At 37.0% G+C, this 288,358-nt stretch overlaps 15 protein-coding genes, 1 long non-coding RNA gene and 1 other non-coding gene across 36 annotated transcripts; 5 read left to right on the top strand and 12 right to left on the bottom strand.

Annotated features, from left to right (window-relative positions):
• Positions 1–52,579: 52,579 nt before the first annotated feature.
• ly6pge (lymphocyte antigen 6 family member pge) lies at positions 52,580–57,557 on the bottom strand. The gene is made up of 3 exons (XM_051917817.1): positions 56,630–57,557; positions 54,054–54,170; positions 52,580–53,728 (listed from the first exon to the last, which is right to left on the bottom strand). The coding sequence occupies exons 1-3, from the start codon at positions 56,688–56,690 to the stop codon at positions 53,532–53,534; spliced, it is 375 nt and encodes a 124-aa protein (XP_051773777.1). The 5' UTR covers positions 56,691–57,557; the 3' UTR covers positions 52,580–53,531.
• Positions 57,558–57,703: 146 nt separating this feature from the next.
• tacc2 (transforming, acidic coiled-coil containing protein 2) lies at positions 57,704–124,461 on the bottom strand. Its single transcript, XM_051917792.1, has 24 exons — positions 124,072–124,461; positions 108,573–108,811; positions 96,332–96,967; positions 92,448–92,720; positions 79,589–79,716; positions 77,341–78,763; positions 77,106–77,141; positions 75,526–75,586; positions 75,153–75,408; positions 73,965–74,014; positions 73,714–73,823; positions 72,892–73,042; positions 72,110–72,244; positions 70,289–70,381; positions 69,457–69,516; positions 68,371–68,436; positions 66,590–66,721; positions 65,010–65,086; positions 62,675–62,718; positions 62,453–62,485; positions 60,080–60,240; positions 59,727–59,833; positions 59,413–59,533; positions 57,704–58,672 (listed from the first exon to the last, which is right to left on the bottom strand). Exons 1-24 carry the CDS (start codon positions 124,180–124,182, stop codon positions 58,607–58,609), a joined length of 4,569 nt encoding a protein of 1,522 aa, XP_051773752.1. The 5' UTR covers positions 124,183–124,461; the 3' UTR covers positions 57,704–58,606.
• A 4,099-nt stretch (positions 124,462–128,560) lies between these two features.
• nsmce4a (NSE4 homolog A, SMC5-SMC6 complex component) lies at positions 128,561–134,879 on the bottom strand. Of its 5 annotated transcripts, none has more exons than XM_051917810.1 (12): positions 133,373–133,479; positions 133,226–133,273; positions 132,566–132,805; positions 132,379–132,459; positions 131,754–131,884; positions 131,507–131,649; positions 130,625–130,724; positions 130,444–130,534; positions 130,253–130,347; positions 130,121–130,169; positions 129,952–130,037; positions 128,561–128,792 (listed from the first exon to the last, which is right to left on the bottom strand). In XM_051917810.1, exons 3-12 carry the CDS (start codon positions 132,780–132,782, stop codon positions 128,721–128,723), a joined length of 1,065 nt encoding a protein of 354 aa, XP_051773770.1. In that variant the 5' UTR covers positions 132,783–132,805; positions 133,226–133,273; positions 133,373–133,479; the 3' UTR covers positions 128,561–128,720. The 5 variants fall into 5 exon arrangements, with proteins under 5 accessions (XP_051773770.1, XP_051773772.1, XP_051773773.1 ...); XM_051917812.1 differs by having other exon boundaries at positions 133,377–133,456; XM_051917813.1 differs by lacking the exons at positions 133,226–133,273; positions 133,373–133,479 and adding an exon at positions 134,731–134,879.
• Positions 134,880–135,070: 191 nt separating this feature from the next.
• On the top strand, positions 135,071–139,737 carry LOC127525320 (BLOC-2 complex member HPS6). The gene has a single exon (XM_051917796.1). It carries the CDS (start codon positions 135,072–135,074, stop codon positions 137,535–137,537), a length of 2,466 nt encoding a protein of 821 aa, XP_051773756.1. The 5' UTR covers position 135,071; the 3' UTR covers positions 137,538–139,737.
• Positions 139,471–153,329, bottom strand: prom2 (prominin 2). 2 transcript variants are annotated; one of them, XM_051917793.1, is made up of 25 exons: positions 153,171–153,329; positions 152,615–152,636; positions 152,182–152,469; positions 151,147–151,208; positions 150,309–150,514; positions 148,200–148,320; positions 147,851–147,914; positions 147,613–147,702; positions 147,272–147,468; positions 145,449–145,523; positions 144,817–144,880; positions 143,748–143,904; positions 143,460–143,612; positions 143,191–143,314; positions 142,957–143,045; positions 142,784–142,868; positions 142,554–142,697; positions 142,273–142,341; positions 142,097–142,189; positions 141,902–141,955; positions 141,063–141,143; positions 140,877–140,945; positions 140,696–140,785; positions 140,471–140,583; positions 139,471–140,345 (listed from the first exon to the last, which is right to left on the bottom strand). In XM_051917793.1, exons 3-25 carry the CDS (start codon positions 152,393–152,395, stop codon positions 140,273–140,275), a joined length of 2,487 nt encoding a protein of 828 aa, XP_051773753.1. In that variant the 5' UTR covers positions 152,396–152,469; positions 152,615–152,636; positions 153,171–153,329; the 3' UTR covers positions 139,471–140,272. The 2 variants fall into 2 exon arrangements, with proteins under 2 accessions (XP_051773753.1, XP_051773755.1); XM_051917795.1 differs by having other exon boundaries at positions 153,162–153,328.
• A 1,018-nt stretch (positions 153,330–154,347) lies between these two features.
• On the bottom strand, positions 154,348–174,939 carry ldb1a (LIM domain binding 1a). Of its 11 annotated transcripts, none has more exons than XM_051917798.1 (13): positions 174,822–174,939; positions 174,593–174,632; positions 171,871–171,971; positions 160,640–160,742; positions 160,399–160,443; positions 159,964–160,039; positions 159,662–159,767; positions 159,364–159,536; positions 158,910–159,032; positions 157,945–158,028; positions 157,745–157,868; positions 157,186–157,334; positions 154,348–156,646 (listed from the first exon to the last, which is right to left on the bottom strand). In XM_051917798.1, the coding sequence occupies exons 3-13, from the start codon at positions 171,896–171,898 to the stop codon at positions 156,416–156,418; spliced, it is 1,242 nt and encodes a 413-aa protein (XP_051773758.1). In that variant the 5' UTR covers positions 171,899–171,971; positions 174,593–174,632; positions 174,822–174,939; the 3' UTR covers positions 154,348–156,415. The 11 variants fall into 11 exon arrangements, with proteins under 11 accessions (XP_051773758.1, XP_051773760.1, XP_051773761.1 ...); XM_051917800.1 differs by having other exon boundaries at positions 171,871–171,968; positions 174,822–174,918; XM_051917801.1 differs by lacking the exons at positions 174,593–174,632; positions 174,822–174,939 and adding an exon at positions 173,550–174,516 and having other exon boundaries at positions 159,662–159,764.
• On the bottom strand, positions 159,101–159,234 carry LOC127525602 (small nucleolar RNA SNORA13). The gene has a single exon (XR_007933385.1). It is a non-coding gene; the product is annotated as a small nucleolar RNA SNORA13 (small nucleolar RNA).
• A 4,182-nt stretch (positions 174,940–179,121) lies between the features above and the next one.
• On the bottom strand, positions 179,122–182,726 carry polr1c (RNA polymerase I and III subunit C). Its single transcript, XM_051917815.1, has 9 exons — positions 182,577–182,726; positions 182,259–182,330; positions 182,048–182,155; positions 181,768–181,900; positions 181,510–181,629; positions 180,192–180,344; positions 179,869–180,018; positions 179,669–179,785; positions 179,122–179,577 (listed from the first exon to the last, which is right to left on the bottom strand). The coding sequence occupies exons 1-9, from the start codon at positions 182,658–182,660 to the stop codon at positions 179,459–179,461; spliced, it is 1,056 nt and encodes a 351-aa protein (XP_051773775.1). The 5' UTR covers positions 182,661–182,726; the 3' UTR covers positions 179,122–179,458.
• Positions 182,727–183,336: 610 nt separating this feature from the next.
• On the top strand, positions 183,337–190,990 carry pcgf6 (polycomb group ring finger 6). Its single transcript, XM_051917816.1, has 10 exons — positions 183,337–183,671; positions 184,011–184,110; positions 184,257–184,353; positions 184,628–184,683; positions 184,794–184,853; positions 184,998–185,118; positions 185,836–185,863; positions 186,105–186,203; positions 188,339–188,425; positions 190,191–190,990. The coding sequence occupies exons 1-10, from the start codon at positions 183,549–183,551 to the stop codon at positions 190,236–190,238; spliced, it is 819 nt and encodes a 272-aa protein (XP_051773776.1). The 5' UTR covers positions 183,337–183,548; the 3' UTR covers positions 190,239–190,990.
• Positions 190,991–193,151: 2,161 nt separating this feature from the next.
• Positions 193,152–196,886, bottom strand: inaa (internexin neuronal intermediate filament protein, alpha a). Its single transcript, XM_051918141.1, is given in 4 exon segments — positions 193,152–193,873; positions 193,976–194,100; positions 195,364–195,679; positions 195,681–196,886. Coding segments are annotated over 4 exon segments (1,413 nt in total). The 5' UTR covers positions 196,409–196,886; the 3' UTR covers positions 193,152–193,629.
• A 1,019-nt stretch (positions 196,887–197,905) lies between these two features.
• Positions 197,906–211,444, top strand: nt5c2a (5'-nucleotidase, cytosolic IIa). Of its 2 annotated transcripts, XM_051916812.1 has the most exons (19): positions 197,906–197,979; positions 199,033–199,150; positions 200,126–200,164; positions 201,860–201,933; positions 203,958–204,075; positions 204,163–204,258; positions 204,618–204,709; positions 204,808–204,865; positions 204,979–205,072; positions 205,183–205,236; positions 205,357–205,440; positions 205,581–205,622; positions 205,940–206,047; positions 206,131–206,197; positions 206,293–206,463; positions 207,715–207,766; positions 208,049–208,109; positions 209,176–209,352; positions 209,456–211,444. In XM_051916812.1, exons 2-19 carry the CDS (start codon positions 199,050–199,052, stop codon positions 209,708–209,710), a joined length of 1,743 nt encoding a protein of 580 aa, XP_051772772.1. In that variant the 5' UTR covers positions 197,906–197,979; positions 199,033–199,049; the 3' UTR covers positions 209,711–211,444. The 2 variants fall into 2 exon arrangements, with proteins under 2 accessions (XP_051772772.1, XP_051772774.1); XM_051916814.1 differs by lacking the exon at positions 200,126–200,164 and having other exon boundaries at positions 197,907–197,979.
• A 1,357-nt stretch (positions 211,445–212,801) lies between these two features.
• Positions 212,802–230,258, bottom strand: cnnm2a (cyclin and CBS domain divalent metal cation transport mediator 2a). Of its 2 annotated transcripts, XM_051916810.1 has the most exons (8): positions 228,110–230,257; positions 222,514–222,657; positions 221,672–221,809; positions 221,383–221,552; positions 219,878–219,971; positions 219,426–219,488; positions 217,748–217,926; positions 212,802–215,149 (listed from the first exon to the last, which is right to left on the bottom strand). In XM_051916810.1, the coding sequence occupies exons 1-8, from the start codon at positions 229,560–229,562 to the stop codon at positions 214,952–214,954; spliced, it is 2,439 nt and encodes an 812-aa protein (XP_051772770.1). In that variant the 5' UTR covers positions 229,563–230,257; the 3' UTR covers positions 212,802–214,951. The 2 variants fall into 2 exon arrangements, with proteins under 2 accessions (XP_051772770.1, XP_051772771.1); XM_051916811.1 differs by lacking the exon at positions 219,426–219,488 and having other exon boundaries at positions 228,110–230,258.
• Positions 219,440–221,376, top strand: LOC127524841 (uncharacterized). The gene is made up of 3 exons (XR_007933181.1): positions 219,440–219,585; positions 219,876–219,993; positions 220,083–221,376. It is a non-coding gene; the product is annotated as an uncharacterized LOC127524841 (long non-coding RNA).
• Positions 230,259–232,325: 2,067 nt separating the features above from the next.
• Positions 232,326–233,865, bottom strand: borcs7 (BLOC-1 related complex subunit 7). Its single transcript, XM_051918098.1, has 5 exons — positions 233,691–233,865; positions 233,449–233,511; positions 233,293–233,336; positions 232,978–232,998; positions 232,326–232,895 (listed from the first exon to the last, which is right to left on the bottom strand). Exons 1-5 carry the CDS (start codon positions 233,820–233,822, stop codon positions 232,844–232,846), a joined length of 312 nt encoding a protein of 103 aa, XP_051774058.1. The 5' UTR covers positions 233,823–233,865; the 3' UTR covers positions 232,326–232,843.
• A 987-nt stretch (positions 233,866–234,852) lies between these two features.
• LOC127525002 (steroid 17-alpha-hydroxylase/17,20 lyase) lies at positions 234,853–240,041 on the top strand. Of its 2 annotated transcripts, XM_051917173.1 has the most exons (8): positions 234,853–235,222; positions 235,310–235,448; positions 235,560–235,789; positions 236,530–236,616; positions 236,815–237,024; positions 237,115–237,284; positions 237,586–237,689; positions 237,765–240,041. In XM_051917173.1, exons 1-8 carry the CDS (start codon positions 234,890–234,892, stop codon positions 238,046–238,048), a joined length of 1,557 nt encoding a protein of 518 aa, XP_051773133.1. In that variant the 5' UTR covers positions 234,853–234,889; the 3' UTR covers positions 238,049–240,041. The 2 variants fall into 2 exon arrangements, with proteins under 2 accessions (XP_051773133.1, XP_051773134.1); XM_051917174.1 differs by having other exon boundaries at positions 237,586–237,907.
• On the bottom strand, positions 238,690–252,325 carry wbp1la (WW domain binding protein 1-like a). 2 transcript variants are annotated; one of them, XM_051917176.1, is made up of 4 exons: positions 252,104–252,325; positions 247,175–247,277; positions 243,606–243,767; positions 238,690–242,242 (listed from the first exon to the last, which is right to left on the bottom strand). In XM_051917176.1, exons 1-4 carry the CDS (start codon positions 252,251–252,253, stop codon positions 241,515–241,517), a joined length of 1,143 nt encoding a protein of 380 aa, XP_051773136.1. In that variant the 5' UTR covers positions 252,254–252,325; the 3' UTR covers positions 238,690–241,514. The 2 variants fall into 2 exon arrangements, with proteins under 2 accessions (XP_051773136.1, XP_051773137.1); XM_051917177.1 differs by lacking the exon at positions 252,104–252,325 and adding an exon at positions 247,734–248,431.
• Positions 252,326–259,967: 7,642 nt separating this feature from the next.
• Positions 259,968–287,506, bottom strand: fbxw4 (F-box and WD repeat domain containing 4). The gene is made up of 9 exons (XM_051917724.1): positions 287,081–287,506; positions 286,087–286,182; positions 285,447–285,632; positions 284,746–284,878; positions 283,531–283,625; positions 271,041–271,106; positions 263,284–263,424; positions 260,565–260,706; positions 259,968–260,479 (listed from the first exon to the last, which is right to left on the bottom strand). Exons 1-9 carry the CDS (start codon positions 287,263–287,265, stop codon positions 260,345–260,347), a joined length of 1,179 nt encoding a protein of 392 aa, XP_051773684.1. The 5' UTR covers positions 287,266–287,506; the 3' UTR covers positions 259,968–260,344.
• Between the last annotated feature and the right edge of the window lie 852 nt (positions 287,507–288,358).

Raw genomic sequence — 288,358 nt, 5'->3', positions numbered from 1 at the left:
TAAGGGGCGTGTCTGCTTTGAGACTTCAGTGTAAACGCCCACTGCTGTGATTGGCTAACATCTTTCCATTTGAAATAGCTAAGTATTAATCTCTCTTTTAGCGCGCTTTTACTATTACAGCTCTCAAGGTTAACTAATCGTGAAAAGTTCTGCATTACATTTAGATCTATGACATTATATTTAGATCGTGAAAGGTGAAAGGCATGAAAGGTTGCAGAGATGAACACTGTAGCCGATCACAGACATGTTGAGCTCATGAAAGCAGTGATCTCGTCATTGCAGCTCAATTTCTGTACACTAACAAATGCTTTCATCGCCACTAACAGTGCAAACGCGATATAATTAAGAGATTTGTTGAATAAAACGGGAGTTTTTGCGCGTGTCCAGAACTCAGTCACTGATAAACTCGCACTGTTTGATTGACAGCTTCAGCACGCGCTGCTCCAGCGATTACAAAGAGCTTTCTTTATATAATTTAATCACCGTAAATAACTGATTATTTTCATCCTACTAAGAGAATCAACGCAAGCTGACATTTAGTCACGGGTTTGATTTACTTACACACAAAGAACATCTGACTGTACATAAATCATTACCAGATCAGGCATTAGAATTAACACAGTTACTTACATGTTGCATTACTGTCAAATCCAGGCACTGCACAATATTTTGTAATCCTCAACGGCATGTTTATTGCTTGGTAGCTCTATAGCATCACGTAGGCCTATGTTATTTACCTATTACATGTCATGCGCGAATCGGTGGGCGGGGCTAAACAGGCAGTGATGAAGTAGGCGTTGATCTTCTTCTGCGGAGGCAGTGCTTGATGCCCTTTGACGTCACAGATCCCCACTTTGAAAAACAGGTCGTTCGCCGGGCCTGGTGTCAATAAAAGCTTTTATTGGACTAACAAGGAAGTTTTCAGTTCTTAAACTTACAGGATATTCTTATAGTATGATGACTTCTTATTTATCAAAAGCTCAAGGAAAATTTGATTTCTCAGTTCATCACCCCTTTAATCAAGTTCAACTAAATTATTGAATTGAATATTAAAAGCTATTTTTAATAAGTGAGTGAATTAAACAGAATATAAATGGTTCAACTGAGTCCACTGAGCACAAACTTTATAAGTAGTGCATATACAGCACAACTGTAGACTCCAGGCACGCTTTTAAAGTGATATTCCAAGCAATGTATGAGATTAGAATAGAACGCATTAAATGAGACCACCACCAGCAGAATGACAGCCCAACATGTTTCACAGAGATTTCGTAACATGCGTCTTGGTTGAAACCCTTTTTACACTGCCTGCTACTGCACATCCTGTAATCCTCTCTTGAGCCCGGCACTACTTTGATCATCTGAAATGCAAAAAAAGACCCCACTCAAAGCCTGTCATTATTGTTTCCCCTCAAGAACGGGTGGTATATTAACTTCTTCTAACCCTTTGGAAGTCATTTTCCAGCTCTTTTCTGCCAAACAGAGAGATAAAAGTTTAGATAAGGACAGTAAATAACAATAAGACTAAGTCCTTCACAGTGCGCCTGTTATACAACCATATGGATTGTTGTGTTTTTTGTTTCCATCCTATTAAGAATAAGACAGTTGATTTAATCTAGTGTTTCTGAAAAAAACTCTTCTCCTGATTATCCATAATCCAGGTGTTATGCAACAAGGACAAAAAAGCATGCTTGTTTCTCCTTAATTTGCGGTTAAATAGCTTTTTAATTGAAAATATTGATGAATAATTAACACAAGACTGATTCTGTTTACCATAGTGAAGTGTCAATCAAAATGAAGGTTAATGGCTGTTGTAGAATGAATATTCGAATGTCATCTAATTACTTTGACATATTGTGTGCGTGTAGGTGTGACCTTTAATAAAAACAGACTTTTTCTGAGAAAACTCTGTAGTGAAGGAACTCTGCAGCATGAAGAGATGCAAAACATAACTCATTTCAATCGTGACAAATCAATGTAATGACGTGACACACTGGTTTCAAACGAGAAAGATATAAAAACATCCATGTTTCTCTTTGAAGACTCCCACCTCTCAGGTCTAAAGAGGTAGCGGCATAACTCTACTCAAAAAGTGAGACTTATCATGCCTTTGATGGTTTGAAAAAGAGGACATAATTGAGTCCTGAAGTGCACAGACTTCCCTGTAATTGCAAATTAATTCAGTCGACTTAAATTCAGCTCCCTTAGGACAGAGAACATACACACAAAAAAAATCAATTAATTTAATTTAATGAGATAAGGTACAGATTTGTTTATCAGAATGTTTGCACTTTGCAAATTCAGAGTTTAATGAAATTATCTTGCATATGTGTGACGTATATTTTAAAGTTGGGCACTGAAATGGAATGTGTTATGGTTATGTCACATCTGCCTATTTTAGGTACGATATCACACACACAAAGTCTCTTAATCCAAATGCAGATAAAACACTCTTGCTAATGAGCCAAATTGCTCAAATTGTACGTGGGATGCAGGTTGGTGGCTGGATGCCTATAGTTAACATCCGACAGCAGCTAGGGTAGATATGCTTCCAGTTTAAAAGACTCCCATACAAGCAAATTTGTTTTTCAGGCACCAAGGAGCATACAAAGAAAGTCCAGGGATTTAGAAATAAAATTAAGTGATTTTCTACTCCGATACAGTTTCTTGCTTGGTACGTGCTGTCTTCACACAAGGTTTGTCATGGATGCAAGTTAAGACTTGGGCCTCAGAGACCACAGCCCACGCTTTCTTGTATTGACCTCTTTGAATGATTAATTGATTTAGTCTGCTAACACCAAGGGAGAAAGTTAGAAGGGAGGACTGATATTAGGATTAAGGCAAAAAGAGGTAAAGGAAGAGAATGTGATCAACCACAAGTAAAATGCAATCACGTAAATCATGGCGACACTGAAGAAATTTTCCTAAGGACAGTTCACCCAAAAATTAAAATCATGTCATCGTTTACTCACCCTAATGTTGTTCCAGATGATTTTTTTCTGTTCTGTGAAAGACAAAAGTAGTAGTTTTGAAGACTGTTTAATCAGTTCTCCTCCATACAATCAATCAAAGTAAATGTGGACCAGGGTGTTACATCTGTCAGCTGAGGATGCAATTATTTACCAGCAGATGGCAGCCTTCCTTATTGTCACACTCTGTTTTTCCCGGACTCCATTTCCCAGAACTCTCTGCTGATTATTAGTTTATCAGTTTCAGCTGTGTCTTGTTTTAACAATGTAATTAACTCTGTCTATTTATACTAGGCTTTGTATCAATGAAGTCTTGTTTTGTGTTACTGACAGTTTTCTGAGTTGTCTTGTTTTTCCTAGTGATGGGAGAAACAAAGTTTTTCAAAGCTTTGAATCATTTGAACCAATTGCTTCGCAAAATGATTCATTGTTTCGAAGCGTTCGAAACACCACACGCTGGTGACCCCTGCTGGTCAAAACAGTGTAAATGCAACAAAAACTCATGCCAAACATGCATAAAACAGCTTTTGCAAATCCATTGCAAATGTTTTATTGAAAGTATATACTCAGGTAATAGACAGACACTTGTTCAATTATTCGCCGCTGGGGGGCGATCTCAGTGAATCTGCATGATTCATGGATTCACAGAGATCGCCCCCAGTGGTGAACCATTGTCTGTCTATTACCTGAGTATTAAGTGTCTAAAAGTGTCTGTTACTGGATCTCTGATGAGTTTTACACATTTTTATAAGTAAAAGGAATAATAGTAGTTAATAGTCTTTGTTTAGCTGACCCATCCATTGAATAAACAAAACAAGCCCTGAAAATTGTTATGATGTAACGAAGCCTCGTTTACTGAAATCACGTGACTTTGGCAGTTTGAAACGCGCTTCGAACCACTGATTCGAAACCAAAGAATCGTAAAGGTTTCGAAGCTTCATGAACCAGTGTTTTGAAATCGTACATCACTAGTTGTTCCTGGTTCTGATATCTGCCTTGTCTTGGATTTGTACTAATAACTTTTGCTTTGACCCTCTGCCTGGTTTTTGGACTATGACTGTGGATTGTAGGCCTATTTTCTCATTAAACTGCACGTGGACTCTCTGTGCTCAGTGCTGTCCTTTCGTAACACAGGGACAGTCAAGATCCAAAAAGGCACCATCAAAATGTCAGAAAAGTAGTCCATATGACTCCTACATTATATCCTAAGACTTCTGAAGACATATGATAAATTTGTGTTTAAGGAAAAAAATGGAATTTAAATTCTGGACACTAAAAATCTTATGACCCCAATAATCACCATTCACTTTTATTGGAAAAAGAGGAGCTTGGACATTCAGCTTTTGAAGAAGAATCTGAGTCGAATAACAATATGGTTTATTGATATGTAAAGTTGATTTCTATAAAATGCTTTTTGTAAAAGTCGGCATGAAATGTAAACCCACCATATCTACTTTCTAAATGCATGTTATTGATCTTATTCACCCATTTAGGTTTAGTTTAGTTTAATTTTCCAGTGAAACAACAAGTGACTTCTCCAATCATTTCATCCTTATAAACCTTGACCTTTTCTTACAGTCACATTCAGATCTGCCTCCATCCAATCAACAGCCGATGGATAGAACCAATCCTATATTTTCATTTTTTATTTTTGGATAATCTGTTTCACTAGGATGTAGATCATAATATGAAAGAAAATACTTCTGTTTCATGGTGACTTTAAAATTTACTTTTTCCCCCTACGATTCTAAACTATTTTAAATGGTATAGCCATACAAAAATAATTAAATAAATATTATTATTAGTTAATAAATTATATAATTAAATAACAAGCATTTTTACTTATTCATCACTCCAAATAAAGAAAGACCCAGATGACATGTGTGTTCCACAGAAAGAGGAAAGTCAAACAAATAACAATATAACAAATAATTTAGTCACCCTCATATTTTAAATAACATGAGGGTGGCTAAATGACAGAACTTTCATTTTTGGGTGAACTATCTCTTTAAAGTAAGCATTGACAAAAATACAAGACAGAAATAGCAGAGTTGCTTATAAGAATAGATTTTGCCATTCCAACCACACACACACAAAAAAAAAAACCCTAGGAGGAGCATGTTTCACTTTACACATTCCCGATCGACAGCCTCATCTAAAGTGAGACCAAAGAAAAGCAGGCCCATTCGATATGTCTGTGAAGAGACAAAATGAAACGGTGAGAAAATGCCGGAAATTATTGGGGGGGGGGAAGCACAGCCAGGGTAAACAAGACGTCCTCACATATTTCTGGCGACACCGCAGAGAAGCTAATCTCTATTGAGGCCCGTTGTCACGCTGACAGAGAGAAAAGCAGAGGCGATTGATCTGATCCGCTCTCATTAAAAGCCGAGCGGCAGATTTCCTCTGAGCTTTGGTCCCTACAGTGCAGCATGGGTCAGCCATTAGAGCCGGAGCTGCAAACAGAGGGAGAAATATTAAAAGCTTACAGGCAGCTTTAACACAGTGGGAACTGGCCGTGCTGAGGTACTAAGGGGGCTGACAAGGAGAGAAAAGGGGCATTAAGCCTCATTTTGGGGCTCGTGTTTGCAGAGGCGCATCAGCATGAAATGATGTGAGAAATGCAAAGTGGCACAAACTGCAAAATCCACTCATCATGACATGAATAAATAAAAACAGTGTTTTCACAAGCAAGATGATGGCTGGCTCACAGAGTATACTTTGTGGAAGAACATTTTAAAAGAAAAGAATAGAAAAAAAACTTGAAAGGACCTCTCTCTCATTTTCATTTTCTGTGGAAAATGTCAAAATATATTGCCTCGGGGATTTCACCAAAACCCATAAACACTCCTGTAAACAATCCGCAGCTGATGGCTCCTAAGTACACACATATTAGGTGGAATCATGTGGTATGACAGTTTCTTGACAGCAAATTGTCCTCATCACAAGCTTGTTTTGATTTTAAAGCCCTTGTTTGCATGAAGCATTAATGAGAACTGGAATGCATAATGTTACGCTAATATTTGAGAGTGACATTCCAGTAGCATAAACTCAATAATGATGTAACTAGGCTGGTGGGGGAAAAAATAAATCAAGATATGCACAATATCTCACCCACTTGTCTGACGGAGGACAGCTGCAGCCAGCGCTTTGATTTAGCTCACATTAATGTCACAGACCTTCGATATCCAATCATTTGTCCTGAATCAGTGGAGCTAATCAAAGCTAATAAGGCCCACAGGATGGACAGGCAGCTGAGGAAACTGCATGTGTGGTTGAAGGAAGCGTGGGTGGTTTGTTTGTGCTACATAATAATATCTCATTTCATGCGAGTTACTTCACCGTTTGTGATATATGGTGTGGATCACACGCTGTGACTATCATCTTTTGAGTTCTTTTTCATTTGTTTTCCGACCCCTATTGCTTTTTAAAATGTGTAAAAGTAGTGAGGAGGCAAGTAGAATAAATGTTTCATATCCTCAATAACCACCCCATTATATCCTCCATATCTACAAAATTGTATTCCTGTCCATGAACGTAATTATACTATGACAATTAGCTACAGTGCACTGAACTATGGGATTAATGGCTCTCTCTTACCTATTAGATCTGTTTCGGCACAATGTGACCGCTCACATCGTGCGTCAGTCACCTTGAACGGACTAAAACACACGTGCACTAAATAACACACTCAAAAACCATTCAAAGTGATGCCTGGTGTGCAAATGCTTTTGCTGATCTGTCTTTTACACATTCTCTTTCTGTCAGAGCAGAAGAAACGCTGTATTCTTTGGCTTGGTTTTTATTTTATTATTTATTTAATGATTGAGTAATGAAGGACTCATGAATAATGTTCTCTCGTGAACATTCACATCATTTGAAATGTATGGACGGCCATTGCGGCGGTCTGACACGCAGCCAATCTGGAAAGCAGACAGGAAAGGTGATTGAAATTCATTGCTTTTGTATGTGTGTAATTTGTTACCAGATCAGATCTTGCATGCCAATTCTAACACGAAGTGAGCTTTTTCCAAACCTCCAATTAAATGAAGGCACAGTAAGAAGCTATTGCTTTTTGGTAGGTTAGATTGAAGGTGGGTGTGTCCACAGGAGTTAAGTGTTGCTTTGTTTGATGGCAGATGACAGGTAAAAGTGTAACAAAGAAAAAAAATTACTGTTTTTCTACCTTGTGCTGAGAAATTCCAGTGGCTCTCTGGCAAAAACTGCACTATTAAATAAGCTCTAACCGTCTCTGTGTGGCCATTTTATAGCTTGGATACTTAGAAGATGATGTGCTATAAGCCCATACCCAGCTGTTATACATTATGTCTGTGCACAGATTTGGAAAATACATTTTGAATACATACTTAAATATTATCCAAATGACTATAAACAGGCCCCCAGACTACGACTAAAGTGTGACAAAAAATAAAATGTGCAACAATCATTTAAATCCTGGTTGGGAAATTTTTGAGTGCATCATCAGATATAATCTCTTTAGAGCTCCTAAACGCAGCAACGAACACAGCACAAGCCATGAATGTCAAATTAGCAAACAAACGACTCTTACAAAACAGTTCTTTTATTTTATTAGTTCAAAATAAAAATGATCCCATGAATTACTCACCCTCAAGCCATCCTAGGTGTATATGATTATCTTTAGTTCTTTCAGATGAACACAATCGGAGATTTAATAATATCCTGGCTCTTCCAAGCTTTATAATGGTAGTGAAAGGGGAGTGAGATTTTGAAACCCAAAATAATGCATCTATCCATCATAAAAATAATCCATACTGTCCAGGAAGTTAATAAAGGCCTTCTGAAGCGAAGCGATGGGTATTTTTGTAAGAAAAATATCCATATTTAAAACTTTATTAACTATAATAACTAGCAGGCAGACGGCCGTACTTATTGATTTCCGGCAGAAAAGTGACCCCTGACCCGACGCATGACGTAATGATAAGCGCGGAGCAAAACAAAACACCGGTCACAAATTAGAAGTCTAAAACGAGAAATTTTAAAGAGAAATGTCAGAAGATTTCAATATAAGAGAAGAGGAGCTTGAGTTTGTCGTACAGCCCTATTTATTTAAACCGTGAGAGCTTACTTACGCTACTTCTACATCCTACGTCATACATCGCGTCAGGGGTTACTCTTGTGGCGCAAGTCGACTGTGCATGCGTATGGTCATCTGCCGGAAGCTAGTTATTTTAGTTTATAAAGTTTTAACTATCAATATTTTTCTTACAAAAAGCCATCGCTTCGTATCAGAAGGCCTTTATCAATCTCCTGGAGCCGTATTAATTATTTTAATGATTGATGGATGCATTTTTTTGGGCTTCAAAATCTCGCCCCCTATTCACTACCATTATAAAGCTTGGAAGTGCCAGGATATTTTTAAATATATCTCCATCTGAAAGAAGCTAATCATATACACCTATGGCTTGAGGGTGAGTAAATCATGGGATAATTTTAATTTTTGAGTGAACTATCCCTTTAAGGTTTGTGAGAGTTATTGTTTGTCAAACTATTTGACAGGTTGTTAATATGACAACATGTCAAAAGAGATACATTCACAACAGCATTTTATAAATTAATATTGTATTCAAAGTTAATAATTGTATATTAAAAAAAATCATAGAAGTTCTTATTGTTTAATACATGAAGCCAAACGTGACAATCTAGAGTACACTAGTAAACCACTTTATTTAAATAACTTAGTGTGTAGCACTGATAAATATCTAAAGAAAAACACTTTTAAATTTCAAATCATTATTTTATATTCTCAAGGCAAACAGTAAGCTAATTAGGCTTTATATATGCTTAAACCAGGTAAGCGACACAATTAGACAGAGTTTTGTGTTGAGTCGAGCAGCAGGGTCTAAGCCCCAGCGGACCCCTCTATGATTACAGGAGTAATTGTAGACGTCCCACTGTAAGGTGGTAATTAAAGCAGATGAGGAGATTTTCACATTAAGGCAATCTGAAATTGCTGACGGGTCACTGGGCTGACACAGCACAAGGGGCAATCCTTTATCCTTTATCTCAGAGCTGCACACAGCGAAAACGCCAGACAGGGTTCAGTTAAAATAAACCAGTCTGTAATTATGTCCATCTGGGTAGGGTGTGATTGGGATATTAAAAGTAACTGAAGTGTGATTTTAGGTTATATCAAAGGGTAGGTCCCCGCACAGCTCTCCCTAACGTTATGAACACCTGAGCGGTTCGAGATTTTCTTTATAGATTTGGATGGGGTGCTCGAAACTGCACCTGCTCTGCAAAAGCCTTGAGAGACAATCAAATCTCAAGAGCTACTTCCTTTCTCTCTGTAATGCTAACAAGATAAATTATGAATCATGAAATAATGTGTTAGCAGGCAAATTTTCATACAAATGCACAATTGGAATTGCTAGGTTAAAAAAAAAAAAAAAAAAAAAGTTCTGGTTAGCTAATATTCCAAATAGCCTATCATTCAAAATAGCATACAAATAAATACCAAAACAAAATCTCAAATATGTATTTGAAAAAAAAAAAAAAGAGCCAATGGAAGCCTGTTTCTTCCTAAATAAATAATAATAAAAAAAATTAATTAAATAACAATAAAAAAATAAAAATACAATAGAAAAAATGGTGTTTGTGACAATTTGTTGGTAAAACCCAAAATAAAATCTCAGCACAGGCTGAATATCTCATGCATGCCACGTCTGAGGCCAGAGACAAAGATATTGCTACTGATCTGAGAGCAAAAACTGAAAGCTGCAATCAATCAAACAAGAGTTAATGTCCTTCTCGTGTCTTTTAAAATAAAAAATGTTGTTTCAGCCTGAAAAATCAGCACTGAAAGTACTACATGCTGCTTAATTAAGTAATAGAAAATGAGGTGCATAGAAACCCATAATACAGCAGTCGCGCTTTCAAGCACAAGCAACATTGCAGTCAGTCCAATATTGAGTGCTTCAGCAGTTTAAAGAGTGAGGATCACATTTTCTTGTGCTTGCTTTTAAAAAAAGTCTACCCTCTTGCTATACACAAGTGATTACAGGATCACATTTGTTTCAGTATTTTGTCATGCATTAAAATTAAATTATACTGCGTGCTTTGTCGTTTGATTAACATTAAAACACATAGAGCAGGAATATTAGACTGCTGCCCCTTTAATTCAAAGATCCAGTACTCTGATACTGATAGACATGTTGTCTGTCTCGTTTTTCTCTTAAGACATAACCTAATATGTTTGTTAGGATACTCGCTGAATTTTTCCGTTTAGGTGCAAGACTTGAAAGAGAATTTGCGCGAGAGGATTTGCGCGCTGTGACGCGGCTCTCCGTGTACGCGCTTCGGATGAGTACACACAAATCTCCTCATAGCTCGCGCGGGTTCTCTTTCGCGTCTTACGGATGAATGTTTAAATTGGCAAGGTTTAAATGAGTTTAGTTTAAACACAGGTAGCAACGTGAGATGTTCAGGTCTAGCGCGCCATCAACACCCGGGTGATGACGGCATAAATGACTGGTCATAGCTTTCGGCATGTCATTGAACATTTGTTTACCATGAGTGTTGTAAACAAATGTCCATGTTCTTTTGATCATCGCTGTTGTAACGTATTGGGAAACTAGAATGCATATCCATCTACTGAAACATACATTAGCCGAATCCATCTGTCTGTTTTCACGTTGTTTTCAACAAACCATATTATAGATGCGTCGTCAGATTTGGGATGAACTGCGGTGGAAGCGCGTGCCGAACCGTGGGTGGAGAACCGAACGGTTCGATTTTTTTTTTACAGCGAACCGTCCCACCCCTACTAAAGATATATTTAAAACAGTTCGTCTGACTACAGTGGTTCAACCTTAATGTTATGAAGCGACGAGAATACTTTTTGTGTGCCAAAAACAAAATAATGACTTTATTCAACAATATCTAGTGATAGGCGATATCAAAACAATGCTTCATGAAGCTTCGAAGCTTTACAAATCTTTTGTTTCAAATCAGTGGTTCGGAGTGCCAAAGTCACGTGATTTCAGTAAACGAGGCTTCATTACATCATAAGTGTTTCAAAATTTAAATGGTTCACGTGACTTTGGTAGTTTGATAAGCGCTCTGAACCACTGATTCAAAACAAAATATTCATAAGCTTTGCAGCTTCATGAAGCAGTGTTTTGAAATCGCCCATCAGATATTGTTGAATAAAGTTGTTATTTTGTTTTTTGGAACACAAAAAGTATTCTCGTCACTTCATAACATTAAGGTTGAACCACTGTAGTCACATGAACTGTTTTAAATATAACTTTAGCACCTTTCTGGACGTTTGAAAGTGTAAATTAACTTGCTGTCAATGCAGGCCTTACTGAGCCATCAGATTTTATCAAAAATATCTTAATTTGTGTTCTGAAGACAAACAAAGGTCTTACGGGTGTGGAACAACATGAGGGTGAGTAATTAATGACAGAATTTATATTTTTGGGTGAACTAACCCTTTAAGATTAGTCTCAGGCTACAATGCATGTTTGAGCAGTTTTAACTGAAAGCAACTTGCACTGACTAATATGTCAGTGCTTGAACTAAATACCTAATCCTGTCTGTGAAACCAGGCCAAAATATTTTAAACACACCTATAATATCTTAACAGTAATGCAATCAAGTGGATTGAATGCAGTACTACATGATTCACAATCATTACACTGCTTCAAATCTGAAAGGTGACCACTAATATACCTGTCGTGTATAAATGTGGAAAAAAGCTATAGCATCAAGCTCTGGTGACAAATGCTGCTTAATTCTAATAGGACTTAAAAACCAGTTGCATAAAATAATTGCCAATTATCTATTTAACAGCTCAGACAGCAGTGGCACCACTGGAATTCTCTGTGAATGCATTTACCTTACATGCACAATAAATCCCCACACATGGTTCATACACTCAGGGTCTGATTCTTTTATAATGCGGACACCCTGCCTCGAAGTTCTTCCATTCATCAGTGAGGATTATATCTGCATCATATCTTGCATTAGGGATATTTCCTATCTGTGCAGAGGCCCCAATATATGGTGTGCCAAGAAAGATGGAATAATATTTAAAGACGTAGTATAATAATTATAATTTACAGTACCAGGGTTGGGCAAAAATCATAATTTCATAATTGTTTTCACAAACTTTTTTTCCATTAAGTTTATAATTATATTTTTAGTATTTTATATCATATTTATAATTATGCTTATTGGGGTTATATGAATCTCTTTTTATTTAAATACATTTTAATTCTACATCCTTAAATTCAAATTTGAATATGTATTTCTAGTTCGGATTTATTTCCTATTACAATTCATAATCAAGCAGTTGAATTGGATTTTAAAAAGTATTTTCAATTCAATTCTGAATGGAACAATTCAATTCTAAATAGTGCACAACCCTATTATTTATATGTTAGCCCTTCTGTCCTTCCAAAACCAGAATACTGAAATGCACGAGGAAATGTTTACAGTCACGCTCACATCCGCACATGAACATCGCTCATGACCCTGAGTTTAGTCCCTTATTATAATATATCCCTGCTGGCACAGTTTCCAATGACTCTTATTCTGATTGCTTCCTTCCTCTTGGCCTCTAGCTCTCTCTCTTTCTCCATTCTCTGTATCCCCATGTCCTTTCTAGGATGACAAGAGTGCACAGAGCCTATGGCTAACATGCTCCTTTAATAACAAGTACATAAACATTGATGTGCATGTTTATCTTTTGTGTCACTATCTCTTATTCTGTTTTCTCTGTGATTCAGACCGAGCACAATGTCATCCACAAGTGCAAAGTAGATGACCTATGTTAAAAACACAGACAACACAGACAACATCTGTTAAAAGAATACACATACGAAATTGTGTTTAACTGTCTAGACATCAAAGCCTTTTTTTTTTTTTTTTTGTCCAAAATAACTTGTAACATGTAAGCAGGAAAAAACACATGGATTCCCATATTCTCAGATCAGTTTCAGGCCTCGTTCATATGTGGAAATAAATCTGATACCGATATGAATTGGATATGTGTATTGCATTTGTGTCTGCCATGTAAGCAGACAGATCGGGTATTCCCAAGTCAATGTGAGTCGTACAAAACACATAAAATTACAAAAGCAAACTAAAATTGAAAAATGAAAATAAAATTTCAAAATATTAAAAAATACTATAATCGTATTGTATTAACTGCCTGATCAAACATGCGATTTCATAACTTACAAATGACAGTCAGTTTCTGCATTTTTAACTTTAATAAAACCAAACTTAGAATTATATCTCCAACTTGTCATTTAAATGAGGTCACATGAACATGTGTCTTACCACAATCACATAATTATAAAAGCTATTATTTCATCCTATAGGTTTTGTGGGTTTAGAATTATGTAGTACACGTCTCTATAGAGCTTGTGTGGGAGGTACACAAATTAACTTATAAACAGTCATTGAATCTTCTAAGTTTCTCCAACTTAAAGTGGATTTAAATGAGGTTTTAAAAAAAGCCCACAACTGATAGTGAATTGTACTTTTACCTCATTAGCATCTTACTTTGCGCCTTGCTGTCTCTTTTCAGTTTACTCCAAATAAATTTACTACCAAATTTAACAGCAGTTCACATTACTGCCGCTTAAAATAACAGTATAATGAAACATTAATTTATGACTAAAAATAGAATTAACTTAGTGGTTTTTCCATTCATGGCATTTGTAGCTACACCCAGCCAGTCTAACAAACTGTAAACACACATGGTGGGAATTCTGCTGCTGACATGAAAGGCAACTTCCTTTCTCTGTGTTGTGCAATGTTAAAATCACTAATGATGTCAACATGCTTTCAAGTGCTCAAAATTGTTTTTTACAAGATTAATAGTTTTTGTTCAAATGCATATTCCAAATTTATGGTTTGTTTTTGGCACTCCACACAAATTGCTGCCATTACTGGAGCACCACAAATCTGATATTTATAAATTATGAAAAGAGTGAGCTACTGTTTCATAATGAACATCAATTAAAGTTGTGCTATGTGCCCTGTAGTTCTCAAACACTTTCATACCTGGTGTGTTCACGTTGCATATAAAATCAGTTAAGTTATGCACAGATGATTTTTCTCTTCCTTCTTTTTGGATGGTGATGAACTGAATGCAAACAAAAGGTCTCATGTGCATCATAATCTGAACAGAAAGGCATTTTCAGTGAATAATTACTTAAATTATGTTCCATTCCTCTCACAAAGCTATCATATGGCTTTAAAAAAAAAGTATAGTCACATGGAATAATTGTATGGTACTTTTTGGCCTTAACAACCCAATTACTATTCCTTTTATATGGCAAAGAGCAACTTGACTATTTTGCTAAATAACTAATTTTGAGTTCATTGGACCAAAAAATTACACATTTCCAGAGACATTTTGACATTAATCAAACTATACAGTATGTAGATGCAGCAAGTTAGAAAGAGTATCTTTAGTATCCACTACCTTTTGTATGCTAAATAAAATATTCAAAGGAAAGACTGGTGTTTGGTGATTTTCCTCCGCTAAAGTCATCCTGACTAAACCTTTATTTTTCAATTAACAATCCATTTAACAACAGTCAATCTCCACATACAGAATTCTGTTACAGAAAACATTTCTAAATGAATATAAAACTTAACTCTTGAGTTTTGTCTCACGTTTCTATGACATGACAACTCACACATTCACCATACTAAAACAATCAAATCATAAGAGACTCTTAATATAGAACTCATCAGGTACTTTCTGTCTTAAGGTTCATTAATTTACACCTGGTTGAGATGTGTCAGCGACTTCAGAACTCTCTGCTCAAGGTCATGGTTTGACTTGCTGTCATGTCGACGAACTGCAATATCATGTCACGCAAGTGTAGGTGGAAATGTTATTTTCATAAGTTTTCATAACTGTTAATTGGCAGCTCTAAGATAACAGAAAATATAAGGTTGTCTGGCTGATTAGCACTTACACTGGTTTCACAAAGATACAACCCACACCCACAAAACTTTCTATTGACTGAGTGTATGGAATCAGTAAAGACAAACAGTTGGAGGGTGATTTATGTACTTATGTAAATTATAATTTATAATTATAATTTACATAAGTACATAAATCACCCTCCAGGGAAGCAGATGAGTGAAAGTTACTTTGTGGATATATTCACAATATATACATATTGTGAATATTAATCAATATTTTGTCTTGTTTCCAGCAAAAATATCAAATCTTTTATCTAATTAAACTGATTTTATATACTTGAGTATTTATTTTAGACAAGATGTTTAAGTTTACTTTGTCCCACTGGTGTAAGATAAAAAAAAATGGAAAGCAAAACATAAATACTGAGAATACTGAGAAAGCTTTTGCTTATAACAAGACAAGGGTCACCTGAAACCATGCGATCTTCCAAAACCTAGAGAAATGCCAACAAACACTCTTTCCTATGTGAATTATTCTTTAATAATTTGTGATCATTCATATAGTCTAAAAGCAGTGATGAAGAATTCCCCCTCATTTGGTCTCCTGAAGATGGCCCAAAAGATTTATTAAAACATGCTATAAAAAGAGTCTGAGTAAAAATAACTGACACTGATATCATTTCTCACCTAGCCTGGCTGCAGACCACCTTAGGGATCAACGAGTGTTAAAAGAGAGAGCGCACGTATGTATGTATGTGTGTTTGGTGGTCTTTATGTGTTAAAAAAGGGATAGGCATTATTAAAATGACACTTCGGGACAAATTCACCCTGAGTGAACCCTGAATTCAACTACTGTGGAACTTTAATGTACTGTATTTCAACAAAAAAAAACTGCATCAGTAATATATTCATCTCTAAATAACTCCATCATATTGTTTTTATTTTAAACTTTGAATATGACATTTGCACATATTCAGTAACATACTGTTCAAAATATATCAAATCAAAACTTACTTTTATGCCTAACTTAAATTTATGCCTTATTTATTTGTCTGTATATAGACATACTGCCTTAAAGCCATTCAGACGATTATATAAACTGACTGTGATAAGTAAACTTTGACATTTAGAGCTAATTTGCAAAAATACCAAACACAAACTAATAACTCCTTTTAATTCCGAAAAATAAACAAGGGTTAATAAATGATTGTGGCAGGAGAGGGACCAGATTGTTGTGGATTAGTGAACCAAATGAAGTGGCATTATGGGAAATATTAAAACAACACAAAGGACTGATAGGCAGAATTCCCTTATGCTCTGATGATATCCTTATTACCATAGCAACACCATGGAGTCTGGGCTTTAAGTTATTTGCCCTTTTGTGTTGTTGTTGTTTTTTTAATTTTTTTTTTTTTTCCCATTTCTATTTTTTCATTTAAATAAAGTTGCTGACCCTGACTCTTTTCACCCAGCTCCAATAAATCCTCAGCACAAGAATCTGGACAGTTAAGTTCCTTATTTTTTCATTAAGCATCACAATAAAAAATAATAATAAGAAGAAAAACATTATTATAGAGGATTTTCCCTTATTTTACAAGAAAAAACATCAGAGAATGTATCACCAAGATGAGTTTTTTTTTTTTTTTGCAACAAGTCACAAAACAGGAGAATAAGAGTATGACGACCAGTCATGGTTCTGGTAATGACATAAAATTGTGTTTTAATATGAGCATGCTTATGATAACAATTAGGGAGTACAAAAAGGGTGTAATGGAGAATAACATATTTTTGGATGCTGTGCCCATACTTTTTTTGTCATCGTAGCAGTATATTTCCTTCTTATTACCAAAAAAGCCATAAAAGCCAAAGGCAGCTTAGGACGTAAAGCGAGTGCTATGACAAAGCCACAGGCAATGACTTCAACAGATCATCGGTTCAGCAGAAATAAAATGCAACCTGCACTGCATCTATGAGTCAAGGTCCAAAGAGTTGGCAGGACAGATCATTAGTTTTCCCCCACAACACAGTTATAACCTCTTGAAGAACTAAAGGAGGAGACAATTACATTTTAAAGGATTCGTGTGATAAACTTGGAAAGAGATTGAGGATTTAGAGAGAAAAACGAGATTCTTCGTTGCATTCAGGGAATTATTAATGGGATATGTCGTAAATTAAATTCGGAGAACAGACCACAAATGCAGAGTATGTGGTCTTTTTTTCAAAACATTGGAATACAAATGGGGAAAAAAGAAAATAATCAGTGTTGGGGGTAACGCATTACAAGTAACTTGAGTTACGTAATCAGACTGAAGTAACTGGTAAAGTAACGCATTACTTTTTCAATTTACAACAAAATACCTAAGTTACTTTTTCAAATAAGTAACGCAAGTTGTTGTTGTTGTTTTTTTTATATTTATTGACCGACAGCTTTCCTGTCCTCATGTTGAGAGAAATAAAGTGCAGAGGTGTTGTGCGCGCTATGTGAACATGATGGTTATTGTAGTTCTAGACTAAATGTAAACATACTCATCTCAGTTGCACAAAAACATTCACTATTCCTCAAAATCAATAAAAACAGTGAGATGCAATCTCAGAATTTTATGCAAACCTGTAATAATTAAATTTATTAAATTAAATATACTTTATGTATTTAATCTCACTTTATTAACCACTGTCTTTGCTGCTGACCTTCAATGGTCCAATTTAACCATAATAATAATAAACAAAAATCACATTATATTAGATTTAGAAATAAGAGTGTTGAGCAACTTCTCCTGTATCCTATTCTTCTTTAATCCAGAATGGCAGCACTGCTGAAAGGTTTGTTTGAGCTGCACCCTCTAATGTACAAGCGTAAATATGCATTTCCTTCAGCCTGAGACTTATTCATTTCATATTTGGTGTGAAAGGGCTCAAAGGGTTAGTTCACCCAAAAATGAAAATAATGTCATTTATTACTCACCCTCATGCCGTTCCACACCCGTAAGACCTTTGTTAATCTTCGGAACACAAATTAAGATATTTTTGTTGAAACACTGCTTCAGGAAGCTTTGGAGCATTATGAATCAGCGTATCGAATCATGATTCGGATCGCGTGTCAAACCGCCAAACTGCTGAAATCATGTGACTTTGGTGCTCCAAACCGCTAATTTGACACGCTAATTCATAATGCTCCAAAGCTTCCTGAAGCAGTATTTTGAAATCGGCCATCAGTATATAAGTCGTTATTTTGTTTTTTTTTTGGCGTACCAAAAATATTCTCGTCGCTTTATAATAATAACATTGAACCACTGTACTCACATGAACTGATTTAAATATGTTTTTAGTACATTAATGGATCTTGAAAGAGGAAATGTCATTGCTGGCTATGAAGGCCTCACTGAGCCATCGGATTTCAACAAAACTATCTTAATTTGTGTTCCGAAGATTAACGAAGGACTTACGGGTGTGGAACGGCATGAATAAATGACAGAATTTTCATTTTTGGGTGAACTAACCCTTTAACATTTGCCAAAAATAGAACTTTTTTATTGTTATAAAAACAAACAAACAGTCCAGCCCAGATTAGACAAAAAAATAACGCAAAAGTAACGTAACACATTACTTTCCATAAAAAGTAACTAACACATTTAGTTATGTTTTTAGGTAGTAACGCAATATTGTAATGCATTATTTAAAAAAAACAAAAAAAAAAAACTTCCCCCAACACTGAAAATAATCAGGAGGAAAAGAAAGAGGCGACTGAAAAGAGCTTTTGCCTATAGATATTCTTGTCATACCATGTCACCTTAAAATACCAAGCGTTACATTATTCTCATGACGTCTGAAAATAAAACATGAAGGAAAATTTACAGCTCATTCAGTCAAATTGACAGATAATGATTATTTGTAGTGCAAGCTTATATTTTGAAATTATTTTTTTCAGTCTTCTTGAATGGAAGTTCCCCAAACCGGAAGTGTCACCCATAATTCAAAATGCAGTAGGCTCGTCAGGAAAAAGGTGGATAGCTGAACTGAACTCATTTCATTACTGATGAACTTTACACAGTTATTGAACTGAAATGAATCAGCACTGAACTAATTTCAACTGAATAATGACAGTTTACTGATGTCTTTTTAGAGCTGCTTTACAGCAGAGTTGAATTCTGTTTGCATCATTGAATTGTTATTTTCTGGTTTATTACTGTAAAGCTGCTTTGAAACAATCAATCTGTATTGTGTGAAGTGCTATATAAAAAATGGTGACTTGAATTGACGTGATGAAAAGGGACACACTTCTACCTTTTTGACCTCATAGCTTTATCTTGGAGATGGTTCACCCTCTGCTTATGATAAAAACACAGTTTATGCTGGTTTTACTATTATTTAAGAAAGAATGATACAAAATGTGAAAATGGCTCTACCTGCAGGGAACATGTCCAACTCAACAAAGGAAACATCTCTGTGAATTACAGCCCAGCAGCCATTATCTGACACCTGTGTCTCTATGGAGTACATTCACTCTGTTCTCTGCTGTATTCGTCATGGCAACAACAAAAGCCTTCCTGACAGCAAATCATACTTAGATTTGACTTAATAGAGAAAATTTGGTTATTTTTCATAGCATTCAGTCTTGAGGGTTTTTTATCCAAAGCTATCAGTATCAGTATCATTTCACAAAAAGAAAAAAGAAAAAAAAACACTGACACTTTTAAAAACCATCATATGACAATAAACCTAAACTCAGTTGTATTGCTTTTTAAAACCGTATGTCTTAAAACATTTATACAGAAGACAGTCAAGATGAAACAATGTCTGAATCAATCAGACTGTGTAAAGTAGAAACTCTCAGCCAGAAGCTAAAAGTCAGCATGTGCTGTTTAGACCACATAATATGTGGAGTTTAAGTCTGAAAAATGAGATGCAGCTCATCATTAGGATGTTATGGCAATATTGCTGTATGTGTTATGTGGAAGCAAAAACCAATGATGGTAAGACTTTTCATAATGGTAATATAACTTGAAGAGGGGAGACACCTCAACTAATTTGTTCTGAACCATGGGGATTTCAAGCTCGCTTTGCAAGCTAATGATTTTAAAAAGGCTCAATTAGTGAAACCTGACAGGCAGGGCAGGTATCATTTGTCACAATGGTAGAAGGAGACCTTTTGAGGTTAGACATTTCAAAAGTTATTTTGAAAGTGTCACTTGCTTGTCCAGACAAGGGTGTAATTTTTACTCCCATGCAAATCTTTTTAACTTTATTAATAGAGTGTACATTTGCATTTTCATAGAAATTATATTGGATATTATAGGGAAGATCCTTTGTCAAAGTAACCCATCAATTAAACTTATTTTATAAAATTGAGTGTGCTGAGAATGTCAAGAGAGAATATGCCATATTAGTAGACAATGTGTATTGGCCTTTCCCCAAAACATTCAGTGAATGTTTCAATCAGTGTCACTCAATCACAATTATACTGGACTGATGATCATTCACACTAAAGACTCACATAATATAGTATTCATACTCAGTATGTTTAACACAAACAGGAATATTTCTAAATCAGTAGGCTACTCGTGCAAAATTTGAATGAATGAATTGTAATAACGAGACTGATCTCTGCCATACAATTGCAGTTGAAGTTACGACTGTTAAGCTCCAAAAGGGACCAAAAAATTACAAATAATTTCTTTAATGAACTATTTCTTTAAGCATACTCAAAATTCATTTGCATAAAACTGCCACCCTTTAAGGCACAGTATGCAAGTTTCGCTGCTAGAGGTCGCTTATTCAAAACAATAACAAAGGCATAGCTTGATGACGCTGTGAATGAGCGTGGAATCATGGGAGTTGACGTCAATCCAATGGGACTCAGCCAGAAATCATGTTCATGGATAAGCTAATGTATTAGTTTTATTAACGTTACAGTGGTATTAAGCTTCTTCCCTGAAACTTGAACTTTGTTACAGTTACGTTTGATCACTTAAATTCACATTGTTTTATTTTATTCTAATGAAATGATCTGCAAGTGCTGAATTACTACTCATACAGGTCACTTTATATGACAAATTAAAATTGTGGGGTAACTCAGAGCTGTTTTACTTGGTCAAAACAATCATGCTAAAAATACATTTGAGTGTGTGGAAAATTATGTTAACGTTACTCTGTGTGTTTGCTCAGTGGCTGCTATGAGACACTTGTACATCGCAGTAAACTAGATCAATTTTAGAATATCATATTAATAAAAGCTGGATGACTTGTTGCTAAATGGCATGCAGTTCATTTTAAAATATATTGTATGGAGAAAATGCAGTATTACTGTGTTACTACAAATAAAGCTATTTCTGATCATGTTATGTTAGCCACTCGACAAAATAGTGTTATCTCTGAGGCATTGTACAATAATAAGTCCCTTTAAGACAAGTCATTTCACTCGGCGGCCATCTTTGAAACGCCTCTCGGGCATGTAAGTGTAGCTCCTATCTCTTTGAATGGGGAAACATCAAATTCTCTAAAGCTGTTTGCCAACCTTTAGATTAAATTTAATATTTGAAATCACCAATGAAATCTGACAACAACTGTCTCATAAATTTTGTTTCTGAACGCTTGAATCATGACAAAAAAAGGCATTGGCTGTTTCTCAATATGCGTTCTTAAGCGATCTTGCGTCCTTGTTTTCTTGCTCTACGTCATCATCAACCGTTGAAGTTCAGTTCCAATACTCAAGAACGCAAGAACAGAGGATGCATGAAAGAACCCGGATGTGTTCTTGATATTGAGGGTGCATCGAATGCAGACTTGAGAGAATCAAACCGTTAAAAATCTCAGAAGACACTGTGGGCGGTCGACATACGGAAGCCTGCAAGCTTTAAAGTTCTCATTCTCACTTATGAGATTCCCACTACAAGCTCGCAAATACGTGACGGCTCGTGAAGGTAAACATTTGTCTGTTTGTTTTGCTTAATTTTGATAAAGTGATAACCTGAAGAAAGCAAGCAGTATTTTTATTGACATATAAAAAATAACATTGACAAAGCATAGGTAACACAAAGGCTACTCATTTTCATAAATACACGCAGTAAAATAAAAAAATATATAAAATTTTATGAAAATGTCTATAATAATATGATAGAAGTCTTTTAATAGGTTATGACATTTGTTTGTGATGTTATGTTGCATTTATTGTGCTTAGCCGCTACTTATAATATGCTGAAACGGTCAAGATCGCAGCACATCTCAATTCTCAAATGATGCGTTCTGTGTCCTCGCGTCCTTCCAAGAGGAACAATTGAGAAACAGCCATTTTTTCAGGCTAGATCAAGCTAATGCGCATGCGCAGACCTAACTGCGCGTCTCTATCCACCTTATTCCTGACTAGCCTACTGCGTTTCGAATTATGGGTTCCACTTCTGGTTTGGGGAACTTCCATTTAAAAAGACTGAAACGAATCGTTTCAAATCATAAGGTTGCCCTACAAATAAAGCTTATCCGTCAGTTTGACTGAATGAGCTGTCAATTTTTCTTTCATGTTTTACTTTCAGACATCATGAGAATAACGTAACGCTTGGTATTTTAACGTAACATGTTATAACAAGAATATCTATGGCAAGAGCTCTATTCAGTCGCTGCTTTCTATCCTCGTGATTATTTTCTTTTGTCCCTTTGCATACCGCTGTAATAGTATAAAAAGGACAACATATACTGCACATTTGTGGTCTGTTCTCCCGATATAATTTACGATATTCACTGGAATGCACGAAGAATCTCTCGTTTTTCTCCTCAAAGCCTCACCTCTCTTTCCAGGTTTGTTTTCACAGGTAAATACAATTTATTATCTGTAAAAATGATGGAAATCACTTTGAAATAGTATCACACAATGCTGAAGATTGAACATTTTTTATTAAGGCAATGTATATTACATAATACAGATATATATCACTATAGTTCTGTTTAACCCATCCGTTATTGCTGTGGAAAGAATCACGCTTTTTCATGGCCTGTTGAAAGTACCTTGTTGATGCTTTTACACTTTTAAATGTCCTTTTAATGTTCGTTGGTTGAAGGGTGAGTAGAATAATATCATCTCATTGTACCCAGTTTAAAAATAAAACGTATTATTGCGTTCATAGAGCGAGCCTTTCACTGACTGTTTACAGCTTAACGGAAGTTAATAATTCGCGCAAAGCATCATGGGGAGTAGGAATAAGGTGGATAGGAAACGTGCGTCTGACTGTTTCTATAGGAACCGGAGCTTCTAACGGTTGCTGCAGTGACGCGATGACTTTACCAATCGGCGATTGGCTCTTATTTAGAAGGCGGGACCTATTCCGCCATATTCCGCGTTGCACATTCTCCCATTCAAAACAATACGAGTGACACGTCTTGTGTTATTCTATAGTCTTTGATGTTACTCACGGTAAATCAAGAAAACAAGAGATTCAAACAATAAGACTAACCGAGTTGAGATGTATAATGATTAGTTTTCTGACGATAAAGGTATCCAAACAGTTCCTCACCTGTCTACTAAAACACATAATATATTAAAGTGTCTTTGGTGTTTCCATGGTTTCTATGGAAGTAAAACCAGAAATCAAAGGATCATCAAGGGGATAGGACATCATTGACAGGCGACGCAATGACATGGGCCGTTACACTGGTTAAAATTGCAGATTTCTCTGGGTTTAAACATTACTGGAAACATTAATTAAACCAAACATCTTACATATTATGTCTTTAAAGACTACTTACTCTTAAACAATGAGAAATATCCTTTGTGCTGGTTCTTCAAGTTCTTTTATAGTTTGCGGTTGAGCAGGGACTGCACAAACATCTGCTTTAGCCAGGCAGGTCACAGAATCCAAGGCATGGGGCTTTGTTCTCTGTGACAGTGTTAAAAACAGCATTTGTGACAGCTCAGATTAAGTTGGAGCCAAGGATGTTCAAACAGAGACTGATAATGAAAGTAACCTCCAGACCGCTGACTCTGTGAACCCCCCGCTGTAACACTGCCACTATCTCGCCTTGCCAAGCAGGCTTCCATGCTCAGCACCGCTTCGGGGGAGGCCTGCTCCTCTGACACTGCAAAGCGAACCGGATACGAGTCTGAGAAAATAGGATGACTCCATCGTGCCCAAAATAGAACGAAAATAAAATGTCAGATGGAGTCAGAGTATTTTGGAAGAACTTAATTTGTGTGTCAGTTTATCAGCTGCTGTTTATGACCTGCTGACTACAGTAGCTGACAGAACTAGCTAGGTTTGCACAACCAAACAAAACATGGCAAAGATGCAGCAGACCTCGAAGCAACGTGAATCCACAGAGACACAAGAATAAAGCACCATGCAGTCATTTTTCAGTAGACTCGTAATGATGGCAGCCAACATTGGGGAGAGAGCAGGGTCAAAGCATTGTGGAGTGAGAGCCAGACCCTTACCAAGGTCAGTCTTGCTCAATACATCACACCACCTCACTCTGTGGCCTCCACAAGCCGACACACCATGGCCACATACACGCATCACTGAAACACTCCTTGCCAAAACAAATCACCCAGAGGGCACCCCAACCAGATCATTCCTCTCAGCTCAGGGACTTCATGTGATCATCTTTCAGTTATGCAAATAGGAGAGAATTGAAAACGAAATACCATAAATTATCATATGTGTTTTCTGTGTTGGTACAGTTGCAAATTTTAATTTATGCAAATAAATAAATAAATAAAAATCAGAATATCGGAAATAAAATTTACTAGAAAGCACCAAGAGAACAAATTTGTCGCTTACGGGGAAACTGGTGCAAATGCCATTGTGGTTCATTTGTTACAGTAATTACAATAAATTACGGTTATGGTTTAGTGCATGCAGACAAAACGCAATGAAATTGACAAACTAGACAATGTTTGCTAGTGATCGGCAGCAAATGTATGGGAGCGACACAGAATGTCAGACATTTCTAGGAGGTCATAGCAGCCAATCATTTTGATGACAGGCTTTGGCTCTGGCATTTCAGAGCGCCTAGATCAGTGTTTTCTTATGTATGAATGACTTGCTGAGACAATGTCACATGATTTGCTTTTAGGAATTTAAATGATAAGGACTTAAAAATGAAAAGTATAAAAATGAAAAGTCTAAATTAAAAAATGTTTTGGTAACACTTTACAGTAAGGTTCAATGCATTAGTATTATGAACCATTTTTACAAAATGTATTAATCTAGGTAAATTTAAATTACACTATTTTTCATTGTTAGATTATGTTTGTGCATCATGTGGCGTGCACAGGGGGGTTGGCTTGAGCCATTTGTGCTTTCCCATTTGTCCCGCCCCCTAGAACGCGATTTCTACCGAGGGGGACACTACCCCCCACCCCCCGGAAGGCGATTTCACCCCTGCGGAGGTCTGTGCGTGCCACTGCATCATACAAGTTAACTTGAATTTTTTAATTTATAGGTGGAAATTAATATCACCCTTGATTAATACATTTTGTAAAATATTTCATGAAACTTAATTCATTAAAGGGATAGTTCACCTAAAAATGAAAATTATCCCATGATTTACTCACCTCAACCCATCCTAGGTTTATATGACAATCTTCTTTCAGACGAACACAATCCGAGATATATTTAAAAATATCCTTAGTCCTCCAAGGTTTATAATGGTTGTGAATGGTAACCCACATTCTGAAGACAGAAAAAATGCATCCATCCATAAAAAAAGTAATCCATACAGCTCCAGGGGGTTAATTAAGGCCTTTTGAAGCGAAGGGATGTGTTTTTGTAAGAAAAATATCCATATATAAAACTCGAATAACGAGCTTCCGGTGGACGACCGTACGCATATTGCGCACGTCAATTTGGGCGGAAGAGCAACCTTTGACCCGAACGCAATGACGAACGTGGAGGCGAAAAGGAGAGAGCAAAACAAAACAAAACACAACACTGGTCACAAATTAGAAGTCTAAAATGAGAAATTTTAAAGAGAAATGTCGGAGGATTTCGATAGAAGAGAAGAGGAGCTTGAGTTTGTTGCCCAGCCATTTTTGTTTGAACCGTGAGAAGCTTACGATACTCCTACATCCAGCGTCATACATCGCGTCAGAGGATTACTCATTTGGCGCAAGTCAACTTGCGCATTCTGCGTGCGGTCGTCCACCGGAAGCTCGTTATTCGAATTTATAAAGTTTTATATATGGATATTTCTTACAAAAACACATCCCTTCGTTTCAAAAGGCCTTTTATTAACCCCTGGAGCCGTATGGATTACTTTTTTTATAGATGGATGCATTTTTTCTGTCTTCAGAATGTGAGTTACCATTCACAACCATTATAAACCTTGGAGGACTAAGGATATTTTTAAATATATCTTGTGTTCGTCTGAAAGAAGATTGTCATATAAACCTAGGATGGCTTGAGGGTGAGTAAATCATGGGATAATTTTCATTTTTGGGTGAACTATCCCTTTAACTACGTTAACAATATTAAACATTTAGTAAAGGGTTTTAATGCATATTCCGGAAACTGAATATTCTTCTTGGCATTTCCATCTAGCATTTTTATACAATATCACAAAAATTTGTATAAAAATATTTGAATGGAAACCTAACTAACGATAGATGGATATTTAACTAACGCTAAATCGGTCTACAAAACCGATCTTAAAAGAAAAAGATGACAATGGAAGAGCTAAAATGACCAGTGTACATCTCTGAGGGATACTGCTTCCTAACTGCATTTTTTCCCCCACACTGGTCCCTTGTTTTTTCTGAAGGTAACTTTTGCACTATAAATTTATCTGCTAATCTAAGTCGACCTACTTTTTTGCAGATTACACTCTAAAAGAAGATTTTCCTTTTATATAACCCAACAACACACAAGTATTTAATATATTCCTTTCCTCATCTCCATGGCGTTCTTCTAATTTATGGCCTCTGTGTTTGTCTTTATTCATAATAATAATAGTACAGCATAACAACGCACCAACAACGGTGCCAACCAGGTGTTCAGTAGAAGTGATTAATGTTTTCTGTAAGGTCACAACAAAAGCTAGTTTCAGCTGTGGCACCTTATTCCAGGAAAATGTCTTGCTGAAGCAGCCCCAGCTTCCCGGCATCCACCTCAGCAGTTCATGAGCGTCCACTCTTCAGATTTCCAGCTGAAACCCAAAGTGGAATCAGTTTCCTTAGAGACCTCTAACAGCTTTTTGCATTAGGACAGAGGGGTAACCACAAACACCACAAACTGTCACTGACACCATTTTGAAACTCAGCCCCTTATGCATAAAGTAATACACGCATAGCAGACACATTCAGTGCGCACACACATATATTCAACACACACCCTCCCCAAACCCAGGCCATTTATTATTAATACAAGAAATCATTAAAGAATCCTAATTGGTGATGTGCTCGCGGAGTCTCCGAGGTGTGCGCGGTTCTGTCAGAACTGATCTCCAGTCTTCCAATCTTTTGATAAGATGGCAGGACACCCTGCTTTCATGTGCTCCTCCTGTTGACTGCAAAAGATGTAATTTAAATCTTCCTATCCTTCTCCTCCCCATCCCAGGCTGATTAGCGCAAACCAGCTCCCAGACTGGCAGATGCTAATTCAGGAGCCCTCGTCTGGGGAACGTTGCCATTAGCGGCAGGTAGCACGCCGACGCGAGATACGAAAACCTCCAGACGACTCGACCCGGCTGTCAATCACAGAACTGAAGTCAGTAGTTCAGTGTGGCTAATGATACCTCACCAAAACGACGGAGAAAAGAAGACAGGAGTCGTGAGGTAAAACTAGAGGAAAGATGAAGAACGATGTGAAAACGTAATCAGACGAGCGCTAATAGCAGGGTGACCAAAGATACCACTGGCTCTCTGGACTCCTAATGACAGTCGGCGCCCAGAGCAAGAGACCAGGGTGCTGTAAGACAACCTCCGCTGTCTAATTTCTCTCTCATTATGTCAGAAACTTCCTGCCCGTTTCAAAATCTCACACTCATGGTTTAAAATAACATCAATGACGTCCGTCCTACCAGCCCCCATCTGCAAAATATAGGCTAACAAATGCGTTTGACTGTACAAAATCAGCAGTGACCATACCGTCGACCTGTCAGACAACACAGGCACACTGAGATTTCAAAGAGCTTATCATTACCCAGGAATCTTAGCAATGTCTGGTTTGACAAAAGCAATCATGGTGACAGCCCATAGCACTGTCTGACAGGGCTCTCCGCAAACCCAAAGTGTGACTGAACCAGTCGGACACTGATTATGCAGGCGTAGCACTGCTGCCAGCACCTGTCAAACCAGCTGTCTGCTGTCCAGAGGTAAATAAGAGCCTCTAGTCATTTAAACCTCTATTAAAAAGATTACATTTAGCTCCACTTCCAGCCAAGGGCATCATGAACCTATTTTTTTATTTATTTTTTTGAGGTGGCCCTCAGTTTGAATGGGCACGACTCTTCCGCTTCTAGCCATTCACACACATGAATGCTAGTTGACCTGCTTGCAACTGCGCTAATTCAAAGCCAGTTCATTACATCCCAGTCTCATCATCATCTTCTGCCGCTGGTCTCCCTCTGGTAAAAGCTATTTAAATGAGTCCCATTGGTCACTTGTTAAAAATGAGGTTCCTTAAGCCCAGTTGTACATGATTGATGGCAGACAGAAGTAGCGTAGCTGGTGTACGCAGTGTTGGGAAAGCTACCTTGAAACTGTAAAACTAATTTAATAATAATGTAGACCGATATGTAATGTAATATATATAATGGGAAAAACGTAGCTACACTACAAACTCATACTAACAAAAAGTAGCTAACTACACAAATACAGTAACTGTAATTGGAAATAATTGGAAATATAACTTTCCAATTATATGATTTATATTTGATTTCAGAGATGTAGTTTTCTGGCACAAATACAACAAGTGTTTTTGAAATAAACAATCCAAATTAGGGTAGTAACATCAAATTTGAACTGAAATTTACACCAAAAACAAAAGGAATGAACAATTTGAAATAAGGGATGAACCATTTCGGGGAAAGTTGAATTGAGATTTTTCTGATTAAAAACTGCGATTAAGAGAAAAAAATTCAGGTTTGCGGTGCTTGTTTGTAGGGCTGCACAATTTGGCCCAAAATTGTATGATTATATATCAATATGACTTTAATAATCATAATAATAATTATTATTATTTTTTGTATTGTTTATTATTATGAATCATGCAGCAGATCTTTTTATTTAATTCAAATGCAAACTTTGTGCTTTGACATTTGCACTAAGCCATATTGCGATTTTGATTTATTCTGACAAATTTTGCAGCCCAAACTAAAATCAGTTAATAGATATAGGGCTGTCGCAATTCCTCGATTCAATTTGAGTACTCGTTTTTTTTTAATCCTTGATTGCAATTTGCCCGTGTCGAGTAACCGGTACAATACCAGAAGTGGTGCATTCCACAGACAAGAATCCATAAACCGCATTATAAGACTGTTTTCTAAGTCTGCACGATGTATTAAAACCATTTAAAATTTAATATAGCATCATGTTATTGTGAAATCACAAAGGACCATTAAATAAATATATTTAAAGGGTTAGTTCACCTAAAAATTAAAATTCTGTCATTAATTACTCACTCTCATGTCGTTCCACACCTGTAAGACCTTCGTTCATCTTTGGAACACAAATTAAGATATTTTTGATGAAATCCGGTGGCTCAGTGAGGCCTCCATTGCCAGCAAGATAATTAACACTTTCAGATGCCCAGAAAGTTACTAAAGACATATTTAAAACAGTTCATGTGACTACAGTGGTTCAACCTTAATGTTATGAAGCGATGAGAATAAAAAAAATAAATAAAAAAAAACGACTTTTCAACAATATCTAGTGATGGGCAATTTCAAAATACTGCTTCATGAAGCTTCAAAGCTTTACATATCTTTTCTTATTCGAATCAGTGGTTCGGAGCATGTATCAAAGTCATGCCCCCCCAGTGGTGAACCATTAAAATTTCGAAACACTTACGACGTAATGATGCCTCGTTTACTGAAATCACGTGACTTGGCAGTTTGATACACGCTCCGAACCACTGATTCGAAACAAAAGATTCATAAAGCTTTGAAGCTTTATGGTTGAACCACTGTAGTCACATGAACTGTTTTAAATATGTCTTTAGTAGCCTTTCTGGGCATCTGAAAGTGTTAATTATCTTGCTGACAATGGAGGCCTCACTGAGACATTGGATTTCATCAAAAATATCTTAATTTGTGTTCTGAAGATGAACGAAGGTCTTACAGGTGTGGAACGACATGAGGGTGAGTAATTAATGACAGAATTTTCATTTTTGGGTGAACTAACCCTTTAAGCATGACACTTTAATTATTTACATGCGTGCAGGTTACGAGTTTCTTCCATCTCAGAGCTTGTGCATTCATCTACGAACGCTATGTGCACCATTTCATCAGATTTGAAACATAAATCACTTATAAACCTAATGCCAAGTTTACACTACAGGACTTTAAACGTCAGCAGATCGCTGTGCTGTTCAGACTACATGACTTGCATGAAGTCTTTAAGTCGTTGTAGTGTTCACACTACGTGACACTACGTAAATGATCCGCAATAGGGGGTTACACACTACACGAGCTGAGGACAGCTGTCACCCAACTTCATTTGAAAATGGACATTGGGAAGAAGAAATTAAATTTTGAATTAAATGTAATTAAAATTAAATTAACTCTTTCACACATAAGTTTAAAATATTCTGGCTGACCTCCCAGAGTTAAGGCCACCATTAGAACGTTTCCTTTCCTTTCCTTTCCTTCACGTGACACACCGCGGCCACACTGTATGACAGATGTATCGCTTTTCTCACCATGTCATCAACTATGTGATATTCCGATTCTCATATATTTGCAAGTGAGTGTTCTCATATATTTGCTGATTTTCCCCCAATTACAGCCCAACCTGTCGGCAAGCTCGTTAACTTGCAAATCAGGCTTAAAATCCTGTACTGTAAACTTGGCATAAGTAAACACAGGAGAATACACATTTCTAAATATGCAAACTGTTCATTGTGATTTTAAAATAAAAGTTTAAACCCTCGCTCTGAGTTTGCATGTTCTGATGTCCACATGTTCTTGTTCAAGAAATTACAGTGGCTGTAGCATTTACATTGTAAAGAAGTGGCCAAATATTAAAGATTAAGTAAACATCTGGCCAATATTAAGGATTTGATCTGCTGCGTAACAACAACAATCACTAGGCCGTTGGTGCCCTCTGCAGGTATTTTTTTAATAATACGTAATGCATTTTCTATTTTTATTACCACAAAAAAAAATCTGATTACTCGATTAATAGTAAAAATAATCGATAGAGTACTCGATTGCCAAAATAATCGTTAGTGACAGCCCTAGACATAAAGAAGAACTAAAATATTCTGCTATATATATAAAAAAAGACCTAAATTCCATAGGGACTCATTTTTTAATCTGTAGATTTACAAGGACCGTCTGAACTAATGTTCAAACACTACATAGTACCATTAAGGACAAACCGATTCACTAAAATGAATCGAACATTCCAGTGCTACATATAAGAGCGAGAGACGAAAGTGTGTTTGATTATGTAATGTTACATTATAAACATAATGTAACATTACAAAAAGGCATTATAGCATTTGATTGTGCAACACCACTAGTCAAAAGCTGGAAAAACTACAGCTCTGTTATGACAACTCTCAGAGTGTTTGGCATGGTAATGGGTTTGACAATGTTGATATGTTTGGTCTTGGCATAATAGATCTGCTGCTTTTATTGCTGCTGCTGCTGCAGAGCAAGTACGGGACTTGCTACTGCCAATACATACACTACACGCTGCTGTGAGCAACTAAGACATGCTGCTGCTGTACAATATAGCGTACATTAATTACCCATAGCAGATCTGTACAGGTGGAGCTGGGGAAGGTGGAGGGTTTCTGAAAGCACGCTGCACTGCTAAGGCAAATGCTAACTCATGTATTTGAAGATTGAGCATGCAAGCTCATTGGCTACTAATACAGCAGGAACCAATCATCTGTGTCCTATAGATAATGATGTGATTATGAGCAGGTTGAGTTAAAGGACCTATTAGCCTGCTCATTAGTTTCATGCCAGAACTTTGTATTAAGCAGCAGTCATGCTGCTAAACAATTTATTTTAGTTAGTTACTCCCCAACACAGTTTGTGTGTAAGAGTTAGTCGCGGGGCGGGAGGGTCATCGAAGCTGCGGCGATACGCATCAACTCATTTTCCCTTGAAACGTAGCAATCACAAATATCACAATAACACACACCTTATGTGTACAGCCTCCTAGGAGACGACACTGAGTTTCATCCTATTTGCACCCAGAGTGTCAGCATAGCACCCAGGCTGACAGTTCCATTTCTCCATCTCCCTGCGGTCGGGCTCACGGTGCAGCAGGCCATGGAGGATTCTGAGGTGGGCGCAAGCCTCCAGATTGCCTGGAGTGAGGTTTGTAATTAGCCACTTGCTCCGTGGAGCTGATAGAGGAGAGACGGGAGGGTTTGCTTGCATGAGTGTGTATGTGTTAGAGCATGTGTTTAATGCTAGGCATGTGTGACCGGGGGTGACAGCCTGGTTTTGGGAGGAGAAGAGAGATTGAGTGTACTGCGATGGTGCCTGGTGTGTCACAGTTCTGTTGGTGAGAACAGCGCCTCGGGCTCTGCTGGTGATTGCTTTGATGTGAAATTATTTCACTGTACCCGCCGGTGGAGTCCACAGATCGTGGGCGCATTTTGATGCCACCAGGCCTTCGCTTAAATGGGCTTGCTAATGTTAACTCACACACCCGACACGCACACCTCTATAACACAAACTGAGCTAAGTGAGAACACAGCTGCTGTTCTGATCATCAGGTAATGTCCCTTTAGGACACACCCGGGCCATCAGCTTGAGAGGTGCAAATGAAACAAACCAAGGGTGATGGCCATGAACAGGGTGCGAATGGCCTTCAGGGGGGTCAATGTTTTTTTTTTTTTTTTTGGGGGGGGGGGGGGGGGTAATATATAATATATATATATATATATATATATATATGTATGTATGTATAGGCCTTGACATATACAGGTGCTGGTCGTATAATTAGAATATCATCAAAAAGTTGATTTATTTCACTAATTCCATTCAAAAAGTGAAACTTGTATATTATATTCCTTCATTACACACAGACTGATATATTTCAAATGTTTATTTCTTTTAATTTTGATGATTATAACTGACAACTAAGGAAAATCCCAAATTCAGTATCTCAGAAAATTAGAATATTGTGAAAAGGTTCAATATTGAAGACACCTGGTGCCACACTCTAATCAGCTAATTAACTCAAAACACCTGCAAAGGCCTTTAAATGGTCTCTCAGTCTAGTTCTGTAGGCTACACAACCATGGGGAAGACTGCTGACTTGACAGTTGTCCAAAAGACGACCATTGACACCTTGCACAAGGAGGGCAAGACGTGAAAGGTCATTGCAAAAGAGGCTGGCTGTTCACAGAGCTCTGTGTCCAAGCACATTAATAGAGAGGCGAAGGGAAGGAAAAGATATGGTAGAAAAAAGTGTACAAGCAATAGGGATAACCGCACACTGGAGAGGATTGTGAAAGAAAACCCATTCAAAAATGTGGGGGAGATTCACAAAGAGTGGACTGCAGCTGGAGTCAGTGCTTCAAGAACCACTACGCACAGACGTATGCAAGACATGGGTTTCAGCTGTCGCATTCCTTGTGTCAAGCCACTCTTGAACAACAGACAGCGTCAGAAGCGTCTCGCCTGGGCTAAAGACAAAAAGGACTGGACTGCTGCTGAGTGATGAAAGTAAATTTTGCATTTCCTTTGGAAATCAGGGTTCCAGAGTCTGGAGGAAGAGAGGAGAGGCACACAATCCACGTTGCTTGAGGTCCAGTGTAAAGTTTCCACAGTCAGTGATGGTTCGGGGTGCCATGTCATCTGCTGGTGTTGGTCCACTGTGTTTTCTGAGGTCCAAGGTCAACGCAGCTGTATACCAGGAAGTTTTAGAGCACTTCATGCTTCCTGCTGCTGACCAACTTTATGGAGATGCAGATTTAATTTTCCAACAGGACTTGGCACCTGCACACAGTGCTAAAGCTACCAGTACCTGGTTTAAGGACCATGGTATCCCTGTTCTTAATTGGCCAGCAAACTCGCCTGACCTTAACCCCATAGAAAATCTATGGGGTATTGTGAAGAGGAAGATGCGATATGCCAGACCCAACCATGCAGAAGAGCTGAAGGCCACTATCAGAGCAACCTGGGCTCTTATAACACCTGAGCAGTGCCACAGACTGATCGACTCCATGCCACGCCGCATTGCTGCAGTAATTCAGGCAAAAGGAGCCCCAACTAAGTATTGAGTGCTGTACATGCTCATACTTTTCATGTTCATACTTTTCAGTTGGCCAAGATTTCTAAAAATCCTTTCTTTGTATTGGTCTTAAGTAATATTCTAATTTTCTGAGATACTGAATTTGGGATTTTCCTTAGTTGTCAGTTATAATCATCAAAATTAAAAGAAATAAACATTTGAAATATATCAGTCTGTGTGTAATGAATGAATATAATATACAAGTTTCACTTTTTGAATGGAATTCGTGAAATAAATCAACTTTTTGATGATATTCTAATTATATGACCAGCACCTGTATACACTTTTTTTACTTTTATACTGTTTAATACTGTTTAATGCTGCTCAACATTGCATCAGGTAAAAAGCCTATAAACATGAAGTCATTAGCAAAGGGGTGAAGCTGCAATATCATGACAAAATCATTATGGTTGATTATTGCTCTTGAAATTATATTTATTAAGTTTTTTGGTGGGGAAAAGCATCATATTCTGGCTACAGACAAAACAAGCCAAGAAGCTTTATGAATTTGTTTGCTTTTTGCTTTTTTACGGATTAGTAAAAGAAGACTTAACACTGATTATTTCAGTAGCATAAAAAACAAAACTTTTTCAAACTGGGAATATAGCCATTACATTAAGAAAGTGATCAAAGAACACCGAAGCGGTCCATGACTTCAGTCTAATGTGAATTATGCACTTTTGCAAAAACTCCCAATATAACCACTGAAACTGTCTATACTGCAAAATGAATCTCTTACTTGCATCGTTGCGGCATTTTGTTGTTTATGATGATAAAAGAGAATTTGCGTGAGTTCAGATTTAGAATTCAGTCAGTGCAGCGCGTGCAACCCTCATGACACCAGCATTTGCGCGGTGACTAATCACAACACCTCTGATTGGACATTGCATTCCTAAACTCAACAAAAACATGTGTGATTGGTTATAATGCTCAACACTGAAAACTACATGCGAAATAGAAAATGACTATAAATATGATGTAACATGAACAAATCTACTGTAATTGTAATGCCACAATTTTCATATTTATAGGTAACTGTTTATATTACGGGTAGACTACTTTCTTTGACCCCCCCCAACATCTTATTTTGTTCCCCACCCAACCTCCCAAACCCCCAGTGATGCAGTGCAGAGTTTCCGAGTTTTCTCTGTATTGGCCAGCTCCTGCGTCAGCATCACACGCATGCGTCGTTCTGTTCACGTGAACAGCGTCGGCCAATACTGAGCCGGTGTTGGGACATAAACATGGAAGCTCTGCACTGCGTTCACTAGGTCAACTGCTTATGAGACTGACAGGGAAGAGGAAAAATTGTTGAATAAAGTCATTATTTTTGTTTTGTTTTTGCGCACAAAAAGTATTCTCGTCGCTTCATAACATTAAGGTTGCACCACTGCAGTCACATTGACTATTTTAACAATGTCTTTACTACTTCTCTGGACCTTGAATGTGGTAATTTCGTTGCTTTCTTTGGGAAATAAAATACCTCTCGGATTTCATCAAAAATATCTTAATTTGTGTTTCGAAAATGGACAAAGGTCTTGCGGGACACGAGGGTGAGTAATTAATGACAGAATTTTCATTTTTGCATGAACTAACACTTTAACAATGAACAATTTTTATAGCACTTATTCAACCTGGTTAATGTTCATTTCTAAAAAGAAAAATTCTATTGTTCATTGTTAATGAATGTTTGTTAATATTACATTACAAGAAAATCTATTTCAAATAAAAGCTGTTCTTTTGAACATTTTATTCATCAAAGAAACCTGGAAAAAATTAATTACGGTTTCCACAAAAATTGTAGGCAGTTTTCACCTGTGATTATAACAACTTATTGATTAACAGGATTAATGAATTTTATTTATTTTTAAAATTAATTTTAATTAATGAATTTTATTTATTTATTTTTGGGAGGGATAAAGCATTTGCCACATCAAAGACACATCATGATGATGAGTTACCCGCCGCGGCAAAAATAAACCAGTCGCACATTTACATACATACATATATATACACCGTATTTAGATATATTTAGATTGATATAGTTTTTCTTAATCTTTATTTCCTCACTTAAGTTGGCTCTATTCACTTTGTTACTGAAAACCACTAGCATAAAGCATACAAAAAATGTGATCACAGGCTTAATGATTCACTGGTGCGTTTCGATACTGATGAAGCCAGTAGCTAATTTTCTAACTAATTATATGGTCGAGTCACCCAGGTGTGTGAGCATATGTGCAGTGTGCATATGTTCTGGTCTGTGTTTGTGGATGTGCTGTGCTGCTGAAGCACCTTGACTAGGGTGGAGGTCTCTAGCAGACCGCCAGCATCTGCTGCAGTTCAACGCCGCCCTGCCCAGACACCATGAGTGAAGGTGCAGGTATAGCCATCAATTAGATTTTAACAAATGACTTTCTAAGTACATTACCTAGCAGCTGCTAAATCGGTCAACCCCTCCCTTTCCCCATCTCGGAAGGGACAGCAGAGAAAAAGAGGGAGATAAGAGCAGAACTTTTTTTTTTCTCCTTTCTTTTCCACAGTGTTTTGTTCCACATCACGGCCAGCTGCTTGTAAAGTCAGCTATGGCCAGGGGCGCCGAGCGGTGGATCGAGAGGGGGGGACCTAACGCATCTCTGGGGGCCGAAACGGGAGGTAGGGACACGGAGACACGTACTAGAGACCATGTTCACCCCAGGCTAAGGCCGTAAAGGCCACTCGCTTTCTCCCTTCCTCTTTCTCAATCTTCGTTTAAAGGGATAGTTCACCCAAAAATATAAATTCTATAATCATTTACTCACCCTCATGTCATTTAACTTCATTCAAAGGACTTTCTTTCCTCTGCATCATGAGAGTATCAAAACTATATTACAAGCAGTGTTAATATTTTCACCAAAATTAATGATGAAAATGTTCATTAACAAAGTGTTTTTATGATTTTGTCAACAATAACGGAGATGAGATGAAAATCATGATGATGGTGATAAACTGAATTAAACATGCTACTGAGCAAAATATGATAGAAAAGATATAATAAGATAATACTGCAACTCATTTTTGAAGAAGAAAATGAACACCGTTAAACTGAAGTGCTTTGCTAGCAAGTTAATTAACTCATCCAAACAAACCATATATAAATTAGATTATTCAAATATAGTCATATCACAAATGTTGTGAACTTGCTCTTTCGGTACCAACCTACTAAAACACATTATTATAAATTACTAAAGCATAAAGAATTCATAACCTTGTTTTGCAATAGTGTACTAATTTTAATAAACAGACCTTAAAATTTAAGTTGTTACTGAAAATTTTCACATCCGCCCTAGCTCAACTTGGCACGTTCATGATGCAGTAGCTCATATGAGAAGCAGAAAATGAATCTCTCTTTTAAATGAAATCTTTTCAATGAATCAATTGAATCGATTAAAATCAACTGAAAGATTAGATCTCAAATCTGATTCATTTTTCGAGTTCAATTTAACAACCTGGTCACAGTGGTTAACAGCTCACTGGAGGAGAAGATTATCAGCGAAAAATAACTTAAAAAAAACTTAAGTTCTGTTCCTCAGACAGAGCATATGAAGACTTACAAGTTACCACAGCCTCACTTTTTCCCTGAGAAGAACACATGATAATTCTTCCTCTCTCAGTCAATCCATTTAAAGCATATTCACACAAACGCTGCCCTTCAGAGCCATATTGTAAACTTTTCTCATCTTTCACTTTGCGGTACCTCTCCATTTCCCTTTGAGACATTACAGTGTGACACCAGCAAAAGTTCAACTGCTTTCACTTTATCACAAGCTTCTGAGTCACACACTACTTTCAGTCATGGCAATATAGCAGGAGTGATTCAGCCAAAATGACACGTTGCCATAAGCTTCCATAGACACACAAAGCCCAATGGTGATAACTGCTGCCGTGAAGGCCATATTTCAGTCTTGTTATCGTCTTTGAATGATTTCACCAAAATGTTTTTGTGCCACTAATGGCACTGTAGGAAGCACTTAAAAGCTTGCCAGTATAAAATCTGTGACATTCAGAACTGAACTCCAACCTCTGAAAGCTTCCTTTTTTACTCTTTAGAAAGACATTCTGTGATGGTGACTGAGACTTTGCTATTTGTTTGCAATGAACAGTGAGAATTCATGAGATGTTTCTCCAAAAGAACAACAGACTTGCCATGGAGACCTGGGTTGTCATGGTTTTGTCTCAGCAAAGAGCTTCCTGCATGGTGCATTATTTCTTATCTCTCACAGACACAAATTAAAACACAAGATTCAGCTAAAGAGTCTAAAAGGATGAAACTGAGCTGAATGAAATAGTCTTACTCTGAATCTGATTGACTGCATTGCATTTGCTTCACATGAGGTATAAATGATAATAGGGATGGGCGATATCTTATCGTTTGCGATATACAGGTAAAAATTCTTCCCACGATAACAACGATAAAGCCTAGTCGATGACGTTTTTCTGTGTGTGATCCATTCGCAGCTCACGTGCAGTGCGAAAACAACTATCGCAGAAGGGGGATGTGAAGCTGAGGAGTTTATTGCTAAACGAGGAGCTACCTCTACAATCTGGAACTTGTACACACCGATATATTTTCACTTGCCGAACACGAGCGCTTGAGAGTTTCGCTCCCCGTCAAGCGATCTGTAAAGCGCACTATTTCAGTTCATCTCAATGAATGCACATTGTATTTGACGCACAGTAAACACTCGTGTGAGGCGCCCGCCTTGCCGTCGCTTTGCTGAGATGGCTCGAGCCCCGTTCACACCGCCAGCGACACACTCAAAGAGAGAGCGAGAGAGTCTTACATACATTCTTTGTTGTATTTTCCTGTTAAAATAATGAAGTTCATTTGGAATTATTCAGTCTTTAAGAACAAGCAGAAACTAATACGCAAACGGCAACCTCATTGGTTGGCGCTCACCTACTGTGTGATGATTTCAGCAAATCGGTTCGAGCGAACGCAGACAACGTGACTCATATTCCCAGCAGCTCAGCAATCCTTAGTGCGGTTTAAATTATTATTAGTAGAATGCATAGTAGTATTATTGTGTTTTTTTGTTTGTTTGTTTGTTTGTTTTACAGAAACACGAATGCCCAACAATGTCTTAAATGCATAGCTGTCGAAATCCTTTGATGAGAGATGTTGATGCAGTGACTTAAAAGATGCTGATTCTATCCTCTGTATGGATGGACTTTAATGAGCATCAGTTTAAATGTTCATTTTTTTGCCTTTCATGATTATTTTTGAAAGTGTAGCGATTCTTTTTGAAAATGTAGTGATTTTTTTTTTGGAAATATAGCAATTATTTTTTGGAAATGTAGCGATTATTTTTTACAAAGGTAGTGATTCTTTTTGGGAAAAGTAGCGATTCTTCTTTTGAAAATGTAGCCAGTCTTTTTGAGGAATTGTAGCGATTCTTTTTTTTTTTTTTTTTAAATGTAGCGATTCTTTTTGGAAATGTAACAATTCTTTTTGGAAATGTAGCGATTCTTTTTGAGGATCCGGAAAATGCCACGAGCCTGGACTCGATTGTAGGACCCTTTGTACGCAACTGCACCAGAGGTCAGCACACTGTCCACAAAGCCGTCGGGAAGTGCGAGGCAGAGCCAGTTTGATAAATATTAGAATCTTATGGGAGGGGGGCAACAGAATTCGACAGCAAATATACAGCTGTCGAAATATGAGAATATCCCAAATTCGTATACGAGATAGTCATATACGGCTTGAGGGTGAATAATTAATGGGATAATTTTCATTTTTGGGTAAACTTTCCCTTTAACAGAATTAAAAACAATAGGAATACAAAGGAGCAAAACAACGTAAAATGGACAAAGGAAAATGGGAAACTCAGGACTAATGCTGCTTCACATGTTCTCAGAATTATCGTAAATACGAGGTTCCTAGGTAAAAATTGCACATGAACGCCCTCCCATTTTGAAACTTGAATGCGATGAGCCCGTAATCACAACTTCATAAGTGGGAATTATCAAATTTCCGATAGCACATGAAGGCAGCATTAAATACAGAGATAAAGCTAGAGCTGTGTTCGAAATTGCCCCCTGTCCCTCCCGACTCTCACAGTGCATTATGGGTATTTTGTAGCCATTGAGCCGAGCGTACATCAGTTGTAAACTCGTTTTTGTAGTGCATTGTGGAATGAGTGCACTCGATAACATCCACTATGGTTTCGGACACCACTACAAATGGCTGTCCCCTCAAATAAGGCCCTATTTAAGGGTATAGGGAGCGATTTTGGACACAGCCAAGGTCAGGATACACATGGCAGGGAAACAGAAAAGAACCAAACCAAAAAACAATGAATAACACATAATCCTGACAAACATGTACTAATGAATCATTTACAACAATACCAGGAATGTGCTATCTACTTACAGTATCTATTTATCTGTTTGTCTGTCGGTCTATATATTGGTCTAGGCTGTCAATGGGATGTAAAGTTTACACACTTTTTTAACCATGCATGTAACTGGCTTTTGACCTCTTACTGAATACAAGGCCAGTGATATGATTACAATCCCCATGTTGACGTGTTGTTCAGGAATTATATGTGGCATCTCCCAGACATCTTCCACTGACAAGCTGTCTTTTACTTCTTCTCTCCGCTATTCGCATAAATAATAAAAAGAATTAGACAAAACACAAGTCACATACAAATCACAGATTCGCTAAATAATAAACATCTCATCTCTGGATTGAAGGCTGGCTCAACATGAGATTCTGTGGAGAGCCACTTATTCAGTGAGCGAGTTTGCAGATCCTTCATGTGTGTGCTAGACTTACACACCCCAGCTTTTGTTTATTGATAGAATTAGTGTGGAAATTCATTTCCACTGCACAGACAGTGTGGCCTCACCTTTGAGTCTGTCTCGCTGTTTGGAATGTGATAAAGCAGAGTGTAATTAAATCATTTATAATGCTTTTTTTTTTTTTTTTTTTTTTTTTTTTACAATTATAAGCCTTCATTTTGTTTCTTTAACTCACAAACTTTTTCATTACAATTTTAATGCATAAGCCTCAGGCGTCAAAAACATCAAGATTGGTGGTTAAATAATTAGATGGTGGCCCACATTACGTACTCTACAATTTTAGGACATGCTTCATGCTGTCCAATTAGCCAAAAATATGGCACTCAACAGCACCCTGCTCCTCCACTCTCACCTGTCTTCAGGGTGATGAATCATCCCTCCCACCCTGACTTTAAATATATATATGAGAGCAGTTTTCTACCCGTTTAGCACTGGGTGGAAAATCATGAGTCTTAAATTGTCTACTTAAACTGCTAGAAAAGGACAAATACACTTTTTAACACAAATGCTCACTGTTTACACTCACATATGTGAAGTGTGGGATTGAAATAAATGTTTTGACATGCTTTTCCCAGTGAGGTGGTGTTATTTCTGTCACCGGCTGGCTTCTTGGGTCATTTGGGGTGGGCTTTTAATGCCTGTGCAGAGTTCATTAGGAAAACCACTAATGGAGAAGCCATTATTGAAGAGCACAGTTTTAAAGAGACCTCTGAGACTGGCATAACGGTTATTTTAGCTGTACATACAAGACACAGGAAGCAAACAAAATATTCTAATGATGGAAGCAGTAAGTGATTTGTGCTTAAAATGCTTAATTTAGATGGAGTATATTATATTTTATACAATGGTTAGTTCCGTTCCGCCTACCTGCGTTCTAAGGCTTTATTCCGCGCTGCCGTCTCCACCGGTATCAAAATTCAACATGTCTACATTATAGCCTATTGTAATTTTCTTATCGACAGCCACTTTGCAACAAAACAACCTTGTTTCTGCAGCAACTATCAGCACATTTACGTTTTACATAGCGTTGGAAAGAGACATTAACCATGTGAGACCCGATTAGAGCGTTCAGACTGAAAAGGATTTCTAGAAATGCGATTTTAATCAAACTACATATTGTAGCTCAAAACAGATTTGTAAAAATTGCATTTCATGTCATTTTTTTTTTAAAATATGATCAGATTCCAATCGCATGTGCGCAAAAATCAAATTTGGACTGAAAATCTGCACAAGGCTTAAGGCAATGCGCTACTTTTCCATTGTTTTTCTATGTAAACGCGCTAGATGGACGTGCTTCTGAAGTGAAATGATGCGTTTGTGTAAGAAAAAATATCCATATTTAACAAGTTACGAAGTCAAATATCGAGCTACCGCCAGACCGCCTTCCGTATACAGGTTATGAAGAAAGTGTAAACTGGCGTCGTGTCAATTACGTTTTTTCAATTAAGTTTAATAGGTAAGGCGTATGACGTAGCGTAAGCTTTGTGAACTGCAAGAGGTTTACACTTTCTGTGTACGTTGAATACGGAAGGCAGTCTGGCGGAAGCTCGATACTTGACTTCATAACTTGTTTAAATATGGATATTTTTTTACACAAACGCATCGCTTCACTTCAGAAGGCCTTTATTAACCCTCCGGAGCCATGTGGAGCAAATATTTATGATGGATGGATGTGGATTGAAGCTTTTTCTTTAGCTCATACTCATTGAAACCTATCACTGCCATTATAAAGCCCGGATGCGTCAGGATATTTATTCATATTTCTTCGATTATGTTCATCAGGAACAAGAAAGTCATACACCTAGGATGGCTTGAGGGTGAGTAAAGCTTGGGCTAATTTCATATGAAAGTGAACTAATCCTTTAAATTAACTATCAAAATAAGGATAAAGTCATGTCTGATAGTTGCAATCACTTTTTATTGGTTAAAATGAATGGAGAATATCTCGTGTTTTTCCATGGCTGCTCGAGCCCTCAGGATCGCGCTTATGGTTTTATACACACGGCCCAGTTCTACGCTGGATTTACAGATCGTTTGAAACTGAAAGATGGAGCGCGTAATGCGGTAATGATCCCGGTCATGAGTCGGAACCGCAGGTGGTGAGTAAAACTGCATTAAATGTCTGTTTTGTTGGCAATAGTCGCCTAAGTTCATATAATGTAAACATAAATTCATTATTCATCATTCACTATACACTGTATTCATTATAGTGAATCCAGGGATAATGCGATGGTGTATTGTGTGTGTTTAAATACATTTGTTTAGCTGACCATTGATAGCTTGCAGACAATCGCTACGCAAAAGCTGCGCATGCTCATCACTCTAGCTTCGCCCACGGCACGCTACTCTATAGGTACTCAAGATTAACATGAGATTGGCAGAAACTGTGATAACCCCCGTTCAACTAATTCATTCTGAGAATGCGCAATATTCTGCTTTGACTTCGTTTGGTACTACTTTTGTTGGCAAAACAAAAAAGACAATGTAACTGGCAATACTAAACCTAAAATGCTAATATCTCCATATTAACTTGTAGTTGAACTGTTTTAAAAAGCTTATAATCAGATTTGCAAAAATTTAAAAAGTCATTTAATGACTCAAATTAACTGCAATAACTTCCTGACTTTGTGTAAAACCCCTTTTTACAAACCCTCCATTTACTGAATGTGCTCCTTCCACTTATTTTCATTATGTCTCAGATGATTTCATCTCAAAACAATGTATGACTCAGGAGTATTTCTCTGTGTGAAACGGTTGTTGTGTGAAACATGGGGCGCACAAACGCACTAAAGTGTCTGTGATTTTATAGAGCTGTCGTCAACACCGAGATCGTTTTAACACAAGTGCATTGAACGCACCCCGTCACCTTGGTTACACACATCAGCTTTGTCCACTGACTGGGAGAAGTGAGACGATTAAAATTGAGCACATTAAAAATAAAAAAACTTTAAAAAAAAAACGACACCACATCCTGAGAAGCCAGGAAGGATCACACAGACTTTTCACAAGTTGATGTGGAAAAAAAAAGAAAAACAAACACTCAACCCAGATGTAGTGTTAATTTAATTAAAATTACAAATGTGCAATTTCTTGAATGATTCATACAGTTCATGATGCAGAAGCTGTACAGAAGGCAGATGGTCAACACATGGGATGATTTGAGCTGTCACTCCAAATGTGCGCGGCTGCTACCCCTATTGGCACTCTGAGGAATAACACACAAAACCAGAGAGAACAATCCCTGAATGCTTCCCCCGACTCCTGTGACCCCCTTCGACCAGGCTACATGCCTTTCTCCCCTCTCTTCTCACATGGCTCTTATAACCCCTCTTGCGTCCCCCACTGAGAGTAACTTAGGTTATTACAGCGTGCTGTCAAAACCTGTGACTGCTCTGCGTCAAAGGACTAGGGGTAAGAGAAGCACAGTCTTCATGTTTTCTGCCTCCTTATTCCCCCTTCCCAAAGCTGACCTCTCACCGTGTTTTGTAGCTACTTTCACAGTGGGTTCCATTAAGGCAAAAGGTATAGGGGTACACGGAACGCAGGGATATGGACAACAGGTCAGGATCAGGATTTATACAGCAATCTTGTAATGATTTCCAAAACATCCCAGCTTGTTTAGGTTTTGAATATTTTCATTCAGGATTTAGGCCTAATCATAACACAGAAACTGCGCTTGTTAAAATGACAAATTAATTACTTTTAGCTTCTGACCAAGGCTGTATCTCAATACTAGTTTTACTTGATCTCAGTTCTGCATTCAACACTATAGATCATAAAATACTCTTAGATCGACTACAATATTACATTGGTATTAAGGTGGTTTAGATCGTACCTATCAGACAGTTACCATTTTGTTTAATTAAACGGAGAAAAATCTAAGATAACATCAGTAAATTATGGAGTGCTGCAAGGATCTGTGTTAGGCCCTCTGCTATTTTCAATATATATGCTGCCACTTGGTAATATTATAAGAAAACATGGAATTCGTTTCCACTGCTATGCCGATGATACTCATATGTTACAAAAATAGCCTTCTTCCACCTCAGAAACATTGCTAACCTACGGAATATGTTATCTGTTTAAAAGATAAAATTAAAGTAAAATACAAGTTACATGTTTCATCTATGAACTATATTAATAGATGAGACTATAGAAGTGAATTGCAGAGAAGTCGAGAGTAATTTTGTGTTTCTTATTCTTTTCTATTATCACTGTCAACAAAGACAGAAATGACAAAAATAATACTAAAATCACAAAAAACTAAATCCTGAGTTTTGGTGATACCCCTTGAATTATGGCCTAGCTTCCAAAACAGTAAAAAAAAAAAAAAAGATATTGAGACTGAATCACACAACTAGTTCTTCTTGTAACATAAGATATGACCAATCCAAACTGCCATCTGAGCAACAGCTGCACCTTTATCAAGGTTACGTGAGGAGAGTCCTTATAAATTGGCAGTTTCTCATTAAGTGTAATGTCAGCCCACTCAACAGGCGTGCAAACATAAGATGAGTCCAACAGAATGGCAGGCTTTCCTGTGCAGAAATAAGAGCCAAGAGTAGGAGCATATCATAGAGGGATACATACTAATGACAGGAGTCTGAATATATCATCTCGTAACTGTCTGCCAAGGTCTGTCATTGTCTACCAGCCCTGCAGGATCTACCAGCCCACTGCAGTCACTGGATGAACTGAGTAGGAAGGAGACAGAGTGTAAACATGCCGGAGCGAAACCCGGGGTGAAACCGCATCTGTCAGGAAAACTTTTAATGAGGGTTTAAATGCAATGTCACTCACGTTTTTCAAGAGGAGGATGGGGGGAACCTGCAGAGATTGATTTAAAGGGATAGATAAAATAATCATTTAGTCACTCTCATGTTGTTTCAAACCTTTCCTGAAGAAGATATTTGAAAAATGTCTCCGTGTCTTTATGTCCATACAATAACAAAGGGATCCAGTGTTGTTTGGAGCCCAACGTTCTTCAGAATATTTTCTCTTGTGTTCCACAGAAAAAAAGAAAATCATACAGGTTTGATAAAAAGTTATAATGACAGCTAATTGAGTTTTTTGTGCAAATAAGACATTTTCCTTGCTCTTCCATCATTGTTATAAAAACAAACAAACATGTGAAGTCTCTTTTCCATTTAGCCAGTATGAAGGGCAACAACTTGCGTAAGATAGTATCACGAATTATCGTGCACTTCATATTAGTTTAATACGCCTGAGAGCTTACTTGAAATAAGTTTGAATCAGCTTGCTAACAAAGGCCTCAGAATGTGAGTTTTCTCATGCAAAATACTTTTCTGAAAGTCCTATAAATAGAGAGGCTTACGCTCCACTCTCTGCAGTTTTCAGCCAATGGAGGCTGATTCAGGCAGAGCTCCTTCAGTACTGTAAATGCCAGCAGTCTAATGCTCCCTTATGTCCTGCAGTTTTCGTTGCCCTCTGCTAATCTGCGTTTGGGCTCAAAATACACTTCTGCCTGTTCCAGAAAATCTACAATTGAAAAAGATAAGAAAAAAAATGGGATATGACCTCTTAAGTGCAACATTTAACAGGTAAAAGCACACTATCAAGGCTCATCAAATTTATTTCTAGTCCAAGTGATGAGTCATCTAGAAGTTGGCTAGTCAGTTGGAAAGTTAAGAACTTAGCCAGCTGTGCCTCCTCCATTATGGCACCTGGCAGCCGCTGTGCCATGCCTCCGTCTGTTGGTAGCGCCAGGCTCCCTTTTTCTCGCCCAGTGCTACGGGGTACAGACTGCACAGGCCTGAGAATCCTGGCCCGAGGCCCGTCTCTCCCCGCCCTCCCTGCCGGTTCCCTTTATTATCTCATGGTATTCCTGTATTTGCCCTCTTCTCTTTAAAGGACTGCATTACTTCCACCTCCACAAACTTGTCAAAACCAATTTGCTCCCCTATTATCCCCTGAACTGATTTCGCAGTGACCTCCTCTCCCCCCCCACTTGCTCACCCCTTTCTCCTCAACCCACTGCATCTCTCAACTGAAACCCCAACACGACCTGTGCTCCAACTAAACCGAACACCACCCCCTCCCCACCAACTCAACCCACCCTTCCTGAGTGGAGCTTTACCTGCACAGCGTCCATCTTCCTCCCTCACTAAACTCCTTTTATCTGGCTTTACTCTACAGTTCTTTATCCTTCAAGTCCTACTCTGGAATACAAAACAAAGGAAGAGGAAAACACCAAATGCAGAGTCTAGGGAAACACACCAAACCTCCATAAAGGCAAAGGGAACATAATATACTTGACAGACTATGATGGAAGCGCAGCTCTGTCACCCCTTCATGGCCTCCCCTTCCGCCTCCCTTCAATTAACGTCTCACCAGTGACAACATGGAGGATCTTCATTAGGGGAGAATGCTCAATTATATCAGTTGATATTCGTTTCCAAAACTAATTATCCCAGTTGCATGGCATGGCTGACTGAGCCTGCCCCTGCCCCAGGGCGCAGCGGTTACTGATGTGACTTGGCTACAGTTGGGAGTTTGGCTCCACTCCATCCGTGCCTTTTCTACTTGCTCTAAAGTGGCTGAATACATACTCTACATTTAATTCTCACTTTTCGGCAGGTTTAGTCTGGCAAAAACACATACAAGCATATTAGCAGACTCTGATTGGCAGGTAATCGCTTGGCAGTTATGTTGTCATTTTCATTCTTTTGAACACCAGTGTTATTGTGTTTGTGATTATCGAAAACTAAATGAAAACTGAAATAAAAATACACACTAGTATCTGTGAAAATTTGAAACTAAAATTAAAATTTAAGCATTATCATGTCTGCTCAATTAATTTTGAGGGCTTAAAATACTAAAACTAAAATAAAAACTATTTAAAAACTTGAAACTAAGCTTAAAAAAAAAAAAGAAAAAAAAAAAAAGAATGTGTGACCGGTGAGAACAAAACTGAAAAACTGAACTGTTAAAAGAAAAAAAAAAAAGACAAAACTATAATATGTTTCATAAATTTCATGCCTCTCAACCTAACTAAAACAACATAAAAATTAAAATAAATTTAGTTTTATTACACGGTTTTCAAAAAATGTTCAAGTCAGTGTATTTACTTGGTAGCTCTAAAGACTTTTACAAATTTAAAAGTAAACTAAAAATGAAAACTACAAAGCTAAACTGTAAAAGAAAAACAGAATTACAAATCAATAATAACCATGTTGTTGCTGAACACAATTCTGAGCTGTTCACTTGACTAACGCGGACAGCGAAGCTGTTATTATTGTATTTAATTTCAGGTATTTTACAGGATTTCTATTCAATACAACAGATTAAATGACTAAATGAGATCAGATAGGAGTGCTGAAGCCGACTCACAGTGTGGAATATTTATGGGCACATTTACCATCAACATTCAGTGTGGCCCAGAGGGGGATGAGGAAAAAGAACCTATCATTTATGCTAGATGAGGGAACATATTTGTTATTTTAAGGCAAATAAGCTCTTTTTTGCTCTTGTTTATTTATGAATTTCTGAACAGATCTGATTACATGAATACTCTTGCAAAAATAAATCCTAAAAAGTATAGCACTTAAATGTAGTTGCAGAGAAAATGAAAAGGTTTAATTAGCTTTCTTGTGAAATCTCTGAAACACAGCAGCTCATCTCACGTGAGTCAGATGTACCATCCTGCACAGAACACTAATCTAAAATAATTATCACATGAGTAAAACCATATAATTAAGTCTTTAAGAGTCACTGGTCTAAATCTTCAGTCGAAATGTCCTAGACTGAAAAAACCTGCTCTGACAAGGAAGAAAGCAGTTAATTGTGGAAACAGAGTAAGTCGCCTGCAGTGACAAATGATTAATCACAGTCTAAAGTGTGAAACGACGTGAGAGAAAAACTCATTTAATTAGACTTTCATTTCACCATGGTAAATGAATCTATAGATTTCATGTTAGATAAAAAAAAAGAGGCAGAGGCCTTGTACGCTTTGCAATACATAACTAGATAAAAATGTGACAATCATTAAAAACTTTTTTACACAAACTTTGCAGATGGCTTGTTTGCCAGGTACAAAATTTCCTTAAATCAATTATAAAAAAACAAAAACATACGTTTCAGTCTCAAGTGTAAAGTTTATGACCTTGTGTCTCTTTTGTGTGTTTGCTCACATGCTAGCTGTATTAGCTCACAGAACAAACAATTTAGGTTCATTTCAAAGTAGCTGAGGCCAGACTGATTATGCATAACTCTCCAATTCCTACTCTCCCTCCCTTTCCCAATCCCTGTTTCTGAGCTTACCCCCTCTGCCCCTCTTCTATCAAGCCTCTGTGCCCTCCTCCTTCCCTGGTTCCAAAGCCCTGGGTCCGCAATCCGGAGGTAGATCACTTTAATTCTGCTTCATGGATCTTTTTCAAAAAGGACCTGAGACCCGGAGACCCCAGAACCAGTGACCGCGGGCTGAACCCAGACCAGCCAGCCGGGCTCCGCGCACTCGTAAACACAGCCATCATCTCACATGCTCCCTTTTCCACCCCACACTTTTGTTCCCTCCCAATCGGGCTCATAGAGTATTTGATGTGGCCCACTAAAGTACGTGCCCCTGCTCTGTTAGTGGGACATCTGAATATGACACTTGACCAATGCTGCTGTTCAGTACCTATATGGTAAATGCATGGTGAGAAGAGGAAAACCTGTCAAATAATTTAACAAATTCATGCTCTGATGTAATACCCGGCTTTCACTAGACCAGCTCAATGGGCTCTTTCTTCAAAACACTGAGTTGCAAATGGGTCAATGACGTACAAGAGTGTCAACAATAAAGAAAAGGAAAAAAATCTTTTAAAAATCTAGTTTAACAGACATGGCAAATTCAATGTACTATTTGTATTAACATTGGCTTTAAAGCATTTTCGGTTTAAATTAATAGTTCACTCAAAAATGAAAAATTTGTCATCATTTACTCACCCTCAAGTTGTTCCAAATCTGTATGAGTTTCTTTCTTCTGTTGAACACAAAAGAAGATATTTTGAAGAATGCTGGTTACCAGACAGTAGATGGTATCCACTGACTTCCATGTAGGAAAAAAATACCATGGAAGTCAATGGCTACCATCAACTGTTGGGTTACCAACATTCTTCAAAATATCTTATTTTGTGTTCAACAGAAGAAAGAAACTCATACAGGTTTGGAACAACATGACGGTGAGTAAATGATGACAGAATTTTCTAGCTCTTTAAATACTTTTAAACTGAATGACTCTTAAAATGTCATGTAGGTGTAACCGTGAATGTGTACAATTAATCATTATTATTATTAATATTAAAAAAAAAAATCAAAGTAAAAAATAATTTTTACAAATATTAAGAATGATTAATCCATAAATATAATTTTTGTTTTTTGTTTTGTTTTTTTGGAAGTTGCAGCACATTAAATTTTACAATCTGAACTAACCTTGCTTAACCATAGAAAAGCCAAATTATATATTTATATATATATATATATTAAAATATATATATAATTATATATATTTTAAGACTCATTGACAAAATCCAGATTTGCCAACACAAAAATATCAAAAAAACAGAAAAAAAAAAAAAAAAACTCATCATAGAAGATGTGTATTTAATGTCACTGACCCGTATGCATGTTGCACCTTGGACCAAAAATTTGTATTCCTCAATAGAGTAAAACAAAATGAAGCTATTCATCATCTTTTTAAGATTCTGGTGGCCTGCAAAAAGCAATTATGAGAACCTAACATCACATAGTTCATGCGTGGACCAGTCCAACGTGTGCTGGCAAGACTTTCTAGGAGATCAAAACAACCATCGTCTGGTTTCCAGCATCCCAATAAATGGCACTTGGCTTAAGGCTTGCCATAGTGAAAATGGGATTTTCAGTAATAGTGTCCCTAGGTAGAAATGGATTAGACTTGAGCAGCTACCTAGGGATGATCAAATGAGCAATTTCTTCTATAGATGGTCACCATAGCAATGACCTTTACGCATGCCACTGATGGCAACCAGTAGCATATTTTAATAAAAATGATAAGACTTTTTTTTTTTTGGATATCATTTTCCCTATAAGCATAAAGGCACCTCGCTGGTTTACGATGATAAAATTTTGTGCAAGCTCAGAAAATATTAGTCAATAGACCTCCAAAGAACTCTACATGGAGGAAAACTCTCATACAGGAACCTTAAAAATTACATGAATAATTGTAAGATGCACTTTACCCAACCTTTCTAGCCTTGCAATCTGCAGCTTTACTCCCCATGCTAAGGTCTTGTTGAAAGTGAGAATGAAATCTCCAAATAAAGCTGATGAGGTCTGATGAGGACTGACACAAGCAAAGCAGAGCACCCAGTGGAACGGCCCTGGAGCATCACAGTTTGGGGTCATTCTTTATCCCCCTCTGGGGCAGCTCGTTCACACTATCACACCTGTCTGTCAAAAGAAAGACTTGCAAGCCTCAGCGGAGGGGAACAAGGGAAGAAAGAAGGTTTATGCAATGCAAAATTGGAGAGAAATAAAAGAAAAGAATGGAAATGACAACAGGCAGAAAGGGCGAGGTTTAAATTACACCTTAAATAACCTCATGTCCTGCTTTGACTTAATGACCAACATGATTTTAAGCCTCTGAACTAAAACCTCAAAGAAATCAAAGCCTTTATCTTCATACAACTGGCAAATTATTTTGCTTAAATCACATCTCTCTCTCTCTCTCTCTCTCTCTCTATCTGAGAAAAAAAAAAATACCAAAATGAGTGTACTGACTGACTACACTACAATTTACTAAGGGATAACTTTGTGTTAAACATCATACCAAGTCATAAAAAATATAATAATAATAATTAATTAAAATTACAGAAAGATTCTGAAAGCTTCTTACACGTTTTGACAGCCCATATTTATTTAATGCTCAGAAAGTCCAATTAATAGTAACTATTTGGCATAAACGATGGCTACTGGGATAAATATTTGAGAAGTTTTACAAATACGTTTTACATGCTTAAAATGAAATATGGTTCATAAAATTGATGGATCAACAAATAGAAACAAGGATTAGCGTTAATCATAAACCAACAACTGTCAAATTCACAACACATGCCATGTGTAGGCCTACTCTTCAGCTGTGACGATCTATAGCCTATTATTTAAAAACTTCAACAAGTTTGCGTGAGGTTATAGTGAAAACTTTAAAAAAACAATCCATCCGACAGACGTGCCTGCCTTGGCCAGGTCCAGGTGTTAAGGGTGGGCTGGAACTTGCATGCGTTCCAACAGTGTCCCTGAATATTGTTGATTTGTGAATTTACAGCGACACCTTGTGTTAAATAGAGGTAAAACACTTAAGGGCGTATAGAGAAACACTTCATTTTCAATATATTTAATAATAATAATAATCAGAAAATAAAAGACGCATTTCACCTTCCTGATAGTACGCCTATTTATTAAAAAATACATTAAACTATAAGGAAAAAGCAATGTTTATTTACAATCAAGCACAAAAGCGAAACAGGCCAGAGAGTGTGTATTCTTGCATGATATATTCATGTTCATTTCCATGTATGGAGAGACATGAAAATTAAATTACACACATTAATTTACAACATGTTTGAGACTCATCTTAAAACATCTCTTTCTTCCCGCTCTCTTTGTTCATAATACTAGCTTTTAAATGAATAGTTCACCCAAATATAAAAATTCTGTCATCACTTACTCAGTTACACAATTTGAGTTATCTACTAGAATGTTTAAGCTGTTCTATTGTTTAAAAAATAATGAAAATTGATACAGGTTAACATTCTGATACAGGTATATTTGTGCATCAAACAAAAAAGGTTTGGAATGAAATGAGGGTGAGTAAATGATGACAGGAGTTCCCTATTTGTGTAAACTATCCCTTTAATAGAGTTCATTTAGTTCCATTTGGCCTAAAATAATCAAAGGCTTTCAGCTTTATTGAATTCCTAAAAAGTCTTAAACAATAATAAATACATTTGCTTTATGCAGAATAGAAATGTGACAATATCTGTGTATGTGAAGTTCTGTGTATGAGTGCTTTATATGCTCAACCTTATATGCATTGCATGCACAATTTCATGGCAGTACACTTGCTGACATTTCAACAATCACAGAGTATACAGAGTTCCTTCAAGTTCCACAATGGTAATAGCCAGGTCAGTTCGTCTAGGGCAAGGGTGTCCAAACTCGGTCCTGAGGGCCACTGTCCTGCAGAGTTTAGCTCTAACTTGTCACAACACACCTGCCTGGAAGTTTCTAGTATTCCTAGAAGACCTTGATTAGCTGCTTCAGGTGTGTTTAATTGGGATTGGATCAACTTTGCAGGACAGTGGCCATCTAGGAGCAGGATTGGACACCCCTGGTCTAGGGCAACATTAGTTTGACAACAGATGCCAGACGAATAACAGAAGGCCCAGAAGGAAGCCGAAGCCTGTGCTGTTTCTGGTGCCGTGTCCTGCCACATTGCAGTCATCGGAGTAGCAGCAGTGAACTTTGACCCCTGGAGCTCTGTAGCCCTGGCTGTTAGCCTGGCTGCAGAAGGATTTGTACGAGCACGACTTCATTACACCACCTAACAAAGACAAGACCGGTATGAGAGCGTGATTACATATTAATGTGCTTTGATCCTCATAAGGAAGCTGTAGACCTCCTGCTATTTCTAAGCTGGAGCCAGACAGAGCAGTCTGTCTTCCACCAACCTGATCCAGTGCCTCCCCTTAAAACACACACACACACACACACACACACACACACAGTCGTTAATGACTTTTCTAAAGATTTATCCCTCTGTGATTCATCACCTACATCCAAGGAAATAAAAAAATGTTCTCACCCAGTTTCCTTTCATCCATCCATGCAGGAAGATTAACTATTAACTATGTACCCATTAAACTTACTCCCATGTCCCCGAACAACAGCACATGCATCTGAGTAACTCGGACACGTTTTGGAGCCCTGGCGATTACAGTCTTCATCTGTAGAGCCCATGCAGGTGTAGCACTTCAGCGCCTCACCTAAAGAGAGACAAAGGGGGAAGAATGCAGCTGAATATGAATTTTCCTCAAAAAAAGAAAAAGTACTGATCCATCAATATTAATTTTCTTAATCAGTATTTTTGTATTGTTTTCCAGTAAAAGTGAAATATAGTTTTTTACTTAAATTAAATGTATTATTATTATGATTATAATTAACAAATAATTTTAGTTTTTTTATTACTTATTTTATTTAATAAGTTAATTTATTTGTTAATAGGGAAATAAAAAAAACAAGTCTTAATATTAAGACTCTAAAAAAGTCTTAATATTTTATGCAATTTTTCTCAGATAAATTTCATTTGTTTTAAGGGTGTTGTATTAAAATAAAAATAAAAAAAATAATAAAATAAAAAGAACAAATTAGATACCGCCATACAGTTTACTTTATTTTCATCTTTGTAACACTTTCTTTCTTTTTTGACACTTTTATTATATGTTACAAGTCTGTATCAAAATTGTCCACATGAGAACTATGATTCAGTGCAATGTATCCATGTACACTAATGCCTAGACCACGGCTCCAACAATGAAGGCAAATTTCAATCTCCGCGGTGGCATAATAATTTGCATTTGACTAAACAAACCTTAATATATTTTATGGCATTTTCATTTTTAATGTGAGAAGAGAAAATGTCACTCTACTTTACAATGACGTACGCAGATAATGAGTGATAATGAAGCAGCTTTAAAACCGCAGCAAATATGCCATCAACATGAGATCAATAAAAATATATACATTTTTTTTAATCTAAAACCACTGGTCTATGAAGTCTATAAACAGAACATTGACATTTCATCCTAAGACAGATCTTTGCTTCAACAGACCCAAGGGAAGTCAACAGAAGTCAGTGTTTTTAACTGTCTTGTAAATGCCCAGCAGTATATGTTATGGCTAAGCCTTTTTCTTGTGCTTCTTTGTTATCATCTCCTAAAAGTGCTTTTTTTTTTCAACAAACATCCTTTGAAGTTTAAACCCACAAGATCAGACACGTAAACTCTATGCCGGCATGACTGTAACACCTTTAAAAACAGACATTGCTTTTTAAAGTATCTGCTATGTCTTAGCACTGTTAGTTCACCCTAAAGACATCCTTCTGCTGCATCTTCTGAATCACTCTCTTTGACAGCAAAACCTTCAGCTCACAGGACAGACTCAAAGCTATTTACAGGCAGGCTATTCAGTTTGTTTGAAATGAACTTTTAAAGTGCTTCTTTCTAAGCATTCATCTAAAACGCCATCCTTTCTCTCCCAAAATGTACATTACACTGTTACTTCCTGTCTGTTGAGTTGGACACCACCATTCAAAAGTTACTGTTAATAGTAAGAAAAGATTTTTGAGCACCTAAGGATATCAGAATGATTTCTGAAGGATCATGTGACATATATATAGTTAATAATAATGTTAATTAAAATGTAAAAAAAAATTTTTAACGTTCTAGAGCAACATTTATATGAGAAATGTACAAAACACCCTGCTGAATCCTGTACCTGGACTCGTCCATGATGTCACGTAAGACACTAAACGTATTATTCATTGTCCTTCAAAAACTACACGCACACACATGAACATTTGAAATAAATCATTAGTTTGGAAATAATGCTGTCATGTCCTTTATTTGCCTACACCGAAAACCTTCCAGCAGAGGTTAAGAATAAAGTTGTTACATATCATCTGCACACAACATCCATAACAAGAAAAAACAAGCAATCGCCAGTTACTGTGTGTCTGACCTCAGCTGTCATTTTTCAAATATATCCAGACAGTTTTGTATTACAGCACAATCATACTTGTAGTATGTTGGGAATATTTCAGCTCTCATTTCTCAAATATATCCGAATAGTTTTGGGCTACAATAAAATCATTTTGTTTGTTGGGAGGGAATTTTTTATGAAAGGAAGTTCAAGAAAATGTCCAATTATATCTGACCTGAGCCAAATTACCTCCATATACATTTAATATTAACTTCAATGTGTAATTTTAGTTTCCTTAAAAAGCTTAATTAGAACTTACATATCAAACTTTCACAGCAGATGCAAGCAATGTTTCGCTGCTGAACTGTTTTGGACAGTACTACATGGTAAAGTAAGATATTCACTCTTTTTTGGTCCAGCAATCTAAGAAAAATTACACCACCTGACTTGCAAACTCTTTTTAGCCCACAATCTGTTTAAGGGATTGATTTGCACCAATTATTTTCTGTTAGTCCTTTAACACCTTCCTCAAGGCCAACAAGATATTCTCAGGCAAAAGGACACTTCAAAAGGAGGAAATTGGAGAAACTAAATGAATTAAAAATGACAGAGAAAAGCCAAAATACCAGACTGAGACGTCTAGACTGAAAAGCTAATCAAGATTTGTGAGTGTGGCACGCATATGGTAACTGAAAAGACAAGAGTGAAAACTCTTAAAAAGTAGAAACCACAGAGAAGTACTCACTGTGAACCGTGAGGAGGATGAGGCCCAGGCCCAGCAGCTGGAAGAGATGGACCGCTCTCATGTCGCTGATGGTCTATGGCTGTCAGGTTAGCACAATGAAAAGCAGGTTGTTTGCTCTTAAAACCCCTGAGCTTAAGCCCTGCTTTTCGAGAGCTAATACCCAACAGCAGTGAGGACTCACAGATTACCAGCCTGTCCACTGAGGCCTGTGCTTCGGTCTTAAGATCTGAATGGATTCTCACCATCTTGACTAATCAGAGATGAGGGATCGAAACTGTGCTCCACCCCATACAGTATTGCATGCGAGCCAGGGGTCTGATACACCAGATTTCATTCAGTTACTGCCTCCATGTACAGTACTAGTTTATTAGTGACCAAACTCGCATCATTTCCCTTTGTGACACAGCAGAACAGTGAGCACAGCCAATCAAATAGTTGATGCAAAGGCTATTTGAATATGTGCATGTGGTACAGGTAACCAAAATCAAACCTTTACATGAAATTAATAATTAGATCAGTTGTTCCTCTTACAACTACTTCCTATTTTGTTTTACTTATTTCTATATGTAATTTCACTTACATATACACTTTTTTTTTTTTTTTGCACTTTCAGGGCTGATATGACAAAATAAATAAATTGTATTATATATAATTGTATATAATACAATATAATTGTAATATAATACACATACAGTATATAGATATACTGTATATATATATATTTCTTCCTCAATTTTTCATAAATTCTACTTCTACTAATTTTTTTCCTCACTCACAGACAGTTTGGTTCTGTGCCAGCATGTAATTGCCACTAATATAGCCTGTCTGGTGTGATTTTAAGACCCATCTGCCAGCTAACTAATGCATCTTTTTATGCACATACGTAGGATCATGTCGGCAAGATTCATTGTTTTTTAATTAACAACATTATTGCTTTCTTAAAATGCCCTAGTGGGAGGCTAAAAACGTCTGCTGAATTAATAAATGTAATTATTATTGCATCAAACACCATGCCTTTACATTTTGTATATTGACTTTGTATCTATGCAAGTTGGGTTAGATGAACAGAAGAGCTGTATTGCCATCTTTTATTGCACTTTGTAAGCATGTCCTGTATAAATTACAGAGCTTCTGCTGTGTGAAACATCAGCTATAGCAGGACTGAGACAAAACCGTTCAGATTAAATTAGCTCAGAACCACTGACAGTAACAAGTGGGTTCATTTATATATCAAAATAAAATCCAAAAATAAAATCAAACATCAGTGTTGCTAGAAGACAACAAAACAAATGAACAACAAGTATCTACAAAGATACACAAGGAAGCAGATCAAACCAACAGTATCAAAATCTGCAGTTGTGTTCCTTTACTATATTCAAGTCATTTTTATATTTACAAAACCGTCAAGGCCTACAACATGCATTTTTTATTCATGATCATGAATACCACTTTGTGACAACTGAATGATTAATTCATCTGTTTTATATCATATATATTCTCTCTGGTCATTTCTGTTTTCAAGTTAAGAAGAGGGTACAACAGGAATCAGTTTAACAGTCGACTCTATCAGCGGTTGTCATGGCATCGACACTCATAACTTCACACTCACTATAAACACATACTCTCTCTGTGTGTGTGTGTGTGAGCTATACAGACTCTCAAAAAAGTCTCTACTAATGGGGAGTACTTTCACAAGACCCTCAACATAGGTAAGTTGGTGTACATTAATACATCAAAATGAAGAGAAAATAATTACAGCCAGAATCTAGTGTGTCCTCCCAGTCATTGGGATTCCAGTTTATGTGTAGAAGTCAGTAGTGTGAGATCCTTTTGTTTTGTTGGTTCATTGTTCTGTCCATTAGAAAGAGGAAAAACAATACCGAACCCTTTAATCTTGCTCCTCTGTCTTTACACCGTTGTCCAGTCATTGTTCTTGTGTCTCTTTGTGGTTTGGACAGAACTCTGTCGAACGGACGGCTAGCTCTTCCCCATCTTGGCAATCAGTTCATCACAAATTTTGGTCAGTTCCTCAATCTCTTTGTTCTGTAAAAAGATAAAACATCATGTCAACATCTGAATGTTGGTAAAAAAAGATTTTTTTTTTAATGTTTTTGAAAAAAGTCTCTTATTTTGGCTGCATTTATTTGAAAAGAAAATACAGTGAAAACAGTAATATTGTGAAATATTATTACAATTTAAAACAACTGTTTTCTGTTTTACATGCTAAAGAGAATAAATGCTAATCTAATAGAAAAACTTTGTTGAGTTAGTGAACATCGTTCAACATGTGTTGGTTCCTGACGGAAGCAAGAAGTTGTACATTATATTTTGACTGACATTCTTTATGCACGACCTACGCATTTTTATTCTGACACTAATATTTTTTTAATAATTTTCTATTCTTGACTGATGTTTTTTCATAATTTTGCAAAAAAGATGAACTGTTAAATGAGTGATTTTGAGATGAGTCCCTATAGTCATCCAATTCGACTCTCACGTGCTGATGTAATATATATTATATACTTGACAAGTGATTTTTATCAAGTTTGATTACTATCTTCTTATTAAGGCAATTATCAAAGTTTGATAAATGTTTAATTTCCCAATAAAAGATGATACATTTTTACATGATTTGTTTCATTTAATTACCCCTTTGCAGATTTTGAGCATATATATATTATATATATATATATATATAAAACAACAAAAAAAATTAGGTAATTTTTAGGCTTACAAGATATGACTTCAGTAGTAAGCATGTGGATTTGCGAGTGTCAGCAAACCTTTTGTTCCAGTGTGCGCTCCAGTGAGTCCACCTTCATCTGTTCTTTCCTCAGACTGGCCTGATACGCTGCCTGCTCCTGCTTGGCTTTGGCTCTCACCTGAGCGATTTCAGCGTTCGCCCTGCGGGTGCCACATGGTCAAAGACAAGCCGTTATTTCATATTTCTAAGGACTCTTAAAGAACACTGAGTGTGCAGTTTAAGTCTAACCCTTAATTAGCCTAACAGTTGTTGTTCCAGGCAACAGAATTCCTGAACAAAGCAAAGCATGTTAAAAACATATGCATGGATTACCTGTGAAAGATCTGCACTTACTTATCCAGTTTCTCCTCAGCGTGGATCTTCAAGGCCTGGTAGCGCTGCTCCTCCTTACGGACACGAGACAGGTACTCCTGCGCACATTTCTTCAGCACATCCTCATTCTGATGAAGAAACAAAGAACTGAAGTGAGTAAATGACTGATAATAATGATTAATAAAGAGCTACACAGCTTATTGGATAATTTTAACCAACAACCATAGTAACTCGGGCATCGGTTTGCTCCATTTTGGTATGTAATGACCACAATCTATTGTAAAATCAAGTCCCGATCTACATTTTTCACATTAAACATTCTGTTTTCTTCGGAAAGACATCACAATGCAGAATCTCAGTGCAAAACGACTTACTTTGCGGAAGCCTTCCAAAACATCTTTCATCTTCTCGTAGCGCCGGAACAAGTCAGCAAGAGATTTCTCCACAGAGTTGAGATCAGCTAAAGCCTGGTCTTTCTCCAGGATCAACTGTTGAATAGTGTGATGAGACAAAGTCTTCTCCCTCTGTTCACCCTCTGAGACATACACACAAACACAAAAATCCATTATAGTTTTATATTATATGATACACAAGCACACAATACGCTCAAGCAGATGTGCAAATCTGCTTTTGGATGCGGTAGAGGTTAATTTTACGGTTCTCTGGGTACTTCAGATGTGATGTTATACTCTACGCCACTAGTCTACATTTCTGATAATGACAAATGAAAATGCAGATTTCGACCCTGCATCTCTATGATGCATGCAGACAACACTCATACACACACACACACTCAATGATGGGCAAACCACTGAAACACTGTGAGAGATGAGAAGACCTTTGAAGGACTTACTTAGCACAAGCCTACTGAATGGTTCATTTTAAAGGATTAGTCCACTTTTAAATAAACTTTTCCTGATAATTTACTCACCCCCATGTCATCCAAGATGTTCATGTCTTTCTTACCAGACGATGTATATGCTTTATATAAACAAATGTTCGCCTTCTAAGTGCTTCCGCCAAAACCGCATTTCCGTATTCTCCAAAAATTTTGCGCTGTATGTCCTATGCCTTCCCTATTCAACTTACGGAACGAACGCAGCGCCAGTTACATTTTTTCCGTAAGTTGAATAGGGTAGGCGTAGGACATACAGCGTAAGCTTTTTGGAGAATACGGAAATGCGGTTTTGGCGGAAGCACTTAGAAGGCGAACATTTGTTTATATAAAGCATATACATTTACATTTTTTTCGAAAATGACCGATCGTTTCGCTAGATAAGACCCTTATTCCTCGTCTGGTATCGTTTAAAGCCCTTTGAAGCTGCACTGAAACTGTCACTTGGACCTTGAACCGTTTGGTGTCCATTGAAGTCCATTATATGGAGAAAAATCCTGGAATTTTTTCATCTAAAACCTTCATTTCTTTTCGACTGAAGAAAGAAAGACATGGACATCTTGGATGACATGGGGGTGAGTAAATTATCAGCAAAAGTTTATTTAAAAGTGAACTAATCCTTTAATGAACTGGTTTAAAAAAACAGATTAACTGATTTAACTGATTCATCGCTTAGTTGTGTGTCCCGAACTAACTTCCCTACCTTTTTTTGGAGTTAAATATTATTGTCTGTCACATGTTTCTAATCAATGATATAAAATTTATTTAGTTTAGTTTGAATGTACACCACCGTTTAAAAGTTTAGAGTGAGTATTCTTTTGTTTTTTTTTTAAATAAAAGGACAAATACATTGATCAAATACATTAGATTCAAAAGATTTATATTTTTTTTAAATAAATGCTGTTCTTTTGAAATTTCTATTCATCAAAAAATCTTGAAAAAATGTATCATGGTTTCCACAAAAATATTTAGCAGCACAACTGTTTTCAACTGTGCTGCAACTACTTTTTTTCTAAATGGTAGCTTGAATTAGGATGAGCTTGTCCTTTGGAAAAGTACAGTATCAAAGTAGCTTCCCCAACACAGATGAGCTGGAGATGGAAGATGTTTGAGAAAAGGCCTACACAAAGACCTGAAGAGCAAAAGCAGATGATGCTAACAGGAGAGACACAATATCAGGCTATAACAAGAGAAAACTCTCCTTGTCCGTCACTATCAGATGTGGTGGATGCAACACAAACAAAGAAATTAAAGAGTTGCAGTTACTTACCAGGCATGCCTGTGTGATTTATCAAATATTTATGAAGGACAGAGGGAGCAAAACAGAAAGAAGGGACGGCATTTAGTCAAGCCAGCAGGGTGGGACATGTGAGAGAGAAAAGCGTGTCTCAAACATGGAAGAATTTCAAAATTAATGAAAGCGTCAAAGAAGAAAAGTAAGAAAGGTGATGAAAGCCAGAAAAGTGGCCAAGAAAAATGAACCAAGGAAAAATAACATGTTTTAAAAGGTACATAAAAAATAAAGTGAAAATAAAATCAAGTGGAATATCAAGGATGGTATTTTATCATGAAGAATGAAAAAAGGTAATGAAAATATTTTTTTCTTTGTGCAAACAGAGAAAGCATGTCAAGGTTAAACCAGACACCCAAGATCACAATCTGAATATGTAAGAACGAACGCACACAGCCTACAGTATTTACATGGACGTAAATACTGAAGAGGCAAAGAAATGAGATTAATTTGTCAGTCTGTGAGGCTTGGTAAGGGACATGTTTAAGCAGAAACATGTTTAAGTTTTCTGAGTCAAGTGAAATATACAGGTAGACATGAAGGTTTGTGCTTATAACTGACCAGTGTTTGGGTCCGGAGGCACGAAAGATTTGTCTGCAAATTAAATGAGAAATTAACAAAAATGTATTGCATATGTGTGTCTGTGTGGCATGACTGGGAAAGGGCTGTGCCTGTTCATTTATAGCATTGTAGCAGAAGAAAAGCACAGATAAATAGAACCGAAACACATAAATTAGAAATCCCCAGGAGAAGATGAAATTGTATTTAGCAATCAAGACTCACCGATCATCTCTGCAATGGTCTTCTCATACTCCATAACTATCCTCCTGTGAAGAATAAGCAAAAATCAAGTTAATATTCAAATAAGATGCATTTATACTGCAAGATCAGATCTTTTTAAGCAAACTTGCTTCCCACATAAAGCTCTAAATAAATAAAACAGGCTGTGACTTTTCAAGAACAAATGTATTAATGCATATATATCTGTAGTGTATTATTTTAAAAATCAAGTATCCAGAGGAATAAAATTGATGTAAACTACCGTTCAAAAGTTTGGGGTCAGTAAGATTTTTTTTTTTTAAAGAATTTAATACTTCTATGCAGCAAGGGCACATTAACTTGGTCAAAAGTGACAGTAAAGACTTTTACATTGTTACAAAAAAATATATACTTTAAATAAATGCTATTCTTTTGAACAAAAATGTCTCATGGTTTCCACAAAAATATAAAGCAGTAACTGTTGATAATGTTTTCTGAGCACCAAATCAGCATATTACAATGATTTCTGAAGGATCATGTGACTGAACACTGGAGCAATGCCTGCTGAAAATTTTGCTTTACCATCACAGCATTTTAAAAATTTTGTATATTAAAATTGAAAACAGTTATTTTAAATTGTAATAATGTTACACAATATTACTGTTTTATTGTATTTTTTTATCAAATAAATGCAGCCTGTTGAGCATAAGAGACTTCTTTGCAAGAAATTTTAAAAATTTACAGACCCCAAACTTTTGAACTGTAGTGTCCAGAAACCATATGTCCTAGAGAGTCCATTTAAACCTGGATCTGTTTCAGATGATCCAATCACAAGTGGTTAGCATTAAATACAAGTGTAAGCAGGGTCCAAAATGTTTTGTGATCTGATCACTGAAACCACATACAGAGGTAGTTGCTTTAAAAGAAAATAGGGCTGGGCTTCATACTGGTACTTCACTAAAAGAATTCAAAATGTATAGAAGGGGGAAATGTGTGCCATCTTTTTCATACTTTCTTTCAGTTTTGCTTGTTTGTTTTTTAACTTTTTTGTGATTTGCCAACGTGCAGTAACACACTGACGTAGTGAGTGCCGTGTATTCACGAAGTCAGAGACCCTCCCCTCGAATTCCGATCACAAGTGGTCACAGTAGATGCATCTGAGACACATTACTTCCAGCTATCTATCTTGGCTGACCACTTGTGATCGGATCACCCTAGACTGATCTTAATACCAGGTAGAAACAGGATTTAGAATCGCATTTGAAAGTGTCCCAAATTGGATGTCAAAGCATCCGAGTTTGCACGCATGCAGAAAGATCCGCTCTGTCCCAGATGTCAGTAAAAAAAAAACGGATTGGTTGATAACATAATATGAATGCAACTAAACAGCACTGACAACAAAACATGACTTTAAATACTTCTAAACAAGGTTGATTACATGAAAGGTCAGGAAATTGGCATTTGTTATGTCATGCGTTTGACTATTAGAGTTCGGCTGGCAGAAAGCCTTGCTTGGAGAAAAGCAGGTTGCCGGCACAGTAAGCAGATGGATTAGCTACGTCTTCCCTTAGCCTCTTAGGCCTTCCTTATCCTGAGCCCAATCAGGCTAATGAACTAAGCTCCATTCTTATCCACACTAACAAGACCCAGTCCAGCTGGCTGTAATCCTCAACCCTTCCCGATTGTCTTGTTCACTTTGCTCCTTGAAAACAAAAGGACAGCTTTAAAACGTCCTGTTCTCTCAACTGTCTTCTGAATTAGACAACACTGCATTTCTTTTAATAGTGCAGTGAGGTGATAAAAAGCTTCAACAATGCTGAACATGAACTGCATAATATGTCAACTGATTTAACCTCTCAGTTAAGAGATTATAAAGTAAAAACTAATATAAACTGGCATTTAATTGAGTGACAAGACAGTTATATGTGTTTTCCAGATGGTTGTAAACAAAACTACATTATCTTTTATCTATTCCCTCTCTTCTCCAGCCCCCACGCCTGGCACATCTGACACATTAAGGCCGTCTTTAATTGGCTTGCTTCTTATGCTCGACTTCAAAAAAAGAGTAGGAAAGAGATAAACCGATTGAGAGGTGGACTGAGGTTGATGCATGTGCTGTAAACAGAGACTTGCATGGTTTACTGCACATGGATTTAAAACGGTGCTGCCCGATCATCTCATTTTGATCTGAGGGGTGTCATATCAGCTAAGGAACATATGTAGTGCATGAACATTTTGGACACTTTTATTGATTGGAAGAGTATTGAGAGGATTTGAAGTGATGGGAGTGGGGGGGTCGGGAAATGACGCAAGCGTCACTCGTCACAGCTCACAAGGGCACAGGAATCTTTGAACCCACCTCATCTCTTCTACCTCCTGTCTACTCTCCTCATATTTTCTCTTCCACTCCATGGCTTCTTTCTCTTTCAAAACAACCTGAAATAAGAATAGCATCACTTCACACACATGAGCTTTTCACACTTGAAATTGTTAAACCAGTGTAATTCTGGGTTATTGCAAGCCTAAGTTATCCTTTGCCATGTTTCAAACTGTAAAAATCCTTGGTTAATATTCTTATTTGCGTATTTATGAGGTTAATAATCACTGATTGGTAAAGTTCGGCAAGTGGTGCGCATGAAACCTGTTTAAAAAAAAAAAATCGGTGGAAATGTAACCACATAAATCGGCTGTAATGCTCTTAAAGGGTTAGTTCACCCCAAAATGAAAATTCGGTCATTAATTACTCATCCTTCCAAACCCGTAAGACTTTCGTTCATCTTCGGAACACAAATGAAGATCTTTTTGATGACAGAACGCTGTCAGATTTCCTTGCATAGACAGCCTTCGCAACTGAAATTTTGACGCCTCAAAAAGTTCATAAAGAGATCAGAAAACTAATCCATATGAATCGAGCAGTTTAATCCAAATTTTCTGCAGAGACTTGATTGCTTTTTATGATGAACAGATTTAATTTAGGCTTTTACTCACATATAAATATTTATCAGCAAACAGAAGCTCAACCTAACCTGAATGACGCACAAGAACAAACCTCTTCCTGAAGCTCAAACATGCTGCGTAACACATGAGAATGAACCTCATTGGTTACACAGCACGTTTGAGCTTCCGGAAGAGGTTTGTTCTTGTGCATCATTCAGGTTAGGTTGAGCTTCTGCTTATGTCCGCTGATTAGTTTAGTTTTCCGATCTCTTTATGAACTTTTTGAAGCGTCAAAGTTTCAGTTGCGAAGACAGTCTATGGAAGGAAATCTGACAGCATTGTGTCATAAAAAAGATCTTAATTTGTGTTCTGAAGATGAACCAAAGTCTTGCGGGTGTGGAACAACATGAGGGTGAGTAATTAATGACAGAATTTTCATTTTGGGGTGAACTAACCCTTTAAAGTCGAGATGAAATGGAAGTAGCAACAAATCTTTTCTTCCTTGTTGTTGTAGAGCCGAGTGAAATGGATTATCGAAAAAGAAAAAATGCAGGGACTGATCCATCAGTTAAATTTTCAGATGTAGGTGTTGAACTCCAAAATGAATGCGAGCTTTCAGTCGACTAAGACTAAATGATTCGTTTCACCACAAAATCGAGTTATGAGAAATCAAGTCATTTTCATTTCATGCTGACTTTAAATGTTCTGATATACAGAAAAATAATACTCTCTCATCACTCCAGTTAATCAACATGAACTTCCCTCAGACTCTGAATCTAAGCACAACATTCTGTGACTGTACAGAGCTCATGAATATTTAATAACATGAGGTGTGCATTCAAGCAGTTTATGATTGGTTGTCATCTTAGCACTGCATCATTTCACACTTTTCAACTTTAAGGATTTTTTTATACAATGTGAAATGAAAACACTAAGATTTTCCCCCCACAATATATAGTCTATATATTGTGGTGTGGCGTCATGCAATGGGTGAGCACATACCTCTTCTCGGGCGATGACCAGAGAGTGGTCCATGTCACGTGGCAGATGAGGGCTTTCTCCTTCAATGTATGTTGCTCGGGAATAGAGGGAGCTCTTCGAAACGCCACTGTCCCCCGGTGAGGCCATTTCTCTCTGATGCCAAGGAGAGATTTTGTGGAGAAACCATTAAAAACCTGTGAGTTTATTTCTGTTCAAAAATATTCATTTCACACATCCTGAAGGGAAGCAGCGCATCATCTACAGGTTCTACTCAGCAAAGCCATAATGCCATGGAGAGCAGGCTCTTTGTTTGGGTTTCAAAAGCCTCCAGCAATTTGCAATAGGCCTGCAGCATACAGCTGGGATGTTATGACTGACAATCCCCAATGTGAGATGGGTGCGAAAAGCTGTTTGTCACGAAAAGTTTGTGGCTTTGACCGAATCCGGGTCAGGGAGGGAATGCTGTGTCAGATGAGGAGCGCAAGAGTACAGGTTGTTTGGTTATTGGAGATAAAAGCTGATGATCCATTTTGAATCAATGACAAAGAAAATATCCTTAATAAAAATAAAAATAAAGGTATCTAGGTAGTTAATGCAACCAGCCACTACAAGCGCAAAAGTCTGTATAGGACAATTAAAAAAATAAATAAAAAAATAAATGGAATTTAATTGATTAATAACTGACTTCTGAAAAATAAATCAGATTTTTTTAAATAACACCTTCAGATTAAAATAACAATATTACAATAAAATGTTTATAAATGTACCATTTTCGGATGGTAATTGTAGCCTCTTTATAGCCAGTGATGGGGTGTTGTTACTGAATAATCATCATGTTTAGCCCTTAAACCCACTTGCTGATTAAAGCTGATTAATTCTTCCTAGCAGAGCTGGATTAGAAGATTAATTGAGTTTGACTCTTATACGAGGTAGGGGGTCGTGTGTTAGGGTACAAATACAGAATGCCCATCACATAATGTTTGGTCTGAAAGAAGCATTTATGCCTAATACCATTTATTGAGCATTATTGGGCCGCACATAATATGGTAAACCACACGGGAGGCACAAACTGAGATTACAAACCTGAAAAGAAATGTTGAAATGATACTCTATCAAATTCAGAGTTGGAGTGTTGATCTTGCGGTCTTGGATTTCTTATGACTACATACATTAAACATGGTCTGAAGGGGCCTAGTCTTGGTCTTCACTCCAACTCATCAATTTTTCAAACAATCAAATTCTGCACTGCATAATCTTATCTAGAAACTCACTGAATGTGTGATCCAGCCCAAGAGAAAAACATGTTGGTCATCACCAATTATAAACACAGTCAGCAGAGGGTGAGAAATGAAGCAGAGGAATAACACTACATGTAAATGAGAAACAAAAGCTTTCTAATTGAATATTGACAAGACAGAAGTGGGGTTGTGATGTAATCCATGTATTTGGATGAATGATAAATTATCACTAATGGCAAGAAAAGGTAAAAAAAGACACGTCATGGAGAATGTGCTGAGGCAGCATGTGAAATGTGTCTGTGGGACTATTTCAGGAAGAGCGTTATCTAATAATGTATGTTAAAATACTGAATATTTTAAGAAGATCATCAATTCCGGCTAGTCATCACTAAACCTCATTACTCCATAATTCAGCTATATAACACAGTGTCACTCTTTTTATATACGAAAGTACTCCATAATCCTAAAATGTATCAGTACTGTGCCAAAAATACTTGTGATACATTAAAGCTCAGGTCTATTTCTGAAATGAAATCCAGAGGTTATTCGGGGCAGAAACTATACCTGTGGAATGCGGGACGTCCTGTGACAGAGTTTGCTATCTGTCTGTGTGGATTTTCCTGCAGCTTTCTACAAAAATAACCACACTAGTTTTGACAGTGAGATAAAACGATTATTTAGGATAAAAGTTATGAGACCTATACAATGTTATGTGGATACTTGATAGTCATATTAAATGTGTTTGGAAAATGAGTTAGAGTTGATGTTGGTGTTTTTAATATTTATGTGACTGATTTTCTTTTTAGATTCTTATTTGAGGTTAGATTTTTCTGTTCCTTGTTAAAAAGGGAAATCTGAATGGACAAGAGCAACACACTCATGATTTCTTGGTTTGTACCGTGCAAAAGTTTGGTCAAAAATTTTTAATGTTTTTTTAAATGAAGTCTTATGCTCATCAAGGCTGCATTCATTTGATTAAGATACAGTAAAATGGTAATATTATGAAATATGATTACAATTTAAAATAACTGTTTTCCATTTTAATATATTTAAAAGTGTAATTTATTCCTGTGATGTCAAAGTTGAATTTTCAGCATCACTACTCCAGTCTTCAGTGTCACATGATCCTTCAGAGATTATCCTAATATGCTGATTTTGTGCTGAAGAACTATTTTTTATTATTATCAATGTTGAAAATATTAAGTGTTACTTAATATTTTTGTGGAAACCTTTACATTATTTTTTTCAGGATTCTTTGATGAATTGAAATTTCAAAAGCACAGCATTTATTTGAAATATAAATCAGCAATGTAAAAGTTTTACTGTTACATTTAATCAATTCAATGCATTGCTGAATGAAAGTAGTTTATATACAAAAATTGCACAAAAAAAAAAAAAAGTCTGCCCACTTAAAACAGGATTAATATAATTTATAAATAATTCATAGTTTAAATGTATTTAGTTTTAAAACAACAAAAATACTGACTGTGAAAAGAGGACAGGAGAAGGATGAGATGCTTTTTGTCTGTAGTAGACCTATTTTTCTGACTAATGGTGGTTTAGTCTAATGGTGGTACAGGGACAATGGGATTAGAATATATGGACTAAACCTAGTTAGACTTTAGAGGGGTTGTTTTCTGTCCTTCTTACTTTAGCCATGTGGGAACCGTTGAGATTCCAGCGGCGTGGGCTGGGCTTCTTGAGGCGAGACTGTGAAGCGTGCAAGACAACATCATGAGAATGGAACGTGAAGAATATGAGGTGTCGTGTTAGAGGGGTTGTAGTATGCATGTGTGCATGTCTGTGTATACCAGATTAGTCTGTTCATTCCATTTCCTGTACAAATGCTGAGACTGTGGTGACAGTCGCTCATCCAACATGACTGAAAGCAGATCTGAGCTAAGCTTTATGTGAAGCCACGCCGGCGGCCTCAGACCAGGCATACAAATGATCTGTATGCCCACTGTATTCCAATGAGTTAGTGTAAATTAGTAACAATTGAAACCAGGAACCAGCATGAATGTGACAAGGAATTCAGCTTTCAACTTTTTGCTTATAAAAAGCATATAAATGATATCTACAAATCATTCATATTTGAAGTAATAATACATAGACTATATACAGCATTAGCTTCCAAGTCACATTGACCTTTGTTTCTATGGATCTCCTGTCCAGGCGAACATGCAGGATTGTCACAAAGCCCTGGGAGAAACACACCTCTTTTTATGCAAAAGGGTGCTGGATTGGGAAAAAGGAGCACCAATCGAGGGACAGGAGCTGGGTTAGAGAACCAGGGGGTGAGATGTCACGTCCACAGTATGGTGAGGTAGTTTATGGGTAGGTACTAACACTCATACCCAAGGGTGCAGTCAGGGGGCTCATTTCAGAAGGGAATATATTACATTCACACACACACACACACACGTGCTTGCACACACACACACACACTCACACACAGGTGCAGGCTGGTTCAGCGCAGTACCTGAGGGGACACAGTGGACAAAGTAGGGCTCTGAGAGATGCTTTTGGCTACCTGTAGAGCCTCTATCCTCAGGGCTGCGAGCACCAGCTCCTCCTGGGCCACAAGGGAGGGTGGGGGGAGGAAAGGGGGAGTGACCCATGGAGTGGGGGCAGGGCAAGGAGGAAAAGAGGGGTTAGAGTTGTACTGGCCTCACTCAAATACTAAACCTGAGGGGGGAAAACGTACATATACTGTACATACACACAGACACTCATACGCATTTTACTGTGAACGTTGTGAATATGGTGAGATCGATCCATCCTTTCACAAAGGTTTATTACTTGTATGTATTTTTAAAGGGATAGTTCGACCAAAATGAACACAAAAGCAGATATTTAGCAGAATCTCTTCCATATTATAATTATAGTGAATGGTACGGTGACCGAGAGAGCTCAATGCGCTGCAACTAAAGAAAACGCATGCAAATTAGCAAATTAAGAAAACATCTTCATCAGTTTGACAACACATGTGCTGCATGTGTATGCTCACAATGCAACCAAATACAGAAACGTGCTGCGCAGCACAGATCACAATGGTAATGTTTCATGGGGACCCCAACAAGTAAAGAACCTGGCTGGGACATGCTTATTCAATGTCTATTCGTCAGTGGTGCTGTCGATGACCTGAAAGGTAAATTTTTGTTTATTTTAACTTCCTGATCATATGCGTGTAGTATTTGCAGTGCGTTTCTGTATTTGGGTGCATTGTGAGCATTTGAAGCACATGTCAAACTAATTTCTTAACTTATTATTAACTTTCTCAACTTATTTCTGATTTCTTTTTGCAAGTGTTTTCTTCAGTTGCAATGCGTTAAGCTCTCTCGGCCACCGTAGAATGGGGACCAGAGGCTTTCAAGCTCAATAAAGACAAAAAAAAGCACCATAACCACAACAAAAAGGCTTCAGGAGACTTGAAACTACCATTAAAATTTTTGCTCAGTAAGATTTTTTAAATATTTTTTGAACGAAGTCTCTTATGCTCACCAAGGAAGCATTTATTTGATCAAAAAATACAGTAAAAACAGTAATATTATGAAATATTAATATAATTTAAAATAACTCTTTATTTTAATATATTAAACATTTAATTAATTCCTGTGATGGCAAAGCTGAATAGTCAGCAGCCATTACTCCAGTCTTCAGTGTCACATGATCCTTCAGAAATCATTATAATATGCTGATTTACTGTTCAACAAACACTTCTTATTATTATCAATGTTGAGAACGGTTGTGCTGCATAGTATTTTTGTGGAAACCATGATACATTTTTTTTTTGATGAATAGCAAGTTTAAATAAAGCAGTGATAAAACAGAATATTTTTTGTAACAATATAAAAGTCTTTACTGTCACTTTTTATCAATTTAATGCATCTTTGCTCAATAAAAGTTTTAATTTATTTAAAATAAAAATCATACTGACCCAAAGTTTTGAACAGTAGTGTACTTTAAGTGCATTTTTGTCATTTTGGAGCTTAACAGCCCCAGTTCCCATTTACATAAGAAAGTAAGTCATACAGATTTGGAACAACATGAGGATGAATAAATATGACAGAATTTTCATATTTGGTTGAACTATTCCTTTAATATCTCCTGACCCCAGCACTAGGGGCCAAACAAAAAATAAGAGGCAAAACAAGGCAGACAAGGTACATGAAAGACTGTAGGGACAAACAAACACAGTGAAACACAGCTGAGTGAACACACACACACTCACACACACACACATAGCAGCAAAGGACCAAAGGAGAAGAGATTGTTGGCAGGTAGGCTTCTCTCTACACACCTGCAGTTTTTGAGCGAAGGCAGTGGGGTTGGTCTCTGCCAGATCAGGCTCCAGGTAGCTGAGAGGGGCAGGAGAATCAGACAGCCTGTCTAAGAGGGGCAGATCTGAGGGGTCCATGGGGCCCTGGATGGGGGACTGTGTTGGGAGTGATAGCAGAAGAGGGACAAGAGGAGTAGGAGGTGCCTGGGTGTCAGTGAGGCAGCGCAAGCTTGTATTTACCCTAGTGCATCATAACACTTCTATGATGGGTTTACGAAGCCTATGAACAAACAATCTGCAGAACTGATTCTGGTGGGGAGATCCTGATTAATATAAGCTACACGCTTAGCAAAATAATGTTATCTTAAAGGGATAGTTCACACAACAAGTTCTTCCATTATTGTTATAAATGGAAAACATGATTATATAGAAAAGAGGACAGTGTGCATTCTTCATATTGTCTCCTTTTGTGTTCTACTGAAAAAAATAACAGCATAGTTAACGAATTTGGAATAACATGAGGTTAAGTAAATGACAGAATTGATTTATTTCTTTATTTAGGATGCACTGTCCCTTTAAGACTGAAAACTAAATTTGACGCATTGTAAATGCATAAGATAAGCTGTGCAATCATAAGTAATAAAATAAATTAAAAAAACCCATCTTCACACATTTTGTGGTGTTTTTCTTGCGTTTTGACTGTATGAAAAACTCCACATCTGATCCATATCTGAACTAATGAAATAAACAAACTCTTGAAGGTGCCGATTCTATCTTTCAGTTCTTGACTGGTTTGCACTTACCGCTCCATCTCTCTCGGTGCTCTGCGTTCGACTCTGAGACTGACTGTCCCTCTTTCTGCTTTTCTCTGAGGCCATGGGTTCGCGAGCGCCACGTGGTGGCAGCACAGGTGATTTCCCCTGTGAGATCTGAGCCTCCATCTCCTCAAAGCTCCTGTAAAGTGTCAGACCAATACAATTAAAAACATGGAATACACTGCCAAAGTAGATACATTGTTCTCACCCTATGAGAATTGACTTTTGTGACTTTCAGTTTATGCATGATGGCTCTGAGGCCATCTATATGATAGTGTACTTCTAAAAACTGACAAAATTCACCTTTTGCAAATATAGGCCTTATATAAATATAAATAATCTATATAGCAGTGACTCTGTCAACATAATGGTGCAGTTGTCATCTAACAGCAGCTGCTAACTGCCAAACTTCCTGTTTGGATAGAAAATATGTCAACACAGAAAAAGAAAACTATGCTTATGAAGTAATTTCATTGCCTATTTAAGTAATATATGATTTTGTGTGTGTGTGTGTGTGTGTGTGTGTGTGTGGTCCTGGTTATGGGCAAAAAATGTCCCCAAAGATGGAAATATCCAAAATCCTTGTCTTGTGGGGACATTTTTTGGTCCCCATGAAGAAAAATAAATCATACTAACTGATGTTGAAAATCTAAAAATGCAGAAAGTTTTCTTTGATTGGTAGCTTTAGGGATAGGGTTAGAGAAGTTAGGGAATAGAATATACAGTTTGTACAGTATAAAAAAATCATTATGTCTATGGAATGTCCCTATAAAACATGAAAACCAACGTGTTTGTGTGTGTGTGTTTTACCCAGTGCAGGGGGAGTTGGGCTCTGAATCGTGCATGTTGGAGGTCTTCTTTGGACTGTCTGTCACTGAGTCCAGTTTCAGATAAAGTGATGGTTTCTTCACCGAGAGAGGCTGTAAATAAATACATATATGCATTCACATTAATACAAAGGTCTGTATTCTAACATTAGTTTGGTGTTTGTCACACACACACTTATGTTTTTTGGCAGCTGCCCTAAGTTTGGTACATCTATGGGTCAGGTAGATACTCACAGGTGCAGAGGAGCCAATCTTTTCCATGTATTCAATCTCATAATCTGTAACTGCAGAGAAAATGAGTGAAGATATAACAGGTTAAATGTTTCAAAAAGGTTATATTAGGAATTGAAAATAATATAAGGCTTCCAAAGAATATTCTTTCTATGTTGACCATCAGTTAACAGACTGACAGAACCAACATGAGAGTGGCACTATAATTCATCTGCTTCTGTACCACTGACCCAGTTATATTCAGGCAGAGACTGCCCCAGGGACCAAATGGTTCCCTGTGGGTCAAAGGCTAATAAAACGGGTCAGTGTGGGGCCATTTGGTGTTGCAGCCAAACTTGGATCACGTGGAAAATAATCTGTTGGGTGAATATCACAAAAACATATCACCCCAAAAGACAAGATAGTAAATATTTTTTAAATTTTTAGGGCCATTATTATTATTTTGCATTTTGACATTGTTTTCATAAAAATTAATAACATTTTCTCACCAAATTCTCATATATATAACGCATCCAGACATTTTTCTTTTTTTTGTACTACTGTTATTTTCAATGTTAATTCTTATTAAATTGTTATTGCTGCAATACAGTAGGGTTTTTTTTACTGTAACAAACTGAATTATTAAAATTAAATTATTATATTATAAAAACGCTTACTATATACAGTTTATACTGTGTGTGTGTGTGTGTGTGTGTGTATGACAAGAATTGGGATGTCACTATGCAAAAAAAAAAATCTTTGAGCATAATATAATTGATAATATAACTTGACTGGTTTTGTGAGATAATAATTATGATATATATCATGTATTATATGATAAGAATTGGGATGTCACTACACAAAAAAATAATCTTTGAGCATAATATAATTGATAATAATATAACTTGACTGGTTTTGTGAGATAATAATTATGATATATATATATATGTATATATATATATCATGTATTATATGACAAGAATTGGGATGTCACTGCACAAAAAAATAATCTTTGAGCATAATACACTTGATAATAATAATATAACCTGGCTGTTGTGAGATTTACTCAGATATTATTTTGAAATCAGTACTGTACTGACAGTCTCATTTTTACTCTTCCAAGATAACTATGTAATGTAGGAAAATAGACACAATCCTTGACTCGTGATTGGAAATATTGTTGTGACATAAGAGACTCTTGCCCTCTCTCACCGTCACTCTGTGCAGGCAAACTGTTCTCGTTGACAAAAGCTGTGAAGTCTGTCGGCTGCGGGAAGTCTTGGGGGTCAGAGGTAAGCTCCACCTCCACGTCATGTCTAGTCCATTTCTGATTGGTGGAGGAAGCCAGTTTCTCCTCATCTGTGGCGTGATCTTGTGAAGGGTCGGGATTGGCATCGGGCGAGTGCTCCTGCAAGTGATGATGTGTGTGTGAAGTGGAGGGCGAGAGTGGAGAACACACAGGACAACACTGTTATGATATGAGGTGACAGCGAAGGAAAGAAACAGATAATCTTCAGAATGAATGTCTGCAGTGACTGTGTGAGTGTACTGTAGTAGGTGAATGTGCGCTCATGTCTTAACTTACTTGTGCAGATGGCTCAGTAATCTGAGTCCTCTTTGGAGACTTCTTTACTCTAAAAGTGTTACTGTTTAAGAAAACAAGACAGAAGTTATGTTGTTAGTTATCAATTTGGAATAAAAGACATCATTTATCATGTGTTCATATACTGCGTGCTGTTCAATCAATCGGCATATAAATATTTTAAAAACTGTGTGCACACCAACCACCCTATTTAATATACACAGCAGTTTTTGTACAGATAACCTTCTGTTGAATAAAAGTTTTAGTTAAATAATACATACATGTTGTGTTGTTCTGATAAATGTTTTAGAAAACCTTTTGACAATGCAAGTATACTGTAATTCAACCAGTAAATGATGGTGCTCATTATAAAGAATTAAATCTCATCAGTTAAGATCTTACCAGAATGAAATGGATTATTCAGGGCTTGCATTATGATTTACTCTTCTATTAGTGTTATATATGAATGTTATATTGTGCAGTTTGGGGGTTTTTTTTAGTGAAATGCGTTTTTTTATAGTCTGTTTTGCTAATGCAATTTTTAATGTCATTTTTTTTTTCTACTCACAAATTGAACCATGGCAGGAAAATAAAGACATATAGCTATTGGTGATGAATTGGAAATATGTCTTGCAGAAGCATGATGATTATGCAGTAAAGATTTGTGGTTTTGAATTAGGAAATAGATACAAAATAGATACTCTGCCTTGATACATTCACAGTTAATATTAATCCCTGTAGCCCCTGATAAATTGCCCAATGACCTAAGAAAATGACACATGTAACAACATAGCAGGTGCATATCATATCCTATTCTGTTGCTGTTGTTGACCTTGGTCCCATTTCATTTTGAAAGTGTGATGTAAAAATTTAATTTCATCAGTATTGTTGAAGCTCCTCCTATAAAATTTGAAAAGACAACTGTGTTGAAAAACAAAGTTGAAAACAACCTTGAATTGTGTAAGAACTGTGGAGGGAAAGTCTGCAGCTGAGCAATATAATAGATGAATTAATCTAAAATAGGGCAAAGGATCCAGCAAACTCCTCTTCTAAAAGTAATATTACTTAAAAATGCTCCCAATAGCTGCATTAATGAATCAGGGTGTGCAGAGGAAACAAGAAAACAAAAAGATTCCCTTGTCAACTTTCCAGGTCACAGTTTCTGCTTACACGTAATGAAACCTGCAATGTTTATTATCCACCAGCGTGTTAACCACTAGGACACCATAAGGAGGGAAGATCTCTGAAGGAAGAAAAATCTCTGAAATGAGTCTCGCCAATCATACAATGTTTTCTAGACTGAACGTTCAAGCCTTTTACACATTTGAACTTGTCTGCCCATGTTCCTGCAATCGACTGCACTTACTGGGGGGGGTCCACTAGATGGCAATACATTCTCATTGGATAATATCAGGCATGGAGCAGAGGAAGGACTGATTAAGAATGATGTGAAATCAGTCATATGTATCGCATTTAATGATTAAAACAATTGATGGTGAGCTCATGAGTTAAAACGTTAAAATGACATTTTATGTTAAGCTATATTATTACTGATGTTGATTTTCCCCCATCTCTCTACTTACAAGAAACAACACAGAGAAGAGACATTGCTGGACTTCCTGTGATACATGAGATCAACAGACAGACATGTGACAGAGGCTGACAAACAACAAGTACTAACAGCCACACACATTCATATAATCTGACCATTCAGAAATATACACAAGAAAATTTACTAGAATTACTCAGTGCTCTACAATGGCACACATCATGACCTAATTTGAAATGAAAATATATTCATAATAAGTGCAGACTTACGATTTAAGAGGCTTCTTCTTGTTTTTGGCAGGTTTGTTCTGGTTGTGATCCTCTAACTCAACAATGTTATCATTGTCATTCTCGTTGTCATTGTTGGACTGGTCAAAAGTGGCAGCTTTCTGAGGCGGGTTCATATTGTTAGATGATTTGAAGGGATCGATTGAATCATCAAAGGAGTCAGGATCAAAGCTGTAGGATCCTTTAGACAGTCGAGGAGAGTTTGGGATACCACTGCTTGAGGAAAATGGATTAAAGTTAGGGTCATCCCACTTGCTGGGGTCAAAGTTATATGACGCCTTGGGGATCGGGATATCATCATTGTCATTTGAAAGTGCTGGGACAGGTGCATTGTCTATCTGTTCTGTCTGGGGAGGAGGGGCCTTCTTAATCCCCAGTTTTGGCTTTCGAATGGGCATCTTGGCTCCTGGTTTCTTGCCCAGGATTTTGGGAGGAGGAGTACTGCGCGGCGCCTCTCCGCTGTCCTCTGAATAGTCAAACTCCAGTCTGACTGGTTGACGCTTGCCGACTGGTTGTTCCTCAATGTTGAGGGGTTGCTCTTTAGCAGGGGAAGGGGCACGGGGCTCCTCTACAGCAACAGGGGTGCCTGAAACCAATGTAAAGTCTGCTTTCCGGCCTAAGACCGGCGAGTTTGCCACTTTACTGCCTCCTGTACGGAATGGGTCAATGTTCTCAAAGTTGTCCGGATCCCATTTGTAGGAGGCGCTGGGAGGAATAGGAGATTCCTCGTCTGGGACAGTGGGAGCCTCGGGTACTGGATCAGGAAGCTCTTGCTGGAGTTGAGTTGATATTGAGGCAATAGTGATCTCCTCAGCCAAAGGTGGAGGACTCTCAACTCGAGACTTTATTCTGTTTCTCCGTAGGGTACCAGCAGGACTAGGACTAGGGCTGGGAGAGGAACTAGGCCTCTCTTGGGTTTGCAAGGGGCTTTCGGGATGGGGTTTCCCTCTCTTATTCTCTTCCGGTGTGCTGCTAGAGGACACAGTTTTGGGAGAGGAACGCTCTGGGTTTGAGTTCTGCCTGGAAAGAGGCTTCTTCTTTAGTGAACCTGGACGGGGCTTCTTCACTCTATGAAGGGTTCCCGGAGCACTCTCTGTTCCTATGCTGAAGGACTCTGTTCGTGGGTGAATGGGTTTGTCGGAGGTTCCTCCTGAAGATTTGTCTCCCGGGCTCTCTAACTCACCAGACTGTAGGCTTAGAGAGCGGGTGAGAGGCGCTCGGCTTGATGGTCCAGACCCAAAATTTGATTCTGGGAAGGGGTCATCAGTGATTAAGTGATCTAGGTTGTAGGTGCCGCTAGCAGCTATTGGTTTGTCCTCATCAAAGACTGTAGATGGAGAGCGGCTGGGAGGTTGAAGTACTGCTGGGACTTGAGCTTCACTGGCAGATATGTCAGCAGTGGAAGCTGTGAAGATGGAGAATGACATGTTACTATAGATTTTTAAAAAATTAGATCATGATTTGAAGTAGATCACAAAGTAGTACTCTCAGATGTATAGATATTATTTTAAGTTAAAGAACTTTAAGAATGCAGAAGTAGAGAGTACAAAAGAAGTTTGTTGGTTAGTTTTGCTTTTTTATATACATCAACTTTCTTGAAAATACCTTCAACAGCAATACACTACATTTCCACTAGAGGGAGTAGAAGTGCAGTGCTTGATAACAAAGACTACAGTACTCCAGTCAGAGAATAATGGAAGTAAAAAGGCAGTCTTTTCTTGATTTTCATTTTTTTGGAAAATAAACCAGAACAAGAAAAAAATAAAATAAACGATAACACTGAAAAAAAGTCATGAAGAGAAACTGAATTGTAGTACTGAATATAGAATAAAGAATTTAATTGGACCTCCATTTCTTTGTTTCCAAAAAAAAGCACAAACTGACATCTAAAATGTGCATATAACATATTCTAGATCTAGTTTATATTTACAGTTATAGTTACTTAGTTTTCCATACATTTCTTGTGTTCCAAAGTTAAGAATTGTAAATTCTGTTGCTCTACACTGTCTGCTAATTAATACTGTCTTTTTTTATTTTATATTAAAAATTACAAAATTTGTTCAAAGCGAGACACAAACTATATTTTCAGTGTCCTGCAAACTAAGCCTCTTCTTAAGCATTTCAATGTCCAGTACACCCTGCTGAAGCTATTCAGACAATAAATAAACAATTTAACCCGACATAAGATCATTGTGGTGTGAATTGTGATGGAATGAAGATCTAAACATACCTGTGTGTTCTGGGGACAATGCCTCTGAGCTGGTACAGGGGGGCTCTGTTGGGGGCACTGGTGGGGAAGCAGACTTCACAGGGGTGGTGGACTCAGGGGTTTCGAAAGCTCCGTCTGAGTCTGAGCTCCTACAGAAGAGACAATGAGACAGAAGAGAGTCTGAATATATTGAATTAAGAGTTGATTTAATAATCTAATTGAAGTATAAACATCAAGTCTGCTTTGTTTCCATACAAAGAAGTTGCACATCCAATCCAGCACCGATACAGCAAACAAGCAACATCCATTTATGAGGCAATATATTACAGCTTAAATTTACATTACAGGATCAAATACATTCAGATACACCTACAGTATATTAAACAATCATTCACTGTGTGCCAAACCTTATAAACAAATGCCTGCTTCAGCATATGTATAGTAGGCCCTGGTGGATTATTACAGATGGAAATCTGAACCTGCAGCTAGGAGACCAATAACAGCAGCTCAAACACATTACACTCAGCCACGGTGTCCATTTTCTCTCTCATTCACTATATTCACTCATTCTTTGATTTTAACCTACTGTGTATCGCAGCAAAGATGTTATGTTCAAAGTCACATTTTATTGTCATCAGTAAAGACTGATGATGCCCATGTTGCTTATTTGGTCAATGTAACAAAATGTCGGTTTGTGAACGTTTCATCAGTGTATAATACACAAATCTGACACAGTATGGGATCGCATAGGCGAACACATCTGTACAAATAAAGCAGCAGCCCAAATACGGCAACAAAGGCGCAACCTCAGACAGATGTGCAGACCCCCACCCAGTCTCACCGCATTAGTCCCTGTTCTCTCCCTGCTGTTACACCACGCTCACCTCTGCCTGCCGTGGATCATGTAATCATGTCTGGAGGTCCAGCTGAGGCGCCGGAGGAGCCCTAGGGCTGGGTCTGCCCCATCCTCTCCGGATGTCCCTCCCAGCAGTGTGTCCCAGCCCCAGCGAGCCCACTGCAGTGGAGACAGAGCCTGCCACGCGCTCACTGCCATATCTGCCACCGATCACAGGCTCACGGTCACTCATACACATTCCTCATTCCTAATGCTGATTCCTGAAATCTGGTGCACCTCAGTTCTATGGCTTTGTGTGCTATGTCCCCTTATACCTTTTATCCATTCCTTCCTTTTTTTTTAATATCGTGCTTTCTCTCTCTCCGGTATCTTGCTGAAGGTGGGCTTTCTCCAAATGAAACCCGTTGCAGATACTCGCCACTTGCAGACTCACTACTTGGCTCTCTCTCTCTCTCTCTCTCTCTCTCTCTCTCTCTCTCTCTCTCTCTCTCTCCCTTCAACATCCTCAGACACATTCTCCCTCCCCCACGTTTAGGAAAGAAGCAGACTTCTCACTCTGGCTGCTGTAGTATAAAGAAAAAAAATGCTGTGTTTATATCATGATAACTTTTCATTATTCCTCATTTATGTTTCTTTCTTTCTCTCTATCTGATTTGAAATTCCCTGTCAGTCTCTCCTACTCTGCTGTAATGCAAGTATAGATACTCAGAGAGAGCTCTCAATTCCATGATTGGTTTCTCTGTCTGAACTGATATTCCCTATTAGTATCTACAGCAAGGACTTTGGCTGCAATCATACACTCAGTTTTGCTGCACCAAACACTGATGAATGTATTGATGCCTTCACTTCAGTGCGGTGAACACACCCATTCCCTGCTGAAAAGACCTACACGTGTTTTGGATGCTGGTCCATGGGATGCTAATCAGAGATCTTAACCAGCAAGGCAATCTAGATCAGCAGCAAATCAGCATAAACTAGCTTAGACTAGCATGGATATTTTGGTCTTTTCAGTAGGAGTGATTCTGCAGCTGATAAGAACCACTGTATACTTACAAACATGAATCACATTTGAGCATATCAAAATGGTAGTGGTCTTCCATGGTGCTAAATCATATTTTTACAGTCCATCTTTACAATCATTTCATTTAAATACTGTACCTAGAGTAAATTTAAATTACAACACATGCAAAAATCACATAATTAAACCACATATGCCCTACAAACAACTGAACCACATATGCCCTCTAATGTGACATTTGAGGTCACATCCAGCAGTTTATTAGCAAAATAAGAGATTTACTCTTCATAACTTTAGCAGAATGACTGAAAGGAAGTACTCATCCCCTTTCCTGACCTGATCAGCACACACAATGTGAACAAAAGAGGATGATGTGTACATGCTGATCATATAATTTAATGCAAAATGCTCAAACATGCACTCAAAAACAAAAGCCACTCTGCATTACATAAGATAACTAGTCTATGAGGATTTAGCAACAATGGCCTTTCATTAAAGGTGTAAACGGATATAACAAAGGGAAGGAGTGAATGAGAGTTTACAATAATCTCCAAGTTTAATATTCATCTCTAAATGATCAAACCCAAAATGGGGAATGTGTAATTCTCTAATTTGAGAAGGACAGAGAATTAGAGCAATAAAAAAAAGTATACTTCTTACAAGTGTTGCAATATAATGTTTAGATCACAATACAGATTTGTATTCAAAGATAATATCATTAATATTACATTCAATATAATTCAAAGACATATGGCATGGAGTGCATTTCAAAAGTCTTCCTGTCTAATTTTACAGCTTTCAGTGTGCTAATGACATTCGATGAGATAATTATCAGTTAATGAGCATTTCAGCCCATGTAGCGATGTTTCCACATATTTGGCAAGAACACTGTTGCCATGGTGACGGTGCTCTCTAGACATATGTTCCCATGTGCTAGACAATGCACACACTGGCAACTTCTATAAAATACTGGACGAAGACTTAAATTTCCTTCTCTTTCGCATACATCCACACATGCACAGGAAATCTATTAGCTCATATAAAACCCATTTATTTCCTGGTATGGGAAAATAAAACACTGATTTATTTCTGAAACGTCTGCTGAGGAAATTAGGTGGAACACTGTATCATCAAGCTTATGTTCCTCTTGGGGGCTTTAGGAAAAAATGGGTTTTCCACATACTATTTGAAACTCTCTTCTAGATGACGGGGGAATATATATGTTTAATTAGTAAATCTTATTGAACATTTTTATTAATGGCACTCAGACAGGAGTATTTGCAAATTGCTAGTTGTAAATTGTAAATATAGTAAATTAAAATAATCAGAATCTGCAAATCTTTAGGACCAAATTTCTACTACACAAGTAAACATCTGCAATAAACACATTATAAGTTCAAATATAATGCAAAAGGCTAAAGGAGACAGAAGAGGTGAGTCATTTCAGGTGATTTTGTCTGCTTGGAGACAGTCAGGCTTGTCTGGCACAGAACAGAACTGCTGGGTTTAGCCACAGACACTGCTGTGAGCACGACAACCCACAATGCTGTTCAAACAAAGATAACCTGAATGAAAGGACAGCTATTACAGTGACAGAGAGGAGAGTGATCAAGAAATTGCACTATAAACAACCTCTAAAAGATATTAACACATCACTAACAATAGGCCTGCATTAAATCATACTTTGTGCATCTAAAATCCACATTATAAGCGTACCATAATTAAAATGATTTTGGGAAGAAAAGAAAAGAACTTAGGCTAATTGGTTAAAAAAGGTTGTGATGTTTTCATTTTATGCCAGAGGGTACAAAGTGTACTAGAGATTGAGGTATTGACACAGGTTGACCAAAAGGGGGAGACAAATGAAACTGTAATAGAGGGAGAGAGAGACTGGCTGTGTGTGCTCCAAATAGAATACTAGTACAATGTGTACTAGTGTGTACATGCTATGCTGAACATAGGCCCTGTTTCCAACCCTTAGAAGTCCCTTAAAGGGTTAGTTCACCCAAAAATGAAAATGATGACATTTATTACTCACCCTCATGTCGTTCCAAACCCGTAAGACCTTCGTTCATCTTCGGAACACAAATTAAGATATTTTTGATTAAATCCGATGGCTCAGTGAGGCCTGCATTCACAGCAATGACATTTCCTCTCTCAAGATCCATAAAGCTACTAAAAAGATATTTAAAACAGTTCATGCGAGTTCAGTAGTTCTACCTTAATATTATAAAGCGACAAGAATACTTTTGTGTGCCAAAAAAACAAAATAACGACTTTTCAACAATATAGTGATGGGCCGATTTCAAAACACTGCTTCGGAGCTTTGCGAGTCGAATCAGTGACTTGGAGCGCCAAAGTCATGTGATTTCTGCAGTTTAGCCGTTTGATAAGAGATCCGAGTCACTGAGCCATCGGATTTAATCAAAAATATCTTAATTTGTGTTCCGAAGATGAATGAAGGCCTTACGGGTGTAGAACAACATGAGGGGGAGGAGTAATAAATGACATTATTTTCATTTTTGGGTGAACTAACCCTTTAAGTAAACTTCAATATATTTTCATTCAAAGTCCGGACCGGAATGTATATCTACATATCTCTAAATTACCAATGGCACAGTGTTTTACGAGTAGATCACTCGTTTCTTTGGCAGTTTAACACCTAGAATTTATTAAAAACTTAATTTATCTCTATATGAACTGATTAAGCAGTTAAATCACAGCGATATAATACAGTCATAATCCCTGGCAGCTCAATTTTCATTTACTCTCTCTGTCTTGATAAATCATTGATTCAGTTCCAGATGAAATATGATGCTTAAAGCGATAGTTCACCCAAAAAATGGAAATTCTGTCATCATTTACTCACCCTCAATTTGTTCCAAACATGTATGAATTTGTTTCTTCTGCTGAACACAGAAGAAGATATTTTGAAGAATATGGGTAAACAAGCAGTTGACTTCCATAGTACAGAAAAAAAAAATACTATGAAAGTCAATGGGACCCCATCAACTGTTTGGTTAAACATTCTTCAAAATACCTTCTTTTGTGTTCAGCAGAAGAAACACACAGGTTTGGAACAACTTCAGGGCTAATAAATGATGACAGAATTTTCATTTTTGGGTGAACTATCCCTTTAAATCACGCTAACAAAGACCATATTAGATATTAATTATTCATATTTCAAGTCAGAAATCCTGCAGCAGTACCATAAAACAGTTAATAAAAACTACAGGACCAAGGTTCCTCAGTATAGAACTGCTTCCTCTCTGGGGGGATGCAGTGATGTACCAGCTTTCACCACCAGAACTATCAAATAATTCAAACATACTCTCAATATTTTATGTGTGCTAGATCTCCTGCAGCACTGAGCTTATTTCAGGGTCTCAGAGGATTTAGGGAGTGATGCAAGACAGGACGAGATAGTACTGCTCATATGCATCACCAAATGGGACGTCTCAAAGTTGAATCACCACATGTTGCTCATTCTGACACCAGGCTGTCAAAAGACAGAGTGAATGTCTAATGGACCCATGGTGATATCACATACTGTTGGAACAAATGGACACATGATCACCGGATGGCCCTTTGACAGCCCCATTTTAACATGCCATAATACTTCAGGAATGACAAAATGATCCCTACAACACAACAGCACACTCCTAGGTAACTATAGGAAGTCACAGAAGTGGTGGTTGGCCAATAGTACAGTACATGCCCAAACAGGTACAGTATGTGCCAGTCAAACAGCTGTACACAGAAAGGATAAAACAAGCTACTTGTGCTTTTATGCTCTTCGTGAAAGAAAGTGCAGGTCACATGGTTACAACCTTCACAGAGTTGAATGCTTAGCAGTGCATGAAATCTCTTGCAGTATTCATGTTTCCCAGTACAACTGAATGTCAGTGCTCATTGTATGGCTTCAGTTTTCTAAAGTGAGTAAGTACTAGTGACATTGAATTCAAGACTAGAGTAAATATAGAGTTTTCCATAAAATGACTGAGAATGATAGTAATGACTGCTGAAAATTCATCTTTGCCATCACAGGTATAAATTACTTAATACATATATTAAAATAGAAATCGAAAACAGTTTTGAAATTGTAATATTTCACAATACTACTGTTTTTACTGTATTTTATATTAAATAAACACAGCCTTGGGGAGCACAAGACACTTTTCAATTTCAAAAAAATTAAAAATCTTACCAACACCAACCATTTTGACTGTGTAATATATATATATATATATATATATATATATATAGTCATTTATTCATATTTCAATTATTAATAAAAGGTTTTATAAATGACCTAACTCATGCTTGTTCTTCCATCAGATTGCACTCTGTTCTGATGAGCTACTGGCAGGTGAATAAAATGACAAAGCTAATAATATAAAGCTTTTATAGTTGACGTTCAAACTCCCACGTAAACTATGCAGGTACTGTTATGTAAGAATTCTCAAAAGGAGGTTGCATAAGCCAAACTTTAGATGCTAAAAGCTATTAGTCATGGCTGAATGAGCAGCAGTGTATGGTGCTACAATACTTGTACTTAAAGCACAGACCTCAGAGCAGGTTCAAACTTTCTCATCATCCCCAGCTGTGTTGCCTAGAGCAACAAATTCCAGGCTTTTTTGCACAAAGGTCAGTTACAACAATAAAATAACCATTGTGGCCAAGGGGATGATGATAAAATGTAGTAGAATGTCATATACATTACAATATGCTTTATAAACAAAGACACATTTGGTTTATATACACTTTTAAAGGAACAGTTTGCTTTAAAAAAAATGTAATTTTTTGTCACCATTTACTCACTCTCATGTTGTTCTAAACATGTATGACATTTATGTCATTTCTTCTGTGGCACACAAAATGAATATAATATCTGAACTGCTTATTTCTGTACAATAAAAATGGATGTGGACCAGGGGCTGTCAAGCTCCAAAAAGGACAAAAAAAAGCACAATAAAGCATTGTAAAACAAGACCATAGAACCATAGACTACTGAATCAAATTCAAGGCTTTGTGCGGGCAGACTGAAATTTAAGTAATTATTTGTCACAAGTTTTTAATTTGGCCTTGAAAAAATTGTCCGACATCTGTGGTCACCATTTACTTTCGTTATAAGGAAAAGAGCAGCTTGGACACTCTACTAAACATCTTGTTCTATGTTCCACAGAAGAAAGAAAGAAAGTGTTTTTTGTAAATGGGTGCATTATTTCTTTAGATTTACAGCAGGCTTCTACCACAAACCAACATGGTATAGAACCCCACTCTACCTACACAAAATTGTCTATTTTTCATGGTCAATGCCATTCTGCTTTTCTGAATGTCTACAACATAAATAGCCTCACTCTCTCTCTCTCTCTCTCTTTCCCCACCCCCCTTTTCTCCAACACATCTCAGTGTTCTATTTCAGCAGCATCTCTCTCATTCTCTCGGTGCTGCAGCATTAGCCTCCATCCCCCACAAAAACACACATCTCTCCCTTATTAAATACAGCCATTACTCCCCCATCCAGACGTCTGCAAAGCCCGCCAGACTGGAACGCACACATCAATATGTAGAAACACATACACCGGAGCCTTACTACCATCAACGAACTGCAAATGTAAATAAACCACATGTCCGATTGTGACATCACAAAAACAATAACAATCCCCTCCTCCTTTGTGATTGGCGTTTCTCTGACAAATATATTTGAATGGATATTTTTCTTCTCTGAAAGAATACTCACATGCATTCAACAGAGACTCAAACCAGGTGAGCAAACCAGGTCCTAGAACAACAACAACAACAACACCAGCGACGACAATGAGGTCATCAAGAACCCCCTTCTCTTCTCCGCTGGTTCTTACTCACATGCTCTCGGGACGCTCCTGAGAGGGACAGGGGGGCTGTCCGTTCTCAGCGGACTCCACTGCTCCCATCCTCTGCTATATGATCTCCACTGGCACCCGTCTCCCTCCTCCTCCCCCCAACCTGCACCTCCTGTTCCTCCACGTCTCTAGTCCTGAGGGCCCTTGGGCTGGCGTCAGACACACGCTGCTTTGCTGCAGTAGAGCCGGAGCAGATGGCATCAGGGGCATATGGGAGACCCACATTCAGCCCTTAGCATCTCTTCCTTTCGCTCTTTCTGACTCCTTCTCCGTCTCTTCCTACATTGCATCAGAGGGAGGCTGTATCTCTCTCTGTACCCTTGACAACAATAGAACAGAACTGCTAAGCCTTATGGGTAGAGATGTGGAAGGATGCGAAGACGAGTGAGAAGAGAAGAGAAGAGAAGAGAGAGGAAATAAGCGATGCTCCTTCTCTCTAGCAACTCCGTCTTCTCATTGGATTGTGGTGTTTGGCAAAGCGGCTGTTGGTTTTCTCCATAACCCCTCCCACTCTAACTCTCTCTCTTTCTCTCTCTCTCTCTCTCTCTCTCTCTCTCTCTCTCTACCTCCCTAGGGACCAGAGTGCTTTAAAAGATGAGTAGCTTTTCCCTGTCGATCTGAGCTCTCTTGTGGCCGATCAGTACAGCGAACGCAAACAATAGCCGACCCCACACCAAGCCAAAAGACACAGGTATCTTTTTTCACACACTGAGACACAGAAACTGAGGCATGCAGTCACTCCTGCTTTTTGTTATGCAACACCTTTCTCTGTTTCTCTGTGTTCCTATTATTTTGTTATTGCCCTAAATCACATTTCCATCCCTCCCTTGTCAATGTAGAGTTCTTACACTAAAGAACCTTAATTGGATAGGAAACTTAACCCTGATGGTCTCTTTAGGGTCTTTAGTATCTTGACAAATAGCGGAAGAAATGAAAATGTACTTATTTACTCACACTCACTAAAACTTGTATGACTTTATTTCTTCTGTGGAACATAAAATAAGATATTTTAAAGAATGTTGGATCCAAACAACTTTGGTGACAACCCACCGACTTTCATCGTATAGATCACAAAACACTGAGGCATTTCTTAAGATATCTTCCTCTGTTCCACAGAGGAAAGAAAATAATGCATGTTTCGAATGACATGACAGTGAGTAAATGAAAGAAATTTCATTTTTGGGACAACTATCCCTTTAATACAGATGTATTTGTCTCAATCTTCATGATTTTTCATCATCTTTTGAAAAATTATAGTATAAACAAAAGTTCAGCATGATAACATGCATCACACTCACACATTAAAAATGTTACATTACTTCTATACATAAAAATGCAATGAATTTTCACATGCTAGATTCTCTGATACCATAACACTTCTAGAAAGTGCATTTCTACTTTGTGAAGGCTTGAAAAATGTCTGTCAAATGGGTTCTGATGGGGTCAAAGGAACATTAAAATACTTGCCCATCACAAAATCAACAGATTATGTATCTAATAGCAACATCCAATAAAATCAACCAATAAAGCATAAATTAACTGCATGTACAACAGACTTGATTTACCACTGCTCTCTAACAGGTTTCAGATCATTCTATTTGCTCAGGTCAAAGTCATGATATATCAACCCCTCTGAGAACAGAAAGAGGTAATGACAGAAAGCAGTCGTCAGTCCTGATGTTCTCAAATGACTGAAACAGATATATTCAAAAATATGTTGTGAAAGGGTTTGTTGTTGTAATCTGGAAAATGAAATGAAAACGAAAATGACAATGAAAATGAAAGGCAACTCCAAGAAAAGAGTTTATCAGCCTGAAGGGGAGTAGCAGCGATTCATACAGGTCGAGCTAATCCATATTGATTTACAGCATGAGACAGCAGCAGTTGTGGGAAATTGGGACATTGGTGGGGGGATCTGAAACATGAGGATTATAAATCTATTGTTCACTCATGAGAAAGCAGAACAAAGAGATTTTCGCACAGATCTGCCCATTCACTTACAGAGCCTGAGGACTGGACACAGAGTAGGGAAGGTCTCCATGCCCCAGAGTTATCCGAAGCTTTGTTGTGCTCCTGTGTTTGTATATGACAAATTAGCAAAATTAAGATGAACCTGAAACTCTGAGCTGGGCCTTTTTTTTCTGAAAAGGAAAGGTGGGCAGTGACTCTTCAAGGAAAAAAAGGAAATAATCAACTGTACAAAAATAAAACAAATATTAGAAAATAGGAGATAAAAGAGTGCATAAAACATTCATTTTTCTAAAGCAACACTGTCAACACTATTTTAATGTATTTCTGTATGATTTTATGTCAAAAAATGTTTTAAAAAGTTATTTCAATGAATAGTATGTTAATATAAATATACAAATATCAGGTACAGGTAACAAGGTAAATGGTGATCCATATGCCTTTAACCCACATAAAAAAACTGGAATACTCAACATACTCTTCAAAACCGCTGTGTTACAAATCACTGCCAAAACATTTTAAAAATATAAAATGATCACAGAAAGCAAAAACCTCCCCCAGTGAACAAAGGGTGTAAATAGCTTGAAGGTGTTCAACAGGATCAACTATATGCAGCATTTGTTTTCATCTCAGCAGAAACCAGGGGCTATTTTTCTTTCACTCTGACTTTCAAGAGCAAGAGTGATGAAAAAATACAGCCAAGTAGATGATAAATTACAGCAACAGCGAAGGGGTTTTTAAAGACTTGTCACCACCAGTTTAATGTCTGTCAGTGTCATTCAGCTAGAAAACAGAATGACGTTAATTAACACATTATTTTACAATAAAAGACATTTACAACAATACTGTGACACAGAGATAGTATGTAGTGTGTGTTCTGACAACTTCATCCTATGCTCAGACACAGGAAATTGAAAATTAAATTTTTAAGTGGTGCAGCCACTGAAAGATATTGCAACGGCAGTTTTTTAAAAGATTCATAACATGGGCTTTTAGTATCTAGGTTGAACTTACAGCGTCAAATATAGTACAGGAGTAAAGAGAGCAAATTCAGTTATTTATATATGGTCTGGGAAACATATTCATATTTGCTATGACCGTCAAACCCTTAAATCTGCCACCAGAGTGATATAATGAATACCTTGAGCTTGATATATTGAACTATATTGAGTCTGATATATTGAATATATTGAGCTACATTTTGCCATGACAAATGTGTAAATGTTTACCTGAACATGTTTTACAAACTGGAACTATGTTTAAATACTGACAACTCATACATAACTCATACATACTACAAATGACCTTCCAAAGAGAAAGAAACAGTAAAGGCTAGAGTAAAAGAAAGGATAAAGACAGAATGCCCTTGGTAGTAGTTTGCAGAGGGGACAAGCTTCATTCCCCTAATGGACGTTTTATGTTGAAATGCATCAAGCTGGCGCCTCAGGAGGACATCAGTTTTAATTTGGCTGGAAGTGGGGGATTTCTGAAAGAAATCTCATTATGCAAATGCTGCTTTTTACACATACGATTTCAAGATTTGGTTCTCAGTGCAGACAAGTGTAAAAAGCAGATTCATTTTTTATGCATATTATATATACACTTATTTATATAACATACATCTGTTAGTCACTCCTGAATTAACAGGGGTCATGTGTGAATTAGACAGGTCATTTGGTCACAATGTACACTGTCAAAAATGTACAAATATTGTAGGGGATACAATAGCTTGCCACTAGAGCAGTACTATCAAAGGTACACATTTGTGCATTATATATCGCTTATATAAAGGGTATAAGATACAAAGGTGTACCTTTGCCCTAGTTACAGTGTAGGGCAGTTTATACAAAACTGTAGGTTATATGCCTGTTCAGATGTGTGGTTACAAACTGTATGCTGCAGTGGGCAGCAGAGTTCAGGTCCAGTACAGAAAGAAACACATGCACATACATGCTCGCCCTCTGCTGTCTTATAGAAGAAATGCAAGCTGAGCTCATCGCCTGTCAACATGGCTGAGTCATCCTGTTCTCTATCCAAACACTGCACAGTTTCGGATTATAGATGTATAAACTTTTACAACAATGTACACAAACGGAAATGAGTCATCTACAAAAGCAGTAATGCACTTTATGGCAACACTGTTCTTAAAGCAACAGAGATTTTTATGCATATGTTAGAATGGAATTATAGCATAAATACAGTGGCCCCAAAAGGTATTTGGACAATTAATACAAACTTAAAACTTTATGAATCTTTGCATTACATTACAAAATAAAAATTTGGCAAATAAGCACCCTTTTCAAGCAAAAAAAAATTACACAAAGTGGTATTTTAAATAATTATATTTAGGTACTAAAATAATATATATATTCTTATATATTTGGACACTTTCCGACTATCAAATGTTAGTGGAACATATACATGTATCCTATGTGCTGAACTACACCTGTGATTACTCTGCTAGGACATCTGTGTGAACTTGAGGGGAAGTGACTTCAAGCACTAAAAATCACCTTGAGGGCAATTGGTTAAAAGTAAAAATGTCTACAAAAGTGAATTTAGTCCTAAGAAAAAGTCTAGAATCATTTGCTTGCAGATGCCACTTGGTTTTACATTTTGTTTACTAATGTAATAACTTTTATGCATTTTAAGCATGACTAAATTGTCCAAATAATTTTTAGAGCCACTGTATTTATCATATACAGTCCTTTGAAGATGCATACAAAGCCTGGTGCCAATAGTCTTTATGGTGAATTAATTTCTGGGTGCTGCATAAAATGAATACAGAAACACTCAGTGTACAGTACTGTACATACTTTACATCCTGTGTGTGGCACAAATCCCTTAGGATCATCACTGCTATTATTATCAGCACAATCAACAAAACCCTCCAGACACAAAGTGATGTTACTGATATCTTAGTCAGATGAATTTACATAAATCTAATCAATATTCATAACTTCTCACCACATGTGAATAGTCATGGCCACACAGGAAGGGCATATAACTGGTAAAAATATTTGTCCTCATTGTCTCAAACCATGAAGGTACTTTACAATAACCACAAAGCAAAAATAATACAAACTGAATTAGAGTGAAACAACATCTCTGAACTTGTGGCATTCTCACACTGGGTAAATGATTATATCCTACCTTGCTGAAGGTTCAGAGTGCTGAAGCTGTTGGATTTGAGGAGGCAGAATGACAGCAGGGGGAGTCTCGGGTAGATCAGAAGGAGCAGCAGCAGGAGGAAGGGTCTGAGGCTCAGAGGGAGCCCTGTCTGGAGGGGTAGGGGGTGGTGTGGGGAACTCGACTGTGTCCTGCAGCAGGTGGGCAAGGAGGGCAGGAGCAGTGCTGTGCTGTGGTGGGGGTGATGAGGGAGAGGGGACAGGCTCACTCCTCTCAGCAGCTTTTATCAGAGGGGACCTGAACAACACACACATATCCCCACATTAACACCACAAATACACATGCAAACACATACAGGGTAGGGTAAGGTGAGAACCATTATTATAGTATAACAGCAGCAATAAAAAGCTGATCTCACATCTCAGACATCGACGAAGCAAGATTTTTTAATAATTATATTTATTGTTAATAATATTTCATAACTTTTAAACAATGACTCCCACAATTTAACAAAAAAAATAAATAAATAAAATAAAACAAACTTTTATACTTTTATTAAACAAGGATGCATTCATTTAATCAAAAGTAACAGTAAAGACATTTTTAATGATACAAAAGACTTCTATTTCTATATCTATTTCTATTAGATTTTAAATAAATGCTCTTTATTTGAATATTTTTATTTGATTAACTTTCTCTTCATCAAATAATCCTGAAATATTGCGTCACATATGTATTATGTATCACATATTCCACAAAAATATTAAGCAGGACATTGGAGTAATGGCAGCTGAAAATTCAGCTTTGTCATCATGGGAATAAGTTACATTTTAAACTATAATAAAATAGAAATTATGATTTTAAATTGTAATAATATTTCACAATATTATTGTATTTTTGGTCAAATAAATGCAGCCTATATATATATATATATATATATATATATATATATATATATATATATATATATAGCGTAATTGTTCATACAGTAATAAATCACATAATGTTATATCACTCCTACCAAATCACCCTTCTGCACTCTTGGCAATGAAAAATGGCAATAGCTAAGCAATATCACAAACAAAACCTAATCCAACAGGCAGAGCAGCAGACAGCCCTTCAGCTGCTCCTATCAAGGGGTGTGCCTCATGTCACATACTAAAAATACAACTCACTCCACCACACCGCCTAAACAACTGCACATAGCATAGCATTGCACTATCCTTTCAGTAACAGTTGTAGACAGTTAGCAGAATTGCCCTCTAATCAGGCCTACTCTATGTATGCATCAAAGTATTATGATCCTCTCCTTTTTTTGCTTTAGCTGGATAGTGGGAGATTGCATGTTAGACATAACCACAAACCACAACTTTAATGTACACAAGTTAATAAGAAGAGCACAAACACAAAATCTAATCTCCCAGGAGCAGCTGTGTTCATAGGAATGGGTCCAGACAGGGTTTTTAATAGCAAACAGACTGCAGAAAATAAAGGCAGCAGGGGGGAGTTGGTGTTTTACCAGCCATAAAAATAACAATGTCACTACTGTTAGAATAGCCTCCATACAGCCTTTACATAGTCTTATATGCACACACTCCATCAAACTGACTGACAACAATATTTAAGGCATAATTAGACATGTACAGTGTGGTCAGGTTTGAGCTAAGGGGCTACGTCACACCGTTCTCTTTTATTAATTGCAATTATTAGGGCCTATTGTCTTGTTTTATAATGTACAATTGTTAAACATTTTGACTAAGCGCTTCGTTTCAAAGCTTCCCTAAAATAATTGTTTCAAGAACTCAAAATAATTGCTATGACTAACACTTGTTGCCATGGTAACTGTTGCTTAGCTGCTTCACGCATCACAAAGTTTCCAAGCCAACCCCTACCTCTTTCTCCCCCCCACTCTCTTGGGAGCTATTGCATCCACACAGACACATTCATTCATTTTAGATGTAAAATTACAAGCAGATTTAAAATAGATTGAATTGAACCCTCAAATGTGGAATATGGAACAAGCCATCCAAATTACATGGGACAGTTTGGGAAATTACATATTCAGCTGCCCTATATAAAATGTGTGAAAGCTGGAAACACAGAATCCTGTTGTATGTGACCTATTTGGTAACTGTGTGGTAGGCACTGTAAAAATTAGCATTAGCTCTCAAATAAACTTAAACTTACATTCTAATTCAACACAAATGCAGTCAGTTGGACATTATAATAATTTTATAACATTGCTGTTTCCATTCAGCTGTTATAAGAAAAATTCACAGCTTCCTATATAACTACAGAAAATAAACAAGCTCTCTAGTTTCCTCTGAAGGGTAACCTAAGAGCTTTAACAAAATGGTAGCTGCTCAGGCTTTTATTAAAATTGGCACATTTATCTTAACAAGATAATATTAGCTTGTAGCTGTGGAAAGTTGGTAGCTAGCCTAAAACATCTGACTATAAACTTCAGGCTAGAGTTGTGCACTGTAATTCCTTTATATACAAACCCTCAAAACCCACATAGTTCAATACACCATCTCTGAGCATCCCAAAATTAAAAAAGTAAATTCACATGCCACAAACGATAAGTATTATAGCATTTTTTTTTCTGTTCAAGTCTAAAAGCAGGTCTAGCAGTGACACAAGGAGTTTACAAATGTTTATCTCACATTACCAAGAGCAAAGGTATCTTAACTGCAACCATAAAGTCCTGTGTAATCTACTTCATTCCTTACAATAACGGAATTTAACCTTCTGTCAACAGAGAGCAAATCATTATCATCAGTTGTCTGATGCTGTCAAAATGAAGCGTGAGCAAGCCAGCAAATTTGAAAGACAGAAAGAGAGAGACTTCACAACACAATTCCTTATTCCCTCCCTGTCTTCCTACTGTCCCTCCCCCCATCTATCCAGTGAGATCATCACAAACCATCTGTAATTAGCATCTCTCCAAATACCCACAAGGCTGTATTCTCCAGCAACTTCCACTATTTGTCAAATTAAAAGAGAAAAACATTTTAAACAGCAAAAGACAGTATAGAACTCACCCGAGATCAGCACCCAAAGTAAAGTGTGTGACTATTCTTTTAGGCAAGCCACTCAAAATTCCTCAGGCAGCCACTTTACACTCCCTCTCCCTATCGCTCTCCATTTCTATCAGTCTCTTGTGAGTATCTATCTATCTATCTATCTATCTATCTATCTTCTCACACTGAGTAATATTCTCAACTGGAGCTTCCCTGAACTATGGCTTTTGTTCCAGACGGACAGACCTCTTGGTATGACCTCATGTGAGGGCGTTGGTGCAAATAGCAAACACATATGCATGCTTTAGCAAGACATGTGCACGCACGCACACATACTGACAGATATAGGCAAAATTCCTTTAGTCCACATCTGTGACAAGTAACAAGAGTGGGGGGCTCAGAGATACTGGGGCAAATGCACACAGTCAAAGTCTGTCCCTCTTCTTTCCCCTCATTTTCACTCCCTATCACTTTGTCCACCACTCTCTCTTTCCTATTATCTTCTGTCTCTCTGGCTCCCACGTGTCGTTCTAAAAGAGGTGCTAGGCTAAAATCTTTGACTGACAAGCACCAAGTGCTCCACTTTCATCTGTTGTGGCTGCTGCAACAGAGCAGATATAGAATGAAGAGAGGGAGTAGGGGGTAATAATAAAATGAGAGAGAACTAGAAAAGTCACCTGAAGAAAGCTAAGTGCGATGCTCATTGATCTTAAACCTGTTCTTTAAAGACAATTCAGCAAATAGGTCTTTGAACACCCACATAGCAAGATGGTTAAGTTCAGTATTGAAACAGTCTTCATTCAAAAGGGATTTCTGTGTGGTTTGTAGCAGTTGATTTAATAACAAACCAATGAAAGCGCATAAGGGGTATTAATGAGGTCTCACCTGCAGTCTTCTTGTTCTTCTGGCTGCTCAGTAACAGGGGGGAAACTCTCCTCAGGTGCAGGGGGGAAACTCTCCTCAGGTGCAGGGGGGAAACTCTCCTCAGGCACAGGGGGGAAACTCTCCTCAGGCGCAGGGGGGAAACTTTCCTCAGGCGCAGGGGGGAAACTCTCCTCAGGCGCAGGGGGGAAACTCTCCTCAGGCGCAGGGGGGAAATTCTCTTCAGGAGCAGGGGGGAAACTCTCCTCAGGCACAGGGGAGAAACTCTCCTCAGACACAGGGGGGAAACTCTCCGCTGTAGCAGGGGGCAAACTCTCCTCAGGCACAGGGGGGAAACTCTCCTCAGACACAGGGGGGAAACTCTCCGCTGTAGCAGGGGGCAAACTCTCCTCAGGCACAGGGGGGAAACTCTCCTCAGACACAGGGGGGAAACTCTCCTCAGACACAGGGGGGAAACTCTCCGCTGTAGCAGGGGGCAAACTCTCCGCTGTAGCAGGGGGCAAACTCTCCTCAATAGCAGGGTGGAAACTCTTCTCAGGAGCAGGGGGGAAACTCTCATCAGTAGCAGGGGGGAAATATTCCTCAGTTGGGGTTCGGAATTCTAGTTCAGCCTGAGGCGAACCAAGGGTTTCAAATGGTCTGTAAAAAAAAAAATAAACAGAAAGAGCAGATGAATAAATTACGCTTACTGTTTGTCTCAATGCAAACGTCTTATAGCCTGTATGCATGCAAGTGTATGTGTCGCGCTCAAATATGAGAAGCCCAGTGTGTGTTTGTGCGTGGGTATGAAAGGATTCTTTCTTGCACAAAAGGGCACAAGTTGATGTCACTGTTGAGGTCACTCTCAGGAGATAATGGGCTGTAGTACTTGTACTTGTCTCCATTTTCACACAAAACATCACACAATCATAAAACATACTTGTTTACACCTATGTTGATAGTCCAGGTTCTGGGATACACTGTTCTTAATGTAATATGTATCTGTGTGTATGTCAATGAAAACCACTACATTTCTTTTGACATTTCTATGAGTGCAACAGAGTCACTTTCCCTCACTGTCACTCATTTTAAAAACAAACACATCAATTTGAAAAGTACCTGTTTTCTGTAGCTCCACATGTAGTCTCATCTCTGTGCTCTGGAATGATCTGAGACATGGAGGCTGCCTCCTTCAGAGCTCTGAGCCAATCAGAACATTCAGAAGAGTTGACTGACCTCTCAGGTACAGAGACTACACTTAAGCCTTGTCTGTCTGAACTGTCTTTAACCTGTGATACCTGCACTGTTCCTGGGCCTGAACCCAGCAACACATCTGCAGCTTCGGACACCTTGCTGACTTCCTCCTCACAAGCTTCACTGTAATCTTTCTGTATTGTTTTTTCAGTTAGAAGCAATTCTATGTCTTCCTGATAGCTATCTGCTATGTCAGTATTTTGGTTGCTGCTACTTTTAGAAGTATCTGTGACATTTTCACATAAAGTTTGAATAAAAGACTTGGTGGTCTGCTGACTAAACTGTTGATTGACTGTGAGAGGGGGTTGGAGGGAATCCTGGGGGTCAGTCACCAAGTAGACAGCGGTCTCAGGGCATAGCAATGGCATAACCTTTTTCATTTCAGTCAGTGTCCCATCAGGAACTTCTTCTACTGATTGGTCTACATTACTGACTATTGCTTCATCAGGAGAAGATAAAGGGTGCTCCTCCAACTTGCTTTGGTTTTCTTTGGATATGCTTTCTTTCACTACAGTCTCTGAAGACTTAGATTCAGCCCTTTTGGACATTTCTATGCATTCTTTTTCAAAGGTTTTATTCTCTTCTTCAACCGCTATCTGTTTACTTATCTCTTCTTGAATTCCTTCTGGCTGTTGTCTGTCATTTGAAATGGTGCCTTCTGCTTTCACAGTACTGATTGTGTTTTCAGTGTCTGAACAAGTTCTTACTTGTAACTGCGTGAGCTGCTGCTCAGAACACTGTGTATCCTGCTCCCCTGTGTTTTGGGTACCGATTGGGAATTGCTCTGACAAATGCTTATTAAGCTGCTCCATCCTCCAGACAGCTGTCTCAGATTGGTGAGTGGAATTAGGAGCGTTGAACTCTACTGAATCTTTAGAGGCATAATCCACACTTATCTCTTTTTCCTCTTTAATACTTTCCTGGAGCAGACAGTCAGTGGATATGGTGGAGAGCTGCCCATCAGAGGGCTGAAAAACTAACTCTTTCACTTGCTGAAGTTGGGAAGTTCCTGCAGTAGACATCTGTGCAACATCACTCATTGAATTAGGTCTGATCTCAGTGTTTCCAGTGTCTCCAGGGGTAACAGAGCCGAAATATGTCTCATTTGTTTTTAGTCGTGCTTCATGGTGTGAGAGGCTGGGAAGCACAGAGAACCCACTTGAGTGATTTATAGGAAGTTCTGAGCCTTTCTTGGTGTCAAGGATTTCATTCCACACATTTCCATGCTCGTCCACACTAGTCTGTGATTTGGCACATTCTGCATGTTTACTCACACTTTCCTGTGATGCTGAGATGGAAGGCTCTTTTGCCTCTGTAGCCTCTATAACCTTTTTGACTTCTGAAGTTTCAGAAGCTGACAATGCCATTCCAGACAAGCTGGGAGCCGCCTGCGTTTGAATTTTACTTGAAGTATTTTCAACACAAACAGGAACATTTCCACCTCTAAGATCTGTTGTTTGCATACTCTGCTCTTCATTCTGTGGACATACATTGTACACAGCAACATCTTTGTCATTGCCCCCCACCAGTATGGCACTCTCTGATGTGCTGTTTAGGGAACTTTGAGCCTCTGCACTACAATACACCATCACTTTCTCTTGCGTTTCACTTGCCTCAGCATCTGCATGATTATTGGTCTCAGCTTTTTCTAAACCATTGCTTTTACCCACACTTAACACTGCTTCTGGGGCACTCATAAACTTCTGTTGCTGCTGAAGCTCTTGGGATTGTGAAAATGCCAAATCTGACTGGCTCAAGGTCCTCGGATCTTGTGTGTGGTCTCTCTCGGGAAAAGCATTCGCCACTGCAGACAGGGTCTGATCAATGACTGGAGGAGATTTTTCAGTTGGTGCCCCTCTACAACCCAGAGCCTCTTCTATAATCCCTTTAGAGGTTAAACCAGGATCAGACACAAGACTAGACTGCAATTTTCCTCTTGGAATGGTTTCATTTAATAGTTTTTCTTCTCCTGATAGCTTGAAGAGATTTATCAATGTCTGGTTCTCTCCTTGTGTTTGATCGATATTTTCTTTTGCGGTAGTCTTATTTTGTTCTTCAGAGGTATGTGTCCTTTCTTTGCTGTCTTTTTCTGTGACAGATTTTATATTGTGTCTCTCGTTTTCTTTCACGCAATCCTTGTTTTGCTCTCCTCCCATCACCTGCCTGAATCCTTCGGATACATCTGTATTAATTTTTACATCATCTACGGACACATCTTGAACAGGTTCCTCAGTCAGAAGTGTATCAAGATTGTCCTGTAAGTGCATCAGGAGCGAATCACATTTGTTGTCATCATTAGGACTTTGTGTTGTCAAAGCAGATTGAGAATGAAGCATCTCATCAACACAAGATGCTTCAGAGGTATTTGTTTCTACTCTGCTGTCCTTCTGCTCCCTAAAAGCCATTTCTTCTTGCTCCTTTATTTCGTCCTGCTTCCCATTTTTCTGTTCATTTCCTTCATCCTGAGAGGCACTAGTTTCATTTTTTTCCTTCACACACTCCTTGTTTTGCTCTTTTCCTTTCACCTGCTTGAAACCTTCAGATTTGTCTTTATTAATTAACTCATTGTCTATTGTAACATTTGTAGATACATTGCACAAATCATTTTCATGTTTAGAATTTACATGTCCTTCTCTCTTCCCTTTTTGACCAATATCAAATTCTACAGTGTCCTTAGATGCTTCATTCTCTTTCATCTTTGCATTTCCAACAATATCTGAGTTTTTTGAGACTAGCAGTGCACAATCTGCCTGTTCTGGTCTGTCAGTTGTAAGCAGAAGGGACCCAGATGATGCTGCAATTTCCTGTGCGGAGACACCAACAGTGTAGGGTGGAACATCTGCATTTTGTTTTCTTAACATGTCTTCATTTGCATCTGATTGTTGATTCGTTTTGTCTGCAATATTATTTACAATCTCTGTGTGAGACTCGCACACATGGTTCACACTGAAATGCTCACGGGTTCCTGCAACAGCAATATCACAGTCATTAATGGACTCATAGTGACTCAGCATTGGGCCTGGAGCCTTTAGTACAATGACAGACACATCCCTGGCATCACTGTTAGTGCTTTGTTTAGTGGTTGAGGAAAGATCACTTTGTTCTGGTACTGTAGTTTCCGCTGCAGGAAGAGAAGGGACTGTTGTGTCTTCAGTATTTGCTGCATCACTTTTCATTATTTCACCACTGAACTGTGATTCTGTCTGATAGGGTTGCATGTCTGCACACTTATCTGCTTTTGACAGGAGTGACATCTCTGAGGTTGTAGTAGGCTGCTCGGTGTTGGATTTCTTGTCTGGTTGAGTGCAAAGACACATGCTGTCTGTGTTTGGGGCTGCTGCTGGAGACAATGAGCTGGTTTTTACCAGTGACTCCTCTTCATGTGTGTATTTTTCTTGCTCTTGACTGTCATTCACAAGATTCTTTGAATTATCTGGACATGTTACTTCTAAATCACTTGATTCAGATAACCCACATCCCTTTGATTTATCAGTCTCTTCATTCAGTCTTTCCTTGCTGCCAAGTACCACTTCTATATGTCTCTGTTCAACTCCTTCAGACATAGTGATATCAGCCCGCTCACCATCCACAGCGGGGCTGTCATTACGACCCTCTTGTAGAGAAACATCCTGTAGTAAAACACTATTCTTCTCAGTGGATGCTGACTCATCTGTATCATGTGGACTCATTTGAGTAACATTCAAAGACTCTTTATATTCTTGGTTCTCTTTAATTGCTTCAGTTTCTTTCAGAATTTCATTAACGGCATTCTTTGTTTCAGTAACACTGGTGGTCACGCCTGCAGCTGACAGTGATGAAAATATAACAGGATTTTTCTTTTTAACATCAGCTTTATCTGTCACTTTTCTACTTTCTTCACAACCACCCATATTTACATTAACATTTTCTTCAAATTTTACAGTAGTCTCACCCTGCTCTTGAGATGTGCTGGTTGTTTCTTTGCAGTCCTTTGATTCTTTATATGTAATTTCCGCTTGTTCCACTTTTTCTCGCTGCTTCCCATTTCTTTCCTCTTTACCTCCTTCCTCAAAAGCAGTAGGTTCTTTTTTTGCACTGGATTTTTCCTTTTCTATTTCCGGTTTGTTGATGGTGAGAAAACCTTTAAAGTTGAAGCTAGTCTCTTTTACTGGGTGTCGTAGGCTTTCAAATACCATCAGTGGAGGCAGAGAGGCACATTCAGCCCTTTGGCCTTTCAACACTGTATCCTTTTGGTCCTCAAAAGAGCTCTGCATACCTTTTGGGGATATACGCCCTTCCACTTTGGTAGAAATTTCAGCGATATCCCTCATGTTCACTTGTAGCTTAGTTGATTGAGATGTGTCTTCACTTGTAGGAGTTGTTTCTTGTTTTTGTTGCTGTGTTTCTGTCTTGATGGATGTGTCACAGTTTGTGGTTCTAGTTTGTGAAGAGCTCTGTACCTGTTGATTGTTGGCTTGCGCAGCGAGGCATTCGTTTTCCGAAGAAACTGCTGGTGGAAATGATCTATCACTGCCTAGCAATTCTGCTCCTGATGCACTTGGGCTTGGATTCAGATTAGCCTCTTCCTCTCTCAGTGCTTCTGTCTCTGTAGAGTTTATGTGAGAAAGAGGAGGGGGTGGGCTGATGGAGACGCAGTCGTTTATTCTGTTGATGGTCAGAGGAAACGGGGCTGTGCCAGCTGTGACAGGAAGGATGAGGTCACTCTCGTCTTGTGTTGCCGCTAGTGATGCTGTGATGCGGTGGGATGGACACGTCTCGGTTGCTGTCTCTGTCTGTGACACCCTGCCTGCGTTCTGTGCTCCTCCTTCGCTTGTCTCTTTCCCCTCCTCTTCACTCTCTCCTTTTCTCTTCTTTGATCGGGAACCTTCCACCTTCCAATCACATGTTCCAAGGACGCCTGGAGAGGAATAGGTGACCAGAGCTTTGTCCTCTTTGCCGACCGCGCCTGTATCCTCGTTTCCGGCTGGGGAGAGTGCGATCGGCAGACCCCCTCCCTTCCCCGTGCTCTCTATTGAGTTGTGTGGTATTTTGTTGCCACAGCTCTCCTCAGTCGCCTTTTCTTTCTGAACAGGTGAGCACTTAATCTTTGGAAAAATTACTGAGGTGCATTGTTGTCCCTGTTCAGCCGTAATTTCAGTTAATGTTCCCTGTGAGCTTGGAGACTCATCCGCTTCCAGCACTGCCGATTCTCTCTCTGCTGCTTGTACTATTATTGCGACACTTTGGAACGCATCATCACTCTTCTTCTCTCCCTCACTTTCTATCATTTCTGGCATCGTGGGTGTTGTTTGTAGCAATGTGGAGGCAGCGGACTCTGCTGAAGCCTGTTCAAGGGCACTCTCTTCCTCCTCCTCTTCTGCACTGGCTCGGCTCATAGAGTGTGAATTCCCCCACAGTGCTGTGTGTGCGCCAGCTCCACTGCCTAAAGGAGGTCCATTCTCCGGCTCCAGTGGACATGTCTCTAAGTCATATCTCCCTTTGGGCTCATGTTCAGGGGCTGTTTTAGCTTGGCAGAAATCAATCACAACAGCAGATGCATCAGACACATTTTTCTCATGTTTGACTTCCCCTGTCGTACAGTGGTTGTGGTGTATGGTTTCACCTTCTGATATTGATTTGTAGGGACCATCTGTCTGATCCTGGTCATCATGTTGCTCAGGCCCCTGTGGAGAGTGCCGTATCAGGGCAGGTGGAGCCTCGGCCAGGGAAAAATGAGCTTGGTGAGCCTCGGGTTCTGGAGGTGGGGAGCAGTTCAATTGTTTACCCTCAGGACTCAGCTGTTCTGGGAGTCCTAATTCCTGTCTTTGATGCTCAAGGCTTGATACTACTTTTGTGTTTGTTTCTATCTGTCCACTTATCTGCTGCTGTGTCCCTGACTCCACCTGTTTTTGTATGTTTGGTTGTACGCTTATTTTAGCTTCTAAGTGTAACGTGTGACCAGCGTGTTTATCCTTATGTGGGGATTGGCATGCCTGTAAATCACTAATTACCTGACTATGCATCTCTATTTTCATTCTGTTTGAATTCTGAATCATCTGTGTAGCTTCTGCAGAACTGATGACTTCTGCGATCACAGGATTTAACTCTTGAATTCCTCCGGTTTCTCTCTGGGTTGTGTGTGCTATAACATTTATTTTGTTTTCATCTTGTGTGCTCTCATCCTCCAGGGTGTATTTTGAAGTGCAGATATCTTGTACTGATTGATCCTGGGTAAGTGTTTCCTTTGTTGCATCCATCTCTGATGTTGTTTGTGTACCTTTCCATATGCTAGGTGTTGTTTGTTGATCAGCTATGTCCTCAGCTGTGTGTATTTTTGTCTCTATCTCTGAATTTTTTTGCCATTCTGCCTCTGACAGCTGTCTAGTTTCCTCACTGTGGTTTTCTGTTATATCCTTGATGTTTTTGACATCCTTAGCTCCATCTGTAAAAGTATTAGTTTGCTTTTTGCCTAGAATATAATCTCTGAAGCTAAACACCCCCTCTTCACCTGCTGAGGAGTCATTTTTGTGTGCTTCATTTCCATGGCAACCTCCATGAATTTTGACAGGTTTTTGTGAAGATGTACCAAAATCCTTTTTGACTTCAGCATTCTCAGTTTGTTCATTTTTCTCATCATTTTCAGGCAGGGCTAAGGAGGAACACCTGTCCAGATCACCTGCAGTCCATGTGTCTACATGGGAGGATATGCCAAGAGCAGTCATTTCATCCTCACATTCCTTTAAAGCTTCCTGGAGTTCATAATCCACCTGGGCAGCCAAAGGACTGAGGGATGGAATATCTTGCTGAGATGTGCTAGACAAGTGGTTCTGGGTCTCAGTAGAAACTTGGTCGCCATCACAGCTATCAATGTTCACCAAGAAAAGAGACATCAGAATAAATCTGCTCTTAGATAAATTCAGTTGTTCATTCCACACCAAGCCAAAGCACTCCACTCCACCTCATGCCAGAGACAGGATGAGAGTTCATGCATGGGCAAAACTAAGTGCTTTAAAAGGATAAGAAACTAAACACACACACACACACACTGCAAAAAATGTTTGCTGTCTTAAAACTAGGTAAATTTACTTGAGAAGCAAAATTGCATAAGATAATAAGAATATATCTTGAATCAAGCTTATATTTCTTATCTCAATAGCATATGTTTTTTTAACATAAAATGTAGTGAATTAATTTATTGAAAGTCTTTTTATCATATGCAATTTGTCTTCTCAAGTAAATGTATCATATTTTAAGGATGTTTAGATAACTTTACTGGAAAAAAACTGATTAAGTTGATTATAAAAAAAAAAAAAATCAGTGCACGCATTAAAAAACATCTAGGTTTGACTTTACACCGTTATGATTTTTCTCTTTGGGTAAACCACTTAATTTCCTCATATCAACTTAAAAAATCAATTGCAATCATGTGTAATTTTCAAGATGCTGAAAACTTTTTAATTTTCAAAAGCTGAAATAAGAGTGTTTCCCAAGTAAAAGCCTTCAGAGAAGTCATAGGCTAAAGTCTAATAGACTTGGCAGAAAAATCACGTTTTAGATCAAGGTTAATGCATCAATGCTTTTAGTGCAGTGTAATTAGTGTAATTGACCACCTATGCATGTGATAGAAGAGCACCCGCCAAAAAAACTGCAAAATGCTTCTAACAAATTTATTACTGCAGACATTATACAACCTAGTGAATCACTGTGACTGTATATAACGTTTCAAGAGCTGAAACACAGTCAGTGACTAACATCCCAATAAAGTAGCTACAGCTGATCTAATATGACAACCATGCTTCCTCCCCACTGCATGTCTCACCTAGTGTTCTGTCTCTGTGCCTCCAGGGGCATTAACAGTACACAGACAGCTTAGCTAACACATTTATGCCTGTCATTTTATGCTAAAAATCTATCAGTCACCTTCACCTCAAATGGAAACAAACGAGGGAGCAGATCCTCATGTGTTTTTCAATTGGAACACAGTGGTCATGTGATCTGCCAGCTTGCTGAGATGACAACAGGCTCAAGCACGCAGCTTTTTTCTTTTTTCAGTAAATGATTTTGACTGGAAGCTGACACTCCCATTCAGAGGAGGCCAGAAAAAAAGTTTATAACCCTTCTCTGGCATAACTGGAAAGTCAGACAGCTGTACTGCAGTTTAAGTTACAGCAATTATGCTTGTATATGCTAAAAACCTGAGGCCTTTTGGCGTACTGTATGTCTCCATGAATTACAGAACTGCAGCCACTCCCTACTGCACTGTCAGGCAGCATTTCAATACCCACAAACCTCTGCCCTTCGCCTAAGCATTTCTATAGACATTCCAGCATTAAAACATGATGCGAAAAAAAAAATATTAATAAAAATATCAACAGTATAAACATAAACAGTTTACTCTGACATGGTACGTCATATTTAGCTGAGAGAAACTAACATGAAGTAAACATGTCAAGTATGAATGAAGATCTCATCGGTCTATGCAATTGCAACCAGATGTGTTAATGTGTTGATAACTCTCTCAACAGGGACAAAAAAACTGAACACACACACACACAAAACAACCGCAAATATACACACACCACACTCAAACATGGCTTCCGGTTAAGGAGGACACCTCTCACGCTGTACATCAATCTAGTGTGGTAAACCATACATTTTCACCTCATGCAAGCGTGTTAAAGAGTCATTCCAGCGGCCCAATCAAAAACCAACCAAAAACAACACTAGTTTAGTTCACAGCAAACCAGCTCAACCATCTGTAAAGCCAAATATATTCGACAAACCACCAATCCAGTAAGCACAGCTACATTTTAAGTTTTATGATAACGTTTTTATACAAAATACTTAAATATGTCAGTGTCAATAAAATGTTTATGTATTTAAAAAAAAAAACATTTTCACGTTTCAGAAACATTTTATAATTGTCATTACCACATCAAACCTATTTTTGACACCATTTCTGATTGTATTTTGCTCATAAACATACATTCTATAAACAAAAATATTTTTGCTACATTTTTAAGCCTTTTTCATTTAAATGCACTGATTGCATTATAAAAAACCTAAATAAGAATTTATACAAACAGTGTGGTAAAGTTTTGTTCCATATTAGTAAAAACATGAATGTATGTAACATGGATTTAGGCTACTTTAGGTTGATTTATATTTATGTTTAATTATATACATATTGTCACTTTTCTCAAAGTAGCTGTTTGGTGTTGATAATTTTTTGTAATCCGATGTAGCATGTCATGTTTTGATTATGCCATTTTCTTTTTCTTTTTTACGTCTTTGTGTTGTTTGTCGAAGATTTTTAAAACAATGTACTGCAGCGTAAATTAACTTCAGCTAAAATGCAATGAAATGTAAACAAGTTTTGTGCTTACTGGGAAGAAAGTAAAACTCCATTTACACAGCACACATCAATAGCCACAACCAGAACACAAAATGGAGCAAAAGAGATTTCAGCAAAATCTATGAAAACATGAATAAACTTTGGCCAAATTAAAAATGTCCATCTATTATGCCATAGCAGACTGGTATCTCTCTGTCTCCATTTTCTTTATTCATGTTACCTCTTTATGAGGCCCACTACTGGTGGACTGGCCTCCATGTAGTGCTCTAGGCCTGCCAGCAGAGGGTTGGCAGTGCCACCCAGTGCCACAGCCTCATTCTTCATCTCACCCAAGCCCACCTGCTCACAACTATACACACGCATACACAAATAAATGCCCTTTAATATGAGCCTCATTACACCGGGCTCATTATTAGGAAGAATAAATGACTAACAGACATTTAAAAGAAATCAAATAAGCCAGGTTATATCAAAATACAAACATTATACTAACAGGCTGTGTGATGCATTGTACAGTTTATTAGCGAGAAATTCATAACATTCATAATTTTTGCCATTTTAGTCCTAGAATTGTCATATGTCTAGGACTATCTAGGATCTTGTCATATGTCTACAGATGTGATTCAGATCATAAAATAAATATTAAAGTCCTTTAGAAAAACCTACTAGCAGAAATTGCTTGGACATTTCTACAAAACTCTTGCTGTATTCATCAAAAATGTTGTTAAAATCACCCTAATACACTACATACCAATACAGAGGTATATATAATAGAAAATACATGTATAAATAATATAATTCATAATTTAAAATATTAATGTCTGCAAACAAGCCTTTCATTTTCATTAGCATTACATCCATAAAATCATGTAAAATAAAAGTCACTGGAGAGTGCCTTGGCGGTACCACCTTAACTGCAGCTCTTTTGTAGGCCTGCCAATTGTCCATTCCGTCAAGTTTTCCATAGGAATGAGTCAGAGATTAATGGAAATTCACTCTGTGTTTATCCAGCCAAGTGAGTATAAGGAAGGATCTTCATAGAATAAGTCCTATGTTTTGTTTTGCTCTGATTGTGAAACATAGTAAGACATAAACGACTGGGCAAGTGTCAGAGTCCAATCAAATCTGTGGCTTTAGGTTTCAAGACTGATATGATCTTTCATTATTCTTTGCTTCCTCAATTCCTAGGTGAGCTCACAATTTAATGGCACCTTAAAAAGATAGCTCACCTAAAAATAACAGTCTGATTTACTCACACTTATGTCATTCCAAACCTGCATGAGACATTTTTCAAAATATCTGTCCTTGAAAGTCATTCAAGTTTGGAAGGATATGAGGGTGAGTAAATGATGAAAGAAAATTAATTTTCAGATCAACTATCCCTTTAATTACACTAGACACATTAACAATTATCACTTCTTTAATCTTTTTATTTTTGTCTCTAGAATGCAAAACTTGCACAAAAAAAAAAAAAAAAAAATTGTTTACCAGACACATCTATGCAAAACATAACTGAAAGGTGGAAAAATTTGCATCAGATGTGAACAACTTTTCAAAAGAATCAGCCATCCTGTTGAAACTTGCCCCTTGATAAGTGTCTGATGATACGTCTACTCCTCAATAATATTCTCTTGAGGAAATAAATGTGTGTAAGAGAAAGAAATTGTTGAGACTTACCCAAGTGAGGTTCCCCAGGTGAGATTGAGCTCAGTGCTGAGGTCGAGGTCTATGCTGGGCAGCAGATCATGAGGAAACTCTAGCTCCTCTTTATCCTCCTCTTCCTGTCTCTGTGGCTTTTCTTCCTCGTCAGCAGACACCTGTGGCTCCGCAGTGACTGAATCAGTGTGGACAGATCCGTTCTCTGCAGCGGCAGACTTTTCCTTCAGTGGGCTCACCTTGTCAGTGTGTACTGCGGCCTAAGAAATGCAATAAAAGTAGTTAGAGCACAGACCGGCACAATCTGTTTTTAATCAGCGTTTATCTGAGATCCGTAAATCACTCAGACTAGTTGCACACACCTAAAATGGCCTACTTGCCACTTAGTGAACAAGTTAGTGGTTCAAACCGAGAATATGTTTCTTTAAACGTACAGGGCTTGACATTTAACACAAAAAGAAAACACACCCACCATGTCAATAAAAAGCTGAGTGGATTCTAGACTACACACCCTGATCATTTATCATTGTGCCAACAGTACTTTTAGACAAATCTTAAAAAATAAACATGTTTTAAAAGAATCCAACATATCAGCATGGCCTTAAGGATCAGTTCAGACATGCTAATTTGCCCTAAGACGTGTTCATACACTTATGAATAAACCATGAAAAAACAAATGGTTGTAAACTAAAAAGGTAATTCAAGATTCGCAGTGAACTTCCAGAGAATTCATTAACTTACTGTTTCTTTAAAAATGAGGCAAAATAAAGTGATTGTTCTGACTTTACTGGTTTTACTGCTATTCTATCCAAATGAAATAAGATAGCTTCATACAACTGAACTACAAGATTAAGTGCATTCTGAAGCATTTTGTAAAGGGCCAGGCCAAACAAACTACAACAAATAAATAAATAAATGTAAAATGACTATAGGCATGCAGTATTTACTTACACATATAATGTTTAAATTTAGAATTCATTTGTCATACTGCAAGACTATTTAAATGAACTACAAAAAAAAAGTAATTATACTTATTTAGGTAATTACTTACATTACTTCATTAAGTGGTTACTTAAAATGTTTATAAGAAATCTCCCTCTCTCACACTTGGCTGTTCCCATTAGGGGTCAAAACAGCGGATCATCCGCATATTTATTTAAATGGCATAGGTTTTTACGGTGGATTATACATCCAAAAGAAATATTTAACTAAAATCCTGATGTTAGGATATGACGTTAGTGGCATCACAATTAGAGTTTTTTTTTTTTTTTTTTTCATTTTCAGTATCTCTTTTGCATAATAAACACTTTGATTTAGAGTAAGAGACAATCTTATCCCTCCAAAACACTCGCTTCACTCATACACACACTCATTGATCGATAGTGTGATTCACAGGCAAGTCTTTGTGCAGCAAAAGAGGATCATGTTGCAGGCTCTCTGGAACACAGGTCACATTAGAGATGCATTACACAGAAGCCTTACATCCATTACCCATTGTTTTTATCATCTTTGATTCCAGTACACACATCATATGCACTTGATATACACATGCATTCCCACTTCTGCTGCGGGTTATGGGTTATACTCTCTCAGAGCTTTAAGACATGAGTAAATTTATGCATTGATCTACATTCCCAGGCCTTTGTGAGCACAAACATCACTCAATTTGAATCAGGTCAGAGTATCAAATGAAACTCCCTGATCTAAGTCCAGACAAACTCGAGGGTTCGGATTCCATTAGCTTATTCAGAATTTTAATTTGTTCGCCAAACCTGGAATAAACACAAGGGTTTCAAATATCAGTAACATTTTGTAGTGACAGACGACTAGATTTTCAACAGAGAACAGCAAAATCCCTAAAGAACAGGATGCGCTTCACACACCGGTGAACAATCACTGTACTGTATCACTGTATCCCAAAAACAGTCTCCCTCAGCCCCTCAAATGAAAATGACACAGTGTTTGCTAGACTATTCCAAAATTCCTGTCATCAAGCTGAGAATATGTTTACACACCATCAAACAACAAAACAAGGCATTATTATGTAATTTTTAATGTACTAATCAAGCTACATTTATATATGCAATGGGGGTACAGAAATCTGGGACCACTAAAAGTAAGTGTATTCATTTTATTTATTTATTTTTTGTAATAAACTTCAGTGTCATAAAACAATTTGAGTGAAAAGTTTATCTGAAAAGTTCACATGAATTTAAAATGTTCCAAAAATCATCTCGTGCTTCAATGGAAACACAGAAAATAATGTTTGGTATAAAGGGGTTAAAGGGGTCAGTATCATAAATCTGCTTACATATCATTACTAACCTTGAAATTTTAAATAATAAATAATATTTACACTTCAAAATCCTAAAACTTTGTTTCCAGTTTTAAATTAATCATCATACACATTAACTTTTATGACACATTTTGTTGTGCTATAATGCTTTATATATTATATAACAAGTTAAATCATGAGCCAAACACATAATTCAGATATTTGTATCATAAAAAATGAAATTTTTCCCTTCCTAATCATTGAAGTTTTGTTCATGCTGTATAAGACCACATTCATTCACACCTACACTCGAGTTTAATAGAATAATACCACACTTTATCTGTTTGTGATCTTGTTTCTCATGGTTGGTTTCAAGTTCCTCGGCTTCCTGTTTCCTGTATATGCTGTGAACTTGTGTCTAAACCTTAAAAAACTTAATTGAGCACATGGTAACTATAATAAATAACACTCACTGAGCTACATTTGTCTGTGAGCTTAGGATTTTAAAGCTGCACAGGGGCATCTCTTACCCAGATCTAAAATAGGTAACATCAAATCACAGAGGAAAAAAAAAAGCCACTGTCTGCCATTGTCCTTTGACCTATAGCATGAGTGGTCCTGAAAAGCAGACCCCATATGGTCTCTTTTGCCCTTCCCCTTTAACAGCCCACATTGTCCTCCACTACAGTAAATCCTTGCTGTTAACTACCATGCGTCCTGGCTGTGCAGGGTTACTGGTTGTCATGGCAATCATATAAGCCCAACACAGCAGACTGACCTCTGAATAGTTGTGGGATACACACACTACCCATAAATTATATGAAATGCAGTCCAGTTTTGAATTAGTATATAAAATAGACCAAAGTATTATCCCTCTTCAGGAAGCACACATTACTGTACTCAGCTAACACATATAACAATCAAAATCAAAACAGAAGCATTAAAACTATAACACTGCAAAAAAAAAAATACTTTATAATAAGTTTTTAATTAGTCTTTTTCACTTGTTAAGAATATAAAAAATGTATATTTAAAATGCAAAAAAAAACTTTTTACTGTCAGTTCAGGAAGAATAAATACAATACATTCTCTGAAAACAAGTCCTGATATCTCATGCAGCACTCACTGCAACATTAAAAAAATTATCTCATTTTAAGGATTTGAGAGGTTATATAGAAATACTTGAGAATATAGAGATTTTTGCAGTGTAAAACGCCACTAAATAAAACCCTAACTCACCTTCTCTAAGGAGGAACACACACACTTCAGAGTGCAACACTTCTGCGCTGAACTCCCAGGGAGCGCGAGCAGAGACGTGTGCGTGTTTTGGTTCAGCCGGGTAAAGACACAAACATGCTGCAACACATGCTGCCGGTGTTGTGCCTATGTTCCTGTCTCCTCCCCAGACTCCTGACTCCCTTCACTTCTCCTGCTATAGATCCATGTCCTTCAGAGGAGAAATCTGCTAGTCCCTAAAAGTATGAGACAGACTGTTCCTCCTGAGAAGCAGTACTACGAAATCTCAGACTAGGACACTCACAGAGCAACTTGAGTAGTGATCCCTCCCCCTTCTCCGGGTAACTCGTTCAGCATGACGCTTCTGCCCTCTGATCCCTCCCTCTCGAGCTACCTCCTGCTTCTAGTGTCTGCTGCTGTTCTGTCACTTCCTGCTGGGGGACTGAGGACTGCACTCTGATGCACACGCTGCAGGTGAATACTGGGAAATGGGCCAAAGATCAATCTCAAAGTAGCTAGTAAGGGGGGATCATGTTATACACTAACTTTTAAGGCTTTTGTGAACTAGAAACATCTTTACACTTAAAATCTGTGATTTCAAATAGAATACAGACTTGTTAAAGAATAATAAATACTCCCTAGGCCCCTAATTACTAGGGCCCCAATAATAATACCGAATTTTAAACATTGAGGCTGACTCTGCAGTGGTTCTCAGCCTTTTTGTCTGCAAAGCCCCCTTTCGTCCACAACAATATTCAAAGGCTTCATGACCTTTCCAGTTGTTCATGATTTACTGCATAAGGATTTTTAAAAATATTCTTTACTCACAGTTTTAACTGATAAAATGTTTTAGAGCTTGCCATGACTAGAAAAACGTGTATTTATAAAAATGACTGGGGAATCCTGGTTGCTGAGAGGCTTGATTAAAATAAGTTTTTTAGTTGTTTTAGCTTGTTTTAATACTTGTTTTCTCTCATTTTAAATTTTTTTAAGTCATCTTGAGGCCTCCTAGTGGGCCCTGGGCCCCTGAGAACCAAGGCACTAAGGATTGCATCCACTGACATCCTGTAAAGCACAAACCACTCATTTCTCTACTAATAAAAAAACCTTACACCAGCCTAAGCAGGTTTGCTAATATCCTAGCCTGGCAAAGCTGGTTTTATAATTGTTTTGGGCACTTTTCAGCTGCTCAGCTATAATAAACAAGTTGGCCATCCAACTAAACACCAGCTAGACAAGTTGAAAACTGGTTTGGCTATGCTGGGAACTTGCTCATTTTAATCGCTAGTGTTTCTGATGTCACAAACTACCTTGTAACCAATCACATCAACGTGCCAGCAAGCATTAGCAACACATTATTAGCTGTTTGATAACGTAGTCAAGCAAAAGGCTAATTATTTTAATTATCGTTATGTGTCCGACGTTGTAAAAAGCGATACCATTGTACAGCTTTTACCTCAGTAAGTTGACCAAGTGGATCTCTGAGCTTGTGCGAGTGAGTGGAGGCGGAGCTAATTAGCATATTCATAGATCCGCGTATACTACATGAAGCAAGGGTGTAGAGTTACATTCAAGCTATTTTAAGGCGTTTTTTTCACAGGAAAAAAACGTTTAAATATGTCATTTTGGTAATCAAAGATGAGTTTTAATGAATAAAATTATTGACTACTAGGGGACTTTAACTTAATTTAAAGGAACACTCCACTTTTTTTGAAAATAGACTCATTTTCCAACTCCCCTAGAGTTAAACAGTTGAGTTTTACCGTTTTCGATTCCATTCAGCCGATCTCCGGGTCTGGCGGTACCACTTTAATCATAGCTTAGCATAGTTCATTGAATCTGATTAGACTGTTAGCATCTCGTTAAAAAATGACCAGAGTTTCAATATTTTTACTATTTAAAACTTGATTCTTCTGTAGTTACATTGTGTACTAAGACTGACGGAAAATGAAAAGTTTCGATTTTCTAGGCCGATATGGCTAGGAACTATACTCTCATTCTGGCGTAATAATCAAGGAACTTCGCTGCCGTACCGTGGGTGCAGCAGGCGCAATGATATTGCGCAGCGTCTCTCACAAATGTCTCCATGGTTGCAAGGCACGCTCCCTGTGCAAGCAGGGGTCACAGGCGCTGTGTAATATCATTGCGCCTGCTGCACCCATGGTATGGCAGCAAAGTTCCTTGATTATTACGCCGGAATGAGTGTATAGTTCCTAGCCATATCGACCTAGAAAATCGCAACTTTTAATTTTCCGTCGGTCTTAGTACACGATGTGACTACAGAAGAGTCAAGTTTTAAATAGGAAAAATATCGAAACTCTTTGGTCATTTTTGAGCGAGATGCTAACGGTCTAATCAGATTCAATGAACTATGCTAAGCTATGCTAAAAGTGGTACCGCCAGACCCGGAGATCGGCTGAATGGATACGAAAATGGTAAAACTCAACTGTTTAACTCTAGGGGGAGTTGGAAAATGAGCCTATTTTCAAAAAAAGTGGTGTGTTTCTTTAAGGTGATTTAAGTGGGTTAAGCAAACAACTGAACTAAATTCCCTGCAAAACCATATGTTAACTGCTGCTATATGTTCTCACTAAACATTTTGTTATCTTGGGCTATTTCTAAACCAAAGTTACTGTAGAAATACCATGCACACTCCAAAATGCATCTTCACACACACATGCTGAAACCCTCCAGCACCTCATTTATCATGTCAGACTGTGTTTCTTCTGGAGGAAATAGCACCACGTTGTCTGGAGCGCCCTCCTGTGGCAGAGACATATAGGTGTAATGCAAAAGAAGAGATGGATACAAGTTATGGAGACAGGAACAGTCTTAGGAGAAATGCATGGCAGATTTCAGTCCTTATATAACTCAGTCAGTCCACGCTGTTGTTGTGGTTGGAAGTTTACCAAGAGTACTTAACGTTTGTTCTGGGAACCTACCAAACTGGTTGGAGTCATCCATGAAAAAGCACAGAGCCCAGTAGGTTGATCCTATTAAGATAAATCCTGAATTCCAAGTTGAGTAGCCTTTTCAATGTAGCATAACATCGGCCAAATTATTCCTTTCAGGGTCCACTGAAGATCAAACCACATTTCTGAATGCATAAATAACTATCACATTAGCAGCAAAAGGTCATACATGCGAAAGACCTAAACTATGGGGATCATTGTTGGAGAAACTACTTTGAAACAGTAAGCTACAAACTATTCATAATTTTAAGCTGTTCTGAATAAATAATTAGCTACTGTAAAAAGTATGGTTACTTAAGAGGGAAATATGCTTTTATTAATAAAAAATATGAATATAAATTTAAAAATATATATAAATATAAATAACAACCCATGATCACAGTCAGTTAACTAAATCTAAAACCATAAAAAATTGTTACTTGAAATAAAATAAAAATCAACAAATACAAAAATATATATATATAAAAAAAATGAACTTATTTTATTCCAGCTAGATGGCAAAATGGATAAAAACTAATTAAAAACAATAGAAACACAACAATATCACTAAAACTTTAAATAAAATTTAAATGAAAATATAAAAATACATAATAAAAAATGTAATGTTTAATGTACTTCATGGTGTTGATAAAAAATGTATCTTTTTTTCTCTGCATTTTCTCTGCATCAATATGGTACAAGATTATACTATACAAATATACAAATCAATGTTATAAACAAAGTTAGGTCAAAAGTAATCTAAAAGTAGTCATATTACATTACAAAAAAGTGTAATGTAGACAAGGTTACTAACAATTTTTTTCATGTAGGCCTAATTTGTATTCATTAGGTTAAGGGGCTACAATTTGTAATGTACAAAGTACATATTTTATCTGTTCTTTTACATGGACAGTTTGAACGAACAGAATCAGAAGAATGAAACACGAGGACAGCGTTTAGAACAAACCGATTCACTAAAATTAATCAGACATTCCAGCAATCTAGGCCCTATGTGTGAACTTTCCAACGCTACGCAAGAGAGAGGACCACTGAGGTGAGTGTGACTATTTCATCTGCTCAGACATAAAAAAAAAAAAAACACAGCGATGTAGCGGTTGGTCATGCGAAAGCACTACTCGTTGGAAAATGTAACTCATTACTGGAAAAGCTGCACTTTGAAAGCAGCCAAACTTTTGTCATGCTACTGAAAAAATGAGGTTAATATAGTAACGTTTCTACTTTTAGTGATGGGAACAGCATAGTGGTTAATACTGAAAAAATCCCACACAGAATGAGTAGGCTACACTTGACCATCTGCACTCTTTCAAAACTAAATTCAGTCAAAATGTTTGACAGCACAGTGAAAACAATGAAAACAGCAGCGCATGATTTTTACCACAGCACTCTCTGTCTCTATCTGTGCTGTTATCTCAAGCACAGCATGTCACAGGCAGTATGTCAGTTGGTGTGGGAATGCTAACAGATGTCACCAAAAAGTCATAACAGCTCTAAACAGCCAAGTCTAGTTTCAAGACACGCAAGCGTTCAAGCCTGTGAAGCATTTCTGCGAACACTGCGGTGCTGAGCCAGGTAGCATGTCCCGACAGAAACCCTCTTACCGGAAGCTCTGAAGTGCTGTTCTCATTGCCCATCTTGTTGAGCGGGGCTGGTAGGGGACACCTTCACATCAGACCGAGACCAGAGAGACTGAGAAACCCATGTGAAGAAAGCAGACACTGTCAAGGAATTATAAACACTATTTCCTCATCAGACATCCAGTGAAACACTGAGCTTTGAGCGATCAGGGAGTGAAATATGTGTGCAAGTATGTGTCATGTGTTGAGATTAGGAGGCTCTGATGAAAGCAGAACAAAGTGCAGAGATGCTGTCCAGTAGAAAAACTTTTTTCAAAATGTATTTTTAATATAGTCATGGCTTTCAGGCAGTTAGAATTGAACAACTATACAATAATTTGTACAATGACTATCACATAAAGGCCTGAATGAATCAAACAACCTCTATATAAAATCTGTAATTCAAATATGAAAATCCAGAACACAGACAAGATAAACCAGATTGAAACCAGTCAAACCAAAGAACCCGAATACATAAACCCAGAAGAAACTGCGACAATCTGACTCTCAAAAAAGAGGGACAGCATTGCCAATCTGACCATAACAGAGGAGTATTTATCAATCAGACTGTACTGGAGCCGGTTCACAGTAAAGTTGTCGTTGCTGGTGCTATATTGCCATACTCTAATGATCATTTTAAATTAAAAGCTTAAGCCTCTATAGAGAGGGATAAAAGAGAACATTTCTGAATGTGATTTATGCTGGGTGGGTAATATAGGTGATATGTTGAATATACACTGTTCAAATGTTTGGGGTCAGTAAGATTTTTTTTTAAAGAAATTAATACTTTTATTCAGCAAGGATGCATTAAATTGTTAAAAAGTGAAAGAGACATTTATAATGTTTATATAATAATAATATATTTCAAATAAATGCTGTTTTTTTACTTTCTAAAAAAAATGTGTCAAAGTTTCCACAAAAATATTAAGTAAATTCTGGAGTAATGACTGCTGAAAATTCAGCTTTACCATCTAAGGAATAAATTACATTTGTAAATATATAAAACAGTTCTTTTAAATTGCAATAATATTCCACAATATTACTGTTTTTACTGTATTTTTAATCAAATAAATGCAGCCTTGGTGAGCAGTATTACATTTTTGAGACTTCTCTCAAAAATCATACCAATCCCGAACATTTGAATTGTAGTGTATATATATATATATATATATATATAAAATCACAACAATTTTCCTGGTGAAATATATACAGTGGCAAGAAAAAGTATGTGAACCACTTGCAGAATCTGTGAAAATGTTAATAATTTTAACAAAATAAAGGAGATAATAAAAAATGCATGTTATTTTTTATTTAGTACTGTCCTGAGTAAGATATTTTACATAAAAGATGTTTACATATAATCCACAAGACAAAAAAAAATAGCTGAATTTATTAAAATAACCCCATTCATAAGTATGTGAACCACTGATTCTTAATACTGTGTGTGGTTACCTGGATGATCTACGACTGTTTTTTTGTTTTGTGATGGTTGTTCATGAGTCGCTTGTTTGTCCTGAGCAGTTAAACTGAGCTCTGTTCTTCAGAAAAAATCTCCAGTTCCTGCAGATTCTTCGGTTTTCCAGCATTTTTTGCATATTTGAACCCTTTCCAGCAGTGACTGAATGATTTTGAGATCCGTCTTTTCACACTGAGGACAACTGAGGGACTCAAACACAACTATTAAAAAAGGTTCAAACATTCACTGATGCTCCAGAAACAAACATGATGCATTAATAGATGGGGGGTGAAAACATTTGGAATTTGAAGATCAAGGTAAATTGTATTTAATTTGTCTTGCGGGAAACATGCAAGTGTTTTCTGTTGCTTCCTAAGGGCAGTACTAAATGAAAAAAAAATGATATTCAAGCGAAATAAGAAAAATTTGGACCTCTTCATCCTGTTCAAAAGTTTTCACCCCCCGACTCTTAATGCATCGTGTTTCCTTCTGAAGCATCAGTGAATGTTTGAACCTTTTTTTATTAGTTGTGTTTGAGTCCCTGTTGTAAAGGGTTCAAATATGCAAAAGATGGTGGAAAACTGAAGAATTTTTGGGACCTGGATATTTTTTCTGAAGAACAGAGCTCAGTTTAACTGCTCAGAGCAAACAAGAGACTCATGAACAACCATCACACAACAAAAAAACAGTCGTAGATCATCCAGGTAACCACACACAGTATTAAGAATCAATGGTTCACAAACTTTTGAACTGGGTCATTTGAATAAATTCAGCTATTTTTTGTCTTATGGATTATATGTAAACATCTTTTATGTAAAATATCTTACTCGGGACAGTACTAAATAAAAAAATAACATGCATTTTGTATGATCTCTCTTATTTTGTTAAAATTTTGCACATCTTCACAGATTCTGCAAGTGGTTCACATACTTTTTCTTGCCACTGTATAAAAAAATAACATTATATATTCACAATAATTTTAATGCATTTTTTCTTTGTCCATTAAGTCCATTCAATAAGAATGTGTGTAGTTTCACGATCATTACTTGTCTGGCAACTTGCAATTATGAGAATGACGTTTTAATAGCATCCTTGATTTAAAGTTCATTATCCAAAAAAAAAAAAAAAATTATATGTTCGATTAATATCCATGAATTATTTTAAACTGTCAGTTTTTCATCATGCCACATTAAGAGAATGACATTTTCAGGACCATTGCACATCTGGCTTGAGTTGCTCACTGTGTGAAGGTTAGTGAGAGTGAGTGTGTCTTATTAGCCCATAAAAAAAGCTCTTCTAGATTGGTCTAACAGAGCTCTGGCCAGAACCTCTTTTAAGAACACCACAAGCTCATTATAAACATAAATCAGCTTCCTGGAGCATTTCGCACACGCTGTTGACCCGCGGCCAGCACTCTGCAGAAAGCTCCAGGGCTCATCAGTCAAGCTGTCGCCCCCTCAACCACAACTACAGCATGCGCTAATGTGAAGAAACTCAGTACACGGGATCCCATCTATCTAAACCTTCTGTAAAACACCATCTCCCTATCTAGTGCTGTATTTAGTGCTGTATTCATATGGGCACAAGAGAACTTAAGATCAGTGGCATGTTGCATGGCACAGTGGCACAGTTTTGGCTCTGAGTAGGAGTCTGTTTTTGACCCATTAGCTGTCTTAGTGGGTTAATCTAGTGCAGTAAGCTCATCATTTGACAGATTGTCCTAGTAGATGCGTGTGACTGTGAGGGTTTGGAGATTACTGCCAAAATCAACTAATCAAAAGAAGCTGCCCTCTGTCTCCCCCTGCTGTGAGTCATTACTCTAGAAATCATGGGTTGTGAAAATTAGACATGGTTTGAGACCTCATGTATAACACGGACTGTACTTCTATCCCTCACAAACCCGTTTTCGGTTACGTCAAATTAAATATGTTGTCTACCCTGCCTGAAGGTTCACGACCGCCAGGTGTATAGTGGAAAGTGTTTGGAAGGAAGTTGATTTATTAAATATAATATCAAAAAATGTTGTGTAGCATCTTCAAAACACAAAACCATTATGTCAAACAATGATATAAATCATCTCGAAGAGTTGATAGAGTGTTCTGGAGTGTTTGTGTGTCCATGTGACTCTGCTGGGTGATCAGTGCCTGCTCTACATTCTGCCAAACCTGAATACGAAACTTGTTATAAATAGATGCTGTTCCTGTCTGTCACCTGTTATTTAAGTCTTCCCGTCCAGCCATGAGTCGTGCACCAGTTTCCCTTCAAAACAAACTGTAATACATAGGCCTATACAATTATTTCCATGCAAGTAATGCCTGAAGAGTCAAGTTTAGATTTGGCCCGGCTTTCAGAAACAACCGATCAATAAGATAAACAAGAGAGAAGACAAATGATGGAAGTGCTTTGAGCACTGTCGTTCTGAGCTATCTGAGTAAATGGAGGGTAATTCCATCCCTGCTTATGTTTGTGTCATCCAACATAAACCGGAACAAATCCAGACTTCTAGATTTCGTATTTTTCACACACACACAGTAAATATTACCCATCTGCAGACACATATCTCCCACTAATAATTAAACATCAGTTCCTTCCTGTAGCATGGCTGAGTCACTACATGCACTCCTAAACGCCTGCTGACATAGGAACACCCCTCAAGCAGAACAGAACATTTCCTCTCTATTCCTGGACTTCTGGTTTATCATTGAAAGGAAATAAAAGATTTCGTATTTAGTACAGAATTAGCACATTTAAATTAATAATTCGATACAATGCACTTGACTTATTGTGTACATATACGTTTTTACATTGTATATTTAAAAAATACCTGCATTTAATTACAACTGTAATTAATTTATGCAATTACATTACACTGTTGACCCTTCCCTTACCCCTTAACCTGCCCTTAAACCTACCCATACCACCAAACCTGTGCCTAACCTTACCCATATTCCACTTCAATAGCAGCAAAAGTGTTTTGCAATACAACATGAAAACAATAAGTACATTGTACCTAAACTGTTTAAGTACACTTAACATAAACTGTGACCAAATTTGATGTGCCACAATGTTACCTAAAACGAAAGAAATATAATTTATTTTTTCCCCATAACATATATTAAGTCTAAGCGTAAAAGTGCACCAAAACCTAAAGTGAACAAAAGGAAATCAAAAGTGATACTAAAGATTTATAACGTTAGTATAATTTAACCACATCAGTGCAGTAAATCACCTCATTTGAACTGGTTATGGTCATTGTGTTAAATTCAAAAGTAACAACAAGGTCAAGTCAAATCCACTCACCCAGCTCACAGAGGAAGAATCAGTACATTTATCCAAGCGCAAACTGTCACAGAGTTAATGTAGATCTTTAGGTTGTGTTCATTGCAGCTACACCACAGTAAACAAACTTGTCCCCTCTTGAGACAACTGGCACATTGGGTTGCTATATCTGCACAGAGTTTGAGCAGGCAAGAGGGGGTAAGCAGTGGATTGACAGAGAGACCATGGGGGGCCGCAATGTTTCTGACGGGATAGAGATGACAGAGTCAGCTGGACGGTGCATGGCCCTTGGTAACACTTGTAAACAAACACAATGCCATACACTAAGCAGAAAGGATCTTACCCTTCCCATAACCCCCTTAGCCTGGCAACAGGGCCCCAAAGCAATTACACAGCACTTTTCTCTGAGCTGTATCCTCCATCTCTTTTTTAAAGGTGCACACAATCATTTTTTTCTCATTGAAATAGTTTCACATAAATGAATTAAAACACTGGAAGACTCCAATCACATCAGTAAAGACATTTAATTTTACATACAGCAGGTCTTCACTCATATTGCAATCACATGACGACCCCAATGCTGCTTGCTTTCTCAGTAACCTTCATATTATCAGACATCTTGCTCACAGAATACATTAATCATAGTTGATTGTGAATAGAGAATTTCTATAATGGCATCAATAACTGAACACTTGTCATTGAGAAATGCAACATTCACATTGCTATGTGTTAATATAATGCTCTGTTCACACTGACGGTGCTTTTGTTTCTAGAGGTCGCCAAGTCGCTGTACAGTTGGTCACCAGTTGTAGGTATTCGCACTGCTGGATTCCCAAATGTTATAGGTGTGCTGTATAACTAGCCATGTATTTTTCTACCCAGTTAAATTTCATTGGTGTAACAAAAGGTATATAGTCAAACTGACCCTAGTAAAAAAAATAAATACAAAAATGTATTTGAAATACATTTATTTTTTGCCAAGTATACTACAGATACATTTTAATATTTATGTGCTAAATAAAAATACCCTGCAATTGTACTTTTGGTATACTAAACTGGTATACTTAAAGTCTGCTAAATTGGAACGACTAATTTTGTACTTAATGCACTTTAATTGTGCTGAAGTAGTGCTGAGGTCCAACTAAAGATATACTTAAGTATATTTGATTGTGCTAAGTGGAACTATTGCAAGTATACTTTAGGTACACTTTAAATATCTTGCATTTAAATACTGATTTTATACAAAGATCATACAGTCCTTATCAATAGTGAAGTTAAAGCACTTTTTAGGAATAATATTAAGAAATGTACATTGTGCAATAAAGAAATACTCCAAATAAAGTTATAATTTTATATCAGTAAGTCTTAAGTGATATGTCAATAAATATGTTAATGGATTTGAAGTTACTTAGTATGAAATAAATGTATTCTAAACAGATTTTGGTACAGGTTTTTTTTTATTTTTAACTAGGGGTCCAGTGATATTAAATATTTTTTACTTAAATATAATTTAATGGTCATTTATAATGTACAGTAAATTAGTGAAAAACAGTTAATAGGGCAGAGGAATATATCTTACCAAACCAGTGTTTTCAGCTTTGTCCGGCATCCTCCAAGAACTTCCGTTCAATGACTATTGCTAGCCGTTCTTGCTAAACTCCTGATTGTGATCTTTCAAACTTCAATTCAACCACACAGCTGCTTCCCATTAGAAAGCCATACAATGCATAATAATACATGCATTATTTATGTATTATCCATTTTCTGCTACCTGTTCACCTCACCTGTTTACACTAATACACACAAACATAACAAGAGACACTCCATTTCACGTACTCACTAAATAATTATTATCACCTTCCGCTACATAAAAGTACAAAACCATACCGACCTTTTAAAAAAAATCAAGAAAACATGAATAAAAGTACAGATCACTGTAATAAATAATTTTTTAATTGCTGGCAGTCACACAACACACCCCTTCTCCTCCCTGATATCATTATACATTACGATTATTATACAAGCATTAAAATAAAGACTAACCAAACATTCCTGTTCTAAATGCCTATTAAAACAAGTATAACATGACTGTAGTGCACTTTAGGGATAATGAATAACAAGATATTAATAAATGATAAAGGCAGCATTTATTGTCAATGAACAATCACAGCTGATTTACTATTCATTTATGTATAATTAAGCATTCAATTAACAGATACTGAATGCACAAATATTGCTTGTTGTCATGGGAATCAATTCCTTATTTAATTCTCTGAAACTATGTCTATTTTCAGCACAACCTAGAATTAATTTGCTTGTTGCCATCTTGCCTAAAATGCAAAGAGCTTCCATTTATCCATGTCTGTCATTCCTTTCCCCACTCACTGTACAGATATTGTCAGGCATCTCTTTGCACCTCCCCCTCTTTTTTCCCTTCCATTCCCGTCTCTTTTCACGCTCTTCATCTCCCGAGCTCCGACTACTACAGGCCAGTATGAGAAGAGACAGCCAAAAATACATGCTTTTGCTTTCATATCCCCCTGACGTCAGCCCAGTCTGACACAAATACTCCCCCTCATCCCCTTTTTCTGCCTGCACTAACAACCACCGAACAGCCGGCGATGTCTTTGCACTCATTCTCGTTTCGTTTTGCCATTCTGTCTGCAGCGTCTGAGAGATGCGGTGTTACCTGGCTGCGTGCGACTCCGATGCAGCTTCCCATCCTGTATTCCATGTCCTCCTGAGGAGAGGTGACAGAAGCACTACAAGGCTTGCAAAAATAGTCTCTCCAGGATTGCATCCCCACTACAAAGAAATGGCATCGCTGAGCAATGCAAGCAGGGTGTGAGCAAGTGAGTGCAAGCGTGCAAGGATACCCTCATGTGTGTGTGTGTGAGAGAGAGTGTGAGTGAATAAGCCTCATCTACTGCAATGCCCAGGGTATATGTATGACATACATGCTCATTCTCTTATATAACAATGCAATTATATAAATAGCACAGTTGAGATTCAAAAAAAGAGTCTTGACATTTTTTCTCCCCTTCCTTCTTCGGGGTTTGCTGTGATGTTAAGAGATGCTGCTCCGCAAGTGGCTAAAAAGCCCCTCTGTTATCGACAGAGACCGTCACACATGCAGGGAGAGGAGGGGGAGGACAGAAAATACAGAAGCTGAATGAGAAAGAGTAAAATAAAAGACCAGAGCATCTGCAAGTTTAAAAGAGCAACAGCTGCCGGCATAATGACACGGTGATGAGCATCAAAGAAAATCGCCAGAAGAAAAACTGATGGAGCCATTCAAGTGAAATAGGACAGTGGCAGAAAATAAAAGGATTTTACAAAATAAAAAACAGTCATAATGACATAGATGAAGATTCACAAACTAAATAGAAGATATTTATTCTCTAACTTGCATTAAAGTCAGCATGAAATCATAAATGTCCCATGTTATTTTCTGCAGTGAAGTCAATCATATTCAGATTTGCCTCCAATCCAGCAGGCAACGCTTACATTTCACAATCCAATCAACAACCAGAGGATAAAATAAAATCCCACCCAACATTGTTCTTGTTCAATATGCAGTTAGACTTGGAAATTTGTCACAGTGTGATAGTAAAGTTGGTCAATTTCCGTTTCATATCAACTTCAAGCAAAAAATAAAAGAATGTTACTGAATGAAGGTGCCATCTGTGGCATAGGCTGCCTCACACTGCAATGGTTTTCTTCTGCATCACAAATAAAATTAGGGCTGCAACTAACGATTATTTTGATAACGATTAATTGGGTAAAAAGACCGGCTTTCTTTTTTATTTTATTTTATTGGCAAAAGACACTATTCCACATTCTGCCCAATGCTGTCCTTCAAACAAACATGCCAACTGAATACTATGAAAAGTGAATATATCTATATCTATGCTATATGCAAAAGAGCTATAAAGCAAAAAGGCAGTTTAAATCCCTACATTAAAAATGAAGATGATAATAAAGATAATAAAGAAAAAATAAAAACACAAACTCACTGTTATCAGTTAAGAGGAATGTTCTGCAGGAACACACACATTCACTCTGGACACAGTAACCTTCTACTGTCATTTCTATATCCTGTAAAAGTAAGGAACGCCTTATATTTACAGTATATTCATTACATGCAGTTATACCTTTATAGTTACCACTCTCATAAAATGGTTGAACTACATGTTGACTTTTAAACCTAAATTTAACGTCCAACAACAGATAAACAACTCTGAATTTTAATTGTCTCCCTCTCTAATTCGTCTCGTCTGTTTGACGCGCATGTGCTCATTCAGTAAAGTTTGAAGTTTAACTCAGACTGTCAGGACGAGCCTTCATGCAAAATGGAATTATTCGTGTGAATTTGTAACACTTACAGATAAGGATATAACCGTAAAATTACAGTTTTGCGCTGAGGAAACATATCACACATTAAACGGAACTCGCATCTGTCAAAGCGCCTGACAAGACAAGCCATGTTTAACATTACGCTAATGCATTTGCTGGATCACGTACCTTTCCCGCAGCAGCTCACTCTGTTTCTTCCAGTACTTTTAGATGTATTTTGTCCATAAAAATACGTTATTCAATGCTATAATTTGACGGACTGGCAGACGTTTTCGGTGCACGGTGGGCAGGCGCGACTAATCGATAATGACATTGGACGATTTTCATTATCGATTTTATCGATCAGTTGTTGCAGCCCTAAATATAATACATTTACACACCTGGGCCATCATTAGACGTACAGATTATAAGAATCTTATCAGTTATCAATCTTAAGGATTTTTTTAATATAGCAATATTGGTCGAAATTGAATATTTAATTGTTTTATGCCTAAATTAAGCATGACAACATAGAATTGATACTGATTTTAGTTTTAGCATATTTTTTAAGACTAAAATAATATTAATGATATTATTTTAATATCATTTATAACTTGAAAATAATTATCAGTACTGGCCAGAATTTTATTATCTGTGCATATGGAAGATATGCTTTCAGCAAAAAAAGCAACATTTACTTCTGAAATGGAAGGCAAAATTCTCAAGAGTTCAAATAAACACATGAAAAAGTTTAAATGCATCTCTTATTCTAAATTATGTTAAATAAAAATGGACACCAGGCAAAGATACTGCAGTTCCCTAAAACTTTTAAATTACAAAATGTTTAATACAGACAAACTAAACAATAGCTCATAAAAGATGTGGAAAAAGTAAGAACATTTAAGGAAATCTGATAATAACTTATATGGCAATTAAAAGCTAGCCTATATAAATAATTTTCCATTATTTTTATATTGACCCCCCCAGGTCAATCAACATTAAATGAAGCATAAAATAACACCTACCCTGTTTAAATAGAGCACACCAACAAGCAAACAATAAGCCTATAGACAAATCTGAAGTGAAAATCAAAACAAATGTTGTTGGGGAAAAAAACACCACCACAAAAACAAACACAGTCAACAAAAAATTGCTGCCCAATACTATACTAAAAATTATAACTTCAGCCACTGACCTGAAGACAGATTTACACCACTACACCATCCAAAAAGTCCCTGCAGCTGAGAGATGCGTCTTGTGAGCATGAGTGTTACTCAGACAGCGGGCAGATCCCTCCAAAAGGTTTCAGATGTCAGTGGGTTTAAACTACAGGGCAGTTAATCCAAGCTTGGACCAATCTGTGTGCATATGGAGGGCCATACTAGTGCACACATGGACGGCTCTCTATCGCCGTCCTGCATAAGCATTTTATATGATATGAATCTGTAATAGACAACAAAGTGCAAGAGAATACAGATATTCCCATATGACCCAGCGAATATACTAGAGACAGCAGTCTAGATAATGTATTCAATAACAATTTTTTAATTCACATACACATATATTCAGGTGAGACACTACAGGTGAATAGGGATTTTTTTAAATTAGAAGATATCACTGTGAAACTTCTCCAGTTTATTACTGGCATAAACATAAGAAAAAAATGTATTACAAGTTTTAGGTAAATTTATGTTTTAATATGCAAATGAGGCCTTATATACTTAAATATATGCTCATTTGCATACATTTCCAAAAACAAAATCTGGAAATTGGAAAGCTCCAGGTTTAAAATTCTTGGTTCTATTTGTTGACATATTAGATGAAAGGGCTTTTACAGAGGGGATTCTGGATATCTTATTTAGTGCTTTAGTAAATTAGAGAATACTGACAATAGCCTTAAAAAATCTATTTTCGCCATGTTTTTTTGAGTAAAAGGACCTATAACTCAGGATAGGAATGATATATCAACAAATCCCTCTGTAAAAGCCTTCAGAATATAGATAGGAATAAAACTGTAAAGTTTGGTGTATATAAGTTCTGCTGAAGTGGAGATTTCTGACTCAGAGCAGGAGAAAAAACTCATTTTGAGAAAACGGCCTTTAAAGATATTTACTGTAATTGAAATCTATAGACGCAAATAGATAAAGTGCTATAAGATATACACTTAAAAATATATTTTGTATGTTTTCTTTCCACCAGTCTGAAAAAACACTTTATGAAAAGCCAAAAAGTGCAAAATCTCAAAATTGACAGGTGCCTGAAAAAACAGTGTTTTAGCCTGTAGTGTCTCCCCTTCAGCCCTAACCAGTGCATTCAGTTCCTCCACCACTAGATGGTAGTGTTCAACTGTAATCTAAACGGATATGGGATTATGGCCCATTTTGAATAGGTTTATTTTGAATAGGTTGTCACAGGTTTATGTCTGGATTCCCTAATACTAGTGTCATCTACACTACAAGCATCTTTAGTTAATCTGCATGTATACAGTCTCTTATATACAGTATCTATAAAAAATTGGAGCAGGTTTGTAAAAGGATATATGAGGAAATATCCTGTAAATATAAACTTAGACTCTGATGTGAGGGCTGTGTGAATGGAGTTTTGACTTGCAAATGGGATTATGTCTTTGAATAATGGTTTACAAAGCAAACTTGTTTTATGAAATAACGATCCCATGTGATGGTCACCACCTCTGTGCACTGTGCTGCTCTGAATATTTGAGATTCAGAGAAAGAGAGATGTAAACCTATAGACAGTAGAGAGTTATGAACCTTGTAAATTTCCATCAAATGAAAATACTTCTTTGGTTTTACTTGAAATCCAACACCTAATATAATGTTGACTGCAAGTTCACTTTATATTTATTGTATTAGTCAAAATTATTGCACTTTATACAAAATCCAAAGACATAACTCTTAAAATTGAGATTCCAAACATTAAAAATATAAAAAGTAGTTTTTATTTTACAAATGTTTCGGTAGCTCTCGTTAGCTACCCTCCAACTTAGCTTTCTTGAGACAAAACTTCAGGAGCTGGGATCAGAGCGTCCTTAATATCAAAGGCATCAATGATTTCCTGTAAGACACAAATCACAGATGTAAATTATTTAACATTAAAAAAAAAAAAAACCTATGCTAAATAAATGCTAAATAAATATCTGCTTGAATTTAGTGATGCACCAAAATTTCGGCAACTGAAAATATTCAGCCGAAAGTTTTGGAGGGCTAAATTTAGATTTCTCGATTTTAATCAAACTTCATTTTGATGAACCGAGATCTTTTAGTCTGAGGTTTTCAGTTTGCCTACCATCCAATAATTGCAATAAGCTTTGTGCTTTGTTACTTTTGAAAAAAACAAAGTCTGAGCTTTCAAATTCTTTCAATTTTATAACAAAACTCAAGCAATAATTATTGTTTGACGCTTTTAAAAGATCCCCTGTTGCGTATCAGCATGGAGCGAAGCAGTGTTTAGTGCACGTGAACCAATTATCTCTTCCTGTTTGCAAGTAGTTATAGCACAAAATAAACAAGAATGAACATCAGAAGGTATGCTGAAAGAAGCAGTACAATTTACTCAAATGTATCATGGCTCATGTAATCATAATAAAACTGAAGTAATGAAGTAAGATGTCAATAAAACCTCTTGTGAACAAGTCATGTTATGTTGGGAAACTGAGCCATTCAATGTCCATAGCTTGTTAGTCAGCTAGAAAAAAAAAAAAACTCTAAAGAGGAATATTTTTCTAAATATATGCATAGATGATTGAGGGAGATTAACAAATATTTTTTATGGAATACTGCAACATTTATTATAAGCAATTTATCTGTGCACATCTTTTTTTTTTTTTTTTTTTTTTTTTTAATTCATGTGCCCTCTTAATCTTTAATCAAAATAACTTCCCCTCCCTCTTCTCTTCTCTGATGATGTGTTTACTGACACGAGGGCGGGACAACCTGTCACTCACATGAGATGACAGCAATAGCAAATGGCAGTAATCCAAAACCAAGTATCACCCTACATTTTTTCTTGTTTGAGAAGCAGTTTCATTATGATATACTGTACATTACAATAGGGAAGAAAAGAAAAATCGAAACTTCCCCTTTATGCGATATTAAATAAACTTTATTTTCGGTTTCTGCTTGTGGCTAAATGAAAACTTTAATTCCAGGATTGGAAAAAAAACTGGTGCATCACTATTGCAAATATGCACCAAGCGCAGTCATAATATGCTCACCCTCCAGGATTCCTGGTTGATAGAGATGACACACTGATGTCGGATGGAAGCTCCACCAGGCTCTACCTCACCTTCCTCTACTGGAGCTACAACACACATATAATAATATCATCTGCGAGCACATTCAACCAAACACAACCACAACAATGACTTATGGATTTGACCTTACCAATACAAGGAAGGTTATCCTTATCCAAGTACATCCTCGCCAGACCATCCTGAGAGTAATAAAAAATGGATTTAATTTTTTATTGTGGGACCTATGTCGAATTTCCACAGCTATTGTAGCACCTTGACTTACCCTTATGAGAAAAGATGTGTGGAAGATGTTCTCCACAGTCCGGGAGAAGGAGTTGGGGTCGATGACGAACTCATAGTATGAAATGGGTTCCTCAGCTGTTCCGAAAAAGACAATTTTTTTATAGTCAGTTTTTTTTATTTTGAAATAGTCTGTCACCAAGTTCTGACACAAAGTTATTTTATTATGCTTACAGTCATCAACAAAGTAACCTTGGAGACATCCAAGAATCCTTTCAACCTCCTTCTCTGTTGCCTCCTGGTGTGATTCTTCCATTTTTTTCAGCTGTGACGACAAGATATTTCTTAAAATCAGACAGATTCTGAAGGTTATTTGAAAAAACAGTCAGCATTTGCATTATAATGATAAGCACACCTGGGTGGGCATAATTCGCTTCGCCTCTTTGCCTGGTACTTTCCTTTGCCTTTCAACTCTCTGCCTTGGTGGAGGAGGCTCTGCCAAAAATGAGCCAAACCTTGAATTGAATAGAATAAATAAATTGTATTTATAAACTTTACGGTGTCAGCAGAGGTTTTGTTTTTGTAAAACTGTATAGCCATTGTAATAAAAAAGAATCCAATATGTAAAAAAAAGTTTATACACTAAATATGGAAAAATATTTAATAATTTTATTTATTTGGACCAATATAACAATACTTAGTGTTTGAGAATTTTTCAGTGGAAACCGTAATACATTTTTTCAGGATTTCTTGATGAATATAAAAGTTCAATTGAACAACTGAGCATTTATTTGAAATAGAAATCTTTTGCATTCAGTAATTTTAAATATCTTCACTGTCACTGTTGATCAAATTAATGTATCCTTGCTGAATAAAACTAAAGTATTAATTACATAAAAATTTGTAATTTACTAGTAATTTACTAAACCATTTTAATATATAAAATACCACATGGGGACATCTGTGAACATTTGTAAGGGATGATGCAAACAAATTTAGATGTAAGTGAACTGTTTTACTTACACTGACAGTTTGAACTGCTTCACAGAAATTGAACTTACCAATTATAACACCATTTTTGCTGGGGCAAAATGGGAATCAGAAAACTCGTTCAACATAATAGCAAAAATAATAGCAAAAAACTCATGAAAACCATTGAAGAAAAAAAATGCAATTACCCACAAAATAATATAAAATTAAATGTGAATTTAATATATCCCCTAGTCTTACATACTTAGATACAATTACCTGAACGCCTTTGATCTCATTTTACTTCCCTTACTACAGCAATACTTACATGTAGTGGAATGAGGGAGCTGTTTTGAAGCAGTATTCAGATCTATTTGCAAGCTTCTGCCAGGCTCCTTGTGGTAAATATCCCTCCAAGTTTCCATCCTGACCACTTTCATCCTCCAAACGATTCAGACCCATGAAGGACAACTAGAATGATCAATATGAAAAATCAACTAAGGAGAAAAATCCTTTCAGAGTGAATTTGCACATGGCAAAATATAAGATCTGGCTTTCCTCTCACAGTTACATACCAAATGTTCTGCAAATGCAGACGGGTCAAATGCAGAGCCTTCAGCATGTAGCTGGCTGGCCTTCTCCTTCCCTAGATCAGTGGCTAGTACCAGGAGTTGAGCATCCAGCGCTGCTTCACGAGCCTGTCTCACTGAAAACAGACACAGAACATAACAAACCAGCAGGAGAAACATTGTGAAAACATAATGCAAAGAAACTGAAAGATGTGTATGCAGAGCTCTGCTAAACCATATATCCAACTACTGCACTTAATTGCATTAGTAGGTACCAGGATATGAAGTGTATAGAAACAGGGCTATTATAGATAGTTAACTAAAACTAGAACTAAAACCATCACTAAACATTTTTGTTAATTAAAATAAACATTAACTCAAATGAAATAAAAATAAAGTTAAGTTCATTTATTAATCTTTATTTCAGCTACTGCTAAGGCAAAAATTCTCATTTTCATTTAGTTTACCTTGATTTACTAAAATAACTAAAACTGAAATAAAAGTTAATAAAAATTCTTCAGATTTTAATTACTAATTAAAATAGCTAAAAAACTTAAATTACAATTGAAAATACAATAAATATATATAATAATATCTAAATTATAAACATTAGAGTGTATAGAAATAATACCATTGACAAAAAGTTTGTTGGCCTCTTCTAAAACATCAGTGAGTTTATTGTTAGCCGGGTTCAACATGTCCTCACGGTTTTCTGTGAACAACAAAAAATGCATGTCACATGTTCTCAATGGATATACTTCATAAATTAAACATTAAACCGTATCATTGAAACAAATTTTAACAGTATTAATACTCACGCTGGACTTGATTGATCAGATCCCTGTACTTGCTCCTGATCTCTCTCCTGCGTGTTGGATCATCATCTTCCTCACTAATACCTGATGGTCCACCAACAATATCATCTTCTTCACCCATTTCACCAGCTCTCTCTGACCTGTTCCGCCCACCTACTCCATTGGACGGTCCTGCTGGCTCCTCTTGACTCCCTCTAGACCTTCTTCTTGAGTCAGACATCTTCAGTGTTTCTGCTTGACTTTCTGATCAGAGAGACACATACGTCAGAATACTAATAAAACAGAAACTTAAAATTCCTACAGCTAAATAGTTTATAAAAGATTATATTACAATAAACAAAAAAATAGACAGATTTGCACATCAAAATACTAGTTGTACATTGACGTGTTTTACAAAATTAAGTAGGTTTCACTCAAGTATGTAAGCATAACATATATGATATAATATAACGTAAATGAATAGTATGCAGCATAGTAAAGCATAGCATACTACAGTGTACTAATATAGTATGCAGCTAATCACATGGTGAGTAAAGACAGTGTTTTACTGATACACAGATTTTGACTGATACAACAGATTTTAGTGAGGCTTTTAAAAAGTTTGTTTACAAAATAATTAGAGCATGTGTGCGTGCAATACATGAAAATATAGACATTATTTACATAAATATTTCCTGACAGTGATCGTATTTGCGATTCTTTGCAGTTGACCTAAGAATGCGACCAGACATCGGAAAATAAAGCCAGAGAAGAAACAGTAAACACTGATGTACACAAGCTAGCAAATTAGCATGTATTTTGAAAACGTACAAACTTTAAAAACTGCAGGATTCATGTCCGTCATTTACATCAACGATAAAAACTTCGCGCGAGTAGAAGGAAGTGTGTTTACCGCCCCTCGCGTCATTTCCGACACTTGTGACCGGAAAGTAAATAGATTGTAAACATAGATGCCTCATTTGTGACTGTTTCTATGGACCGCAGTAAGCCGTCCGCCATATTGGAACAGTCAAAAACACCGGTCCGTGAACACTAGAGAGCAGGTTGACTTGTGCGTTTGTAACCGTTTTTAGACGCATATATGATCATCTATATCTGCAATAGACTTCAGCAGATGATTTTGCTAAACTAACACATTACAACAAGACGAAGGTGTCAGCTAACGTGACATTAGAAAGTTACCATAGTATAAAACCTGTAATATTGTGTTAATACATATAAAAACACAAACCAATACATTCTCATCTGTGAAAAGTTATCCCATTTCTTCGGGAATTTAAATCTCGGTGGTTTCACAATCAGAAGCTCCGCAATGTTGTGGAATCATTGATTCTTACTGTGAGTGACAACACGCTGTCGCTGACCGTTCCAAGATGGCGGGCGCGCTGACGTGTCTGGAGCGGTCGAATGTGGAATCTAGGTATACACATCTATGGACCAACGGCTCTGCTCGTGACCATCGTATTCTAATTTTATTTTATATAATTTTATTTATTAGGCTCTTACTTTGGCTTTTTATACTATGTGTAAAATATTGTTAAAGCATTAACAATTTGATATTTACGAACTGCAATTTTTTTCCGATTTGTCAATCAACTAAGCTCTCAGCCTTGTGGTAGTTGTAGTCTTTATTAAGCAACTTGTCAGCAACTTTCCTTAAAAAACACAGAGTATGTAATCTATGTTGTTGAACAAACCCTAAAAGTCGATTCGATAATTGTTAACTACAGACATTAATTTACTCATACATCGAAAACCAATCGAAAACCCAGATAGGAATATTCTATGGCGAATTAACCTCCATTGTTGGCCTACAAATTGACGTTATGACTGAGCAATTCAGATGATAGATTTTTAGGATACACATTTTTACAGAATGAAAATTTAATTGACACTAAGCTGCGAGTTTTTAAGCTAATTGAATATTATAAAACTATTCAAATGCTATGCTTGAATAAACTTGAGCAGACGTGAACTGAGATTATGATTTAACACACACAATAGGGGCAGCAGGTAGATAAAAACTATATGTTTAGTACATTTTCCAAACGTTTTATATGATGTAGGTTATAGAGCAGGGTGATGAATGAAACTCCTCCCTTCAATATGGCAAAAAAATAATAAAAACAACGCATAGGGCGTGTTTAGCAACGTAGTAAGCTCCCTACCTAGACAGGATTTCTGGCTGTTATAGTAGCGATCGTTGTTGCTCAATAATGCTGTCTGGATACGGGGCTCACTTTGTTTTGAAACACAGCCGTTAGATTCCGGAAATTAACAAACTCGTGATGTCAGGAGGAGTGGGACAGAAACAGACAGCACAAGAGAAATCTACGTGTATTTCGCTGGATTTATGGACTGTATAGATATGACATCGTCATATGATGTAGTTAACGCGTGAACGAAGCACTGGACATGTTTCAGGGAGACTGTGGATGATCGCTGGTCCAAACTGAAAGTGTTTTCACGCGCCGTTTGCTTCCTATTCCAGATCGACGCTTCAGCAAACATGACGCGACTCGCATTGGAACAAGTAACTGATTTCGGCGATTTCACGAAAGGAAAGGATCTAAAGGAGTTTTTTAAACGAGCATACTCCAACATTTCTTCTCAAAACTGCCTGTCCGATGTGCGTCTGAGTCCAGATGGACGTCACATTCATGTCATTGTGCGTCAGCCCAAGAGTGGTCTTATGACATATGACAAATATCAGCGAGCCCATCCGATGCAAAGCCAGAAGCACATTGATTTAGTGCTAACTCGAAATGTGCCTATAGTAGATGTCATTTATATCCCTCAAAGCAAACCAGATGATGCAGCCTCTGTGCTGGGAGTGATTTTTGAGAATGGAAAAGCGGAATTCTGGAAATTCCTGGAGTGCAGATCAGGCTGGCATCTTCTCCAGACTGTGGATCTGTGTAACAGCCCTCGTGCAAAAGTAGTTTCTGTGTCTGTGTGTCAGAATTTCATCATATGGTGTGAGGAGCGACCACCATCAGAGAACTCCAATAGTGTGTGCAGCAACTTCAGGTTCTGTATTTGCAAAAAGACTGTAGAAGTTAATGAGGGGGGTGTCAGTTTGGGAAATGTGAAAATTGCATTGCATAATAATCCTCGATATACGACCATCAGTTCTGGGGATTTGGTCTATCTGCTCCCAGACATGCGGGAAAACTCTTCACTAGGTTTTTCTAAAGTGTTTATTGTATGGTCACCTGAACGTGACGCCTTTAAAGTGCATAGTGCCTGTAGTTGCACACTTATGAAAAGCTCAAGCAAAGAATCAGACTTCAAGAGGCTTGTTACAGACTTTATTGGCCTTCTATCCACACTAAATCCTCCTGATATCTGTGGATTCTCTCCCACTGGATGTGGAGACCTCCTTCTTCTCCTAAGCACTGGTTGGGTATGCATCATGAAGAGAGATGGCTGTCTCCGCAACATATACAAACTTCCTGATAACTGCCTAAGTGCTAGTGGGACCCAAAACAGCCTGAATATGTATAATGAAATCCTTGCATTAACAATAGGCAGGACCCTCTTCTTAATTGACACCAAATGTGGCCTGGAATTAGAGAGAATAAGTCTGAAAACGGAAGGTCTTCTCTTCGTAAACTCTTTGGACAGTCACTCTCCGCAAATGCTGTCAGAAACCGGGCTGTTTGTGGTCACGCAAAGACAGAAGCCTTCTCCGACACATTCAGAAGACTCAAGTGCACTTTTGGTTGAGGCTGTTTTCGAGGAGGCATGCAAATACTATCAGCAAAGAAGTCTAAGTAGCACACAACTCACGGTGGAGAAGCTCAAAAAAGGTGGGATGTTTCAAGCTCCCATATCGCTAGCTGCCATCCTAAGGGATTATCTCAGCAACCAGAAGACCAAAACTGTTGAGAAACATTCCTCAGGTCAAGAAAGGCTCATGAGCTCACTCGAATCAGAACTTAGGAGTCTCGTTTTGCTAGAGGACATCAAAACGTCAATGGTGAAGGCTTCTGAGAAAGATCTAGAGAACTATTGTGAAACATTGGTGCAGCAGGAGATCTGCCGGCTGCTTGGCGGTGAGCTAGAGAGGGAGAATCTTCAATACCTGAATAGCATCTTCCAACTCTTTCCCACTTATTCCTGGCGTGCCATGCAAGCGGTTCTGCATCTGAGGTGCAACGGTGAGGGATCATTGTCGTCCAAAGCTCCCGCTGAGTTGTGGAAGATCATCCTCAGCCCTGTGCAACCCACAGCGAACTTTGCTCACTGCAACGGTCAGCAGAAACACACTACGGTGAACCTGCCTGTTTTTGAGCTGTTGTGCCATTCCATCTTCAAATTCCAGCCTAGCTGGCTCCCCAGGTTTCTCGAATTGGCACAACAGCAGATGGGCACGACCAGGAGTTACGGTGTGAAGGAGAGCTCTGAGAGCTTGCCGCTCTATAAACGGGCCTTGACTGTGCTCCCTTGCAAAGAAACCTACCAACACCTGGAAGTAGAGCTGCTTTTGTGCAGCGAGAGGCCTAAAGCGATAATGCAAGCATTGCGGATTCTCATTGAGCAAAGCCAGTGGGAACGGGTGACACAAGTAGCTGAGAGGTTCTGCCGGAAGAGCCAACTTCTGAACAAAGAGATTTTCGATGCTCTGTTGTGCGAAGTGTCCCAGCATCGAGACCTGGACCCTTATTTGGACCTGCTGTGGACTCTTTGTCCAGAGGACATGACTGTGACGAGCATACTAAATATTGTACTGAAAAACCTGCCGGATTCAACGCAGAACTCGGGACCATTCGAAGTTCACGGCAGCCAGGTCACAATTGGGCTTTTGAAACCGCTCCTCAGAAAAGTTCTCCAAAGGGAGACCAAACCCAGCCACAGGTACGCAGATATTCTTCAGTCACCCACAATTCCTCCGCTCACGCCTCCACGCCAGCCAAAGGGACTGTTCAGAGATGCTGAGAACCAGGAAACCAAGCAGAGGACTTCCTCTTGATCTCAAGTGACATCTAGAGCCAGCCTGGTCTGACTTTCCCACTCACAAATCATATCTAAAACCTTTCCGTAGACTGTTATTAAAGGAGTCTCAAAGGGATAGTTCACCCCAAAATTAAAATTTGTCATCATTCACTCACCCTCATGTTGTTTCTAAATATGTATGACTTTCTTTCTTCTGTATATTACAAAAAAATATATTTTGAAGAACTTTTTGTCCATACAATTGGACCCTATTCACTTTATTGTATTGACAAAAAATATCTTCTATTGTATTTTACAGAAGACAAAGTCAAACATGTTTGGATAGACATGAGGGTGAGTAAATGATGACAAAATTATATTTGGGTGAACTGTACCTTTAAGAAGTATTATGTACCTTGCATGGTCTGAATAGAATTATGGAGCTTTTCCGGAACAGATAATATTTCATTAAATATTACAATTGTACAGTAATTACTGCAATTCACAGATGTTTAACTACTGCTTTAATTATTCCTGATGTAGAATGTAATATATGTTGTTTTTATGTTTACTTGGTTTGCTGCATTTCATCTTACATGTCTTTGGTATGTTTTAAACAGTATTTTTTTTCTCCTAACCTTCAGATGTCTTTTTCATGAGTCATTGCATGAAGCCATGCTGTCACCCTGATCTTTTTGGAAGGTCAGAGATGACTAAGCATTATTCACATTTCATGCTTCAGATCATTTGAACCCCTAGCATAACAATATCTTCTTTTTTTATTGACACTACAGTTGGTCATCATATGCTGGTGTGATTATTATTTTAAGAAAATCACATGTGTAAGACGTAGGCTAAGAATTGTTGTAGTAATTAATAAAAATGTACAGTAATATAAAATGTAATATTCATGTTATTTAGATTTGGAAATTTCTCGATTAATGCCATACATGTTTACAGGATTGCACTTGTAGTGCTACCACAGGGATTTTATCATTGTAGAAAGCAGTTAAATATGACTCTCATGTATTGCTACCACTCAGGTCTCTTTCTGAGTTAAAGTGTCACAGACTTCTGCTGCCCATAGTGATTTATGGTTGTGTGGTCAGAGAGGGGAATTCTGATGTGTTTCCAATGCAAAGCTTTATAAACTCACTAGGTCTGTACAGCCCCACCCTCTCTGCATTCCTTCTGGGCTCAGCAGCAGCATTCACAGCACTGCTTTAAATTCAATTGAACTAAATTCTATTATACAGTGACCAGCTTCAAACTCAGTCACATTGGAGAGGCTTGTGCTGCCCTGAATTGACGCAGCATAGCTAATTTTATTTGGAGAGCTAAAACTAAAGGCTAAAACTAAAACTAAAATATTAGTTTGACTGAGTTTTCTGAGCCATCGTTCAAAGGCCACTGTCCATAAAAATAATAATTCTGTTCTGTAACCTTTAACATGTCTCAAGAATCACTGCAATCATTTAATGGCCTCGTGTTATGTTTAATCATTTTCTAATGCCCTATATACACAGCATGAGAGTGCATGTGGATTAGATTTAAAATATTTCAAAACCAGTTTCATGGCCTCTCGTAGTACTTGCCTTTCTCTGGCACTTGCTAATCCAAATGCTAAGTAATAGCCATAATATCGAGCAATGGTATGCTTTTAAACCTTTTATATGGCATGATGTTTTTGAAAGGTACTATACTATCACGTCATTGAACATGTAATCCTTTTGTCTGTAACTTTTTTTTTTCTTTACCCCTCTCCTAAGCAGCACAGATATGTGTGGAATGCATGTTTTACTGCTCTAGTGCTTCACCCTGATTGGCACACTATTGTAATGGCAGATGCACCGTAAAGGCCTCGGTCACAGTATGTAGGGTGGACTGGACTGGGGGAAGGGTTTCTAGATCGGTTGGCTAGACAGAGAGTGGCAAGTGATGCTTTACAGCAAACAATGAGGTTCAGCATGGTAGTATGAGCACCTTTTATTATTATTGTGATTAATACATGATACAATAGAAATGTTTAACAGGCCTTAGACAGTACCTCTTCAAAATGAAGCCATTGAAGCCAGCAGTCACTGTCTGCTAATTACTGATTAGAACAATCTAATAGAAATGTTGTGGTTTTAATAAAATGTACAATGTCAGTCGTATACTGCATCTAACAGCATACCCATGTATCCTTTTTGAAAAAATGGCATAAATAAATCTCAGTGCCTACAGGACCACATAAAGTGCTTTCTAATGCTTGATCTCCCATTAATCCCTTATAATACAAAAAAACATATTACAGTTGTAACAGTAAAGTTGTTCTTTTCATTTAAATATTAAGTGCTGAAATCATTTGACACAAGAAATTATATCTATGGTACAGTCTACGCCACTAAAAGTACTCAGATGCTACTTTGCATAATTTTTTCTACATTCTTTATTACGGAGCCCCTAAAGGAACATGGTAATGGAAAAATATGAGATGGGAGGAAAAATTATATTTCATTGCTTCAGCGTTCCCTCGAGAAACTTTGCGATCGCTCGCAAAATTTTTCAGTTCTTTGCGAGTGAACGCAAAGTTTCTCTTGGGGAACGCAAAACGTTTGCGAGAGAATGCTAAAGCACTCATATAATTTTCTCTTTTTTTTTCCCCCCATCACCATGTCCCTTTAGGGGTTCTGTTATTTCTCCACCATTTTGAATTTATTGATGTGTGGGAAATTGTGTGTAAATCAAACTTTACTGTCATATTTAATTCTGTGCGTATGTAAAAGGTGGTTATTTCTCTTTTTCCAATAATTCAGGTTTGAGGTGGGCCTTTGGGAAAGGATTCATCCTGATGTTACTGTTCCTTTAAATAAAGAAATAAGGAGGCATTTTGAATTAATCCATGACAGAAGGTATATAAATAGGTTTAAAAAAAAATGCTCAGACATGATCTGCCTCTACATTTAGGAAGTAAGAAAGATGCCTTACTCATAAACATCTGCATACTTCATCCTGCGGTAGTACTTGGCCAGTTTAACTGAGAAAATTATGCTGGGGATGAGGAATATCATACACCAGCCCAAACTGAACCAAAAGGCATTCTGGGGAACAGATGGGACATTATTTGTTAAGGGTTTATTAGATGTGCACTTATAAATTGATCAGCATTTTAAAAAGAAAAAGTGGCAGCTAGATCTGCTGATAGATTCTTACCAAAGATCCCACCAGGTGTTTACAAAGGAGATCCACTGATCTGTCTATTGCCGCAGCTGCAGGCCCACAACGACCCACCCTCTCCGTGATCTGACACAGAATACATCACAATAATATTAATAACTGTTAATAATCATTAAAATAGTTGGCACCTTGAATTTTAATAAAGACAAATATATACCGTTTGATTTGCCCATTGAACAAATGCCACAAAGATTTTCAGCTGACAGTCTATGAATGACATGCTCTCCTGCAGAAAAGAAGCGACGACTATTATTTTACGACACACCATCGATTGCTTCATCATTAATACAGTAAACATATTGAGAGATGATTTAGCTAAATACAGCATTGATTTTGCACTCACAGTTTTCACTATTTGTGATATGTTGTAGTTCAGGACGTCCTGAGCAAAACCAACTTTTTGAAGAACATTCTCCACAGTTGCCTATGAAATGAATGAAGAGAAGAAATCTGAAGATACTGTAAGTGCATTTTTAAATTAGAGCTATAAAGATAGAAAAAAAATGACCTATATTGTTAAAGTCAGAACAAAGATATTTGTGGGATTTGAGTGTTGTTTAGTGCTCGTTGTTATACACTACAGATAAAAGGATTGTGGTCGGTAAGATTTTTTTATTGTTTTAAATAAAGTCTCTTCATTTAAGTCACCAAGGCTGCATTTATTTGATCAAAAATACAGTAAAAACTCTAAAACTGTGATATTATTACAATTTAAAGTAACTGTTTTCCATTTCAATATTCTAAAATGTAATTTATTCCTGTGATGACATTTCTTATTATTATCAATGTTGAAAAAAGTGCTTTTATTTTTGTGGAAACCGTGATACATTTTTTTTTTCTTTCCAAGATTCTTTGATGAATAGAAAATCCAAAAGCATGTATTTGAAATAGAAATTTTAATGTAAAAGTCTTTACTGTCACTTTTGATCAATTTAATGCATTCTTGCTGAATAAAAGTATTAATTTTATTAAATTAAATTTATTTTCAAACGTTACTGTATATGCTAGTGAACTGTGACAAAATTACCAGTGCTCCCTAATGCCACCTGCAATAACAGTAAGTTGCAAATCATTGTATTTCGTGGAGTCTTTAATGAAATTGTTTTAAATACTATTATTCTATATTCTAGGCGGTGAGTCAGATACATTCTGGCACATATGATGACTATAGTTTTTACTTACATTGATTTGTGATGCTACTGCGCTGAGATTCTTAATGGTAGCGTTCAGCTCCAGCTGCAAAGAAGTATGAACGTCACAGTAAACCAAACTAATGCAAACTAGTGAAAAACACTTTGATATTAATATTCATTTTTTCCTAATGATAATGTCACATTTCAGTTTCAATTTCAAGTCTTTTGCTTTATGTTAACACACCAGCAAAGGCATAATGTTGAACGTGATATCAGTCTGGATGTCTCGCAGATCTTTAGCTTCCCCTTTCAGTTGCTTAGTGATATTTCCCTGTGCCTGAAAGACACAAATAAGTGTGCATGATTCACATCAGCCGTACTCTGGAGCAAGAGGTTGTTAAATTAAACCGTAAAATTCACCTGTTTACCAGCCAAGTCATCCAGACTTTGTGCTGCTGAGCTCAGATTTGTCCCTGACACATCATTAATCTGCAATATGAAAGAATAAAATAATTACCAGCCTTACCTTACATGTATATATTTTTACATATTTTAAATATATTTTAAAATACACAATAAAATGGCCAAAATTATATCAGTAATATACATTTTTAAATATATATTATAAATATATTTATAGTGTTCCAAATTATATATATATATATATATATATATATAAGAGAATGAACTGTACAGTTTACCTGCTGTATAATGTTGCTGAAGTTCATAGTGCTGGCACTGCTAGAGAAGTTGCGTAGCTGGGACTTTACCTCCGGACTGAGGACAGTGATGTTTGCTATGTTGATTTGTGTCTCCTCAAAGATCTGATAAATCTGCCTTTCGTACTGTTGAGAAAATCAAACAGTTGAACTATTAGTGTCCAATAAGTGATACACCAGCATATTGAAAAGTAGAGGTAATAAATTCTCACCTTTGAAACATTTAATATATTATTTAGGTCGAAGACCTCATTCAGATGAAGTGTGGTCCACAAGGGTTTATTATTTTGACAATCACTAGAAATAAAAAACAGATTTATTGATTTATATCAAACAAATTATGCAAATATGACAGCCATCAGTCATGCTGCCTCGTGAGATGTACCTGTACACATTAACAATGGAAAGGTTTGTTGTCAAATTCATAATCTTGGACAGGTCGAACCCTTGAATCAGCCCTGGAGTGCCAATAACCTATGAAACACAATATGATTACTAAATTTACTGGCAAGGTTACGGCAAAATTTACATTTGCTGGAAATGACCAGAGATGGTTAACTCCTAGCAACTAGTCAAAGTCATACTTTTAAACACAATGAGTCAGTTTTTCTGAAAATACCTGGATGATTTCCTTGTTCTGCCACGGTTCACAGACCAGTGTGTAGGTATTACCTCCCACTATGAAAAGTATCAACACCACTAACATGAAGATCCAGGAGAACAGGAAGCTAAAACCTACTCCTCTAAAATGACACAAGAGGAAGTAATTGCGTGTAGTGTTATTTTATTGTACTATATATAACAATGGAACAAATGCACACTGACAACAGTTGTCTGTTTCACAAACGCAAAACCGAGGGGACTTTTTTTTTTTTTTTTTTTACTCACGCCATGAAGAATATCCCTCCACAGTTGGATGTACCGGAGCGTTTAGTGGGATTGTCTTTAGCATTTAGTCCAGCTGTACCCAGCAGCAGACCCAGAACATTACAGATCACCACCAGCAAAATCAGACAACTCAGGGTCAATCCAACAGCCCGGCTGCACACACACACACAAAGTTTATTCTTTACTTTGATATTATTGTAAATGTTAAAACTCAAATATATTTGAATAAAATGTATTTGAAAACAAAGTGAATCATGGGAAATATTAATACAAGATTTGTGAAAGTACCTGATATCAGCTGATTTCTCTATCTGGGGAGAATACGTTGAGGTCAAATTCTGCACATCAGTTAGTGGTTTTAAAATATTATCCAATACATCAAGAGGAAGGTCTTTAGTCACACCTAAGATCTGTTGTTCTAATCTGTCAATCTCAGTCTGAGCCACTTTAAAGGACACAAGACACAAGATCACTTTAACAACTAGAATGATTAGCAACTTCAAGTACATTATACTACTTAAAGGGATAGTTCACCCAAAAAATGAAATTCTGACATCATTTACTCACCCTCATGTTGTTCCAAACCCATAAGACTTTCATTCACCTTCGGAACACAAATGAAGATATTTTAATGAAATCTGTGGGATTTCTGTCCCTCCATTGACAGCTACGCAACTACCACTTTGACGCTTCAAAAAGTTCACAAAGAGATTGAAAGAATTGAGTGGTTTAGTCCAAATTTACATGATCACTTTATATGATTGAATTTAGGATTTTATTCACATATAAACAATGATCAGCGAACATAAACAGAAGCTCAACCGAACCTGCTTGACGTGCGAGAACAAACCTCATTGGTTCCTGCGGAAGCTCAAATGTGTTGTGTAACACGAGAATGAACCTCGTTGGTTCTCGCATGTCAAGTAAGCATGTTTGAGCTTCCGTTTACCATAAGTGATGTGTGAGTTGATGAATGTTTATGTGAATAAAAGCCTAAATTCAATATGTTCATCATATAAAGTGATCGTTTCTCTTCTGAAAATTTGGACTACACCATTCAATTCATATGGATTAGTTTTACAATCTCTTTATGAACTTTTTGAAGTGTCAAAGTGGTAGTTACGTAGCTGTCAATGGAGGGACAGAAATCGTTTAATCAAAAAGATCTTCATTTGTGTACTGAAGATGAACGAAAGTCTTTCGGGTTTGGAATGACATGAGGGTGAGAGAATTTTGACAGAATTTTCATTTTTGGGTGAACTAACCCTTTAAATCTTCAGTGAAAAAAACATTTGTAGGAGTAGATAGTCAGAATAATTAATTTCCAGAAAGGAACAACAAACTCGTCAACACTTACTCATCACACTATGTGTTGTCTCATTTTTCACCTTTTGAGGAATACTTTCAAAAAAATCTCTCCCCTGGGAAACAAACATGTAATGGACATTGAACAATAGCTAGTAGAAATCATCATAACTGTTAATTACAGTACATTCAAAAGTTTGAAGTCCGTAAGAAAATAATACTTTTCTTAAGCAATGACAAATTAATCTGAACAAGTCACAGTAAAAACACTCATAATATTACAAAAATATTTCTATTTCAAATAAATGCTGCTCTTTTGAACTTTATGTTCATCAAAGAATCCTGAAAAATAAATCTCTCACGGTTTCTACAAAAATATTAAGCAGCACAACTGTTATAAACTGTGATAAGATTTTTTTGAGAAGTAAATCAGCATATTAGAATGATTTCTAAAATTATTTTCTTCATTTTAAACTGTTAATATTTTACAATATAACAGTTTGTACTTTATTTTTAAACAAAATTATAAAAATGCAGCCTTCCTGAGCATAAGACACTTTCAATAACATATCGACCACAAACTTCTTAACGGAAACTGGTGTACGTGCGTGCGTGCGTTCGTGTGCGTGTGTGTGTGAAAATGCACTGAAGTGAAAATTTATACCTGTGAAAAAAGGCACTAACCTTTGCTGCCTGTCCAGTGACATTAGCATTTATTGCCTTGTTTACAGCAGAAGTCAAGTCATTTTGATCAGGAAACTACGTAAGACAAAACACATTCAAAGGTCATGAGATTTTCTCATTATAAATTGTATTATCAGCATAACAATTGAAGTGAAAAAATACATGTCATGATATCCCCTTTTGCTTTGACAGCAGCACTCAAGCTAGCATGAACTCCACAGACTGAATATGAGTAGATATGAGTAGTTTTCATACAGCTTTTATTAAACTACTGATATAACTGTATTCTGAATGTACAGGATTTATAATATAAAATAATCAAAATTATACATTTAATATAGTCCTATATTTTCAATGTGGTCTCAGACTGTCTCTGTCAAGCATAGCAAAAAAAGTATCAAGCATGCAAAGCACCACATTAAACACTAGAGGGCAGTAAAAGCTGTGCACGTAAATGCAGTACTACGCTGATATCCAGTCACAGTGACACATTCTTATTTTTCTCTATTACAGAAAGCCTGTATTTATGTAAATGTCTTTCGACCAGATAAGAGTTAGGTTTCCAAGAGAAAGAGCTTGTAAACATTGACGTGTTAACAATGACTTCTTGCGTTACTCTTTATTGTTTGTTCCTTTGTTCCTGTGTCCCCGCTTCCCTTCAATGAGAGTGTTTGAGCCTTTGTGCACACAGATTACTGGTAATACAATTTGGTCCACTCTGTACTTCTAGAAAAATGCTATTTAGTGGTCATGTAATCCAAAACAAAATATTGTGTGGGGTTTCTAGAAGTGCTTATGTTTTCCCCAGAAGATTGACACAGAACTCGCTCTGCTCCAATCACTGACCTGAGACCACAATGGGATATTCAAGTAGTTTCATTCGAGGGCCGTATTATCAAATCAAAAGTTGAGGTGGGCCGGGCGGGGGGAACAGGTAAAACCATACATGGCTACTCACTACCACTGTACTTGCTGTCAAATGATATTATATTGTGGTATATAGGCCCAGGGCCAGCCCAAGCCTTTATGGGGCCCTAAGCAGAATTTTATTTGGGGGCCCCTCAATTAGAATAACTTAAGATAAACAATATCTTCTTATATAAAAAATAAATGTACAAAACGCACAATATTAAATTACATACTTAAATAATGACAAAATGAACAGATCAGATGGACCTGTAACAAGATGACAATAATAAATGTATTAACAAGGAATAGTTCACCCAAAAATGAAAATTTACTTACTCTCAAGCTGTTTTAAACCTGAATGAGTTTCTTTCTTCTGTTGAACATAAAAGTTATTTTGAAGAATGTGGGTAACTAAACAAATGCTGGTCCCCAGTCACTTCTATAGTGTATTTTTTTCTATGAAGTCAGTGGGGACCAACAACTGTTTGGTTACCCGCATTCTTCAAAATGTTCAGCAGAAGAAAGAAATTAATACTGGTTTGGAACAACATGAGAAAGAGTGAATAATGACAGAATTTTTCATTTTTTGGGTGAACTATCCCTTTGGCAGCATGTTTAATATTAAGCTGACGAGGAGGGAGTTTGGGGTGCCCTCGGGCCGGATGAAGATGATTGGCGGGCCGGATTGAATAGCCCTAGTCTAGAGCTTCAAAGAAAGTGAGAATGATTGTGTAATGATCCAGTGACGTTTGTGCATTTATTTGCTCTTAAAGCTCAACCTGAAACTACCACAAAGTCTGATGCGGAATAAGGATATAACCAGGATGCCAGATGCGTCACTGAACAGCCATAACAGAATTCCCCACTGAACTTTTCACTGGTTTGTCCCCATGCATGACTCTTGTTTAGCTTACTTCAAGACTTCCATCCAATGATAGTTTGTCCAGTTCTGGCTGAAAGGAAGTGCAGTTTACACAGTCTGACATATGTAGAGTGTTGTTAATCCGCTGCCTCACTGCTGATAAATTAGCTTGCATTGCATCCACCTTTGGTTTCAACAGATCCAAGGTTTTATTAAGCTGCAGCAGTCCAGTGCTGGTGCTGTTTATCACTGTAAAACACATACATAAAAACAAAATATATTTTAAAATATTAATGCTGCAAAGTTGAGTCAAGAAGCACACAGGCCTGCTCATGGAGCGAGTTTCCCAAAAGAAAGGGACTGTGGTGGGGTGGACATGCATACTGTTCATACCTTCAGCAATTTCACTAATGGAGTTGAATGCTGGGTTGAGGGGACCATTAAGACCATTCTGGATCAGTTTGCCAAGCAAAGGCCCTGTTTCTAAGATTAAAAATGGCAAGAGTTCAATGTGAGATTCCGTTTGGAAAGAAAACTTTAACTTTAATAATTGGCTATACAGCCACAATTTTTACATTGCCCTAAGCTCCTAATAATTTCTGACTCTGGTTTTGAGAGACACGAGACGTACCATTTAAGTTGTGTTTGACTTTATTCATAGTCACAGAGCTCTCATTGATCACTTGTTGGATTTGCTGTTGAGTAATAAAAAGCATTAGATACCCATTATGTATCAGCTGCATTCAGTTCAATTCAATATTGTTATAATTCACTTTTATTTAAATTAAGATAAAATATATTCAAATAGAAAATAGTTGTGTTAAATTGTAATAATATTTCACAATATTACAGCTTTTACTGTATTTTTAATCAAATAAATAGTCTTGGTGAGCATAAGAGACTTCTTTCAAAAACATTAATGTGATTTATAACATGAGGTTTTTATACAAAATTTTACTTCTCCCTTCTGAATGGTGTACCTTAGGAACAGTAGTAATATAGCTTTCAAAATTCTCCAAGATGTATGTGATTTCTGTGGAGCTGCGGCTCACAGTCTCTGAAGTGTAAGTACTGCTCAGGAACATGCAAACATTCCCTGCCCTGCACAGGAATTCATATTAATTTAGCATACTGATATACACTCACCGGCCACTTTATTAGGTACACCTTGCTAGTACTGCTGGACACCCTTTTGCCTTCAGAACTGCTCTAATTCTTTGTGGGATAGATTTAACAAGGTGCTGAAAAAATTCCTCAGAGATTTTGGTCCGTATTGACATGACGCAGTTACTGCAGATTTGTCAGCTGCACATCCATGATGCGAATCTCCCGTTCCACCACATCCCAAAGGTGCTCTATTGGACTGAGATCTGGTGACTTTGGAGGCCATTTGAGTATAGTGAACTCATTGTTATGTTCAAGAAACCAGCTTGAGATGATATGAGTTTTGTAACACACCAGCAGCCTGAACCGTTGATACATGGCAGGATGGATCCATGTTGTTTACGCCAAATTCTGACTCTACCATCTGAATGTTGCAGCAGAAATTGAGACTCATCAGAGCAGGCAACAGTTTTCCAACCTTCTACATGCCACTGTTGGTGAGCCCATGTAAATTGTAGCCTCAGGTTCCTGTTCTTTACTGAGAGGAGTGGCACACAGTCTGGTCTTTTACTGCTGTAGCCCGTCTGTTTCAAGTTTTGACGTGTTGTGTGTTCAGAGATGCTCTTCCGCATACCTCAGTTAACGAGTGGTTATTTGAGTTACTGTTGCCTTTCTAAGAGTCTACCTATTCTCCTCTGGCATCAACAAGACATTTTTTGCCCACAGAACTGCCGCTCACTGGACATTTTTGTCTTTTTTGGACATTCTCTGTAAACCCTAGTGAATGGTTGTGCATGAAAATCTCAATAGATCAGCAGTTTCTGAAATACTCAGACCAGCCTGTCTAGCACCAACAACCATGCCACATTCAAAGCCACTTAAATGAAAATTCTGTCTTTAATTACTCACCCTCCTGTCGTTCCACACCCTTATGACCTTTGTTCATCTTCGGAACACAAATTAAGATATTTTTGATAAAATCCGATGGCTCAGTGAGGCCTCAATTGACAGTTAATTTAAATTTTCAAACGCCCAGAAAGGTAATAAAGACATATTTAAAACAGTTCATGTGACTACAGTGGTTCAACCCTAATGTTATGAAGTGACGAGAATACTTTTTTGCGCCAAAAAAACAAAATAACGACTTTATTCTTCAATATCTAGTGATGGACGATTTCGAAACACTGCTTCATGAAGCTTCGAAGCTTTACGAATCTTTTGTTTCAAATCAGTGGTTCGGAGTGCCAAAGTCACGTGAACTATTGAAATTTCGAAACACTTATGACGTAACAAAGCCTCATTTACTGAAATCATGTGACTTTGGCAGTTGGATACACGCTCCGAACCACTGATTTGAAACAAAAGATTGGTAAAGCTTTGAAGCTTCATGAAGCAGTGTTTTGAAATCGCCCATAACTAGATATTGTTGAATAAAGTCGTTATTTTGTTCTTTTGGTTCACAAAAAGTATTCTCGTCGCTTCATAACATTAAAGTTGAACCACTGTAGTCACATGAACTGTTTTAAATATGTCTTTATTACCTTTCTGGGTGTTTGAAAATGTAAATTAACTCATTGTCAATGGAGGCCTCACTGAGCCATTGGATTTTATCAAAAATAACTTAATTTGTGTTCCGAAGATGAACGAAGGTCTTACGGGTGTGGAACAACATGAGGGTGAGTAATTAATGACAGAATTTTCATTTTTTGAACTAACCCTTTAAATCACCTTTCTTCCCCATTCTGATGCTCAGTTTGAACTTCAGCAGATCATCTTGACCATGTCTACATGCCTAAATGCATTGAGTTGCTGCCATGTGATATTTGCGTTAACAAGCAGTTGAACAGGTGTACCTAATAAGTGGCCGATGAGTGTATATTACATAAGATACACAATAATATATACCAGTTAAATAAAAAAAAAATGTGTTTGTCTCAAGTGTTTGTCTTAGGACCACTAAAGGTTAAACTCAAACTGGTGCTCACAGAATAAGTATAGTGATGAGTAATGTGAAGCCGTAAAAGCTTCTTCGCTTGCAGTGGATGTTCGATGCCTGCTTCTGGTGCATGCGTCCCCCGCAGTTACCACAGCAACGACAGCAGGCAAAGAATAGGCCAATTAGAGGCATCAGGACAATGTAGAGGATCCCAATGGCCACACAGACCAGGAAACCTATCTCATAGCGCAAAACCTTGCCATAAGTGAAAGAGGTTAGACAAGTTGGTTACTGTGGGTATATGCTACTTAACAAGCTATATTTAGCAGTAAAGATGAGATTGATTAAAAAAAATCTCTTGATGACATCAAATGTGTGCTTATGTGCTCTGCTCAAGTGTGTACCCAAAACATGTCTGATGGTGTGATCAAATCAGCCATCGAAACTGGCAAACAGTGAGTGTTTACACAACAAAATATAGATGTTGGCATCATTTACTTAAGGTAAAAAAAAAAATAATCCTGAGAAACCTGTCCCAGTGCATATTTACAGAGTGTATTACCATCATGACATAGTGTTTTACTGAGCATTTATAATAAGCCAAAAACTAACAAGTTATACATTTTGTTCTTCACTAAAACAAACAGAATATATGAGATATAAAAAATTATTTTGTAGCTATTACATTACAGTGCCACTTAAGGGCTTCTCTCTAGTGAATGAGAATAGACCTCCTAAAATAGTTATTAAATAGTTTAGTAAAAAAGAAAGCCCATAAGTACATATTCCTCTACCCAGGAAATTAGAATATCTATTGCATAAATGTGAGGTGTTATGTATGATCAAACTGTTTATTTACATGCAGGTGTGAGTGACCCATTACATACCTCTTTAATCGTCTCCTGCATTTGTGTGGATCTGTCGTCTTTTATAATTTTAACCAGCAGATCTAAAGGGGGAAAAATATCATTTAATATTCATTTACACAACACATAATCAGTGTTCCAGCATTTTGATTGTGCTTTGAGAGTCTCAGAGGCCAACAGTGATGAAGTGGCCAAGGTCAAAGCTCTTGCGACTCTCTACTGTATAACATTAACACAATTTTACATACTTAATTTCCTGTTGTTGTTTTTTCCAAATAGCTATTGATGTCAGCTAGTAGGTATTATAATAAAATACTTAGCCTAACTAGAGTCAATAATAAAACTCTAATGACACAATAAAACTCTAATGACATTTGTCATTGTAACATTCAATGAACTTTCAAAGAGGTTCATTCAACAGCATTTCTATGAAGTAATATGCTTTATTCTGTTGTAAAAATAATAATTGTCTGTGTAATTGTCTGTGTAGCAGTGCATGTTTGATCCTATAATTATAGATCAAAGAGACATTGTTAACATTTTATGAACAGTTTTGAACTTTATGAGGTCATGTAAAATTCCACATACAATGAGTTTGCAGGTAATAATTAACTTATAAGTTTGTGATCCAGACTAAGTATACATTCTACTTGAAAGGTGCACAGCAATAACGTATTTTTGAGGTAAACAAAGCATTTGGAAAGGGGAAGGGTGATGATTCAAATCTCATGGACATTTGCATGGTTATTTGCACAGTGTTTTTTGCTTTTGACAATTAACTGAGTGCATTTATTTCACCTGAATGAAAACCATCTAACCATGTGCATCAACCCAGCCTATTAACCTCCTCTAATGAATCTAATACAACCATTACACTCTCAGAAGATCATGTCTGATTCATCTGTGCCACACATAGCATCTTGTTTGCGTACAGATAAACCCATTGGTAACCAAACTGTTGCTGACAGATTGCTCAACACTAAAAAAGCATTTGCTGTTTGTACCGAAAACACATTTGTCAAACACGTAGATCAAAACTACATTACATGAACTCACCTTTAGGGAATGGATTGGGCTGGACAGAATCCAGGAATGAATGTACAATTGGAGACATAAAAGCACTGTTTAAGGTCAGCTGGGATGGTTTTTCATTTGGATTTTGTAGCTCTGTTTTTATCGTCTCTATAGGACAGGATGGTTGTCCGCTTACAAAAGTGCAGAGAAACAGCAAAACGCCACTCCAAAAAACTCCTTTCATTCTGGACCTCATGTTTTGATCTCTATTAGTCACTAGTCAGTGGATTTTTAGGTCATATCTTGATTGTTATGAGCATCGGACGTCACCTATGAGATGATAAAGGTCAGTCAATAATTAATCTATTCACTAAAAGCTTTAGAACATAAAAAGTCATCATAAGCATGACCATTGTTTTATAATTACACCAATTACTGTAATAATCAGAGAAAGATGAACGGCAGGTGTACTTACATCGTAAAACACATCCTCCTTGCTAAAGTATAAAAAACAAAAACATTGTCAGGAATGAAAATGCTCTGAAGGCAGCACAGAATTATTTTTAGATAAATAAAATCACCTTCAAACTTGTTTGTTGTACAATTTCTTACTTATTAATACAAACAACTCTCACTTTAAACCAATGGTAGCACTTTATTTTACAGTCCTGTTCCCCATGTATATACTATGTACGTACTACAGAAATTATAATAACTGGGTAATACCTAGGTATTAACCCTGAATCTACACCTAAACCTAGCCTTAACCCATGTAGTTACCTTGTACTACTCAGTATTACTCAGTATTTTCTTAGGTAAGTACACTGTAAGATACATGTAAGTACACGTACTGTAAAATAAAGTGCAAACAGAAAAATTTAAATAGACAGGTTAAAAGGATCAGTGTAACTGAACTGTTAACCTAAAAACAGTAAACTGGGAAGTAAAAGGAGGGGAAGCTAGAGAGATAGAAAGCACTTATATTGCTCAGGCCACACACACAAAAACCTCTACAATAGTACCTGTTTTACCTTTAAAGTCCAGCTATTGTTGAACTTGTTCCTCTTAGTTCAGTTCAAATGAGCCTGTAGTCCAATGTCTTTATCCCTCTGAGAGAAACCTGATGTCAACACTGAAGTTTAGCTGTATTGAGTGAATCAGTAAAAGAATGAAATACTGGAATAGGTAGGAGGGAGGGAGGGAGAGAAAGAGGGAGGGAGAGAGGGAGGGAGGCTCTGAGTATAGAAAGACTGGTCAGTTTTCAGAAGGAAATAATCAAATTAAAAAGGGTGACTGCATTTAATTTTTTTTTTGGGTTATTTTTAAAATATATTTAAATAAATATATATTTTTTTTTTTACACTTTTTGTTGAATTAAAAAAGTGTGATCAAAGACAAAATTTTAAATGATGTCCAAGATGACAAAAAACAAGACAAAAAAAGAAAAACGTCTTTAAAATTACACTAAATAACACTATACTTAATTACACTATATATAAGTGATTTTTAAATAATAGTACAAGTACTTTTCTTTGCACCCTGAATACAGGTGAATTTCAGCCTTTTCATTATTTTTTCTTTTTTACAATCTAGACATTTTTTACTTAAAGGCACTGTTCACCCAAAAATGAAAATTCTGACATCATATTCTCACCCTCATGTTGATCCAAACCTTTATTACTTATTTTCTTCTGTGGAACGCAAAATATATTTTGAAGAATGTTGGTAACCAAACAGTTTTGGTGACCATTGAGTTCCATTATGTATAGAATAAATAAAATAAATAAATAAAAAATCTTCATGTCCCACGTAGGTTGAAACTCTAACAAATTATAAGGTAGTATAACTTAAGTTAAATTATAACTAATAACATTCCTAAGCATTTACATTAAGGGACATTTTACATTTATTCTTATTATTCCTGTTAACTGCCCTAACAATTTATAGTTCTATAAAAAGTAGGACATTTCCTGGTGGCCTTCGATCATTACTATGAACAACCAGGATGGCAAACACAGCTCTAACTACGTACAAAAAAAAACTTTTACACCCGGAGATGTTTGCAGAGGATCTTCCTGGGAATATAGTGTCAATAACACTCTAGTGACTATTACAGCTATTTACCTTTTTCTTATCAGAAATGGTGATAAGGTAACCTAACATATTTTAATGTATCGTTGATGTTTGTTAACCACACTCCAGGCATGATAGCTGTGAAAATGTGTTTTATTGGTACCATACATCAATTGTCAATGGTAGACACAAGGCAAAAAATATATTTGTAAAACAACCAAACAAATGGGCTCTGAAAACACAGGAAAGAGCACACCTGCTTTATAGCTGACTTGAGAAATGAACCCAAAACAACACTGGATTTTAGTAACAAATTAATGAAAAATGAATCTGTATGCTGTAGAATGGTTACATGTAGCTATATAGTCTCCGACCATTTTTATTGGTCAATGGAAGCCTTACAATAGAGTGCCCTATGTTGTTTTTAAAACCCAATACACTGTAACCTCAAAGGGGCTTCTAGGATTATTTTTACATTATCCAAGGTTTAATAAGAACTCTTATGGATTCATTCAAGAACTTATATATCATCTTAGGTTAATGAAATAACATAAAAATGAAATAATGTACAAAGGCAACATCAAATACACAGCAACATGTATCGTCTCGATATATATAATGCAATGGCAAACACTTTAAAAAAATAAATACATTGTACATTGACTTAAAAACTATAATCTACCTTTATAGGTGAAAGGTAGTTGTACCTTTAATGCATCTAGAAATGATTTGAAATGAGAGGTTCAGCTTTACTTTTGACATATGAATGGGTGAAGGGCACAGGTGTCCTAAAGAAGAGTAAATATAACTACACTTATACAGAACTTGGCTACAATCTTAAATATACAATCACAATTACACAAACAAAAAGATGAAAAAACTAAATCGTAATATAAATGTGTAGATTAAAGGATCTTGCTCCTTGGTCTGTAGCATCAGGGAAGAAAAAAAACAATGGCTGGTATATTAAAATTACATTTTATCAATTAGTGTGAATGACTGGGTTTACACAAAGGCATTGAGCTTGGTCTGTTCTTCTCAATAGGCTAAAAATCTCCAAGAAACAAAATCTTCATAGCTACGGTCTCAGGACTAAATGTGCCTCCAGCCGTTGTACTAACAGGATGTTGTGTAGGATTTAGATCCTGCGAACAATGAGACTGTTACAGCTGCAATAGCAAATGTCTGACACATGCAGTTCCCAGATATACATGCTATGATCATGAAATCTCATTTTCAATGACGATTGAAACAGAAACAAAGACAGATAGGTGTAAAGCTTAGAGCAAAGTAGCATCTACTTACAATAATATTGACAACAGTAACAATACAAAATTTGTTATTTTACATTGAGATTTGACAGCGTTTTCCAGTTAAAGATTATCAATTTTTTTGTTTTAATAAGAACAAAATTCATCATAATCATTTTTTTAAGAAAAATAGATCCAAAATACAGTGACAAGAGTGCAAAGGATATTTAGAGTTTTTGTTTGCTTGCTTATTTATTTTTTCTCTTTAGAAATCGTTATAAAAAATAAAAAAAAGAACAAGAAATCAAATAGAATGCAATCAATTTAAAAAAAAAAAAAAAAAAAAAAAAAAAAAAAAATCAAACACTTCTTTGAGTCTGGCATAATGGTCAGGCAAGCTCTCAGTGACCATTTCGGGTATGACCAAACTCAAGAACCTCAATGCTTTACACTTTATTTAGTTTTACTTTAAGGACTTTACGTAGTGGTTCTCAACTCCGGTCCTCAAGCTCCGGAACTGTACAGGTTTTTGTTCCAACCAGGTCCTACAAAACAAATAATTGAGTTTTTAAAAATGGAGTGTTGGGTTTGAATCTGAGGTGCACACAATGGTCATATCACTAAACGGTTAGATAAAAAGTGATCCTTTCCTGTCAAGTGAGCACAACAGAAACGGCCTTGCGTGTCAAAGCACAGCACGCACAGAGAGACCCGAGGTTGGAACAATAACCCACAGCCTGATCGCTAAGCCTGATCGACACACAGAAACGGATGGTGTTGGAAACGACTCTCAAAGAAACAAAACAACCAACAAAACGGCATGTCTCATGGCGACGGAGGATGAGGAGGGCCAATTTCACGTGTGACCAATTGAGGACTCTTCAACGCAGAAGACTAGGACCGGGTCATGTCCTTGAGCGGCTTCTCGAGCCTTTCGCTAGCCCCTAATACTTCTACTGTGATGACTGTGAGGTGGGGTTGTCATTTTTGCTCTCCTGGCTGGAGGGAGCTTTGCTGTTCCAGGGGCTGTTGGTGCCCAGGGCGGGGGAACTGTTGAAACTGTCCTCGTCGTCGATGCCATTGGCCGCATCAAACTGTGTGTTCTCCAGCCGCGTGATGAGCCGCTCATCCTCGTCCCCGAACTCCCCTCCCATCAGAGTGGGCTCTCCCACCACCATCACATCCTGCAGGGGACAGGAAGGGGCGCAAACATTATCCCCGCAACCCGGGGGTGCTCCGTAGGGGGACGCGGTGGCTTTCTACACCACATAGCAACTGCAGAAGGCACTGAGGAACTAGACCTCCACTATCCTGCCCACTACAAGCCCAAATCAGCACGGTGCACCAGCCACAGGAACTTAAACCAGCAGCATGCTGTATGTGAAAAAGGCTACGTTCACCATGCTGAACACTAAATAGCTCTGCCATGGTGGGCATCCCGGATCCTTGAGTGCTGCACGGGTTTCATTCCACCTCGGGTCTCTAGTGTTGGCTGCGTCTCTGGAGCTCAAAACACCCAACAGACTGACAAAAAGCACAAAAAACCCACAGACCTGCGGCCCTAAAGGACCAGGGACTGCCCAGCATTGGATCATGTCCACTTGTCTCTATGTTGGGTCTGTCTTCCTAGTATTATGCGTAACTTGAATACAAGCATTGGTCCACCCTCCTCCCGCTACCCATCTCCCACAGCTCAAAATGGACATCAAAATGAGATGCTTACAGGTACCTGGCTGGAGAGCGCAAAACTGCTGGCTGGACTTTTCTTTTTACTGTTGCTGTTGTTGTTGTTGCCCCCTCCGGAACTCATCGTGCTGCCGCCTGACATTTTTCGTTTTCTTCGCTTGTTGGGGGCTTGTCTCGCAGGCTCGGCTGGAGAAAGAACAGAGGGCAATATTTGAAACTCGCATGGGATCCCGCTGGATGCAGAGTTATTACTATTATAGTTTATAATAGTGTAGTGTATATATAGTATTATAGTATATATTGAATTCGTTTTTATTTACATTTTAAAGTTTTAGCAATTTTAGTGTTTTTTCATTGTTATTAGTTGTTTTTATATATGTTTATGTAGTTTTTTTTATTTCAGCGTTAAGAAATGTTGAGAAATGTTGCTTTGGCAACTAGCTGAAATAAAGTTTTTTATACTTAATTTATATGATATTTGATTTCAGTTAACATTTATTTCATTTCAAGTAACAAATGCCTTTTTATGGTTTTAGTTTACTATAAAAACCCTGGCTGTTTGTTTAACTTTTAAATGAAAGTCGCTCGATTCTCACCTGGTGGGGCCACCATCCTCTGCCATTTCTGAAACAGACAGGTTTTGAGGCAGTCTCGTGGGCTGAGACTGTACGTCTTGTGTCTGGACATCAGCTCCTGCATGGGCTCTAGGATTACACAAAGCTGTGGGAGAGGAAAAATCTGTTAGATGACAATGGATACGTAAAGCCACTGCAGCTGGAGATGGAAATAAACTTACTCGGAGGTAGTTCAGCGTAGAGTTAGATAAGCCACATCTTGTGATGTTTTTTGATAGCTGGTCAAGCATTTGAGGGTCTTGTGCCTGTTGTGGAAGACGTTTAGTAAATTAACATAAATAGTAGAGTAGTATAGTTTTTTGCCAATGGTTTACCAAAGACAAGCACAAATCATGGTAAAAAGAATCTATTGAAACTTTTTTTTAAAAATCATGACATTAAGAAAAAAATCTAGAGTTGAAATACTGCATAATATGGGAGACATTACATTTTTCCTTAAAATGTCTTAATTATGAAGTTAAAAAAAAAAAAAAAAAAAATATATATATATATATATATATATCACATCTACAGCTGAAATTATCTACAAATTATTGGAAAAATGGAATTAATGGTAGATATTACACTATAGAAATACTGTGAAATTTATTAGAATTTAAAATTACTGTTTTAATATATTTAAAAATGTAATTTATTTCTGTGATGACAAAGTGGATTTTTCAGCAGCCATTACTGCAGTCTTCAGTGTCACATGATTCTTCAGCAATCAATCTGATATGCTGATTTGGAAGAAACATTTCTTCCTCTTATTATTATTATCAATACTGAAACAGTTGTGCTGCTTAATGTTTTTTTAGAAACCACAATACATTTGTTGCAGTATTCTTTGATGAATAGAAAGTTTAAAAGTTTGTTTTGAAAAAGAAATCTTTTGTAACATTAAAAATGTCTTTACTGTCACTTTTGATCAATTTAATGCATCCTTGCTGAATAAAAGTGTTGATTTCTTTAAAAAAAAAAAAAAAAAAATCATACTAACCCAAAACTTTTGAATAGTAGTGTAAATACTTATTGATAGAGGGTTTTAGGACAAAACTATTGTTCTAATAATCTCAATATAGTGCAGACTTGCAAGTACTGTAATGATGTGAACTGAAAACAGCACAAACAATTATCCCAAACTCACATGCATTGCCAGGATGCTTCTCGGCACAACCTCTCTGTGCTGTCTGATGCTGAAGTGCCACGTCTTTATACGCATCATGTCATCAAACATAAACTCCAGGTACAGTCTTCCCTCCACACACACCTGAGGAGATGAAAGGACTTATGTACATTAAATGGCAATGGTAGCGATGGCCTACAATGATTCAATGGTTATGTTCTTATTGCAGAGCTTATTTAATGGAAGTACTTATATTTCCATTTAAGATCACAACAAGATTTAATATAAGCCTTTTCTGACACCGCATTCATTTTGAAAAGAAATGAACGGGCAACACATAAAGGCTATTTTTTGGATTTATTTCTGACAATAAACTTTACAAGATGTGCGTTGTGTAATGGTTGTCATACCAAAGGATATGCTTAGTTAACGTTAGTTTTAAAACTTTGGGTATAAACGCAGAAGAAAATGATACCTGTGTGAACATGGGTTTGCCGTTCTGTGTAACCATGGTGCACTGATCACAGTCCAGGGACACAAAGTTATTGTGGAACGACTCCTTGGGATGTTTCAGCACATAGAAAAGTTCAGTGGCCCCTCCCTCAAAAATACTCCTGAAGTACCGAGGGATCAACGTCCTACCAATAGCTGAAAACAGAAAAAATTTTGGACTGAGTTACAGGGGAAAAAAACAGAATGAATGGGTTTCCTTATATCTATATTAGATCACTCAGGTCAAATCGCTGAAGTGACTTCATGAAACAGAATATTACTATATCGTTTGGGTCCATCTTCCAGACAGAAAGTGATAGTCAGCATTGCATCATCTTCGAAAAACTCTGTAGTGAACGCATCCCACCACAAATTGTCACAATCCTGCTGAGAAAGCACAAACCCCCCCACACAATTCAACTATAGTCTTAATTAAAAAAAAATAAATTAAAAAAAAACCTTTAAAATGGGCAAAACAAGCAACATTTACATTGCACGATTTTGTATGATTTGTATGCATGTAAACAAACTACTGTTTCCTTTGCATTTGTACCATGAATGTTGATAAAGTGGTTTCTCTTACCTCTGTCCAATTCTGTAGTCTTTTGTTGAGCTCAAATATTCTGTAGTCTGTTTGATTTCCATACGGTGTGTGCCTCCTGTAACATGACATGCATTATCAAGAAAAAATATATTTCAAATAAAAGCTGAACTTTCTGTTCATCAAAGAATCACAATTTCCACAAAAATATTAAGCGACACAACTGTTTTCAACATTGATAATAAACTTTTTTCTAAATCAGCATATTAGAATGATTTCTGAAGGATCATGTGACAGTGAAGACTGGAGTAATGATGCTGAAAGTCAGCTTTGCCATCACAGGAATAAATTGCATTTTAAAATATACCGAAAGATGCAGTGAAACCAAAAGCTTTTGTATGTATTTACACCCTGTTCTCTGTCTCTTGAAAATATACTGCCATGGACAAAGATATTAACTGCCAAATAAGAGCTTACCCTATTCCAGGTTCCATGTAAGAGGGGGGATACATCGGTGTCGGACTGAAATATAAGGAGCATTATGAAAACTTTAATAATAAGCGACTTTCATTTGAAATGTCTACTGTATAATCAGTGTGATAGGTGTTAGCTAGATGTCAAGAAACTATTTCTTCAAAACTAGAAAAATGGCCAATTACTAGAAACACACACATGTAGTCTTCACCACGTAAAACATCGATCACAACATAAGTCTCACCCCACATCTCTATCCAGCATTGCTCCTGGGTGAAATGGAGGGAAGGCACTACCGTTGGGAGGCTCCTTTGGGGAGTACAGCTTGAATGACTTGGACGAACAGCCTATAGAAGTAAACACAGAAAGACAATGAGAGAGAGAACACAGTCCATTCAAACATAAAAGACTGCACATTTTATATTTAGAGTCCACTTACACAATATACAGACATGCCTACAAAGACATATATAATGATGCATTTAGTCCAGCTGTAGGTAAACAAGAGATGTCTATTTTTGTCCTGACTTCTCCACAACATCAGTCTTTTTGCATTTTATATATATATATATATATATATATATATGCATGTTGATCTGAGACTGAAGGAAATGACATCTTTAAATATTTCAATATTTCTCTAAAATAATAAAAACGATAAATATATTTTTAAAGACTTCTATGATAATTTCCCCACACCCTGGTAAGCACACACCATGTGATCACATGACATTGTGATTATTTCCCTGTAGCTTATGCACAGCCCATCCCCCATCTCAATTGAAGGATTCAGTTCCTCTTAGTCCTGCTATGTAATTCATCATGACAGTCAGTTAAAAGCAGAAACCCAAAAACAAGCCAAACAAGGACTAATCTAATACGCTGCACAATTCAATTAGCAATTTATTAAATGCAACATTCGTGCAGTGCTTTATGTTTCTTGCATATTTTAGTCACAATATATAATGACCACACAATGAAATTAAACTGGAATGCAATTACTAGGTCAGGATATACTAGGTCAGATGACCTAGATATCACACCTTTTGACTAATGAATTTCCATGACTATGATTTTTCGGTCACTCATGATTTCTGAATATGTATTTATTTTAAAACATTTTATGGATATTTCAGTAGCCAATGAAATATTTAGAACTTAGCGCAACAAGAAACATTTATATTCACTATAGAAATATCGGTAACACTTTATTTTACAGTCCTGTTCCCCATGTACATACTACTGTACTTTTTACAATGATAATTGGGCAATAACTAGGTACTAACCCTGAAGCTCCACCTAAACCTAACCCCTGTAGTTATCTTATATTACTCAGTATTTTCTTAGGTACGTACACTGTAAGTACATGTATGTAAACACTATGTAAAGTAAAGTGAAATATCCATGACTTTCTCAGGCCTGGAATTTACAATTTTACATATCCCTGATATTTCCAGTTTTTGCATGAGTTAACTGGGAAAAGGAGGCAAGGTTACATACAGATCTGCCATTCTTCTAGTCTGATGTACCATCCTGTCAATGTTCTGGCTCTGTGAGTTTTATAGTCTTTGGTTTTAGTAATCAGCCAAATTTGAATAAAGACATATATTCTATCCCATCTTTTGGATACATTACAGGTGGTTTTTATAACGCATTTTAGAAATGTAATCAGTATAGAAATCAGTATGAATATCATTCACGTCATTAACAATTACACACACACTGTTTAACTGACCCTCACACTGCATTTACCAGAACAACGTTTTATAATGTTATCTACAAACAAAGTAATTAAGAGTCCATTTAAATCCTTAAAAAAATATCATTTAAAGCAATTAAGAACTCCTGATATTGCACATGATTAAATACTGCATTTTATTGTATATTCACACAGATTAATAGTAACCACTTAATTCTCCTCTCCCTGTTGTTGGTGAACAGATTTGTGCTAAGCTACTATTAAGGTGTAGTCATACTAGATACATTTCATAATAAAGTGCATTGAAGTACTATTAAAAGATTCTGCTCTTATTTCAAACATTTATCGCACGTGTATCTGTAGCAATTTGTCTCTTGCAAGTCTCTATATTTGTCTACTGCAACAACAAACTTGATAGCCTAGCTTAGCCAGCCCTGGCTCTGAGTCCGAGCACAGGCGAGGCCCTGCACAGGTTAGCCGATTATCCGAACAGCGTAAACAGCATCACCATGGCGACGAAATTCAGAGCATTTATTTCCGCGTTTTCTCGTTTTAAAACTAAGCGTTGCTATGAATTTACGTTGCATGGAAGCTCAAGCACACCTGCAGGAATCCAAGCAGGAATTCGACGCTCTCTCTCCCCGGTGCTCCCTGATTATAATCCCGGTCTGTCGGTCGCTGTTTTTAAAACGAGGTGAGCTGAAACATCGGCCCCTTCAAACCATCGTGGTGTGCAAAAAAACAGGTACAAAATCCAGTTGCAGCGCTGGTAGTAGTAGACTGTGTTAAACAAGAACCGGACTCAAGGGGCAACGAGGAAAAGTGCCCGTGCAACCCTTTGTTCTTGATCATGAACAATGGTACAGGCCCTTCTTTCTCTCCGTGCAACCCCCCTCAACACTCCCTGCTCTGGTGGAGCATCAACCCCTCGCATTCCCATCCAATCAAACCCACCCCTCCCCCAGACACACGCTACTACTGCCTGCTTTCAGTACAGTACGCGTAGAAAGCCTACTGTAAATGTTGTCAAAAGACAAACAAGACCATAGACTAAAACACTAATTGACTAAACTTGTAAAATATTTAACATGAGTTGAATGAGTGCTGAGAGGATGCTGTGTTTACACCACCTACACATCTTCTGAAGACCCTGCCTATGGTTAAACATTCTCTAAAATGATTTTTAAGTTAGTTTGTATCATTTAAATTAATTGGAAACTTTGATATATCAAAAAAAAAAAAAAAAAAAGATTCTATATTTTTATAATTGTTATGTTTTTAAATTGGCATTTCATGAATCACATCACAATTGAAGTCATTTGGATGTTTCAACAACATGTGAACAAGTTGTGAACCTGTCTATAAAAACCTGAATTGCCGGAATTTTTAAGGTTTAACTGATTTACTACAAAAATACTAGGTCAAGGTGAAATACACATAAGCCATTGTCCTTAAATAATATAAGCTTATTGGACAATAAACTTACAGATGTGTAGAAAACTTATTTAGAATTATAAGAGGTTTAAGATGTTTTTTGTAACCTGTTGTGTTTTCTTTAAAGACACCATGGTGATTAATAAGACCTAAGATCTAAGATCTTGGGACTATTTTAAATTAATTAAAATATTTTAGGAGTTACATGGAAAATAAGCAAAAGATTATGACTGACTCTTATTTTTGATCATGACTTACAGAAACAGAGTTATAGTGGTGTTGCCTTGCAAAAGATGTTACAGGGATAGTTCACCCAAAAATGAAAATTTTGTCATCATTTACTCACCCTGTTGTTCTAAACCTGCATGAATTTCTTTCCTCTGCTGAACATAAAAGAAGATATTTTTTAAAAAATGTTGGTAACCAATCGGTTGATGGACCACATTGACTTCCAATGGGGTCCATCAACTGTTTGGTTACCGACATTCTTAAAAATATCTTTTGTGTTCAGCAGAGGAAAGAAATCAATACGGGTTTGAAACAACTTGAGGGTGAGTAAATGATGACAGAATTTTAATGTTTGGGTGAATGCTGTCAAATGTTCACAGGAAATAAATTGATATGCAAATGCTATCATGCTGAACTCTTGCCTTGTGATATCAGTGCTTTAATAATGTTTTCACAGAAAAAAGAAAAGACTATAAGAGACACTTGCAAAAATCAATAATAACAAAAAAAATGTTTTATAAAATGTCTTTGCATTACACTAAATCAATCACAGTTTTTTTTTTTTTTTTTGTCCTGTTAATTATATCACAAGTATGTCACTAGGATCAAAATGCCAGTTTCTTTAAGTGAAATGAAATTAAATAAACACTTGGTCAGTTTACTCGCACTGATGTTATTTCAAATCCATTATATATATATATATATATATTTATATATATATATGAAGACATAAAATTCTTTCTCTTTGACTGTGGGTCAAATCAGCATAATGAATTCATAATGAATTGCTGTGGGTCACATGTAGGCACGTGTGATGGTTCAGACCCATCCACTGTCTTAGATAGAACAATATCGCCCCCTAGTGTAATGAACGCGCAAAACCCTAAATCTCCTGAATTCACAGGACTGCAGCACAAATTTAACGAGAAAGCTGTGAGCTAACTTCATAATAAGACACGAGTGATGCTTATATAAATGAGCGTGTGTAATCAGGATGACAGGTACCTCAGCATGGGTATATTATTTTAAAAGTCTGAAGACTTTAGGATCTAATAAGCTGCTCGGTTAAATGGTACATTCAGACACTAAAAGATAATAGCTCAACTTACACTGGGGGCTGTTGCTGAATTCATTTATTAACTTTATGAAGCTTTATGAACGTCCTTTGTGTGCAGCAGTGAAGCTGTTCTCATTTTAACTCCTCTGGTTTGAATGAAGGATTGCCTCTGTGGAGAAAACTCCATCCTTCACCGCCATGGCTGACAAAATCTCTCTCCCTGATGAGGCCTCTGCTTCCCTTGCAGTGCTCCAGGGGCTCTTTGTTATGCCACTGCCTCATCTCTCCCAAACACAAGCACAGGAGGAGCCATGTGCCTCGCGCTCACCCAGGCTGCTCACAGCTACACGGCTGGCAGAGCGCGATAATGCTCTGGCGACAGACGACATATGTGAGGGCCATACTAACTACTGTGGGGGACTGACTGCAGTACAAATCATATCTAGTCTGTCCTCCACTCAGAGGAATGTGCAGGAAAGGAATCTCATGATGTGCTGTTCACAAAAGATAGTCTACACATTTGAATTTTTAATTAAATCTGTGTAATCAATCCCTAAATCCTGATTAGGATTTATATTACTGAATGTGTGAATGTTTTGTTTGGGGTTCCCACGGTCCTGGAAAACCTGAACATTTTAGGGAATTTCAATTTGAAATTAATAAAGTCTTAAAAAGTCATGAACATTTCTAGTGTTTCAATAGTTAATTTAAATATTTTATATTCTGAAGTGTTGCACTTCTTTGTGAGATCTTACAGATCTGAATATTTATCCTGTCATCACAAACTGGAAAAATCATGGATTTTTTAAAAATTTTTTATCAAAAATATTTCAGTACAAAATTACAGGAGGAAAACATGAAATTCAAGTATCTTTAAATGTATTATCAAGTTTTATGTTATTATACTTTTATAAGTTTTATTAATTAAATATGTTATGTAGTTAATCATAAAGCTAGGCTATTCTTAAAATGTTCTTTCAGGAGACTTCTTTCAAAAATCCCAAACTTTTGAACAAAATGGTTTTGGTAAAAAATTTTTTTTTTTTTTTTTTTTGTCTCTTATGCTCACCAAGGCTTTGCTTAGTAATCCATTAAAACTGTAATACTGTGAAATATTATTACAATTTAAAATAACTTTTTTTCTATTTTAAAATGTAATTGATACCTGTGATGGCAAAGCTGAATTTTTAGTATCATTGCTCCAGTCTTCTGTGTCACATGATCCTTCAGTAATCATTCTAATATGCTGATTTGATGTTTAAGAAACATTTCTTATTATTATCATCAGTGCTGAAAACAGTTGTGCTGCTTCATATTTTTGTGGAAACCGTGATGTATTTTTTCAGGATTATTTGATGAATGGAAAGTTCAAAAGAGCAGTATTTATTTGAAATAGTAATCTTTTGTAACATTATAAATGTCTTTACTGTTGCTTTTGATTAATTTAATGCATCCTTGCTGAATAAAAGTATTACTTTCTTTCAAAACAAAACAATAAAATCTTTCTGATGCTAAATATGACTCCCCTTTACTAAAGCAATGTGCACACTTTAAAAGCCTGCCTCTGTTTCAACAGGTGATGATGTTCTGATGACCCAGCAGGGATCAAACTGCCTCTTCAGGCCTTATAAAGCTCCTGCTCTACAGGTGATTCCTTTCTTTTCATCACAATCCACTCATTACCACCTAAAAGTCTTACAGGCATTTGATTGCCAGAGACATATGCAAAGCTAAGTGAACCCACTGCTGGATTAAATTGACTGGCTTTTTTTGTTGCAAGCATCTCTTTAAGCCGTTAATTCACTTGGAAACATGCGTTGCACTGCTGTGAGAGGAAATATGAGGGCTCTGAAATGCCCACGCTTAACAAATATACTGTGAGTACTCTAACTACTGCTGCACTGCAGTGGTTGCTGGTTAAAGATGTGGGCAAAGCACTTAACCTTAGGTCGCTCCATGGGGACCGAACATGTAATAAATATACTGTAAGTCACTTTGGATATGAAAGTGTCTGATAAATGACTAATAAGTAACTGTGGTGTTTGTTGACTTTGTTGGCAAACGCTCTATGCTATCAAACACCAGTGTCAGACCTCAATAGGCAGCAGGAAAAATACTGGACGAGAATGCAGAGAAAAATCAATGAGCAGTAAAACACACTGAGGAAAACACATTTGCTGTCAATGGGAATAAAACAGTTCAGGCACTTTAGGTGTTCCCTACATAAAACACACTTCAGGTATAGAGAGAGTGTGAGGGGTCTGTTGTGATCAGACTCAGCGTGTTTCCCTTGGCAACAGCAGCCGCAGGGACGGGTCATGGGAGTTTATTGAGGTCTCAGGAACCACTGAGTTGGAAATCATAGAGAAGCAAACAGCTGATCCTCGTCACTCTACAATATACAGATGCCTTTGCTTACTTTTCCTTTTATTGCTGCAGTTCTGATTTTTTTACATTTTCTAACATTTACAATCGCTTATCTATGTAATTATTTGTGCTCAACTAAAGCACTGCCCTTTTTGTGATTATAAAACTACATTTTTACACTTGTATATATTTCAAAGACTCGTACAACAAATTACTTTTACTACTCTTACTGCAACTAAATTACGCCAATAGGTGGCGACAAGTGATTGTCTATAGCCTAATGAGTCACGATTCAGTCAAGAACAAAACTACGGTGAATTCGGAAGCCTAATCGATTAATAAGCCTTCTGCTCTTACTTTTTCTATCATATATTTGGAAGACATTTTAAGAGGAGTATGACAGTACGCTATTCCGAATTCAGCCCAAGTGTATTTATGAGTGAGTCATTGATTCATTCACTCAACCGATTCGCGCAAAAACATTGATTCATTCAAGAACGAATATACCATTACTGTGTTGCTGGCTTCGTTTGAAACTATTTTCGATGACGGAGCAAAAACAGACAAACCAACTGTTAATATTGTGCCTAAAATGTAAGTTACTCAATATTAACTCCTTGTTTATTGGACTGTTAGCCTACATAGTAGCAATATCACATTTCAGTACGGTTGAGATTACCTAGCTGCAGCCGAATATAAATACTGTGACCCATTTATGCTGTATGAGAAGAACAAGACATATTATTTTGTAACTGTTTTTTTTTTTTTTTTTTTTTTTTTACGGAGAAACAACACAAGTAGCCTGCGAACCATTCTTGAAAGTGGCATGTATGTATTTTAGAAATTAAGCTGTCAATAGAATAACATTATTTTGAATTCTTCAGAAAGCAGAATGAAACATTAATGATTTCAAATTCTATAAATGTCGTAAAAAATTTTAATTGACACCTTAAGTTAATATGCTGGCTGACTTACAATGCCCTGAAATTAAATAATTAATTGCATTAATAATGTCAGAATCTGTAAATGTGGTTAAAAAAAAGATTTAAACGGTTAAAAATGTTTAATTAATATCTTACGTTAACATGCTTTTCTGACTGCCCTAAATCACATAATACCCTAAATTACCTAAATATTCAGCAAATGTGGTAAAAATTATTGCATATTTGTAAAATAAATCAATTAATTTCCTTTCAAATGTTCTGCAGAATCCCAAGCACCCATGGTTCCCAGACGGACCCCAGTTTGAAAACTTGTGGAAAACAGCATAGCTCTCATCATAAAGCCGCACATTTTAAGGTATCATCCATTTCCATCGCACAAAGTCACATGCCAAAGTTTAATACTAATAGAGGTACAAATATAAGCAATAGCAAAAGTAATGCTTATCCTACCAAGCACTATTAATAAATCTTCATTCAGTCCATAAAATCATGTGTCCTTTTTGTTCAGACAGCGCATTGATTCTTACAGTGGCGGAGTTGTGCAGCTGGCAAATGCCAGCTCTCATCTAATATTTCCTCACCATCATTGACACGTGACATAACGAGTTCTAACATCCCCGTCTAATGCTGACAAGTTGAGGGGAGCTGATTTTCTGCACAGGAAGCCATTTTGTTCTAGCTCTGTGTAATGAGACAGATCTGTGAGCCACGGGCTGGAGAGGGGGGAGATGTTGCACACGCGCACACAAATGCACACTAAACGCACCATGCACAGGCATTGCCAGTCCAGCAGGGAGATGGTAAATCAGCGCAGCTTCTCTTAACTTGACAGGCACACCCTAACCCTTTCACTGTTGTGCAACTTGAAACAGGCTCGCTTTGTGACTATTTTAGCTTTTCTTAAAGTCATTTCCTACGAATCAAGGGGCCATGTGACTTTCTGCGTGAGGTAACAGGACACATGCTGATATCAAGTACTTGTGGGTAAGAGGTAGAGAGTCGAGTGGCAGAGAGCAGCTGGATGGAGCTTAGTATCATGTAAATAGCTCACATTTAAAAGCGTTAGTATGGGTTGTTATCTAGCTCAAACAAAGCTATAAAAGAGGCCATTAAAAGTGTGCAATCCGTGCTCAGCGATATATCCGCAAATCCAGACAGGAAGATCACGGCAGCCCACTGTACGTGCAGCCCACACGAGCATAGGAATGTAAACAAACCAGACTTCAAACGAAACCTGTGTTGAGGGGAGGGACATGCGCTGTAAGCACAGATTGCATCGTGTTTCTGACAGAGGTGAACATCACAAGCAGATTTTTACGGTGCTCCTCTGCCTTTTATGAAATGGCGCAGTGGGACCTCACACAAAAGCAAGAAAGAGCCGTCTCTCGCACTCCAAGCCTCCGTTTCAGTCTTGCTCTTTCTTCTCTTCGCCCTCTTTCCCGCCTCCCTCTTCACAAAAAAGGAAAGCAATCAGACAGGACACATGTCTGTGGAAATTTCCATGACTACGCTCGTAAAAATGTACCCTTGTGACTTGATTTTAAACAAATGTTATGTGCCAAATTTTGGCTTGTTTATCAATGGGGTTGCCAGAGAGGCTTTTGTGGTTGGCTCTTGCGCTGAGATAAAAATCTGACTTGAGAGAGTCTGAAGAAACTGCTTGCCTTGTGTTTATGGCACAGAAACAATCCCCACACCGGTCCAAACTTGCCTTGATGCCATTCACCCTGTTTTTAATCTTTATCACAGTGAGGGAGAGGACAAGCATTTTGTTCCTTGTAATTGTGATTATCTTTCCACGATGCCACAGATCTCAAGAACATGAAGTTTGGCACTTGGAAACTCCTATAGACTGAACATATGGACTCTATTAAAAACATATTTAAGTGATTCAGAGACTATAACTTGTGAGAGAAAGACTGGGTCAGAAACAAGGGTGCCTTGTGTCTAATGGTGTAAATTTGTCCTCTCTATTTAGGTGACGGCGCACACTGGGCTCCACAGCAAAGTCAACATATGCTACATCACTGCTTCCAGCATGCTTGACCACACTCAAACAAGCTACACACATTCATTCACAGGTAACCTTTGGACTTAAGAGACTAAGATTCTAAAAGGTTAAAGATGGCAAAAGAATGAGGAAAGCAGCTTTATATCATCATTGTGTCACTCTTAACGATTTTACACAAGGTGTATGGTCAAACTACGCAAGTCTCATGAAGTTTCATGTTGCCATTGATTGGACCACACAGTTCTGTTAAATCTGGTTTAGAGATTCCCTATGAGGATACTTGCTGTTAGATCACCAGCATGGAGCCATGTCTCCAAGAGCATCTCTTGAATCTCAGCCAAGGCCAGTGGTGCTAACATTTTTATGAAGATTCTGTCCCATCGTAGAGTGTGGCACCAGCAACACAAAGGTCATGGGTTTGATTTGAACTCATCAAATGCATACTTTAAATGTAAGTAAGTTGTTTCGGATATATTTATGTAAATATTAATATTTTTAAAACATAAAAATATAAGATTTTTAAAAACAAATAGTATATATATATATATATATATATATATATACACTTTGTATTAAAAAATTACATATTTATATTATACGTTATATATATGCATAATTATAACAGAAATTTAAAAAATACAAATAAATACAAATGATAAATTTACATATATATGCATAAATGCACTGTAAATATTTAAAAATATAAAAATTTAAATTAATGAATTCATACATAAATTATCAGTTTATTGTTATGCATAATACATATAAATAAACATGAATAAATATATAGAAATTAGAAATATAATATATATAAATATGAATAAATATAAAACCTATTGGTATGTATTATAAAAGTAATAATACTAAAAAATAAATCTAACTATTTATACAAATTAATATAAATATAAAATAAGAATGATTTGTATTTTTATTTTTAAAAACACAGTGATTTATGCCTGTGACTAATTGTGCAATTCCTCTTATATAAATTAGTTAAGACAGATGTCTCTATTCAACATTCTCAAAGTAAGAACAGCTGCCAAAAAAGTCAATGCCTTTGATTTCAAACTCCTTCAATATGTGAAAAATGTTTGCAATGCAGATAAATGAATTTGTGTTGGAAGTTTTTTCCGTTACAGAAACAGTCCATATATTTTTCCCTGCCATCAGCACAAATGGAAAAAGAACATGATTCATGAAGGAAAAACAAAGAGAATATGTTTTTCATAACCGTCAGAAGGTTAAACTGCCACAATGTAATGCTCAATCAAAAGCCTTTACTTGTTTCTCTATGCAAAGCAATTTAAGTTGCGAGCGAAAGCTGACGTCATATGAGAAAGGAAAGCACTCCGTGCAACTATACACACCAGTCAGGGAGGCTATTCAAGTCACAGCAATGTCCAGGAAGTCTCTGCTCTGAGTTCACACAAATTTCTTGAACAAACTAATGCATGCCGTTGCATGCACAAATAAAATACACAAATGAACTTCTAAAACAAATGTCGCCATACAGGAATGCTTATTTATTTAATGCTCCTTTCCCATTCAAAAAAACAGGCCATAGATACAGTGCAGAATGCAACATATGACCTAAGTGGTTCCACATTATTGGTGCATGAGAGATGTGAAATCTTCCAGGTATAGTCTTCTCCCTTTCATTCCCCAAAACCCCATGTTGTTTCGCAACTCCTGCCTGAAGCCGTCCATGCAGAAGAGATGGAATTAGAGCTCTTACCTGGGCAAGCACAACCTCCAACAGACATCTTCTCACATGTTTGGCACTGCTCTTAATGAAATGGTGTTGTTCAGTCCACGCACTGTTAGCATGGGCTTCTTCTGAGAAAGAGAAACAGGCAGAAAGGGGTGGGGAGTCAGTAGGAGGAGGGCACAAAAATCAAAATGTAGAAACAAGAGCTCAGCGAGAAACAGGAAGTAGGAATTACACTCCTGCTCGACACTGCGCCCAGGTTCATTAATATGCAAATTGCAATACTTGTGGGAGGGAGAAAATATGAGAGTGAGAGAGACAGAGAGTGTGTGTGTGACACAGGAGAGGATCAGAGAGGGAGGGAGAAGGGAAGCGAGAGCCAACATTGTCAAAGTGACCTGTGAGGCACATTTTAGAGCACACTGGCCATGTGATGCTGTTCTTTTTTTCTCTCTATGTATTGCCTATTTTTGCCTTGTGCTGCTAACGGAGATAAACAGAGGCAGCCAGAGCCCAGAGGCATGGAGTCATTACCGCCTAGTGGAGCTACGACACACAGCATAAACACACACATGCACACGTACAGCCTGCCCTCCTGATGCTCCCTGGGGTCTGCTGCACAGCTCAACCCTGCCAGAGTGAAACACACACACTCTATATGCTGCATGACTGATCTCCCTTCTCCTCATACAGCTGTCCTTCTCCTCTCTGCATTTTCTGTGAATGTCACTAACCTGTGCATTGTTCTCTCTTTGATACATTCACAAAAAGTAGTGTGATGTAGAGATGCACAATATATTGGTATCATATCAGTTATCAGCCAATAAATATACTAGATTTAAAAAAAAAAAAGAAAAAAAAAAGAATTATCTGTATCAGTCAGTATTGGATATTTAGTGGTTCATGCTTATTTCCCTCATTTTTTTATTTAAATTACTTTCGTCGTCATCTAACAAATGTTAATATTTGTATAATAAATATTGTTATGCATATATTGTAATGCAATATATGTACATATAAAGGTTATTAGTAAAATTATAAGTGTTATAGTAAATAATAATATAAAACACTAATTAATATGCATAAGCATTTAAAACATTTGTAGTTTTAGTGTTTTTTATTTATTTAGAGTAAAAAGCATAGATAGATAGATAGACAGACAGACAGATAGACAGACAGACAGACAGACAGACAGACAGATAGATAGATAGATAGATAGATAGATAGATAGATAGATAGCATGGTATTTACATGGTACTTCTAAGAATACCATGGTTATTCAATGTCCAGAAACATAGTAATACCTTTTTCTGTAATTATAGCTGTGATTTACTCTTAATTATAACAGATTGATTTTGTTAATGGTTTCTATATTCATAATGCATGATATCTACAATCAAGTTACATTTAGGAATAGCATGCCATTTCCATTGCACATGTCCAAAAACATGGTAACCTTTTTTCTAAGGATAATAACTGATTTATTCATAATGACTTTGTTAATGGTTACCATATTCATATAGCATAATATCTACAAGGTACATTAAAGTACTTTTTAGAATACCATGGTCTTTCCATGGTACATGTCAAAAAAAACATAGAAATACCTTGTTTTATACATTTAGCAACTGTTATTTATTCATACCAACAAGAAAATGGTTCAGTTAATGGCTACAGACAGTTTAGATTAAAAATTCAAAACGTACCTGTGGTACTGGGACATCGGAGAGACAGCCCAGAGAGTGTGCTAAGGTGTCTGATTTCTTCAAGGAGCCAGCATTTAAAACTGACTGAGCACTCACAGAAAACACTACAATTTAGGAGTTATTCACTTTGTAATTAAAAAAAGCTCAGCATTTGTCTTTGTCTCTAAGTGCAGGCTCACATCTTCAACCCTCCCTGTTTCAGAGACTCATTGGCTATCTCATAGTCCCAAAGGACAGACAGAGGTCCCTGTCCACATGGCACCCACTCTGTGTCAGCCCCGCGATCGACCCGACGCCTCCCCCGCTTTGCCCTGCTTCTCCCTTCTCAAAGCCTCTCCCTCCAGTGGGCTGTGCTTCTAACTACCGAATCTCACACACCACTGGTCCTTTACGTCCCCTGTCAAAGCCGCCTGACAACTCCAGAGAGGGGGGTGGGAGCGAGCACTCAGCAACCTCTTGATTTCACAGACTCTCATCCAGCGTATCTAGGGAACAGTGCACTGCTTTCATCGCGCCGCTGTTATTACATGTCACCTGTCACTCAAAATCAATATGCTGACACTGAGACAACACTCTCAATCCCACACAGGCACGAACGACCAGCCAATCAGATATAAAATCAGATGTATTCTGCAAGTCCCTGCAATTATTTACTCTTAAAATACCTCTGATGAACTCATTTGATTTACTTTCCTCAGCCGAGAAGGAGCTGCGGTCCAAAATGCAGTGAGCGAAGAACAAAGAGAGCCACTCCATGGAGAATAATTTCACATTGAGGGGTTTCCTTGCGCCTTTGTAGGAAATGGCTTTTTGTTTTCAGAGCCACAGATTGGCTTTGAAGCGCTGAGCCTCGGGAGATGCTCTTCACCACAGACTGCACAATCAGGTCTCCCTCCCTCCCTCTCCTTCGTCCTCAGTCACACACTCTCACACTCCAACTCACGGCTCTGCTGAAAACAAAGATGATCCCTCCTCTGTCTTTCCTCTGACACCACCATTGTTGAAGCCTAGATGTTTACCTGCGTGCGCTGACACTCACTCACCTTCCCTCGCAGTTACGACGGCGTTCCTGGTGCTGTCGCGCTGTCGAGAAACAAACAGAGAGGAAGGATCTATAATCAACTCCTGATCCAATTAAGTGCGTGAAAAGAATAACAACAAAAAAGGGAAAAAAACAAGTCGATTTATCACCACTTGAATTTAAAAAAACAAAACAAATGAATCTAATCAAGTTAAGAAATGTTCCACATTGTTTGCCTCTCCACAATTTACCTCTTTGAGGTCTGTGCTGTTTGTGGTAGTCGAAGCTCGGTGTATTGATGATCTGGAGCTGGGTCAATTAGCCCTAAAAAGCATGGACAGAGAAAGAGAGAGAGAGAGAGAGAGAGAACGTAGAGGAGAGCAAAAGGAGGAGGCGGGAGAGAGCGCATGGATCCACTGGAATAAATATGACGCAGAGCCAGAGCAACTTCTCCAGCCCGCTGTACCCAGCGAGGGCACTGTCACCATGGCAACGGCAGAGCAGTGATAGCTCGCCGGGGCACACAAGGCACGGCATTATTCTGTCTCTCACTCACTGGAAATACACAGTTCCACTCAGGCGGCGAGCACGTAGGCAGGCGGACAGGCGCCTCGTGTTCAATTAACTCTACTCGTTCTGGGCCCCAGGAGCCCAGCCACCTGTGACCTGCGACGAGGAAGGACGTTGCTTAATGCAAAGATTATCTGAGAACACGGCAAATGGGTCATAAATCAGCATTCGGAGACGGATCCTTACAGACTGTATATTAAACGAGGCAAAGAGTTTGCCTAATTATGTTGAATGGGAAGAGTTTATATGGCATTATCAAATGAGAAATGTTTATTAGCTTGCTGAAAAAAACTTGGTTTGTTGGTCTTTGCTGGTTTAAACTGGACTTCCAGAATGGTTAAGCTGATTTTAGCTGAATGCCAGCTGGTCACCTAGACTGACCAGGTGAAAAATGCCTGAAAACCATATAAAACAAGCCAAAAAAAAAAAAAAAAAAAAACCAGCTTAATCTAGTCTTCTGGTCTGGCTGGGAGACTGGCTCAAGAGCAGCTTGATAAGGCTGGGAGACCAGCTTAAACCAGCTAAGGATAGTTTAAGTGTTTTTTTTTTTTTTTTCAGATGATATATTCATTAGTCTACTACAAAACCTAAGTTTTTTGCTGGTCTTAGCTGGTTTAAACTGGTCCACAGCCTGGCTAAGCTCTTTTTATCTGGATGGCCAGCTGGTCTCTTGGCTTGACCAGCTGAAAAGACATAAAACATTTTAAAACATCTTAAAAACATCTTAAATCAGTCTAATTTGGTTTGCTGGACTCCTAGTCTGGGCGGCGTTTCCCAAAAGCATCATAAATCTAAGTTGATCATAGCCCCATTGGTGGAAATGGTTCTACGATCAACTTTGCTTTTGAGAAATGCAGCCCTGGTCTGTTGGACTTGTTTATAGGGGATTTGGTCACTTTTCAGCTGGTCAGGCTGGAAGACTTGCTGAAGAACAGGTTGACCAGACTGGGAGACCAGCCTAAACCAGCTAAGACCAGCAAACCAGCTTAGGGGCTGTTTACACAACACCGTTTTCAACTAAAAACGGAGAACTGTTTGTACGTTTTGGTAGCTAATTTACATGATAACGGCATTTTGGGGGCCTTAAAACTCAAACTTTTGAAAACGAGATTCAAAATGCAAGTCTTTGAAAATGATGCCGTTATTGTCTCCCTGTAAACTACAAAAATGTGAATTTGTGAAAACGGTGACGTCATGCGCATGTGTATTACATATTCAGTCTATAGGCGTGTAGTGTTTCTTTACAAAGTGACATCGCCAACTACTGGCATGGAATGCATAATACAGCATTTTTAGACATTTTCACAGATCCGTGTGAACGGGTATAGTTTTGACAACGTCGTCTGTACGCGAAAAATGGAAAGGAAAAACTTGTACCCTTAGTTTGAGTAGGGTTTTTTTTCAGCATGATTGCCAAATGAGAAATTCATTGGTCTGCTGAAAAGAAATCTAAGCTGGTTTGTTGGTCTTAGCTGGTTCAAACTGGTCCCCAAAACTTTAGCTCATTTAGCTAGGTGGCTAGCTGGTCTACTCACCTGACCAACTGAAAAAGTGCACAAAATCCCTCTAAAACAAGCCAATAAGAACTTCTTAAACCTGCCTAATCTGGTTTGCTGGTCTCCCAGCCTGGTCTGTTGACTGGTTTAAAAAAGGTTTTGTGCACTTTTTTGCTGGTCAGGCTGTGATAAAACTAAGTGCCCTCTGATATCAGCTAACAGATCTGCCTGACCAGTGTGAAAGATGAGCATACAAGGTTAGGTTGGTTTAAGCAGGCTTTTTCAGCAAAGTAATTCTTTGATAAGGCAAAAATCAGCCCATATTCTTGCATTAAACTTCCACTGCCATTCATGTCAAAACTGAGATGTGTCAAATTATTTGACCCAAATTGAAATCAAAAGCAATTTGTTTTATTAGCAATGGAAAACTGAAGTAGTTAGAAAAAAATGGTAATATCCAGACAGTCAAAAAATATAATAAGCTTTATCTTAATGAGCTGTCAAGCTGTGTTAAAGAAAATTCCACCAAGTAGGCCAAAGAACTGGGTGATCCCTTCACCATAATTTCCTTGCTTAGAAAAATACAGTATGTTTTATAAACAACAGCTATGGCCAACAAGGATATGAGATTTTTCTTCTGTCTTTTTATGCTTTGAGTGGTGTCTGCTGCTTGCCAAGAGCAAAGCTGAGTAATGAGACAAGATGGAGAGGAATGGAGAGTGCCAAATGACTCCAGTCTCAACTAGTCTCAGCAGAACCATTCTAATGATGCGAGCCGCACAATGGAAGGTGACCCACTTATTGTGCCACGTCCCTCTGTGACTTGCCGTCTCCGAAGACACCCTGGCCCAATTTCAACAGTCCTGTACACGTTATATGCGATTATGTAGCTATTTGCTTGTGCATTATGGGTGGGCGGGTGTTTGGTAGAATACAGCTCAAAATGATCTACTGCAGATGTTGTGCCCACCCATAATAATAAGCCAAAATGTGACTAAGGCCACCTGGAAAAGGCAGAATTAATGTGCGGAAATAGCAAAGAACTTATCCTGTTGAGCTCAACAAAAGTAATTAGATGCAAAGTGAAGTATTGGGATTGTGCATAAATCTGAATGAACTTCATCAGGTGTTCCGGTGTTTGTATCATCTGGCTAGAAAAAACAGGATTTCACGCATAATGCTTTCATTGTGCTGACTCCAGCCCTCATTGTGCCAAACAATGCCCTACAGTGCAAATGCAAAGCTACTTTAGACGCATCTGCCTCTGGCAACAGCAGCATATGCTGGACATTAGCTCTAGTAATTCAGTCAGCATGTTTGTTTGTAACTCAAAGCAGACAGGAACCTCAGCATGTGCACTTTAAAAGCACTGATGGCAAATAATCATTGCATATCTATTGGTGATGATCTGTATATAAAATATAGGTATTTTCTGAGCAAGCACTACTAAAATACCTCTCACTAAATTCACTGAACAGAACACAAAGGCACATTTTCAGGTCACTCTCACAATGAAAGGAAAATGCCTCGGTTGTACTGCATTATTTAGTCCTACTGGCACGGGATGGTTAAACAGTGTCAAGAGGTATGCTTGTAATTAATCTAAGTACATTTCAGAAGACTGAATTGATTGCCTCCATAATCATTCACCACGATACAGCATTTGATATCATTGATAGAGAGCGAGCTGGCAGGCAAAGTAAAACTGGATGATGCTTAGCTCTTTTTTGGAAACTATGAAGATGGGTGAGCCAAAAGAACTGGAAACAAAAATCTATATGCATGCAAAGAGCGATGGCCTGATCAGTCACATTTCATTGCTAGCTTAACAGTTTTGCTGTTTTATGAATATTAACAAGTTTCAAATAATTTTACTAGGTTTAAAATCTGGGTACAAGCGTTATGGTGGGTTAAACTGACCATAATTGGATTCAATACAATTCACCACAAGAAAAAAAAAATGCTATGAAAAACTAACAAAAAAATGGCAAAAGCGACAAACCTTTAACAATAATACTTCTCACACATTACAAAAAAAAAAAAAAAAAACAACATGAGAAAAACTATTCTACAGAGCCCAGCACATGATGTGGGGGAAGAAAATATACACTTGTTCAACCCATGTTTGGGTCAAATATAGACAAACCCATCCGTTGAGTTTAAAAATATATACAATGCAGTGTAAGTTTCTTCAGATAAAAGCGTCTGCCAAAAATGCATGAAATGTAAATTTAAGTAGTGGAGAAACTTGGACAAAATAAAATATCAAACTAACCCACAAACACCAAAATTGTAATAGAATTTTGTATGCAGGTTCTAAAATATATTAGTGTCGATATTTTACAGGCATGTTTATGACCCTAAATGAGAAAAAGTCACAAGAAAAACTTAACAGGTTTAACAGAATTCCGACAATTCAAAGCAAAGTGCTTTGTTCAGATGTTGACTCCAAAGGTTGTGAGAAAAGATAAAAATGTATAGACAATTTGTCATTTTGTCAAAAACAAAAGTTTAATATACATTGGAAAAACATAAATATGTCACAAAATGTGTTGTCAAATATGTATTGTAATAGCTGGACATCTCAAACAAAACAGATTAACTTGACTAAAAAGAAACTGCTTGGATACTTACAGGAACAATTTTTTTTTAAAGCCTCAAGTTGAAAAAACAACTGCTTGCTAGAATTTGTATGAATTCACACTTGTTAAGGGAGTTTGTTTTAGCTAAAGCTTTAAAAGTTATGTACAATGTCAGCAAACAAATCCTATGATTTCATTCAAAGCTATAGGATGATTGTAACCAGCCTTATTTTCTTCCAACTAGTCCATTTCTGTTGCATCAAGCTCTGTGAGAAACTTCTGGCACTTAGAGATGAGGACATTAATGGCCTCGGTAACCAGGACATCAGGAGGGAGGATCCCTGTGGATTCAACTGAGACTGAAAAGAAAACACAGAAGAAAATGTGACAATGCCTTTGGTAAATCACCACAAAACAAACCTAATGCAACATTTTTGGATGTGAACATACATATGAAATGATCCCGCACTCTGCCGAGTTTCACCAAGTTCTTTAAGTCATCATGTCGGAGAACTTCTCTGCTGCATGTGTCCAAACGACTGTTGACAACCTTAGCTACCTTCCTTCCTGAAATGAAAAATTATTGGATTATAATACAACAAAAGCACTAAATATCAAGACTACATGTAAATAAAGTGGAATATTCCTACCGTTCACATTCTCTAGCTCAATAACTCCAGGTGAGAAGCAGCGCTTTAACCTCTCCGCTTGTTCTCCCTCAATGGTCTGTAATAATGTGATTTCAGGAAGGAGTCTGTAGCTTGCGGTGGCCACAGGAGAAAATTTGGCATGATCCTTGCCTGTGAGGTGCAACGAAGATCTCCAGTTAATCACACAATTCATAAATAATATCCAGGAAACTGGGGATTGGAAGTTGGAGTTATATAATAACTAAAACTTTATTAAAGAAAAATATATATGCCTCCCTGGAAATCAAACATCTTCTTGGTCAGGAGCCTCTTATATTACTAACCTATTCCTTTGACACAGTGCATGACTATATCAAGTTCCTGCCCTGGTCGGAGTTGTGCCAGGAGAATGTCCCCATGCACAGGACCAATCTTGGCATCTGCAAATACATCGGCCTGGTTTCCAACTGGGAGCCATTTTATGTCACCTGAGTAGACTGAAACCAAACACAAGAGTTCAGTAAACAGTGCGGTGATAACTAGAATGTTCTGTCATGGTTGGGAATTAACATCTGTGTGAGTTATTTACACAAACTGTTGTTCCAAAACTGTAAGACTCTTTCTTTTGTGGAACACAAAATGAGATGTATGGCAGAATGTGTGTGTTTGACAGTACAAGTCCCCTTTCACTTTCATTACATTTTTTTTTTTTTTTTCTTACAAGGAAAGGTGACAGTGACTGAAACTGTCATTCTGCCTATCATCTTTTGTGTTGCATGTAGGGCTGTACAATTAATGTAAATAAAACATTAAAATGCAATATGGTTTACTGCAATTATCAAATTGTAAAGGCTGCGATTCATTTAAATAAATATATGAGCTGCATGTTTCAGTGTGTAGCGCGTGTTCATTTACATGCAAGCAGCTCATGTCATGATCCAGCATTTTAAGCATCCCAGAGCTGCTCCACACAAACTCATCTCAGCATCTGCTCTGAGTTTGGGTCACTTATAACATGCATTCAGAAAGACAACAACCATCTTCCCAAACTTGCCAAAAATGCTTATAAACCAGCTGTTGCCAACAAAAGAGAAGCTTTAAGGGCTCATTGCGGTTTTCCGGTGAAATAAAAGCTTGATAGTTTAAGTTTTGAAAATGAAGAAATTAAGACAACCATTAATATCAGAATTGTAATTTTACAGTTTTACAGAAAAAATTTAATTTTATAAAATATTATTGTTTACAGTGAAGTATTACAATAATATTTATTATTTCTCCAAACTGTACAGCCTTACAAACCAGCACAGCAAACGTGGAGTCTTTTTTAATTGCAATTTTTTTAACCCACAATTTAAAAAAAATAAATAAATAAATTGTGCAGCCCTGGTTGCACAGAAGAATAAAAAAAAATATGGGTTTGGAATAACATTTAACATACATAGAGATGGGTTACAAGTTTTAAATTAGTTTTATAGGGCACAGCGACAGCAAAAAAAAAAAAAAAAAAATCTTCTAAGGTCCAGAGAGAGGGTGGATAGTTGATCATGGAAAAACAAAATTAATATTATAAAGTAAACCTCAGGGGGAAAAATAAAATGAAATGTCTGTTTTTGTCATCCCAAAAATAGCTTAATTAAAAAAACTAAACCTCATTTTACTCACCCATGTGATTGAGATATAACTCCTTAGGATCTGAAGAGTCTTTAGGGGCTCTAGGATTCCTGGTGCATTTTACCTTCAGCTGAAGTTGGATTGTGTCAATTTCTGTGCCTTCCTGATCCTCTGATAAACACAACACACTCAACTGTCAAATTATAATCAATTATAATATGTGAAAACTTAGAATAATCAACAGTCTTTAACAACTTCAGTCAGTTTTGACATTTGTGGCACCATTACAAAAACGACTTTGAAACTTACCAGAATTCCTGTACTCAAAAAGACGAGGGTCTGCTTTAATGGGCACAAGACCAAGCCTATGAGCTAGAATCTCATCCTGAATTATTGATGTGTTATTGTAAATGAAGACTTTCTCAATGGCCATTGTTGGGACCTAAATTGTTAAACGAGATGAGGAAAATAAACAGTAAAGTTCAAAGAACATTATGACTATCACCTCCTGTTTTAAGAACAGCTCATTATGATGGTAATACAACATGTATATAAGAAGAAACTAAGGACATAGCCTCGTAAAACATACCTCAGCCAGTAGTATACGGCGAAAAGCATTGGCGATGGCAGCGTCAATTCCAATCATATCAAACTCCAACGTGTTTTCATCAGAATTAACTATATCGATCCTGAAGTTCTGGAAGAGTAATATACACATTTTGCATCAGTCACTATGAAATGCCCGTCTAAGCACCTACGATATTCATTATAATAAAGGAAATCCTGTACAATTCACACACCTTTTTGAATTTTTCAAAGTCCCATGTGTCATCGTAACCAGGGTAATTTCCTGGATAATCTGTAGTATGGACCTGTAAATACAGTAAATAGTAGTTACATATGTAGCTTACCGAAATACACGCTATTAAGCATAATCATATAAACAAAATAAGCAAACATAAACTGCAATTTATGTACTAAGAAACCTACATGCCATGTGCAACGTTATACTATTAAATGATGGATACTTAAATTGACAATTAAACAGTCTATATCAACATAAACACACAGCAAACACTATACAAATGAAAATAAATCCTGTAGAGTGCATAACTTACATTTTTTACGCCAAATTCACCCAATATTACTCTATCACGAATTTCATCCACGTTGCTCATAGGCGCCGCCATCTTTGCTGTCATCCCTCTCTTGTGTCGATAGAGGGTAGAAAACTTCCATCCAAACACTCCATTCAAAAAGAATTTTCATCATTGTCATTTTATAAATGCTTTATTTAACAAAACAGTAAACATAGAAAATATAAGGGGAACAAAACATAAATAAATTAAAAAAAAAATAGGCAAATAATATATAGGTTTTAAGGAAGGGTTATACTTTGGCGTTCTTTAAACCTTTCAATATTTCAACAGACTGATGCATTTTTTATTTAAATTGCTCAAATCCTACAAGGTGTCTACATATGCGAATGCAAAATCTACCTAAAGTTTTACTATTGACCACTTGGTGGTGTGTATTTTAAATACGACGAAAAATATAGCCTAATATTTATTGTGTGATTCAGTTAATTAAAACATAGCGCAAATTTAGTTAAAGCTTTTTCACATTAAATCAGTTTTTTTCTTTTTACATAACCGTAAACTTTAATACATCTTTTGTAAAGTCTTTGTCAGATGACCCTCAATCTAATAAAACATTGTAACTGGTCTGGATAGGGGAAGTAGATCAGTAGATAATCGAACTATGAAGGGAAATATAATAATCTTTTGCAGTGATAAGTTGTAATATATTTGTTTCTTTTTTTATACGTTTTTATATGTATTAATTGATCAATTTATTTATTCTTTCCTTTGGGGACTTTTATTCTAGCCTCATTAAACTGCGTCACTGGAGTATTGCGCGCACACCGTGAAGGTGCACAAGTAGATTGAAGTGTTTCTAAACTTGCAACTGAAATTAACTATTCGCGCTTCATCTCGAATGAAGTCACCCAGCCTCTCCAGACAGACAAGGTTGGCATTCGTAGCTGTTATCCAGAAGTTATTTTAAGCGCTTCACACTTTGCGTGCACTATGGACGGAACTGTGGGCAGAGTTGTGGAGGAGGGATCGACGCGTGGGTCCTTTCAGTCAGACGCTTCCCTCTGCGAAGTGGACGAGAGCCAGAGAGTTAATGAACAACACCCTCACGACGAGGTACAATACTAATTTAGCAAATTAGTCGAGTTTTTATTTCAAAAGTACTTTAACTTGTGTATAAGCTGTTATTGCATATATGACCTACTCAACTAATAAATATGTTTGTTTTATATGCATATACGTATATAAAATACTTGTACTTATAAACATTTATAATGTTCATTCTTAAATCTAAACGTGTATATAACGTATAACATAATAGTTTACATATATATTTATGTCACATACACTTTAAGAATGTACAGTACATTATACCCAAATATATTTCTGTGTGTATGTGCATATGTATATCTATTATTTTAATTTGATTTAATTTTAATTTTATTTTATTTATAGCGTACCCTGCCTCTTAGGGAATTTTATCCCTATATTCGCTGTGCCCTCTGCAATGGATTTTTCATTGATGCCACCACCATCACAGAGTGCCTTCACACTTGTAAGTCCACATTTCCTGCAACTGACCCACCAATGTAATGGTATCAAATTACTATTATTATTATTATTAGTCATATAATCTTTGATCTGCAACGTTTTGCAACACGCGTGTTTATTTAACTATTGCCCTTTTTTCCTCCTTCACAGTTTGTAAGAGCTGTATTGTCAAGCACTTTTTCTACAGCAACAGGTGTCCTAACTGCTCTATTGTCGTACACCAGACACAGCCACTGTATAGTATCAGGTAACTTTAGTTTTATTGATGTCTTTATTTTTTTTCTTGTCAATTTCAACCTATGTGTAAAGGGCGTAGTGTTGTTTACCAGTTTTGGTCTATCGCTAGAGATTTAGTCTAGCTGTTATGTTCCGGACAATCCCTTGTGTCTAATTACTGCCAGCAATAATAGCCTCAAATATGTCCCATGGTCTTTAGGGATTCGTATGTGCTTTAGTGTTTAATTACTGGTCATGTTCTAACATGGTTAAATAGAGTCAAATTTCACCCCTTTTTCTCTTAGACCTGACCGACAATTACAAGACATTGTTTTCAAGATGGTTCCATATTTGGAAGGAGGTTAGTGTTAAACTCTCTTCTGCTACACATTTGTTGGCCCATTTTGTCATTTGAGATATATGTGAGAAACATATTACAGAAGATAAGTTGTTTGTGTTTTTCCTCTCAAGATGAAAGGTCACGTATATGTGAATTTTATAAACGGAGAGGGCTTGACGTTCCTAAGCCAGGTTTGTTCAAAGCAATCACTCTACTAAAGTTTATTCTTTGAATATATATGCATTTTAGCGTTTAACAGATGCTGCGCTGAGAAATATTAAAATTTGAATGTGCTTCTGATGCAATAATTTTTCTCTTCTTATTTTTCCCTCTAGTGGCAGCTCCATCTGCATACCCAGTGAAGCTTCCTCAGAGACAGAAGAGAGACATGCTGCCTCAGTCTGTTTTTACTATTCCCTCAGAGCTAGATGTGTCTCTGATGTTGGAGTTTGTGGGGTCAGTAATGTTGATTGTGATTATGAATATATAAGTGATGTTATTCTGTTCTAGTGCTTTCAGTCAGTGCATCTAAATTTAATAATTTCAGAGGCAGAGCAAGAAATTGCATTTTGATAAAAGATAACAAAGACAAGGTATATGTTTTTGGAATAACATGCACCGATGAATCATGCAATAAAGCCAGCAACATGCATTAAGAAAGTACATGTTGATTTCATGTTGAATTTTAAAAAATTTTGTATGCTATGTAGGTTATGTTCACTAGATGGAGCTAAACTGTCAAAAATCAAAAGACTCTTTTAAAGCAGCAGGTCTCAACCTTTTTGACTAGGTCTCCTATTGTCCAACACAATATTCAAAGTATATTGGCTAAGATATTTCCCCTGGTATTTCTGCTGTGATTATGCCAACACTGCTTGCTTTCATTTTTTTTTATTAACAGAAACTGGGAATATTGATATATTAAATGAATTAACAGTGATCCATTTTGTGATTCCAGAATATTCTGTATGATCTTCAGTAAAAACAATAGTTATTCTCAAACTCGTGGTTGAGAAGCCATGTGCTTTTTTTCTTGATTGAAAATATTTGATTTTGTGCAATTGCAAATGCTCTATGCTCTATTTATAAATTATTATTTATGTTATTACTCAAACACAAATGTGATTTGTTAATGTTTTATGTAATATCTTTTTTTATATATTTGATTTACAGAGCTGAAGAGGGTGTTAAGAACTATAAGGTAATGTTCACATTTTTTCAGTATTGAAATATTGATTTCTTTAGACTTTTGACATATTTCTGCGATTTTTGTGTAGTTTTTTTCTGTATCCACATGAGGTAATGCACCTTACATTCAGGCAACACATTGCAATGTTATTTGTTTTTATGAAATCTAAACAGCTGATTCATTGTATAGAATTGAGCTGAAATTTAGGTGAAGGTCTTGCTGAATTTGTCATGATTATATTTTCATCCTCAAGCCCCTTGAGAGGAAGTATGTGCGTGTGTCCGGAGAAGCCACTGTCCGTCATGTGGAGCTTTTTATCAGGAGGAAGATGGAGCTGAGTCAAAACTGCAAGGTGGAACATCTATTTTTTTTTTTTTTTCTCTTTATCTTTAATCTCACCCACAGATTTTGAACGGAATGCATATTTTGAATTATAAGCCACACTCTGTATCAGGGTAAGGTCTTGGTCTTGAACAGCTTGTTTTCATTAAACCAGACGCATAAATCCTGCCTCAGACAGTCAGCAATGTCAGAGGTCTGAAAGAAATGTGGGATGAACACCCCCCAGCTGTGTCCGTCGCTCAATAATTCATACTGACAGGACGGCCACCACCCTTCACACAGAGCAAAGATATGCTGAGTCATTTAATGGAAAAATGTTCTTTTCTGCCTCCTTATCTGACTAAATTCAGCAAAATTATTGCTTACCGCCTTTAGGGTTTCTACCATGAGGTCATCTTATGAAAGTGTGATTTAAAGAAATTATGTTATTAGGATGTTTCATTTCTCTCTCAACACTTCACTGACTCTCTTTCACACTTCACAATCCTGACACGTTGCTGTTTAATTACTTTCTTTCTAATCCCAATTCTGGATAAGGATTTGAGTCCATGAAAAGAACCACAGCTCAGTCAAGCATAGAAATGAGTGTCCGTGGTTGTGAATAACAGTGTTTCTGTTTGAAAAGAAAATCTAGAGCCATGTTTTCATTATTCAGCTGTCACTTCTGCAGACTGACAGAGCCATGTCCAGTTTGAGAGCCATATATTTAACCGTTGACACTATGTTATGGTGTCCTTGTTATACGTTACATGTTCTTACTATGATAATAACAGTAAATTATGGCAATTAACCCTAAACTAAACCCGTACCCCATAGTAAATACATGTCAGTGAATTATACTCAGTACTTAATAGTATAACTTACAATGTATCCCACATATGGTAGATTTACAGTCAGGAATATACTTATGTATACACACTATTTTCATTGTTAATTGTTCATAGTATGTATACATTTGATTTAGGGCATTTTAAAGGTATATTTTGGGTTCAGTTCAAGTTAAGCTCAACTGACTGCATTTGTGGCAAAAAGTTAAAAGTTGACCACAAAAATGAATGACTCTTCTATTCTTAAAAAAAAAAAAAGAAGCAGAAGTCTGGTTACGGTGAGGCACATACAATGGAAGTAAATTAGGCAAATCTGTAAAATACTAACTATTAAAATACTCATAATTTCAATACTATATAATGTGCATGTTAACCTGATTTTAATGTACAATTACTAACCTTTTCTGTGTATAATTTAATCCAATTTAACAAATTAGTTGCCATGACAATTCAATGCCATAAACCCTAATACCCTAAAATGACTGTAAAACTGTTGATTTAAACCGAATACAGCTCGAATAATACACAAGTTTTAATAGACGAATTTATGTGCTGTTATAAAATTATAAGCTTCCCATTTCTGCTTTTAAATCCACAGAAAATCGGTCCTGAAAATGGGATAAGTTGAAGTTTTATTTTTTTTTGGTAATCAGCATTAATTGCAGTATTCCTGTGTAAGGCCACATGCAGCAGTTGTTAGTGAAGGCTGCTTACATGTTGTGAGGCTAACAGTTGTATCTGGATTACTGGCTTAAGGTTTTTTCCTGGCTAAGTCTGGTCTGGCCCTGCGTGGAGCACCTCATAGTGCCAGGGACATCTACAGGGATAGAGGTGAAAAAGGAGACACAAGCGTTTGTGTGCTTTGCTCCGGGACAGCCCACTGTGCCCTGCTCCACATACTAGACTCTAAAAATTGTGATCATTTTGGGAATAGACTGAAGCTGTATTGTGTATATACATATGGAGGCTTGAAGTACATCTGGCATTTTAGGGTCACTGTGAAAAAGCACTCCTCTAAATAGTTTGAATCCACTGGAATCCAACCTCAAACCTTTAGTAGTGTTCTTTGCCTATTGCTCATACACTTGTGATATGCGACATTTTGTGATTTTGTGAACTCGCCAGATTAAACTTTGGCATTGTGCTATGGTCAGAAACTATTCAAGTTTTGCAATGTTTTGAGGAGAGGTGTGTTATTACTTTTCCAAATTGATCAGATTAAAATCATTTGCATGACGAATAATAAAACGGATAAAAAAAAAAAACTCATATACTTGATTCACTTACATGAACATTTACATTGTGCTTTATATGGCAGGTTGATGTTGTGTGTGGAGATCATCTTCTTAAGCAATACCAGTCTTTGAGAGAAGTTTGTAACACCATGGGACAAAATGCATTGCAGGTGGGTGTCTGATATAACATACCTTTTTCATATCATTATCAATGCATACATTTAAATGCAGCTAGAGAAATATAGTCTAGACATACAATAGGAACATAGGCTACTGGGAATTGCTCAAGGATTGTTCAAGTCAGTGTCGCTGAGATGTTTTTAGAGAGATTGAGCCTGAAGTAAGCTGTTAATAAGTGTGAACTACAGCCGTCTAACACAGTTCCTGTCTCGCCCTTCACACAGAATTACATTAGAGCCTTACCTCCAGCTTCAAGTGCTGCTGCCTCTCAGAATAGCAGTTTACATCAAAACCTTTTTTTTAAAGAGGTCTTTTTGCAGTTTCAGTTGTATTAAGGATTTTGATATCTTATGAAATTTAAAAAAATATTTTTTTTTTGGTTAGAATCCAGAAGCCAGAATCAGAACAAGTCTATCTCTTGCTTAGTTCTTTATTTGTTGTAGAGGCGTCATTAACAGTCACAAAGACTTAACACATCAATTTTCAAATTTCATCTGTGATCATTCATTGTGGTTCATCAGGCATCATAATGTAATTTCATAATTTACATAACATTTGGGACCATTAAGTCTCTTTTGCACACATAAGCTGCATTTATTTGATCAAATGCAGTACAAATTTAAATATTTTAACATATATTATTGAAATTTAAAATACCTACTTTCCATTTTAATAAATTTTAAAATGTAATTTATTCCTGTGATGGCAAAGCTGCATTTTCAGTATAGTTACTCGAGTCTTCAGTGTCACATGATCCTTCATAAATCATTCTAATATGCTGGTTTGCTGCTCAAGAAACAAAGTTCAGAGTTGTGCTGCTTAATATTTTTGTGGAAACCTACAAACCTTTTGTAACATTATAAATGTCTTTACTGTCTTTTTTGATCAATTTAAAGGGTTAGTTCACCCAAAAATTTAATTTTTGTCATTATTTACTCACCCTCATGTCGTTCCACACCTGTAAGACCTTCGTTCATCTTCGGAACACAAAATAAGATATTTTTATATGAAATCTGATTCACACTTAGGCAGCAACGACATTGCACCTTTTGAGGTCCGGAAGGTACTAAAGATATCGTTAAAACCAGCAATGTGACTGCAGTGGTTTAACCTTAATATTTTGTGTGCAAAAACAAAACAAAAATAACGACTTTATTCAACAAATTCGTCTGTCCCCTGTCATACTGCGCCAACATCACACGCATGCATAGTGCTGCTCACGTGACCAGACCCGGCCAATACTGAGCTGCCTTTCGGACGTAAACACTGGAGCTTGTAACGAAAATAGCATAGCAGTATGACAGGGGACAGACGAATTTGTTGAATAAAGTCGTTATTTTTATTTATTTATTTATTTTTTGCGCACAAAAAGTATTCTCGTTGCTTCATAATACAAAAACATTGTTAAAACCGGCGACATGGCTACTGTTGTCACTGTAGTCATGTCGCCAGTTTTAACAATGTCTTTGCACCTTTTGAGGTCCAGAAAGGTAATAATGTCATTGCTGCCTATGTGTGGCTCAGATACCCTCAGATTTCATAAAAAATATCTTAATTTCTTTCGAAGACAAACGAAGGTCTTACGGGTGTAGAACGACATGAGAGTGAGTACTTAATGACAGAAATTTCATTTTTGGGTGAACTAACCCTCTAAAGTGTACTTGCTGGATAAAAATATTAACTTTTTACTGACCCAAAACATTGCTGCATATGTTGTATTCCTTAATACACACGTTTCTTATTCTCCCCTTTTAGGATGGCATGCTGGTTCTACATTTCGGACTCGTTCTACCTGCTGAGTAAAGAGGGAAGATACAGAAAGACCATGTACTGTGAAAACTACAATGCACAATGGTTTTATTTCAAGGGCTAAACTGAATTTTATTATACAACAGTTATCCTATGCAATGATTCTTTTGTCTTCCTGGATGCCTTCTGCTGAAAAAGATTAAGAATATGCCAGCATTCTCTCTGCAAATGCATTAAGAAACATTAGCACTGATGAGTTATTTACAGCAAATACTTTTTTTTTTCTTTTTTTGTTGTTGTTGTTACAATTTCCACAGCCGTAAGGTTTCTGTAGATGCTCTTTTATATGTTTACGGTAAGTAATTTTTTATACCTTGTCTCAGAGAATGTATTTATGAATAGAATTGCTTGGTTTTTGCATGTCAGTTTGGGGTTAAATGCGTTGTGCATTAAAGTAAATTGGTACTAAACACTAAAGTACCTAAATTGTTAGATTTCTAAGTATTTCTTTCTTTGCAAGAATGAAGATGTTCATTTGATTTGTCTTTCTCTTCTCAACTCTTCTAGAGCTGTTTAGGTGTTTCTGGTTGTTTTCTTTGTTCATCTCAAATGGAAATCCTTTTGTACTTTTTGAGCCATATTGTGTAATTACATGGTCTTGGAAAAATGACCTTTCAAATATGTTTTTTTTCATCTTTTGCAATATTATAATTGAAGTGTTTTTCATTTTTAAAACAGCTTCATAGCTAAATGTAAATCTGTGCATGACCAAACAGACCTCATTGCATATAAATACTATGCCACTATTATGCACTCATTTTCATTGAGTCATCTTTTTAGTTTTGTGAAATATTTTATGACCAGTTCTAATTTGCTGTTTGTGTGCTGCTGATTTCAAGTTGATAGGCTGTTATTATTTACACTTAAAATAGAACATGTTATGAAGTGTCTTTCACCTGATTCTTTGTTAAACCATTATCACAAAATACTCTGGAGAGTCAGAGGCTTGGTGTAAGAGATGCTGCTCGCTAACCCACAGGGATTGTCGGAAATGGTTTCCAAGGGAACCGCCTCAAACACCCTCCGTGATTTCACCTGTCTGCATGCAAAAACACATTAAGGTTCAGACATCGTTTATCACAGTGTAGGTTTTGCAGGTACAAAACTTCAAATCAAAGCCCAGCTAGCTTTAGATTATCTAATATTGCTTTTTAATATTTTACAAGAGGCAATATAACATTAACCATGGATATAGCTTTTTTACCTTGCTAATACAAATTTTAGATCCAGGGCTGTCTTGGTGATTATAACGTGGATTTACTGGGCAATGATTCTTGACAGGGCATTTGCCATATTTTTCAGTGACTGACTGTCAGAACAACGCAAAGCAGTATCCGTGTGGAGGGGGAAGATATAATCAATCATATCTTTAAATTCTTTCACTGTTGTGTGTGGAGAGAGACAGAATCCATTAGCCTTTAAATAGGACGTCAGCTTTCTGCTTATTGATCAAAAGTGACTTTAAAACATTTGTAATGTTGCAAAAGATTTTGATTACACATAAATTCTGTTTCACTTTGTATTCATCAAAGAAAACAGGAAAAAAATGAATCATGGATTTTGTAGAAATATGCAGCACAACTGTTTTCAAAATTGATAATGATAAGAAATGTTACTTTAGCACTAAATCAGCATATTAGAATGATTTCTGAAGGATCATGTGACACTGAAGACTAATAATGATGCTGTAAATTCAGCTTTGCCATCACAGAAATAAATTACATTTTAAAACACACCAATCAGATGTAATTATGACCACTGACAGGTGAAGTGAACAACTGATTATCTCTTCATCACGGCATCTGTTAGTGGGTGGATATATTAGACAGCAAGTGAACATTTTGTCCTCAAAGTTGATGTGTTAGAAGCAGGAAAAATGAGCAAGATTTGACAAAAGCCAAATTGTGATGGCTAGACGACTGGGTCAGCGCATCTCCAAAACTGCAGCTCTTGTGGGGTGTTCCCGGTCTGCAGTGGTCAGTATCTATCAAAAGTGGTCCAAGGAAGGAACAGTGGTGAACTGGCGACAGGGTCATGGGCAAGCCGGCAGTGGCAGTGTAATGCTTTGGGCAATGTTCTGCTGGGAAACCTTGGGTCCTGCTATCCATGTAGATGTTACTTTGACCCGTACCACCTACCTAAGCATTGTTGCAGACCATGTACACCCTTTCATGATAACGGTATTCTCTTGTGGCTTTCAACAGGATAATGTGCATTGCCACAAAGCAAAAATGGTTCAGGAATGGTTTGAGGAGCACAACAACGAGTTTGAGGTGTTGATTTGGCCTCCAATTTCCCCAGATCTCAATCCAATTGAGCATCTGTGGGATGTGCTGAAAGAACAAGTCCGATCCATGGAGGCCCCACCTCACACCTTCTCACAGATACCATAGCACACCTTCAGGGGTCTAGTGGAGCCCATGCCTCGACGGGTCAGGGCTGTTTTGGCAGAAAAAGAAAAAAAAAGGGCGACCAACACAATATTAGGAAGGTGGTCATAATGTTATGCCTGATCGTATAATAGAAAGGTTATTTTTGGTTCTAATAATATTTCACAATATTACTCATTTTACTATATTTTTGATTAAATAAACGCAACATGAGAGACTTTGAAAAATATTACAAATCTTACTGACCACAAACTTTTGAACAATAGCGTAGCTCTAACAGAACATTGTTTATAAAGGTTCAAACCATAAAGTCTTGAGAATAATCAAGACCACTATGGCTATAGTAAATGAGTTGCAGGTAACTGCTAAATCTTGAGAATTTAGTGAGTTTTAAGAATGAATATCTATTAAAAGTAGTAAAGCAACATTTAAAGCATCTAATACATATTTATTAATATGGGACAGATAAGATTAGTGATGTTGAGAGTGATTTATGAATGAAAAAGACAAGTGAACAAAAATTTTAATTACTGACTTTATTGTAGTTAAGGCATACATGTGTTACAGTTAATTCAGTGGTTTGGTCCCTTATTGGTTATATGCCATAGTGCTTTCCAACAAACCTTTCATAAATTATTGTGAATGTATCCATAATCGTTAGATCAGTGTTCATGCTGGCTATATCTTGATCATCCTTCCATACTGAGGTTCATATTTATGGTCCTAACATCAACAGGACTAAAATACACTCTGAAACTAGAATTAAGAAACACAGTAAATATTTGAGGCCTAAGTTCTGGAGTATTAAACCAACATACTGTAGATATGGTTTTTGAAACATTATATCACCATAACAATTTATTAAACGTGTTACTAATTACCATAAACAACAAGTGGCAGTTTTCAGCTAATAGCAGTGATTACTGTGCCAAACACTCAAAAGACTGCTGGGAAAATTGCTATGGAAGCTAGATTTGACAACTGTAATAAATATTCTAGTTAGAGTTAACATCAACAGCATCACTCTTTTCTGCCTTCTTAATCACAACGGATTCCTCTGTGTTTTCCTCTCGCTTGGCTGCTGCCTTGGATTTGGCGTGTCCCTCCTCCTCTTTCTCTTTTTTGGGATTGCGGGTTGAGGTGAAAGCGGAGCGGCTCTGATACCCATAAGAGATGCTGGGTGTGCTGGAGAAAGTCACCCCAGAACTAAAGTGGGTTTCTTCACCCTCCAGTAACTTTCTATGAGGACATTGACAAAGATTGGTCAGTTATTATGCATTTTATACATCTCATACATCAGTTCTTTCCATGTGCAATAACACTGAATCATTAGTGCTTTACCTGTACGCAGCAATTTCAATGTCTAACGCCATCTTGACATTCAGAAGGTCCTGATATTCTCTGAGGTGACGGGCCATTTCACTCTTAGTATTTCTAAGGTCCAAGTCCAGCTGCCCAATTGTTTCCTGGTTAATGGAATTGAAAAAAAATACAGCAATATTAGCATTAGCGCAAATATATTCTGATAAAATTACAAAAATAAAGAAGTGCATTACATGAAACCATCTTGTACGTTTCACATTTACATGACCACTTCACTGTTGAGTAATTAATTTAGCTCAGCACCTAAATTAGACTGTCCTACTTGTAAAAGCTGATGTGAACCTTTATCTCTTGGCATTGACTGGCCGTCTTGGCACAAAGTGCAGAGACGCTAATCTGATTTCCAGTTTCACTCTCAAGAGATGAAAGGTCATAGATCATGTCTGGGAAAAATTTCACGTCAAAATGAACTGGATATGGCAGCGTATTTAATGTTCACATCAAAGTATTTCAATCACATCAGTATTGACATAAACTGAAGATATCTTTCAGGTTCCTGTCAGCAAGTGAACATGACCTTGCAGAAACCTCCCTTGCAAAATCCTCTTTATCAAGAGACTCTTCTTAGTGGAATTAACCTCGGCCACCTCTTGTGTGCGATTAGTTCAGCACCATGGACAGAGAACTCGGGTAGTTGACATGGCATTTCAAGCAGTTTCAGCCGTGTCCTGTTGTATAATTCTTCGCAAACTATTTTAAACAACATTTTTACAGTTTAACTTACATTTTTCATGCGCTCCTATTAACTTGGTGATTACATTACATATATATATATTTTAAACCTTTCTGTGTCACACAGCAGGACCATTTATATGAACTAGTGAAGGCAAAAAAGGATTTAAAAAAACCCCCAGCACCTAAAACATACACTTTCCCTTATACATTTATATAAAATTAATGTAAAATCTCAATATTGTGTTAAAACAAGTTAATGAGCATGTTTTATGTCTCAACACACCTCCAGAAACCAGTGAGCTAGTCTACAGTCTCACTTCTTCAAATATGATGAATTACATTTTAATGTAAAAAAAGTACAAATATAACAACTTAAAGGGGACTCCTCAATAATAATAAATTATTGTTACTTGAATAAATGATGTGTCTGCCTGCCTAGATATACAGACAGACAGACAGACGGATAAATGGATGGATAGACAAGCAGACAGACAGACAGACAGACAGACAGATAGATAGATAGATAGATAGATAGATAGATAGAACTTTTCCTCTTACTTTTTTTAATTAAATATAAGTAGTATTTGTAGTAGTATTACATTTTAATTACATTTCTATGTTAATTCATACATGTTCAACTTTAATATGATATGTAATTTTTATGTGTCTACCTGATAACCTGCGACCTCGGCATTGTGTGCGTCTTCCATCTCGCGAATCTGCCGTTCAAGAGATTCGTTTGTGCCGCGCAAGGTTTCAATTTCAATGGTTTTGGACTGTAGTTGTCGCCGGTAGTCGTTGATCTCCTCTCTAGTGGCTCTCATGGCCTCGTTGGTTTTAGTGGCCTGTTCATTGAGACTGACAAACTTTGATTTGTACCATTCCTCAGCAGACTGAAGGTTCTTCGACGCGAGGGTTTCATACTGCCCACGGATCTCTTTGAGGGCCGAGGTCAGATCAGGCTTGGATAACTCCACTTCCACAGATATCTGGGCTGCCTGGAATCATATTAGTCAACTCCACCACCTCTTCATCATGCACCTTCCTCAGAAAATTGATCTCGTCCAAGAGCGACTCGACCTTTCTCTCCAGGTCCACGCGCACCATGGTGGCATCATCCACATCTTTCTTGTAGGATCTGAGCGTCTGCTCTGCCTCCTCGCGCGCTCGGATCTCATCCTCAAACTTGCCTCGAAGTTTCTGCAATTCTTCCTCGATACTATCTCGTTCGATGAGAATATGAGATTTTTCATTGTTTATCTCGTCCACCTGGGCTCGCAGATCCCGAATCTCTTGCTGATAGAGGTCAGCTAGTCTGGACGGCTCGTTCTGCCTCTGGCGCAGACTCACGAGTTCAGTCTCCAGCACTTTATTGTGCTGCTCCAGATTGCGCACTTTCTCGATAAACATCGCGAAGCGGTCATTGAGACCCTGCAGTTGTTCCTTTTCATTGGTTCGGACTATTTTAAACTCGTTGTTTAACACGGATGTTTGAGAGAAATCCACGCTGTCGAAATGGACCGGTGAGAAGGAAGATGACCGGCCCGATCTCTTGTAGTAACCCGCGGGAGAGGCGGTGCTGCGGGATAAAGAGTGAGACCTGAAGCCGCTGGAAGACATGGAGCTCATTCTAGGGGTGGAACCGGTGAAACGAGGGGTTTCCCCGAACATCTTCCTGTAGGACGAGGACATGTAGTGATCTGATCCGTAACTCATCTTCGTCACATCTAAAGGAGTCTAAAATGGGTGTGCATGTCGTTATATACCCGGCGGACTGTCCCATTCAACAGTCTATCATGTTCCCTCTGGTGGTGACAGTTAAGATGAAAATAAACCTTTTTCAAGAGCATTAAAACGTTCATTTAGTTATGTTTTCAACAGGTTTGACATTTGCACTTAAAAAAAAAAAAAAAAAAAGGATTTTCTAGCCATCTAAACAGCTGTAAGTGTCGATGGAACTGTCCATGTTTGCGCAGTGTTGAATGGACCAGAAATTCAACAGTTAAATCCATTTACCCTTGATTTAAGATCTTGTCTGGATTCTGTTATTTATTTATGGCTTAAAATATTTTGGATGCCGATGCCATTTCATTCTGTGCATTGCAAATAAAACACCAGACTTAGGCTACTTTTAAGACACAAAATTTACCTCCATTACAATATTTAGAACTGCTGAAAATGTTTTTGTTTGTTTGTTTGTTTGTTTTAAAGCTGTATAGTTCGTCTCCTAGTCTGACCAAAAAGAGCCCAAAAAATCTAAAAATTATTTACAGAATAAATAAATAAATAAATAATGGTCATTGTCTTTATTCTACTCTTAACTCTGTTGAAAAGCAGCTTAAACCAGTCAAAAATTATTTGCTGGTTTTAGATGTTTTAAGTGTAAGATTTTTTTCCAAGCAGGGTTTTATATTTATATACACACACACACACACACACACACACACACATATATATATATATCTTCAGTCCTCCACCTGAATTATTTTCTTTTTCCCCACTGAATATGTAATTTCATTTGACCTCATTTACATATTTGTACAGGATTTTTTTTTTTTTTTTTTTTTTTTAAATAAAAATGTAGCCTACAATTTTCGTTTTTTCATTCAGCTACTTTGCAAGTCCTGATATGACCAGTCCAAATCATATAAATCAGGGTTGGGCAAATTGGTCATGGAGGGCCACTGCAGAGTTTAGCTCCTCCAACCCTGGAAAAAAAAATAAAAATACAAAAAGCTTGTTAAGGTGTGTTTGATTAGGGCTGGAGCTAAATTCGGCTGGACAGTTGTCCATCCCTTCTACTAAATGATCAAAACTAGCCTTGTATTAAAAATCTGGCAAAACAGTCTAAAGTTGACCACCAGTAGATGGCGATATTTCTCTTCCAATCTATGATGAGTGTGAATGTGCATGGGAAGGTGCATGTTTTCCACAGATTTCTACTTATTTTTTAACACGTCTGTATATACTTTATATAGTTACACTACATAAGCATTAAAATTTCAATAAAAGGAAGAAATGTCTATCAACAGACATGAAATAAAATAAATAGAAAATGAAATAAATATATTTACTGTAGTTGTTCTGTCTTTTAGATTCATGATTTATTTTACATTAGATTATGTAATCTATTATTTGACTGACCACTTCCACATACTATCAACGATGAAGCGCTCATATAAATTACATTCAAAGAGCTTTTAATATTGCTTCGAAACTCAGGTCCTGCGCATGCGCAAAACGCAGATAGCGCAGAGCTGCAGTTGTTGGTCAGAGAAGGAGGTGAGGTAAGTAACCTACTGACACTGCGCGGAGATATAACGCGTTTCATTAATCAGTAGTTCTGTCATTAATTCGTTGCAGAACAACTGTGTATATAAGTGTTATAGCCACATTCGTAAGGCAGTCTCCCCCCTTTTTATACATTAGTTTCGGCTAATCAAAACTAAAGGAATGTTAGTTAGCTGGTGTGCTAACTTTACCATCACGGAACTGCATGAACAAGCGGAAAGATATGCTCACATTTATGGTTTAATATCCTTAATAAATCTTTACACTGACTCTACGGTATAGTCTAAAGATACAATATGGTCTTTATTTAAATGAAACGGCAGGTGCTTTGAATTCAGAATTCACATGAGCCTTATATAAATGCATGAGACCCGCTCATTGTCTCTTATATATAAAATAAAATTTATGTTCATATTTTTTTATGTCATTTTTTATTATTTGCGGGTTATTATTTTATACATTTCATAGGTGGTCTTCACTATTTTTAGTTACAGTCAAACCTTTATATAGAGAATAAAAGATAATTACATTTATTTTGGTATTTGAGGAAAAAAAATACATATTGTAAAATATTGTGTGGCTTCTGTGAAGCTGTCCTTCAGTGTTAAAGTTAGAAGCCCTATTAATAGTTATTTTGATCTAAAGAAACATAATGAAGCTGGTACTTGCAATGGATTGTTTCATGCAGCTTTCTCTGGTTATGACTGTTCTTCCTGTTTATGGCTGTTTATTTTTTAGACAGGAAATACTGTTACACTGACTTAATATGATTATTAAACACAGAGCATTAGAGTAGATTTGATGAACATTTTTAGATTCTGTTTAAAATGGTTCATATCATATATCTTATCATCTGTAGGGGCAGACTGAGCTATTGTGCAACAACTTAATGTAGTGAAAATATAACCTCTGAGATACTTAACCAGTGCTGTGTATATTCACATTCATTGTATCTTCCAGTCTGCTTGCACTGCATTATAGTTTGTTTCATTAATTAAAAGACATATAACAACGATTTGCATTTTAGAAAGTGTTGGTATCTTTCTCAGATTTATAACAGTTAAAGATGACAACCTCTTGGAGTGATCGGCTCCAGAATTATGCAGATCTTCCAGCCAACATGGATGGTTTATCCATGAAGAAGTACAGAAGAGAGGTGCATCACAGGTATTAATACATTTCACTTATGCTTTTAGCTTTGCAGGCCATTGCCGTTATATTGGTTAAATTGGATCGTGTAGTCTCTTGGTGACTTGAAAACAAATCCATTGTCATACCTAAATTTACTTGTTTCAAGACAAAACAACTAAATTCAGGCTTGTTATATATTATATATTTTTCTTGTAGCAACAGTTGGTGAAATTAACCTAAATGGAAATCTAAATCCCAGTTAAGATTATGGTCTATAATGCAGACACGTTCCCATTGAGATACTGTATTTTATACTCACAATTATTTTAAGTACACAAAAAAAATAGGTGTCCAATATAATTGTAGACTTGTATGTATTTTTTTATTTAAAAAAAAAAAAAAAAAAAAAAAGAGAGATGGCTAGTAGCATGTTTACTCTTGCTGTGCCATCATGTTGCTTCATGTACATGTCTGTCAAAATCCGTCAATTTAATTTTTTGAAATGATGTCAGCTTGCTTGTGTTGTAAGAAAGGATTGTGCATTGCAAGCTTTTTTCTGAATTAAAAGAATGAAATGTTTTCTGACTGTGTTCACTTATTGAATATTTTCAAGTATTAAATAAAAGCCTTTAAAATATCATTTTAATAGTGTATATGTGCACATTCTGATACTCATATCCCATATTTTAGTAGGTTATATTTTATTATACCCTTTGACAGTTTAATTTGGCCTGTCAGCATAATACTTGCAAGTTCCTAAAATGCCGTGTCAGGGCAAACAGTCGTTTCTCACTTATATGCAGACTTATATTGTTATATGCAGTTTTCTGAAGAAAAAAAAACCCCATCATGGCAGTCACAAAGTGCAATATTAAAAAAATCACAGTGAATCTAATGGTAAGAACACCTGAATTGCCTATTACAAGCATACTGGACACAGTTCTTCATGTGGTGGTATTAGCCGGTTTGTACTGATATAATATATAGTCCATGTATTCCTTTATTACAAAGCTTACCACAGGAACTGGCCCACTGTCATCCTTCTATGAGGTACGCCAAAGTTTTGTTGTTGACCTGCAGTGCTGACTTATAATTTCTTTTGTAATTGGTGTTTTTTTCTCCAATGTACTCATAACAGCACAGACCTAAAAATACAAGATGAACAAAACCATAAATGCTTTTGCACTGTGCTGTGATTGTATGTAGTTGTCCATAGGAAGACCTGTGATGGGATTTGAATCTGTGAGATCATTCCTTCATTCTCTCTTCCTCTAGCTGTGTCGCCCTCCTTCATGCTCTTTCTTAACACATAATTTCACTGTAATGTAACAGCTGATTTGTTCCTAGTGTAAATGCAGCTTAATTTTTAATGTTTCACTTCAGATGTATAGTTGGTTAAAGATGTACTAGCACCAGGTGAACTAAAAGAAAAGGAATTGTTGTTGCAGTGCTTTTAACATTATTTAGAAAACAACTGACAATAGTACAATTTTAAAATGTGAAAGGCAATAGCAGATACATTTTTACTTAAAATACTAAGTCTTATTTATCAAGCTTTACTTTTTATCTCTTAACTGATAATGGAATATCCAAAAGCTTCTCAAATGCAAACATTTGTTTTTATTGTAAGTGCATATTTTGATTGATTGCTACTAATTGTGATGAATCATAACCTTTCATACATTGATATATTATTATTCATATATTAGTGTAAAGCTACACTTCTGAGATTTTTTTTTGTTGTTGTTGAAAGAAATTAATACTTTTATTCAGCAAGGATGCATTAAATGAATCAAACTTGAGAGTAAAGACTTACATTGTTACAAAATATTTTCAAATACTGTTCTTTTGAACTTTCTATTAATCAAAAAATACTTAACTAAGTTAACCATGATAAGTGTATCATGGTTTTCAGAAACATATTAAGTGACACAACTGTTTTCAACATTGATAATAATCAGAAATGTTTCTTGAACACCATATCAGCATGTTAGGTTGATTTGAAGGATCATGTGACACTGAAGACTGAAGCTGAAAATTCAGGTTTGCCATCAAAGAAATTAATTATTATATTAAAATAGAACACAGTTATTTTAAATTGAAATAATATTTCACAATATTACTGTTTTTTCATTGTTTTTGATAAAACAAAAATGCAGCCTTGGTGAGCATATAAGAGACTTCTTTCAAAAGCATAAAAAAATCACAAATTTTTGAAAGAGATGAGTAACCAGATGAGTGAAAAAAAGAAAAGAAAAATAGTAAGAAAAACATGTTGTTCAGTGTTTTTTTTTTTTTTTTTTTTTTAAATTAAAAGATTAAAAAGCAGACTGTGATGGTGTTTTTTTCCCCCTAATTTTATTTTATTTTATTTGCCATTCTGTTTTTGGTGTGTCTTGTTAAAACAGTGACTAGTCATCTGCTAATTTCCTCCTGTAATACTTGATTTAACTGGAAATCAAGGAATATTACCTTGCCATTTGCTCCACCTCATATTTTGCTGCTGTTGGCTGAACTAGGAATGTATATAATTTAAAGAAATGCATAAATGATTTATTGCTTTTACAGGTCACACTATGTCAGTGTAACTCATTATCTACACTAACCTAAACTCCCTTAGAGCTGAACAGCTCACAGGTTGTGCTCAAGCCAATGGAATAATACAGTCTGCTGAATTTAACACTTTGCTGTATATTGAATATGCATGGCATTAGTCTTAAATTGATTCTATTTCTACCTCCACAGAGTTTTTGTCAATAGAAGTTTGGCAATGGAGAAGATAAAATGCTTTGGCTTTGATATGGACTACACTCTAGCAGGTAAGAAGTACTAGCATTATGCCTTGTTTTGCAGTGTCATTTATGAAGTCAGCTCAAAAGAATTATAAAGCATTGCAAAATGGCAGTACCATAGGCTGGTACTGTAAGATAATCCTTGATCTCATGCATTTGGTGGTGTCATGGCTCTGTAAATAGCACCCTTCTGCAGTTAGCTCATGTCTGAGGACACATGCATGATTTCTTGCTCTTAAAGCTCTGGATGAGTGGGTGCACTCACTGACATCCATGATATGAGATGTTGTCCTTTTGATTGGTCAACTTCCTCTTTATGGGTCTATAATGACAAACAAGTGATAATGTTCACAGGAAAAGGTTTTACTTTTTTTTCCCCCTAGTGCACAGCCTAATATTAACATCAAATGTGAGCTGCTTAGTCTTAAAGATCAACGCGTGTTTGCTTTGTAACTCCCTTCTAATTGCAATGCAGTGAATTTGTTTAGAGCGGCAAATGTTTCAGCAGACAAAAAGTAAAGAGAAGTGCTTGTAGCCAGACTTTGATCCAAGTATCCATTTGAGGGCCAACAATTAGGTTTTATGGCACAACCGTTTTGAAACTATGTTGGTTAGTATCCAAGTGTAAATCTTTAGTTAAAAGTGTTCTCTGTTATTTAGTTAAACATTGAAGGCAGTATGACAGGACAGAGTTGTTTGAGATATTTGTAAAGTTTGACCAGACTGGTTTTTGACATTTCCTTCCTCTCTTTCAAGCAGATGTCTGTCATCTCTTTGGGGAAATGTTAAAGGATTAGTTCACTTTCAAATGAAAATTAACCCAAGCTTTACTCACCCTAAAGCCAGGTGTATATGACTTTCTTCATTTTGATGAACACAATCTGAGTTATATCAATAAATATCCCGACACATCAAAGCTTTATAACGGCAGTGAACGGAACCAACGAGTATGAAGCTCAAGAAAGTGCATCCATCCACATCCGTTCATCATAAACGTACTTCACACGGTTCCGGGGGGTTAATAAAGGCCTTCTGAAGCGAAGCGATGCGTTTGTGTAAAAAAAAATTCATATTTAACAAGCTATGAAGTAAAATAACTTCTGCCAGACCGCCTTCCGTATTCAACTTACGAGAAAACTTACAGATATCAGGATATTTATTAATATAACTCCGATTGTGTTCATCAGAAAGAAGAAAGTCATATACACCTAGGATACACCATTTTAATGAGATTGATAGAAATACCAATGATCATCTTTTTTGTAATTTTTTTCACATAGGCCTAGTTAAGTTCATTTTGACATCGAAATTATAAATGGATTCTAGCAGTGTTTCATACTTTTACCAGCAAAGGAAGAAAATGGAGCATTTGGCAATACTTCTACCATTTGTCCATTATTTTTGATATATACACTACAATTCAAACGTTTGTGGTCAGTGTGATTTAATTTTTGGAAAAAATTAATACTTTTGTTCAGCAAGGATGCATTAAAGTGATAGTAAAGACATTTATAATACAAAAAGATTTCTGTTATTATATTATAAAATAAATGCTGTTCTATTGAACGTTCTATTCCTGAAATAATCCTGAAAAATATATCACGGTTTCCACAAAAATATTAAGCTTGCACAACTGTTTTCAACATTGATGATGATAATAATAATAATAATAATAATAATAAATGTTTCTTGTGCACCAAATCAGCGTATAAGAATGATTTTTGAAGGGTTGTATGACACTGAAGGCTGGAGTAATGATGTTGAAAATTCATTTTTGCCATCACAGGTAATGGCAAAATGACATTTTAAAATATTGTAATAAATTGTAATAATATTTCACAATATTACTGTTTGTACTGTATTTTTGATCAATTAATGCAGCCTATATGAGCACAAGAGACTTCTTTCAAAAACGTTAAAAATCTTACCGACCATACACTTTTGAACAGTAGTGTATATGATAAAATTAGTCATCACTGTTTTCATCTCATTCATGTGTTATATTGGGCTCTATCTGAAAACCTTGTCTCTGTTCTCTCCTCTGTTAATAGTGTATAAGTCTCCGGAGTATGAATCTCTTGGCTTTGATCTGACTGTGGAGCGACTGGTTTCCATTGGTTACCCACAAGAGCTGCTAAACTTTGTCTATGACCCTGCATTTCCCACAAGGTGATTTGAAATTTTCTTTTCCAACATGCTACAATTCTGTATTTTCACTGCATGTTTTGATTCACACAAATTCTCTACATCTTTCAGAGGCTTGGTGTTTGATACAACGTATGGAAACCTGCTGAAAGTAGATGCATATGGAAACATCCTTGTGTGCGCTCATGGTTTTAACTTCCTGCGTGGGTGAGTCAGCACTCAGAATTAAAGAGCTACTGATGCCCTGGTTAGTGAAGCGTGGGACTCCCTTTGTTTGTGTGTTTATTCATCTACAGATCAGTAAAAGCTTCATTTTTAGGATTTATTTTTTTATTTGTAAGAACATGGACTGGTGCATCATTCCCAATAAGACAAGAAATGTGGAGAAAGCACACATTATTAACATTAAGAAAGTTAATAGTGTCACTTATGATTTCATGTAGACTTTTCGTGGTTACACCTCCAGCAAATGTGTGTATTTTGTGCATTTGCTTTTTTTTTTTGCTTTTTTTTTTTTTTCAATGTGTGTGTGTAATAATCTGTGTATTTGTAATTTTTTGTTTAAGTCCAGAGATACGAGAGCTGTACCCAAACAAGTTCATTCAGCGTGGAGATACTGAGCGATTCTACATCCTCAACACACTCTTCAACCTCCCAGGTCAAAATCTTGTATCAGCTACTATCAAAAAACAAAAGAATATACAGAATCTATAATCTATGTCTAAGTTAACATCATTTGTTTTTCTGCGTTATTAGAGACATACCTCTTTGCCTGCCTGGTTGACTTCTTCACTAGTTGCTCCAGATATACAAGGTTTGTTTTTGTGCCCTCATTTGGACGCTTTTGTTGCTACCCTGGCATAAGCATGCAGTAGATTATCTGAATTGCCATTTTATATGTCCTACTTATAATTTTTGCCTCCACAGTTGTGAGATGGGCTTTAAAGATGGAGATCTTTTCATGTCCTTCAAGAGCATGTTTCAGGATGTCAGAGATGCTGTAGATTGGGTCCATTTCAAGGTAAAGGCTATTTTTAGGTGTCACAATATTCATTTATTTGAAAGAAACCCCCTTTTTGGACTCAATATAAATTTCATACTTTGTATAACCACTTCTGTGTGATATTTCAGGGCTCTCTAAAGGAGAAAACGGTGGAAAACCTGGAGAAATATGTGGTAAAAGATGTAAGTCCTCTTGCAGACCAGCAATCTTTGTTATCTTATGTCAGTTTGTATGTTTATTCAAAATTAATTATAGTTTACAGATGTAATAATTTTTTTGTTTTCATATATTTTGTCTTCTAGGCCAAATTGCCATTGCTTCTAAGCCGAATGAATGAAGTTTCCAAAGTGTTCCTTGTTACCAACAGTGACTACAAGTACACAGATGTAAGTTATTCTAGATGTGATGCCACAGACCAAGAGTCCCTAAACAACCATCTGACATTTATTTAAGATCTGACAAAACATGTTGGATTTTCATTAGAAATCATATGTAAGCTGTAATTTCCTCTCCTTTTATCTTTCAGAAAATCATGACATACTTGTTTGATTTTCCACATGGTCCAAAAGTAAGTGTTGTTTTTATTTCTCATATAGGTACACTAGCATACCATTGGTACTTTGTTGTTTTTATTTGTCTCAGATCTCCATTGAAAATGTCCAGTGATAAAGAACAGTGCACAGTACAGAGGATGAATTCGCCGGTTATGATGTGTCTGTAACACCATCAGGTTTTTCATTAAAAATATGCTATTAACAAGTATTGGGAAAGGGAATATGAACAGAAAGACAGGGAGTATCAGGGACCATAAGAACTCATTTTATTGCATTTTTATTGCATGCACAAAGACAGTGACAGATTGAATCTATTATTTCTTTATTACAGGCAGGTACACCCCATCAGCCCTGGCAGTCCTACTTTGACCTTATTCTGGTGGATGCCAGGAAGCCAGTGTTTTTTGGGGAGGGCACAGTGCTCAGACAGGTGGACACGGTAAGCTCTGCTAGACTCACTTGAGTAGCTTCCTGTGATAGACTGCTTCATGTGATTGATTCAGCCATTTTTCTGTTCTGTAGACCACTGGGAGACTGAAGATTGGGACATACACTGGTCCCTTGCAACATGGCATAGTGTATTCTGGTGGTAAGATAAAAATGAATGTCATTTTTCGTATTTATTTAATAATTCTTGTCTGAACTGCCTGATTGAATTTGGCTTTTGTTTTTTTTTCTCCTCAGGTTCCTCAGATATAGTTTGTGATTTATTGGGAGCAAAAGGAAAGGAAATCCTGTACATCGGTGACCACATCTTTGGAGACATCCTGAAGTCTAAGAAGCGGCAGGGCTGGAGAACGTTCCTGGTCATTCCTGAGCTGGCTCAGGAGCTGCACGTGTGGACCGACAAGAGCAGTGAGTCTACGCCATGGTTATTATAGTTAACTAAAACTAAAATCATTTAAAAAAATTGTCACTACTTGGGGGAAAAAAAAAAGAAATGTTATCTGAAATAAAATAAGATGATTTTTTTTTTTTAATAGTAGCTATTTGCAAAAGCAACATTTTCATTTTGTTTAACTTGATGTACTAAAATAACTAAAACTGAAATAAAAATGTATAAAAACTATATAGACATATTAAAAAAAAAAAAAAAAAAAAAAAAATGACACAACAAAATGACTAAAATTTTAACTAAAAATAACCTTAAACCGGTATGTGATTTTTTTTCCGTATTTATAAATTTTTATACATATAAAAAATTGTACATATTTCCGGGAGGGTTGGTTACTGTATTGTGATTGAAATCTCGAAATGGCCTTAATCAATTACTAAATAAACTGGAAAAATTTTACTTTTTCTAATAAATTTATTTCATGCATGGTCTGCTTCTTATAGTGGCGGCATCTGCGGAACACCCTTAGCATGATTCGATTCAATAAAATCAGAGTAAAATCGGAGTAGAAACGGTGTTACTCGCCAATTGCCCCGTAACCCTTTTTATGCGTGTTGACAATGCAAGGGATGGCAACGCGTGAGAATGTGCGATCATCAAATCACTACGGTTGTGATGTAATTTTTTAGTCTGATGCACTGCATGTTTCCGAGTAAAGCCAAAGCACAGCACTGTGTTCAGTTTCAGTTCACAGTAAATGCTTCTCTGCAAGAGCTGTGTGTTTGAGTTGCTTATAATGTGTATTTGGGAACACAACATGCGGCAACCATCCCAAATTTGTAATAAAAATCGCTAGTAAATCTGTTGTTGTCAACATATAGAAGCGTTAAGGTCACCCTGCGGTTTTCCACCTAAATAAAAGCTCAGTGGTTTAACGTTTAAAAGCAAAGAAATTAAGACAACCATAAATGTTAGTATTGTAATTTTAAGGTTGTTCTGTAAAAATAATAAAATAATAATAATTGGGGGGGTGCTCAGGTTTTCCTTCTTTTTCGTCTTTAGCTGCCTATCTTAATTTGATAACAGAAAATACAAAAACAAATTCAAAGTATATATATTTATATTAAAAAAAAACTATAATAGTATCTCAATGATACAAAAATAACACAGGCCCGTGTAGCCTACAGATATAGAACTTAACGTCCATGGAGCGGATGTACATAGTTCACTGAGTTCTCTTTTTTTTTTTTTTTTTTTCCTTTTTTTTTCAGCACTGTTTGAGGAACTACAGAGTCTGGACATTTTCCTGGCAGAGCTCTACAAGTAAGTATCATCCATGAACTCTTGCTCAGATGTTCACACTGCCACCATCCAGTGCTCGTGCGTGCGGGCATTCATGCACTCGTGTACCCAGAGAAGGACACGACGCCCCCTCCTTGCTGTCTGCAGCCATTTGACATGCAGATAAAGGGGTGCGCATTCCTTTCTATTTAAAGACTGACAGTTCATGGCTTCTATTACATTTAACTCCTTTGACACCGTTCTCACCCTACATCTCTGTTTCCCCTGGTATTTTTCTCCATCCTTTCTTTCTTTTGTTCACAGGCATTTGGACAGCAGCAGCAATGAGAGACCAGACATCAGCTCTCTTCAGAGGAGGATTAAGGTATATTACTTTATACAAATGAAAGCAGTACACTGTGCAATGTAAATCCTATCAGTGACGTCACGTTACTGTAGTGAAAAAATCTATTTCCATGAAAAAAAAAAAGTTCAGGTCTTTCCACATTTAAAATATGTGGAAAAGGTACATGAAAGTTCTCCCAAAGGATCCATTTTTAAAAAGGTACATGAGAGACACGTTAAGCTTAAAATACTTTATAGAGCGAGTATGTACAGCAAACAAATGGAGTGCATAAAATAATATAATTACAATATTTTTGACAAAAATATTTATTTTGATGTAATGTTTTTTTTTGGATGCCAGGTTTAGGTTTTTGTTGAAGTCCTGATGACACTAATTATATTTTAATACTAAGCAGAAAGTGTAATAATAAGTATTTTTTTAGTTAATTTTAGAAATATTCACCATATTGATTATCATAGTAATTACACTACTGTTTAAAACTTTGAGCTCTGTAATATTTTAGAATGTTTTTAATTAGTTTCTCATGTTCACCAAGGCTGAATTTATTTGATCAAAAATACAGTAAAATGCAGTGAAATAATATTACAATTTAAAATAGCTGTTTTCTATTTTAATATATTTTAAAATGTAATTTATTCCTGTGATGACAAAGCTGAATTTTCAGCATCATTACTCCAGGCTTCAGTGTCACATGATCCTTTGAAATTCATTCTAATATGCTGATTTGCTGCTCAAGAAACATTTTTTATTATGATCAATGTTGTGATAATAATATTAATAATAATAATAATAATTAAAAAAAACAGTTGTGCTGCTTAATATTTTTGTGGAAACAGTGATAAATTTTTTTCCAGAATTCTGTGGTAAATAGAAAGTTCAAAAGGACAGCTTTTATTTGAAATAGAAATACCATTATATTTACTGTCAGTTATGAACTATTTAATGCATCCTTGCTGAAAAAAAAAAGTATTAAACTTTCAAAAAAAAAAAAGTCTTACTGACCCCAAACTTTTTTATTTTGTTAGTTTCAGGGAAGAATAATTCCCATCACTTAAATCAAACTCAGTATCTCTGAATTTCTCAGAAAGTGACCCATGACATGGACATGTGCTATGGGATGATGGGAAGCCTGTTCCGCAGTGGCTCTCGTCAGACTCTGTTTGCATCTCAAGTGATGCGTTACGCTGACCTGTACGCTGCATCCTTCATCAATCTCCTGTACTATCCCTTCAGCTACCTGTTCAGAGCCGCCCACGTCCTGGTAAGCTCAACAAACACAATGTCTACAGTTGATACATTGGTCATAAAAGTTAGGAAACCTTTAGTAAACTTTTTTTTTTTTTTGGTCTGTGGTTTACATTCAGATGCCTCACGAGTCCACCGTGGAGCACGCTCACGTGGACATTAATGACACGGAGTCGCCCATGGCCACACGTAACCGCCACTCCATCGACTTCAGAGACCGCGAGTGCAAGAGACACCAGCTGACCCGTTCCATAAGCGAGATCAACCCTCCACACCTCTTCCCTCAGACGCCGCAGGAGATCACGCACTGTCACGATGAGGATGACGATGAGGAGGAGGAGGAGGAGGAGGAGGAAGAGGAGGAGGAAGAATAAGCCTGTGGCATTGCTTGGAGATGCGTCTACGGTTTAAATGAGTATGATCATTGCATTCACACTCAGCCATATATTTTGTATAGATATAAGAGAGGATGATTATTTCCTGCAACTCGTATTACATTTAGAGTTTAAGGTCTGATGAGAGTTTGAAGCTAAAACTGGGTTTTGATAGTTCTAGCTTCTTATTTTTGAATGAGGTTTACAGATGGCCTCACTTTAAAATGCATTGACAAAAATGAAAATGATAACTGGGAGAACAGATCTCTGTTTAAACTGAATTACAGAATCAGTTACAACTATATTTTTTGCATGATATTGAGGGAACATATAACAGTTACAAGGTACGTCACTGACTTAAGAAATAGAGAAAATAGCATGAATACTCATTTTTGGCTCCATGATGTATTGTAGACTGCCTTCAATCTTTGGATATAAGCCATATAGCATGCTGGGAAATGTCACACCAACGATGCAGCTTGCTCAGTACCTGTCTGAATGCGTGTAACATCGCCATCTTCGTTTCAAAAGTGATAGTATGCAAATTGCTGTCATATTATTGGGTGAAAAATGGAACACATGCAAATGTTGCCATTTTATGCAGAGTGAGATACAGGGTTTCAGGTTACTAGGAACTGAAGTGTCATAACCGTTTGGAAGACAACACTGAAATGTCAAATGCACTCGCCATGATCACTGTGTTATTATTAAACCTTGAATCTAGAGCTTAGATTCGTTATTTGCTTTTTTTTTTATATACACTGATCTACAGTTAATTCAACCAGATATATTAAACAAATCTTTTTGTTTGATATTAGTATAACGGTTAGCTTTTGGCAGTTGGCAATGATTTAAGATTGTGAGCTGGTCTGAATGCATGGCACAAAGCCTCGTGGGTGACATTGGACCAAAAGGAAGCTCATCCATGAATCACGCTCTCACATTATGAACATTTCTAACCCATACAGTAACAGTTCAGATCCTGAAACTTTGTTTTTCACTATCATATCATGTCTTTTGTTATTGTTTTAAATCAAAAAGGGAATTTATGATGGGTGCGTGTTAGTTTGGAATACCATACCATGTGCACTCCTGTATTTACAACTGTATTGGTTTATTTGGAACAGTATTGTTGAATTTGGGCTGAATTTTGGGCCATTTTGCCAATGTATATTTGATTTCCTAACCAAAGACTGTTATCAGTGTCCTTAATTTAAATTCACAGATGCTGTTTAAGACTATTGGTTTGCTGACTGTATTGTGTAATAGTGATATATTTGAGTTTGCTTTGACCTAATCAAACACCCCTCTATGTTTATTTTTAGGCTTTTCTATTCAGGTTAAATCTGCTGTGTAGTGGGGATGGTGTTTTTGATTCATCGGTACCTTTTGTTGCTTCAAATTTCTTGATTTGTTCGATTTTGTTTGTGCCCAAGGCTGGTGAATCCCTGTTTTTAAAATAGTTTTCTATTTTCCATCATGTTTTTACAGGATTTCTTTTTTGTTTGTTTGTTTAGTTTGTCATTCTTTACTGTAAAGCAAACTGTTATGACAGACGGTTTGGGAGGATTAGATCTTACTGTTGTTTAAATGTAGAAATAAATCATATGGCTTTCAACTCAGCTGTCATTAAATATTTTAATTTTTATGTTTTACATTGTTTGCTACATACAATTGGTTCTCAGTGTTGTGGCTTGTTGTATATGAAGAGAATAAAGTTCCTGTCATGCAGCACACCCTGGTGGTCATTCACCTTTGCACCTTCAAAAAACGACACGGAAAATTTGTCCTCACTAACCTCTATATTATGTTCAAAAGCTGGGTACTACTGGGTGTTTTTATGGTCGTAAAAAAATGACAATTTTACGGTAATAAAAATGTACGCCAGCAATGCGGTGTAGGTTTCTTCGGATAAAAGTATGTGCCAAAATGCATTTTTGTAAATACCCTCGGCCTCGAGTCAGGGTATTTGAGAAACTGTTATACCAAAATAAATCAAAAAATGTTTTTATTTAAAACTTGTGGAACTGCCTTTAACCATCAATAATTCATTTCAAACTGACCCACAAACATAATGGGCCTCATTTATGTGTGCGTACACTAAAGTCCACGCCAAGGTTTAGATTTATAAAAACGTCAGGGTCTAAGCAGATATACGCATTTTTCCTTCTCTTACGAAAATGAACCATGGTTTTACTACGAATAAAACCAAAACATGGTTCTTGTAATTATTCCATGGTAACCACGAACTAACCATGGTTTTGCTACAAAAACATATGGTTTTGTTGTGGTTGTACAAATGGTAGTCAATACGCCAACAAAAAAAAAAAAAAAAAACAGTTTTACTATGACAAAACCATGGTTAATTTTCGTAAGGGTTATGTCAGTGAGTCGGTGTACTGCAGGTATTTTGAAATCTAATTCTTGCCGCTCGCCATTCTCAAAGGATTTCGACGTTGACTAGTGCTTTTTTATATGTTGATATTAATTATGCGGCGTTTACAAGGCGCAGATCTGAAACCATTCATCTGCGTACAGTTTCAAGATCATTTGCGATTTATATAGATTTCACATCTGGAAAGAGAGGCGTACGCAGGTTTATTGTGCGTAGCTTACGTTCGTTCTCTGAATCACACGTACGCACATTTAAGAATGATCGTAAGATTCTAAAACAACCAACATTTAAAAAATGAGACCCCATAATAGTAATGGAAATTTTGTGCGCACATCAATGTCGATTTTTGTTTTCATGACGCTAAATTAGAAAAAGCACAACATTTCAAGAAAAACAGGTTAACCAGACACCTCAGAAATCAAAAAGGGTCAACTTGACGCGCATCATAATATAAGGGCCGACAATTGAGTCTGCTTGGCTGATTAACATTCATGCCTAATAAATCTACGAATTTTTTATTTTAAAATATTTTAGACAACATTATTCAGAGTACGTATCGTGTCAAACGTTAATTTGCAGCAATTTTGTGGCTGTTTTATTTGCTATCATTAAATTGCATTATATTAGACACACTCACATCTGCCACCATCTGACCAATCTTAAAAACATTAAAATAAATAACCAAATACAAATGCAGGCAGTCATAAAGTTGTCAAACAGTTTTATTATAGCAATTTCCATCTGCATTATATATATATAATATGTATATTTAAATCTGATATAGCATTGTCTGGTTTATATTATGTAAGCATACAATAGTACTCTCTGATTTATGACTGTACAGTATCTCTATACACATTCAAGATTGAAAATAGCAGCAGTGTATGACAGACTCAAACCGCATGTTAGAGCACCACATTTTTTGAAGACATTTCCTCTTTTCTAAGGCAGGCGATCAAATGTGAAAACACTGATCTGACCTGTAGGACATCACCAAATGCTTTAAGTGAAATGAAAGGGCGTTCCTCATTAACACAGTGTGAACAAACTGGAATAAGCAGTCAATGTAACAGAAGAACAGGAATGAAGCCTTTGTTAGTGTTCAACAATCACTACTTCACATCTCAAGCCCCTTAACAGTAGTTATGTTAATCTAACAAACTTATTCTACCTCTCAGCCTCTTATTAAATTCTGATAGTTTACTTTCAGTTATTTTGTCCTACCAGTAAGCTCATTAATTGGTCATGATTGTCCCTGCATAGCTGTTGCACTATTGCACTGAGAGGTTGCTACATAAAACACTTAAGACGTAAATGTCCTGATATCCAGCGGCTTTACACTTCTGACAGAAGCGTCTCAGGAGGTTCTGATTAAAAAAAAAAAAAAAAAAAACAGCGGATAAAAACATCAGCCAGAGAAACGTTCCCCTTTGTGTCAAGAGCGTTAGTGTAATCTTGTCATAATAAAACCAAAATAAATACATTAATGCTGAATTATTTTCCTTTTTCATCTGTTTTAAAATCGATAAATCATTACAAGTACCTCTTTTACAATCCCATGGCATTGAGTCCTACATGAATAGCTTTTTTTCTAAAAATAATAAACGTAAGATAAAAGATCAAATATGGAATCTGAAGATGAGATATAGTTACAGTGTAAGTTCCTGAAATAGTCCTTTACGTGTTTTTTGAAGTCCTAAATGCAGCTAGAAACTATCTGAAGAAAGGTAGTTGTGACGTACAAAATGTTTCTTTTAAAAATGAAGAGTTACATGATTACAACAAAAGCACTGAAAATCAAAAACGTATCGTTAATAAAGAGTGGTCCGACGTACATAAAAATGGAACCAGTCATGAGACGTATACTCTATTCACCTTAAAATAGGTGACGCTGTACCTCAGCGCAATCAGGATTGGCGTAAAAAAATCTCTCTCTCTCTCACTCTATATATATATATATATATATATACTGTATATATATATAGATGAAAAAGGCCCTCATATGTAAACACATCTGATTTCTTTGTACTGCGAATGCTGTACGTAGCACATATGCACGTGACGTGGATTAACCTGGGCAGAAGAAATCACTGAAATCGTTGGTGTTATTTGGCACAGTCCAGGCAAATGCTGTTTTGCCTGCTAATGCGTGTCGTATCCGAGGCTGCCATTTTGTAACAAATTCTTTTGAAGGACCCACAGTTATTCTGCCTGTTATTTGCTGTCCTTGCCAAATGTCTTTGGTCATGAGGCGTCTCAGTTCTGCTGACAGACCGAGATGCATCCTGCTTTTTTTTCGAAAGGCTTAGCGTCATTGATCTCCGTCGAGTGTTTCCAAGCCTCCTGGTCGCTGATATCTCATCGGTGGCTGCATCTGCTCAGGCTTCCTGGGTCGAATGGAAGATTTGGGAGAGCTCTGTGTCGCCCAGGCCCTCGGGGGCCTCTAGATCTCCTTTGTTGACAGTAACCGAGCGCTGTCTAAAGGCACCGTTATTTCTTTGTCCTTCTAGTATCGTGTCTGGTCGAGGTGTGGTGTGGGTCGTCACCTTGCTCCTAAGTGAAAGTGTGTGAGTGCGTATTTCAAGTGTGTTTGTCCTCGAGCGAAAATGATTTTATGGTCCCTGACTGATCCGCTGCCTACAAAAGGTGTTAAGGTCATTAGTGCATGCATTGTGTGGGATATGCGGCCCTTCACATTGTAGTCTTTGCGTATGTTCCCCTTTGAAATCGACCGTGATGAGAGGACTCGTTATGTCAAACTAAAGCTGCCCAGTGTAGGAGAAGGCCTCTCGGGAAAGGCTAATGGAGCCGAGCGCTCTCACGCCATCTCTCTCCGCTGAGGGTGGTTAAATAGCCCCGTCGTTGTGGGCAGTGTGGTTGGGTTTATGTGCGTTGGTGGTCAAAAGAGTGGCCGACTCGTCCAGTGGTCCATCCTGATGCTCGGTGAAAGTCAACTCGATCTTGGTGAACTCGCTGTCCGTGGACTGAGGCGTCTTGTCCATGCGAGACGCCATCAGGGCGTTCTGATATTGCTGGCGGGTCACCTGACAGAGGGGGAATAAGAATTAACGAGCTATAATTATTCTGGTCTATTCTGGACATTTTGTGATGCAGCACTGCTAATACCTGTAATTATTAATACTTGGTTGTATTTTTTTTTTTTCATAGTTTGCTTTGAATAGAAGCGTCATGGAAATTCAAATGGAGATTTTCAGATTCAGATTCAGATTTTTAGAGCCAAATGAATTTCAAATGCACTAAACCATGGATTTTTAAACCAAGTCAGAAGTTGGGCCGGTTGACTTTTTTTTTTTTTTTGTAAAATGTATTTTATTTCTTTTTTTAGATCTGAGTAAGTTAATACGTTTATTATAAAAATAAAATGGGTAACAATTTTTAACACATCTGCCAAATTTAATTTTGTTATTGTTTCATTCAGCTTTCTAAAGATGGCAATGATCAGATTCATCTTTTTATTTTTAATTGTTTTATTTTAATGAAATTATTTGATTCTATTGACGGTTCTAGTTTTTAACAGTGAAAAATAAAAACTAAACCTGCTTATTCTCTCATGTTCTCTCATTCTTTGTGAAATAAGTTCAGAAATCTTTCAGTGGTGAGTTTCTTCTCATTGCGTTTAGCTTGCTCAAGCTATGAAACTGCTTTTGATGGATATTTATTGTAAAAAAAAAAAAATGTAAATAATATGTAAATAAATAAAGAAATAAATGTCAATTCAGGCGTATGTATGTCTTCAGATTATACCATTGTAACATTATTCTAACATTATAGACTCTAATACCTAATAGAAAAAAAATAGTAAACTGTCAACTTAATACCAAGTAAATAATTTCCATAAAGTATATGAATAATTTGCTTTGCTCTAGTACAGGGGTCCCCAAAATGTTTACTGGAAGTACACGCTGTGAGTTTTTACATCAATATTTTAAGAATTTAATAACAAATTTGCATGTTCACGGGTTCTTGGCATGCAGGCAAACAAATACAATATTTAATCTTTTTTGTTGTTTTTTTAATGGGGTTTGAGAACCCCAATTTGGGGAACTCTGCTCTAGTGTAATGACAAAATAAATGGCAATTGTTTAATTTTGGAAATTTGTAACATCACACTTAATATTTTGACACAGTATAAATGAGTCTTTATACAAGAAAATATAGTTGTCTTTATATTTCAGGAAGTGGGATCATCATATTTGGGGGTCCTTGGATTCAAAAAGTTTGATCCTCTGCATTAACCACAAAAGTACCACTGGACTGACGTTTAAGCTGATTGACAGCCTTGGCTTTGGTATAGAAGAGGATTAGGGCCAAGTAATAATAAAAAAATAACACCATATCGAGATTCAAGTCATTATAATGCGAGATTAAACTTGTTAAATTTCGTTGAAATTCGCTGAAAAAAAGTTGAAATTCGTTGAGAATAAGATCATTAAATTTCAAGAATGAAGTCATTGTGTTTTGAGAAAACTTGTTATATTTCGAGAAAAAAGTCAAAATAAAATATCGAGAATAAACACGCATTTGATCAGTGTTCATTGCTGATAGAGGACGTGACAGAGTTAGATTACTTAGTTAAGCTATATTTTAGGCTTTCTTTCGATTATGATTCTCAATTCCAAATTTGCATTTATTTTCTGTGTATTTGTTCGTTCAAGCGCAAGAAGAATAGGCCTATTCGTGCGCTCTCTGTTTGCGTGCTATGCCGCACACCAGACGCTTACATAACACAGACTTTCTCTACATAAGCAGACTTTATAGCCTACACAGGAAGATAAATGTCTATACACACTCATGCAGCCTAGGGTGAAGTCATTATGTTTATCTGCACATAATATGGTTTATTAATAAGGTGTGTATAGAATTTGATCTTTTAATAATAAGAATTTTTCACGTTAAGCATTTTAGAATGTCCAGTTTTCTTGAGAGTACATCGTGCAAATACATTTACATTTTCTACATCGTGCAAATTGTACTGTTTTTTTCTTCTAAAAAGACCCAGCCACTTGAAAATTCTTTTTAAAGTTCATATGCTACTTATTATTTGGCTATAATTAGCTAAAGCTGTATTTCTTTGTTATTGAAAGAAAGCCTAAAATATAGGCCTAGCTTGACTAAGTGATCTAACTCTATCATGTCCTCTAGGATCAGTATGCAATGAATATGACACTGATCGAATGCGTGTTTATTCTCGACATTTTATTTAGACTTTTTTCTCGAAATTTAACAAGTTTTTTTCTCAAAACACAATGACTTCATTCTCAAAATTTAATGATCTTATTCTCAACGAATTTCAACTTTTTTTCTCGAAATTTAACAAGTTTAATCTCGCATTATTATGACTTTAATCTCGAGATGGTGTTATTTTTTTTATTATTGCTTGGCCCTAATCCTCTTCCGTACTTTGGATACAAGCTTCAGCTAAATATAAAAATATAATACGACTGTCAGTTTTAGGCATAATAATAAATGACTGTGGTCAGACAGTAATTTACGAGGCACAAAGTGTCCCAAACTTCATTTGAGGTTCTAGAAGGCTTGAGGAACTTTAAGCAATTCTATGCATTCCAGATAAACTAGTTTGAGTTCAGAAGAGCCATATAAATTCTCAGCAGCATTCAAACCTTGATGTAAAGCAGGTCAGAGGCAGCTCTCACAGAATAGTCCGGCACATAGACCTGCAGGAAGGAGTTGAGCTGGTTGTTACTGCTGCCCAGTGTGGGAGTGACCGCCTCCATCCGGTCACTCCTGTTCAGGGAGTCTGAGTGGTTGAGTCCGAACGGTCGTGGAGGTGACTTATTTTCTGTATAGCAAATAAAGGGTAACATGCAGGTCAGTGGTCAGCTGCTGTGATGTAAACAAACCAAACAAAAGATGCTTGTCTGATGTTCCATTCATTTTTCCATTCATTTCGGATGTCCTGTCTTCTCATGAACTGTGCTGTGGAATGCTTTTGTATGTTTACACACAAAACGCTTCATTTATTTACAATCCATATTTGCAATTTAGCAGCCATTTGATCTTCCTCTGCTAGAAACCCAGTGAGGATTTGCTTATATAGCCTAATAAATCCACTTAAATAAGGTACAACAAACATAAGCCCATGGCTTCTAGCAGTCTTTTGTCACTAACTTTTGTTCTGCTGATAAAAAAATGGATATAATACACTGCATGTTTGCACATTTTTAAACTTTGTCAGAAAGTGACATAATTAAGATTAGAACATCTGCTTAACTCACACGTAATGAAAGTTTTTAATCAAAATAAGATTAGGTTCTCCACTTCTTAAAGAAAAAGTTCAAAGGGTGTCTGTGGGGAAGCAGTACAACAGTCATTACACTGGAATGTATATAATCCCAGGGTCAGATGTCTAACCGTGTGGATTTTTTCAAATTAAGAAAAATATATTAAATATGAAAATGAGTGAAGAAATTACATAAATAGATGCTTGAACACTACCATTCAAAAGTTTGGGGTTGGAAAGATTTTGCTCACAAAGGCTGCATTTATTTAATTAAAAATGCAGTAGAACAGTAATATTGTGAAATATTATCACAATTTAAAATAACCGTTTTCTGTTTGAATATATTTTAAAATGTAAATTATTCCTATGATGGTAAAGCTGAATTTTCAGCAGCCATTACTCCAGTCTTCAGTGTCACATGATCCTTCAGAAATACTTCTAATAGGCTGATTTGGTGCTCAAAAAAAAAAAAAAAAAAAGTATTATTATTATCAATGTTGAAAACAGTTGAGCTGCTTAAAATATCTGTGGAAACAGTGATACTTTTTTCAGGATTCTTTGATTAATAGGAAATTCAAAAGAACAGCATTTTTTTAAAATGGAAATTTAATGCACCTTTGCTGAATACAAGTATTAATTCCTTTAAAAAAATGTTACTTGTCATAAACCTTTAAATGGTAGTGTATATGGATAAAGTTAATGAAAGCTGTTTGTAAAACAGTTTTGATATTTGCAATTTTGCAAAGAGATTTGTCTCAATTGATCTTTTGGATGAATAAAATAAAGGAAACAACAGAAATCTGGAAGCTAAAGAGCAAAACAACAGAACAGACACCATAAAAACATGAATGCTTGTATAAATACACACACAAAAAAAAGAGTTTTTATGAGTCATTTGCTTGTTGGTCTACATTATCATTATCAGACCATTAACATTCACTTTCTCTGTAAAAGATAATGAGGACCTTGAACAGTGAAAACTCATGACGCACCAATCAAATATGTGAAAAAGATGATTCAGAGGAAGGAGTAAAACAGTGAAGAAACTAATGTGGTACCTGGAGATCCTGCCAGCGATTCTGCCCTGCTCACCACGAAGGTTCGAGACAAGGAGAGAGGAACTGGAGAGCAGAAGAAAGAAAAGAGAGAAGGAGGGAAAGACAGAAGGAAATCATGGGGAGGAAAACATGATTTACACAGAATTCAATCAAGAATCAAGTGAGTAATCAATTGCATAGTGTGCATTTGCATAATTTGATTGATTAAAGAGAGTCAGGAGCATGTATTACTAATGCTCAAAGAAATTCAATAATAAATCTAATAGAAAAGAACATCATGCATGATTTGGTAGAAAGAGTTGTATGAAATAAAGATATCAGCCATACGAAAGTGTGTAAAAACTTCAGAGGTGACATTCTCTTTCTTTCATGACCAAAGATCATATATTTTCATTAAAGTCCTGACATCTAGAGAGGTATGTGCAATAAGTGAGACTATCCATTGTTCAGACCTGGTGAGGAGGTTAGAGCCAGCACTCCATAATACGAGAAGGCACCAGCTTCAAACTTCATCCCCTCCTTTCCAGCCTCAACCTCCACCTTCCCCTGTGGGCCAACAGAGATACAGGTTGTAAATGTAAACAGATTTAAACTATTTTAGTTCATTTTCAGTACTGAATCAAATAAATATTGGAATTTTTTCTTTTTTTTTTCCAGAAAGGTTCTTACTGATTGGCTGAAATGATGTTTGTGATGTTGCCTAGAATTCGTCAAAATAAACCCCCGATATACTTCAAACGAAATCGAAGATCGAACTGGTGTTAACAAAATCAGGACAAAACGAAGGTCATGCTACCATAAGTAAAAACACGAATACACCAGAGAGCCCCAAAGCGCTTTTCTGAAGCTAGCGTATTTTTCCAATTGTTTTCAATGGGAGCACCGGATTTTTAAAACGCCAGGAGCGTAAAGAGGCACTGAGCGTCTATTTCACGCTGAAGCGTTCAGCGTTTTTTACCGGTCGCTGAGTGTTGAAGAATGTTCAACTTTGGGTAAAACGCAGCGCTCTTCACTGTCACTTTGTACCCAGCCATCCAATCACACTGAAGGAGGGGCGGGACAAATACAACACCGACCAACCGCCACATTCTGCTTGTACAACGTCAACAGATGACAACAACTAGCATAAAAAAGGAACAAAATAATTTAAAACAAGAGCCAGAGAAAATCCTTTACATCGTATCGACATTTTTATATAGAAACAGTGCATAAACAAACTATATGTGAAATGAGATACTAGTAACACTCCCGTGGATATTCAAAGCGAACAGTGAGAGTCTCAACTGAAAAAAAAAAAAAACGCTGTGCTACCGAAGCACTCTCAAGTGCCCACAGCTAGGCGTTTTCAGCTGGCTAAAAAACGCTTTGGTGGACACACGGCCTTATAGTAGAAAATGAAGTTGTAATTCTAAGAGAAAGAGACACTGACACTGTTTTTTTTTTTTTCATGTTTAATACTGTAAAGCTGCTTGCTTTTAAACAATCTATTGTATAAAGTGCTATATAAATAGACGTGACGTGACTTTACTGGATTGCTGAATTGCAGAGCTCATGCAAACACATCCACGTTGCTATCAGATGCTTTCTTAACTGTTGTTTTCTCACCACTGAGATTTATGTTGTGTTTGTTTTTGAAAGCAAAGCACACAGCACATATTTACATATTCATCTAAACGCCGCTCTCAGCAGTGTGGGCAGTGTCAGGATGTTCACTACAGTATACCGCTTGTCACGTATTTCAAACTCGAAAAAGAACTTTGCTATGAGTATATCAGGACCTTTAGAAGGCCATCAACCCTTTGCAAACCTTTGGTAGGCAGCTCACTAGGTTCAGAGCTTCAAAGGTTGTAATCCTGTAAAGGCCATGACATTGTTCATAGCTCAAGGTCTGCAAAGGTTGTGACCTTTCGCTCAATCAGAACTCATAACATTGAGATACAGCTGAGAATGTTCTGACCTGCAAGATGAGGATGAAGTAGTCCACAGGCTTGTTGCGGTGAAAGAGGTAGTGCTCTGACATTTTCTTGTTCTTGTCATCATATTTGAGCTCCTGGATGACGTTAGGATGTTTCAGCAAGCGCAGGAGGATTTTCTCTGACATTTGAGCTGCACTAAAGGACTCTACCTCTGGGGGAGAAGAAAAAAACAGGGTTTAACAATGCTTTATGAGTTTGTGGGATTTTTTCTGATTATTTTTATGATTATGAATGCAGAGACACATGTAGTTACATGCTGGACATCAGTACCAGTTGCCAGGAAACGCAGTGTAGCCAAAAGAAGCTGCGGAGATATTTTCACCCTCAACTCGTTATCTGTGGGTTTGAAAGCAGAGAAATCCTGTTTCTTATCCCTGTGAGCTATCTTCTTTTTCGTCTTGTTGTCAGCTGTCATTGGGAATAACAGAAGGACATGGTTAGATGGTTTACATGCATTGTGAGATCTAAATAAATGAAAAAGGTAGAGCATAGCACCAGTAACACCAAGGTTATGGGTTTTAATTCCCAGGATGTGGATGTAAAGATAATATGCATAGGGGAAAAATATTTTAAATATCTAGTTTAAAACACTTGTGCCAAGTTCTCAGAAACAGTGTTTGTATTGATGTTGATTCAAGTGGTTTTGAATACATTTTATTCCATTTTCAAGTAAAGGTTCAGTGTCATGTGGTGCAACCATCAAGTAAAAAGTAATTTTCTTTTAAAGTATGATGGAACACATCTTAATATTTACAATAATCATAAATTATCAACAAATATTAGGTTTTAGGGAGTCACAACTTGCTTTGTGATTAAAAAAAAAAAAAGTCGAATTATCTGATATTTTAAGAGACTTATTGACATTTGACCTGACATTTTTTACTTTATCCCCAGCTAAAAAATATATATCAAAATTAATTTTAATAAAGAAATTAAAAGCATGCTCATCAAAGAAGAGGTGGATTCAAGTAATTTTATGTATGAATTGCATTTTAAATGTTTTGTTTTTTTTAAATTGAATGAGTGTCAAGTTATTGACTCATTGGTTGAATAAATAGAATTTTAAAAAAAGTGTCTGCTTGGTTTGTAAAAAAAAAAAAAACGTTACTCACTGTATAAGTCTGTCTCATCAAGAATCTCAGATTTGATAATTTCCTCAATGACGTCCTCTAGCGTGACGATGCCCAGAACTTCATAGAATGGGTCACCCTCTCCTTCATTATTCACTCTTTGGACAATGGCCAGATGGGATTTACCTGCCAGGGCAAAAACAAAATACAGTTACACTATGAGGTCATGAGGTATCTCTCTTCAGACCATATCAAACATGGTGGTCCCCCTGAACCCTCTACAACCATAAATGCACTAAAACCCATAGAATCTCAGTTCTGTTGGTTTATGATTAAAATATGCCACGCATGCTTACCAAAATCTATGAGAGAGTTATTATTTATACAATTATGTTATATTAGTTATACAATTGTGACTATTCAAACAAGAGGTTCTTGGAGTCAGACAAGGATCTGTCACGTTTTCTTAGCAAATCTCTCATGGTTCCACATCTGTTTTCCCAGGACCTCCTCAATAAGCTGCTTAAAAAATTCCTGCCCAGCACTGTCAACCAAAATGTTAAAGAAAATTCTTTTCCTGTTTCTCAGCTAGTGATCATTTAAAAGGAATTTTCCGGAGCCAGAGCTAATATTAGATCTGAAATGAAGTTTCCATTCCACTTGGGCGATGCTCTCACCGGCGTGACAGTGTAGCAATCCATTATGTAGGGTGTCTGTATAAAACTTTTCCATAAATACCAGTGTATACCCGAAAAAGAAAAAGAAAAAGAAAAAAAAGAGGTTTCTTTAAAAAGTACTGGGTGGCAGAGAGACCCGAGTTAATGACTGACCGATCTTGGTCTGATCTTGTTCAGGCCTGTTGGAATCAGTAAGCACCAACACTTGCCTGAGGAAATGTAGGCTTATTTCCATTTAAAACCAGCATGACTTTTAAAACAAAATAAGATTATTTTGTAAATAAAAAAACTGTTTAACAGCCCCTCTTTGTTACAGTCTAAACTGAGTTGGTCTTCAGAGGACGCCCACATCTCTCACCCCGATCTATCTGATCTTAGGAGAGTTTTAGACAGTCACTCCTCAACACATGAACCAAAAAAGACACAATAAATGATCTTTCATCAGTTCAGTACAGTTACAGCCAAACTGAGAACACAAGTAGGTCCTATATCCAAAGAATCTAGAGAAGAAGAGCCATTGTTTAGAGTTTCCAAGAAATGCCCACACAGTCTCACAGAGGCTTTAACAGCAAATAATAGGAAGTCTAACTATTTAATTTTGACCATTTTGAGAAGTGTATTCAAATAGCATAATGTTCTTTCACCTTTCTAGTTTTTATGAGCTCCGACTGGTGCACTTGTGTTCTGAATTATGCTGACAAAATTTTAGCGTTGATATGATTTTTTTAATGTTTTTGAAATAAGTCTCTTACGCTCACCAAGGCTGCATTTATTTGAGCAAAAATACAGCAAAAACAGTAATGTTGTGAAATTTATAACTGTTTTCTATTTGAATATAATTTTAATTTTTTCCTGCGATGACAAAGCTGAATTTTCAGCAGTCATTACTCCAGTCTTCAGTGTCACGTGATCCTTCTGAAATTATTCTAATATGTTGATACAATTCTACCATAGTTCCCGGTCCCAAGGCATAAGAATATGACCTCTTACATGTGAGAATAAGACACTTCCTTTCTAAGCTTGAGACATGGCTGTCGATCATAAAACATTCTTTCCCAAAAATAAATAAATAAAAACCTCTAAGATAAATTGATGGAGTGCTTAAACATTTTAGATCAAGTAAACAGAACTTGATGGCTCCAAATGAACACATGGTTTCTAGTCAACACATACAGACACTTTTTGTACATTCCCACCTTATTTATGGAATGAGGTTTTGCCTTAGATATTTTCCATAATGGAATTTCCCTATAAATAGTTGGTGGGACTGTGGGTGGCATGCCTGTGATGCTTCACTGGAACATCTTACAAATATCACAGGCACTTATCAAGGCAATGTTCCTTTTTATATAGTCCTTTTTTAAACAGTACAATGACTGTAAATGTAGATTCCCAAGGAAAAGACTTACGTCAGTCTTAATAATATTTCACCCCGGAAATGGACATTTTAGTGCAGTAAGTTCACCCTCAGTGCTTCTCCTTAATGGCAGGCCTATGACTCACAGCATCATAATTTGCATAATGGTGCGTGCACAGTTATTTCAAACACAAAATCTGATCAACATTTGATTACTCAATTACAAAGAATCTCCTCAGACCTCCTCAGATATTTAAGCTATCTGACAAGACTGAACACTTCAGTGCTCATAAACATGTTAATAAACACTTTGATTAAACTGTTAAAAAACATCACTTAATCTATACCTGAGACTTTTAAAGCCAAAAATTCTCATTTAACTGAGATAATTACCTGAGAATCAGAAATTGGTCAAAGTGAACACTACTGAGGGTAGATTTAAGCAATCATTACAACCTATAATAACATTATTATTAAAATGTGTCCTACAGAATAAGGAGATTTGTAGATTAATGCTCTTGTAAAATGGCAACAAAAAATGAATATAAATTAAAAGTGATTTAGTCATTTTGCTTAATTTTAATAATTAATTTTGCTTACACTAGCCTTCAGTGTAACATGATCCTTCAGAAATCATTCTAATATGAACATTTCAAATATTCAATGTTGAAAACAGTGTTGCTCAATATTTTTGGTGGAAACCATGAAACATTTTTTCAGGACTCTTTGATGAATAGAACAGCATTTATTTGATCAACTTAATGTGTCCTTGCTGAAAATTATTCATTTCTTTAAATAATAATAATAATAATATCTTAATGGCTTTTGAATGGTATTTTTATTTTATTCAACATGTAATATATTTTATCAAATAATATACATAATATAATATATAATAAATGTTTAAATATATAGACTAGTTGGTGTCCAGTCGTTTTTCCTCTCATGGACGTTTTCCTGCATCGGTTTACTGCTCAGTTGTAACTGTAACAACAATGCATAAATCTTAAAAGAGCCTTTACTGGAAACTAGTGGCTTCATCTTGTTTACAACACGATTTATGTTTTAGTCTGCCAAATGTGTGTTGTATTGTCAACATAAACATCAATTAACCCTGTGAATTCCTGACCCTGCTTACAGGATTACACATTCCAACCCCACAACATTTTGAACGCAAATACCTCTCATTCCTGAGAAGAGTCATTTTATAAGACTTCGAGCAAAAAAGCCACAATCAAAGCTGTTTACATAACAAACAACAACGTGAAATCAAGCAATAAAGTGCATCAGAGTATAAAATGCTACAACAGCCAGATATAAATAGCCTGGAAATTAAAATATTTAACAAACAGCTACAGTACAGACGCATAAGATCCGAGAGGAACCTAGAATAAGGATATAAATAATACATATAGATATAGAGTATCAGAATCCAGCAGCTTCATGGTCACTTGCCCTTTGACACATCAGGTGACAACATGCTTTCGCCATAACAGCATATCACTACTTTTGTGTTGAGTAAACACGGTTTGAAAGCTATGTCGAGTCACAACAAAGAAATGGAGAGAAAGGCTTACGTGGGTGATACGGAGTCCTTTACACAGGAGATGTGGGGGCTTCTAAGACAGGCTTTGTTGATGGACTCAAGCTCGACACTGTACTACACATACCTCAATTGTTGCCCAAATCTGTTTAAGTCCATTTCCTGTTCAGCCACAATTTGTGGAATGTCAGGCCACGGTCCTACTATGGTCTGTGTCCACAACTGGGTGACAGCATGTTTAAAAATTACACCATCGAACGGCACTTGCATCGAAATTTGAACTTACATTGAACCAACTGATTAAACCTATTAAGACAGACGTTTTCTTTGAGAAAATAATTCACTGGTTTAGACGTCATGTTCTGATTGCTCAGGGTAATGAGTGAAAATCACAAGCTAGAGTGATTACTCAGTGCCTGTTGAAGGAATGATTCCCTGAACAGCAATCGTAAAACAGCTTTATGAGATGACTGTGTTGTAAAATGAAAGCTTAGGCCTGATCAGACTACAGTCTTTTAATGAACTCCAAAGATCAATGTGATATCGGAGTCAGAGACAGGTTTGGAAGTTTAATGAACTCCTCTTGAACCGTCTTCATTGAATCCCATACCTCAGAGAGAACAGATCATCTCATCAACAGGTGCCATCCTCAAGTAACATTTTACATTACAACCAATAATAACACTGATGCTGAGCAATGAAATCAAACACTTCCATTAGCTCTCTGTTTTGTATGTTACTTTAGAGCAGTGGTTAAAACCTTTACAATCCCAGGGACTCTTAAAGCCAGGCTTCATAATAACTGTCATTAAGAAATTAACTAGCATTACCACAATTATAAAATGCTTAACAAAGAATTAGTTAGGAAGTTAGAAATTAGGGTAACACTATAGTTTATAGGGTCCAATTCTCACTATAAACTAGTTGCTTATTAGCATGCATATTACAAGGATACTGGTTGTTTATTAGTACTTATAAAGCAGATATTAATGCCTTAATCTGCATGACAATATTCTACATCCCTTAATCCTACCCAATAACCAAACTTAACTATTAATAAGCAGTAATTAGGAGTTTATTGAAGCAAAAGTCATAGTTAATAGTCAGTTAACAGAGAGAATTGGACCCTAAACTAAAGTGTGACCAAAATTAGTTAGTTAGGAATACTATGAACATGATTTTGAAATGTTTTAATTCATATTAATTTATTTTTTAAAGTGAAAAGAGGTTCATCTCGCACAATCGAACGGTCACCCTAGCACAGTTGGCCAAATATCTTAGAGACTTTATGTGATGATATGTAAAATATATATATGTTACCGGCAATGTGTGAAAATCAGGTATTGTAATCCTAGGGAATATATAGAATGCATGAAGTTTGTAGGTAAAGTATGAAATGTCTGGTTTTTGTGATTATGTTGCATACTTTTCCTAAGCATTCTATACATTACCTAGGTACAGAATGACAAGCCGGCTGGCCCTTTGGCATTGTATAGAATGCCTAGGAAATGTGTGAAATATAAACCATTTCATACTTTGCCTACAAACTTCAGGAATTCTATATATTCCTTATGCATTCTATACAATGCCGGATTTCACACATTGCTGGTAACATCTACACTGATCAGTGGTAACAAAAAAATAAATAATAAAGGTACGGTTCTTTTTTTTTAATGGTTTTGTCAGCCATCTCACACTGTTATGACTTCTATTTCCTAGAGTCTCTAACATGTAATCTAACTTTAGTGGTAACTGAAAGTTTGAAAATGCTGTTGAAATGTAAATTTACACATAAAAAAAAATACATACTTTTATTATAATATAGATTAATTATTCAACATGTATTTAAAGATGTAGCTTTAAAATAAAACAATGAAATTATATACACATCCTTACCTTTTATAAACCCCTTGAGCATATTTTATTATATAGTTGAATTCTTTAACAATTAAATTAAGGGTGTAGCTTTTAAAAACAATGCAACTGTATACAACTTTACTTTTTTTAACTCCTATAGCATAACTGTATTATTATATAGCTGCATATTTAAAACAACTTTACCTTTTTTAAACTCCTCGAGCATGGCATCCAGCTTTGTATCATTGAAGACAAAATGCAGAGGGTGGCTGTAGAACTTGGTGATGGTTTTCAACGGCGTGCAGTCATCTGGATCCACAAAGGCCAGGTCCTTGACAAACAGCAGGTCCACAATATGACACCTCTCGCCCTCATATACAGGTATGCGCGTGTAGCCGCTCTCCATGATCTCAGACATGGTGTTGAAGTCCAGGATGGCATCACCCGCAATCATGAAGCAGTCTCGCAAAGGCGTCATGACATCCTCCACAGTTTTAGTCCTGAGCTCCAAAGCACCCTGGATGATGTTGAGCTCCTCTTTCACCAGGTCATTATACGGATCGGTCACCCTGAGCATCTCCAGCAGCTTCTCCCTGTTGTACACAGTGCCTATCTCCTGCCCCAGCACGTGGTCCAGGAGTTTACTGACGGGATAGGATGCAGGGAAAGTGAGGATCATGAAGAATTTAGTCAGGAATATTGTGTTTGCGCCCACGGCGAGCCCATGCCTGGAGCAGATGGCTTGTGGCACTATTTCTCCGAATATAACGATGCCTATAGTGGACACCACCACAGCGATCAGCCCCGATCCTGCGATGTCATCGAGCAGAATGGTCAAAGTGGTATTGACCAGAACATTTCCTAAGAGCAAAGAGCACAGAAGGTAGTTTCCTTGGCTTCGGACTGGCTCGATTTTCTTCGCGTAATTCTTCTCCTTCTCAGTCCCGCAGTTTTGGACAATCCGGAGCTCCATGGGATCCAGCGCCATCAGTCCCAGATTCAGCCCGCTGAACATGCCGGACAAACACAACAACATGGCAATAAAAATAACCTGCAGCCAGAAAGGCAGCAGGAACTTTTTCTCCTCCACCACGAGCACTTTCGTGTCATGCCCGTCGTGATAGATCCAGGTGTTCTCGGACCACGAGTCCTGCGCGCCAGGTGTTGTGGTGGCGATGCACAGGTAATACAATTTACTCTTCTCTGTTTTTCGCAGAGGCTTCACCTCTAATTCAATAATACCAGATGTCTTTCTGTTTACCTCAACGTTAGGAAGGATGATGATATCGGAGGATCGGATGCCGCAGGGATGCGAGGCAGGTGCGTCTCCGGGGCTCTGGCTCTCCGCAGGTGCGCTGCTGCTGCGGTGTTCCGTGAAGGCGAGTTTGGACCACGTCTCGTTGTTTATGTTTTGCCCATAGACCCTTAACCTGACACGAGATCGCTCGCTGACGCGCAAAATGCCTCCGTCCATAAATGACACCTCGTTGGTGTCCTCGAGCCGGAGGCCAATGATGACAGTCTCTTCTGGCGCGTCTTTGCCATCAACGCTACTGATCAGACAACTGCTGACAATTAAGAATATAACAGTCAATGATCTAGCCCGGTTCAGCGCCGCCATATTAGAAGTGGGCACTGCGGTCCATTGCTCTGCCATGTTGACAATGGGCAGACTTCAGTCAATGAATGTAGGATGCCACGGTCAGAGGGAATCCGCGTCCGCCTTCATCCTCTCTATAGCCGTCCTGACATCAAGCAACAAGGCCGGCATTACTCACCGCGTATCGCTGCCTCTCTGCACCACGATGACACACCAGCACGCTCTATGTGAACTGCTGTGAGTACAGATACCTAATGACGGACGTTGGTTTTGACCAGTCCGGTAGCGTATGCAAATTGAGCCCGGCCGCATCCAATGATATCGCGCGAGATATCGGCGGAGAGGCGGTGCTATCGGCCTTAAACCCGGTAGTGGGTGTTTCCAAAGGCCAATCAGCGGGTAAAATGAGCAGTACCTAAAAGGTGGGAGTGGTCGCCGGCGGCCAACGGTATCTTACCATTGAAACTACTGGCCAATGCATCGCATTAACCCATTGAAATTTCGAGGTTAATTCTGAAAAAAGAGAAAGGAAAAAAAAAAAAAATCAATATGACTGTTTTAGTAGGGTAAATCATAGCCTGCGTGAGGAAATGTACAATAAAATAACGGAGCAAAATAAAAAGATTTGCTTTCTATTTGCTTGTAAGCGCGTGTGCGTCTCTGCCAGATAAACAAACTCGTAACGCCTTCTTCATGTGTTACGTCACATTCCACAAGACGTCAGGAAAAGTCTGTTTTTGATTCCCGCACAGAACCACTCAATTCAACAAAAAAGCAAACACTTTGATGTTTCAGAAAATGAAAAAAAAAAAAAAAAAAAAAATATATATATATATATATATATATATATTTAAGATTGAGATTTTTTAATTGCCTTTATTCTGTCACGTTTTTAAAGACTTCAAATTGGATATGACCAAACAATATATTTTACATATATCTATATAGCTATATTTAGAACTACATGATATTCATATAATGTATATGTGAAAAACAAATTAAATCCCTTATTTTGACTATTTAATTTTTAAGTATTTTAATACGTTTATTCACAAAATGAAAATAGCACAAAAAGTCTTTGCAATCTCAAGATGTATATGGAAACCCTTTCAAATATGACAAAACTGAGCCAGTAAACTGAACTAAAACAGTACAAATGTAAAACTGCTAAATGTATAGGTCATGGCAAATATACATTTTGTTTGCGATCTTAACCAAAAATTGGTGCACCTCTGAAATGTTGTTATTTCCATCGAGAGGTGCATCAATTTTTGGTCAAGATCTTGTATTGACAATACAAGTGTCAAGCACTCTGTAAAGTCTCCTCCAGCACATCCCAAAGACTTTCAATAAATTTAAGGTCTTCATTTAGGGGTGCCAGTTCATGTGTGAAAATGATTCTTCATGCTTTCTGAACCATTCTTTCACAATTTGAGCCTGGTGAATCTTGACATTGTCATCCTGGAATATGGCCACGATATGTCTTCCTACATGGTTGTTTAAGAAATGAAAAGCTACACAATTAGGGTTAGAAGAACTATTGCCAAACATATAACATGCTAGAAAAATAATAATCACTGCAGTAATAATGATCCAATCACTGACTCTTAAGCATTTGCCTATTTAAATCCAAACAGCAACTTTTTTTTTTTTTTGGCTGGGTAGTGTATATAGACAATACAATATTAAAAAGCGATATCATAACATGTTGTCTTCATTTATAATAGGGTCATTGCATCCTTGTAGTCACTGCAAACCTGTAATCTTCCTATTTATTTGCTCTATATGGTAATGTGTTTGGCTGCTGTTTTACCTATAGAGGGAGCCAAAACCATAATAATAACACATACTGACTACTAATCGACTGTCCTCCTTTTTCAAAATCAGCATCACTTGTACATAAATGTGTCAAACTGGGCAATGTAAAATGTGCAAGAGGATGTTGCAGCTTTGAAGGGCATAACATGAATACAACCACGCTTAGCTCTGTAAATATTTATAGTTTGCCTTATTATATAGTCCATTAATGTCATATTTAGAATGAATTTTTTTTTTTAGTGATAAATTAAATAATAAAGATAAAACTTAAATGGCATTCTTAAATGAGGGATTATCATTGTGTGAGAAAGCACTCAATGTTGCTTTGAACGATTTCTATGGACATTCCACATAAATCAATGTAAAGAATATTTTGTATATATTAGGTCATAAGACTATCCTTTTGAAAACCACATCCTAGTAATGACTAAATCCAGACTTGCTTTTACACAAGCTCTTGGCAGGTTGCGAGACTACATTACTATAGACCTTGGTTACTGATAAGTTGAACTATGGGAGGTACAAAACATTCTTTCCAGTTCAAGGTCTTCCATGATCCTGAGTATGAATGGGCAGATGTGCAAAGTGCAAGACCATTTAGCAAGCACTTAAAATTAATTTGTATTTATTATAGCTGTTTATATTGCATAACTAACTATATTTTTCTCAACATTTTCAAATGTTTTTATTTTCTTGAATTACTTATTTTATTAAAAAGTTATGTAACTGTCAACAAATTATAAATGCAATTGTTACAATACAATTTTGAAATCGGTATAGTCTTTGATCCTCAGTTATATTTTGACTGAAATGTAAAAAATATATGCACAACTCTTGCAGAAACAAGTCAAAACTTTGTTGAAGTAGACAGTTATGCTCAAGGCCTCGCTCTAGGACATCCATCTGCTTGCCCTTGCAGAGGAGCTGCTGATATGTGGGATAAACCTTATCATTTACCCTGTGTTGGACTTTCAACAAAGGACACATTTCATCCATTTGCCATAGTTTTCCACATACATTTAATAAAGTTGCTCCAAGCTTACACACACACAAAATAATAATTAGCAAAATGTGCAGAAACAATTATTTGTGGCATTTTATAGAAAAATATTCAAGTTTAGCACAACAATAACACCATAAACCAAGACGTAAATAAAGAAAATACAATTTGTACAGCTGGTGCACAATGAATTCAAGACCTAAAAGTCTAAAAGCAAATGTTCTTACACAAATCTATGCTTAAAAAGATGAGACAAAAACAGTTCATATTGTTTTGACATATATGAAGACAAATACGAATACTGGAAATAGTCTCTCACAGAGAAGCCTTCACTTGAAGGTCTTATGCATGCTTTGCAAAAGCAACCAGAAGCAAACTGAAGAGAAGAGAAGGATGATGACCTTTGCATGAAATGAGCCATCATCTGCAATCTCAAATAATGATGTGATTTACTGTTAAAAAAAAATCAATGAAAAACTAGAGTAGTCTATATCCACAGCATGATGTTAGAATAGCTACATTATTTCATCAAGTGTCTCAGCTGGTCCTGCAGGTTTTTGGAGTGTTCTACACTGTGAAAGACATTAAAGATGAAGAGTTATTGAATGTAATTTTTTTTATATACATTTTAATGATGTAAATATTATGACTTACTTCTTTTGAATGGCCTCTTGCCTGGATTTAAAAGGTAAAGAAATATATTAGACAGACTATCTACTTTTATTTAGGAATTCATTTTGGGACTTACGAAAAGACCAAAAAGGTTTTAAAAAAAGTTCATACAGAGGTATTTGCTTACTCGTTTTATACTTGTTTACAAAACTAATTCAATTATTTTAAGCATTTACAGCCTTAGGATCTAAAGGTTTTTAAAATCACGAGCTACATGAGTGAGTGTGTCCAAACATTTGACTGGTAGTTTACAAGATGTTAATGTATATAAATACAGTAGGCTATACTCATACTTACTGATATTGCAAGTGGGTCGTTATAATAGACATTTTCCGTAGACTCTGTGAAAATAAAGATAATTGGAGAAGTTAAACCTGCTTTATTAAAGATGAAACAGGCTTACGACTATTAATCAAAATAATAATAAAATAATTATGCCTTTATATCACTTACATCTTCAGAATGCAGAATGGCATCTTCTTGAATTACCATATTTCTCGCTGCCTGACTGAGTAGCTGTAAAGTAGAAGAGACCAATGTATATATTTTATTTTTATCAATTGCATTAATATGCTGTCCAAAAATGCTGTCTAGGCAGCGTAATAAGTTTTGAGGCGCGTCTCCGGTGTTTATTGCTATAAGAAGGAAACAGTTACACAAACAATATCGCGTTAGAAAACGTTTCGTATATTTACTTCTTGGCTCCGGGATCCTTTCAACACTTGACGGGTTAGAGCGATCACATCTCCACTGCAAGAAGTCACTTTATCAGACAATAAACCTTTAACAGATTGACCGAAACGCGACTGCGTCTCGGTGGAAGCCATTACTGTTTACTACGGCACCAGGAGAGGGACAATTTAAAATGACACGCGAATGATGTCTTGATGAGAGGATAAGGAAGGTTTTAGTTACTGTGAAAAATATATATCTAAAAAGAAAGCTCTTCAGATTCGGTCACATAAAGTCAAGCTAAGTCACAGTTTATTTGGCACATTTAATTTTGTGTTCTGAAACCTATAAAATATAAACAATTAGGCCTATTTAATAGGCTACTCAATTTTACTCGATTTATTGTAAGACAAAAATGCAAATTATCCATTCATATATTACATTTATAAACCAACTAATATATATTTTATTTATTTTTATTTTAGTTTTTAACTAAATATTTATTTTAGTTATTAACTAAAATAGTTATTCACTTTGTCTATGTGATTTTAATGTTTATTTAATGTTATTGCCTAATGTTTTTATGTAATTATTTCAAGAAAATAGCAAAAACCACACAAAACAAGTGTAATCTGTGTAAAAATTGAAAACCCTATACACAATTAACAGAAAAAAAGACATCTTCAAGACAAGTTCATATAAAGTTTAGTTTGATCTATGTTAGTGATCATCATTTTTTAAGGTTAAGCACCTCTTCCTCTGACCATATACTGAAAAAGTCAATTTAAAAAAGAGGTTCAAGTCCAATTTTGTACCCTATATTGTAGAAAGTGGCATTTATCAAATGCACAGTATTAAATAATGCAGAAGTAATCAAATGCTATTTCTGCAAGCTCCAAAAGAAATATGATTCACAAAGTGAAGCTAAAAGTTGAAGAGAAAGGTTAAATTGTAGGAAAATAATAACCCATTAAAGAGTAAAATATCAGCTGTGCTCACATGTGCACTTTTATGCATCTTTGAATATGAGGAACCAATCAACAGCTTTGTTGAAAACAGCCCCGATGACACTTAGATAGTTGAAGCTAAACTATTTCAGGGTCAAGGAGGTGGCATTGAAGATTTTGCATAAAAGTCTCCCGTCAGCTTGCTCATATGGGCAGTGCTGTTTGGAGCTGGGTTTTTTAAGAGCTGGTGGACACTTGGTTGAATGTAGCTGACAATGTCTGAACCACTCATCCTGCCATGGCTTCTCTGTTCATGTCTGTTGTCTGCAGTAACTCTGGCTACGCTGTATCTCAAAAGGAAGATGAATGGATTTGTGCCAGGTGACAGATCTCCTCCAAGCCTCCCCTCATTGCCCATCATTGGGAGTCTCCTCAGCCTAGTAAGCGACCGTCCTCCACACATCTTCTTTCAACAACTGCAGAAGAAATATGGAAATCTTTATTCCCTCATGATGGGCTCCCACAAAATCCTTATCGTGAACAACCACCATCATGCAAAAGAGGTCCTGATCAAAAAAGGAAAAATATTTGCAGGAAGGCCACGAACTGTAAGTAACCTGCATCACTTTGACCAGAACTAAATTTCACTAATAAGATGTGTTTTTAAAATTAGGCTTTATATAATTGTCTTCAAGGTTACAACAGACTTGTTAACTCGAGATGGGAAAGATATAGCATTTGCTGACTACAGTTCCACATGGAAGTTCCATCGGAAAATGGTGCATGGAGCTCTTTGCATGTTTGGTGAAGGTTCAGTTTCTATTGAGAAGATAAGTGAGTATCACTGCAGCTACACAGCAGCCAACATATGCAAATATTTAAAGAAGGTATAAAATATGTAGATTGTACAGAACCTGCTACACAATTCTTCTTTTTTACCTAAAGTTTGCAGGGAGGCGAACTCTATGTGTGATGTGTTGACTGAAACCCAGAACAGCACTGTGGATCTGGCACCAGAGCTGACGCGTGCCGTCACAAACGTGGTGTGTGCTTTGTGTTTCAACTCCTCATACAAACGTGGAGATGCTGAGTTTGAGTCCATGCTCCAGTACAGCCAAGGCATCGTGGATACAGTCGCTAAGGACAGCTTGGTGGATATTTTCGCATGGCTGCAGGTGAGATTTAACTCAATATGTGTCTTATAGCTAAAAGAATGATCAATTTACACTACGGTTCAAAATTTTGGGGTCGGTAAGGTTTTTGAAAGAAGTTTTATACTCACCAAGGCTGCATTTATTTGATCAAAAATGCAGTAAAACAGTACTAATATGAAGTATTATTACAATTTAAAGGGTTAGTTCACCCAAAAATGAAAATTCTGTCATTAATTACTCACCCTCATGTCGTTCCACACCCGTAAGACCTTCGTTCATCTTCTGAACACAAATTAAGATATTTTTGATGAAATCCAATGGCTCAGTGAGGCCTCTATTGCCAGCAATGTCACGAACTTCTCAAGATCCAGAAAGCTACTAAAGACATATTTAAAACAGTTCATGTGAGTATAGTGGTTCTACCTTAATATTATAAGTGACGAGAATACTTTTTGTGATGGCCGATTTCACAGCAATGCCACTGAAAACCATTTTAGGTTCACCAAGCAACACTTCTAAAAAGAACAATGTTTTTCTTAGTGTAAATAACATTTTAATAATATAAAGAACCTCTTTCCACTATAAAGAACCTTTTGTGGAATGGGAAGATTCCAAGGGTGTTAAAGGATCTTCATGGAACCATCGATGCCAGTTACGACACTAAGATGTCCTAGTTCTGATTTGTTAACTGAGACTTATTAAAAATCATTTTGTCTTACGTTTTGAATTCTAATACGTAACTATGTATTCCTTCCTCCAAGATATTCCCAAATAAAGACCTCAGAATCTTAAGACAGTGTGTTTCCATCAGAGACAAACTGCTTCAAAAGAAATATGAGGAACACAAGGTAAACAAAAAGTACAGAAGAAAAGCAAATATTCTGTGTAGTCTGTAACTAACATTAGATCTTGATAGCTGCATGAATATATCAACTATATGTCAACTACTCGTGTTTGTAGTTAGACTCAACAAACAGAAGTTTTCATTCGAGTCTATTTAGAGAGAAAGTCTCGCTCAATTCTCTGAGATTTGTCTCCCTCTACAGGTGGATTACAGTGATAACGTCCAGCGGGACCTCTTGGATGCACTTCTGAGGGCAAAACGCAGTTCAGAGAATAACAACACCAGCACTCATGATGTTGGTTTAACTGAAGACCATCTGCTCATGACTGTGGGGGACATCTTCGGGGCAGGGGTGGAAACCACGACCACTGTACTGAAATGGTCAATAGCTTACCTCGTCCATAATCCACAGGTAGATAAAGCTGCTCACAGGCACAGCTGAGCTGGCTTGTACTGAATCAGTTAATATTTTCTTGAAATGAAACATTGCATTTAACATTAGGTGCAGAGAAAGATTCAGGAGGAGCTAGACAATAAGATTGGAAAAGACAGACAACCTCAGCTCAGTGATAGAGGGAATTTGCCTTATCTAGAGGCCACTATAAGAGAAGTCCTGAGGATCCGACCCGTCTCCCCGCTCCTCATCCCTCATGTGGCACTCCAAGACTCCAGGTATTAACAATAAGATTTAATAATAATACTTTTATTCAGCAAGGATGCATTAAATTGATCAAAAGTGACAGTAAAGCCATGTTACAAAATATTTCTATATCAAATAAAACTTTTGATTAATAAAAAGTTAAAAAGAACCCTGAGAAATTAAGTATTACATTTTCCAACATTGATAATAATGTTTCTTGAGCACCAAATAAGCGTATTAGAATGATTTCTAAAGGATCATGTGACACTGAAGACTGGAGTATCGTCATCACATACTGTAGAGTCCTGATGTCTTCTCTTTTCTCATGTACAGTGTGGGAGAATACACTGTGCAGAAAGGGACCCGAGTCATTATTAATCTGTGGTCTTTACATCATGATGAGAAGGAATGGAAGAATCCTGAGCTGTTTGACCCAGGTGAGAATCTGCAATGACAACTAAAAGTCGTGTATGTCTTTGAAAGTTACCAAAATCTTCTGCATCTTCTGACAGGACGATTTCTGAACGAGGAGGGTGATGGTTTGTGCTGCCCATCCGCCAGCTACCTGCCATTTGGCGCAGGGGTACGTGTTTGTCTCGGTGAGGCCCTGGCAAAGATGGAACTCTTCCTCTTCCTGTCATGGATTTTGCAAAGGTTCACCCTAGAGATGCCCGCTGGTCAGCCTCTGCCCAACCTCCAGGGCAAGTTTGGTGTGGTTCTTCAACCTGAGAAATACAAGGTCATTGCTAAACTAAGAGCAGACTGGGAAAAAATCCCACTAATGCAGCACTGCTAAATAAATGTATGTTTTTTACTACTCTGCGATATTTGTAAATATTTTTTATGAAGGCTACTATCAAATATCACAAATCAAACATGACTAAAAAGCAATATGAATCCATCTTCAACAGTAATTAAATAAAGTGCAGATGATGGGTTCTGGAAAGTAAAAATCCAATTAATTTTCTCCACAGGGGAATTGATTTTTAACACACTTATAAACCTTTAAAGACAGACCTACTGTGAGTTATGAGGTTTTTAATCAATGGTATACTGTATGTTTTTCGTTCAAGCCATCAATCTACATTATCGTATATATAACATATATATACATTGTTTCTATAAACATCAACATTTTATATTTATCCACCATTTTTAGTTTAATTACGTTGTTTATTCTTTCCCTCATTAAAGTGAAATAGCGAGTCTTGTACCTTTTGTCTTTTTGTCCAATTTTCAAATACTCTTTGCATCAAATCAAAGTTTGTAATGTTGTGATTCACCTTGTAGCTGGCTGGCTTGGTTCATGGTTTATAACTCTTTAACAGAGACTTTTATAATATTCGTATGGGACAAATGAATGGTAAAAATACTTCTGGAACCAAGGCCACTAAAAAAAAAAGTTATCCGAATAACTGAATCACTCACAGACATTAATTGGCTTTAACAGCTTTTTTTTTATTCATATGGAACATTCTTTGATACTCTATAATTTGGTTGAGTCTTCTTATAAAACGCAGAAAATACAATTTTATATAAAAAGAAAGTGACTACAGATACAAAACTAAAACGTAGTACCAGGCTTGAATCAAAGCTTAAGAAAAAAAAAAAAAAAAAAAGCAATTGGCTTGCAAAGCCTTCGTCACCTTCAAGCACTCACACACTCACCGCTCAGTGTCAAAACAGTGCAATGACAACTTATTTAGGCAAAATGAAAACATCTCATTCACAGTGAGCTACCCAACATAGTAACTCAGCTTTCCGCTTTTAATCAATACCTTTGGTCTCAAACATCAAAGGACGAGAGAAAACAATGGAGACTAGAGCTACAGAAAGAACAACATGAGCATCATTGCCGCGACAGATGATTTAAACTCCTCACTGAACTGACTTCATAACTTCAAGGTTTCCCTTAAACGGTCAAATATTTTGATAAATGCTATAACTATAATGATATAACTGGTCTAAATAGTTCAGAATGCTCAATATTTGGATTCGCTCAAACAGCACTGCTACACAAATGTTTTCGAAGGCATCATGTCTGTGTTGGAATCTGCCTCCCAAAACCAGTTTTTCCAGCTAACACACTAGGAACCTAATTTACCAGCCACATCACGTTTGAAAGAAAATTAGCCTCCATTTACACAGGAACACTCTGATCTGGAGATCAACAGGGCCGAAAAGCCATCTGTGCCCAAGCTAAGACTCTATTAAAGGATGACTAACTGCTAATCCAAACCAAAGGTCAAGCAAACACAGTGGCCTGAAGAACGATCCTACTTAAAGGAATCCACTATGACACTCTCTCTCTCTCTCTCTCTCTCTCTCTCACACACACACACAGTCTAGGGAATGCAGTGGAGCAGCTTTAGACAGTCTCACCGCCACAGAAAAACAAATCTCAATCTCATCATGAACCCGACATAAGTGCTACACTAGCATGACAGTAACCTTACCTGATCTGCTACAATAAAACGCACATTAAAAGATTATTTTACGTAATAAGGCCTATACATAAGTTACTGTTAGTGGTGCGAGAGTTCTCTTACAGTGTTAAGATACAAAAACAATTTAAAAGTACTATTGGAGAGTACAGAAATAAAATTAAGGCAAAAAACAAACATATTTAAATGATATGGAAGGCTTATCAAGTGATACTTTCAAACAAGTAATTACCATTGACCAAAACGTTCACTCATACTGGCCCTTAATTATTTTATGTAGAAATTCTGACACACGCATACCGTTCTCTTTAAGGCATATGAAAACTACTCGAATCAACAAAGGCACCTATTGTAAATGTACAAGCTGGGTTCGATCTATATACAAAGGTATTTTCAGCCTTCATTTGATGAGTCTTTGCATAATGAACAATGTATTACTAGTATGTGGATGTATTCAGTTTATGCTTGTGGATCTATTTTTGTTTCTGCAAATAATCATGCAAAATATTGAATGTGTAATACAATGATGAAACAAAATGCCAGCCATACCCTGCTAGGTAGGGAGCATGTTCACTTATTGATACAAAAAGACAACAAAAAAAAATTAGAATTTTCCTTCATTTTTCTGAATAGCATCATGCAGATACTCCAGATAAAAACAATTTTTTTTTTTTTTTTTTTTTTTTAAAAAGGACACGTAATATAGACAAAAAATAACTAAATATTAAAGCTTTGAAGTGTTAGTAGACTGCTCTGTGGCTGTCTTTTCCATTTTTTGTGCACAATATAATCTTAAAAGAATAGTTCACCCAAACATGAAAAAAATGTTATCAATTAGTTAACCATGTCTGTCCAAACCCAGAAAACATTCGTTTTCCTTTAAAACACAAATTAAGATATGTTTAATGAAATCTGAAAAATATCTCCACCTCCACTCCACCTAAACTTAGATGCTTATTTTTAGCTTCATAAAGAGATCGTAAAATAAATCCATATGAATCGAGCGGTTAATTTAAGTCTTCTGAAGAGAAACAAACACTTTATATGATAAACAGATTTAATTTAGGCTTTTATTCAGATATAAACACTGATCAACGAACATACAGTACCAGAAATTCAAGCGTACTTGCTTGACACATAAGAAACCTCATTGGGTCTTGCTGAAGCTTGATCGGTTGTCACATATCAAGGAAGTACGTTTCAGCTTCTGTTTACCATATTTGATGTGCTCTATGTATGTGCATATGGATTTAATTTACAATTTTTTTATGAACTTTTTGAAGCGTCACAGCTTTGGTGGAATGGACTTCCAAAAGAGCAAGTGAAATCTCTCAAGGTGTCATTAAAAACATTTGTTTCAAGTTGAGTGAACTTTCATTTTTAGGTAACCCATCCCTTTAAATATTTTAAAAGAATATTAAAAGTAAGAATTCAGGAGCAAAAACCAGCACAAATCAATATTCCCCGACATTGAGTGCCAGCTTCATATCAGGAGGCAATCAGCCTCCAAAATGCCAACAAAAAGCCTTTAATCTACAGGCATGTCACCCAGAGCTCGATAAGGCTATAAACTGGAGAATTTCCCCTGTGGCTTTGATCGTGACCTCTCTGTGAGGCAACAGACCCATTAACGTCTTTAATAGATTACCTTATTAATCCATAAAACCGTGAGGACTCGCACATTAACGCCCCTTTTAAAACTCTCTCACTTGCACACACACACACAAAGTGACATAGCTGACAGTACAAACTGATGTATCTCAAGAAAGTAAAGGGAGACAGCAGTCTAAAGGAAGTCTCTGCTGGAACTGGTTGTGCTCAACTCTGGGGGTCCGTGTTGTTGCCGTGATGTGGACCGTCCTGTTCATTGATAGTGTGCAGATGGAGGCAGACTGGAGGTCGCTGATGCTCCAGAGGCACGTCTGAGTCAGCCAGGCCCTGCTCCTCATCACCGGGACCCAGAGGAGGGCTGCTGCCACGGGGATTGCAACTATCACAGAAGTCCTGCTCCTCGAGCTCCCTTCCATCCATAAGCCCCACAAGCTCTTTCATCTCCTCCTCTTCCTCTCCGTCTCCAGGCCCCTGGCTGCACACGCATACCTCAATCCCAGAGTCGCCCGTAAAGCGCCGGTGACGCCCTGGAGTCTTGTCTTTGCTTTCGGGAGAACAGTCTTCTCCGGGTTCGGTCAGGTCCTCACTGGAGCTGCCTTGTTTGATTGGGCTGTGTGAGTTAGCGCACGCCACCTGCTGGAGCTGCCCGTCGTCCTCTAGGCTGAGGTACTGTGGTTTGTGGGCATTTCTGGCAGGGTGGTGTGTGGTGGCAGAATGTGCCTGCTCTACGCAGGGTCCCGGGGAACAGATGTCAGTTGCAGATGGGGTGGCGGGGCTGGACTGCAATGGAGGACAGAGCTCATCTGGTTGTTCAGAGCACAGGGGGTCCGTGCTGGTGGACTGGGCTGGCTGGGAGGCACTGTATGGAGGCGGGGGCGTAGGAGGTCTGTTCTCGACTTCCTCATATGCGGGTAAGAGGTAGCCAGGCAGGAACCCTGGAGAAGAGGAAGAGAAGATGATTTTGGCAGCATTTGTTGACTGACCCCTAAAGCACACATTTCTTTCAGTGAATAGATCTACTAATTCTATAATAACCAGATTACTTTCTCGGTTCAGATTCAAATTAAAAGGGTTAGTTCACCCAAAAATGAAATTTCTGTCATTAATTACTCACCCTCATGTCATTCCACAACCGTAAGACCTTCGTTCATCTTCTGAACACAAATTAAGATATTTTTGATGAAATCAGAGAGGTTTTTTATCCTCCATTGAAAGCAACAAAATTACCATAATTCAAGGTCCAGAAAAGTAGTAAAAACATTGTTAAAATAGTCAACGTGACTACAGTGGTTCAACCTTAATATTATGAAGCGACAAGAATACTTGTGCGCAAAAACAAAACAAAAATAATGACTTTATTTAACAAATTCGTCTCTCCCCTGTCATTCTCATATGCTATTTACGCTGCAGAGCTTGTGTTTACGCCCAAATGTAATACTGAAGTACAATACTGAGCCGGCGTTCGGACATAGAACCTGGAAGCTCTGCAACGTAAATAGCGTATGAGAATGACAGGGGAGAGATGAATTTGTTGAATAAAGTCGTTATTTTTGTTTTGTTTTTGCGCACAAGTATTGTCGCTTCATAATATTAAGGCTGAACCACTGTAGTCACGTTGACTATTTTAACAATGTTTTTCTACTTTTCTGGACCTTGAATAAAGGTAATTTCGTTGCTTTCTATTAGAGATAAAAAACCTCTCTGATTTCATCAAAAATATTTTAATCTGTGTTCCGAAGTTGAACGAAGGTCTTACAGGTGTGGAACGACATGAGGGTGAGTAATTAATGACAGAAATTTAATTTTTGGGTGAACTAACCCTTTAATTCTACGCTATTATGGTTATCACTGGACAGCAAACCTTCAATTTTTTCCAACTTATACGCGTGATTGTGAATGAAAGAAATGAATGTAAAAAGTGAGCGTGCCCAACCTAGCAACTAGCAACATTGGAATTAGATGCAGATAGGACAAGCAACTTTAAATTGATTTTAAACTATGCTGCGCTATATCCAGTTGGTCACTATATGTAAAATAAGTGTTGCATGGTCTTTATTTGAGAAAATAGGATTCATAGTGCGCATCGTCTTACCAGTGGACTGTTGATTACAGTGTTTAATTCCTTTTTATTCATGTTTTTTTTTTTCTTCATGAAAAATACTATAATAGGATTACAGAAGCAATAAGTTGCTATCTAAAGTTTAAATCTGTTTATTTTACAGTTTTATTTATTTTTAAATTCATATTGTATTATATTGATTAGAGTAAGAATGACAGGGGAATGAAGTGGGTACTGACTGAAGTAGAAGGGTAGAGAGGTGTAGTTATGGGCTTCTCTGTAAGCAATGAGGTTGATCTCGTGCTGCCGCTGCTGTTGCTGTAGTCTGTGTTTGGCTCGACGGTGGTGGCACACACAGCAGCTGCCCAGCATGGTGATGAGCGTAAGGACCAACCAAAACCCTGATGAAAGAACACACACATAATACAGTACTGTTAATGAGTGAAGAGACCATCATGTTCGAACCAAGCACTACACACAATAAATCACAACTCTTCCATGTTAATTTGAGTTGTTGTCAACAGTGCTGCCTGACAAGACATTTTATTAGTTGCTTGGTTTTTTTTTTTTTTTTGAATGCAGCTTGTCTGGTGACACCACCCGCAGTGAAATTTTTTAGTCCGACATTTTGATTGGCTCCAAGCTGTATGCACATCACTGAAAAATGTGGGGTCAGTACTATTTTTTTTTAATGTTTTTGTCTCTTATGCTCACCAAGACTACATTTATTTAATCAAAAATACAATAAAAACAGTACTACTGTAGATATTATTACAATTTAAATAAACTGTTTTCTACTTAATATATTTTAAAATGTAATTTATTCCTGTGATGGCAAAGCTGTATTTTCAGCATCATTACTCCAGCCTTCAGTCACATGATCCTCCAGAAATCATTTTAATGTGCTGATGGTTCTCAAGAAACATTTGTTATTATTATCAATGTTGAAATTTTAATATTTTTGTGGAAATCATAATACTTTTTTTTTTTTTTTTTTTTTTTTTTTCAGGATTATTTGATGAATAGAAAGTCAATTTTGATCAATTTTAAGCATCTTTGCTAAATAAAAGTTTATAAAATCTACAACCCGAATTCCTGGAATAGTTGGGATGTTTTTTAAATTTGAATAAAATGAAAACTAAAAAAAAAAAAAAAAAAAACTTTCAAATCACATGAGCCAATATTTCATTTACAATAGAACATATATAACATAAATGTTTAAATGGAGAAATTTTACAATTTTATGCACAAAATGAGCTCATTTCAAATTTGATGCCTGCTATAGGTCTCAAAATAGTTGGGACGGGGGCATGTTTACCATGGTGTAGCATCTCCTCTTCTTTTCAAAACAGTTTGAAGACGTCTGGGCATCAAGGTTATGAGTTTCTGGAGTTTTGGTGTTGGAATTTGGTCCCATTCTTGCCTGATACAGGTTTCCAGCTGCTGAAGAGTTTGTGGTCATCTTTGATTCATTTTTCATTTAATGATGCGTCAAATGTTCTCTATATGTGAAAGATCTGGACTGCAGGCAGGCCAATTCAGCACCTGGACTCTTCTACGACGAAGCCATGCTGTTGTAAAAGCTGCAGTATGTGGTTTTGCATTGTCCTACTTAAATACACAAGGCCTTCCCTGAAATAGATGTCATCTGGAAACCTTTATATACCTTTCAGCACTCATAGTGCCTTCCAAAACATGCAAGCTGCCCATACCGTATGCACTTATGCACCCCCATACCATCAGAGATGCTGGCTTTTGAACTGAACGCTGATAACACGCTGAAAGGTCTCCCTCCTCTTTAGCCTGGAGGAAACGGTGTCCGTGATTTCCAACAAGAATGTCAAATTTGGACTCGTCTGACCATATAACACTTTTCCACTTTGAAACAGTCCATTTTAAATGAGCCTTGGCCCACAGGACATGACGGCGCTTCTGGACCATGTTCACATTTGGCTTCCTTTTTGCATGATAGAGCTTTAGTTGGCATCTGCAGATGGCACGGCAGACTGTGTTTACAGACAATGGTTTCTGGAAGTATTGACAATCATGCCGATGAGTGATGCAGTGTCATCTGAGGGCCCGAAGACCACGGGCATCCAATAAAGGTCTTCGGCCTTGTCCCTTACGCACAGAGATTTCTCCAGTTTCTCTGTATCTTTTGATGATGTTATGCACTGTAGATGATGAGATTTGCAAAGCCTTTGCAATTTGACGTTGAGGAACATTGTTTTCCACAATCTTTTTATGCACTCTTTCACAGATTGGAGAGCCTCTGCCCATCTTTACTTCTGAGAGATTCTGCCTCTCTAAGACATCCCTTTTATAGCTAATCATGTTACAGACCTGATATCAATTAACTTAATTAGTTGCTAGATGTTCTCCCAGCTGAATCTTTTCAAAATTTCTTGCTTTTTCAGCCATTTGTTGCCCCCGTGCCAACTTTTTTGAGACCTGTAGCAGGCATCAAATTTGAAATGAGCTCATTTAATGGATAAAAGTGTAAAATGTCTTCTTTTAAACATTAGTTATGTTATCTATGTTCTATTGTGAATAAAATATTGGCTCATGTGATTTGAAAGTCTTTTAGTTTTCATTTTATTCAAATTTAAAAAACGTCCTAACTTTTCCGGAATTCGGGTTGTATAAAATACTACCATAGTGGTACAAAAAAATTCTTATTTCTCCCAAAACAACCTAACAATCTGGCACCAGAACCCAGGAGAAGAATGTACTGGACATTAGGGTGGGACGCTCATCAGCCAACGGTAAGAGCCATTGCAGGTCAATGTCATGTGAAATCCAAGTGTGTAAAAATTTGCCCCAAATAAAGCAGAGACCTTTCCTGGCAGACGAGGGGGGGGGGGTCTGCTTGTCCTAATAGAGAAATTTAAGGCAGCTGTTTACAGGATTTGGTCTGATCAGGTTACACTGGATTTGTGTCTGTCCGGGTCGCATGTATTTGGCATGATGTACAAAACCCAAAGTGCAGCCCTTTGACTCAGCAGACGATGTGCTGCAATTACCGTGGAGATGAGGTTAGTCCTCAGTTATTAAAATAGATGGTACACCAGAGGGAGAGGGGTAATTTGATAACACAGGAACACTGCCAACGGGCGTGAACTGGGCAGAACAACAACTAGATCAGGGGCAGCCAATGACACAAAATCAGACCCATAATTAAAAACTGAGAAAGATGCTTAAAAAGATTTCTTTAGGACAAAAAAAAGCTGGCATATCCATTGTACTCTAAGGTCAATTACATTTGTGCTTAAAATTACTGCAAATCTGTGGTTCCAGTAAGCTGCGTGATTGAACACCTAAATATCTTTACTATTTACGGTAACAAAACAATTACAGTGTCAAACATGAGCCACGATTTGGATGTCTTTTCCCATGGCATGTAGCCTCTTGTCCAACCCATTGCTGGCATCATAAGCTAGGGCTGCTTACTGCAAACAACTTGAGAACAAATGCAGGTGGCATGTTACACCCCTAAATGCTATTACAATTGTATTTCAATGCTGAATCATTTCAAAGTACTATTTATTTATTCATTCTTATACATGGTGATTGTTTTAATGCCATTGTTTTTTAAGTATCTGCCTGAAGCTGATTATATATATATTGTTTCACGTTACTCTACGTGACCTCGCAATGGAATTGCGACCACATCCAGGCCCATAAGTGTGTTATATACAAACCAATACAGACCTGAAGTAACTAAATACAACTGGAGGACGTTTCAGACACTATAGCGAACTGACCTGATCTTACAGCATGTGTAGGAAGCAGGGACTCAGATACTTACACCACACCTCGTAGTAATAACTGCAACACTGAGATTCTCCACAGCAGTGGCCCGAATCACAGAAGTAGCTCTGGTTGTTTACTCCTATACAAACCAGCCGGTTCTGCAAAACCAAAAAGAAAATATAAGCATATAATCAGCACAAATAGCAGGAGAGCTTTGTGCACCAAAAACTTTTTTAATGGCACATGAAGAATAAAACAAAACAAAAAATAATTTAAATGCAAAATAGGACCAAAAGAATAAATTATGTTATAGTTCTTGATTCTTTTGGACATATCTTGCATAGTGATCTGCCTCTCAATTGTATTAAAATGTTTTTTATTATCACCTGTATTTAAAGACAGCCTGATGTCACTGTTGTAAGTAAATAAATGTCCCCAACACAGTGACATCAGGCTGTCTTTACATACAGATGATAATAAAAAGCAAATAAATACAACTGAGAGGCAGATCACTATGCAAATCCTATAGTTCAGGCTATATTATATGTAATGCAAATCAAGTTACATTTGCTAATTGAATTAATAAAATGCTGATTCCTGTGGTCTCGTTTTACCTGTCTAAACCCCAGGAGAAAAGGCATGATAGGCGTCTGATAGGAAAATCAACACAGCAGAGACAGTTTTGTTACACACAGGGCTGCAAAGACCAAGAGAGAGACAGAGGGAAGGTCGGGCTCGGGCCACCCACCACCCACACATGGTACAGTGCGACATGAACTGCCCCCTTTATTAGCCGGAGAGTCTCGATTTAAACACGCATACATACACAGCCTCCCTCATGGCATTTTAGACCCAGCGAGCACTGCTGCCAGGGAATGCAAGTAAACAGGATGAACAGACAAGTGGTCTGTGCCTCACTCCCTCTTGCATACACAAAGAAATTGATGACAACTGCTGGCCTGACAGTTGTCTCAAGTGTTGTGCTACAGTAGAAATAAATAATAGTGAAACTGAAATGAACAATAGTCTTTACTAAACAGTAAAAATGCCATCGGTATTGACACTGTTGAGATAACGATTAACAATATCAAGCAGCAGAAAGCTAAAGTCTGAGTATTCAGTGCTGCAAACCTGTGCAAGCCAAGGACGGACATAGTGCCAAAAAGTTCATAGAAGAGATGGCAACTGTCAGCAAACAGCTGAGGTGAAGGTTAATTAGTTAATTATTACACATTCCTAGTCTCATAGAGAACAACAGTAAGGTTCCAGATTAAACACACACACACAAAAAAATCCCATTAATTTTTTTTAGTGATAATTTGTGAAGCATTCAACCAGTGGACCATAATTGATGCAGAGACTTCCACTGAATGCAGATCCAATTCCAGATATAAGATCCCTGGGGGGGGAAATGCATTTCATGCATTCTGACATATTTACACTGTTAAAGAATTGGATTCTCATGCTATTCTCATCATACGTCCATATGAGTTGGACGTATGATGGAGTATTTCTGTGCCAAATACACTCCTTCTGGTTTCGGATACGTTTCGGAGAGTTTTTTCGAGTATGGCCCTGCATCACGTAATAAAGGGCGGAATTCCGTGTAGTGAGACTTCTCCTTGATAAGCGAGCGCACACATCACCCAGAGCGAGGGCAAGAGCACGCCCATCAACGCGCTTCGTTCAGGTTACGGAAGCTGAGAGATTTTTCATTAATGTCACCAAAGAAGTGTGTTTGTGAGGGAAAGATAACCTTTTTCAGCTTCCCAAAGAACCCAGTGTTAAGGGAACAGTGGATGCAGTTTGTTTTTCCGGGGCAGCAACGGAGTTGTACACGTATGTTTGTTTGTTCCCGGAATTTTGGTGACAGATGATTTGAAAATAAGTCCCAGTTCAACGCTGGATTTGCAGGTCGTGGGCGGTGAGTAAAACTGCATCAAATGTCTGTGTTTTGTTGGCAATCAGGCGCGCAAGTGCATATAATGTAAACAACACAAACATTTTTTTTTCTCTCTTTTTATTTATAATGATGTTGCAGCTTGCAGGCGATCTCTACGCAAAAGCTGCGCGTGCTCGTGACTCTTTAGCTCTGCCCACGGCAGGCACACCTCCAGAAGCTCGGCTTTTTTCGGAAAGACTTGGTACAGCGTATCTATATTTTATAAATATGATAAAACTAAAGACTTTCCGGAGATATGAAGGATGCAATACTACTCTATAGGTACTCAAGATTAACATGAGATTGTCAGAAACTGTGTGTGTTATGTACCTTTTGATTTGGTAACCAAACAGTTTTGGTGACCAATGACTTTCATTGCATGGATACAAAAACAGACGTTTCTCAATTATATATATATATATATATATATATATATATATATATATTGTGTTTTGCAGAATAAACAAAGTCATAGAGGTTTGGAACAAAATAAGGGTGAGTAAATTATGACAATTTTCATTTTTGGGTGAAGTATCCCTTCATGTTTCTGTTCTACCAATTTATGGTTCAATCTTTATACTTTTTTTTTTTAATCCTTATGTAGAAAATGAATGGGAAAACAATTGTGGAACCAAGTCATTGAAAATGTGGGAGGTCACTTTTGCGCTCTACTGTGCATGTTATTTCACAGGAAAAATAAGTTTTCATCATCTTCAATAAAAATATAAAATGTGCAAAATGCACGTGTCTGCTAAATTAATCCTCTTTTAACGTTTGGTGTTGTATCCATCCCTGACATGTACACAACTGTTCAAAAGTTTTGGCTCAGTAAGTTTTTTTTTTTTTTTTTGTGGGGGAGAAATCAATACTTTTATTGAGCAAGGACGACAACTAAAAACATTTATAATACAAAGGATACAAAAGATTTCTATTTCAAATAAAAGCTGTTCTTTTGAACATTCTATTCAAAGAATCCTGAAAAAGAAAATATCATGTGACACTGAAGACTGGAGAGTAATGGCTGCTAAAATTCAGCTTTGCCATCACATGAATAAATTACATTTTAAAATACACTGAAATATAAAACAGTTTTTTAAATTTTAATAATATTTCACAGTAATACTGTTTTTATTGTATTTTTGATCAAATAAATGCAGCATTGGTGAACATAAGAGACTTCTTTCACAATTTAAAAAAAAAAAAAAAAAAAAAAAAAAAAGTACCAATCCAACTTTTGAACAGTACCGTGTAATTTAAAATGGGGGTCTCATGTGAAAAAATGTTGTGATGTTGTGATTTAAAGACTGCTTTTCATTATCCAATATAATCAAGTAAAAGTTGCAAACAACATTTCAAAGGCAAGGCATAAAGTATGTGGTTTCTGTCATGTTAGCAGATCTGAGATCAGCCTATTTTTCAGGCACCTACATTCCCTCAGAGATAACACCTGTGGAGAGCAAACAGCTCACTCCCTGCTTTTTTTCATTCCCTGACCTTGATCTACCACCTGTCACAACAGAGAGAAGAGCATCTTCATACACGCATGCCTTTCACAGTCAAGGCCAGAATGAGAACACAGTCAAAACAGCCTCAGCCCATCAGCGAAATCTTTTAAATAAGTGCTTTTTCCAGACAGCCAACATTAAAGTGTCAATCACAGTCAACTGTACAATTTGAACAGTCATTAAACAATTAGTTTATTGCAGAATGATCACAAGTCTAACACAGATAAAACCTGGCCCTGCCTGAAAAATCCCCTATTGTACAACCTTGCAGCAGCAGTAGCAGTAATAATAGACAAGCCTTTTTAATTATTTACCCATCACTCATAAAGAATAACATTAGGGACGAGACAAAGCTTTATGAATCATTCATCTGGCTGTGTATTTACATGTAATCTCAGCAAGATTGAAATGGAACAAACTGTCCTAGAATTGTATTCTATTTACAGATTCATATTTCTGGACGTTTTTGAATTGGTCTAAATGGGAATCTAATTTGGTTGCAAATTGTTGACTTTAATAAAGACTTTTAAAACTTAATACAATGATATTTTATCACTTACTCAAAAGCAGACAAGGCCATTCACTAACAACTGAAACGCTTTCCTTTCTGCCCCTTCTTTAACAGGCGGCAATTTAAGATTAAGGAAATAAAATATTGCAGTCAAAATATTTATATATATATATATAAAATTGCTTGGTACAATGTACTTCTGGTGTTCATGTTGTATTGCAAAACACTTTTGTGCCTATTGTTTAGGGACAGGTTTGTATAAGTTTAAGGACAAGTTTCATGTTATGGTTAGGTTTGAGGGTGGTTTAAGGTGTAATTATAGATGTAACTACAGAAATTAGTTCCAGTTGTAATTACATGCAGGTACTTTCTAAATATAACAATAAGTGCACTGTATCAAATTATTATTTTAAATGTTAGTATATAGTATACATTTAATATATTAAAAACACTTAAAATACAGTGGGTCCAAAACTCATAACATCTTATATTTTAATAGACAATCTAGATTTTTTTTTTTTTTTTTTTTTTTTTTACAAGATTTAACACCAAAACAGTTTACACCTAAAAGTCATAATGACTTGACACTGTTACAGTCCATGGATCATAGGAGGAATGAATATGTATTCCTCTACATTTAGTCAAGCTAACTTTAAAAGCCATATACAGAACAAAGCTAAAGCTGTTCAGATCAGACCTCTAGGTTGTCAACTTCATAACCTTTGTGTTTAATAAAACTGATTCATTTTGTTTAGAAAAGGACGAAAAATATCAATCATGAACCTTGTAAAATATGTTTGTGTCATGTCAGACTCAAAAGTCTAAGTAATCTTTGCTGTCACCGCTGTGGACACAAGCACACAGGCTGTGCTTCAAAAACCTAATGCGCTAACTAATTAGACAGCATTCTAGGCACCATTATAACGTTTGACACACTTAAGATGCTGTCTAACTAGGCAGCTCGCTAGGTTTTGAGACGCAGCCACAGTCTACCGGCTAGGCTAATGATGCTAATAGTGTCTTTACCTCGGTCGACGCTGCCTCCACTGACACCGAACCGACCGGTCCAATAACCGCGTTACTTACAAACAACCCCATTCCCAGTTTTATATATCCAACCCCCCACATTCCGCCCTTTCCCGTGGCTTTCGACACATCTGCGACACGGCAGGACATTCAGCTAGCCTGCAAGCTAGCTTCAGTTACGTCTCTTTCTTCTTTCTTTCAACTCTCTCACAAACTCCGAAAGTCTCCCCAAGGCCCGCCCCCTTCTGCTATTGGTCAGTTCAAGCGAACACTTCCTGGTTTGACAAATAAACGTAGCAACGATTGGTTGATTTTTTCTGTCGTTTAACAAGAACTAAACAGACGGTAGGGCGTGACTTTGTTGTTCTTTACCAGCTGAGATCAAGAAATCAGCTGACTTTGAATTTAAAGGTGCAGGAAATGACATATTTCCCTATGCAAAAAAAAGCAAGCAAGCAGATAGATAGACTGTTCCATTAATTTACTAGTACTTTTAAACGAATTTATTAATACTTATATTAATAAATGTATATGAGTATTAATATTAATAATTTAATTTCAGTATACTGACTGAAGTTTAACCACATCTTTTCTTGCAGGATACAATCCATTAATACATATAAAATATTAAGAATACAGGAAAGAATTTATAAATTAATAAAAGGCTGGAACATTTGCAACAAATGCTGGATTCAAGTTCCTAAGTGTCTCAAGTGTCTTTCTAAAGTTTTGATTTTCATTCTAATATTCTCTTTGCATGTCTGTGTACAAAAGTCTTGCTGGCGAGTCTGGCAACATTTCAGGCAAGCAAAAGTAACTATAGCCTAATTATTTCTTGTTAGAAATAGTTAGTAAAGTTTTTTTTTATTAATTTACATTTTTTCCCAACTGCTTCACCAGATGCCAATCCACACACGCAGGGTACATCTATAAAGAAATGTCACCAAATCAAGGCATTTTATTAGACAGGATATTTTGAAAAAATTGGTTCCTACAGGCCTCAATGCCTTCCTACCTTCAGATTCTGCCTGCGAAGGCAGCATGGTTCAGGTTTTGGACACAGCAAGAGTATCATCAAGAAAGTGACAACGACTGATCCCTGCGAAATCAATGTAATCTCTCAAGTAAACTTGTTTGTTTTGTGCTAAATGTTATTTTGACAGCCATAGCTAAGGACTCTTACTTATTTGCTTTATTCCTGCGACATATCTTTCCGACTTGGGACTGCGGCTTCTTAGGTGAGACTCTTTGAACTGAGCCAAGTTAAAAGGAACAAAAGCAAACAAATCACATTGTTCTTTCAGGAATTTTTCTTGTTCACTGGCTTTCATTTCTCTCTTTTTTAGGCACTTCTCTCATTCAGAACAGTGAAGTCAATGGATCCTTACATCCCAGCTTGACAAGTTAGGAGGATACAAGCTAATCCCCTTAATCTGTCTATTCTCCCGTGCAGTGCCAAAGGGGGAGAGGTACCCAGCACAAGTAATCCTATAGAAAAAACAATAGGATTAGACCCCAGCTCTTGGAGTGACAATCAGATATCTACTGACTGATTTGCAAAGTAGGGTCGAGTTTCTTCAAATTAGCTTTTTTTCCCTCCTCTAGGGAAAAGGTGCCTTTCATTAACTGCTGGTGGGATTCCTTTAGGACAGATGCTGGAGGTCCGCATGAAAGGCATGTATTCTTCGCTTCCAGCACACAGGTCCTGGGCTTCTCCCATAGCAGAGGCTGAGAGGTGGGGACGCACCATTGGCCTGGGCAACCCCTCCACCCCTTTACCCTCTGTCAACCCCTTTATGATTCGAACTCTAATGCCTTTAAAAAGTGTTTGACAGATGGATCAGATTCCACTGAGGATACATGTAGCAGATCAACAAGACTAAATGATGAGGACAATGTGAGATATGCCTGTTCTTTTGATTTGTTTTCAGCCATGCAACATGTTTTTATTATTTTTTTTTTTCTGTAACACTTAATGAGATGAAGGTTTTTGGTCATTGTTATATATATATATATATATATATATATATATATATATATATATATATATATATATTTTTTTTTTTATATATATATTATATATATATTTTTTTTTTTTACAATGATACATATAAAACCTTGAAAACTGGCTTTTTTCCCCAGCTAATTAAGTGTAATAAAGGTTCCAAAAGAGGGTTTTCGCAGTGATGCCAAGAGCCATTTAGGGTTCCTCAAAGAACCTTTCAGTGAACAGTTCTTAAAAGAACCATTTTTAATAATCTAAACCATTTAAACCATTTTAAAAATCTAAAGAACCATTTTCCAAAATTAAGGACCTTTTGTGCAATGGAAGTGTTCCATGAATGTTAAAGGTTCTTCATGAAACCACCATGGAGCCAATTAAAAGAGTGTACCATCCTCACAAAAACATATTTCAACATGTATAAAATAATTAAATTGTAATTATTACATTTATATATTATCACATATATTATTACATCTCTCTCTCTCGCTCTAATAAAGGTCCATAAAAAGGGCCAAATGTACTGTGCTAATATGAAGGAATTTTCCATATTGATTTTTCATAGTTGTTTTACCCATATTTTGAATTACACATTGCATTATATTTATAATTAATTTATATATATTCAAAAATATACTCTTTAAAAAAGATCAAAATATTATAATATCAAATATTCAAATATGATCAAATATTATAATATTACATAACAGGTTCAGATGTCCGTCATTTTGGGCCATGAAATAATATTACCTGTGCTTTAAGTGCGTCAGAATAAAATGCAATAGATGTGTCTTCCTTTTGACCTTTAGATGGCACTATTGGTGTAAAATTACCCCTGAATCCTCTGAGATGTCTGTGTGGGTTGAAGCCTATTCCTGGCTGTGTGATTAGCCACTGTGACACTTGATACTTAACCACAAGCTAATGCAGCTTGGGAAAGGCATCGTCCTAGGAAACAAGGGTCACCTGCACTGAAAAGGAAGTCCTTGATTCCATTTAAGTCCAGTGAACTTGGCCAAGCAAAACACGATGTGACTCTTAACTTCTTCTCACATTACTTTTCCAATCCGGTCCGTAAATAAAGAGAACGCTTGTGGATTATTGTGCAAGTGAATAATGTGTGAAATTCACCTGAACCTACCATGTCATTCTGAGGCAAAATAGTCATTCTCATATTAATAAAAGTCAAGACAACCCTTAGAAGTGTGAATGGAGAATGTAAAGCTATGAAGTTCTTGTTCATGTATCTACAAAATATAAAACATGATAAGAGTTGAAGGACTAAAGACATGCTCTCACCCTCCTAAAGTCTAAGGTAACATGACGGATACTGTTTCACCTGCTAAACACTTTGCTCTCCCAGCCAAATAGCTTGGCTTCCCGCTATTCTTTCAACATCTGCCGGGAGAATCACGGTGTAATTGAGGCTTTAAAAAGGCATGCCAGAAAGCTCACCAGATGCATCATTACTGTGTTCGGCCTGTCTTTTGAAAGCTAAATTTATGAAGCGGTCTTTGCTCAGGTCTCTTTCGGTGGTTTGCGCTCTTTACTCTGAACGCTGTTGAGATGCTAGAGCATGTGTCCAGCATGGGAATAGATGCTGTACAAACAAACAAAACAACTGGAGCTATGAATTAAAACAAATTAGATCATAATGCTTTCAAAAATGTCATTAGCGGTTTCTCGTGAGTGCTTCTTCCCATCCAGATGTTTCTTCCGAGATCAAAGCAGGAATGTGCTCTAATGGTGTAAACATATTTGTTGTGTAATACTGGTAGATAATACAGGAAAGTAGACCTTTTGTCCTCAAATTGCCAGTATGATTTTACAGTGATTTGTGCAGGTGCAAAGTGTGTAAAGTGGTTTTAATCCCATGTCTTTGTAATCATTGCCTTTTTATATACCAGCATTTCCAATGTGGCCTGCGTGCACAGGCAAGCGTAAAGATAAAGTGTAAATAATCGTGTTATGCCAGACGTGACATTGCTTGGTCTGTGGACAATGTTTGTGTGTGTTCCTTTGTGTGCTGTAGGTTCTGAAAACGTAATCCTCAAATCCCCTTCCCATAAGGCGCCTCCAACCCCTCCTCACATCCTCTGAACTCGGAAGGTCTTCATTACCTTTGTCAGAAACAGTGAGCTTGTGGCTCACCCACAGTTCCTCAAGGGGCTTTTGATAATGACCTTGCTCTAGATAGATAGATAGATAGATAGATAGGAGAATTGGTAATAGGTGAGGGTATAGGTTTGGGTATAAAAGGAACATTCACCAAAGACTCGGTTTTGCAAGCAAAGATGAGTCATGGCTCACCACTTTGTGCCAAATTTCATGAGAAAATTGTCAAACAATTCAAAAATCATATTTCTCAATCTATGTTTGCAAAGTATTTAGATCTTTCCCCATCTACCATACATAATATTGTGAAAAGACTCTGCGAATCCAGAGAAATCTCAGTCCATGTCGGGCAAGGCAGGAAACCTCCGTTGAATGTCCGTGACCTTTGAGCCCTCAGATGGCACTGCATGAGAAACCATCATGCTGCTTTGTTAAAAATGGCCACATGGGCTGAGTCCATGTTGTCACTTAACACAGTCTGCCGCTGCATCAAGAAATGCAACTTGAATCTCTGTTACACAAGGAGAAAGCGATACATCTGTTCAATGCAGAGATACCGCCGAGTTCTCTGGGCCCGAGCTCATCTCAGATGGTCCAAAAGACAGTGGAAATGTGTGCTGTGGTCAGATGAGTCCATGTTTCAGCATGTTTTTGGAAAAAACAGACATCGAATTCTCAGTCACATAGACGAAAGGGACCATCCAGACTTTCATCAGCGACAGGTGCAAAGCAAACATCTGTCATGGTATGAGGGTGCATCAGTGCAAACGGCATGGGTGACTTGCATACGTGTGAAGATACCATTGACGTGCCAGGCCTCATTCTGCACATGCTACAACAGAGTGGTTTCTTAGACACTATACACTATAGAGTGGATGTGCTTGACTGGCCTGCCTGCAGTCCAGATCTGACTCTTATTGAAAATGTATGGCCCCTCATGAAAAGGGTAATCAGACAACGATGACCAAACACTGTTGAGCAGCTGTCTTGTTTCAGGTGAGAATAGAGTAACAATTAGTATCCTCAATTACCAAATGATTAAAATGTGTAATTAAAAGGAAAGGTGATGTGACACAGTGGTAAACAGAGGCACGAAGTGTGTTGCAGTCCACATCCTGATTAGACACATTCCTGGTCAACATATTTTGCTGATCCTGGAACAACATTCTGGTCCAAAAATTTAGTCCTACCCTATCCCAACTCCTAAACCTAACACTACCCATAAGTTATCCCTAAAATAGATAGATAGATAGATAGATGATTGAACGTCAGTCAGACAGATAGATAGACAGCAATTTTCTAATTTTACATGCTTTTACAGAAGCCACACAGTGTAAAATTCACTGCCTTCATTTTAGGAATATCCACAATGTCATCCTCAATATGAGTGAGTGCCCATTTCCTGCTGAGCTCCAAACCTATGTATTAATATTTATTAAAGTGACCACGTCTTTAAGTCCCGTGAGGCCATATTTCCTGCATGATTGTACAATATCTGCACGGAGGTGTAGGCATTCCTTTTATCCTCAGTGACAAAATCAGCTAATGGATTGTCCCACATTGCATATGATCTAATTTATTCTGTGATTGACCATAAATCACATTAAGCCCAACATGAGCCCCACCTTTTAGGAATCACATTGAGCAGCAACTGTGCTGTGCATTGTCTGGGGTTGTTAAATGTTTCTTCTGTTGTTTAAAAACAAAGTATGGTTATGTTAGATGTGCATATGTTCATTTAAAGGGATAGTTTGCCCAGAAATGAAAATTCTGTCATCATTTATTCATGCTGAATAACGTCTCTCATATATGTTATGACATGGCTTCAGAAGATTTGGAATATAGAGCTGATGAATATTCCTCATTATCTTACATTATAAAGAAAAAAGTGGCCAGGATATTCTTAAATGATATAAGGGTTAATAAATAAATACAATTTTTTTATTATTTGGTGAACTATTCCATTTGCTCCCATTCAGTAATTTCTTAACCAAAAATACATTTAAAATATATGTCAAATGTATGTTGTAAATAGTGCAAATATATATTTTCAGATTTAAAATATATTTTGTTTAAATGCCAGAATATATTATAAAAAGTACTTCAAGGGGCAATACATTTTGGTTAAATGCAAAATGTTTTTTTTTTTTAAATATATTTTTGGACAATACAAATATATTTACTTGATATGAGCAACAAAAAAAAAAAAACGGTATTTTCAAATATTTTATCAAAAATATACTGCTAATATATTTCAAAATATATTAGTAAAAATATATTTTAAAATATATTAGCAGTATATTTTTGATAATATATTTTAAAATATATTAGCAGTATATTTTTGATAAAATATTTGAAAATACCTTTTTTTTTTGTTGTTGCTCATATCAAGTATGTCTACAACACATTTTATTTGTTTTTCTTTGACACAGCCGAGATATTTAGGATAACATGGCTAAATTCCTATGAGTTACCACGGAAGAATCCCAAATAAAAAGAGACCTGCCTGGAGTGTGATAGGACAATACCTTTGCATTGTCATTCTGTGACTGCACCAAATCCAAGGGGGCTTTAACATCAGAAGCATGAGGTATTTGTTTGGGATGGCATGGATTATCCATGTCAGCGCAGGCCTCCGCTAGCTCTGGATGCTAATGCACTCAGCTACTCCTATGCTGCAAGTCACCGCTTTGAGGACTAGGGAAAGAAGAGGTGTGTGGCTTCCTACATTGGTTGTTCCGTTTCCCTCTTTGCAGATGTCTGCTCCTGCACAGACCCAGCAGCCACCCATAGCTTTTAAAGCCTAACCTTTGACCTCAGATTTCTCACTTTGCGGTGTATAACACTAGGCGAAAACACTTACAGGGTCACCAAACGTCTTTCTGGCCTCTTTAGGAACACCAGAGAAATTATTAAAACACATGTAACAGAAACAGTTATGATTTCTCAGTCTAACACATATAGGCCCGGTTTCACAGACAAGGATTAGATTAAGCCAGGAGTAGGCCATAGATAAATTAGGACATTTAAGTAGCTTTCATAAATTTGCCTTAGAAAAAAACATTACTGGTGTGCATCTTGAGACAAAACAATGGCACTGACATATTTTAAGATGTGTCAGTGCAAGTTGCGTTCAGTTAAAACAGCTCAAACATGCATTTTAGTCAATGACAGTCGAACAACAATGACTGTTGGCAATGGAATGTTGTAGAGACCAGTGATTTGACAAGTTGATAATGACCATGTAAATGAGCAATGCAACAACTACTAATAGGAGTGAAGGCATTGGGGCTCATGTGATCTGTCTCTTCTGAGATACTGAAGTGTCAGTAAGATCGAGTGCTACAATGTGATTTTGATCATAATAAAAAAAAATGATGCATGGGGAATAAAATGGTCAGAGTTTGATTCATGCTTTGATAATGATGATACATTATGCACGAATGTAATTTATATACAAACACTTTCCCCTCCAGGCTGTTCATTTGTAATAGTAAGAAAACTGATTCCTTGTCATTTTAGAATGACAACCCATTTGTGATCAGATTTTCTAAAGCTAAGGCCAGTTACGATAATATTTAGGGCATCCAGCAGCAGGAACGCCTACTAGAGACAAATTACAAGCGATAAAATGTTGTGTGTGAGCGAGGCATTACTGAGGTGTGATGGAATCAATATAAACAGCAACCGACCTAGAAATTCAGTGTAAGCCTCAGCAAACAAAGAACAAAAAAGACAACGCACAAAGAAAACAAAACATGTTTAATTGGCTCATTGTTGGAAAAATATACTTTCAGCTTCAATATATCTATTATCATATGTGCTGTGGTTTAGCATAAATCCCCTCAGTGTGTGTTGGCAGCTCTGAGCAGTGTTTGTTTTAGACATCCCAGAGGTCGCTGGCAATGTGTTAAGTCCGTTAAGACTCGGACCACAGAAGGTCGTGAACCCTGCTTGCTTTCAGGAGCCTGTGACAGGGGAAATATCCACCAGGCCATAACTGTATCATTATTGGCACTGATTATCCAAAAGGCATGATGGCTACTTGCCCATCTGAGGTCTGAGACCATCACTAAGGGCTTGGAGGAGATGAAGCACAAGTCTCAAGTAACATTAATGGATTGTTATTTCCTGGACTGGGACCCTGCAGTTCTGAAGTCAAGGGAGTAGAGGACGGAGGCCAGGGCAGCATAGAGGTGAGTGCTGTTGAAGCACAGGCTGTACACTGGGCTGCTGGTGGTGGGCGCCAACTGGAACATCTGTCAACCAAATATTGAAAACGTGAACTTCACTACAGTAATGTGAAATACTAAAAGGTACTGAAACATGCATGCTCACAGTTACCTGTAAACAGCGGGTTTGCCGTTTGTCCCAAAGACGCACTACTCCATAGTATGATGAGCCACTGGCAATCATGTGATTCTTGTCTGTCTTTATACAGTAAAGGGCGCTGTCATGAGGCTCCTCCCACTCCATCACACACTTCCTGTTAGAAAGGGAAATTTAATGCTACTAAAACGCTATTTTATAGGGCAGTTCACTTAAAATTATCAAAAATTATAAATTTTTGGAGCTTGACAGCCCCTGGTCACTATGTACTTTCACTGTATGGAAAAGAGCAGCATGACATTCTTCAAAATATCTGTGTAAAATATTTTGTGTTCCACAGACGAAAGCAGTGTTATTTTAGTATCATTGTGATACTATTATAGTTTTTATTAATATTTTGAATTAGACTTTATTTTATATTTTCTGCTTTTTTAGTTGTTTTGTTGTGTTTTTTTTTGCCATTTTCATTAGTTTTTTTTTTTTTTTTTTTTTTAGATATGTAGTTATATTCATTTTTATTTTATATTTTATTTTATTTCAGTTTTAGTATGTTATTTTAGTAAGTTACACTTGGCAACTAGCTAAAATAAAATTAATAATTAAATTTTATTTCAGTTAATGTTTATTTTATTATTTTTTTTGTTATTTAAGTAACACAAATCTTTTTTTTTTTAATGGTTTTAATTTTAGTTAACTATAAAAAATCTGAAAGAAAAATAAAGACATGCAGGTTTGGAATGACATGAAATTAAACATTTTTGGGTGAACTGTCCTTTTAAAGAACAGTGGGTTATTAATTTTCCCTTCTAACTTGAATTATTTTAATGCACATCACAAAAAAATCTATCAAATTATGAACTGAAATGAATATATAATCCACAGCTATGCGTATTTGGACACATTCTGCACATAATGCACAGCTACACATTCTGTGTCCAAACATGCGTAGTCCAGAAGTTACAGTTATTCCACAACTCCAGCCATTGTCACATTGTATTAGACCGGTCCTAAAGCAGAGGGCCAAAGCCACCATGGCTAGCTCTCCCTGCGTGGCTTAAGGGCGAGTGTCTTATTTGCGCTGGCAGGCCACAAGGGTGAAACCTCATCCCTTGTTTACGGAAAGGGGCTTTCTTGTTTTAGAGCAGGTCGGGGAAAAAAAAGAGGGAAGGACAGGGCAAGTGTCTGTGCATGTGCTGAGCCAATAGAGATCAATTCTCCATTAATGGTGTGCTGAATAAATCATGGAGAGGGAGTGTGGCTGGGCCGTGTTGCAGACAGCAGGGCAGCAGGAGCGTGCGGGAGATGTCTGGATTGTATCTTACTGTGCTGCATAAGTGTACACACATGCACTCACACTGAGAAACAAAAACATTAAACATGGGCTGGTTCTTTCCTCTTACGTAGTAAAATTTCATCACAATCTATACCAATGTAATACATTGTCAGAAAAAAAGTGTGAAATTATTACTTTTAGGGGTACAACAGCTTCTCACTGGGGGAGTACCTTAGTACCTTAGAGTAGGTTCCCTTAAAATACTACTATAAACCTTTTAGGGATAGATAAGATAAAAAGATGTCCCTTTGTGGGTACTGCCCCAGTGACAAGCTGTTGCACCCCTAAAAGTACAATTGTTGCAGTGTGTACACTGGAATAAATATTAAAATAATAGTATTCTTTTATCACAAATAAGTGAAAATGGGGGTGAATTTTAAATAATTTCAATACTTTGTTTTGAAATGCTGTTACCCATCTGCCATGTTCCCAAATGCTAACTTACTTCCAACATAAAAAATCAGCAATGTATTCAATCTTCCTGGTGTTTCTTCATATTTCAAACATGTTTTCTTGCAAATTATAGCTAATTTTATTTTCAAGAAGACATACTGATCTTTTTCCAAAATTCAAAAGTTTATGGTTAAACTAATCCATCATCTCGCCTCACATTTTTAACCTTTTATATGTGCAACAACAGAGCTTGCAAGGTTCTTCACAAATCCTCCTCAATTATTCACAATTAATCTAAAAATTAGTTTCACACACTTAACCATCATGATCAGTTTACTCTACGACTGAATTAAAGTGCCCTCTTTTTATAGACGATGACGACTTTCAGATGACTAACCGCTTTGAATCAAGACGTACCACATATTGAGTCCTGACTGGTCTTACTGTGAATTATTGATATCTTAAGAGGGGACATTTGCCCCTCCCCAAACTCTTCAGGGCCCTCTTTCAATCACCTCTGATTTGTGTTACTTGACTGCCCATATGCGATTGTGAGGGTCCCCCCTCCTCAAAGCCCTACATAGAGCCCCAGTCCACCCCACAAGCAGCTTGCTGATCCCCAGCACCCGCCCTGTTGCCCTGGAGACACGGCGCACCACATCAATATGGCCACCAACCGGTGTGGACTTGGGTGGGTGAGAGTCCTGGCGCAAGAGCCTCTCTCGACAAGGGGGTCCTTTTCAATCTCTCAGAGGAACAATTGTGTCCACAGACCCAAGAAGAGGCTCAAGTCTGGCTTCTTTTTTATCTAAACGGTACTCTATGCACGGGAGGGCTTATTAGATTAACAGAGAACACTAATCTTCCTCACAGGCTCTCAGAGACGTACCGGCTAACTTTATTAGTCTCCGTAGACAAGGCCAAATCTGCTGACAGCACAGGTCAATGTAAGCACTAAGCCTATTTCAACACGAATCGTAATGGCAATGTGCCGATATTCCACAGTACCTGGAGCAGATGCGCAAATCCCAGTAGCGGATGAAGGTGTCGTAACCGCAGGTAAGGAGCTGGAAGGGAGACTCGTAGATGATGTCCAACACACCTGCTCCGCGGCGGAACTCTGTACCAAGACACGACACCAGGTGACACCTGGGAGAAGGAGATAACAGAAGAAGCTTGCAGATTATACCTTGTCAAACCTCATTGAAGAAGATTAACACATTAATAAAAACACAGACAGCAACTTAAAAAGCAGCCGAGAGAATTACGTAAACTTGCTGGAGGCCGATCATTCCAGAGCACGAGTTGAAAGCGACTGGACAAGTGAGGTCACCTGCATCTCGTCATCTGAGTATCAGTTTTATCAAAGCAATTCAGTGACTGGCAGGCTCATAAAACAGGTCATGTTTACTTGTTTTTGAGATTGGAACGTCTCCCAGTCTTCACAACTCTGAGTCAATAAAGATCTAATTTCAAACCAAATGCCTTCATTTGCTCACTTAATCTCTTATTACCATTAAATCCCACTACACTCCTGCATTTACAATGTCCACGGACCACACAAAAGCTAAATTAAGTCTTAGGATGAGGAGATAAAAAGTAAACACCTTTCGGAGTTTGAATGGGCTTCTAAAGCAGCTTAGTTTGGTCGTAAGGTACATTCCCAGATATGCGAGAGAACCGAGAGGAGTGGAAGAAAGGAGATCGAGGGTAGAAAGGGGGTGTCGGGCCTAGCACCACGCTCCTATGATCACAGACCCAATGGGTCTGCGGCGCCCTCCGCCCCCACCCGCGCCGCAGAGGCCAGATTATTGTAGAATCACAATTTCTTTGTTGCTATTTAATTCCCTCCATGACCGTGACTGTGTGCGACTTGTGGACCTTTGATACCTGGTCCCTAGCAACCATTTAGGGGAGCCCAATGGCCATAGCGACCACCCCCCACGTTCGAGGTCTCCTGTGAGCTTGTTCACCGAGGGCAGACTGGTAATCCCCAACCTTCGCTCTGGGGGAGACGAGGGGGGTCTTTCTTAGACACAGGCTCTTTAAGAGATAGTCCCGCAGAACCAAAGGCCAAGACCCTGGTGGGCCTAAAGACAAACTCTCTTGTAGCCCCTCGGGCATCTGCATACCCATCATTTACCCCTTGCTGCTAAAATAACACGCTGGCAACAACTTGAACTGATGGCAGTGCTTAACAATGGGGACAATCAATTAAATGATGCAAAACATTTGTTTGCAAAACATGCAATTTGCATCAGATATTTCTTTCTAAGTGCTTTAGGAAATTGTGTAAACTCAGGTCGGGAGAGAAAGAGAGAGAGAACATCCGGCGTCTGACCCGGGACTTTGCAAATGTCAAAGCGCGAAGTGAGAAAAACAAGCATCGTAAAAGAAGTCCTCGCATCTGTGCTCTAATTTTAAAGCCAGTAATAGCACTGTTCCAAGTACAACAGCAAACACCCAGGATTCTTAAATTGTTAGGTCACCGGTTTTTTATGCGTCCCATGTTTTTTGTCCCGTTTTAGAGAGAACCTGTGAAGATTACAGGATGGAGGATAACCATATAATCTTTTAAATTACTGCATCTGCATGGCAGGCGACCTTGTTCTTCCAGCGTCTGATCTGTTTGGGAACGTGTGGCGAGACTGTCCCTTTTCCAAAGGCTGTCTGATCACGGCTTGTTCGACGAGAGATTTAGATTGAGGGGAAAAGGGTTAAAGAGCTGCTAAGGAAAAATTGATCTTCGATTTAAACTCAGAGTACAGGAGTCATTTAGCAGAGTGACGGCACATGTTTTATTAAGGTCAGAAGGTGAAATGGACAGATTAATTAAGACACGAGAGCGACTGTCCCAGTGGAGTAATACATATACAGTGCATCCGCCAGCGTTCCCTCTCGAACGTGTGTTCAGCTGCTGCCAAAGAAAGTTTGGTTTGCCTTCTCCTCCTTTAAGCAAGCAAAACTAGAAATTACATAACAATAAGTGAGGCCCTATCGTGGCTTTTTCGCAGCTCCTGCCGAAGGAGATGTCTAATGTTCAGACATGTGGAAGCTGAGAGGTCACTAACAGACATGTCGGGGGCAACTGTGATATTTGCAATCTGCTAAAGTGATCACATGAACAATGTAGCCACCAAATATAGACAGACAAACTAGAGGGAAAAAGCTTTATTTTCTACATCCTTTTAAAGCGCTCCTCAAAGAGCAAATGACCTCAACCTAATCCTCTTTGACCCCTGAATATGTTTAAGCTCAAGCAAAAACAGCACTCAGTACTTACAATACTTAGCCACACACACAGACAGAATTTGTAGTTTTTTTTCAACACCGATTCTTTTCCTGCACTGATTTTACTAGGAAAGCTGCAGAATATTTAAATAGATTTAGGAGTAACACACTCTTATTGGGAGTTAAAGGCATAATTAAATAATATTTAATAAATTTAATAACATCTAATGTGTGTGTGTATACGTATATATATATATATATATATATATATATATATATATATATATATATATACATATACATACATATATACATACATACATATATACTCATATGGAATTAAAGAAAAATATATATATACACACTGTACATCTATTGTCTTCTGCAATTGTGGTTTCATACATAATATATTTTTTGTAGTCTTTATAGAAGTAAAATAAAAAAAACTTTCTGAATCACATAGTTGAGTCTTCATATTTGTAAAAAACTAACACACTTTCTAACACCCCTAAAGAAAGTTGAGAATAAATGTCCTCCTTTTTTATGTTTTATGTCCTTTTTTAAAATCCCTATTCTGCACTATAAAGAATGGCATGTGTTCGTAATTAGTCGTGAGTTATGGTCTCAGGGCCATCAAAAAATGGTGGGGCTGGCCTCCTAACAGTCCTCTGTCTCTGTTTGACCATTTGGGCCACACACACACACTTTATGAAAGGGAACTTTAATGAATTGATGGATTTTGAAAAAGGGCAATGCTGAGGACATTTCTTTGGGTGTTAGATCTACAGGAAAAGGTCATTTTGAGCTAACGCTCTTGTAAGGTTAAGTGTAGAGGGTAAACTGGCACAGGGAAGCTATGGGAAACAGTCAGTGCCCTGAAAGGATGTGAGACAGGTACATAAAGAGCCCTGCTGAGGTTTTCAGGGCCTAAAACAAACAGAAATCGCATTGCGCCGTCTGCATGTCAGCCAATTTAGCCCACAGTCGAAATAACCACCAGCTAAGAGAAAAAAAAAAAGAAAAAAGAATGCCATGGACCAGGACAATGGAGACTTTTAAATGTCACACGCGTTCTCTTAAAAACAATGAGATTGCAATTTGTATAAAACAGCTCTTGGTAGGATCCAGGCATTTAACCCTTTTCTTTGAAAGAAAAAATGTCAAGAATTTCTAGGCAATTGTGAGATTCTTTGATGGCAAGAGCCCCATGAAAAGTTAGGGGTCCTTTTAAAGCACCACTTGTGTGTCCCTGACTAAGGCTGATCATAGACTTTTTCACTTTAAAGAGGAGAAAGACATTAAAGAAAGAACGTAATTGCCATGTCCAGGTCAAAGTCAGAAATACTAAAGTCGGAAATGTTTGCGATTTTCTTTATAATGAAAGTTTAATGAAACTTAATGCCCCCCTCCCCCCCAAAATTTAATCATATTTGGTGCTCAGATTTATTTTATCCTCTGCATACTATTCACATGATAGAAAAACATTTATCCTTAGATTTGTTGTTGCTTATTTATTGTTTTCAAGTAAATATTAAAAATATTATTGGGTAATACATTTACATTAAGGCAATATTTATGTCCATATTGACAAAGGAATAAAAAAAACTTGTGCTTTTTTGGTGTCTGGGCATAGTCTGTCTTCAGTTTGATCATTATCAAGTATCTTTTTCAAGCGCTTTACTTAAAAGACACTATAGAAAACAACATGCTACTAATGTGTTGGCTAACAGTAGCAAAATCTCGATGTCCCTCATACTCAAACACTTTTCTTCCTTCCCTCATAGTGCCATAATTAGTTCAAGCAGCCGGTCAGCTGGTACTCTGAGACATGAGGGTCTGAGGGATCTTGGCCTGTACATGTCCTCTCTATTATTCTCCACACAGTCAACAGGCCCTGCTGAAAATATACTCCGATCTTTCAGGAACATGTTTTAAAAAAAAAAGTCAGTGGCTCTCGCCAGTTGCACTTGAAGTACCCGGCTGGAAAAAACAAACATCAGGAATTCTCTCTCTCTCTTAGGTGACCTGGTGTTTATGAAGATCCTCCACTATCCTGTGAATTTCTTTTTGATGGAAATGAAGTAATGGAAATATAATTTCAATTTATTTTAGAACTGTGGGTGGTTAATTTGCTGAGCATTTCATGCAGAGAATCTGAAATGCCTGTGGGATCAAAATAATAATAAAGGCATCAGAATTGTTACTTTGGTGTTTACATCAGCAGTAGCCTGTTTCAGAAAACATATCAAATGATTTTAGTTTTGTCATAGCCAATGTATCTAAATTTACTCCAGCCATGTCAGAGTGGAGGCACTGTGTGCAACACTTCATCTCAGCTCAAGTTGCTAGGCCTATCTTAAATAAATGAAAAAACCAAAACAAACAAAAACAAAACTATAAAATAGTTATTTACAGACACTCACAGATATATAAGAACTGCACTACCATTCAAAGGTTTGGGGTCAGTAAGAAATTAATACTTATTCATTATTAATAATTATTCAGCAAGGATGAAATAAAGACATTTATAATGTTACAAAGTGTAAAGCTGAAAACAAATATATCACTGTGTACACAAAAATATTAAGCAGCACAACCATTTTTCAGCTTTGAAAATAATAACAAATGTTACTTGAGCACCAAATCAGCATATTAGAATGATTTCTGATCGTGTGCTGAAAATTCAGCTTTGCCATCACAGGAATAAATTATATTTTAAAATAGATTTAAAATAAAAAATATTTTAAATTGTGATAGTATTTCACAATATTACTGTTTTTACTGTATTTTTGATAAAATATATGCATATATGCTTGGTGGGCATAAGAGACTATGTACCGACCCCAAACTTTTAAACACTCTATATACAAACAATTGAGTCTGACTGATTCCTAAAGTAGTACTGGGAACTTTTACAACTGAAAGCACAAGTAGTTTTGTGCTGAGAATAAAACTAGCCCAATCTTTACTCAGAAAGACAAAAAACAAAAAAAAAAAAAAAAAATCTATGATCGAGGTAAATGTAACCTCTTTAATATGTCTCATGTTTATGCTGGTCGTCTAAGGGTTATGCTGGTGGCCTGTCTGGGAAAAGTTAAAAAGCGAGACATAGAAACACATACACAGCCCCCATTCCCTGTCACCCCCCAGTCCCTCCACTCATCAGTCGGTTTCTCAGCCCCCTGTGACTGGAGGCTTTGTGCTCCTCACACAAGGTGCACCTGATTACTAGACGGGAACACATTATGGCAGGATACAACTGACCCTAGTGCAGCCACACAAAGACAGGAGGAAAGACAACACGACTTACTCCAGGACAGGTCACTGAACGCTCCTGAGACACTTAACACTCAGGTAATGCTCTCAGTGTTAAAACACACCTGTTTTGCACATAAAACTAATCCAATAATGAGCGTTACAAAAACCATCTGAAACCTCCTTCCTCGAGCAAGTACAACAAAAGGTGATAAAATATTAGCTGAAGCTAATATTAATAACTAGCAAGGGGGATGGCTGATGAGTAATAAATATGTATGTACACTAAAACCTATATATGTATACGTGTGTGAAAAAGTGTTTTTTAAAAAATATATATTTAAGATGTTTTTTAGAATAATTAAAACTTTTTTCAGCAAGGATACATTAATTTGATCAAAAACGACAGTAAAGGCATTTATAATGTTACAAAAGATTTCCATTTCAGGTAAATTCTGTTCTTTTAAACTTTCTATTCATCAAAGTATCCTGAAAAAAAAAGTACAGTCACAGTTTCCACAAAAATATTACTTTTTTCAAGATTTATAACAATAAGAAATGTTACTTGATCACAAAATATTACTAGGATATTGGCTGTTTATTAGTACTTATAAAGCACATATTAACGCCTTATTCTGCATGGTCATATTCTACATCCCTTAACCCTACCCCATACCTAAACTTAACAACTACTTTACTAACTATTAATAAGCAGTAATTAGGAGTTTATTGAGGCAAAAGTCATAGTTAATAGTGAGAATTGGACCCTAATCTAAAGTGTGACCAAATAATATTTTACAGTATTTCATTTTTTACTGCATTTTTGATCAAATAAATGCATTCTTGGTAAGCATAAGAAAATTATTTCAAAAATATTTAAAAAAAATCTTACTGACCCCAAACGATTTATATATAAGAAAAACTGCTGTGTGTGTGTTACATTAAAGCAACAAGGTTTCAAATGCAGGCAGACTGTTGGCTGTTCACTGACTGTCACACCTCTGTGTAACCTTAACTGGTTCTTAGTTTAACAGGTTTGTAGTGAGTCTAACTTGATTCAATGGCCTGTTTACCTGTGCGTGCATCTGCATTCTGATAGCCGGCCAGCCCACGTGTCCATCAAGCTGACACTGGCTACCCGCGCCTCACAGATCAAACGGTAGGCACATCGGTGGGTCACATTAATCTTGGCTCAACTTTTGTGTTCCGGTGTTCTATAGAACATGTGATTCCCATGGAAATCTGTCTGGAATCGCCTCTACTCCTTCTCCGCAATTTTTCCCGTCTCAAATTTCCTTGTCATTTGGTGCCGGAACTCGCGGTACCCCCCCACCCCCCACCTCCTCCTCCTCTTTTACTTTCCTTAGAGTGACAACATGCAAGAAGGCTGAATTCAGCAGGTAAAGCTGGGGAATTACGGAAACCAGTCAGGTTGTATCAGGTTTAAGCCTGGCCTTTCATGACAGGAATTTTTAAGTCAGCTTTGAACTTCCCAAAGAGAAAAGACTGAGCTGAAGGGATAATGGGGAAGCTTCTATCATCATGATAAGGTTCTACTTTCACTTTGTGAGAAATTAACAGTTTCAAATAGTAACATCTCTGATTTTTTTGAGATTTAAATATGTAGAAAACATAATGTTGATAAGAAACACTGTGCATTAAAACATAAGATAACACTTTAGATTAGGGAACACATATTCACTATTAACTAGGAGTTTTCCCCTCAATAAATTCCCAATTACTGCTTATTGATAGTTAGTAAGGTAATTGTAGTGTTTAAGTTTCGGTATGGGGTAGGATTAAGGGATGTAGAATATGGTCATGCATAATAAGGCATTAATATGTGCTTTATAAGTACTAATAAACAGCCAATATGCTAGTAATATGTATGCTAATAAGCAACTAGTTAATAGTGTTCCCTAACATAATTAAGACCCAAGCTAAATTCGAATTGTAATTTTCGGTAGGTAGTAGAATACACTAAACAATTTTAGGGCTATCAAAATAACATATAATTTCAATAAATATAAAATAACAACAATAATAATATAAATATTTTTAAACTTGGCACAGTGTCTTAAAAGATGTGAAACTATTTGTGCGATATGCTAAACAGAAAGACAACAATCAAAAGTTTTGTGTGAACTGCCACTGTTACAGACTAATAAACTTAGTGGTAAAATGGATTGCTGTAGGCCAGGACAAATAAATATTACTATAAATTAGTCCTATAAAAATACATACATAACGGAAATCAGAAACCATAGCAAAAATTTTACCTTTCTGTGTCCCAGATTCGAAGAGGAGCAAAATTCTCACAGCAGGCTGTTCCGGTCACAAAAGTGCTGCAAAGATATAAAGATCTTTAGTAATGATTGCAAAACAGATGCATTCAAAAAGACAACTTTTAACCTAGCTAATATCAGCATTTTATAGGCATATAATAATAATAATTATTTATTATTATCATTATTATTATTTGTAGTAGTAGTAGCAGTAGTACTAGATAGTAATTATTATTATACTGTAAATAAACCTTTATGAAATCCATAAAAATCTGTGATTAAGAGTCTTCAGTGCCTTTCACAACATTTGCTTAATCTTTGTTCCAGCATTTAATGTTTTTAGCATTTAAATACTAAGCAGGTGACGTAACAGTGGAGTAATATTTTGGCTGCTGGAGAGAATACACACAGAGCATTAAAAACAAATTTTGAAAAGTGAATGGAGCGTAGCGAGGTGTAAAGAGTGGCTGAAGGGTATGTTGAGACAGCGGATTTGTTCACAGATGTGTTTTCGTTCACGAGATATCTAGGGGGAAAAAAGGAGGAAAAAGAAAAAGAAACAAAAACACTCGGATGCCCCCTTTTTAGTTGGGTGACAGGTTGAAATTAGTTGAGCAGGTACGGGTGGGCGGGTGTGTGACCGCAGCAGTTTTGACCTGTGTGATAGTCAGGGATTAGAGCCCTCCTGGACAGCTGGGATTGGCGGGCGAGGCTCAAGGCTCTCCTGCTCCCTGCATTGTGTTCGGAGGTGAGCTGAACAATAGGGCCCTCACACTAGTGAACACACAGGAATGTGCCTGTTTTAGCACTCAGGTATTCCTAAAATGCCCTGCTGGGATGGTCTCTTTCATTGACAGAATGCTTTCTCAGTCTCTGTGCCAACTATGTAAAGTGTGTGCGGCGACAACGTGCCTCGCAGCGAATGCTTACTGACGCACCACGCGAGAGGCACGTAAAACTACGCGAATCACAAAGCATCTCCCACTCTCACATACTTTCATACCTCTAGAGAAAACCCAGAGAAAGAGCAGGGGGCTCTTTGCCCTCCCACTAACATCAACCAAAGAAATGGGCTTCACAATGGAATACCAGTGTGGCCTCAAATTAACAACCAGCCCGTGTGAATAAGCTCTGTAGCGCCTGGTGTCCAACTCTAAACCCTCGGCACAAAAACAGAAAGGGACAGTGACCCTTCATTTCACTCACACACACACAAACACACACAACATACACAGGGACGGTCGGTTAGGCTTGAATGAAAAGGTGTGCTTGAATTTTAATATGTGATGAGGTAAAAACATAAAATTGATCTTAAAAGTAGTACCAAACAGCAACCCAATAAGTCTTTGAAGACGTTGAGAAAATGAGACACATGAGCAAAATGCACCATTTTTGGTGTGAAAACGGAGAAAAAGTCAGAAAGAAAGATAGACAGAGCGCGAGTAAAGTTGAGGGAACATGCGTTCTCGTCTGTGATGGATTCAGTTGGTTTGTTCATTGAGGACCCAAGCATATTGGCAAAGACAGCCATGGCAGCTGTCAACCCAGTTAGCGGTGGCCCATCAACCATATTCAGCTCGCCTGGCCAGTGCTGGCATTTTAATTACTGTTGGGTAAACTCATTTGCCCCAATGAAGGCCGTGCGCCCTAATAGAATATGCAGGCTGCCTGACCTTTGAACCTGTGTGACACAAGATACAATAGGGGCAAGGCCAAAGCTCTCTCTTCCCAGCCCTTATTACTCTCTATTACTTCAATTACTTATCCCTCAGTGAGTCCGATTGTGAAAAAACACAAGGGAGGGAGAGAAAAGGAGAAAAATAGAACACCACAATTAAATACATTTTTGTCTCCCGGACAAGTTCTGATTGATCTGAAAGGGACTCCTAGTGATATTATAGCTGTAAAAGGTCAAAGCCTCTCTCTCGCCTAATGTGCCTCCACCTTCCCTCGACCTTACGCCCCCCCCCCCCCTCTAAACCGAAGAGCACAGACAATCTCCCTCCAAAGCCCCCGGCCCACGCTGCCCACCCCGAACCCCAACTCCCTCTGCCCCAAAAAACCCAGCACGCCTCAGGATCATTAGAACATGTCAGGGGTTCACTGCCAACACAACCATTTTGGTAACCTAATCAGCTGACATCATTATTCGAGGAACTGTGCAGCATGAAATTAGTGCCGGGGTCACACAAACTTTAATTCAGCCCCTGCTGGGAGAGGAACTCCACAGTAACAACATTGTTAGGGCCAAACCAACACAAGCAACCACACGTATTGGGTCAAGACCACCGCAAGCGCTTTTCGTACCAAACTGCACACATCACTGAAAATGTGCTGAGTGTACCACAGAGATATGATGGGCTGTTTTTAAAAGATACAACTAAAAAATTGTTGTTACATATTTTTCCTTTTTACATATTGTTGTTGGTATAATTGTATGTGGAATGCAAACTAAAATATACACTTTCATTCAAAAGTTTGAGGTCAGTAAATTTTTTTTTTTTAAATTATACTTCCCTGAGCTTCAAATCAGCCTATCAGAATGATTTCTGAAGGATCATGTGACACTGAAGACTGGAGAAATGGCTGCCAAAGATTCAGCGCTGCCATCAAAGGAATAAATTGCATTTTAATATATATTAAAATGGAAATTTCACAATATTACTGTTATAAGATAACATAAAAATAATCGTACTGACCCCAAACTTTTGAACGGTAGTGTATAAAGAAAGAAAATGTAGAATAAAAACATTTAACATTCACACAAATCACACACACGACAATAACATCAGTAAAAACAGTGACAGTTTTAGGAATAAATTAATTAAAAATAGAGATGTTACTTATATTTTTCAGTAGTATGACAGTCAGTTTTTCGCAAACGTGATGTAGTGCTATAAAATGCTATATAGCTTTCTATGTCACATTATGTTGTATACACAGCTTTACAACTGAGCAAAATGTGGCAAACCTTCTAGAAAAAACAGGTCAAGTAGTCAAGCTGTTTTTTTAAACATGGTAGCTGGTCCATGGTGGTCTACCAGCTCTGACCAGCTTAAACAACCAGCTGGTAGGTCAACCACCTAAACCAGCTTGTACCAACAAAAAAGAAAAAAGAAAAAGCTATTTATGCCCAATTGAACCCATAAAAAACCCATGTTTTGTTAGTATAAATTACTGTATTTTGATTCAGTGATGTTAAATACTATTGGCTTGAATAAAACCAGTTCATTTAGATGTTAGCATTTTAGGTTATTTTAATCAATTGGTTCATTTCATTTTAACTTGTTCAGAAAACTAATTGTTTTTTTAATCAAAATGAATATTTAGTTAAATACGGCCTTTTATTTTTGATTCATAACTAGCTATTCTCCCATTATCTCCTAACAAAAGAGCACAAAACAACATGACCACAACTGAAATAAAAACAGCTAAAGACAGAAACACAGACTAACCCTCACAAAAAATTAAATACTCATATTTCAGCCAAAAAAAAGGATCATATAAATGAGAAAAAGGTGTTGCAATATTTCAACTCTATATTTATCTAAAGATAAATAGAAAGAATCAAATAATCCTAAATAATAAATATGACATTTAAATTGTCATTAATTGTGTAATGACTACAATAAATGAGGAAAATATTTTAAACACAGTGAAATAAATCTATTGAACCCAAATGCATCTCAGTCTGTCCTAAAGGCCCATGGGTAAAGACAGGGTTCAAAGGGAGTTTAACCCCCCGCGCATCAGCCTTGCAGTGGATGTTGTTCATTTGTTATAGCTGACCCCTGGCTTTGTTCAAGGGGATGTTAGAGTGCTTTCATCTTAGTCCCTAAATATGTTTGAATTGAAAAGGGTTATGATGTATTTATATTGGCTGGAGGAACACAATAGACAGGGTCTTTCTCTTTCCCTCTCTGTGTCAACCCTCCTGCCCCGTCTTCCAGCCCAGCTCCCCCAAGCCCCCCTCCCGCCCCCCTGTTCAGCTCACACCCGAGTTCACAGACCTTTTGGCTTTCTGTTCATGTGCCCTGCATCTGAGGTCAGAGGAACATTCCATACACCACCTTTTGCTTAGCGGAGTGGAACAGCACCACATCAATTTAGACCAAAAAATACAAAAAAACAAAAATCCATGAGAAAGTCAGCAGCCAGTCTACACAGATCTCATCTTAACACTTACCTGCCACTAAATAAATGACAAGCACATTTATCAGTGCTTCGGATAAACAAAATGACTAGGTAGTCTTAAAAGGCTTTTAAAATTAAACATTTAGGAGCCAAATTTCAAAACAGTTAGCTTAAACATGACACAAAAAAAAAAAAAAAAAAAAAATGGCTCCAACAGTTTTAGGGCATGTTGACTCTAAGGATGATAACTATAATGATAACTTTAATCATAACTAATAATCATTCTAATTTTATGAGAATAACGAAGTCCACACCACAGCTATAACGATAACAACAAAGAGAAACAATATCCGGTAACACTTTATTTTAGGGTCTTTTAACTAGTTGCTTATTATCATGCATATTACTAGAATATTGGCTGTTTATTAGTACTTATTAAGCACATATTAATGCCTTATTCTGCTTGACCTTATACTACATTCTTTATCCTTCCCAATACCTAAACTTAACAACTAACTTACTAACTATTAATAAGCAATAAATTAGGAGTTTATTGAGGGAAAAGTCGTAGTTCATAGTGAATACATGTTCCCTATACTAAAGTGTTACCCAATATCCTTGGAATCACCCATTTCTCCAGCTGATAAATGATAAAAAAAAAAATTCTAGCCAATCAGAATCCACCTGGCTTTAAAGAACATGAGAATTTAAAGTGACAGACTACAAAACTGCAGTGTGCGCGGTTTTATAAAAAACTGAATGTTACTGGTCATTGGTGTGGATGCTAATATAGTTATCATTATAGTTTTATATAGTTTCTTTGTTCTTGGTGTGAACAGGTCTTTACTGTAAAGCAAAGATTCTCTTTGTCAATTCAAAATTACAGTTTAGAATCACTATGCTAAACAATGACCAATATTTTGTTGTGACAACGTATCTTTAATCACAAGTAATGGTTCACGTTTAATTAGAACTAGGACTAGCTTGGAATAACAAGAGAATCAGTTGTGAACTCTTTAATGGTCTGATTCAAATTGCAAACTTGAATTCGAGACAGTGAATTTTTGTGACTGACTCATTAAAAAAGTAATCTGTTCATGAATCGGACATCATGCTGTGTTTGATTCTCCATACAAGAATCACTGGTGCGTGCTTTAACGAGATATCTGATGAAACTGCATATGGATGCTTTGCTTACTTGACTTTCTTTTCGACTAGATTTTCAATTATTGTCACATTTTTGGTCACATTTCTGACCATTTTAGTCACAGTCTGGAGCCCTGTTTATGATGGCCTGGATCTGTGTCGCTTGTGCTACTGTTATTTCCATCTGGAAAACATTTCTTCCCATTCTGAGCTGCAGGTTGCTTAGCAAAATGACACATTCTAAAGTAAATTTAAAACTGCCACTGTTCAAAAAGGATATTATAAGTCTCTTATAGTATTGTTACAATGTGTCTGAACTTATTTGTTTCATTTTAAGTCAACAGTCTAACTCTATCTGTCTAAGAAAAGCATTTGGACAGTCATGCATAACACCACAGCCACAGAGTTAAACTCCCCAGCTAACTTCTGAGCAAAAATGCTTTTTAGGGAATAACAAAAGTTTCCATCTCAAATGCGCCTGGGGAACACCTGTATGTGGCATGTGTGTAATGATCTGCTTGTGCAAAGCCTGCATAGAAGGGGCATATTGACTGCAATTATTCAGGACACCACCTGCAGTCAGAGGCTATAGCTCCCATGCTGTGCTTTCAGTAGTAAGCGCCCTGTATTTAACGTGTGGGAACGCACATTCTGTCCGTTATCGCTTTATTGTTGCAGACTCTTTCTTTTCTTGCTTTCTTTCTTGTTTTTTCCCCTTTTTTAACTAATTGAATTCTTGACTCCTAAGACACGGCTCGCCCTCCCAGCCTTATAAGAGAGAGAGAGAGATGAGAAGCAAAATGAATGACATGAATTTCACTCTTTTTTTCCCTTCTCTCTCTCTCTTTTTGCTTGAATGAGGTGGAGCAAAGGGGGTGAAATTGGGGCGGGTGAGCTTAGGGTGGTATAGAGGGGTACGTCTCGCTGTACTTTCATACTAAGGGTCATAGGTCACGCTCCCTCCGTTTGCCAGAGAGTGGCGTTTTGGGGGCGGTTTATCCAACAATCATTTTCTTTGGAAAATTTCAAAGGCAGTACCCCTGCAACATCTTTGTAGTTGTGCTTGACCAACTCTAAACAAAACAGGCCTCCCCAAAAAGAAGCCTTTCTCGCTTCTCCTTGGGGTAGCTTCTCTTTTTGACGCTCGCGCCCTGTTTCTTTTCATCCCCCCTGCCTGGTCGCTGTGGGCTCATTGCGACTACTGAGGTAGTGTGTACTGCGCTCTTTGAGGCAGTTAGATAGACGGAACGCTTCTGTCGTAGTGGCATGGCCTATCCCATCACAACATACAAGAAGCACAAAATTATCAATATCTGCTATCTGTGTTTACATTCTCTGTATAAGACATTGATTAGCCATGTTTAAACCTCCCTGGATGATGAACAGACACAAATTTATCCACAATTTGCATCGGCCAATGAGGACTAGCGCATTTGATCTTCCAAGTGAGGCCTCTTCATCTAAACTGTAATTAAACAATGTCTGAAAAGCTAAACGAACGTAATTCTCTGAAGATCTGAGATGTGCATGTGGTATTAACAAGACCAAATTACACATTTCAGGCTAATAAAGTCTTTCATACTTTCGCTGCAAGTGAAGTGCTGACATCAAACTAAAAACAGACAAACCCAAACCCCACTTAATGAACTAGATGAAGGGCTCTGTGGTGCATGTGTGTGGGATATATGCAAGAGGAAGAGTAGCCGATGTACCTTACACACACTTTGACTAGAGTTACCCAGGTCTGGATGGATTCTTCCAGACTCAACAAGTCCCATCTTGTCAGTTAAAATCTGTCATGTCTGACACTACAGGAAACTATTTATCACAAGAGACGCTCCCTACTAATTCTGCATCTACTGGTAAAAAGGGAACGACGGAGAATTTTAAATGGGATAGGTCAGACAGCCATAAAGCTTTGAAGGATGCTTTATGTCTGTCTCCAAAGGACATCAGGAGATATCTAATATCAAGTGCCTGGAATTTTTAGGTAAAATTGTAGATACAATCCATTAAAACTGTATAAATTAATATAATAAATAGACAAATAAAATGATAAACAATAATATTAAAAAATAATACTAAAAATATACACTACCATTCAAAAGTTTGGGGTTGAAACTTATAATATTATTAGTTTATTATTAGAAATAGTAGAAATGATTAGATATACGAGTACAATAATTTTATATTTTAATATATATTAAAATGTAATTTATTCCTGTGATGGAAAAGCTGAATTTTCAGCATCATTACTCCAGTCTTTAGTGTCACATGATCTTTCAGAAATCATTCTAATATCTTAATATGTTTCTAATATGTCTAATATGATGATTCGGTGCTCATGAAACATTTCTTATTATCATCAATGTTGAAAACAGTTGCGCTGCTTGATATTTTTGTGGAACGTATGATACAAATTTTCAGGATTATTTGATGAATAGAAAGTTCAAAAGAACAGCATTTATTTGAAATAGAAATAATTTGAAACATTATAAATGTATTTACTATCATATTCGATCAATTTCCTGCATCCTTAATGAATAAAAGTGTTCATTTCTTTCAACCTTACCAACCCTAAACTTTTAAATAGTGTATACTAATTCCTTTCAAAGACAATAAGTTGAATGTTTACAAATTAAAATTAAATTTGGGGGAAAAAGTAATTTGTTTGACATTGCATTGCCTTCATCCATTTCTTCCAGATTTTATATGTAAATATAAACATGAACATGTGAAATAAGAAATTAAAACACTTAAACACAAATTTTAAACATTAATTTTGTAATAATCTATAACACAGATCTTTGGTAGCTCTTGCTTATTTCTTAATCGCATGGTTTGCTAGGAAGTCTATATGCTGTGGTTATGGAAGAGAGTATACAGGTTAATTGCCATGTAAACTGTCAACCAATTTTAGTTCCAAAGAGCAACTGAAAGACTTGAAAGAGTAGCTTTCTCCTCTGAGAGCCACATTACCAACTGAACGAGTCATTCCAGGTCCTAAAACAGTGTCCTCAAGATAAAATGTATGCTAATCAGAGGCCATTAGTAGCAATCAGGGCCTTTCCTCACACAGGAGCAGATGAATCAACATTTAGGGTGAGAGTCTGAAGTCTGACATGGCAGACAAAGACTAGACTGAGATGGGGGGGGGGACAACTAGAGGGGGGATGAACCAGTCAAGCTCACGGGTTACAGATCAAGAATCAGGAATCATTTGGGCTGCTGTGAATGGCGTTTTTTTTTTCCAACATGCTGTCTCTGCTGTCTCTTTGATATGAGATTGTAAATGGAATTCAGAACAGAAGAGCAACCCACTGGAGTGAAATGAGAACAATGCAGGGAGCCAGAGTGCCCATTACCTTCGCAATGGGAGAGGGGCAGTTTTTTTGGAGCGGTCTCATAGTTAAGGCTGGGACCGCTAGCCATATGACACCATTTAGGGAATTTCAGAGCTAGCATTCACATTGCAACATCAGCTGTGAAAGTCATGCAGTCACCGTGGAGTTCTTCAAGTCTGCACAGGACCTGTCCTGCCCATCGTTCGCCCACATTACACTTTGATATAACTACTGAAAAACCTGAGAAGAAGGTTCAATATAAAAAAATAAAAAAATGCAGTGAAAAACCCAGGCACCTAAAACTGTAAAAAGCAATCTCAGAAATAGGACAAGGGCTACTGGCTACGGTTAGGATCAGTGACTACAAAAAGATAGACGACAGTCAGCCTTGGCATTTCGCTCCAGCCGGAATATCCCACTAACAGACCTTGAGATAACGTTCCTTGGAAAAAACGACGGCAAAAAGGGAGGGAGGTTAACGGAACAGGCGAGGAGGGAGGTTAAAAAGAAAGAAATACAAATCAGAGCCTGAGCAAATGGTGGCGGGAAAAAAGAGAGAAGGGCTATATTTTCTTACGCGGTTCTTTTGTTTTATACACAAGTGTGATTCTGCATTGGGTTGGAACAATACAGCCCCTAACACCTGAGTGTCAGAGGCGACCATATGCACACTCTTTCGACATCTTTCTTCTCTGTTCTTTCTCTCTTCTTTGTCCCTCACCCCTTCCCTCGGACCCGTTGCTCACTGCAGCGTCTCCTCTCTTGCTCCTTGTCCTTTAGATACCTCAAGCGTGAAGCTGGAACAATTACATTTGCAACACAAGGGCTTCCCATCTAGTCCTTCAGGTTTCCAAATTAAAACACACTGTGCAATCACTATTTTGAAACCCTCTCCATCTACAGTTTCAACTCCTGACTGTTGTAGGAGTGAAAGCAGAACATACTCTCAATTAGAGGACATCTGTTGCTCTTTCTAATTGGTGGAGCTCGCACATAGGAAACAAGATCATCTTGAGAGGAAAAGACACTTTTTAACAAAAACTAAGCAGTCCCAAAAATATCAGCCTTAGTATGTTATTTAAAATTAAATAATGGAAGTCAAAATTCTTTCTTCCTATGGGTTTGTGCTTTCTTTTTCTTCCACTTGGCCAACGAACCACAGAAAGATACATTTTAAAAGTAATAGTTTTAATAGTTTAGTTTAGAGGTTTTCAAACAGACTACAGAGAGGTCCTTGTGGGTCTGCCGAAAAGTTCAGAATAAATAAATGTTTATATTATAATAAAATAAAAAAGCAATAAATAAATAAATAAATATTGCATATTACATTTTTATGGTTTGATTCTGCTTTCTAAACACTGGTCATACATCAGGATTATAATCACAATTAATTTAATTATTTATTTAATTATGACAGCCAAACAGATACGATGTCATTTTACACTACAGTTCAAAAGTTTGGGTTCGGTAAGATTTTTTAATGTTTTGAAATAGTCTTTGCTCATCATAGTTGCATTTATTTGATTAAAAATACAGTAAAACCTGTAATTATTATGAAATATTATTAACATTCAAAATAACTGTTTTCTATTTTAATATATTTTAAAATGTAATTTATTCCTGTGATGGCAAAGCTGAATTTTCAGCATCACTACTCCAATATTTAGTGTCACATGATCCTTCAGAAATCATTCCAATACGTTGATTTGATGCTCAAGAAACATTTCTTCTTATTATTATTAATTCTTGTGGAAACCCCACTTAATAAAATGAAGGATTCTTTGATAAATAGAAAGTAAAAAAACAGCATTTATTTGATATAGAAAGCTTTTGTAACATTATAAATGTCTTTACCATCACTACTGATCAACAGCATAAGCAGATCTTTATACATGAAAATATATTGCGGCCTATATATTTTAGGAATGGATTTAGTGAAAAGGCATAAAAAAAAGTTTGAAAACCCCCGGTTTAGTTGACGCCTTTATTTCAAGTCAATTTCATCAACTTCTCTCACCGTCAATACATGTAAAGAAGTGTGGTCCATTATCTGGGTCCAGCAGTCTGCTTTGGAGGCCTGCTATTTCAGCCATCAAATTGGAGAATTAATGATGTGTATAATCGTCTCTTATTTTGAAATCTAAATTCTTGGCTGTGGAGACGGGGCAGCGGGGATTAATAACTCGGCTGAGTGACTAAAACTGCGTTGAACCATTGCATCTGCTCAAGTAGCAGTGGCTTTCTTCCGCTACACGCTGGCCTTGTCGTGACAAAAGATGAGAGCGTGGCCGAGCCGGTCAGTGTCCTTTAGTTTCTTCCAGCGCACAGTGTTTCCATTCCTTCAGCTGTGCTGTGAAGGTGCGTTTGACGGATCAGTGGCAGGTGGAGGCTCTGCTCTAGTGTTACAGCTTCATGTGCCTGCGTGTCATTAAGCGTGTGGGAGTATACATGGCCGAGCAATCAAAGGCAGCAGGAGCAAAGGCAACCCCGCTTCGCCATAATATCCTGCACGTTTTTTTCTCTTTCCCTTTTCGCCTGCCTCACTCCATCCCACACTTGTTTAAACAGCTCATCACATTGGGAAACTTCCCAGATGTATTGGGGGAGAAACGGTTAACCAGTTGTAGACTGAAACAGCTCTCTAAAGTTCAAAAGTCTGTAACGATTTATCAACTGGAAGGTTCAACACATTTCTGTGTTTAAAAAGTCAAGAAACACAAAGAAACATTCAATGATGTATCGCCACTGTCCTAGTGAGAGTAAAGAAGTGGGAAAAACAGCATAGGGTACATTTGAGCATTTTAAGACCATAAAAAGGGTCTTTTTCCACACTATGAGGGGGCAAAATTCTGTTTTCTAAGGCTTTAGGGGCCGGGATCACATTCTTCTGCATCTGCATTTCAGAGGTGTGAGCTAATTGACTTCAAAGCAATGGCATGGCAATAAATTGAAGAGTATGTATTAAAAAAGGGTCTGGCCACCTGCTTTGGGTTGCCCTGTCTATGACCACTTCACCTCACGAGCCGTAACGATGCCGCCACCCCCACCCCGCTCTTTTAAACCCAATGATACATTCATTATTTGAAAGATCTCAAATTCTCTTTGATGAAAGCAAAGGTTGATGTTCAGGTCTGTTGGTGATTCATATGGTGAGAAGAACAGAGGAAACCAGTGAGTATGAAGTATGCAGCAGAATCAAACACATAATGTCTAACGAGTGAGACGGCATGAAGCTGGAAGAGCATCATGGATACAGTAGAGGGAAATACAGTGTCCAAAAGTCTGAGGCCACTAGTTAAAATTTGAGAGCAATTTTGCATTTAAACATCTTGGATTTTGAGCATCTTGGCTTTTGTTCAAAGAAGTTGGCTTGATCAATGTCAAAAATAAGTATATATTTGCTTATACAGTGATCTAGAAATAGTCCTGAAGCATAAATGTTTCCCATTTCAATTTTCATCATAATGTTTCTTGTTTGAAATTATACAATTATACTGCCATATATAGTAACAGTATTAAAAAATAAACTTTTAAAGGGATAGTTCACCCAAAAATGAAACTTCTGTCATCATTGTCATTCCAAACATGAATGACTTTTTGTTCTGTGGAACATAAAATTCTTCAAAATATCTTCTTTTGTGTTCCAAAGAAGAAAGTCAGTCTTGGAACGACATGACCACCAAATATCTTTTACTTAGTATTAAAAATCAAGGACTGACAGCATTAAATTCATCAAACACTGGAACAAAAGTCTTTGGTAGAGTATATGCTAGCTTTGTATGTTAGATTTGTGGTTAGACTATTAACCACAAAGACTAGACAAATCTCATCGCACAAATAAATCATGAGTACAGGCTTACCATAGAGATGGACTGATGGCCACCGACCACACTCTGTCATACATAGGGATTGTATGTAAGCACTGTCCAAATCGATCTGGAGTCAGAGCCCAAATCTAAAATGACATTTTTTTTTAAAGAAATTAGCAGGGATGCATTAAATTGATCAAAAGTAACAGTAAGGATTTTTATACTGTTACAAAAAAAAAAAAAATCTATTTCAAATGCTGTTCTTTTGATCTTTCTTTTCATCAAAAAAAATCCTGTAGGAAATGTATCACAGTTTTCACAAAAAATGTGGCCCTGTTTTCAACATTGATAATAATAAACATTTTTTTTTTTTAAATAAATCTTTGTCATCACAAGAATAAATTACAATTTAAAATATATTATAACAGAAAAAAGTTATTTTAAATTGTGGTAATATTTCACAATATTACTGTTTTTTGATCAAATAAATGCAGCCTTGTTGAGCATAAGAGACTGATCCTTTCAAAAATAGAAAAAAAAAAATCGGTAACACTTTGGTATGGGGAACACATATTCACTATTAACTACGACTTTTCCCTCAGTAAACTCTTAATTCACTGCTTATTAATAGTTGGTAAGGTAGTTGTTGTAGCATTTAAGTTTAGGTATGGGATTTAGGGATGTAGAATATGGTCATGAGGAATAAGGCATTAATATGTGCTTTATAAGTACTAATAAACAGCCAAAATGCAAGCTAATAAGCCACTAGTTAAAAGTGAGAATTGTTCCCCATACTGAAGTGTTAACAAAAAATCTTACCGACCCCAAATTTTTGAATGATAATGTATGTTGTGTAAATTTTTAGAGTCAACCATCAAAAAAATGTGCTGCTTTTCCAGGAAGTACAAATCCCTAATGTCTTTCCAAGGTGTTTCTTAAATATAAGCTGTAGCATCACTAGGATGATGGACTGACACAATGACATCATACCAAATAGACCCGTAAAGGAGTAGCACAGGGTCACTCTACATAGCAGGTTCAACTTTAATTTACATAGAGTTACTGGAATTGATTTAAAGATTTAGTTCCCACAATTGCATAATAACACTCTCCTATAACTAAATTCTTCTCTATACTGGTCATGTAACCTTCAAAATCAACAGAATGCCACAGAGTAAGTGAACAGAATCCAATGCAAGTACCTAGTAAGGGACATAGCTACGATACTACTTAAATGAAAGCAAGAACACACACACATTCACAAACCTTTGAGGTCTTGTCTCTGGAGCCACTGACTATCACACCCCCTTTACAGTCAATGCAGTTCACCTCTTGATTGTGACCATAATACTCTACAGAGTAATCACTTCCTCTGTCATGGACAATTATTTTACCATCTCTGAAAATAAAAAAACTGACAAAGAGTAAACATTGGTAGGAATAATACTACATACAGGAGGAGTGTTATAGCAAATAAACATCAATGAAAAAAACAAAACAAAAAAAACAATAAAAAGCTTTGCTGTTCAGGATTATGTGTTTTAAACCACAAACTATCCAAACAATCAAACGACAAAGTGTGGACTCACTGAATGGCTGAACTACTGTAGTTAATATTTTACTGTGCATAAATTTAGGAAATTCCCAGTGGCACAATAACAAAAAAGAGGGAAAAAAGCACATTCCTGTTTCAACTTTCAACTGAAGAATACTGGTGAAGGTCTGGATATCAGACTAAACCTTCATTGCATGTGTGACAATGGAAATCACATACATTTCTCATTTTTTAAAACAAATAAATTGATAGATTTTTTTTTTTTAAAATATAATAATCAAGTCAGCAACAACCATATGATAATATTAGATGAGCAAGTGATTCCTCATCAAATCTGTTCATTCAGTTGCTGAATTGACTGTTAAAATAAAATAACTGAATGACTATAAGTAACCAGTGAACATGGATTTACCCTCCTGCACTGATAAGGTGCGTGTCTGTCAGAGTGAATCTGCACACGTCCTCTCGGTGTCCCGAGAAAAGGGCCACTCGGTTGTTCTGAAACTTCCCCCCCCCAGCTCTCAGATGGTACGCACTGATGTTTGCTGCCTGAGAGAGATACAGCACATCACAGTCCAGCTGTATCCACGGCAACAAGCTGTGGGCGAACAATCAAGGAATGGAAATTACTCCTACGCATGTTTTTTCTGTAGTTCAATCTGTATCTTGGGGCTTAAGGTGACGAGGAGGCTAATAAAAAAACACAATAATGTCTTGTCCATATTGGCAAGGTCAACTACACACCCTAAGTCAGAGGATAAATGTCTGAAAAAATATGTATTTTGGGGTTGGACAATGAAAGTATGACATCTTCCAACTTATTTTTGAATTCCTTTTTTCCCCTTCTCCCTTTCGAAGTACGGGGTGGGTCACATTATAACCATTTTATTCCACTAGTTTGAGCAATTGTATTTCTGCATCTGTATATGCCTAGTTATTTCATACATACGATTCAAGTTATTTATGCATTTTGATGGAGTGTAAGTAAATAAAGTGCAATATGTATTTGACTGGAGTTAAAAGGACTTTTATAATATAAAATAACAACTCACTTAATTTTCCATTTTAAAAGAATTTCTTTACGACAGACTCCATGGATCCAGTTGTGGGACACCCTCACTCTGTCCTTAAGAGGAATGGAAGGACATCTGAAAAAAAAAATGGAGGATGCTCGGGGGATTGATGGTTGACATTATTTGATCTTAGTTTAGATAACTGGCTAAATAAAGCAATTAATGTTTTCATGCTCTCCTTTGAAAGCAGACTGAGAGGATTCTGACATACTGCTTCTTTATAATTTCATTCTAGCATACGGTGAAGATGGAGCTGCCAACCTATTTGTTATGTGCTATGTGTGATTACAATACAGTATGCAAAATATAGGCTAGTAAATAACTTTGCTGATGACTTGGCACTTATGCCAAGATTATGAAATCTTTGCAACCCTGTCACCAAAGTTTGGGAATAACGTCTAAATGCAGTTTAAAGATTTAGCAAGTTAAAAGCAGAAAATTATATAAACATAAATTATATAAATCTATGTTTATATAAACCTATGTATCCATAAATAATAAAAAAAGAAAACGTTTTTATATTAAGAGGAACATTTTATGGATTTTATCAATACGAGGAAAAATCATGTGATAAGAAGGTTACATGCAAAATATCCTTAAAAAGGGGGTTTGTGGGTCTAATGCGTTAAAAATATTCGTGGAAAGTGACTGAGGGGCTACTTCACTTTGGTCTAATCTGAACAATTATACGAACAAAAACAGGTTCTTTTATCCAATCTCCAATTCATCTACTTCTGCTTAGTACAGTTTTTCGTCTTGTGGTCCCTCTCACATACAGGGCTTGCACATGTAAACAAAACCCACATGACTATCAGCGTAAGAAATGTACTGAATCACAAGATACGCTGTTTGTATTACGTCACGACGGTTACGAATGCGCGTTGTTTTACGCAGTCTACGTAGTTCTGTTATTCTGTGCGTAGGCCGAGAACTATTAGCTAGCAACACAGCTAGTGTATCTCAAAATCCTTACAAATCTATTCCTTGTCGTGTCAAGCCAGTATTAATAATGGCTTTAGCTATTTTCCTCCAAACAACGTCTCTGGAGATGAACTGGTAGCTTCTCTTGCACGCTTGAGAGAGGCGGCAGAGCGATCTGGGATCCAGGTAGGACAGGACGAGGAACAGCACATCCTCGGGTAACTGAAACAGAAACATCGCGGCTCCTTTTCCAGATCTGCGCCTCTTCTCTTTTCTTTGTCACGCTGTGGCTGCCTCCAGTAATATGAAGGGCTTTATTGAGAGGACATTCATCGGTTTGACGTAGAAATGCGCAGAAGCCCATGTTTTTCTCAAAGCGTGTAGACACAGTAAGCGAAGGAAGCCATCACAACTAGTAAAATCACGTGATCCACGCAGTGCGCAGTGTAGTGACTGACCAGAGCCAGTGACTCAAATTAATACTGTTTGCTGCGGTAGCCTACTTTTCATTCGAGCTGTACTGTAGGTATGACTAGTTGCTGGAGCATCTGTTGTTTTTTTTCTTTTTGTTGTTGTTGTTGATGAAGATGATTCCCCCCCCCCAATATGGAATCAATTGAAATTTACATAAGAATGAATCAGGTGGTTGATGATAAACAAGTAAAGATTACTTAAAAAAGACACTATTAACATACTAAATAACATGTTCTGAAAAGAAGGAAGGAAAGAAAAAAATTTCTACATAAAATTTAAGTGTTTCATTTTTTTGTTAATAACATTAAGGGCAATAATTTCGACCCAAGTTCTAGTAAAAAATAAATAAATAAATAATTAAAATTTTGGTATATACTTTTGAAAATTTTTTGTTTGTGAATATAGTATTTGCCGTGCAAAATTTAGAAGTTCACATCATACTCCATCATCTCGCTTCTGTGTATTTAAGAGCAACACCTTTCAGAGACAACTCAATATGAATTTACCAGTGATGAGGATAATGCTATGAGATATTTTTTATGAGTTACTATGACACCAAATGTGAGTCTTACAGCTAATAGTTGAGCAGTGTGGTTTTTGTTAAACCTTCCTATTTTCCTTATATATATATATATATATATATATATATATATATATATATATAGTCCCAAAGTGCATTATGTTGAAAAAATAGCAAATGCCTGGTTCCAGTACGATGTGGTATTTCTAACTCACAAGACTGCTGCAATAAAACAATCACTTTAAAAAATGGGGGAAAATAAAATCATCTCAAAATAGCCAAATACAGTCAGATTAGTTATTAAAACTTTTACAAACCTCTTCGTAATAAGCTACA

The sequence above is a fragment of the Ctenopharyngodon idella genome, chromosome 13 (genome assembly GCF_019924925.1).
Source record: "Ctenopharyngodon idella isolate HZGC_01 chromosome 13, HZGC01, whole genome shotgun sequence".
Lineage (NCBI taxonomy): Eukaryota > Metazoa > Chordata > Actinopteri > Cypriniformes > Xenocyprididae > Ctenopharyngodon > Ctenopharyngodon idella.
This window is presented reverse-complemented; position numbering and strand designations above follow the sequence as displayed.

What these genes read in the sequence shown, in the direction of transcription:
- ly6pge (XM_051917817.1), bottom strand. Translation starts at nt 56,690, where the DNA reads ATGAGAGCGGTCCATCTCTTCCAGCTGCTGGGCCTGGGCCTCATCCTC. An exon ending in CATCCTCCTCACGGTTCACA is followed by an intron (nt 54,171 to 56,629) that starts GTGAGTACTTCT and finishes GTCTCTCTTTAG; the next exon opens with GTGAGGCGCTGAAGTGCTAC. An exon ending in TGTTGTTCGGGGACATGGGA is followed by an intron (nt 53,729 to 54,053) that starts GTAAGTTTAATG and finishes TGTCTTTGTTAG; the next exon opens with GTGGTGTAATGAAGTCGTGC.
- tacc2 (XM_051917792.1), bottom strand. Translation starts at nt 124,182, where the DNA reads ATGCAATCCTGGAGAGACTATTTTTGCAAGCCTTGTAGTGCTTCTGTC. An exon ending in GAAGAACAAGAAGACTGCAG is followed by an intron (nt 92,721 to 96,331) that starts GTGAGACCTCAT and finishes TGTGTTGTTCAG; the next exon opens with GTCCCCTCTGATAAAAGCTG. An exon ending in CCTTCGCTCAAAAACTGCAG is followed by an intron (nt 70,382 to 72,109) that starts GTGTGTAGAGAG and finishes CTTGTGGCCCAG; the next exon opens with GAGGAGCTGGTGCTCGCAGC.
- nsmce4a (XM_051917813.1), bottom strand. Translation starts at nt 132,782, where the DNA reads ATGTCTGACTCAAGAAGAAGGTCTAGAGGGAGTCAAGAGGAGCCAGCA. An exon ending in AGCGAATTATGCCCACCCAG is followed by an intron (nt 130,535 to 130,624) that starts GTGTGCTTATCA and finishes TTGTCGTCACAG; the next exon opens with CTGAAAAAAATGGAAGAATC. An exon ending in TCAACCAGGAATCCTGGAGG is followed by an intron (nt 128,793 to 129,951) that starts GTGAGCATATTA and finishes TGTGTCTTACAG; the next exon opens with GAAATCATTGATGCCTTTGA.
- LOC127525320 (XM_051917796.1), top strand. Translation starts at nt 135,072, where the DNA reads ATGACGCGACTCGCATTGGAACAAGTAACTGATTTCGGCGATTTCACG.
- prom2 (XM_051917793.1), bottom strand. Translation starts at nt 152,395, where the DNA reads ATGAGGTCCAGAATGAAAGGAGTTTTTTGGAGTGGCGTTTTGCTGTTT. An exon ending in CATTAGTGAAATTGCTGAAG is followed by an intron (nt 147,469 to 147,612) that starts GTATGAACAGTA and finishes TGTGTTTTACAG; the next exon opens with TGATAAACAGCACCAGCACT. An exon ending in GGAGGGATATTCTTCATGGC is followed by an intron (nt 143,315 to 143,459) that starts GTGAGTAAAAAA and finishes GTGTCATTTTAG; the next exon opens with AGGAGTAGGTTTTAGCTTCC.
- ldb1a (XM_051917798.1), bottom strand. Translation starts at nt 171,898, where the DNA reads ATGTCTGTTGGAGGTTGTGCTTGCCCAG. An exon ending in GCAAACCCATGTTCACACAG is followed by an intron (nt 159,033 to 159,363) that starts GTATCATTTTCT and finishes TCATCTCCTCAG; the next exon opens with GTGTGTGTGGAGGGAAGACT. An exon ending in CGCTCTCCAGCCAGGTACCT is followed by an intron (nt 156,647 to 157,185) that starts GTAAGCATCTCA and finishes TGTCCCCTGCAG; the next exon opens with GATGTGATGGTGGTGGGAGA.
- polr1c (XM_051917815.1), bottom strand. Translation starts at nt 182,660, where the DNA reads ATGACAGCAAAGATGGCGGCGCCTATGAGCAACGTGGATGAAATTCGT. An exon ending in GTTATATCTCAATCACATGG is followed by an intron (nt 180,345 to 181,509) that starts GTGAGTAAAATG and finishes GTTTGGTTTCAG; the next exon opens with TCTACTCAGGTGACATAAAA. An exon ending in TGAGCTAGAGAATGTGAACG is followed by an intron (nt 179,786 to 179,868) that starts GTAGGAATATTC and finishes TTTTCATTTCAG; the next exon opens with GAAGGAAGGTAGCTAAGGTT.
- pcgf6 (XM_051917816.1), top strand. Translation starts at nt 183,549, where the DNA reads ATGGACGGAACTGTGGGCAGAGTTGTGGAGGAGGGATCGACGCGTGGG. An exon ending in AACAACACCCTCACGACGAG is followed by an intron (nt 183,672 to 184,010) that starts GTACAATACTAA and finishes TTTTATTTATAG; the next exon opens with CGTACCCTGCCTCTTAGGGA. An exon ending in AGCTGAGTCAAAACTGCAAG is followed by an intron (nt 186,204 to 188,338) that starts GTGGAACATCTA and finishes TTTATATGGCAG; the next exon opens with GTTGATGTTGTGTGTGGAGA.
- nt5c2a (XM_051916812.1), top strand. Translation starts at nt 199,050, where the DNA reads ATGACAACCTCTTGGAGTGATCGGCTCCAGAATTATGCAGATCTTCCA. An exon ending in GACCCTGCATTTCCCACAAG is followed by an intron (nt 204,076 to 204,162) that starts GTGATTTGAAAT and finishes TACATCTTTCAG; the next exon opens with AGGCTTGGTGTTTGATACAA. An exon ending in AGTTGCTCCAGATATACAAG is followed by an intron (nt 204,866 to 204,978) that starts GTTTGTTTTTGT and finishes TTGCCTCCACAG; the next exon opens with TTGTGAGATGGGCTTTAAAG.
- cnnm2a (XM_051916810.1), bottom strand. Translation starts at nt 229,562, where the DNA reads ATGGCAGAGCAATGGACCGCAGTGCCCACTTCTAATATGGCGGCGCTG. An exon ending in ACTTCATCCTCATCTTGCAG is followed by an intron (nt 219,972 to 221,382) that starts GTCAGAACATTC and finishes GTTGGCCCACAG; the next exon opens with GGGAAGGTGGAGGTTGAGGC. An exon ending in GGCTCTAACCTCCTCACCAG is followed by an intron (nt 219,489 to 219,877) that starts GTCTGAACAATG and finishes TCTGCTCTCCAG; the next exon opens with TTCCTCTCTCCTTGTCTCGA.
- borcs7 (XM_051918098.1), bottom strand. Translation starts at nt 233,822, where the DNA reads ATGGCTTCCACCGAGACGCAGTCGCGTTTCGGTCAATCTGTTAAAGGT. An exon ending in CCATTCTGCATTCTGAAGAT is followed by an intron (nt 233,337 to 233,448) that starts GTAAGTGATATA and finishes TTATTTTCACAG; the next exon opens with AGTCTACGGAAAATGTCTAT. An exon ending in ACGACCCACTTGCAATATCA is followed by an intron (nt 232,999 to 233,292) that starts GTAAGTATGAGT and finishes TTTTAAATCCAG; the next exon opens with GCAAGAGGCCATTCAAAAGA.
- LOC127525002 (XM_051917173.1), top strand. Translation starts at nt 234,890, where the DNA reads ATGTCTGAACCACTCATCCTGCCATGGCTTCTCTGTTCATGTCTGTTG. An exon ending in AGTTTCTATTGAGAAGATAA is followed by an intron (nt 235,449 to 235,559) that starts GTGAGTATCACT and finishes TTTTACCTAAAG; the next exon opens with TTTGCAGGGAGGCGAACTCT. An exon ending in ACCTCGTCCATAATCCACAG is followed by an intron (nt 237,025 to 237,114) that starts GTAGATAAAGCT and finishes ATTTAACATTAG; the next exon opens with GTGCAGAGAAAGATTCAGGA.
- wbp1la (XM_051917176.1), bottom strand. Translation starts at nt 252,253, where the DNA reads ATGTCCTGCCGTGTCGCAGATGTGTCGAAAGCCACGGGAAAGGGCGGA. An exon ending in TTATTACTACGAGGTGTGGT is followed by an intron (nt 243,768 to 247,174) that starts GTAAGTATCTGA and finishes TTCTTTCATCAG; the next exon opens with GGTTTTGGTTGGTCCTTACG. An exon ending in CTCTCTACCCTTCTACTTCA is followed by an intron (nt 242,243 to 243,605) that starts GTCAGTACCCAC and finishes CCTCTTCTCCAG; the next exon opens with GGTTCCTGCCTGGCTACCTC.
- fbxw4 (XM_051917724.1), bottom strand. Translation starts at nt 287,265, where the DNA reads ATGTTTCTGTTTCAGTTACCCGAGGATGTGCTGTTCCTCGTCCTGTCC. An exon ending in CACCTTATCAGTGCAGGAGG is followed by an intron (nt 284,879 to 285,446) that starts GTAAATCCATGT and finishes TTTTATTTTCAG; the next exon opens with AGATGGTAAAATAATTGTCC. An exon ending in CGAATCTGGGACACAGAAAG is followed by an intron (nt 263,425 to 271,040) that starts GTAAAATTTTTG and finishes TCCTTCTCCCAG; the next exon opens with GTGTCACCTGGTGTCGTGTC.